This window comes from Ranitomeya variabilis, chromosome 4 (genome assembly GCF_051348905.1).
Source record: "Ranitomeya variabilis isolate aRanVar5 chromosome 4, aRanVar5.hap1, whole genome shotgun sequence".
Taxonomy (NCBI): domain Eukaryota; kingdom Metazoa; phylum Chordata; class Amphibia; order Anura; family Dendrobatidae; genus Ranitomeya; species Ranitomeya variabilis.
This window is the reverse complement of record NC_135235.1, coordinates 689894275-690159140: the sequence shown is the minus strand read 5'-3', so window position 1 is coordinate 690159140 and position 264866 is coordinate 689894275. Positions and strand designations below refer to the sequence as shown.

General features: G+C 44.5%; 3 protein-coding genes and 2 long non-coding RNA genes across 7 annotated transcripts; 3 read left to right on the top strand and 2 right to left on the bottom strand.

The window, feature by feature from the left end:
- Positions 1 to 24556: 24556 nt before the first annotated feature.
- Positions 24557 to 46823, bottom strand: LOC143767708 (uncharacterized). The gene is made up of 6 exons (XM_077256218.1): positions 46689 to 46823; positions 26474 to 26551; positions 26245 to 26328; positions 25965 to 26175; positions 25740 to 25888; positions 24557 to 25613 (listed from the first exon to the last, which is right to left on the bottom strand). The coding sequence occupies exons 4-6, from the start codon at positions 26077 to 26079 to the stop codon at positions 25542 to 25544; spliced, it is 336 nt and encodes a 111-aa protein (XP_077112333.1). The 5' UTR covers positions 26080 to 26175; positions 26245 to 26328; positions 26474 to 26551; positions 46689 to 46823; the 3' UTR covers positions 24557 to 25541.
- A 2984-nt stretch (positions 46824 to 49807) lies between these two features.
- On the top strand, positions 49808 to 88116 carry LOC143767658 (uncharacterized). The gene is made up of 8 exons (XM_077256120.1): positions 49808 to 49885; positions 50013 to 50064; positions 56203 to 56350; positions 56480 to 56659; positions 56742 to 56865; positions 56949 to 57043; positions 57246 to 57336; positions 74618 to 88116. Exons 3-8 carry the CDS (start codon positions 56273 to 56275, stop codon positions 76225 to 76227), a joined length of 2178 nt encoding a protein of 725 aa, XP_077112235.1. The 5' UTR covers positions 49808 to 49885; positions 50013 to 50064; positions 56203 to 56272; the 3' UTR covers positions 76228 to 88116.
- A 424-nt stretch (positions 88117 to 88540) lies between these two features.
- Positions 88541 to 93714, top strand: LOC143767728 (uncharacterized). Its single transcript, XR_013213763.1, has 2 exons — positions 88541 to 92980; positions 93025 to 93714. It is a non-coding gene; the product is annotated as an uncharacterized LOC143767728 (long non-coding RNA).
- A 22691-nt stretch (positions 93715 to 116405) lies between these two features.
- On the top strand, positions 116406 to 129482 carry LOC143767726 (uncharacterized). The gene is made up of 3 exons (XR_013213761.1): positions 116406 to 116463; positions 125319 to 125450; positions 128499 to 129482. It is a non-coding gene; the product is annotated as an uncharacterized LOC143767726 (long non-coding RNA).
- Positions 129483 to 131453: 1971 nt separating this feature from the next.
- On the bottom strand, positions 131454 to 245247 carry LOC143767663 (uncharacterized). 3 transcript variants are annotated; one of them, XM_077256129.1, is made up of 7 exons: positions 245220 to 245247; positions 223481 to 223630; positions 217973 to 218152; positions 217766 to 217889; positions 169897 to 169994; positions 169627 to 169717; positions 131454 to 133285 (listed from the first exon to the last, which is right to left on the bottom strand). In XM_077256129.1, the coding sequence occupies exons 1-7, from the start codon at positions 245244 to 245246 to the stop codon at positions 131865 to 131867; spliced, it is 2091 nt and encodes a 696-aa protein (XP_077112244.1). In that variant the 5' UTR covers position 245247; the 3' UTR covers positions 131454 to 131864. The 3 variants fall into 3 exon arrangements, with proteins under 3 accessions (XP_077112244.1, XP_077112245.1, XP_077112246.1); XM_077256130.1 differs by lacking the exons at positions 217766 to 217889; positions 217973 to 218152; positions 223481 to 223630; positions 245220 to 245247 and adding exons at positions 170078 to 170201; positions 170285 to 170464; positions 170594 to 170743; positions 171862 to 172234 and having other exon boundaries at positions 131454 to 133288; XM_077256131.1 differs by lacking the exons at positions 131454 to 133285; positions 169627 to 169717; positions 169897 to 169994 and adding exons at positions 196487 to 199363; positions 215437 to 215527; positions 217585 to 217682.
- Between the last annotated feature and the right edge of the window lie 19619 nt (positions 245248 to 264866).

The following is a 264866-nucleotide window of genomic DNA, read 5'->3' as shown; positions in this document are numbered from 1 at the left end:
CCAACAGCCAACCTGTGCATCATTGGCAGTAATGCAGCATTCCTGAAGTGACACAGCTTCCCTCCATGGTGGGCACTCAGCATTACCTGCTTCCCCTGTTTTTCTAGCGGGTGTGGAGCCAGCACAGGTAAGTGCACTGTGGAATGTTGTGTTGATGGCCTAAGCCTCTGGGCTAATGCTGGTCTCATGCCTTTGTGCCAAAGCTGGGCCTAGAGCCTCATGTGCTGAGGTTTGATTTCACATATATGCAGCTAAGCCTTGGACCTCTAGGCTATCATAAGACCATATGTCCGGGCTACATCTCATGATTTGATTTGAGTTAGTTGCATGTCATATCTGCACAGGGCCTTATGATCGGGCTTTAGATTGACTTTTGTGAAGCAGGTTTCCTATTTTTGGCTTAATAAACAAGTGCTTCACTGTTCTTTGAAACATAACTACTCCAGCCATAGCAGAACACATGGTGTTAATGCAGCACATTGTCTCCATGAAGACTGCCCTCCAGCTGCAGCTCATTATTGGAGGATTAGCCTGAATTCTGATAGATTGCTCTCTAGAATGTAACTGTGGGCCTGGTCTCTTGTTTGGTACCTTCAAGAATGGCCAAAGTCTGTCTGTTCCTCATAGTGCCTCTGTGCATCATATTGTATCATAGTTACATATAGTTATTAAGGTTGAAGGAAGACTTTAAGTCCATCTAGTTCAATCCATAGCCTAACCTCACATGCCCTAACATGGTGATCCAGAGGAAGGCAAAAAAAAAACATGTGGCAAAGAGTAAGCTCCACATTGGGGAAAAAAATTCCTTCCCGACTCCACATATGGCAATCAGGGCGTTGATCCAGGGAACTAGTCTATCTAGGAATCTAGTGTATATACCCTGTAACATTACACTTTTCCAGAAAGGTATCCAGTCCCCTCTTAAATTTAAGTAATGAATCACTCATTACAACATCAAACGGCAGAGAGTTCCATAGTCACGCTGCTTTTACAGTAAAGAATCCGCGTCTATTATTATGCTTAAACCTTCTTTCCTCCAGACGTAGAGGATGCCCCCTTGTCCCTGTCTCAGGTCTAGGAGTAAAAAGATCATCAGAAAGGTCTTTGCACTGTCCCCTCATATATTTATACATTTAAAATAAGATCACCCCTTAGTCTTCGTTTTTCCAAACTAAATAGCCCCAAGTGTAAATAGCCCCAAGTGTAATAACCTATCCTGGTATTGCAGACCCCCCAATACTGACCCCTACGGTACCCCACTGCTAACCGCGACCCAGTCCGAGTGTGCTCCATTAATAACCACCTTTTGTTTTCTATCCCTGAGCCATCCCTGAGATATAGTAAATATTAGCAAGTAACTCCACTGAGAAACAAATCAATCTGGACACAATTCCAAACGGTAATGTCCACAAGAAGGCGGTTATTACATCACGTAGTCATATAACATAGTCAGCATATACAGCCCAAACAATACATTAATAACCTATAAAAAGGTAATCCTAATCGGCACAATGGCCTCTATTTACATAGGCAAAAAATGCTGATGAAGGTATGCGACCCGAAACAACCCCCTAGAGTGGACCAGTGTGGAAGTCAAATATCATACAATGCAGTGAAGGGGTATGTTACCCTGTACTTATGGTGTCACCCCGACGCGCGTTTTGCCTCCTGCTTATTTCTGCTTTACACCTGTAAAAACAGATGTATCTTGAGAAAGGCAGATATGTGCCAAAATGTTGATGATTTAAATACATCTGTATTCATATGGGTCTATTATCTGAAATTGTGGATTATCTTGTTTCAGCACAACAAAACGTTAGATAAATTTCTACAATTTTGATCTATTGACTTTTTACTCCAGAGACCCCATTCAACAGTGAGCACCCCGTTTCTTGACTGTAAATGCCAAAGACCTTGATTCTAAATGTGGTTTGAGCACACTGTAAGACTCAGAAGCGAGAGGGAAATTTGACTTTGGGAGAGTGTATTTTGCTTGATTGGTTTATGGAAGCCATGTTGCTTTTCAAGAGCCTTTGAGCCACTAACAATGTAGAAACCTCTGTTTTTCCTTTGACAGATGATGGACCGGAGTGGGGACTTGTTTTTGTAAGATGAGTAGAACTTTTTATTGGTAGTATTTTTTTTTTTTCTGCAAACGTTGCTTGGTGGCTTTTTATTCCATATTTGGGAGGCAGAATGAACAAACAGTTGAACACCACGCTCTACTGGTTCATCCTACGATGTTTTTTGTTAGACTGAGAACTGTCATTTTCTTGGTGAATAATTCAAATTTCTCTTTCCCCCATGACGGCACCATGGAGAGAGAGGGATCCACCCTCAGGGACAGGAAACCTACAGGTGGAAAAGGCAGTACCTCTCTCCCACATCAGTTCAGCTTCCTGTCCCTGATGGAGAACCTACAGCATACCTGATTGACCAGTCGTCGTTGGATGCCGGGGGGTCCATCTGACTGATCTAGGCAGCGGGGAGCCCTGCCTCGGGCATAATGGTCTTCTCTCCCCGAAACACCACGGTTCCAGGATTGTGCGAGGGGGAGAGGCAGTGAAGCAGGATCCTGTCTGCCTCTCCCTGTGGATTCCTACAGCCGGTAGTAGGTGGCGACGGTCACCTGGTGTTACATCGCCGGTCGACCTGTGGCCCAGGAGAGGATGGTGGCGGCGGCTGCCTGCAGGGAAGCGCCGCTACTAGTTGGGGCATTGGCGGCTTATTCCGAAACTCCCTCCTGGAGGCCGCACGCTACAGAAGTGAGGCACGCGCGCCAGCCGCAGGGCATCTCTGGGAAATCCAGAGTGTGCATCCGGTGCTCGGTTTCACTATGAGTGACCAGGAACAACCAGTAGAGCAAATCCTGCAGTCCCCTCCAAATAAGCACCGGCAGCAACAGCATCACCACCCACAGCAGTGACAGCAACAAGGAGATGTCTCTTCTCAGCGTTGCAGTTCGGGATCCGAGCGCAGCAGAGGCCCCGGTGGATCCGAAAGGCAATCAGCGGTTCAAGTCGTGGCAACAACTCCTACGCCAGAACCGATACCCTCCTGCTGAAAGGGGGGTATTGGTTCTGGCGTAGGAGTTGTGTCGTCACCTTCGTGAAAGTTCATCTTCTAAATGGGGTTTGTTGTGTCTTCTTAGGGAAAGAAATGCGCAGCAAAATCCGGGCACAGAGTATGCACAATCTGCTCTATAGAGCTGCCCACTATGTGGGTCAAAATGCTCTGTACTACATGTGTAGAACATACCATATGTGAAAAGTCCCCGAGATTCGCATCTGACTTAAAAGAACTGATCAAAAACCAGGTGGAAGATGCGATTAAAGGTATTAAAAGTTCAAAAAGCGCAAATCCAGACATAGATCCCCAGAATCGAGTACCAGTGAGGAAGATAGCGACCTTTCCAGTTCCAGTAGCTCACTCTCTTCACCCTCATCTTCGTCCTCTGAGGGGGGTTGCAATTGCTTCCCTATTGAAGAATCTGGATTCTTCAAACCTCCCTTAGTTTTGTCCCTTTGAAGTGACGGCAGTTTTATCCTTGCATTTCACTTGCACCATATCAGTTCTTTGAGCAATGACTGCACCTTTTGGAATACGGGAGGAGGGATCCAACATAGGGAATTGTGAAGAAAATACAACAATTGTGGCATCAAAATTACTTTAATGAGATTCCCCTGACCTATTATTGACATAGGAAATTTGCACCACACATTTATTTTAGATCTAAATCTCTCTAGTAAAGGGTTAATGTTTAACACTAAATAGTCTTTAATATTAGACCTGACCACCACATTGATATATTTTTAATCTGTTCCACCACTTGTGCCCGAGCTATTGCAATGGTTTCCATATGTGGGAGAGGGTCAGTGGTAATATAGATGACTTATCCCAATTGATGTTTAGTCCTGATCTGGGACCAAACTCCTTTCTTTTATATCTGTCATTATTGGCCCAGAGATGACTCTATATCGCCCACATACAGTAGCGTCATCGGCACAGACTCACCTTCTCTATGTTGTTATTACACGTAAAACCAATGAAGTCCTTGGAATCTCTCATTTCACATGCCTGCGGCTTGTTGCTAATGCAAATACGAGAGGTGAGAGCGGGCGCCCCTGTTGTTCATCTCTTGCTTCCCAACCTCTTTACACCCACTGAGGAATAATGAGGACAGAGCAATCTCTAATAGATCAATCTGTCCCCATACAGTATCATGTTATCAGTAGCACATCTGCAGCTTACACCGGGCGATGTGCTGCTGAGAACAAGGATTTCTGTTCCAGCATAAACAGTCTAATCACTCAATGAATAGGCAGTATTTTGCTTGTTTAGAATAATACATAACATAGTCCTCCACATAGTGTAATGCACCCCGTAGTTCTTGATATAGTACAATGCATCCCCCATAGGAGTATAATGCAGCCCCCCAGAGGAATATGATGCATCCCCCCATAGGAGTAGTGGAAGAGTACTCCATGGGAGTATAATGCATCCCCCCATGGGAGTATAATGCAACCCCTCTATTCCTCCAGTATTATGGCCACCACGTACTCACTGATTTGAAAAATAAATAACTGCAATTCTCTCCTCATTCCCCGCAGCAGTGTGGCACCTCACCTTAGTAGCTCCATGGCACCCGCTGCATCAGATGCAGAGAGGAGATGATGGGAGAGGGAGTGTCATGTGACGCTCTCTACTTCATTATTGCCTTCAACTGTATTGGCATCGTAGATCCGTCCTCTGTGTAAACCCTGCAGTACGATGCATTCAGCCTGAGGATCTAGTGAGCTTCACAGTTCAGTAATGCCGGTCTGCGATCTCCCCTTCTGGATGAACAATTTACCCTTTCAATGCCACAAAACTGAAAGTCCTTTAAGTCACCATTGTGTTCTCTTAGGAAATGTTTAGACACATTGGAGGGGTTAATGGCCTCAGGATTAGTGGGGTCTCCTATGTGCTCATTAATTCTCTGCTGTAATTTACTGGTGGTGCAGCCAACAGATCTGACATTATCTCTGTGTAGTAAGTTATTTTTAAATGGTTTTAACACTCCAATTAATTAATAGTAGCTACTGATATATTGATATGGTTTCGATCAGTTATAATATATGTATATTATACTTTCAGGGAGGTTAGCAAAAGGTTATTGAAGGTTAAATGTTCAACCAGATGGTCAACTGAACAAGGAATGCAAATAACCGGTCATTTAGTTATTAGTAACTAATTATATCTATTGTATCATTTAATTTTTGATTTACATTGGATTAATACTTTTACTTATGGTATGGATTGCCTTGAGTTCATTCTGCCTTGTTTAAATTCCCTTTTTGTATAACTATGATGATTTCTATGTTTTAATTTATTATGAATAAAATATTTTACATTTAATTTCTTGGGTTTGCACTTCCCTTCTTTTTTGGTTTATGTAATTTTGGAAGTACACCATATATATTTTCTGGTCTATAGTCTTTGGATAATTGTTTCACACAACAGCAAACAAAACAATAAAACAAAGCATAGCAGATGAGCATTTTAGCTACACACAGCAGGCTGAAGTCTTGCTATGTGTAGCAGAGGCAATTGGATGATCGCAGCTTCTAGTGCCCTACGCAGACTATTGAAGCCAGTAAAATAAGTGAAAAAAAATGCTTATAAAAATATACCCATTATGGGAGAGAGAGGACTCGATCATCTCCAATTTGCCTGCATTCTTGGAAGCTTTTCGCAAAGTATTTGATGAACCAGGGTGAACAACCTCTTCAGCTTCCGCTCTTCTCCATTTACGTCAGTCCAATTCATCTGTGGGACAATATGTGGTATACTTCCGCAAACTGGCATCCGAGCTCAAATGGAATAACGAAGCTTTAGTGGCGACATTCTGGGAGGGGCTTTCTGGAGACATTAAGGATGACCTAGCCGGTCAAGACCTACCAACTACCTTCGACGACCTGATCTCCCTCGCCATCCATATAAACCTTTGTTTCCGAGAGCGTGCCTGTGATGTGGCACGTGAAAAAAGACCGCGGTGCCTGGCTCCATCTTTTCAAAGGCTGCTTGTTCCTTTGCCGTCTCCTGTCGAGGTCTCACCTGAACCCATGCAGGTCGAACACCTTTGCCCATGCCAGTCAGCGACAGGGATCGTCGCACTAAAGGCCAGTGCCTGTATTGTGGGGACATGGGTCACTACATTCGAACCTGTCCAGTGAAGCCTGAGAAACTTCAGCATCTAGGACCAGTAGGAGAGGCCTCCCTAGATGGAAAAGACATCTCTCTACCCCTGACCCTTACTGTGGCCATGACAACTGGTGAATCCCATTTTATTGAGTCAGCATATTTGGATTCCGGGGCAGCAAGAAATTTTATCTTCCAGGCTGTCGTGGATCGGTTCCAAATGCCAGTTCGTTCACTCCAAAACCCTCTGGCAATAACATCTGTCGAGAGAACTCTTCGGGAGATCGTTCGTCTGGCTATTGAGCTGCTTGAGGTCCATATTGGGATGCTTCATACTGAAAGGATAGTCTTCTGTGTTCTTTCCCAGATGTCTCATGCCTTTCTCTTAAGCCTACCATGGCTACGACAGCATGACCCTGTGCTGGACTGCAGAACTGAGAGATGTTCCAATGGGGATATTCCTGTCATGAGAAGTGTCTGGCTCCAGTACGTCCAGCTAAGGCCCCGTCTTCTCCAGCATCGTTGCCTAGTTTGCCATCTGCCTACTGGGCCTTTGGCGATGTATTTGACAAAAAGAAAGCAGAGACTTTGCTGCCCCACAGGCCGCATGACTGCCCTATCAACTTGATTCTCCACATCTCGGTACCAAGCCTTTCTGGCTGATGTTTTGGTCACTTTTGAATGTTGGTTGTGCTTTCACACTCGTGGTAGAATGAGACGGACTCTACAACCCGCACAAGTGGCTCAGGTAGTGCAGCTCATCCAGCATGGCACATCAATGCGAGCTATGGCAAGGTTTGCTGTGTCTGTCAGCGTAGTGTCTAGAGGCTGGAGGCACTACCAGGAGACAGGCCAGTACACCGGAGGTGTGGAGGGGGCCGTAGGATGGCAACAACTCAGCAGCAGGACCGCTACCTCAGCCTTTGTGTAAGGAGGAACAGGAGGAGCACTGCCAGAGCCCTGCAAAATGACCTCCAGCAGGCCACAAATGTGCATCTGTCTGCACAAATGGTTAGGCTAGGTTCAGATTGCGTTAGTGCAATCCGTTTAGCGCGAGCGCTAGCGGATTGCGCTAACGCAATGTCTTTTTCAGGGCCGCGTTCAGGGGTCGCGTTAACGTCCCCGCTCTCGCAGATCCCCGATCTGCAAGAGCGGGGAACGGACCTCTGGCGCGCCGCGGACGCTGCAAGCAGCGTCCGAGGCGCGCTACAAAAGACCGGCACATTGCTAGCGCGTGCCGAAAATGACACGCGCTAGCAATGCGCTCTAACATTGCCGGCAATGGGAGCGCTAACGGACGCGGTGCACGGCGTTAATTTCGCCGTGCAACGCTGTCCGTTAGCGCTATCCCATTAACGCAATGGGAACCTAGCCTTAGAAACTGACTCCATGAGGATGGTCTGAGTGCCCGACATCCACAAATGGGGGTTGTGCACACCGCCCAACACCGTGCAGGACGCTTGGCATTTGCCACATAAAACCAGGATTGGCAAAATTGCAACTGGCGCCCTGTGCTCTTCACAGATGAAAGCCGGTTCACACTGAGCACATGTGAAAGAGTCTAGAGATGCATGCTGCCTAGAATATCCTTCAGCATGTCAGCTTTGGCAGTGGTTCAGTAATGGTGTAGGGTGGCATTTCTTTGGAGGGCCGCACAGCCCTCCATGTGCTCCCCAGAGGTAGCCTGACTACCATTAGGTACCAAGATGAGATCCTTAGAACCCTTGTGAGAACATATGCTGGTGCGGTTGGCCCTTGGTTCCTCCTAATGCAGGACAATGCCAGACCCCCATGTGGCTGTAGTGTGTCAGCAGTTCATGCAAGATGAAGGCATTGAAGGTATGGACTGTGTGTTGTATGTTATATATTTATAATGATTTCAATACTCCAATTAATTAATAAAAGTGATAGAGATATTGATTGGCTTTATTATAAAATATGCATAGTATAGCCTTAAGGTACCGTCACACTCAGCGACGCTGCGGCGATATAGACAACGAGCCGACCTAAACTAGATCGCTGGAGCGTCGCTGTTTAGGTCACTGTAGAGACGTCAAACACAGCAACTCCAGAACAATGCAGGAGCGATCCAGTGACGTAACGGCGACTCACTTCTCGTTCTCGCTGGCTGTTAGCTCCATTACATCCATTGTTATCGTCGTTGCTTTTGATGTCAAACATGACAATACACGCCGACCTGGCGACGAAATAAAGTTCTGGACTTCTAGCTCCGACCAGCGATGGCACAGCGGGATCCAGATCGCTGCTGCGTGTCAAACACAACAAGATCGCTATCCAGGATGCTGCAACGTCACGGATTGTTGTCGTTCTCGTTGCAAAGTTGCTGAGTGTGACGGTACCTTTACTGTATGGAGTCCACAGAAGGTTACATAGTTAGTAAGGCCGAAAAAAGACATTTGTCCATCCAGTTCAGCCTATATTCCATCATAATAAATCCCCAGATCTACATCCTTCTACAGAACCTAATAATTGTATGATACAATATTGTTCTGCTCCAGGAAGACATCCAGGCCTCTCTTGAACCCCTCGACTGAGTTCGCCATCATCACCTCCTCAGGCAAGCAATTCCAGATTCTCACTGCCCTAACAGTAAAGAATCCTCTTCTATGTTGGTGGAAAAACCTTCTCTCCTCCAGACGCAAAGAATGCCCCCTTGTGCCCGTCACCTTCCTTGGTATAAACAGATCCTCAGCGAGATATTTGTATTGTCCCCTTATATACTTATACATGGTTATTAGATCGCCCCTCAGTAGTCTTTTTTCTAGACTAAATTGTCCTAATTTCGCTAATCTATCTGGGTATTGTAGTTCTCCCATCCCCTTTATTAAATTTGTTGCCCTCCTTTGTACTCTCTCTAGTTCCATTATATCCCTCCTGAGCACCGGTGCCCAAAACTGGACACAGTACTTCATGTGTGGTCTAACTAGGGATTTGTACAGAGGCAGTATAATGCTCTCATCATGTGTATCCAGACCTCTTTTAATGCACCCCATGATCCTGTTTGCCTTGGCAGCTGCCTGGCACTGGCTGCTCCAGGTAAGTTTATCATTAACTAGGATCCCCAAGTCCTTCTCCCTGTCAGATTTACCCAGTGGTTTCCCGTTCAGTGTGTAATGGTGATATTGATTCCTTCTTCCCATGTGTATAACCTTACATTTATCATTGTTAAACCTCATCTGCCACCTTTCAGCCCAAGTTTCCAACTTATCCAGATCCATCTGTAGCAGAATACTATCTTCTCTTGTATTAACTGCTTTAGGCTACGTTCACATTTGCGGCCAGCGCCGCAGCGTCGGGCGCCGCAGCGGCGCCGCATGCGTCATGCGCCCCTATATTTAACATGGGGGCGCATGGACATGCGGCGCACTTGCGTTTTGCGCCGCATGCGTCGCTGCGGCGCCCGCGTCGGGGCGCAGAGGACGCAGCAAGTTGCATTTTTGCTGCGTCCAAATTCAATGAAAAAAACGACGCATGCGGCGCAAAACGCAGCGTTGTGCATGCGTTTTGCTGCGTTTTTGTTTGCGTTGTGCGCTGCGGCGCCGACGCTGCGGCGCACAACGCAAATGTGAACGTAGCCTTACATAGTTTTGTATCATCTGCAAATATCAATATTTTACTGTGTAAACCTTCTACCAGATCATTAATGAATATGTTGAAGAGAACAGGTCCCAATACCGACCCCTGCGGTACCCCACTGGTCACAGCGACCCAGTTAGAGACTATACCATTTATAACCACCCTCTGCTTTCTATCACTAAAGGTACGTTCACAATAAGCGACGCTGCAGCGATACAGACAACGATGTCGATCGCTGCAGCGTCGCTGTTTGGTCGCTGGAGAGCTGTCACACAGACCGCTCTCCAGCGACCAACGATGCCGAGGTCCCCGGGTAACGAGGGTAAACATCGGGTTGCTAAGCGCAGGGCCGCGCTTAGTAACCCGATGTTTACCCTGGTTACCAGTGTAAAATGTAAAAAAAACCAAACAGTACATACTCACCTTCGCGTCCCCCGGCGTCCGCTTCCCTGCACTGACTGAGTGCCGGCCCTAACAGCAGAGCGGTGACGTCACCGCTATGCTGTGCTTTCACTTTACGGCCGGCGCTCAGTCAGTGCAGGAAGCGGATGGCGGGGGACGCGAAGGTGAGTATGTACTGTTTGTTTTTTTACATTTTACACTGGTAACCAGGCTAAACATCGGGTTACTAAGCATGGCCCTGCGCTTAGTAACCCAATATTTACCCTGGTTACCAGTGTAAAATGTCGCTGGTATCGTTGCTTTTGCTGTCAAACACAACAATACACGGCGATCTGACGACCAAATAAAGTTCTGAACTTTAACCAACGACCAGCGATATCACAGCAGGATCCTGATCGCTGCTGCCTGTCACACTCAACGATATCGCTAGCCAGGACGCTGCAACGTCACAGATCGCTAGCGATATCGTTTAGTGTGAAGGTACCTTAAGCCAGTTACTAACCAATTTACACACATTTTCCCCCAGACCAAGCATTCTCATTTTGTGTACCAACCTCTTGTGCGGCACGGTATCAAACGCTTTGGAAAAATCGAGATACATGTTACAAGATATCTCGATACATGTTACGAGATACAAGGTTACATGTCAATTGTCCAGAATGTAAGGGTACCGTCACACATTGAAATTTTCATCGCTGCGACGGCACGATCCGTGACGTCGCAGCGATCGTATGAATATCGCTCCAGCGTCGTAGACTGCGGTCACACGTTGCAATCACGGCGCTGGAGCGATGCCGAAGTCCCCGGGTAAACAGGGTAAACATCGGGTAACTAAGCGCAGGGCCGCGCTTAGTAACCCGATGTTTACCCTGGTTACCAGCGTAAACGTAAAAAAACAAACAGTACATACTCACCCGTCGGTGTCCTTCAGGTCCCTTGCCGTCTGCTTCCTGCTCTGAGTGCAGCCGTACAGTGAGAGCAGATCGCAGCACCGCTGTGATCTGCTCTCACTTTCCGGCCGGCACTCAGAGCAGGAAGCAGACGGCAAGGGACCTGAAGGACACCGACGGGTGAGCATGTACGGTTTGTTTTTTTACGTTTACGCTTGTAACCAGGGTAAACATCGGGTTACTAAGCGCGGCCCTGCGCTTAGTTACCCGATGTTTACCCTGGTTACAAGCGAAGACATCGCTGGATCGGTGTCACACACAACGATCCAGCGATGTCAGCGGGTGATCAAGCGACGAAAGAAAGTTCCATACGATCTGCTACGACGTACGATTCTCAGCAGGATCCCTGATCGCTGCTGCGTGTCAGACACTGCGATATCGTAACGATATCGCTAGAACGTCACGAATCGTAACGTCGTAGCGATGGAAATTTCAATGTGTGACGGTACCCTAAGTGACCGAGTACACTTTACATTTATCTTCAAAGATGTACCACTTGTTCCCATGAGATGGTATCATGTAAATGTTAATTAGACAGATACTTGTTAAGCCCCCAGGGATGCTAGGTGGTGTTGTTATCTATTTGGCCTGAAGGCTTCAGTACACATACCAAACAAAGCCTCAGATAACAGGGTATAGATCAAAAAGGCTTTAACATATACAGTGCCTACAAGTAGTATTCAACCCCCTGCAGATTTAGCAGGTTTAGTAAGATGCAAATAAGTTAGAGCCTTCAAACTTCAAACAAGAGCAGGATTTATTAACAGGTGCATAAATCTTACAAACCAAAAAGTTTTGTTGCTCAGTTAAATTTTTATAAATTTTAAACATAAAAGTGTGGGTCAATTATTATTCAACCCCTAGGTTTAATATTTTGTGGAATAACCTTTGTTTGCAATTACAGCTAATAATCGTCTTTTATAAGACCTGATCAGGCCGGCACAGGTCTCTGGAGTTATCTTGGCCCACTCCTCCATGCAGATCTTCTCCAAAAAATCTAGGTTCTTTGGGTGTCTCATGTGGACTTTAATCTTGAGCTCCTTCCACAAGTTTTCAATTGGGTTAAGGTCAGGAGACTGACTAGGCCACTGCAACACCTTGATTTTTTGCCTCTTGAACCAGGCCTTGGTTTTCTTGGCTGTGTGCTTTGGGTCGTTGTCTTGTTGGAAGATGAAATGACGACCCATCTTAAGATCCTTGATGGAGGAGCGGAGGTTCTTGGCCAAAATCTCCAGGTAGGCCGTGCTATCCATCTTCCCATGGATGCGGACCAGATGGCCAGGCCCCTTGGCTGAGAAACAGCCCCACAGCATGATGCTGCCACCACCATGCTTGACTGTAGGGATGGTATTCTTGGGGTTGTATGCAGTGCCATCCAGTCTCCAAACGTCACGTGTGTGGTTGGCACCAAAGATCTCGATCTTGGTCTCATCAGACCAGAGAACCTTGAACCAGTCAGTCTCAGAGTCCTCCAAGTGATCATGAGCAAACTGTAGACGAGCCTTGACATGACGCTTTGAAAGTAAAGGTACCTTACGGGCTCGTCTGGAACGGAGACCATTGCGGTGGAGTACGTTACTTATGGTATTGACTGAAACCAATGTCCCCACTGCCATGAGATCTTCCCGGAGCTCCTTCCTTGTTGTCCTTGGGTTAGCCTTGACTCTTCGGACAAGCCTGGCCTCAGCACAGGAGGAAACTTTCAAAGGCTGTCCAGGCCATGGCAGGCTAACAGTAGTTCCATAAGCCTTCCACTTCCGGATGATGCTCCCAACAGTGGAGACAGGTAGGCCCAACTCCTTGGAAAGGGTTTTGTACCCCTTGCCAGCCTTGTGACCCTCCACGATCTTGTCTCTGATGGCCTTGGAATGCTCCTTTGTCTTTCCCATGTTGGCCATGTTTGAGTGCTGTTCACAAGTTTGGGGAGGGTCTTAAATAGTCAGAAAAGGCTGGAAAAAGAGATAATTAATCCAAACAGGTGAAGCTCATTGTTCTTTGTGCCTGAACTACTTCTTAATACTTTAGGGGAACCAAACAGAATTCTGGTGGGTTGAGGGGTTGAATAATAAATGACCCTCTGATAAAACTTTTCACAATTTAAAAAAAAAATAAACAAAGAAATAACATTCTTTTTTGCTGCAGTGCATTTCACACTTCCAGGCTGATCTACAGTCCAAATGTCACAATGCCAAGTTAATTCCAAATGTGTAAACCTGCTAAATCTGCAGGGGGTTGAATACTACTTGTAGGCACTGTAAATGAAGTATTGCCTGGGACACACAAGGGGGAGACACAAGGACAGGAGAGACAGACAGATTTGGATGAGCAAAGACACACAGAGAGCAGGCTGAATTGACTCCTGCCATTTCCAATGTAATGTATGACTTATGAAGATTATTGATTATATGGTATTTTGAGTGATTGATTATATTTATTATCTTTTATTCATTTTTGTCTTATTCAATTTTTGTGTGAGCATTTATTTATTCATCACAATTCTTTGAACCGTAAACAAAACAAGTGGTGTCAGAAGTGGGATTTGTGTCTTGAATAAAAATGTTTGCAAAATTGAATAAGTTTGTTAAGAATAGGAAAGCAATTGAGAGTGTCAGAGCCTTGCCAGAATGGGTGTTGTCAGGACCATGGACCCCAATGGCACAGGAATGTAACAAGTATATGGAGGGACAGCGTTTAGCAAATCCCCTAGATGTGGCTGAGAAATTTGATCTTTCAAGGTATGATGCAAAAGAGCAAAAAACAGCAGCGGCCGTTGGATGGGTCTGTGTCCAGGCACTGCAGAGTTTGCAGGAGGAGATTGATAATTTGCATTTAGAGCTGCATACAGCTATAGAGCAAAGGATCAGCTTGCAATCAGCTTTGAGGCCATGTGCACACGTTCAGGATTTTTCGCGTTTTTTTCGCGTTTTTTCGCTATATAAACGTGATAAAAACGCGAAAAAAAGGCTTACATATGCCTCCTATTATTTACAGGGTATTCTGCATTTTTTGTACAAATGTTGCATTTTTTTCCGTGAAAAAATCGCATCGCGGAAAAAAAAGCAACATGTTCATTAAAAATGCGGAATTGCGGGGATTCCGCACACCTAGGACTGCATTGATCTGCTTACTTCCCGCACGGGGCTGTGCACACCATGCGGGAAGTAAGCAGATTATGTGCGGTTGGTACCCAGGGTGGAGGAGAGGAGACTCTCCTCCACGGACTGGGCACCATATAATTGGTAAAAAAAAAAAGAATTAAAAATAGTGATATACTCACCCTCTGATGGCCCCCGAAGTGTTCCCGCCTCTCCGGTGCATGCTCTCTCTTCCGTTCCTATAGATGGTGTGGTTCAGGACCTGTGATGACGTCGCTGTCTTGTGATTGGTCGCGTGACCGCTCATGTGACTCACGCGACCAATCACAAGCCGCAACGTCATCGAAGGTCCTGAACCACACCGGCATCTATAGGAACGGACGCCGCTGAGGACATCGGCTGTCTGCAGAGGGTGAGTATATCCATTTTTTTATTTTTATTATTATTTTTAAACATTCTATCTTTTACTATAGATGCTGCATAAGCAGCATCTATAGTAAAAAGTTGGTCACACTTGTCAAACAGTATGTTTGACAAGTGTGACCAACTTGTCAGTCAATTTTCCAAGCGATGCTACAGATCGCTTGGAAAACGTTAGCATTCTGCAAGCTAATTACGCTTGCAGAATGCTAAAAAAATGCGAAAAAAACGGAAAAAAAACAAAAAAAATGCGGATTTCGGCCGGCCGGCGCTAACACAGTGCAGGGAAGCAGACGCCGGGGGATGCGACAGACATCGGAATGTGAGTATGTAGTGTTTGTTTTTTTTTTACATTTACACTGGTAACCAGGGTAAATATTGGGCTACTAAGCGTGGCCCTGCGCTTAGTAACCCGATGTTTACCCTGGTTACCAGTGAAGACATTGCTGAATCTGCATCACACACGCCGACTCAGTGATGTCTGCGGGAGATCCAGCAACGAAATAAGGTGCTGGCCTTCTAGCTCCGACCAACGATGGCACAGCAGGATCCTGATCGCTGCTGCGTGTCAAACACAACAATATCGCTATCCAGGACGCTGCAATGTCACAGATCGCTATCATTGTTAAGTTGTTCAGTGTGAAGGTACCTTAAGCGCAGGAGGAGACAGCAGCCAGTGTCAGATAATCATACTGCACATGTTAGAACCATGATTGCACATGAGAAATGGTCAGATTTGTTAGAATGTGATGACTTAGAAAATGAGGTAGAACTGCATGCCAGACCTATTGTAGTAACAAAGACCAGGAGAGAAGTTACTCAGCGTAGAGGAGATAGGATGGATGCAGGAGATGCAGCTGTTGGCGCAGAATCTGCCATGATAGAAGAAACTAGAAATTATACGGCAGGAGAACTCACAGAATGAATCTCCAAATACCGACAAAAAGTAGGAGAGAATGTATTAACATGGATTCTCAGGTTATGGGATTTTAGAGCAGATACGATAATCTTGAACCGTCTTGAGGGCATAGGAATTGGTAGCATTTGTATTGATACCTTGGTGCGTTTAAAAATGAGACGTGCATGGGACACTGCAGAGAATTTTTCCCTATTGCATTTGGTGAGGGGTTCTGTGGCACAAGTATATGATTCTCCTATTGAATTAATACCACAAACACGATGGGAGTCTCTTGCAGATGGAGTGCAGAGACTGAGAGAAATTGTGTGTATAGGTGGTATAACTCGAAATCCTTTGTCAGATATGAATGCTCATTTTGCTGTTGTCAAGGATTGGAAGGGGCCAGATGCTGCACTGATAATGATGAGAAATAAGTTCATAGAAGGTGCCCCAGCTGCTTACAAATCCCCATTATTCATTATGTTCAGTGCCCTCATGGGAAATTCCACTAATGTATATACAGCATGCAGTTTGATCTCTCAGTTATCTGCTCTAGAGAAAGCAAAAGTGTCAAGAAATTACACAGAAGAGAGAGTAGATCAAGAGAGAAGGAAAGGCGATAATTCCCAAGTTAGAAAAAGCAGAAAGGAGCTGTTGTGTGACCTGATAGCTAGTGGAGTTCCATTCTAGGACAGAGATGGAATTTCTACATGTGACTTGTTCAGAAGATGGCAAGATTTGAGCAGAAATGGTAGATTGAAAATCGCCAGGCCCAGGAGGGTGGCGACAAATGAAAGGAGGTTGGAAGGATAGAAGTGGGACACCTGATAACAAAGTCCCTACTGCACCCACCCCTTTGACTCCTCCAATGCCATGCCTGTATTCCCTCATGAATGCTTAGATAAAAGTTGTGGAACATTCCATGAGCATTGTGATTGAACAGTTTTGCCATTTGTTGATGACTAAGATGACTAATGGTGTTTGTTGTTTTAATAGTTTGTACCAAGAGAAATATCCTGTGAGCATATTATGACATATGCGCTGGCTGAAATGATGAATTGAGTTTGGTCTTGGTGATACATAAATATGCGTTTCTCATTTGAGGGTTTGACAGTCCGCTGTCACTTGGTGCTAGACCTTGGTGTTTTTAAATGGCAAAAGACCACAACAGATGCAAGTTGACTGTATGTGGAAGCCATTGTGAAAAAAGACACACAAGGAAAAGAGGGTGTTAAAATTACAGACAATGATTAGTTAGATGACAAATAAATATTATGGGGGTTGACTAAAGTAATAGATGACTTGACTTATTTGTTACATGTTTGTCACTGTATGTTGTTTGTGAAAACCCCTGTATATGTCATGGATATCCTTTGTTTAAAATTTGTTCATAGCCAAAGTGAAAAATCAACGTGGTATTTTTGTTGGTAATTTTGTATTTTTTATTGAGCTCATTCTTTCAATTTTATTTTGCAGGGATTTTTTTTTTTTTTTTTAAAGGAACAATTTTCTCCTTTCAGCCCACCAAATGTTGGATTGGGGGGTGGGGGTGTGTTAATTAATCTTTATTGTTTGTTTGCAGGAATTGAAAGAAGAGACTTTGGCCATTCAATTACCATGTGTGCACTGTAAATAGTTTTTTTTGTTTTTTTTTCAGTATTGAAACAGGAGTCCACCTATTATAATTTAGAAGTGATTTATTTTATGTTTTGAGTGTTTTCAGGGTTTTATATTTTGGGAATTCTGTGTATATTGTGTTTTTAAAAAAGGTATACGTTAAAAAGATATGATTTAAGTGAATGTTTGTTAAAATGTTTTTTTTTTTACTTGCATCTACACTTCACTACGGAATTAGCATGTAATGCAAAGGTGTGGTTCACCTAAAGAGCAATTTTCTTTGTTTCATATGTAAATGAAACCTTACTGGGTAATGAATGAATGCATTGTTGAAAATCAGGGACAGTGAGTGGATGTAATGTGCTCCTATTGAAGTAAATAATTAATTTGTTCAAATTCAGCTAAAAACATTGGTTTGGGTTGTTTTTCTTGAAAAAAAATGTGGAAACATTTGAATTACTGATTTTACTTTTGAGTATCAACCTCATTTTGAAATTATTATTGATATTATTATGCTAGAAGTGATGATTATTATGCAAATTAGTTTGATGTGAATTTTATGCATTTGATAATTGGTGTTTGATTTTGGAGTTATGATTTTAGTATTAGAAATATGTTTGCTACCGTCGAAAATTTCAAAGGTCGGTTTTGGGCATATATAATTGGACCAAGTAATTTTTGTTTTATTCATTTGATGAAGGCCATTTGATAAGCCACCAGGACCAGAACGTTTGGACTGAGTTATCATGGACCAAGTTAATAGATCTTGGATTGTTGCTTTGGACTGAACTTTTTCAAGTGTGACTTTGAATTTCTTTCCAACAGTGCAGGCTGTATCTGTGACAATGTCCAATTGAGTGCAGAGACCGATTCAAGATGTTGCTAAGCCGTGGCCAGGGTGAACCTCAAAACCGCGAGCTGATGACAAGCAAGGAGAGAACTAACCCTAGTAAGCTTGTGCCTGAATGTAAATGGTGTAATAAATTGAGGCCCTGGCGAGCTGCAGCAATAGAAGATGAAGGGACTCAGCCATGGACACCTGCACCCCCTTACCCGTTGCTTTGAAGAAATGAGGGGTTAATGTCATAAGGGCGGGGACAGATTATGTTTGAGTCTGTCCTTTGGCCAACCAGGGGAAGCAGTGAAGTCATCTTGGCCTTTAGACAAGACAATGAGGGCACAATAATCCCCGTGTTTTCCCTGCAACGTAGACTAATCTAGATTTGTGGTCTAAAGGTACCTTCACACTGAACAACTTAACAACGATATCGCTAGCGATCCGTGACGTTGCAGCATCCTGGATAGCGATATCGTTGTGTTTGACACGCAGCAGCGATCAGGATCCTGCTGTGATATCGCTGGTCGGAGCTAGAAGGCCAGCACCTTATTTCGTCACTGGATCTCCCGCTATCATCGCTGGATCGGTGTGTGTGACGCCGATTCAGCGATGTCTTCACAGGTAACCAGGGTAAACATCGGGTTACTAAGCGCAGGGCCGCTCTTAGTAACCCGATATTTATCCTGGTTACCAGTGTAAATGTAAAAAAACCCAAAACACTACATACTTACATTCTGATGTCTGTCACGTCCCCCGGCGTTCTGCTTCCCTGCACTGTGTCAGCGCCGGCCGGCTGTAAAGCAGGGCACAGCGGTAACGTCACCACTCTGCTTTACGGCCAGCCGGCGCTTACAGTGCAGGGAAGCAGAATGTCGGGGGACGCGACAGACATCGGAATGTAAGTATGTAGTGTTTTTTTTTTTTACATTTACACTGGTAACCAGGGTAAACATCGGGTTACTAAGCGCGGCCCTGCCCTTAGTAACCCGATGTTTACCCTGGTTACCCGGGGACTTCGGCATCGTTGGTCGCTGGAGAGCTGTCTGTGTGACAGCTCTCCAGCGACGCTGCAGCGATCGGCATCGTTGTCTAGATCGCTGCAGCGTTGCTAAATGTGACGGTACCATAAAGAATGAATGCAGACATTTCATTTTCCCGTACCTTTGGTCCATTGTTTTGTTTCTGATTTATATGTCAATTGTTTTTTTTAACCAACGTGGTTTTCTATTGGTAGCAAACAAATAAATATATAGGGAGCAATAATGTATAATGGTTTATGAAGAATTTAAATAGTTTAGTGGTAGGATAATTAAAGTGATTGAAATCAGGGGTGGAATGTGTTGTATGTTATATATTTATAATGATTTCAATACTCCAATTAATTAATACAAATGATAGAGATATTGATTGGCTTTATTATAAAATATGCATAGTATAGCCTTAAGGTACCGTCTCACTCAGCGATGCTGCGGCGATATAGACAATGAGCCGACATAAACTAGATCGCTGGAGCGTCGCTGTTTAGGTCGCTGTAGAGACGTCAAACACAGCAACTCCAGAACGATGCAGGAGTGATCCAGTGACGTAACGGCGACTCACTTCTCGTTCTCGCTGGTTGTTAGCTCCATGTCAAACAGCCGGAGTGTACCGACTGGAGACGCTGCGACGCCCCCTATGCTCGTTGCTGGCGTCATTGCTTTTGATGTCAAACATGACGATACACGCCGACCTGGCGACGAAATAAAGTTCTGGACTTCTAGCTCCGACCAGCGCTGGCACAGCGGGATCCAGATCGCTGCTGCGTGTCAAACACAACGAGATCGCTATCCAGGACGCTGCAACGTCATGGATTGTTGTCGTTCTCTTTGCAAAGTTGCTGTGTGACAGTACCTTAACTGTATGGAGTCCACAGAAGGTTACATGTCAATTTTCCAGAATGTAAATGACCAAGTACACTTTACATTTATCTTCAAAGATGAACCACTTGTTCCCATGAGATGGTATCATGTAAATGTTAATTAGACAGATACTTGTTAAGCCCCCAGGGATGCTAGGTGTTGTTGTTATCTATTTGGCCTGAAGGCTTCAGTACACATACCATGACAAAGCCTCAGATAACAGGGTATAGATCAAAAAGGCTTTAACATATAAATGAAGTATTGCCTGGGACACACAAGGGGGAGACACAAGGACAGGAGAGACAGATTTGGATGAGCAAAGACACAGAGAGCAGGCTGAATTGACTCCTACCATTTCCAATGTAATGTATGACTTATGATTATTGATTGTGTTATTTTGAGTGATTGATTATATTTATTATCTTTTATTACGTAAATTCATTTTTGTCTTATTCAATTTTTGTGTGAGCAGTTATTTATTCATCACAATTCTTTGAACCATAAACAAAACAGACTGGCCCACCCGTTCCCCAGACCTGAATCCGATTGAACACATCTGGGACATCATGTCTCGCTCCATCCACCAACGTCACATTGCACCACAGACTGTCCAGGAGTTGGAGGATGCTTTAGTCCAGGTCTGGGAGATCCCTCAGGAGACTATCTGCCGACTCATCAGAAGCATGCCCAGACGTTGAAGGGAGGTCATACAGGCACGCGGAGGCCGCACACACTACTGAGCATCATTTCCTTGTCTTGAGGCATTTCACTGAAGTTGGATCAGCCTGCAATTTGATTTTCCACTTTGATTTTGAGCATCATTCCACCTCCAGACCTCCATGGGATATTAGTTGTGATTTACATTGATCATTTTTAGGTTTTACTGTTCTCAATGCATTCCACTATATTATGAATAAAGATTTACAACTGGAATATTTCATTCAGTGATATCCAGGATGTGGGATTTTAGTGTTCCCTTTATTTTTTGAGCATATATATACTCGAGTATAGGCTGACCCGAGTATAAACCGAGGCACCTAATTTTGCCACAGAAATCTGGGAAGCTTATTGACTCCAGTATTAGCAGGGTATGCATTGTACCCTCATCTCTGTCCTGCTATGCGTGGCTCTCCGTCCCTGTCCTGCTATGCGTGGCTCCCCCGTCGCTGTCCTGGTATGCGTGGCTTCCTCCATCCTGTCCTGGTATGCATGGCTTCCCCCATCCCGTTGTATGCATGCATGGCTTACCCCCTGCCATCCTTGTATGCATGCTTCCTATTACAAAAACAAAACATCCTACTCACCCTCCTCCAGCGTGCCCTTGCAGCATCTCCGTTGGTGCCGGCTTCCTGCATCTCTTCCTGTGCTGAGCGATCACGTTGCACCGCTCATTAAGGTAATGAATATTTCCTCCACGCCTATGGGAGTGGAGATGCGTGCATATTCATTACCTCAATGAGCAGTCCAACGTGATCACTCAGCTGCATCAGGACCAACGGAGATGCAGCAACGGCGTGGAGGAGGGTGAGTATGATGTCTTCTGGAAGCCAGCGGCTGCAGCTGTCACTGCTATAAGAGAAATTAATATTAATTTCTCTTTAGCAGTGGCACAGTTACAACCGCAGCCGGCTCCTGCCGCTGATCCGCCGCTCCCCCTCCCCCCGGCTTTCTAGAAAATGACTCGTGTGTAAGCCGATGGCATTTTCAGCACAAAAAAGTGCTGAAAAACTGGGCTTATACAAAAAACATATACCCCACATCTCAGTATATAGGGTGAGGTAATGTATACACACTTACTCTCCAAGCCTCTAATTTCTACGGGTTTCATCGTCCTTACCAAAGACGACTCATCAACAGATTATTTAATATTGACCTACTGTATTTTTTCGGACTGTAAAGTGCACTTTTTTAACAAAAAGGTTTAGGGGAAAATGGGGTTGCGTCTCAGTCAGAATATACTTACAAATACTGTGGCGGCAGCAGGAGTCGGGCGATGATCACACTCCCTTCCCAGGCTGGTGCGGCAGGTTTGGAGGTGGAGCTCTGTGGTCTCATTGCCGAGATCTTAATCTGAGCATGCGCTGCCCCCGGCGGCCATTTTTCCAGAGGCCACCGCATTGCATCAATGGATGTGCGGGTGCCTCCAGGCTTTCACAGAATGCCAGCGGAGCCCCCCCGCACCACAGAGCACCACCACCAAACCTGCTGTAGCAGCCTGGGATGGGATTACCCAGAGGTCTCTGCACCTACCGCACCAGACTCGGATGGGAGTCATATTGCTGGACCACCGAACACCCCCTATGACCCCACTCCAACAGTGCTGCTACTCCCCCGGTAAGCTGAATTCGAAATGTAAGACGGACCCCCTTTTGACAAACTAATTTTTTCTCTCTATTTTCCTTCTGAAAATTTGTGGCGCGTCTTATGATCTGATGCGTCTTAAAGTCTGAAGAATATGGTATATTCAAGCAAGACTAGACAAAGAAAACCCTAAAGTCATGTATCATGTTATCCAAAACATTCAGAAAACTGGCCACATATTGGGAGACCTCAGACTTAAAACTATAATCTTCGTAAGTTTATCAGCCACTCCAGTGTCAGGAATAGATAGTATGTGAAAATACAGTATATACCACTCAGAGAACACTTAACTTCTCCAGATATCATTTCCGTATTCATACTAAATAATAGCACAGATCTCCCAGACATTATGATTGCACACATCCCTAGTCTTTATAATGATATTGCACTCATTCCCTGACAGACCGCAGCATGACCATTAGTTAGAAGCTGCTAATGATCTTTGGAGCAGGTAAGTTTTCTCTGAGTGGTATAAATTGCGCCATCTGAAAACTGAGTCTAGTCTAGGACAATTGGTCTGCACTACTAATAGACAGCTGTTACAATGCCAAACTAGGGCAGTCCCTATAGGAGAAAAAACACAATAATTATACTGTACTTTTACATACTTTCTATTCCTGAGTAACCACCACTCAAGTGGCTTATAAACTTACGAAGTATGTAGTCTGAAGTGTGGGATCTGCCTATGTGTGGCTAGTTTTCTGATTGTTTCAAATAACATGATTTTGTTAGGTTTTTTGTTTAGTCTCGCTTGAATATAGGTCAATATTAAATAAAGTCTCCTAATGAGTCGCCTTTGGTGAGGAAGATGAAACCAGTAGAAATGAGGCTTGGAGAGAGTGTGAATACGTCACCTCACCCTATATACTCAGATGTGGGGTATATGGTTTTTTTTTGGCTGTCTGAAACCTCTGGGCCACCAATGCCATTTGTTTGTGTTGGGGATGAAGCCTTCCAACTCTCAGAACCCCTGCTGAAACTATACTCCAGTAGTGGATTGACACCTACTAAAAGAATTTTAAATTACCGCCTCACACGAGCACGGAGAATGGTGGAGTGCGCTTTTGGGATTCTGACAGCCAAATGGCGAGTTATATTGACCGCTATCAACCTGAAGACTGAGACTGTTGATGAGATAGTGAAAGCTTGTGTGGTCCTGCACAATTTTGTGTTATGCAAGGAACATATTTCCAAGTCCTGTGTCAGTTTCCAGATTGAGGGACATATTTGCTGAATACTTTATTCCACCTCAAGGAAGAGTAGACTGGCAGGATTTCTCTTAGACCTTGTAACCAAAAGTCATTGACCTTCTTTATCCAAAGTTGTGTACCTGTTTGGGTTTTCCCCAAAGTATTTTACCTTCTTTTACCCAAAGTTGTGTACCTGTTTGGATTTTCCCCAAAGTATTTTACCTTCTTTTACCCAAATTTGTGTACTTGTTTGGGTTTTACTCAAAGTATTTTACCTTCTTTAGCCAAAGTCGTGTACCTGTTTGGTTTTACCCAAAGTTGTGTACCTGTTTGGGTTTTACCCAAATTATTTTACCTTCTTTACCCAAGTTATGGTTGTGTATTACCCAAAGTATTTAATTTCTTTACCCACAGTATTTTACCTTGTTTTAACCAACGTATTTAACCTAATGAATAAATGAAAGACAACATTTTTAACCAATAAACTGTTTTTTATTAACAAATTATTAAAACAAAAAAAAAGTTATAAATTATAATAGTGTGGGGTGGAGATAGTGCTGGAGGGGCTGTCAGATTGGGACACTTCGACATTGGGAGTGTGGAGAGAGGAATCTGGTGGTGGTGAAGGATCAGTAGGTAAAACAGGTGAAGGGGTGGAGAAAGAAAGAACAGGTGGACATGAAACCGGGAGTAGTATTGGGAATTTGGAAGGTTTGAGGGGTGGAGTGGATGGATTGGGAGGCAGAAGAGGTGGTGGGTGGAGAAGAGGGTTGTGTTTGGGGCATGATGGGTGTTGAAGGAGACAGGTGGTAGTGGGCAGGGAGTGGAGGCGTGAATGATGTGGTTGGGAACTGGTACGGGGCGGGATGTTGGCACGGGGCATGATGCTGGTACGGGGCAGGCAGCTGGCATGAGGCAGTATGTTGGTATTGTATAGGAGGGGGAGGAGGGACAGTGCTGGAAGGGGGGCAGGTGCGGGAGGAAGTACTGGGGTCGGTGGAGGGGTTTGCGAGCTAACATGCGCTAGAGCAGACTGGCACATTTGCATTACATGCATCTGCTGGTCAGGAGATAGCTTATCCATGCGCTCAAGTACTGACTGGAAAAATGTGTGGTTTGGAGATTTAATTGCATCTGAATGCATCCTATTATTATTATACATTTTTATAGCGCCATTTATTCCATGGCGCTTTACATGTGAATACGGGGCAAATATAGACAAAAATTAAACATGAGCAAAAAACAAGGCACACGGGTACATAAGGAGGGAGGACCCTGCCCGCGAGGGCTCACAGTCTGCAGGGGATGGGTGATGAAACATTAGGAGAGGGTAGGGCAGGTTGTGCGGCAGTTCAGTAAGTTCAGGATCACTGCAGGCTGTAGGCTTGTCGAAAAGGTGAGTCTTCAGGTTCTTTTTGAAGGTTTCTATGGTAGGCGAGAGTCTGATGTGTTGGGGTAGAGAGTTCCAGAGTATGGGGGAAGCACGGGAGAAGTCTTGGATGCCGTTGTGGGAAGAAGAGATGAGAGGGGAGTAGAGAAGGAGATCTTGAGAGGATCGGAGATGGCGTGTAGGTAGGTATCGGGAGACAATGTCACAGATGTATGGAGGAGACAGGTTGTGGATGGCTTTGTATGTCATTGTGAGGGTTTTTGATCTGGAGTCTCTGGGCGATAGGAAGCCAGTGAAGGGCTTGATATAGAGGAGAAGCTGGGGAATAGCAGGGAGACAGGTAGATTAGTCGGGCAGCAGAGTGTCCAGGCGTGTGTGCAACTCAAGAATACTGTTGCTGAGCAAATGAAATCCTGTGGTCATTTGCTCAGGCAACAGTTTCAGAAAGTTCTGGAAGGCTGCACTCAGATGCAAGAACTCAGGCACATAACTCTTTTCCTGACCCCTCTGGCGCTGCCGCCCAGAAGCCACAGGTGTACTAGAGGTGGCAGCATCAGAGGGGTGGGGTAAAGGAAAGGCTATATCCTCACCAGCAGATTCATGCAACGTAGTCGTCCAGGATGCTCCAGCGCTGGTGGGACCGAGGGATCAGATGTGAGGGAAGGCTGGGAAGGTGCAGAGGGTTTGGGTCTGTCGAAGTGTCCCTCAGTGGCAGTCTCCTGAGGGATCGCTCCAGAAGGGTTCAAGTCTGCAGGCTCCCAAGTGCTGCCGACGGTGCTGTGGAATAAAGACAAAAAAGATATATAATTAATATATTGATATTGCATGGCCCTGGCCTGGCAGAAACACAAAAAGTGTTAGACGAGTAAATATTTTTTATTAAATGGGGTGGGGAATATTTACCTTCTGCTCACCATTGTTGACCGGAGGAACGACAGGGCGTTTGCACTTGCTTCTGTGTCCTCCAAATTCACTCGGGGCCCACATCTCTTTGTTGAACTCCTTCTTGAAGCGATCCCTGATTGACCGCCACCGCTTGACAATTCTCTCACCTGAAAAGTGAAAGCACAAATTGGTTAGTATACAACACTTTACATCCAGCTACATAACTGAACTGTGTATACTTACGTGCTTGATTCTGGGCCCGAATATCGAGGTCCTCCCAGTTCTCTACAAGCTGTTGGCACACTTGCTCCCAGAGCCGACGGGTAATAATGATATAGGCATGGTGGCGGTCTCCCATGTTCCACAGCGGCTCCTGCTCCGGGATCAGATCGATGAGGAGGTTGATATCTAGCCCGGACTCCTCATCGTCTGAGTCAGGAGCATGCTGTGAAGCCTGTTAGAAAAAAAAAAAACCATTAGACTCAAAACAACAACATAAAATGAAAAGAAAAAAAATTCTTACCCGATGGCGACCGCCCTGCAGCTCACACCGACGACCCTAGGAGGTGCTTTGAGGACCTCTGGATTGAGCACCAGAATCAGAAGACTATAAGAAATAATTTTTAATTATTTTTTATGTGCTTGGATGTAGGCTTATGTGTTGTGTGCAGTGTTAGGTCTGTAATGATCTGTTTTTTATGTGTTGTGTGTAGTGTGAGGACATGGTTCTGCGATGCATGCAAGAAACGTACCAACTGCGGGCCCGCTCCAGGTCTCTCTCCACCCCTTTGGTCTTCTTCTGGAAGCACCTCTTCCGCTGCTGCAGCTTCCTGTTATACAAAAATGATAGATTAAGATATATTTATAAAAAAATATTATATATATACACACATATATATATACACATTATATATATATATATATATATATATATATATATATATATATATATATATATATATATATATATATACATATACATATACATATACATATATATATATACATACATACATACACATACAGTGGGGCAAAAAAGTATTTAGTCAGTCAGCAATAGTGCAAGTTCCACCACTTAAAAAGATGAGAGGCGTCTGTAATTTACATCATAGGTAGACCTCAACTATGGGAGACAAACTGTGAAAAAAAATTCCAGAAAATCACATTGTCTGTTTTTTTATCATTTTATTTGCATATTATGGTGGAAAATAAGTATTTGGTCAGAACCAAAATTTCATCTCAATACTTTGTAATATATCCTTTGTTGGCAATGACAGAGGTCAAACGTTTTCTGTAAGTCTTCACAAGGTTGCCACACACTGTTGTTGGTATGTTGGCCCATTCCTCCATGCAGATCTCCTCTAGAGCAGTGATGTTTTTGGCTTTTCGCTTGGCAACACGGACTTTCAACTCCCTCCAAAGGTTTTCTATAGGGTTGAGATCTGGAGACTGGCTAGGCCACTCCAGGACCTTGAAATGCTTCTTACGAAGCCACTCCTTCGTTGTCCTGGCGGTGTGCTTTGCATCATTGTCATGTTGAAAGACCCAGCCACGTTTCATCTTCAATGCCCTTGCTGATGGAAGGAGGTTTGCACTCAAAATCTCACGATACATGGCCCCATTCATTCTTTCATGTACCCGGATCAGTCGTCCTGGCCCCTTTGCAGAGAAACAGCCCCAAAGCATGATGTTTCCACCACCATGCTTTACAGTAGGTATGGTGTTTGGAGGAAAAAGAATACTGAGTTGCATCCATCAAACACGACAAGTTGTGTTTCTACCAAACAGTTCCAGTTTGGTTTCATCAGACCATAGGACATTCTCCCAAAACTCCTCTGGATCATCCAAATGCTCTCTAGCAAACTTCAGACGGGCCCGGACATGTACTGGCTTAAGCAGTGGGACACGTCTGGCACTGCAGGATCTGAGTCCATGGTGACATAGTGTGTTACTTATGGTAGGCCTTGTTACATTGGTCCCAGCTCTCTGCAGTTCATTCACTAGGTCCCCCCGCGTGGTTCTGGGATTTTTGCTCACCGTTCTTGTGATCATTCTGACCCCACGGGGTGGGATTTTGCGTGGAGCCCCAGATCGAGGGAGATTATCAGTGGTCTTGAATGTCTTCCATTTTCTAATTATTGCTCCCACTGTTGATTTCTTCACTCCAAGCTGGTTGGCTATTGCAGATTCAGTCTTCCCAGCCTGGTTCAGGGCTACAATTTTGTTTCTGGTGTCCTTTGACAGCTCTTTGGTCTTCACCATAGTGGAGTTTGGAGTCAGACTGTTTGAGGGTGTGCACAGATGTCTTTTTATACTGATAAGTTTAAACAGGTGCCATTACTACAGGTAATGAGTGGAGGAAAGTGGAGACTCTTAACCCCTTCCTGACATCTGACGTACTATCCCGTCGAGGTGGGGTGGGCCCGTATGACCACCGACGGGATAGTACGTCATCACCGATCAGCGGCGCTCACGGGGGGAGCGCGGCCGGGTGTCAGCTGCATATCGCAGCTGACATCCGGCACTATGTGCCAGGAGCGGTCACGGACCGCCCCCGGCACATTAACCCCCGGCACACCGCGATCAAACATGATCGCAGTGTACCGGCGGTATAGGGAAGCATCGCGCAGGGAGGGGGCTCCCTGCGGGCTTCCCTGAGACCCCCGGAGCAACGCGATGTGATCGCGTTGCTGCGAGGGTCTCCTACCTAACTCCTTCCTGGCTGCAGGTCCCGGATCCAAGATGGCCGCGGCATCCGGGTCCTGCAGGGAAGGAGGTGGCTTACCGAGCGCCTGCTCAGAGCAGACACTGGTAAGCCTGCACCGATGTAAGTGAGATCGGTGATCTGATAGAGTGCTGTGCACACTATCAGATCATCGATCTGTGATGTCCCCCCCTGGGACAAAGTAAAAAAGTTAAAAAAAAAAAATTTCCACATGTGTAAAAAAAATACAAAAAAATTCCTAAATAAATAATAAAAAAAATATATATATTATTCCCATAAATACATTTCTTTATCTAAATAAAAAAAACAAAACAATAAAAGTACACATATTTAGTATCGCCGCGTCCGTAACGACCCAACCTATAAAACTGTCCCACTAGTTAACCCCTTCAGTAAACACCGTAAGAAAAAAAAAAAAAAAACGAGGCAAAAAACAACGCTTTATTACCATACCGCCGAACAAAAAGTGGAATAACACGCGATCAAAAAGACTGATATAAATATCCATGGTACCGCTGAAAACGTCATCTTGTTCCGCAAAAAACGAGCCGCCATACAGCATCATCAGCAAAAAAATAAAAAAGTTATAGTCCTGAGAATAAAGCGATACCAAAATAATTATTTTTTCTATAAAATAGTTTTTATCGTATAAAAGCGCCAAAACATAAAAAAATTATATAAATGAGATATCGCTGTAATCGTACTGACCCGAAGAATAAAACTGCTTTATCAATTTTACCAAACGCGGAACGGAATAAACGCCTCTCCCAAAAGAAATTCATGAATAGCAGGTTTTTGGTCATTCTGCCTCACAAAAATCGGAATAAAAAGTGATCAAAAACGGTCACGTGTCCGAAAATGTTACCAATAAAAACGTCAACTCGTCCCGCAAAAAACAAGACCTCACATGACTCTGTAGACCAAAATGTGGAAAAATTCTAGGTCTCAAAATGTGGAGACGCAAAAACTTTTTTGCTATAAAAAGCGTCGCTGGTTTCACACTTGCGTTTTTGTCTGCAGCGTTTTTTGCACAAAAAAACGCATGCGTTTTTTCCCTATATTTAACATTGAAAACGCATGCGTTTTTTTGTACGGGTTTGGTCGCGTTTTCAAACGCATGCGTTTTTTTTCTGCATGCGTTCATTTTCAGAAATACAACCTGCAGTATTTTCTTGCGTTTTTAAGCACATGCGTTTGCGTTAAAAACGCATGCGTTTTTATCGGAAAAAAACAGAAAACACACTGAAAAGCCACCCACCACCATCAAGGTGATAAAGAGATCCAAACCCTAACCCTAACTCTACCCCTAACCTCACCCCTAACCGTTTAATGAACATTTTCTGACAGTCATAGTGCCACGTATTTCAGTGCCACGTATTTCAGTGCCACGTATTTCAGTGCCACGTATTTCAGTGCCACGTATTTCAGTGCCACGTATCACGTATTTCAGTGCCACGTGTTTCAGTGCCACGTATTTAAGTGCCACGTATCACGTATTTCAGTGCCACATATTTTAGTGCCACGTATTTAAGTACCACGTATTTCAGTTGCACGTATTTCAGTTGCACGTATTTCAGTTGCACATATTTCAGTGCCACGTATTTCAGTGCCACGTATTTCAGTGCCACGTATTTCAGTGCCACGTATTTCAGTGCCACGTATTTCAGTGCCACGTATTTCAGTGCCACGTATTTCAGTGCCACGTATTTCAGTGCCACGTATCACGTATTTCAGTGCCACGTATTTAAGTGCCACGTATTACGTATTTCAGTGCCACGTGTTTCAGTGCCACTTATTTAAGTGCCACGTATCACGTATTTCAGTGCCACGTATCACGTATTTCAGTGCCACATATTTAAGTGCCACGTATTTAAGTGCCACGTATTTAAGTGCCACGTATTTCAGTTGCACGTATTTCAGTTGCACGTATTTCAGTTGCACGTATTTCAGTTGCACGTATTTCAGTGCCACGTATCACGTATTTCAGTGCCATGTGTTTCAGTGCCACGTATTTAAGTGCCACGTATGACGTAGTTCAGTGCCACGTATTTCAGTGCCACGTATTTCAGTGCCACGTATCACGTATTACAGTGCCACGTATTTCAGTGCCACGTATTTCAGTCACGTTTAGAGTTAGGGGTAGGGTTAGGGTTAGAGCTAGGGTTGGAGGTAAAGTTAGGGTTAGGGTTGGGGCTAAAGTTATGGTTGGGGCTAAAGTTAGGGTTTGGATTACATTTACGGTTTGGATTAGGGTTGGGATTAGAATTCTGGGTGTGTCAGGGCTAGGGGTGTGGTTAGGGTTACCGTTGGGATTAGGGTTAGGGGTGTGTTTGGGTTAGGGTTTCAGGTAGAATTGGGGAGTTTCCACTGTCCAGGCACATCAGGGGCTCTCCAAGCGCGACATGGCGTCCAATCTCAATTCCAGCCAATTCTGCGTTGAAAAAGTAAAACAGTGCTCCTTCCCTTCCGAGCTCTCCCGTGCGCCCAAAAAGGGGTTTACCCCAACATATGTGTTATCAGCGTACTCGGGACAAATTGAACAACAACTTCTGGGGTCCAAGTTCTCTTGTTATCCTTAGGAAAATAAAAATTTGGGGGGCTAAAAATCATTTTTGTGGGAAAAAAAAGATGTTTTATTTTCACGGCTCTGCGTTATAAACTGTAGTGAAACACTTGGGGGTTCAAAGTTCTCACAACACATCTAGATAAGTACCTTGGGAGGTCTAGTTTCCAATATGGGGTCACTTGTGGGGGGTTTGTACTGTTTGGGTACATCAGGGGCTCTGCAAATGCAATGTGACGCCTGCAGACCAATCCATTTAAGGCTGCATTCCAAATGGCGCTCCTTCCCTTCCGAGCTCTGTCATGCACCCAAACAGTGGTTCCCCCCCACATATGGGGTATCAGCGTACTCAGGACAAATTGCACAACATTTTTTGGGGTCCAATTTCTTCTCTTACCCTTGGGAAAATAAAAAATTGGGGGTGAAAAGATCATTTTTGTGAAAAAATATGATTTTTTATTTTTACGGCTCTGCATTATAAACTTCTGTGAAGCACTTGGTGGGTCAAAGTGCTCACCACACATCTAGATAAGTTCCTTAGGGGGTCTACTTTCCAAAATGGTGTCACTTGTAGGGAGTTTCAATGTTTAGGCATATCAGGGGCTCTCCAAACGCAACATGGCGTCCCATCTCAATTCCAGTCAATTTTGCATTGAAAAGTCAAATGGCGCTCCTTTCCTTCCGAGCTCTGCCATGCGCCCAAACAGTGGTTTACCCCCACATATGGGGTATCAGCGTACTCAGGACAAATTGTACAACAACTTTGGGGGTCCATTTTCTCCTGTTACCCTTGGTAAAATAAAACAAATTGGAGCTGAAATAAATTTTGTGTGAAAAAAAGTTAAATGTTCATTTTTATTTAAACATTACAAAAATTCCTGTGAAACACCTGAAGGGTTAATAAACTTCTTGAATGTGGTTTTGTGCACCTTGAGGGGTGCAGTTTTTAGAATGGTGTCACACTTGGGTATTTTCTATCATATAGACCCCTCAAAATGACTTCAAATGAGATGTGGTCCCTAAAAAAAAATGGTGTTGTAAAAATGAGAAATTGCTGGTCAAATTTTAACCCTTATAACTCCGTCACAAAAAAAAATTTTGGTTCCAAAATTGTACTGATGTAAAGTAGACATGTGGGAAATGTTACTTATTAAGTATTTTGCGTGACATATGTCTGTGATTTAAGGGCATAAAAATTCAAAGTTGGAAAATTGCGAAATTTTCAAAATTTTCGCCAAATTTCCATTTTTTTCACAAATAAACGCAAGTTATATCGAATAAATTTTACCACTAACATGAAGTACAATATGTCACGAGAAAACAATGTCAGAATCGCCAAGATCCGTCAAAGCGTTCCAGAGTTATAGCCTCATAAAGGGACAGTGGTCAGAATTGTAAAAATTGGCCCGGTCATTAACGTGCAAACCACCCTTGGGGGTGAAGGGGTTAAAGAAGAAGTTACAGGTCTGTGAGAGCCAGAAATCTTGATTGTTTGCTTCTGACCAAATACTTATTTTCCACCATAATATGCAAATAAAATGATAAAAAAACAGACAATGTGATTTTCTGGATTTTTTTGTCTCAGTTTGTCTCCCATAGTTGAGGTCTACCTATGATGTAAATTACAGACGCCTCTCATCTTTTTAAGTGGTGGAACTTGCACTATTGCTGACTGACTAAATACTTTTTTGCCCCACTGTGTGTGTGTATATATATATATATATATATATATATATATATATATATATATATATATATATATATATATATATATATATATATATATATATATATATATATATATAGCCCAGGGAGGAAAGACTGTGCCAACACTGCGATCAGGAGGCCATGGAGGACGAAACCCACTTCCTGCTACACTGCTCCAAATACTCAGCAATGAGGGACACTCACTTCAGGAGACTCTCACATCTCTTCCCGGACTTCATCACCATGAAGGAGGAAGAGAAGACATATCCTGCTGGGAGAAGAGAGAGCAGTGGAGATAGCAGCACGGTATGTGAGCGAATGTCATAGACTGCGAGAAAGAGAACTATGATGCCATGGACTATAGCCCCCACAATGGATCTGCCTCCATCCACCTCCCCTATGCCATGGACTATAGCCCCCACCCTGGATCTGCCCCCATCCTCCTCCCCTATGCCATGGACTATAGCCCCCACAATGGATCTGCCCCCATCCACCTCCCCTACAGCTCCTACCCAACATCCCCACAGTCCCTATCCCTATTGCCTCTATACACTTGCTTTGGCAAAACTGATGTGCATTTGGTCCTGCCAATAAAGCTTCTTTGAATTGAGTGTGTGTGTGTGTGTGTGTGTGTGTGTGTGTGTGTGTGTGTGTGTGTGTGTGTGTGTGTGTGTGTGTGTGTATATATATAATATCATGGCAAAAAATAAAAAAAGGGAGCACCATCATTTAAAACAAAAAGATGTATTTACCTCACAGCGCAGACGACGCGGGGGAGAACTCCCAGAAGAAGGCATGGATACAACTGGCTGCTGTCAAGGTGTGGCTGGCTGGCTGCTGGCATACTCTGGCTGGCACAATCTGGCTGGTGGCAAGTTCAGCTCTTGTGGCAGGTCTTTTGTGTGTGTACAGTGAGTGTGTGTGTGTGTGTATATACAGTGTGTGTGTGCAGTGTGTATATACAGTGTGAGTGTGTATACAGTGTGTGCAGTGTCTATATAGTGTGTGTGTATACAGTGTGTGCAGTGTGTATATACAGTGTGTGCAGTGTGTGAGTGTATATACAGTGTGTGTGCAGTGTGTATATACAGTGTGAGTGTGTATACAGTGTGTGCAGTGTGTATACAGTGTGTGCAGTGTGTATAGTGTGTGAGTGTGTATACAGTGTGTATATACAGTGTGAGTGTGTATAGTGTGTGTGCAGTGTGTATATAGTGTGTGTGTATACAGTGTGTGAGTGTGTATACAGTGTGTGTATACAGTGTGTGTGTATACAGTGTGTGTTAACACAGTGCTTGCAACATGCCTTTATTTTTATGAATTACACAGGTCTGCAAAAAAAATTCTCAAGAGCTGTTTTGGTTATTCCACGTAATCTTTATGTTTTTAAGTGCGCTGAATTCGAAAATGACCTCCGTTTTGTCATAGGACATCACGTTTTCTGACAATTTAAGTAACTATGCTAAATAAGACAATACCTCAAAATAAATGAAAATAGACTCATAAAATTAACTTATTACAAATGTTTTATGAAAATAATTTTTTTTTAACTGCAATGAGCTCCCTAACAAACACTAAAATCGATTCTTCTTCCCTGTGAGACTTCTCTTGGTACATTTACGCTTGTGAGTAGCATCTGGAATGTCTCTCTGGAGCATCCAACAGTAGTCTGCCATCATTGTAATGCTCCATCTTCCCTGGTGTTCTTCTTTCCATCTCTTTAACCCCTTCACCCCCAAGGGTGGTTTGCACGTTATGGACCGGGCCAATTTTTACAATTCTGACCACTGTCCCTTTATGAGGTTATAACTCTGGTACGCTTCAACGGATCCCAGTGATTCTGACACTGTTTTCTCGTGACATATTGTACTTCATGATAGTGGTAAAATTTATTTTATATTACCTGCGTTTATTTGTGAAAAAAACGGAAATTTGGCGAAAAATTAGAAAATTTTGCAATATTCCAACTTTGAATTTTTATGCAATTAAATCACAGAGATACGTCACACAAAATACTTAATAAGTAACATTTCCCACATGTCTACTTTACATCAGCAAAATTTTGGAACCAAAATTTTTTTTTGTTAGGGAGTTATAAGGGTTAAAATTTGACCAGCAATTTCTCATTTTCACAACACCATTTTTTTTTTTAGGGACCACATCTCATTTGAAGTCATTTTGAGGGGTCTATGATAGAAAATACCCAAGTGTGACACCATTCTAAAAACTGCACCCCTCAAGGTGCTCAAAACCACATTCAAGAAGTTTATTAACCCTTAAGGTGTTTCACAGGAATTTTTGGAATGTTTAAATAAAAATGAACATTTAACTTTTTTTTCACACAAAATTTACTTCAGCTCCAATTTGTTTTATTTTACCAAGGGTAACAGGAGAAAATGGACCGCAAAAGATGTTGTCCAATTTGTCCTGAGTACGCTGATACCCCATATGTGGGGGGAACCACTGTTTGGGCGCATGGGAGGGCTCGGAAGGGATGGAGCGCCATTTTGAATGCAGACTTAGATGGAATGGTCTGCAGGCGTAACATTGCGTTTGCAGAGCCCTAATGTACCTAAACAGTAAAAAAAAAACCACGAGTGACACCATTTTGGAAAGTAGACCCCCTAAGCAACTCATCTAGATGTGTTGTGAGAGCTTTGAACCCTCAAGTGTTTCACTACAGTTTATAACGCATAGCCATGAAAATAAAAATAAAAAATTTTCCCCCCAAAATTATTTTTTAGCCCCCAGTTTTGTATTTTCCCAAGGGTAAAAGGAGAAATTGGACCCCAAAAGTTGTTCTCCAATGTGTTCCGAGTACGCTGATACCCCATATGTTGGGGTAAACCCCTGTTTGGGCGCACGGGAGAGCTTGGAAGGGAAGGAGCACTGTTTTACTTTTTCAACGCAGAATTGGCTGAAATTGAGATCGGACGCCATGTCGCGTTTGGAGAGCCCCTGATGTGCCTAAACAGTGGATACCCCCCAATTATAACTGAAACCCTAATCCAAACACACCCCTAACCCTAATCCCAACGGTAACCCTAACCTCACCTCTAACCCAGACACACCCCTAACCCTAATCCCAACCCTATTCCCAACCGTAGATGTAATCCAAACCCTAACCCTAACTTTAGCCCCAACCCTAACTGTAGCCTTAACCCTAGCCCTAACCCTAGCCCCAACCCTAACCCTAGCCCCAACCCTAACCCTAGCCCCAACCCTAACCCTAGCCCCAACCCTAGCGGTAAAATGGAAATAAATACATTTTTTTAATTTTTTTATTTTTCCCTAACTAAGGGGGTGATGAAGGGGGGTTTGATTTACTTTTATAGCGGGTTTTTTAGCGGATTTTTATGATTGGCAGCTGTCACACTGAAAGAAGCTTTTTATTGCAAAAAATATTTTTTGCGTTACCACATTTTGAGAGCTATAATTTTTCCATATTTGAGACCACAGAGTCATGTGAGGTCTTGTTTTTTGCGGAACGAGTTGACGTTTTTATTGGTGACATGCTCGGGCACGGGAGATTTTTTGATCGCTTTTTATTCCGATTTTTGTGAGGCAGAATGACCAAAAACCAGCTATTCATTAATTTCTTTCGGGGGAGGCATTTATACCGTTCCGCGTTTGGTAAAATTGATAAAGCAGTTTTATTCTTCAGGTCAGTACGATTACAGCGATACCTCATGTCTATCATTTTTTTATGTTTTGGCGCTTTTATACGATAAAAACTATTTTATAGAAAAAATAATTATTTTGGCATCGCTTTATTCTGAGGACTGTAACTTTTTTATTTTTTTGCTGATGATGCTATATGGCGGCTCGTTTTTTGCGGGACAAGATGACGTTTGCAGCGGTACCATGGTTATTTATATCTGTCTTTTTGATCGCGTGTTATTCTACTTTTTGTTTGGCGGTATGAGAATAAAGCGTTGTTTTTTGCCTCTTTTTTTTACGGTGTTCACTGAAGGGGTTAACTAGTGATATAGTTTTATAGGTGGTGTCGTTACGGACGCGGCGATACTAAATATGTGTACTTTTATTGTTTGATTTTTTTTTATTTAGATAAAGGAATGTAATTATGGGAATAATATATATATATATATTTTTTTCTTTATTTAGGATTTTTTTTTTCTTTTTTCTTTTACACGTGGGAATTATTTTTTTTTTTACTTTTTTACTTTGTCCCAGGGGGGGGGGGGGGGGGGGGACATTACAGATCGGTGATCTGACTGTGTGCACAGCACTCTGTCAGATTACCGATCTCACTTACAGCCGTGCAGGCTTACAAGCACCTGCACAGCACCCGGAAGTAATCCCTGCAGGACCCGGATGCAGCCCCGCGGCCATTTTGGATCCGGGGCCTGCAGGGATAGGAGACCCTCGCAGCAACGCGATCACATCGCGTTGCTCCGGGGGTCTCAGGGAAGCCCACAGGGAGCCCCCTCCCTGCGCGATGCTTCCCTGTACCGCCGGCACACCGCGATCATGTTTGATCGCAGTGTGCCGGGGGTTAATGTGCCGGGGGCGGTCCGTGACCGCTCCTGGCACATAGTGCCGGATGTCAGCTGCGATAGGCAGCCGACACCCGGCCGCGCTCCCCCCGTGAGCGCGGCCGATCCTGCTGGAGTACTATTCCGTCCTTGGGAATTAGGGCCCACCCCACATGGACGGAATAGTACGTCCAATGGCAGAAAGGGGTTAATGTCCTGGTGGAATCGTTCACCTTGCTCTTCACTCACAGCTACCAAATTTTCAGGAAAGTTGTCAAGGTGGGAATAGAGAAAATGCACTTTCAAACTCATCAGGCAACCTAAAGCTTGAAATGCTTTCAGCATTCATCCGATGATTTTTTTGTAGTCAGGGTCTTTGCCATTGCCCAAAAATGTCTCTACGACCTCTTTAAATGCAAACCACTCTTCTTTTTGAGGATGCGTCATGGTATTGATAAAATCTTGATCAGCTATAAGCCTTCTAATGTCTGGTCCGACGAACACACCTTCCTTCAATTTTGCCTCCGAGAGGCCTGGAAACTTGTTGACCAAGTATTTGAAGCATTCTCCATCTTTTGGAAGTAATTTTACGAATTGCTTCATCAATTCCAATTTTATGTGGAGAGGTGGTAGAACTTTATTGGGAGGAACCAAAGTTTCTTGGGGGACATTTTTTTCACCAACTGTGAGCACCCTCGGCTGCCAATTCTTCTTGGTCCAGTGATTTATTCGGTCTCGACTGTCCCATAGACACAGAAAACAAGGGTATTGGTATACCAAATTTTAAGAGAATTTTGCATTTTGTGGCAAATCCTGAAGTCCAGGATTTTTTTCAAGATTTTTTTCGTTTTCAGCACACCAAAATACATGGAAATTAGATGAAAATAATCAAACACCTTTTTAGTCGCAGACCTGTTATCTTAGGCTACTTTCACATTAGCGTTTCCCTGATCTGCGGCAGGCTGCGGACTTCCTCCGTGAAGCCCCGCCCTCACCTCCGCCGATAGCTCTGCCTATTTCTGCATGCGGCCCGCATGCTACCTCCGTACCTATCTTTAACATTAGGTACGCAGGTCGTGCGGCAGTATGCAGATGCTGCCGCATGCGTCGTTTTGACGATGTGGCGACCAGCGTAGGACGCAGCCTGTAGCATTTTTTTTTTTCCCCGCATCGTCAAAACGACGCATGCGGCAGCATCTGCATACAGCCACACGACCTGCGTACCTAATGTTAAAGATAGGTACGGAGGTTGCATGTGGGCCGCATGCAGAAGTAGGCGGAGCTATCGGCGGAGGTGCGGCCGAGGGCGGGGCTTCACGGAGGAAGTCCGCAGCCTGCCGCAGATCAGGGAAACGCTAATGTGAAAGTAGCCTTATACAGCCCCAACACATATCACAGCACTAATTGAGAAAGGACATGTACAAAAAACACCACATATTAGAAAGTAATACAGGTTAAGACTACAACCGAGTAGCAGAGGGGCCCTGTTCACAGGAGCTAACAATGAGGAAACAGCAATGCTTAAAAAAAAAAAAAAAAAGTCTTCTTTACTGCTTCATTAGATACTTATACAGGTGTATAATGAGGCTCTCACTGTACAGGCAAAGACCTCAAACGATGACTGTGGAGAACGTATTTCTATTTAAAAATGTAAAAAGAAAGAGACTATCTGCGCTGGATTAGAATGTCCCCTTCAATATAAAAAGATCCTAAGGACTGATACTGAAAAAATGTAAAACCACCTAATAAGAAATACGAAGAACTGCATGCATATTAAAACCAATCAATCATATAAAATATAAAAAAATATATTAGTATAAAAAAATGTGTCTATATCTACCTGCTGGGATTTCTTATGAGGATAAAGTGCTCCGTGGTTAAATAGAAAGCCAATGGAATCACAGCTGCATGTAATCTTTCTGTGTTCACAAATCAGTTGCCGCTAGTAATACAGACTCCTGTTGGGAGCCAGGCACTTACTTCTCCCGCGGGCAAAGAACTCCAAAGAGTGCCGTGTTTTGTCTCCGAAGTAGCGTGTTGCAGGAACTGCCCCGGCCGGTGGCAGAGAAAAATCCTGTGCTCGTACTTCCTTAGAGACCGGTCAGTGTTGCTCCGGCTCAGCCGCCCGGTACTCTGCCGCAGCAGGACCTAGTGTGACGTCACAGTCACGTGAAATCTCACGTGACGGGCTACAGAAAAAGAATAGGACCAAATCCTATGCGTTTCGGAGCAAAAAACGAGCTCCTTCATCAGGATTATTTTAAGCAACGGATGGGTGTGACCGTGACACTATTTGCTGCAGGTGTATGAAGGTACAAGCGCTACTGGCTTTTATATAGATATCTATTTAAAAATGGTTGAGCCTAGACTGTATGGGCTCCTTCCTGGTTTCCTGACTGCAGATCATACAGTGTAGCCGGCTCAGTACTGAAGATGCTAGAGTGTATGGGCTTCTTCTAGGTATATATTCTTGAAGATAGCAGACTTTATGGGCTGCTGCCTGGCCCTGACTGCAGCCCATACATGACACTAGAATGTATGTGCTCCTTCAAGGTATGAATTATTAAAGCCAGTGGAATATATGGGCTCCTGCAAGGTCCTGACTGCAGCCCATACACTCTAGCCAGCTCACTGGTGAAGACACTAGACTGTATGAGCTCCTTCCAGGTATATATAATTGTAGATACAGACTGTACAGACTCCTGTCAGGTATATATTATTGTAGATATAGACTGTACAGGCTCCTGTCAGGTATATATTATTGTAGATACAGACTGTACGGACTCCTGTCAGGTATATATTATTGTAGATACAGACTGTACGGACTCCTGTCAGGTATATATTACTGTAGATATAGACTGTATGAGCTCCTTCCAGGTATATATAATTGTAGATACAGACTGTACAGACTCCTGTCAGGTATATATTATTGTAGATATAGACTGTACAGGCTCCTGTCAGGTATATATTATTGTAGATACAGACTGTACGGGCTCCTGTCAGGTATATATTATTGTAGATACAGACTGTACGGGCTCCTGTCAGGTATATATTATTGTAGATACAGACTGTACAGGCTCCTGTCAGGTATATATTATTGTAGATATAGACTGTATGGGCTCCTGTCAGGTATATATTATTGTAGATATAGACTGTACAGGCTCCTGTCAGGTATATATTATTGTAGATATAGACTGTATGGGCTCCTGTCAGGTATATATTATTGTAGATATAGACTGTACAGGCTCCTGTCAGGTATATATTATTGTAGATATAGACTGTATGGGCTCCTGTCAGGTATATATTATTGTAGATACAGACTGTACGGGCTCCTGTCAGGTATATATTATTGTAGATACAGACTGTACGGGCTCCTGTCAGGTATATATTATTGTAGATACAGACTGTACGGGCTCCTGTCAGGTATATATTATTGTAGATACAGACTGTACGGGCTCCTGTCAGGTATATATTATTGTAGATACAGACTGTACAGGCTCCTGTCAGGTATATATTATTGTAGATATAGACTGTACGGGCTCCTGTCAGGTATATATTATTGTAGATATAGACTGTACAGGCTCCTGTCAGGTATATATTATTGTAGATATAGACTGTATGGGCTCCTGTCAGGTATATATTATTGTAGATACAGACTGTACGGGCTCCTGTCAGGTATATATTATTGTAGATACAGACTGTACGGGCTCCTGTCAGGTATATATTATTGTAGATACAGACTGTACAGGCTCCTGTCAGGTATATATTATTGTAGATACAGACTGTACAGGCTCCTGTCAGGTATATATTATTGTAGATACAGACTGTACGGGCTCCTGTCAGGTATATATTATTGTAGATACAGACTGTACGGGCTCCTGTCAGGTATATATTATTGTAGATATAAACTGTACAGGCTCCTTCCATGTATATATAATTGTAGATACAGACTGTATGGGCTCCTGTCAGGCATATATTATTGTAGAAAAACCCTTGACCCTTGTTCTCTATTTTAATTGAATCGATTACATTATTGTGTGAACTATGTACCTGTGTATCCTCCTGGCCCTCTATCCGAGTGGGTCCCCTGGTGGGATTGTTGTCCATTTTTATTGTGTTTTATTTATTATTCTCTTTCTTTTTAGTTCGTATAATATGCATTTGATGTCCCCTGACCCCTTTTGGACTCCTCATTGGACCACCTTCTGCTGCACCTCTGAACTTCGTCTTTTGGCTATTTTTCGCCGAATATTATACATACAATGTATTTTTACTTATGGCAATTATGTGCCTAATTTGTATACTCTTTGGATAGAGAATTTTATTCATCTGGCATACATGTGTGTATATATATCCATTGTATGTTTCTTTTGTTTATTGGCTTTCAGACATATGTGACACAGCGCAGCTTTCCCTGTACCTTTCTTGTTGTTGTTATCATCAAGCCGCCTCTAACACTGTATTATCTTGCTTATGCTAATCACCTGGTTGTATCTGGGGTATTCATGTCTACGGGCATATATTTACATATATGTACATCTGTCAGGGTTCTTCTCTGATATGTTAAATGCATTTGGCGGCTTACAACCTGATATTTATCTTAGATTCACGCCTGGTACATTGGCCCGGGTGCGCATGCGCGGCCTTCGGTTGTCTTGGTTCCCGGTCCGTGCGGCGTCTATTTGCCTCGCGCAGGCGCGGTGGGACTTTTTCCCACCGCGTCTGCGCGATGCTTGAGGCCGTTCCGGACCTGGGGCTGAGGGCCACGACCGCGCATGCGCCGCAACTACGGCCATGACTGGCGGAATCCTTACACGTGATTAATCACGTGGTACAGACCCGGAACTATTTGAGGGGTCCTGCAAGGGTCTGGGATATTCCCCTTGAAAAAGCTGAAGCACCCGCGCTAGCGAAACGCGCGTCGGGGGTCCTGTTGGACTGAATCCCACCCGGTACACGCCACCTCCGCATCTTGTCGGTAAGCACCTGTTTGGTTGCCAATATTTTTGGTGTGGGGGATGAATTTATGTCCCCCAGGGCTAACCTTATGTATATGGGCGGCTGCCTTCCTATTACTGGTAAATAAATTATATTTCCTAGGTGGTGGACTATACTGGTGGGGACTCACTCTATTCTTACTATCCGTTTTATATTGCTATTATACTTGTATGTATTAACTTTTGTATGATTAAATAAAATTATTTGTAGTATTTGCTTTCTCCGTTTTACTCCTTTTTTCTATCATTCTTATGGAGTTTCTTTGTCCTTGGGACTTTGGGTTTTTCTGGCACGATTCAGTGTTTTAGATTTCCCAGATAAATATGTTGCCTAGTTTTGTTCTAATATATTATTGTAGATATAGACTGTACGGGCTCCTGTCAGGTATATATTATTGTAGATATAGACTGTATGGGCTCCTGTCAGGCATATATTATTGTAGATATAGACTGTATGGGCTCCTGTCAGGTATATATTATTGTAGATATAGACTGTACAGGCTCCTGTCAGGTATATATTATTGTAGATACAGACTGTACGGGCTCCTGTCAGGTATATATTATTGTAGATACAGACTGTACAGGCTCCTGTCAGGTATATATTATTGTAGATACAGACTGTACGGACTCCTGTCAGGTATATATTATTGTAGATACAGACTGTACGGACTCCTGTCAGGTATATATTATTGTAGATACAGACTGTACAGGCTCCTGTCAGGTATATATTATTGTAGATACAGAATGTATGGGCTCCTGTCAGGTATATATTATTGTAGATATAGACTGTACGGGCTCCTGTCAGGTATATATTATTGTAGATATAGACTGTACGGGCTCCTGTCAGGTATATATTATTGTAGATATAGACTGTACGGGCTCCTGTCAGGTATATATTATTGTAGATACAGACTGTACGGGCTCCTGTCAGGTATATATTATTGTAGATATAGACTGTACGGGCTCCTGTCAGGTATATATTATTGTAGATACAGACTGTACGGGCTCCTGTCAGGTATATATTATTGTAGATACAGACTGTACGGACTCCTGTCAGGTATATAGTATTGTAGATACAGACTGTATGGGCTCCTGTCAGGTATATATTATTGTAGATACAGACTGTATGGGCTCCTGTCAGGTATATATTATTGTAGATACAGGCTCCTGTCAGGTATATATTATTGTAGATACAGACTGTACAGGCTCCTGTCAGGTATATATTATTGTAGATACAGACTGTACGGACTCCTGTCAGGTATATATTATTGTAGATATAGACTGTACGGGCTCCTGTCAGGTATATATTATTGTAGATACAGACTGTACGGGCTCCTGTCAGATATATATTATTGTAGATATAGACTGTATGGGCTCCTGTCAGGCATATATTATTGTAGATATAGACTGTACGGGCTCCTGTCAGGTATATATTATTGTAGATACAGACTGTACGGGCTCCTGTCAGGTATATATTATTGTAGATACATACTGTACAGGCTCCTGTCAGGTATATATTATTGTAGATATAGACTGTACGGGCTCCTGTCAGGTATATATTATTGTAGATATAGACTGTACAGGCTCCTGTCAGGTATATATTATTGTAGATATAGACTGTACGGGCTCCTGTCAGGTATATATTATTGTAGATATAGACTGTACGGGCTCCTGTCAGGTATATATTATTGTAGATATAGACTGTACAGGCTCCTGTCAGGTATATATTATTGTAGATATAGACTGTACAGGCTCCTGTCAGGTATATATTATTGTAGATATAGACTGTACGGGCTCCTGTCAGGTATATATTATTGTAGATATAGACTGTACGGGCTCCTGTCAGGTATATATTATTGTAGATATAGACTGTACAGGCTCCTGTCAGGTATATATTACTGTAGATATAGACTGTACGGGCTCCTGTCAGGTATATATTATTGTAGATATAGACTGTACAGGCTCCTGTCAGGTATATATTACTGATGATATCAGAATGTATGGGTCCCTGTCAGGTATATATGCTGCGATTGTTCTCGTATGCTGATTCGGCATGAAAAAACAATCACAGATGTGATCTGCCCCATAGATTAAGGGTATGTGTCCACGTTCAGGAAACGCTGCGTTTTTGACGCAGCGCTGAGCCGCAGCGTCAAAAACGCAGCGTCCAGATGTTACAGCATAGTGGAGGGGATTTAATGAAATCCCATCTCCACTGTGCATTAAAAAACGCATGCGTTTTTCCTGCAAAAACGCACATGCGTTGCGTTTTTTCAGAACGCAGCATGTTGCTACAATGAGCAAAAAAAGCAGGCACACCGCAGGTGACCTGCCAGTGACCTCAGGTGCATTTTTGGTCAGGATTTTACCTGCATAACATCCTGACCAAAGCCTGAAGCAAACCTGACCGTGGACACATACCCTAACACTGGTCCGAGTGCCATGCGATGTTTTCTCACATAGCGCTCGTCTGTATTCTACGCTAGTGTGACCCCAGCCTTAAACTTATGAAGCGACACAGACCACCTGCAGTTCAGCCATCATCAATATTTAAATCACAAGTTTTTCACCATCCAAAAAAATCCTAATTTTAACCTAGTTCCAAAGGTTTCTTAAAGGTAACCGGTCACCAGGTTTTCCCCATATATAGTACCACCAGCACCTATATGCCCTTATACACACCCTTCTAGAGTGCGGTACCGTATATACTCGAGTATAAGCCGAAATTTTCAGCCCACTTTTTTGGGCTGAAAGTGACCCTCTCGGTTTATACTCGAGTCATTGTCGGCGGGGGAGCAGCGGCTGTCACATACTCACCTGCTCCTGGCGCGGTCCCTGCATGTCCGATGGTCTCCGGGCAGCTCTTCCTGTGTTCAGCGGTCATGTGGTACCGCTCATTAAAGTAATGAATATAGACGCATATTCATTACTTTAATGAGCGTTATGTGACCGCTGAACATAGGAAGATGCTGCCGGCTCCCAGAGACCATCTGAAAGTGAGAAGCTTCTAGGGACCGCGCCGGGAGCAGGTAAGTATGATGGGGGAGGTGACCATTGCACGATATTCACCTCTCCCCGTTCCACCACTGCGGGCCGCTCTGTCCTCTGGCTGTGACTGTTCAGGTCAGAGGGCGCAATGACGTAGTTTGTGTGCGCGCCACCCTCTGCCTGAACAGTCAGTGCAGAGGATGGAAGAGCAGCGAGCAGCGGTGGAATGTGGAAGGTGACTATCGCAAGTGCCGGGGGCTTGAGCAGAGAGAGGTGAGTATGTGATTATTTTTATTTTAATCGCAGCAACAGCATATGGGGCATAATCTGTGGAGCCTCTCATGGGGCATAATCTGTGGAGCCTCTCATGGGGCCATCAACCATTATGCAGCACTATATGGGGCAAAAGTTTCTATGGAGCATCTCATGGGGCCATTAACATTTGTGCAGCATTATATGGGGCACATTTTAATATGGAGCATCTTATGGGGCGTATTTTGTATGGAGCATCTTACGCAGGTCGCCTCCCCACATCCCACGACAAGCAGGTCGCCTCCCCACATCCCACGACAAGCAGGTCGCCTCCCCACATCCCACGACAAGCAGGTCGCCTCCCCACATCCCACGACAAGCAGGTCGCCTCCCCACATCCCACGACAAGCAGGTCGCCTCCCCACATCCCACGACAAGCAGGTCGCCCTCAAATCTCACCACAGGGGACCCCCCCCCAATAGCCTGCAGCAGGTCACCCCCCACATGCAGGTCACCTCCCCACATCCCACCACAAGCAGGTCACCCCACATCCCACCACAGGGGTCCCCCAATAGCCTGCAGCAGGTCCCCCCCCCCCACAAGCTGGTTGCCCCCCACTAAAATGGGTCACCCCCAATAGCCTGCAGCAGGTTGCCCTCCCACAAGCAGGTCAGGGGTCCCTGAATAGCCTGCAGCAGGTCACCCCCCACACACAAGCAGGTCGCCTACCACAGGGGTCCACCACAACACCCAGCAGCAGTCCCCCCCCCCCCCAACATCCCACAATAGCCAGCAGCAGCAGGTCCCCCCAAAATCCCACAACAGGGGTCCCCCCAATAGCCAGCATCAGGTGCCCCCAAAATCCCACCATAGCGATCCCCCACAATAGCCAGCATCAGGTACCCCCCCAAATCCCACCACAGCGGTCCCCCACAATAGCCAGCATCAGGTACCCCCCCAAATCCCACCACAGCGGTCCCCCACAATAGCCAGCATCAGGTGCCCCTCCCCCCAAAAAATCCCACAATAGCCAGCATCAGGTGCCCCCCCCCAAAAAAAAAAAAATCCCACCACAGGTGCCGCCCCCAAAATCCCAAAGGGGGCCCCTACAACAGCCCCCCACCAAAACACACCACAGGGGTCAAAAAGAATAGCCAGCAGCAGCTCCCCCAAATCCCACCACAGGGCCTCCCCCCAATAGCGTTGGAAGTAGCATTTTTTCACCCTGAAACCACTAACCTCCATGTGCCATGGCGTCCACAACTGCCCATCACTACCACATCCAGTCATCCACAAGCTCATGCTACTTTAATTTGCCGCCTTGGTAAATAGAGAATACGCCCATGATGTGAACTCAGAACACGCCCCCTCCCGATAGGACACGCCCCCGGAAATGACGTCACACCTGGAAGGAGCCCATATAGTCTAGCATTAACCCTACCATATATGTGTTGGCGGCTCTGCGGGTGGAGGTCGGTGCTGGAGGCTCCATTAGTCTCTATGTGGAGTGCGGCTCTAAGGGTGGAGGTCGGTGCTGGAGGCTCCATTATTCTCTATGTGGAGGGCGGCTCTAAGGGTGGAGGTCGGTGCTGGAGGCTCCATTATTCTCTATGTGGAGTGCGGCTCTGCGGGTGGAGGTCGGTGCTGGAGGCTCCATTATTCTCTATGTGGAGTGCGGCTCTGCGGGTGGAGGTCGCTGCTGGAGGCCCCATTATTCTCTATGTGGAGTGCGGCTCTGCGGGTGGAGGTCGGTGCTGGAGGCTCCATTATTCTCTATGTGGAGTGCGGCTCTGCGGGTGGAGGTCGGTGCTGGAGGCTCCATTATTCTCTATGTGGAGTGCGGCTCTGCGGGGGGAGGTCGGTGCTGGAGGCTCCATTATTCTCTATGTGGAGGGCGGCTCTGTGGGTGGAGGTCGGTGCTGGAGGCCCCATTATTCTCTATGTGGAGTGCGGCTCTGCGGGTGGAGGTCGGTGCTGGAGGCTCCATTAGTCTCTATGTGGAGTGCGGCTCTAAGGGTGGAGGTCGGTGCTGGAGGCTCCATTATTCTCTATGTGGAGGGCGGCTCTAAGGGTGGAGGTCGGTGCTGGAGGCCCCATTATTCTCTATGTGGAGTGCGGCTCTGCGGGTGGAGGTCGGTGCTGGAGGCTCCATTATTCTCTATGTGGAGTGCGGCTCTGCGGGTGGAGGTCGCTGCTGGAGGCCCCATTATTCTCTATGTGGAGTGCGGCTCTGCGGGTGGAGGTCGGTGCTGGAGGCTCCATTATTCTCTATGTGGAGTGCGGCTCTGCGGGTGAAGGTCGGTGCTGGAGGCCCCATTATTCTCTATGTGGAGTGCGGCTCTGCGGGTGGAGGTCGGTGCTGGAGGCTCCATTATTCTCTATGTGGAGTGCGGCTCTGCGGGGGGAGGTCGGTGCTGGAGGCTCCATTATTCTCTATGTGGAGGGCGGCTCTGTGGGTGGAGGTCGGTGCTGGAGGCCCCATTATTCTCTATGTGGAGTGCGGCTCTGCGGGTGGAGGTCGGTGCTGGAGGCTCCATTAGTCTCTATGTGGAGTGCGGCTCTAAGGGTGGAGGTCGGTGCTGGAGGCTCCATTATTCTCTATGTGGAGGGCGGCTCTAAGGGTGGAGGTCGGTGCTGGAGGCCCCATTATTCTCTATGTGGAGTGCGGCTCTGCGGGTGGAGGTCGGTGCTGGAGGCTCCATTATTCTCTATGTGGAGTGCGGCTCTGCGGGTGGAGGTCGCTGCTGGAGGCCCCATTATTCTCTATGTGGAGTGCGGCTCTGCGGGTGGAGGTCGGTGCTGGAGGCTCCATTATTCTCTATGTGGAGTGCGGCTCTGCGGGTGAAGGTCGGTGCTGGAGGCCCCATTATTCTCTATGTGGAGTGCGGCTCTGCGGGTGGAGGTCGGTGCTGGAGGCTCCATTATTCTCTATGTGGAGTGCGGCTCTGCGGGGGGAGGTCGGTGCTGGAGGCTCCATTATTCTCTATGTGGAGGGCGGCTCTAAGGGTGGAGGTCGGTGCTGGAGGCCCCATTATTCTCTATGTGGAGTGCGGCTCTGCGGGTGGAGGTCGGTGCTGGAGGCCCCATTATTCTCTATGTGGAGTGCGGCTCTGCGGGTGGAGGTCGCTGCTGGAGGCTCCATTATTCTCTATGTGGAGGTCGGTGCTGGAGGCTCCATTATTCTCTATGTGGAGGTCGGTGCTGGAGGCTCCATTCTCTATGTGGAGTGCGGCTCTGCGGGTGGAGGTCTGTGCTGGAGGCTCCATTATTCTCTATGTGGAGTGCGGGTGGAGGTCGGTGCTGGAGGCTCCATTATTCTCTATGTGGAGGTCGGTGCTGGAGGCTCCATTATTCTCTATGTGGAGTGTGGCTCTGCGGGTGGAGGTCGGTGCTGGAGGCCCCATTATTCTCTATGTGGAGTGCGTCTCTGCGGGTGGAGGTCGGTGCTGGAGGCCCCATTATTCTCTATGTGGAGGTCGGTGCTGGAGGCTCCATTATTCTCTATGTGGAGGTCGGTGCTGGAGGCTCCATTATTCTCTATGTGGAGGTCGGTGCTGGAGGCTCCATTATTCTCTATGTGGAGGTCGGTGCTGGAGGCTCCATTATTCTCTATGTGGAGGTCGGTGCTGGAGGCTCCATTATTCTCTATGTGGAGGTCGGTGCTGGAGGCTCCATTCTCTATGTGGAGTGCGGCTCTGCGGGTGGAGGTCGGTGCTGGAGGCTCCATTCTCTATGTGGAGTGCGGCTCTGCTGGTGGAGGTCGGTGCTGGAGGCTCCATTATTCTCTATGTGGAGGTCGGTGCTGGAGGCTCCATTATTCTCTATGTGGAGTGAGGCTCTGCGGGTGGAGGTCGGTGCTGGAGGCTCCATTATTCTCTATGTGGAGTGCGGCTCTGAGGGTGGAGGTCGCTGCTGGAAGCTCCATTATTCTCTATGTGGAGGTCGGTGCTGGAGGTTCCATTATTCTCTATGTGGAGTGCGGCTCTGAGGGTGGAGGTCGGTGCTGGAGGCCCCATTATTCTCTATGTGGAGTGCGGCTCTGCGGGTGGAGGACGGTGCTGGAGGCTCCATTATTCTCTATGTGGAGTGCGGCTCTGTGGGTGGAGGTCGGTGCTGGAGGCCCCATTATTCTCTATGTGGAGTGCGGCTCTGAGGGTGGAGGTCGGTGCTGGAGGCTCCATTATTCTCTATGTGGAGTGCGGCTCTGAGGGTGGAGGTCGGTGCTGGAGGCTCCATTATTCTCTATGTGGAGTGCGGCTCTGTGGGTGGAGGTCGGTGCTGGAGGCTCCATTAGTCTCTATGTGGAGTGCGGCTCTAAGGGTGGAGGTCGGTGCTGGAGGCCCCATTATTCTCTATGTGGAGTGCGGCTCTGCGGGTGGAGGTCGGTGCTGGAGGCTCCATTATTCTCTATGTGGAGTGCGGCTCTGCGGGTGGAGGTCGGTGCTGGAGGCCCCATTATTCTCTATGTGGAGTGCGGCTCTGCGGGTGGAGGTCGCTGCTGGAGGCTCCATTATTCTCTATGTGGAGGTCGGTGCTGGAGGCTCCATTATTCTCTATGTGGAGGTCGGTGCTGGAGGCTCCATTCTCTATGTGGAGTGCGGCTCTGCGGGTGGAGGTCTGTGCTGGAGGCTCCATTATTCTCTATGTGGAGTGCGGGTGGAGGTCGGTGCTGGAGGCTCCATTATTCTCTATGTGGAGGTCGGTGCTGGAGGCTCCATTATTCTCTATGTGGAGTGCGGCTCTGCGGGTGGAGGTCGGTGCTGGAGGCCCCATTATTCTCTATGTGGAGTGCGTCTCTGCGGGTGGAGGTCGGTGCTGGAGGCTCCATTATTCTCTATGTGGAGGTCGGTGCTGGAGGCTCCATTCTCTATGTGGAGTGCGGCTCTGCGGGTGGAGGTCGGTGCTGGAGGCTCCATTATTCTCTATGTGGAGTGCGGCTCTGCTGGTGGAGGTCGGTGCTGGAGGCTCCATTATTCTCTATGTGGAGTGAGGCTCTGCGGGTGGAGGTCGGTGCTGGAGGCTCCATTATTCTCTATGTGGAGTGCGGCTCTGAGGGTGGAGGTCGCTGCTGGAAGCTCCATTATTCTCTATGTGGAGGTCGGTGCTGGAGGTTCCATTATTCTCTATGTGGAGTGCGGGTGGAGGTCGGTGCTGGAGGCTCCATTATTCTCTATGTGGAGTGCGGCTCTGCGGGTGGAGGTCGGTGCTGGAGGCTCCATTATTCTCTATGTGGAGTGCGGCTCTGAGGGTGGAGGTCGGTGCTGGAGGCTCCATTATTCTCTATGTGGAGTGCGGCTCTGCGGGTGGAGGTCGGTGCTGGAGGCCCCATTATTCTCTATGTGGAGTGCGGCTCTGTGGGTGGAGGTCGGTGCTGGAGGCCCCATTATTCTCTATGTGGAGTGCGGCTCTGTGGTTGGAGGTCGGTGCTGGAGGCTCCATTATTCTCTATGTGGAGTGCGGCTCTGTGGGTGGAGGTCGGTGCTGGAGGCCCCATTATTCTCTATGTGGAGTGCGGCTCTGTAGGTGGAGGTTGGTGCTGGAGGCTCCATTATTCTCTATGTGGAGTGCGGCTCTGCAGGTGGAGGTCTGTGCTGGAGTCCCCATTATTCTCTACTAGATGGTGGCCCGATTCTAACTCATCGGGTATTCTAGAATAGGTATGCGTAGTACATTGCGCAGCCCGCGTTGTACATTGCGCAGCCCACGTAGTATATTGCGCAGACCACGCAGTCTATAGCAATGTGGGCACCATATCCCTGTTAAAAAAAGAAAAAAGAATTAAAATAAAAAATGGTTATATACTCACCCTCCGTTGGCCCCCCGGATCGAAGCAGTTACCGACACTCCTCTTGCGCTCCGGTCTGAAGAGTGCATTGCGGTCCCGCGGGATGATGACGTATCCGTTTCGCGAGACCGTACGTCATGATCTCGCAAGACCGCAATGCATGGAGCGGTCACTGGGGCGTCGCGAGGAGCGTCGGTTACCTCTTCGATCCGGGGGGCCACCGGAGGGTGAGTATATAACTTTTTTATTTTTTTTTAATTATTTTTAACATTAGACCTTTTTACTATTCATGCTGCATAGGCAGCATGAATAGTAAAAAGTTGGTCACACAGGGTTAATAGCAGCTTTAACCGAATGCGTTAAACCTCGGTCAACGCTGCCATTAACCCTGTGTGAGCACTGACTGGAGGGGAGTATGCAGGCTCCGGGCACTGACTTCGGGGAGGAAGGAGAGGCCACTTTCTTCCGGACTGTGGCCGTCGCTGATTGGTCGCGGCAAAACAGCCACGACCAATCAGCGACTTGAATTTCCATGACAGACAGAGGCCGCGACCAATGAATATCTGTGACAGACAGAAAGACAGACAGATGGAAGTGACCCTTAGACAGTTACGGTATATAGTAGATGTGGAGGTCGGTGCTGGAGGCTCCATTATTCTCTATGTGGAGTGCGGCCCTGCGGGTGGAGGTCGGTGCTGGAGGCTCCATTATTCTCTATGTGGAGTGCGGCTCTGCGGGTGGAGGTAAGTGCTGGAGGCTCCATTCTCTATGTGGAGTGCGGCTCTGTGGGTGGAGGTCGGTGCTGAAGGCCCCATTATTCTCTATGTGGAGTGCGGCTCTGCGGGTGGAGGTCGGTGTTGGAGGCTCCATTATTCTCTATGTGGAGTGCGGCTCTGCGGGTGGAGGTCGGTGCTGGAGGCTCCATTATTCTCTATGTGGAGTGCAGCTCTGTGGGTGGAGGTCGGTGCTGGAGGCTCCATTATTCTCTATGTGGAGTGCAGCAGGTAAAGACCCCAATATCCACAGGTGTCCCTTCTAATTGGGGGAAACTATCACCTCTAATAATCCTCGGACAGTTCTGACAAACACCGAAAAGTGCCCCTTTATGGAGGTGACAGAAAGTCTGTTTAGTCACTTTAGCTTCATAGTATCAGCTCTAATCCAATGGTGAGAGAGCGATTTACCCTGAAGAGTCACAGATTGTGGGGCTGTTATAAAATGTTATATTTAGGGGGGTTTGTGTTGTCTCCTTATAAGAATCACAATGGTTTTGCTCCTTTTCCGCTGATAGATACAAACGATCCAACTATGCAAAGACTGTAACCAAGGAAACATGTATTACTCTTATAGTACGGGGCCCCTTTATTGGCCTCCACACAGTATAATGTTCCCACAGTATCCTCCACACAATATGATAGTACAAGAAGCCCCACACAATCTGCTACCACCCAAACCACTAGGTAATAAATCCTCCATTATCCCTATTCTTGATGCCTTAGGCTAGGTTCACATTGCGTTAATGGGTGATCGCTAACGGACAGCGTTGCACGGCGAAAATGTCGCAATTAACGCCGTGCAACGGGTCCGTTAGCGCACCCATTGACAGCAATGTTAATTTCGCCAGCAGCGCATCACTAGCGCGTGCCTTTTTCGGCTCGCGCTAGTGATGTGCCGTTCTTCTGTGACGCGCCTCGGACGCTACTTGCAGCGTCCGCGGCGCGCCCGAGGTCCGTTCCCCGCTCTCGCAGATCGGGGATCTGCGAGAGCGGGGACGTTAACGCGACCCCCAAACGCGATCCATAAAAATACATTGCGTTAGCGCAATCCGCTAGCGCTAAACGGATTGCCCTAACGCAATGTGAACCTAGCCTTACAGTGCCACCTTCTTGGTTTCCCCAGTACATCCATCCTCAATTTTATTTTATCTCTTGTTTCTTTCATGCAATACCTTATGTACTCGTGTATAAGCTGAGTTTTTCAGCACATATTTTTTTTTGTGCTGAACACGCCCCCCTCAGCTTATACACGAATCGTGGTCCCAGAAAGCCGGAGGGGGAGTGGAGGTCATCGGGTCACAGAGGCAGGAGCCAATGGCTGTGGCTAAAGCCTGTGCCGCTGCTGTAGTAGCTCACAGTGCCAGCCGCAGCTGCCGGCTTCCAGCCATACATCGTACTCGCCTACCGGCGTGCCCTTGGTGCTGGCATTGCATCGCGTTCCGGCTGCCTACACCTGGAGCTCTTCCTGCCGAGTGATCACGTGGGACCGCTCATTAAGGTAATGAATATGCATGACTTTCCACTCCCATAGGTGTAGGCGCATATTCATTACCTAATGAGCAGGGCCACGTGATCACTCAGTACTGGAAGAACTCCAGGCTCCGGTAGCCGGAATGATGCAGGACGCTTAGGTAGGTGAGAGGGATGTGTTTAAAAAAAAAAGAAGATCAATTAAAAAGGCATGCATAGGGATAAGGAGCCATGCATTCCAGGATCGGGATGTGGGGACAATGTATACCTGGCTTATACTCGAGTCAATAAGCTTACCCAGTTTTTCGTGTCGAAAGTAGGTGCCTCAGCTTATACTCAAGTATATATGTTATATGGAATCCAAAGCAAAAATGCTAAAAATAACCTATCCAGAAGAAAACACTGTACATGGAGACATTAGCATTAGATAACTCCTGTCTTGTTCTTACAAACTATATATATATATATATATATATATATATATATATATATATATATATATATATATATATATATATATATATATATATATAATATACTTCCGTCTGTCTGCCTCTAACGGAAATCCCGCGTCGCTGATTGGTCGCGGCCGAGAATTAGTCCCTCCCTACTTCTGTCCAGTCTGTGCCCGGCGCCCGCTCCATACTCCCCTCCATTCAGCACTCACACAGGGTTAATGGCAGCGTTAACGGACCGCGTTATGCAGCGGGTAACGCACTCCGTTAACGCTGCTATTAACCCTGTGTGACCAACTTTTTACTATTGATGCTGCCTATGCAGCATCAATAATAAAAAGATCTAATGTTAAAAATAAAAAAAAAATAAAACCTGCTATTCTCACCTTCCGTCATCCGCCAATGCGCATGCGGCTGCCGCCAGCTTCCATTCCCAGAGATGCATTGCAGTTTCGCAATGCATCTCTGGGAACGGAAGCTGGAGGCAGCAGCGCACGCATTGGGACAGCTTCGCTGGACGCCGGAGGGTGAGTATATAACTATTTTAATAATTTTTTTTAACATGGATATGGTGCCCACACTGCTATATACTGCGTGGGCTGTGTTGTATACTGCGTGGCCACTGTTGTATATTGCGTGGGCTGTGTTATAAAAAGATAAGACTAATGATGGTATGCACACCCGAAAATTGTAACAAATCAGAAAACTTTTATTATAGCACCTCAAAAAAGACAGACACAGATAAAACCATTTAAAAGGGCCTAAGATATGGGACCGATAAGTGACACCCCTATATATCGCAAATATAGTGTAGTACAACCAAAGAAACGTTATAATTATAAGCAAATATGCATAATATAATAGGCTGTACAAATATAAATAACAAAATGTCTCTTGCTCATAGGTTAAATAAGTCAAGTCTCCTAGTATTGAACCAAAACAAAAAGAATGTCATGACACACAATGTGCTGCAAACATATACACACACAATTGAAGCCCTATGAAATAGGCATGACTATAATAAGTAACAGTGTTATCTAAGCATGCTCAATGCCTGGAAAGCCCAAATACCAATATTCATATCACAATGTTAGGCTTGAAAGTAGGCACAGACCCCACAATGATATATACGGCTATACATTAAATAACAGTATTGTCTGAGCATGCTCGGTACCTGGAAAGCCTAAGTCCCAATGTGCACATAACAATATTAGGCTGACACATAAGCATAGACCCCACAGAGATGTATGTCCAAATACCTATGTGGACCTGGTCCAACAAAAATAGGCAGCAACTGATAACAAATAACATGCAATTGCGCCTGGAGAAAGCAAGGTGGGGAAAAATAAGACCACTCCAGGTAAAAAAAATACCACTCGAGCTGCGGGGGAGTGCAGCAGATTGAGGCGCCCAGGAGAGACGAGAGACAAGAATAAGGGGTGAGGCAAGAGCCCACGCGTATCGCTGCAACAGCAGCTTCGTCAGGGGAGGTGAGGTCATCAGTATTTTCTGAGGTAAATATAGAGGTATCACTGATTAGATAAATACGAACCGGTGTGTGGCAGAGACCGCAGACGCCCATCCCAGCCGCCCTGGAAGGTGCAACAATGTGGGGTGCACCCCTTTTACATATATTTACAGGCTGTGTTATATACTGCGTGGGCTGTGTTATATACTGCGTGGGCTGTGTTATATACTGCGTGGCTGCTATACATACATACGTATTCTAGAATACCCGATGCGTTAGAATCGGGCCACCATCTAGTCTTTTATAAAAGCCTCAAACTTCTGTGTGAATATGACCTGAGATCTAACGTGATAGAAGATTACAGTGCGGGGAAGACGGGAAACCTTCATATAGACGGCCGGTGGGGATGGAGTCAGTGGTGGACTCTGGACAAATATGTTTCTAGAGCCGTAGTAGAAGATGGAGATGTCGTCCTCATCATGAAGTAGTTATTTCTCCTGTCACGTGTAATGAATATCTCCTGCAGTATTGCTAATGCCGATTCCAGTGTCGGTAAATGAGACGAGAATTAGTGTTATGGAAGATGAGTCTGAGGAATGTATTCAGCTGCCGACTCCGAGGAAGAAGCTGCATGTTGTCTGTGGCCTAAATATATAGGTTTTATTAGTAGATGTAAAGAAGGAAACTAAATACTGTAAAATAATAAATTTCTTCATATGTTTCCCTTATTATCTCCAGTAATTGTATTATTACACAGGATTTTTATGATGTTACATCGGCTCATCTTCTTCTCATTCAGGTCTCTACAATATCGGATCCTCTGTGATGATCTTGTATATAAGATAATTTTTCTGAATTACCCATCAAAGATGAATATGGACAGAGACAAGATGGCGGAGAGGATATTACACCTCACCCTAGAGATCCTCTTCCGGCTTACTGGAGAGGTGAGAGATTCTGATGACGTCACATTACATCTTTCTTATTTATGGGAATAACAGATGGACAGAACTGGAGAGGTGAGGACTCTGGAAATGTCTGTACTGAGATTTATTACTGTGTCTCTCCATAACCAGGATTACACAGTAGTGAAGAAGACCTCTAGTGAGCGCTGTCAGGACCCTGTATCTGAGGAATGGGTAAGAACCCTGAGCCCAATCACAGGGACTCCATCTCACCCCCTGATACATGAGGACATCGATGACCAGAAGATCCTAGAACTCACCTACAAGATGATTGAGCTGCTGACTGGAGAGGTGACACTGCTGGGAATGCTGGGACATTATACAGTAACAATATGAAGGGTTCGGGGCATGACTGTATCATTGTATGTGTCAGGTTCCTATAAGGTGTCAGGATGTCGCCATCTATTTCTCCATGGAGGAGTGGGAGTATTTAGAAGGACACAAAGATCTGTACAAGGACGTCATGATGGAGGTTCCCCAACCCCTCACATCACCAGGTAATAGACAGGACTAAATACACGCGGCCTATAATTATCTGTATGTAAAGAATGAATTCAGTCCCTGTATGTGTTTCCTCCAGATCTATCCAGTAAGAGGACAACACCAGATAGATGTCCCCGTCGTCTTCCACAGGACTGCAAACAAGAAGATCCCAATGTTGCTCAGGATCATCAGGTAGATGGAGAGAAGGTGTCATGAGTGACATCTCCCCTATGATGTGTACACAGCTGTGAAGGTCTTGTGCTCAGTCTTGTTTTATCCACCAGTATTATATGTTTTATATTTGTGTAATGAGAACGGTGGAGATGGTAGGATTAGAGCTGATCATAGATGTGACTTCTCCATCTGTCTGTGACTTTTACTGTATTTGTTTCAGGGTGAAGATCTGACCCATATTAATACTACAGAGACATATGTGAGGGGTGATGAGCTGTGTAAGGAGGAGATTCCTACATATGACTACCCAGGTGAGTAGTAACCACTAAATGCAGAGAAGTTACGATTCTTCTCAGTCACTGGCTGTGGCTGCTTTATCGGTGGTGTAGTCTGGCTATATCACAACCATGTGATCACCATTTATTCAGTCGCCATGACAGCACCACGAGAGAGATGCGATCAACGTTCAGGGGCAGGCAACCTACAGACATAAAAGGGCGGCACCTCTCTCCCGCATCAGTTGGTTTCCTGCCCCTGACAGGGGAACCTCTTTCGACAGGCCTTATGAAGAAGGTTGACGAAACGAAGATAACCCAGTCCTGGCAGGCCGATTCAGGTAGCGGGGGTCCCCTACCTCGGTCTGTCCAGGACACCGGAAGCACCACACGGCAGGGGAACTGCTAGTGTCGGTATCAGCAGAGAGGGGCAGCTTTTATCTAAATGCTTGCCTCTTAAGTGATCCGTCGCCGTCAGGTACCAGGTGAGTATATGGGGTCTTCTGCCGTGGCCGCACCCGGGGGTCCTCCCGGGGTCTGTCCGCGGCCTGGTGGTGATGTGCGAGTCGACCGGGTGGCGCTGGCTTCCTCGGCACGCTCACCGCTGTCGTGACCGGAAAGGGTGTGTCCGGATGACGCAGCGGGGCATGCGCAGTGGGACCGCGCCGGCTGATGACGTCGCTATCGCATCCTCGCCGGATCCTGGTACCCGGCGATTATGCGGTGGGGGGGTAGGTTTGCAGATGGGCCTTCGGGGGGGGGGGGGGCGGAGGTCTGTTTACGGTCGGTCCAGGGCGCGGCCCTGGGGGAGGCACTCCAACATTTATTCATGGTACCGGGCAGATCACCTGGAGCCTGCTGACCCCCATCCGGGGGCCGTACCTTGGGGGTATTTAATGAGGAGTCTGACGACTGCTGAGTGCTTCTGACTCATTGCAATGATGGAGTCGCTGGAGCAGGGAGCACCACTACCTGACAAGCAGCAGCAGCAGATTCAGCCCAGTGAGGAGCCTCTAATTATATCCCAGCGGCGATCTAGTAGCAGTAGTCGCTTTGGTGGAGGCAAGGATACCCAAAAATCGAGGCAGAGCAAGTCCTCAAGCCGTAAAACATCGCCGGCTAGGAAGGACCCCCCACTGATTATGGTACCAATCACTGCACGTTTGTGTAAGTGATCTACGTGAAAGTTCCTTAGTGATTTCCTGTTACTCCTTTATAGTCCCTCTCTCCTTGTTAGGGGAGAAAATGTTCCGCCAAAGCCAAACATAGGGAGTGCGCCGAACGTGGGGAACCACTCACAGATGGCCATGACAGAAAGCTATATAAACCCTGCATACAACGCTTAATTGAGGAAGAAGCCCCTGACCTTACTTCCACTCTAAGGGATATGGTTAGACAGGAAGTTAAAGGTTCTATTAAATCCATGTCCAAGAAAACGGATGTCAGGAGAAGCAAACATATTAGGTCCCCAATTTCGGATTTGGAGTCGGACTCGGGTGAACTGAGCTCTGATTCCTTTCCGTCATCCTCTTCATCTATAGAGACCGAGTCCGGTCACTCCTGCTTGCCGCTATACAGAGTAAACCATCTTGTTAAAGCAGTAAACAACACAATGGGGATTGAGGAGACCCAGACAGAATGCTCCATGCAGAACCTTATGTTTAAAGGCCTAGATCGAAAATCCCGAAGGTCTTTTCCGGTGGTGGATAAGATAAATACATTGATTACAAAGGAGTGGAAAAAGCTGAGAGGAAAGGTTCACTTCCACCGGCATTTAAGAGGAGATATCCATTCAAGGAAGAAGCTTCATCCTCATGGGACAAGGCTCCGAAACTAGACGCAGCAGTGGCCAAGGCGTGTAAAAGGACCTCTCTTCCGTTTGAAGATCTAGGAAATCTAAAAGATCCACTAGATAAAAAAGCTGACGTTTTCCTGAAAGGGGCTTGGGAAACATCAGCAGGATCCCTAAGACCAGCGATTGCAGCCACTTGCAAGGCACGGTCATTGATGGTGTGGCTTGACCGCTTAGAGGATCAACTCAAGAATAAGGCTCCCAGGAATGAGATCCTATCCTCCCTACCTATAATTCAGGAGGCAGCAGCTTTTCTGTCAGACGCGTCAACAGATTCTGTTAAATTAGCCGCCAGATCTTCAGCCCTTTAATAACGCAGCCCGTAGAGCTCTATGGATTAAATGTTGGCATGGAGATTTGCAAGCCAGATCAGAACTGTGTAGCATTCCATGTGAAGGGGCACATTTATTTGGACCAGTTCTTGATGAACTATTAGAAAAGGCGGGCGATAATAAGAAACAATTCCCTTACCTAGGAAGACCCTCTTATAGATGGGATTACAATAAAGGATGGTTTAGCCGCAGAAGGTCGAATAGAGAGAGACCCAGATATGATGATAATAGAAGGAAAGGTAGAGGATATATGTTTAATACCTCTCGGGACTATAAAAAACCTCAATGACTGCCGGACCAGGTAGGGGGTAGGCTTTCAGCCTTCTATCCTGCCTGGTTACAAATTTCCAACAGTCCATGGATTCTCAGCGTTATTGAAACTGGCCTAAAGTTTGAGTTCCAAAGGATTCCTTATGATAAATTTACTTTAACACCCATCTGTTCTTCTTCTCAGAACAAATGGCACTAGAGTCGGCAGTTCAGGAACTTCAGAAAAAAGGGGTTCTGATCAAAGTGCCCGCGGTACAAAGAGGTAAAGGGTTCTACTCCCCTCTCTTTCTTGTTAAAAAACCTGACGGATCTTTTCGTACCATCGTTAATTTGAAAGGCCTGAATAAATTTTTGCTGGTCCCGTCTTTTAAAATGGAATCTGTAAAGATGGCAATAAAACTTCTCTTTAACAATTGCTTTATGGTTGTCCTAGATCTGAAAGACGCCTATTATCACGTCCTGATACACGTACATCACCAACAGTTCCTTAGGGTGGCGGTTTCAGTAAACTGCTCAGGACAGCACTTACAATATTGTGCACTACCCTTCGGAGTTGCGGTTGCACCCCGGGTTTTTACTAAAGTCATGGTAGAAGTTATGGCACACCTTCAGGAACAGGACATATTAATAGTTCCCTACCTAGATGACTTATTGATTGTGGGAAATTCAGAGTCACATTGCAAAAACCAATTGGAGAAGGTGACATCCGTGTTACACAAATTGGGATGGATTATTAATTTCAAAAAATCTCGTCTACAACCTTTTTAAAAGTTCAGGAGTTTCTGGGTCTTACCATAGACTCCAGTCGGCAGGAGTGTCGTCTGCCGGATTCAAAAGTGGATGGTATCCAGCGACTAGCGACCAGAATGATTAATAATCCATCAGTCTCTGTAAGAGGGGCGATGTCACTATTGGGTTCACTCACATCGTGTATTCCGGCAGTTCTCTGGGCTCAATATCATACCAGAACACTACAGTGGGACCTTTTACAAAATTCCCGTCGCCTGAAAGCTCATGTTGATAGTAAATTTTCATTGTCCGTTGAATCTATTCAATCACTACATTGGTGGACACACGTACCAAATTTATGTTGGTGGCTTCCCTGGACAAATCGTATAACTCTGATAATAACTACAGATGCTAGCCCCAGGGGATGGGGGGCACACTTGGAAAAGTTGGGTCCAGGGGCTGTGGTCTCAGTCCGAACAGAGTTTGTCATCCAATCTAAAGGAGTTATTAGCGGTAGAACGCGTTTTAAGTAGTTTTCTTATACCCCTACAGGGTCGGCACATCAGACTTTTTTCCGACAACCAGGTAACCGTAGCCTACATTAACCATCAAGGAGGTACTCGGTCCGGTTCATTAATGGAGGTCGCAATTCGTATTTTTCAGATGGCCGAAAATCATCTACCATCACTCAAGGCTCTTCACATAAAAGGGAAGTACAATATCATGGCTGACTATCTAAGCCGCAACCAACTCAGACAGGGAGATTGTACACTAAACTCATCCATCTTCAATCAGATCATACAATTGTGGGGTTGTCCAGACATAGATCTCTTTGCCAACCGAGGAAACAGAAAGCTACATCGATTCTGCTCCTTAAACCCCAGAGACAATCAGTATGCAGTAGATGCTCTTCTAATCCCATGGCACTTCAATCTCGCTTATGCGTTTCCCCCTCTGAACTTAATCCCAATAGTTCTGAGGAAAATACGGGAAGACGGAGCCCGAATAATCCTGATGGTCCCGTTCTGGCCCAGGAGGTCCATTTCTCAGCCATGGATTCTTCCAGAAATATCAAACCTCTTCTCCCAGGGCCCAATCCTCCATCCACGAGTGGCCAATTTACATCTAGTGGCGTGGAATTTGAAAGGTCGTTACTAAGGGGGAGGGGTTTTTCGCGGGACCTGGTAAATTACTCAAAAGTAGGAAAATCTCTACAACAAACATTTACGTTAGGATTTGGAGAAAATTCTTATCAGTTTCAGAAACACAGATTGATCAGGAACCCTGTATTAACCAAATTTTAGAATTCCTGCATAAAGGGTTGGATATGGGCCTAGCCACAAGTACGCTTAGGGTTCAAGTATCGGCTCTAGGTGCACCATACAATAGAAATTTGGCCAGCAATCATTGGATAGTCAGATTCTTCAAGGCAGTTACGAGATCTAGACCAATCATTAAACAAAAAGTAGTTCCATGGGACCTAAATCTTGTTCTCTCAGCTTTAACGCAAGCTCCATTTGAGCCTATTGATGATGCCCGGATTAAAATTCTATCCCTGAAAACAGCTCTTAGTTGCGCTTACCTCCGCGAGAAGGATTAGTGATATACAAGCTTTGTCCAGACAGGCTCCGTACATGCAGTTTAGGGAAGATGGTTATTATGAGACCTGATTCTCTTTATCTTCCAAAGGTAGCCTCAAAATTTCATAGGTTACAAGAGGTTGTCTTTCCCTCATTTTGTACCTACCAACTAATCCCACATATATGAGAGAAGAAGAGATCCCAAATCATTATTAAAACCAATGTTTATTAATAAATATTAAAAAAAACCTGATAAAAAAGCAAACAATACCGTAGGGGACACCACCATACACAGATATCTATACCTATACACACAATGTGATATATAGTAAATATTAGCAAGTAACTCCACTGAGAAACAAATCAATCTAGACACAATTCCAAATGGTAAAGTCCACAAGAAGGCGGTTATTACATCACGTAGTCATATAATAGTCAATACATAAAAAAAAAAACAACGGAAGCTTTTTACCAATAAAAACAATTATTTTTTATTAATCACAAAAAAAATATAAAATCTTTAACAAGTCCAGTAGCAATCAGTGGAGATACATATGACAGAATATACTGTCTACATAAGGGAAATGCACCAAAAAGACCTATAGTGATCAAACTCCAAAAAATGCCTAAACAAGCTCAGCAATATATATGTAAATCACTTACATGATGTTAATTAACATACCGTACAAAGCCCAACCTCTATCAGTTAGAAAAAACGGCTAATAAACTGAGGCACATAGCTAGTGTGTATATATACATCAAATTATACTGTCATATAGTATGTCACAGTGGACAAATAGAAGAGTATATATTATATAAAAAGCGCCATAGTGTCTAAAGCATGAGGGCCATAGATTATTGTGCCTAGAGCATGTTATAAGCAACAGTATATATGAGCTGTAGCCCAAAAGGGAAAATGAAAAAATGAAAAGGGTCCATACAATGATAAAGTGTATGGCAAAAAAATGCCTAAGGTGCTTAGCAGGACCCTTTTAATCCTAAATGAACCAGTTAGCACAAATGTACAACAGCTAGAAAAGTGCATATAGTGCAAAGCCTAAAGGAGAGGCATGGGTGTATTTACCTAAGAATGCAGGTCAGTAGAAGGACCCCGACGCGCGTTTCGCGTGATGCTTCCTTCAGGGGGATAGTCACAACAAACTGACCACAAGAGAGTTTATATAGTGGATGTATACAGTGGTGGCAGCGGTTTGTAAAGGCGCTCGCTTCAACACGCCGGCTCAGACGTCACTGCCGGTCAGCGTCACATGCAGCCTGTCCACTCCCCCACCCGACGCGTCAGCCACAGTGAAGACGCGTCTCTACAGCAACCCGATACCGGAAGTATCTGCGAGCGCTCACTGCAGAAGAAGGATACAGCTAGGACCTAAGGGAATATGCACCGCCTGCATGGGGAATCTCAGGAACAGCGTAAAGAACAGTGCATAAAGGATGTTAACATAGAGATTACATACAGATGTATACACATACACATGTAGGGAGTCACATGAACACCCTGAAGTGAACAGTTCATTAAATAAAGTGCTTATAGTATAAATACATGGGGATACAAATAAAGATAAGGCAATACATATATATATGCATTGTAGTGTAATATAATATTTTCTACATGTGACAAACAAAATACATTAATAAAAAGAAAGTGCTTTCATTGTTAACATACAAGACAATACTAATAAAGTGCCAATGAAATCAATAAACATAAATAATATGTGTATATATGTGAACAAGAGAAAACAATGTAATAATTGAAGGTGCTTATGTGCTAATATTGCACACTGATGTTCACTAAACAATACCTGCATATATATTAATCATGAAGACATTTTTACACGTGAAATATACAAAAAATAATTAAGCAATACTAATAATTTATATATGTGTGTATCATAATTGCAGGTAATAATTATAGATACATAAGGAGCACACCTGTGCCACATATTCAAGACAGATATGTGTAAAGACATACAAAAGATACATAAACAAAACTAATTTTGATAGAAGCACGTCCCAGAGCAGAAGTATGGAGTATCCATGAATATCAAGGCCAAACACTGAATGATCATATCACATATGTGGAGATTTATCAGGAGCTAAAAACTAAAAAAGACTGAAGTTAAAAACATGAAAATACAATAAAAACACCACTAAAATAAAATTTACACTAAAGAAAGGGGGCGAAACTAAGCACCTCATTCAGACCAAATGGTTGGACCGAATTAACTTTAGAGATCCAGCGAGCTTCCATTTGTGCCAAAGTCTTTTTCCAGTTTCCTCCTCTTTGGTCCACAAACACTTTGTCAATCCCAATCACCTTGAGAAGCTTTGCATTACAATTGTGATGAGATTTGAAATGTCTCGGTAATGGTTTTAACAGGGACCATTCTTCAACTTCCTCTGCATTGATAATGTCCCTATAATGTTCTTTCACTCTGGTTTTCAATGCTCTAGATGTTAGTCCCACTTAAATCTTAGGACATGGACACTGTGCGTAATATACCACACCAGTTGTATTGCAGGTAATGTGTTGAGTTATAGTGAAGATTTTCTTACTATCGCTAGAAGTAAATGTTGAAGCCTGGAAAATATTAGGGCAAGCAATGCAATTATTGGAAGGGAAGCAACCCCATTTCTGTCCTCTGGATCCAAATGCCTTTTGTATATTAGGACCTGCATAATAACTGTGTACCAGTTGATCTTTTAAATTACTGGATCTTCGATATGTAATTGATGGATAGACAGGTAGGTATTTCATCAGATCCTTATCTGTTTGTAGCAGAGGCCAATACTTTCTCAACGCATCCCTCATCTGGTTCCACTGTTCAGTATAGATAGATATAAATCTCACCTTTTGTTCTGCCATGGGTTTAGTTTTAGTTTTCATTAAAGTAGAGCGAGTCAATCTAGCCGCTTTATGGAGCCCTCTCTTTATTCTTCGTCTTGAGTAGCCTCTGTCTTCAAACCTTGATGAGGTTCTCCGCCTGTTCAGAAAAGAATTGGTCATTAGAACAAATTCATTGAATCCTGATAAATTGCCCAGTCGGTATACCTTTGATTAATGATTTAGGGTGAGATGAAGAGGCGTGCAGCAAAGAATTTACTGCCGTATCCTTCCTGAATACATTTGTTTCCAGAAGGCCATTAGATCCCTTGGTGATCTGTATATCTAAAAAGTCCAGAGAAACTTGACTGTACTTACACGTCAGCTTGATATTCATAGTATTATCATTTAGGATATCACGAATGGCGAGAAGGTCCTGTAATGAGCCCTGCCAAATCATAAGGATGTCATCAATAAAACGAACCCAGAACAGGACCTTCTCAATGTAGGCAATGGGGTTGACAAAGAATATCTGTCTCTCCCAACTGCCCATAAATAAGTTTGCATATGAGGGGGCAAAAGCCGCCCCCATAGCAGTACCCCTTTGCTGTACATATATTGTTTCCTTAAAGATAAAATAGTTGTGTTCCAGGACAAATTTAAGCAGATCAAGGAGGAAACAAATCAAGTCCCTATCCATATCGGTGGTTAGCAGAAAAGATTCCACTGCCATAATACCATGATGATGCTGTATGGCAGTATATAAAGATTCAACGTCAAATGACACTAACCACATATCATCCTCCATTGGAATGCCATCAATTTTACTAAGAACTTCTCCCGTATCTTTAATATAAGAGGGTAGATTGCATACCAAGGGCTTTAAATAGAAATCAAGGTATTTGCCAATTACCTCACAAAGACTCCCATTCCCTGATACGATCGGGCGTCCAGGGGGTGCAGACATATTTTTGTGAATTTTCGGGGTGAAATAAATGCACACCAATTTCGAATACATCGGTATTAAGTTAGTTCTGAGTTCCTTAGTTATCACTCCCTCCTGAAATGCTTTCTCCAGTATATCATGTAGTTCACCCTGGAAAGTAAGAGTCGGATTATACGTGAGTCTTCGATAACAGCTAGTATCTCTCAGCTGTCTAAACACCTCTTTTTCCAGGACGTCCCTACTGACAGCACATTGGAGGACGTCCTCCTCCTCCTTCCAGGGACAGGAAACACACGAGAGTTTAAATATCCGGCTCCACCCTCTAATCCCCAGTGTTTTTCCTGTCCCTGCATGGAGGGACACACGTAGAGAAGCAGCAGCTTACCGAGCTCAGGGGGATCGAGCGGTCCTCCAATCCTTCCCCCTGTCAAGCGGCTCAGGGTCGAAACTCCCCGGAGGGGAGTCCCTCTACCCCAGAGGCCCGGAGCGGGACGATGCTCCGGGAGTGAACCGCTCCCCCCGTTGGGGGGCTCTCGGTTCAGGACGCGGCGGCGATCCAGGCAGCATCCATCCGGCAGAACGCGCGGTCAGGAGACGCTACAGCCAGTCGGCACTTCCGGGTTCTGGGGAGCCGCGTCACTTCCGGTCTCAGGAGCCGGTGAAACGTCACTTCCGGTGGCGTTCTATGAACGGGGAACAGACGCTCCAGACTGGAGAACGCTGTCAGAGCGGTCGCTTCTGCGTTCGCGTCCAGCACCTGCATCAGGAGTGGTACCGTCTGCATCTGGAACCGGCTATGGAGGACAGAAACGACGAGGAAGGGGTAAGCCTGCCCTGGGCAGTATACCCTTTGTACTATCTAAGCTCCTCGCTCCCTCTAGCCTATTACTCCCTATCTTATACCGTTTAGGATAAGGGAAACCCCGCTGCTCCCCCTGCCACGACTAAAAAATCTGGGAAGGCCACAATGAAGAGCATCAGATGTCCTGTATGCCATATTAAACTCCCAGACTCCCATGGCAAGACGCTCTGTACCACCTGTACGTCTAAAGTTATGAACGACGAGCAGTCATCAATGTTCTCCGAGATGAGATCCCTTATATGGGAAGAGGTGCAGGCTTCTATATCTAGCCTTTCGCATTCTCGGCCTACCAGTCACATAACCGGTCGCAAGCGCGCCAGGAAGGAGGAAGTCCAGGGGGAGCCAGAATATTCTTCTGATGAAGGTTCCGAACTTAGGGATTCACTATCAGAAGAGGAAGGTGAAATTCCCGTAGAAAACCAGGACAGAGCCAGGAAGTATCTCTTCCAGTCTGAGGAGACAGACGAACTTGTCCAGGCTGTTAGGAATACGATGCAGATCGAGGATACTGCTAAACCACAGTCCAGGCAGGACTTGATGTTCGGGGGACTCGTGGCACGAAACCTGACTGTGTTTCCCATTAGTGATCATATCAAGGCTATGGTCATAGAAGAATGGAAGGAGGCCGATCGCCGATTAGTGCTTTCTCGTGACTTCAAAAGCCGCCTGCCGTTCGATCCGGAGGAAGTCAAGCTATGGGAAGAGATCCCAAAAATTGACGTTCCCGTAGCAAAGGTCACTAAAAAGACTGCGATACCCTTCGAAGACTCCTCCAGTCTTCGTGACCCTATGGATAGGAAGGCCGACATCCTCCTTAAAAGGGCCTAGGAATCTTCTGCAGCTTTGATTAGAACGAACATAGCAGCCACTTCGGTGGCCAGGTCTATGTACTTATGGATGGGGAAGTTAGAAGAGCAGTTATCCAATAAGACACCCAGAGCTGATATTCTGCACTCCTTTCCTATAATGAAGTCCGCAATGGCCTTCTTATCTGATATGACGGCTGAATCTGTCAGATTTTCAGCCCGTAATAGCTCACTGTCTAATGCAGCTAGGAGGGCGGTCTGGCTTAGGTCATGGTCTGGTGACAATGCTTCCAAATCCAAACTCTGCTCTATTCCATTTTCAGGACAGAGGGTGTTTGGACCAGCTTTGGACTCTATCCTCGAGTCAGCGTCCGATAAAAAGAAAGGTTTTCCGGAGGACAAACCTAAGCGTCCACAGCCCTTTCGGAGAGGTTTCTTCTCCAGAAAGCAGTTCGATCCTAAAAATCAGGGTCGGTCCAGCAGGGGATCCTACAGAGGCTCCCGTGGACATAATAATAGGAACAGAGCTTCTTTCTTTAGCCCATCCTATAAAAATAAATCTATGACGCCACTCACATTGGGGGGAGGCTCCGTATGTTCGCAGGAAATTGGGCCCAGATTACTCAGAATCAGTGGATTCTCAGTACTGTTTCCGAAGGTTACAGCATAGAACTTTACTCACCTCCCCCAGAAAGATACATTACACCTACGGCAGTCAAACCAGATTCGGCTATACTAAAGGACTTACAGGACATGCTCAGGACAGAAGTAATAATTCCTGTCCCTCAGTCAGAGTTGGGGAAAGGCCACTACTCTTCCCTGTTCACGGTCACGCGGCCATCAGGCGACACCCGCACAATAATAAATCTAAAGCCTTTGAATGCATGGGTGAGATACAGAAGGTTCTGCATGGAATCCATTCGGTCAGCAATTCCGCTTATAAACCAAAATGCGGTCATGTGCACTATCGACCTAAAAAGGGCCTATTACCAGGTCCCAGTACATCCCTCATCTCAGAAACTGCTGAGATTTGCCGTAGCTCTGCCCACCCGGACCTGCCACTATCAGTTTCAGGGCCTTCCCTTCGGTCTGGCTTCCGCTCCTCGCGTTTTTACCAAACTTGTATCAGAGATGGTGGCCTTCCTAAGGAAACAAGGCATCATAATAATCCCGTACTTGGACGATTTCCTGCTTGTGGCAGATTCAGTAAAGCTCCTGGAAGATCACCGAGAGCGGACTATCGCACTGATGGAGCATCTCGGCTGGGTACTGAACCGGCAGAAATCCGATCTACTACCAGAGCGGAAGAAAACCTTCCTGGGTGTGGAACTAGATTCCAGACGCAGAATATCGTTACTACCCGGTGCCAAGAGGAAGATAATTCAGACTCAGGTCCGGTATCTATTGGAACATCGAGTTACCATAAGAATGGCTATGAAGGTTTTAGGTCTTATGACGGCCTGCATACCATCCGTCAGGTGGGCACAGTCTCACACAAGACACCTACAGAAACAGATCTTATCAGCTTGGGATCGCCGCCAGTCTTCCCTAGAAGCTCCTCTGAGATTGAACAATCTAACGAGAAGATCTCTCGTCTGGTGGACACGTTCGGAGAACTTAGAGGTGGGAGTCCTATGGGTCACCCATCCTTACGTAGTTATCACTACGGACGCCAGCGCCTGGGGCTGGGGAGCTCATCTGCAGGGCCGAATCTTGCAAGGCAAGTGGCCAGAAAACATAAGAAGCAGATCATCCAACTTCAGAGAGCTCTACGCTGTATGGCAAGCACTAAAGCACAATCAGTCCATACTCTCGGACCAGCACGTAAGAATATTCTCCGACAATGTAACAACAGTTTCATTCCTGAACCATCAGGGAGGTACCAATTATCAACCACTGCAGGATCTAGCAGAGATGATCTTCAGGTGGGCAGAGGACAACGTGCTATCCATTACAGCTATCCATCTGGAAGGATCCCAAAATGTGATAGCAGATTACCTAAGCAGACGAAATCTGTGCCCAACAGAGTGGGAACTGGAACAAAGCATCTTCCAAGAATTATGTCGCAGATGGGGAACCCCCAACATCGACCTATTCGCGAACAGGAGGAACGCGAAGACCCCAAGGTTCTTCTCCCTGAACCCCTCGGACCTTCCAGAAGGGGTAGATGCCCTGAGTCAGCAGTGGAACCAACCGCTGTCATATGCATTCCCACCCCTGGCACTAATTCCAGCCGTACTTCGGAAGATCAAGGAAGATCGGGCTTTGGTCATCTTAATCGTCCCGTTTTGGCCGAGACGAAGCTGGTTTCCGGTGTTGGGGTCGTTAGCAGCCGACAACCCAGTCGAATTACCCATCAAGGGGAGAGTCATCCATCAAGGTCCAGTGTATCACCCAGACCCAAGCAGACTCCGTCTTTCAGCCTGGATCCTGAAAGGGACATCCTGAGGTCCAGAGGATTGTCTGACCAAGTCATCTCTACCATCCAGGGTAGTAGAAAACCCGTTACCTCAGCCATTTACCAGAAGATCTGGAAGCGTTTTTGTTTAGAAGGTGGCAGGTCCAATACGGTATCAGGTTCCCTGGACATCCCTGGTATCTTGGACTTCTTACAAAAAGGGTTTAACCTGGGCCTCCGACCCAGCACACTGAAAGTCCAGGTGTCTGCGCTAAGCTCATTTCTGGACTACCCTTTGGCATCTCACCCATGGATAATAAGGTTTATTCGGGCCACTCAGAGAATGCGTCCCACTATTCGACAGCTTTCACCATCCTGGGACCTTAACTTGGTTCTTAGGGCACTATGTAAAGGTGTTTATTCTTCCGGGGATAGTATGCCTATTTCTACTCTCACTCGTAAAACCGCGTTTTTAGTGGCGATAACTACAGCCAAGAGGGTGGGAGAGATTCAGGCTCTATGTATCAGATATCCTTATCTGCAGATCAGGGATGTCAGTCTAATTCTCAGATTAGATCCAGCCTTTATCCCAAAAGTAGCCTCTATTAAAAATAGGAATCAGGAAGTAATTCTCCCTTCATTTTGTAATAACCCTGCTAACGAGAAAGAGAGGGCCCTCCACTCATTAGACGTTAGGCAAGGGGTTCTAGATTACCTAAGTGCTACAGATTCTTGGCGTACTGATCCAAACCTTTTTGTTCTGTTTGGGGGAAAGAATAAGGGGAAAAAGGCTTCTAAGGCCTCAATTTCTCATTGGATCACCGAAGTGATCACAGACGCCTATCGGTCAGAAGGTATGCCCCCTCCTATAGGCTTAAAAGCCCACTCTACCCGTGGGGTGTCCGCCTCCTGGGCGGAGCGTGCAGGAGCTTCTGTAGAACAGATCTGTAATGCCGCAACATGGTCCAGGGCTGACACTTTTTGTAGACACTATAAACTTGACGTTACATCCGGTCAGCACACGGCTTTTGGGAGGAAAGTCCTCCAAGCAGTAATCCCACCCTGAGGAGGTCCTTTGGTACTCTCCAATGTGCTGTCAGTAGGGACGTCCTGGAAAATCGGTATTAGTCTTACCGGTAATTATGTTTCCAGGAGTCCATACTGACAGCACCGGTAGTTCCCCCCCGTTCATGTAATATTCTCAAGTATATTCGGATTTTGCCTATATACTATTTGTATTATAATTCTGTCATTAAAGATATTTTATTTGCATGATTCCATGATTGGTTCTTGCTACAACACTGAGGATTAGAGGGTGGAGCCGGATATTTAAACTCTCGTGTGTTTCCTGTCCCTGGAAGGAGGAGGAGGACGTCCTCCAATGTGCTGTCAGTATGGACTCCTGGAAACATAATTACCGGTAAGACTAATACCGATTTTCATGAATGATAATATTCCCCCCTTTATCTGCCAGCTTGATTACTATATCCCTCATGCTTTTCAATTCTTTTAACGCCTTTCTTTGATCCACAGATAAATTATCTTTCACTATCTTATTGGGAATTTCTCCAAATTCCTTAGTCACAAGCTTCACAAATAGGTCTATATCAGGATACAGATTCAAAGGGGGGAATTTTTTAGGCTTCGGTGGTATAAACTTGTCTATATTTGTCGTCTCTTCTCGTTCTCCACTTAATTCCTCCAATGTCGAGATGGCCTCTAATTCCTGTTCAGTCTATTCCATATCAACTCCTGATTTACCATGCAACTTCTTTAAAACCAATTTACTTGCAAATAAGTTGAGGTCTTTTACCGCTGAGAAAGAATCAAAAGAGGAGGTTGGTGAGAAAGTAAGGCCTAGACTTAAAACTTTTAGTTGTGGTTGTGTCAACTCCTTTTCAGATAGATTGATTACTTGAAGCCTTGCTTTACCAGGGTTATCAGCCCATTTTTCTCGTCTTTTGTAATTTTCATTTCTTCTCTTGTTAATATTGTTCCTCAAGTTATAGATACGGTTTGTTGGCATACTGTCATTCTCCCTAGATGACATAGATGAAACAAAAGATGCTCTGGAAATACTATCTTCTCTGTCCGTTCGATTGCTCTGCCATCTATATACCGTACCATTCTTGAAATCTTGAAGATCTCGCTGAAATTTTTTTGTTTTTTTATCTTTTACTTCTTTTTCCCATGATGGGAATTGAGCTTCAATATCCTTATTCAATGTCTCCATCTCTGTTGCTGTCAAATTTTCAGACAATTTCTTGCGAATGTCTTCAATATCCTTGTCCAACTTATCCAATCATTTCTTATTATTTCCAATCAACAGCTCCATCAGAGACTTAGAACAAAGATTCCAAGCTTCTTCCCACCTTACTCGAAAATTCTCTTCATCTATAGGAAAAGACGGCATGATCCTCCCCCTCAATCCTCTAGGTATCAGACCCTTAGCCAAATATTTCTCTAAAGATGCCTTGTTCCACCAGGTGCGTGTTCTCAGTTATTATGCAGGTCCTAATATACAAAAGGCATTTGGATCCAGAGGACAGAAATGGGGTTGCTTCCCTTGCAATAATTGCATTGCTTGCCCTAATATTTTCCAGGCTTCAACATTTACTTCTAGCGATAGTAAGAAAATCTTCACTATAACTCAACACATTACCTGCAATACAACTGGTGTGGTATATTACGCAGTGTCCATGTCCTAAGATTTACGTGGGACTAACATCTAGAGCATTGAAAACCAGAGTGAGAGAACATTATAGGGACATTATCAATGCAGAGGAAGTTGAAGAATTGTCCCTGTTAAAACCATTACCGAGACATTTCAAATCCCATCATAATTGTAATGCAAAGCTTCTCAAGGTGATTGGGATTGACAAAGTGTTTGTGGACCAAAGAGAAGGAAGCTGGAAAAAGACTTTGGCACAAATGGAAGCTCGCTGGATCTCTAAAGTTAATTCGGTCCAACCATTTGGTCTGAATGAGGTGCTTAGTTTTGCCCCCTTTCTTTAATGTAAATTTTATTTTAGTGGTGTTTTTATTGTATTTTCATGTTTTTAACTTCAGTCTTTTTTAGTTTTTAGCTCCTGATAAATCTCCACATATGTGATATGATCATTCACAGTGTTTGGCCTTGATATTCATGGATACTCCATACTTCTGCTCTGGGACGTGCTTCTATCAAAATTAGTTTAGTTTATGTATCTTTTGTATGTGTTTACACATATCTGTCTTGAATATGTGGCACAGGTGTGCTCCTTATGTATCTATAATTATTACCTGCAATTATGATACACACATATATAAATTATTAGTATTGCTTAATTCTTTTTTGTATATTTCACATATATGTAAAAATGTCTTCATGATTAATATATATGCAGGTATTGTTTAGTGAACATCAGTGTGCAATATTAGCACATAAGCACCTTCAATTATTACATTGTTTTCTCTTGTTCACATATATACACATTATTTATGTTTATTGATTTAATTGGCACTTTATTAGTATTGTCTTGTATGTTAACAATGAAAGCACTTTCTTTTCATTTTTATTATTGTATTTTGTTTGTCACATGTAGAAAATATTATATTACACTACAATGCATATATATATATATGTATTGCCTTATCTTTATTTGTATCCCCATGTGTTTATACTATAAGCACTTTATTTAATGCACTGTTCACTTCAGGGTGTTCATGTGACTCCCTACATGTGTATGTGTATACATCTGTATGTAATCTCTATGTTAACATCCTTTATGCACTGTTCTTTACGCTGTTCCTGAGATTCCCCATGCAGGCGGTGCATATTCCCTTAGTTCCCATCTGTATCTTTTATGAACTGTTCTTTACTATGTTCCTGAGATTCCCCATGCAGGCGGTGCATATTCCGTTAGATCCTAGCTGTATCCTTCTTCTGCGGTGAGCGCTCGCAGATACTTCCGGTATCGGGTTGCTGTAGAGACGCGTCTTCACTGTGGCTGACTCCGCCCCCTATCCTGACACGTCGGGTGGGGGAGTGGACTCATGGGCAGAGAGAGCCGGAGCCTCAATTGAGCAGATATGTAGAGCAGCTACTTGGTCTTCTCCCTCTACTTTCTTTAATCATTACCGACTAGATCTGACCTCTTTTTCAGACCTCACCTTTTGCCGAAGGGTTCTGGAGGCAGTGGTCCCCCCCCCCCCCCCCCTAATGTACATTCTATGAAATTCTCTCCGTTGAACCGTCATTTGGGGAAACAGAAAATCATAGTTACTTACTGATAACGGTATTTCTCTGATCCCGTGATGGCACCCGTACATTCCCTCCCTTCACATGTGGGTGTGCACACTAGGATTACTTATTAATGTTTAGTCTCTATCGGTGCCTCCAATAAGTCTGAATTACAATATTTAATAATTTGTTTGGTTTAACCATTTAACTTCAGCTGAAGTTCTGTTTAATGCTCTGTAAACCAACTGATGTGGGAGAAAGGTACCGCCTTTTTTACCTGTAGGCTTCCTGTCACTGAGGGTGGATCCCTCTCTCTCCGTGGTGCCGTCATGGGATCAGAGAAATACAGTTATCGGTAAGTAACTACGATTGTTTTTACATAACTTGCCATTTTTATTGACAGTTTAAATAGAAATGTTCAAAAATATTAAGTTTGAGGATATTTTAATTGAAAAATAATTGGTTTTATTTTTGGCAGATGACTGTACCAGGAGATCAGAGGGACAGCTGACATCTTCAATTTTTAAATCAGATAATCTTGAGATCCCACACGATGCAATTGAAGTGAATGCAATTACTCCAGATATACCATCATCCCTTCACAGCATCTGTCTGTCATCTGATCCTTTGAAACAGGTCCTGTCTTCTGATTCATTACCGACTACTAAGGAAAATCAAATTAGTAAAATAAGCATTAAAAAACGAACTGCTCCTAAATCAAAGAAGCCATTTTCACCTTCAGAATATGGAAATAGCTTTCCTCTTGAAAAGACTTTTCTTAAACATCAAACAATTCACACAGCTGAAAACAGATTTTCTTGTTCCAAGTGTGGGAAATGTTTTAGCCGGAAATCGGATTTTGTTATACACCACAGAACTCACACAGGGGAGAAGCCTTTTTCCTGTATCGAATGTGGGAAGTGTTTTAATCAGAAATCAGATTTGCGTAAGCACCAGAGAATTCACACAGGGGAGAAGCCTTTTTCCTGTTCCGAATGTGGGAAATGTTTTTACCAGAAATCAGATTTGCGTAAGCACCAGAGAATTCACACAGGGGAGATGCCTTTTTCCTGTTCCGAATGTGGGAAATGTTTTAACCAGAAATCAGATTTTGTTATACACCACAGAACTCACACAGGGGAGAAGCCTTTTTCCTGTTCAGAATGTGGGAAATGTTTTAACCGTAAAACGCATCTGGCTAGCCACCAGAGAACTCACACAGGGCAGAAGCCTTTTTCCTGTTCAGAATGTGGGAAATGTTTTAACCAGAAAGCTTATCTTGATTACCACCAGAGAACCCACACAGGGCAGAAGCCTTTTTCCTGTTCAGAATGTGGGAAATGTTTTAACCAGAAAGCTCATCTTGATTACCACCAGAGAACCCACACAGGGCAGAAGCCTTTTTCCTGTTCAGAATGTGGGAAATGTTTTAACCATAAAGCTCATTTTGATTACCACCAGAGAACCCACACAGGGGAGAAGCCTTTTTCCTGTTCAGAATGTGGGAAATGTTTTATCCAGAAATCAGGTTTGCGTAAGCACCAGAGAATTCACACAGGGCAGAAGCCTTTTTCCTGTTCCGAATGTGGGAAATGTTTTAACCAGAAATCAGATTTGCGTAAGCACCAGAGAATTCACACAGGGGAGATGCCTTTTTCCTGTTCCGAATGTGGGAAATGTTTTAACCAGAAATCAGATTTTGTTATACACCACAGAACTCACACAGGGGAGAAGCCTTTTTCCTGTTCAGAATGTGGGAAATGTTTTAACCGTAAAACGCATCTGGCTAGCCACCAGAGAACTCACACAGGGCAGAAGCCTTTTTCCTGTTCAGAATGTGGGAAATGTTTTAACCAGAAATCAGATTTTGTTATACACCACAGAACTCACACAGGGGAGAAGCCTTTTTCCTGTTCAGAATGTGGGAAATGTTTTAACCGTAAAACGCATCTGGCTAGCCACCAGAGAACTCACACAGGGCAGAAGCCTTTTTCTTGTTCAGAATGTGGGAAATGTTTTAACCAGAAATCAGATTTGCTTAAATGCCAGAGAATTCACTCTGGGGAGAAGCATTTTTCATGTTCTTAATGTGGGAAATCTTTGAAACTGAAAAGGTATTTTCTTAAATGGGTTGTTATGTTTGGCCTTGTTAAAATATAAAAAAAATCATATTCACTCTCCATGTCAGTGCTGTTCCAGCGGTATCAGCAATCATGTTCCTGGGGCTCTATTAGGTTGCTACATAGCACGAGCCCTGTGCCCAATCAGCCCCAGCTTCACTGTCCCTGCCCTGAGACGTATTGAACATCAACTGGAAGCCAGGGCTGCGACTTCTCTTTTGACTTCCTCTTATCGTTCGATTTTTGTCTGAAGGTGAGAACAGTGAAGCCAGCGCTAATTGGACACAGGGCTCGTGTGACATAATAACCTGAGCCCCCAAAACGCAAGTGCTGACACTGCTGGATCCGCGCCAGCATAGGAGGTTTATACAAGTTTTTTTAATTTTAACAGGACCAAACATGAGGAATTAGAAGTCAAAATCACACACAGAGGAGAAAACATAATCATACCTAGAGTGTGAAATATGCATTACTGGAAAAATCGTATTTTGTTGAAAATCAAAAATAACTCTGAGAAACAATATACGTTATTGAAAAATTGTACAAAAACTTAGAACAGCCAGACGTATTATTGATTGAGAAAGGGAAATTACTTTAGAACTTGCCATATTACTTGGACTATAAGACACACTTTTCCATTACGTCCCTCCAGACAGCACCACACACGTAGTCCTTCCTTGACCTGTAGCGGGACAGGATTGCAGAGAGGTTAAAAGGCCCCTCCCTTCTCCACCCGCCAGTGTTTTTTTCCTGTCACTACAGGGGATGGTTTTATGAGAGGTTTCTCCTACAGTGAAGATAGTCCGTACAACGTCCACAGGCTAAAGGGGATCTCGGCCTTCCTTTTCCCTGTCAAGCAGTGGCTGACACCTCTCTGAATATGAGGTCCCTCAGCCATCAGTTGCTGTACCAGTACGGACTTGGGGGGGAGCGTAGGGTCTCGTCCTTCGCTTCCCCCTGTCAAGCGGTCCGTGGCCGACACATTTCTGAGAGAATTCCCTCAGCCAACAGCCAGCCTGTGCATCATTGGCAGTAATGCAGCATTCCTGATGTGACACAGCTTCCCTCCATGGTGGGCTCTCGGCATTACCTGCTTCCCCTGTTTTTCTAGCTGGTGTGGAGCCAGCACAGGTAAGTGCACTGTGGAATGTTGTGTTGACGGCCTAAGCCTCTGGGCTAATGCTGGTGTCATGCCTTTGTGCCAAAGCTGGGCATAGAGCCTCATGTGCTGAGGTTTGATTTCACATATATGCAGCTAAGCCTTGGACCTCTAGGCTATCATAAGACCATATGTCCGGACTACATCTCATGATTTGACTTCAGTTAGTTGCATGTCATATCTGCACAGGGCCTTATGATGGGGCTTTAGAGTGTCTTGTGAAGCATGTTTCCCATTTTTGGCTTAATAAACAAGTGCTTCACTGTTCTTTGAAACATAACTACTCCAGCCATAGCAGAACACATGGTGTTAATGCAGCACATTGTCTCCATGAAGACTGCCCTCCAGCTGCTGCTCATTATTGGAGGATTATCCTGAATTCTGATAGCTTGCTCTCTAGAATGTAACTGTGGGCCTGGTCTCTTGTTTGGTACCTTCAAGAATGGCCATAGTCTTCCTCATAGTGCCTCTGCATCATATTGCATCATAGTGCCTCTGCATCATAGTGCCTCTGTGAATCATATTGTATCATAGTGTCTCTGTGCTTCATAGTGCATCGTGGTGCCTCTGTACTCCATAGTTCCTCTGTGCTTCATAGTACCTCTGGCATTGTGGCTTTTTGCCTCTGGCTTAGACTTTCTGCCTTGTGCCTCGTTACTTCGGCAGCGTGGCCACACCTTGTATCGTCAGCCTACCACTTCACATTTTGTCTCTGGCCTCAACTCTGGTTATAGAGTCCTCATGTTTGTGGACCCAGATCCAGCTTCGGTTGCTTCATGCTTTGCAACTGGGTTTGGACAAGGGAACAGGTATGCTCAGATTGGCCTAGTAATTTAGTATTTCTTCTGTTTGGAACAGAAATCTCAATTGAGCCACTGCCCTTGAGTGCTAAGGGCAAGTCTCTCATAGTTAGGTTTGAAGGGAGAAATGTCTTTTGGGTTCATCCTATAAAAGGACATACTACTGTTCTGGGAGCAGGAAATCCCACAAGGTAGAAAGAAAGAATCCTTCCCGACTCCACATACGGCAATCTGACTAGTTTCCTTGAGCAACATCCGGTTGACAGATTCTTGTCCCATAAGTCTGTTGTATTATGTTGACCAGGGACGGCATCATGGCCTTATTTTGTACCTTGTCGCGATTCAGCAGCACTGCGTCATGTGGCAGAGGATCCCATACTCGCTGCTCTTAACAGCAGTCAGGGCTCCTAAGATAAAGAATCTGTATCCAGGACTCTTTACAGTTGAGAACCCATAGTCCCACTGCCTCACAGTAGATAATCACCCTCTGTGATAGGAAGAAACTTACTTTTTTCTAGCTATAGAGTAGGGTTCCTGGCTCCATGGCAGGCTGGGCGTATAAATATCACAGAGAAGATAGCCTTTTAGGCCTTTATTTTTTACCCCGGCTGAGCCCAGATTGGATAGTCTGTCCTGGCTGTGGTAAAAAAAAAAGCAAACAAACAAAAAAAATTTGACACGTATATAAACATATATAATGTCTGGACTAATGACTCGTATAGAGGCTCTCTTGTGTCTAACATCAGTAAAACAGGAATGATTATCCACATTTCCAATTTAGCGATTCTAATGAGAAACCTGACGCTGGTAATGGCAGGGGATGTTACCTGCCAGACTGCGTATTTCCTTAGTTTCCACAATATCCAGCCCTTACTTGAGGCCTAGACATCTAAGGATTTGGAATAGACGTGATCTCCTGGATGAGTAATGTACATGCATCCCAATGCTCTGCCTGTTATCCATGTACTAACTGTTATTGGTTTGATCTTCCAGCAGTCCAGGGTCTCTGTCCTGCAGGTTTCCTTTGTAATATGGTAAGCTGGTCTGTAACCAAGGTTTAATCTGAGCCCAGGAGGACTGATGAAGGAACAGTCCTGTGTTATTAAGCACATGCAGCCGATAATTGGTCTGTACAGTCCTCATTGTGTTGTGGCGGTGGCTATCACCATACGTTTGCTGGGCAATAAGGTTTTTTTAGGCCTATTCTGTTGCTGCAGTGTTTATAAGTACCGTATTTTGCCTCTTATAGTCCGAATGCAGGCTTACTGGGGGGTTGCGGCAGTGGTGTAGCAGCGTCCCTTCCTCAGGGAACCGGCAGGGGCAGAAGTGTGGCGATGCTGAACCTCGGTGTCAGTGGTGAGCAGTGCGTAGTGCATCATTGGTCTCCCTGGGGCCATCTTCCTGAAGTCGTGTGCCACCGGAGGTGGCTCGTGCGTGGATTGAGATCTTGGCTGACCTCTCGTGCTCCATTTTCCTGAAGCTATGGGCTTCAGGAAAATGTCCCTCGGAGGCCGCACATGTGCATATTGAGATCTCGACGGCCCTTGGCTTCAGGAAAATGGCTGCCGGAGGCCGCACAAGCGCAGATTGAGATTTCGGCGGCCGTTTTCCTGATCCCGAGGTCCGCCGAGACCTCAATATGAATACGTGCGGCCTCAGAAAAATGGCAGCCGAGAAACCACTGATGCACTCGGCTCAGCTCACCATAGACACCGGGCTGCAGCATCGCCACATTTCTGCCTCCAGCATCTTGTGGATGGGACCCTGCTCCATAATGCAATGCACTCTGCTCTGCCACTCCGCCGACACCGGACACACAGCATCGCACCGCTGGGATACCCCGAGACTGCAGCATTGCCCCAGTTCTTCCGCCGCCAACTTCATGAGGAAGGTACCATGCCTCCTGTGACCCCGCTCTACCACCACCAGCCCTAAGGTAAGATACCTTATATTCAGACAATAAGATGGACCCCCATCTTATAAAAATCTTTTTTTTTTGTGCCATTTTCCACCCCAAAGAGGTGCGTCTTATAGTCGAAAAAATACGGTATCTACCACAATAACAGCAATAAGTCACTGCGGTTCATTATTGATGTTGGGGTACAATGGGTGTGTTACTCTCTCCATTCCGCTGCATAACTTGTTTACCACATTCACACTGAATTTTGCCATTATAGACATACAGCTCTGGCAAAAATTAAGAGACAACTGCAAAATTTTCAGTTTCTCTGATTTTTCTCTTTATAGGTATATTTTACTCTTTACCACGACAGCACCCACATGAGAGGAATCCGCCCATAGGAACAAGAAACCTACAGAAATAAAAGTTGGTTTTCTGTTCCTATGGGAACCGAAGGACCTGCGGAAAGAAGAATACCTGGGCCAATGCATGCCACCTGTGCAGTGCCAATTGAGAACGGCAGGGGCTGCGGTTCCAGAAGCAGCATCAGGGGAGCCCTGTCCATCATTCTCCCCCCTCATTTTGCTCATATCCGGGAGGACCAGCTGCCATGTTCCATGGGTGGCAGAAGCACAGTTGCGGATAGTGCAAGGCCAGGGTCCGGGTGAGGCCTCCCTAGCTCGTGCGGGAGCGAAGGGTCGGGCACCGGCCGCCCAACTCTGCGGTAACGCCATTAATGCACTGCGGTGCCAGGGAAGAGAAAAGCTGGGCCACGCATGCTCAGTGCCCCAGAAGTAACTTGGATGGCTTCTGGGGGCCGGTGGAGGCAGTACTGTCAGTGCAAGGCGGGGAGTTAACCACACATGTGCAAAAAAAAAAAAGACCTGGGTAACTATAAATAGCGGTAATTATAGATCTGCCGGTGTGCTAAACGTCATCCCTAGGTGAACATGAGGCGCACCCACCTGCGGACCTGCAGGCGCATAGAGTGGGCAAAGACAATGGATGCTCCAGAGAAGGAGGCTCCACAGACAGGAGTCGGAGAGGTGGAACATTGAACCCACCCAGGACTCGGACTGTATTTCGACCTCCAGAACTGGTACCGTATAAGCTTCACTAGGGAAGTGTGCTGGGCTCTACCTATTACGCTAACTTCCCTTTCTGTATACCTCCCACTTTCAGAAAAAGAAAACAAAATCCAAACAGAGTGTGCACTATGCATACAGCCCCTTCCTGACTCCTACCCCAAGAGACTGTCAGGGTTGTATAAGACTAGGTTCAGATTGCGTTGGAGCAATCCGTTTAGCGCTAGCGGATTGCGCTAACGCAATGTCTTTTAAGGGGTCGCGTTAAACGTCCCCGCTAGCGCAGATCACCGATCTGCGAGAGCGGGGAACGGACCTCGGGCGCGCCGCGGACGCTTCAAGCAGCGTCCGAGGCGCGCTACAAAAGACCGGCACATCGCTAGCAATGCGCTTTAACATTGCGGGCAATGGGAGCGCTAACGGACGCGGTGCATGGCGTTAATTTGGCCGTGCAACGCTGTCCATTAGCGCTCACCCATTAACGCAATGGGAACCTAGCCTTAGTGAAATGCTACAGGGGGAGGCGGCGGTAACATCATCGGACATTCGTATGATAAGAGAGGAGCTTCAGGCTTTAGTCCAGACCAAAATAACTAAGAGCCATACGAGTTAAAGAAAAAAGGTGTTCCCCATCTCCAGTTCAGACTCTGATACTGACCAAGGAAAGGCTTCCGACTCCTCACAGATATCTTCACCATCGCTCTCATCTGAAGTATAGCGGCTTTAGTGCTTTCCTATAGATGGTATCGACAATTTAGTCAAGTCAGTCAGGAACACTATGGGGTGCACGGATGCATAAGCCTTAACAACACAGGACATAATGTTTGCAGGGCTTGCTCAGAGGAAGAGAAGAGCCTTCCCTGTTATTCCGGCAGTAAAGGACCTAGTAAAGAGGGAATGGGACAAACAAAACCAGCGGGGCTTCCTTCCCTCGGCCTCTAAGAGGAAATATCCATTCAGTGATGAGGAATTGTTAACCTGGACCAAAATCCCTAAAGTAGATGCGACAGTAGCCTCCACATCTAAACAATCGACTCTACCTGTAGAGGATGCGGGGTTATCTGACCCGCTTGATCGCAGAGCAGTACCCTCACTTAAGGGGGCGTGGGATGCCTCTTCAGGGACCTTTTAAGCCAGCCATATCCAGCACGTGCACGGCAAGATCAATACTGGTATGGATAGACCAGCTAGAGCAACAGATCGAGCAGAAAGTGCCCACAGACAAATTATCTGCCATTCCATTAATCAGGGGAGCGGCGGCGTTCCTGGCGGATGCATCGGCAGATTTGTTAAGATTAGCAGCTGGTCTAGTTAATACTGCTCCACGCGCTCTGTGGCTTAAGAGTTGGAAGAGAGATGCGCAGTCAAAAACAAAACTCTGCACCATCCCGTTCCAGGGTGAGTTTTTCTTCGGAAGTCTACTGGATGAGATACCAAAGCGGGAGACAGGAAAAAGGGTTTCCCTAATCAAGCTCTATCATTATATAGCAGAGCATTTAAAAGGTGTCCATTCAACAAAAGGAAGATGTCGGAAGGCCGAAACCATTGGGCTACGAAGGAGGTCAAACAAAGGGGCTCCTTCTTCCCAGAAAGGTAGTAGGTTCCAATAGCCCAGATCCTCCAGTAGGAGGCAGACTAAAATTTTTCCACCAAAGATGTAAGGAGATAGCAGCAAGTACCTGGGTCCTGAACCTAGTGAAGTTCAGATTGGAATTGGAATTCTGTCGAATTCCCCATGATTCATTTATTTTGACATCACTTAAGTCACCAGGACCACAAATAGCTCTTGAATCAGAAATTCAGAATTTAGTGTCAAAAAATGTCCTAGTAGAAGTTCCGGTGGGTCAGGAAGGAAGGGGATTTTATTCCCTTTTGTTCCTGGTCTCTAAACCGGATGGGTCATTTAGGACCATTATAAATATAAAGAAGTTAAATACCTTTCTTTACCATCTTAAATTCAAGATGGGGTCAATTAGATCCACTATCAAACTTTTATTTCCTAGATGTATGATGGCCGGATTGGATCTAAAAGATGCATATTATCATCTTCCTATACATGTCAAATACCAGCGGTATCTCGGAGTGGCAGTGATCTTGGCAGGGAGAGTCTGCCATTTCCAGTTCGCAGCGATGCCCTTCAATCTCTCTATGGCACCTTGAGTATTCACGAAACTAATGTTGGAGGTGATGTCCTTTTTACGCCAGCAAAATATGTTGATCATACCCTATTTAGATGATTTTCTGGTAGTAGGAAACTCGACCTCTCAATGTAGTAACCGCCTTGCTGACACAATTTTGTCTCTACAGGCGTTGGGATGGATTATTAATTTGGAGAAGCACAGGCTGGCGCCACAGACCCTTCAGACTTTCCTGGGTCTTCATCTGGATTCCACAAGTCAAAAATATAATCTGCTTCCAGAGGTAAAGAAGTCAGTCATAAAGGCGACAGGACAGCAATGGACAAACCTCAGATGTTCTTAAGAGAGGCTATGTCCCTTCTAGGATCCCTTACCTCCTGCATTCCGGCAGTCCTCCACAAGGAAGAAAGTTTGCGGGGTCATCTGGGGGGAGCAATAACCTTGTCTACAGAAGTGTTAACCTCCGTGGCCTGGTGGTTGGATGATACCCATCTTTATAGAGATGTCCCATGGGTAATAAAACCATCCAGTATAATCACCACTGATGCTAGTCCTGAAGGATGGGGTGCCCATACAGGGGACAGCCTAGCTTAGGGACAGTGGAACATAGAGGAGATGCAGGACTCATCAAACTTAAAAGCTGAACGCGATCAGTCATGTATTGCATCATTTTCTTCCACAGCTACGAGGTTCGCATGTAAGAGGCCTGTCAGACAACACGGCCGTTGCATATGTGAACCGACAAGGCAGAACACGATCAAAGAAGCTTATGTCTTCCGCTGTAAAAATTTTCAGTTTAGCCAAGACCCATCTACTTTCTCAGCTGTCCATATCAAGGGGAGGGACAACTCAAAAGCAGACTTCCTGAGCTGTCATGTGCTACGTCAAGGAGAATGGTGTCTCAACCGCCACATATTCAGAAAGATCATAGAATTATGAGGTATTCCTCAAATAGACCTTTTTGCCACTGAGGAGAACAAGCAGGTGCGGAGATTCACCTCCCTGAATACAGCAGATCATCCGGAGATAATGGATGCCCTTCAAGCTCCTTGGCAGTTCAGTAGCATATGCCTTTCCGCCAATAATGCTGCTACCTCTGGTCATCAGAAAGATCAGGGAAGAGAAAGCAAGGATAATCCTCATCGCACCGTTTTGGCCCAAGAGTCCTTGATTCTCCTAGCTGCGGGCCATGTCCATGACCGACCCATGGGTCCTCCCATCAATCCCGGATCCACTCTCTCAGGGTTCATGCCTTCATCCTCAAGTGGAGGGCCTCCACCTGATGGCATGGAACATGAGGCAGTTATTAAAATTAAGGGGATTTTTGGAGGGCTTAATTAACACACTCCTGCAGAGTAGGAAATAATCTACAACAACAATTTATAGTAAAGTATGGAGGAAATTCCTAGAATTCCATACAGGTACAGTACCCTCTCTAGGGAGGTTCCGGTCACATCTATTTTAGAATTCCTGCAGAGAGGTAGAGAACTGGGTCTGTCCGTTAGTACTCTAAAGGTATCTGCCTTAGGAGCCCTTTACGGTTATAATGTGGCAGGAGATAGGTGGGTCTCTCGATTCATCGCAGCTTGTGAACAAAGTGACCCGGTTCACATTTCTAGAGTTCCTCCCTGGAATCTAAATTTAGTTCTGGAGGCCCTGACAGGTTCCCCGTTTGTGTCATTAGAGTCCATTCCCCTGAAATACATATCATTAAAAAAAGCCCTTTTGGTAGCATTGACTTCAGGCAGAAGTGTTAGCGATACACAGGCTCTTTCCATAGATCCTCCCTTCCTGTTAATATCCCAAGACCAAGATTATACCGAAACCAGATCTATTATACCTAACTAAGGTGGTCGCAGTTTCACAGGACATCATTCTTCCCTCCTTCTTTAGTAATCCTTCCACTCCAGAGGCAGAGAAGTTTCACACCCTAGATGTGAGGAGGGCTGTCCTGAAATATATAGATAGATCTAGGGCCTGGAGAGAGTATGGCTCTGTATCCTTCCAGGGCCACAGAAAGGGGTACGGGGTCACGAAGGGCACCTTATCTCGTTGGATCAGGGATGCAATCTACCCGACAAACTCCGAAAGGGGAAAATTCTTCGGAGAGTATAAAGGCGGCATCAGCATGAGTGGTGGCATACTCTTGGGCTGAGAGGGCGACCATTGCAATTGAGCTTATATGTAAGGCCGCAACGTGGTCATCTCAATCTACCTTTTTATAGCCACTACAGACTGGATCTTTCATCTTCAGAGCTAGCCTTTGGGAGAGCTGTCCTCAGCATGGTGGTCCCTCCCAGATGATGGTTCTCTGAAAATCTCTCATGTGGGTGCTGTTGTGGCGAAGAGTAAAAAGTTGGATTACTTACCGGTAATGCTCTTTTATTGATTCCATGACAGCACCCACTCACTACCCTCCCTAAGTTAGATATAAGTAGAGCACTTAATGGTGGTTGTATATAGGTATTTATAGTAGGTTATTAAAAAAAAAACAACTTGTATTTTGTCCTAATACTTGGGCGGTTGGTCTGGTACTCTGAAATCCAACTGAGGAGAGGAAGACCGCCCCCTTTTATTTCTGTAAGTTTCCTGTTCCTATGGGTGGATCCCTCTCATGTGGTGCTGTCGTGGACTTAATAAAAGGGCATTACCGGTAAGTAATCTGCTTTTTTTTTATATAGTAAAATGTATATTATTGTTTAATTCTATAAACTACTGACATGTTTCTGAACTTTAAAGCTAAAAATATTGTATTTGCAGCAAATGAGAAATCGACAAAATAATAAAGAAACCTTGCTTTCAGACCTCAAATATTGCAAAGAAAACAACAAGTTCTTATTCATGTAGAAACAATACTAATGTTTTAACTCGGGAAGAGTTCAGAAATCAATATTTGGTGGAATAGCCATGATTTTTAATCACAGCTTTCATGCGTCTTGGCATGCTTTCCACCATTCTTTCACACTGCTTTTGGGTGACCTTATGCCACTCCTGGTGCAAAAATGTAAGCAGTTTTTCTTTGTTTGATAGCTTGTGACTATCCATCTTCCTCTTGATTAAATTCCAGAGGTTTTCAGCGGGGTTCAGGTTTGGAGATTGGGCTGGCCATGACAGGGTCTTGATGTGGTGCTCCTTCATCCACACATTGACCTAGCTGTGTGGCATGGTGCATTATCCTGCTGGAAAAAAAACAGTCCTCAGAGTTGGGGAACATTGCCTGAGCAGAAGGAAGCAAGTGTTTTTCAACAATAACCTTGTATGCGGCTTGATTCATACGTCCTTCGCAATGATTAGCCTGCCCAATTCCAACCTTGCTGAAGCATCCCCAGAACATCACCGATCCACCACCAAATTTCACAGTGGGTGCAAGACACTGTGGCTTGTACCCCTCTCCAGGTCTCCGTCTAACCACTTGATGACTAGGTGTTGGGCAAAGCTGAAAATTAGACTCATCAGAGAAGATTACTTTACTCCAGTCCTCTATGGTCCAATCCTTATGGTCTTTCGCAATCTTCAGCCTGGCTCTCCTTTTGCTTCTCATTGATAGGCTATTTTTCTAGATGTACATGACTTAAGGCCTGCCTCTAGGAGCCTGTTAGGAACTGTTCTTGCCGTGCACTTCACCCCAGCTGCCATTTGCTATTCCTTTTGTAGGTCACTTGATGTCCTCCTGTGGTTGCTGAGTGACCTTCAAATAAGATAAGTCAGCCCAGTCATTGGAGAGTCGCTTTCGCCCTCTGCCGGTCTGTAGCTTTGTTGTCCCCAATGTCTGCTGCTTGACCTTATTGTAATGGACTGCCGTTTTAGAAATTTTAAGGAAGGAGGCAACATGACGCTCACAGTATCCCTCTGCTAGTAAAGCCAGAATTGAGCCCTTCTTTTCCTCACTCAAGGCTTTTCTTTTCAACTCCTTTGAAATGGTTAAAAGTTATTTTTCATTCAAATAATTTTGAGCTATTCCTAGCACTTTTTTGGCCATCCAGCTTGTTCTATTGCAAGAGGATTGTGAAGACCACAGCAGTGTTTTTTATACTTTCCTTCATTAAATAATATTTGGTTCAGGTGAACACCTAATCAGAATCACATTAAGTTGAATGAGGTGTACTCTGGTTGGAATTCAACTGACACTGGAAATGGAATGGCTGTCAGACATGTAGAGATGGTGATTTTTAGAAAACTGTTCAGTGATCTCTTAATTTTTGCCAGAGTTGTATATGACACTCACTACGATGATTTATCTTTTTGAATTTCTTTAGATACCTGTATTTCTTTTGATCTTTCAGATCATTTCTATATCTAGCCTGGTTCTTGCCTTGGACTTTGGTCCTTTGGCTTCTGTACCCACCCAGGGAACTTTTCTTTGGTATTCTCCATGGTGCTGTTAGGAGGGACGTAATGGAAAAAGGGAATTAGACCTACCTGTCTCAGGACAGCACCATTATTTCCCTCCTTTATGTTTGTCTTTAGACTTAAACAAGATCAATCTTCTGGCAGATTGTTCATCCATCAAGTCACCTTGTCTCAAGATTGAGATGGAGCCGTTAAAGGGTTTCTTAAGGCTGAGTCACACATAAAGATATCGTTAACGATATCGTTGCAACGTCACGCTTTTGGTGACGTAGCAACGATCCCGCTAACGATCTCGTTATGTGTGACAGCGACCAACGATCAGGCCCCTGCTGGGAGATCATTGGTCCATGGGAATGATCAGGACCTTTTTTTTGGTCGCTGATCACCCGCTGTCATCTCTGGATCAGCGTGTGTGACGCCGATCCAGCGATGTGTTCACTTGTAACCAGGGTAAATATCGGGTTACTAAGCGCAGGGCCCCGCTTAGTAACCCGATATTTACCCTGGTTATCATTGTAAAAGTTAAAAAAAAAACAGTACATACTCACATTCTGATGTCTGTCACGTCCCCTGGCGTCCACAGGGTTAAAATTGCTTTCGGCAGGAGCGCTGCTAATATGCACGCGCTGCTGCCGAGAGCTTACCTGCCTGAATGTGTCAGCGCTGGCCGTAAAGCAGAGCACAGCGGTGACGTCACCGCTGTTACTGCCGGCGCTGAGACATTCAGTGCAGGGAAGCTCTCTGCAGCACCGCGTGCATTAACAGCGCTCCTGCCGAAAGCAGTTTTAACCCTGTGGATGCCGGCGGGGGACGTGACAGACATCAGAATGTGAGTATGTAGTGTTTTGTGTTTTTTTTTTACTTTTACAATGGTAACCAGGGTAAATATCGGGTTACTAAGCGCGGCCCTGCACTTAGTAACCCGATGTTTACCCTGGTTACCCAGGTGCTGCAAGGGGACTTCGGCATCGTTGAAGACAGTTTCAACGATGCCGAAGTTGTTCCCCTGATCGTTGGTCGCTGGAGAGAGCTGTCTGTGTGACAGCTCCCCAGCGACCACACAACGACTTACCAACGATCACGGCCAGGTCGTATCGCTGGTCGTGATCGTTGGTAAGTCGTTTAGTGTAACGGTACCTTTACATATGCGTTTGTAAGGGCATATTATTTATTTATATAGCACCATTCCATGGTGCATGAGAAGGGGTTACGTATAAAGTTATAGATATCGTTTACAGTAAACAAATTTACGATGACAGACTGGTACAGAGGGGAGAGGACCCTGTCCTTGTGGACTTACATTCTACGTTTAGACTATTTCCATCCATCCTTCTATGCTACTTTGAAAATACACTGGAGGGTGGAGAAGGGAGGGTCCTTTCAACCTCTCTGTGATCCTGCTATAGGTCAAGGAAGGACTGCCTCCATGGTGCTGTCCTGAGGGACTTCTGGAAACCGAATTACCAGTAGGTCGAATTCCTTTTTTTTTTTTTTTAATTAGATAATTTTTATTAAAATTGCACAAAGTTTTTACAAAGAGACATCAGTAGAACAAAGATATTTTCAATGTTACATGGTATCATTATTGTATTTTATGTATAACAATAATGTATAAAGTTGTCATCTTCTTCCAAGGATTCGATTTTTTTCATTCAAACTAATATAACCCCCTTCCCTGATAACACTCCAAAGAAATCTGTATTCATATTATTATTTTTTATGATGTGTATACTTTACAATATCTGCCGTTCAGTTAGAATAATTATTTTACATGTGTACTGGCCCTGCTTATATAATTTAACCTGAATTGATCATACCATAAGTGTTCCTGAAGCCAGAAATTGCATTATGTTATTTCTCAGGAGTACTCCAGATGGTAGGCCAGGAACATTCAACCAGGATCCCCTGATGTTGTCAAATTTCCAACCAAATAATAATATTGTTTAGCTTATTTATTAACTCATTATCTGTTGGTGGTTGAGCATCTAGCCAATCTTGTGCAATAAGTTTGCAAGCTTGATACAATGTTCGTGAAAGAGATCTAGCCATCGGGGATTCAAAGCTTCCATAATAAGCCTCACATCTGCTTCCTATTTTAATATAGCTGTCAGGGGATGGTCTCCCATGCGAGACTATGAGAGTTAAACCAGTCGTGTATTTTGCTGCCATAACTGAGTCTAGTAAATATTTTTTTGATGTAAATCCGGGCCGCAGCGCTAAGTTGAGTCAGATATACATGCCTAAGTTGTAGCTATCGAAAGAAGAGGCCGGGAGGCAATCCAAACTCTTGTTACAGTTTGGTAAAGCTTTTAAATTTTCTGTTTTCTGTTAACTCATCTAAAGTCTGAATTCTCCTTTATTCCCAATTTCTGAAACCAGTAAATTTATCAAAGTCCACCAGTTGCTGATTTTGCTATAATGGGGTAACATTAGAGTATTCCCTAATCTCGAACAGTCTCTTTCCCTGTCCCACACCTTGTACATCATTGCTAAGGTCGGTCTCTCCATCTGTACTTAGTGCCCACCTCCAGCAAGTATATCGGTGACACACACATTTTTTGTCTTGAAGGACATGACAGCCATTCTTGCGTAGACTCTTTCCCACCCATGAAAATGTATCTGCAAAGCCATGAAATAGATCCATGGATCTGGATTCTTCAAACCTCCCTCAGTTTTGTCCCTTTGAAGTGACGCCAGTTTTATCCTTGCATTTCGCTTGCACCATATCAGTTCATTGAGCTATGACTGCACCTTTTGGAATACGAGAGGAGGGATCCAACATAGGGAATTGTGAAGAAAATTCAACAATTGTGGCGCCAAAATCACTTTAATGAGATTCCCCGACCTATTACAGACGGGAAATTTGCACCACACATTTATTTTAGATCCAAATCTCTCCAGTAAGAGGTTAATGTTTAACACTAGACTTTAATATTAGACCTGACCACCACACCGAGATACTTAATCTGTTCCACCACTTGTGTCCGAGCTGGTGCAATTGTTTCCATATGTGGGAGAGGGTCAGTGGTAATATAGATGACTTATCCTAATTGATGTTTAGTCCTGATCTCAGACCAAACTCCTTTTATATGTGTCATTATTGGCCCAAAGATGACTATATCGCCCACATACAGTAGCGTCATCGGCACACAGACTCACTTCTATGATGTTATTACACGTAAAACCAATGAAGTCCTTGGAATCTCTCATTTTACATGCCAGCGGCTTGTTGCTAATGCAAATAGGAGAGGTGAGAGCGGGCGCCCCTGTTGTTCATCTCTTGCTTCCCAACCTCTTTACACCCACTGAGGAATAATGATGAGGACAGAACATTCACTAATAGATCAGTCTGTCTCCATACAGTATCATGTTATCAGTAGCACATCTTTAGCTTACACCGGGCGATGTGCCGCTGAGAACAAGGATTTCTGTTCCTGCATAAACAATCTAATCACTCAATGAATAGGCAGTATTTTGCTTGTTTAGTATAATACACAACATAGTCCTCCACATAGTGTAATGCACCCTGTAGTTCTTGATATAGTACAATGCATCCCCCATAGGAGTGTAATGCAGCCCCCCCCAGAGGAATATTATGCATCCCCCCATAGGAGTAATGGAAGAGTACTCCATGGGAGTATAATGCATCCCCCCATGGGAGTATAATGCAGCCCCTATAGTCCTCCAGTATTATGGCCACCACGTACTCACTGATTTGAAAAATAAATAACTTCAATTCTCTCCTCATTCCCCGCTGCAGTGTGGCTCCTCACCTTAGCAGCTCCATGGCACCCGCTGCATCAGATGCAGAGAGGAGATGATGGGAGGGAATGTTATGTGAGGCTCTCTACTTCATTATTGCCTTCAACTGTATTGGCATCGTAGATCCGTCCTCTGTGTAAACCCTGCAGTACGATGCATTCAGCCTGAGGATCCAGTGAGCTTCAGGCCATGTGCACACGTTCAGTATTTTTCGCGTTTTTTCGCTATAAAAACGTGATAAAAATGCGAAAAAAACGCTAACATATGCCTCCCATTATTTTCAGGGTATTCCGCATTTTTTGTGCAAATGTTGCATTTTTTTTCGCGAAAAAATCGCATTACGGAAAAAAAAGCAACATGTTCATTAAATTTGTGGAATTGCGGGGTTCCGCACACCTAGGAATGCATTGATCTGCTTACTTCCCGCACAGGGCTGTGCACACCATGCGGGAAGTAAGCAGATTATGTGCGGTTGGTACCCAGGGTGGAGGAGAGGAGACTCTCCTCCACGGACTGGGCACCATATAATTGGTCAAAAAAAATAGAATTAAAAAAAAAAATAGTGATATACTCACCTTCGATGGCCCCGGAGTCTTCCCGCCTCTCCTGCATGCTGCCACTTCGGTTCCTATAGCTGGTGTGCAGTGAAGGACCTGCGATGACGTCGCGGTCTTGTGATTGGTCGCGAGACCGGTCATGTGACCGCGACGTCATGGAAGGTCCTGCACACACACACCATCTATAGGAACGGACGCCGCTGAGGAGATCGGCTGTCTGCAGGTGAGTATAAGCATTTTTTTTATTTTTTTTAAACATTTTATCTTTTACTATTGATGCTGCATAGGCAGCATCTATAGTAAAAAGTTGGTCACACTTGTCAAACTATGTTTGACAAGTGTGACCAACCTGTCAGTCAGTTTTCCAAGCGATGCTACAGATCGCTTGGAAAACTTTAGCATTCTGCAAGCTAATTTCGCTTGCAAAATGCTAAGAAAAAAAACGGGAAAAAAACGCAAAAAAAAAATGCGGATTTCTTGCAGAAAATTTCTGGTTTTCTTCAGGAAATTTCTGCAAAAAATCCTGACGTGTGCACATACCCTCACAGTTCAGTAATGCCGGTCTGCGATCTCCCCTTCTGAATGAACAATTTACCCTTTCAATGCCACAAAACTGAAAGTCCTTTAAGTCACCATTGTGTTCTCTTAGGAAATGTTTAGACACATTGGAGGGGTTAATGGCCTCAGGATTATTGGGGTCTCCTATGTGCTCATTAATTCTCTGCTGTAATTTACTGGTGGTGCAGCCAACAGATCTGACATTATCTCTGTGTAGTAACTTATTTTTAAATGGTTTCAACACTCCAATTAATTAATACTAGCTACTGATTTCAATCAGTTATAATATATATTATACTTTCAGGGAGGTTAGCAAAAGGTCATTGAAGGTTAAATGTTCAACCAGATGGTCAACTGAACAAGGAATGCAAATGGCCGGTCATTTAGTTATTAGTAAATATATTTGTTGTCCGTACTGACCAGTTAGTTATTATTAGTAAATGTATTTGTTGTCAGTAACTGACCAGTTAGTTATTATTAGTAAATATATTTGTTGTCAGTAACTGACCGGTATTTGTTCTTTAGGGTATGTGCACACGTTGCGGATTTGGCTGCGGATCCGCAGTGGATTTGGCCCTGCGGATCCGTAGCAGTTTTCCATGCAGTGTATAGTACCATGTAAACCTATAGAAAACAAACCACTGTGCACATGCTGCGGAAAATTCCGTGCAGAAACGCAGCGGTTTATTTTTCACAGCATATCAATTCTTTGAGTGGAAAAGCAGCGTTTCTGAACCCATTGACTATACAATGAGTAAGGCATATCCGCACATCAAAAAATGCAAGACAATCCGCAACAAATCCGCATTAAATCCGCAACCATTTTGGCCTGCGTTTTCTGCAAAGAGATGCGGATTCTGTGTGGAAAAATCCACAGCCAAATCTGCAACATGTGTACATACCCTTAAGGAGGTTTCTCCCTGACACTCCAATGAAGATCAAACCTTTTAACTGAAATACATTGGAAGCATTAGGATATAAAAGAGAACTGAACTTTTTAGAGGGGACACACAGATACAGAGGAGAGATGTGACAGCTAGAGACAGAGAGCCTGATGACTTCTACCATAATAATGTAATGTATGAATAATGTACTTTATTGTTTAATCCTATTATTTATTAAGTAAATTAAATTTTGATTGCTCAATTCTCGTGTGAACATTTATTTATTCATCACAATCTGTGAATCCATTACAAAACAATCTCCCACACACTGAATACAATATACTACAAATTTACTACAGCTGATAAATTGTGTAATGAAATGTTTTTATTAATGTGATTAAATATTTTTTTGTTTCTCATATTTCCAAGGTGAACATTTTATCACTGCCGCATTTGTGAGAACCCATAGGGGTGAGCTGGGTTCTCTTATGTGTTTCTCTTACTAGTAAACTAGGAGATATAAAACCTACAAGAAACAAAATGAGCAAAAACCCTGTTGTAATTAAATAAGTAAAAAGCAAAAGTGCATTTAAATAAGAGTTCCTATTAATACTGTTTTTGATCAAAAATAGCATAAAAGCCATCCCAACGTCAACAAGGTGACCCTGATCGGGACAGTCCTACGCTGTCTGATATTAAAAATACCATGTGTCAGAGTTGACCTCAGTGTGTGTATAAGGTCAGACAAAAGGACTGGGTCTCGACCTTTGGACATCAGTCTGGGGAAGTCTTTATATGTAATTTTCAGCTAAGGAGAGGGAAGTCACACCCCGGCTTGCACAGAATGCAAAAAAATACAAAGAAAAAATACAAAAATTGAACTTGGTATGCATGCAGCACATAAACGCATGTTCACATTGGCCATAAAGCATACAAAAACTAAACTAGGAGACAGGAGTTGGTGAAAGGTTGGGGGTTTGTGGCTGAAAACAAACAACTATCTCGTAATATCTGATGTTGTCGGCTATCACTGTACCACACGGGAAGGGATTTGTTAATAATTTCTAATTTGTTAATAATTTAGTTTAGTTATTGCAATCAATTTCTGGTAACTTATCATAAGATCTGATTCTTATCACCCCAGGCACAATAAATTGGGGATTCCTGTGGGTGAAATGATCCATGCACAAAGAAATTGCTCAGAACAAGAGCAATGTAGTAAGGAAAGAGACACCAGTTATAATAGACTCCAAAAAATGTGATTATAATAGACTAACTAGGCTAAAAATGAACCAGTGTATACTATTATTCTATAGATGGGTCAGACTTGGATACTAATAATAAGTGGTGTACAGGGTGGGCCATTTATATGGATACACCTAAATAAAATGGGAATGGTTGGTGATATCAACTTCCTGTTTGTGGCACATTAGTATATGGGAGGGGGGAAACTTTTCAAGATGGGTGGTGGCCATTTGAAGTCTGTCATTTTGGATCCAAGTTAATTTTTTTCAATGGGAATAGGGTCATGTGACACATCAAAATTATTGAGAATTTCACAAAAAAACAATGGTGTGCTTGGTTTTAAGGTACCTTTATTCTTTCATGAGTTATTTACAAGTTTATGACCGCTTATAAAATGTGTTCAAAGTTCTACCCATTGTGTTGGATTGTCAATGCAACCCTCTTCTCCCACTCTTGACACTCTGATAGCAACACCACAGAAGAAATGCTAGCACAGGCTTCTAGTATCCATTGTTTCAGATACTGCACATCTCCTATCTTCACAGCATAGACAATTGCCTTCAGATGACCCCAAAGATAAGTCTAATGTGGTCAGATTGGGAGACCTTGGTGGCCATTCAACTGTCCCACGACAACCAATCTAGTTTCCAAGAAACTGTTCATGTAAGAATACTCGGACCTTTTATCTTTAGGGTCATCTGAAAGCAATTGTCTATGCTGTGAAGATACGAGATGTGCAGTATCTGAAACAATGGATACTGGAAGCCTGTGCTAGCATTTCTTCTGCAGTGTTGCTATCACTGTGTCAAGAGTGGGAGAAGAGGGTTAAGGCTGGTTTCACATTTGCGTTTCCCTGATCTGCGGACGGCTGCGGACTTCCTCTGTGAAGCCCCGCCCTCGGCCGCACCTCTGCCGCTAGCTCCGCCTACTTCTGCATGCGGCCTGCGTACCTATCTTTAACATTAGGTACGCAGGTCGTGCGGCTGTATGCGGAGGCTGCCGCATGTGTCGTTTTGACGATGCGGAAAAAAAATGCTACAGGCTGCATCCTACGCTGGTCGCCGCATCGTCAAAACGACGCATGCGGCAGCCTCCGCATACAGCCGCACGACCTGCTTACCTAATGTTAAAGATAGATAGAAAGAAAAGGAACAGCACAGTTTCTACTTATCTTTGGGTGCAAGGCCCCCAGGATAACAGTCCATATATCCAGGCTGGTCAATATTTAGAAAAAAGGAGGCAGCACTCCTTCATTGCAATGTTTAGATGTGCAGGATTTTAATCAACCCACTTGTCTGGGCGACGTTTCGGCTCAGAATGAGCCTTTCTCAAGCAGTGGGTGTTACAATATGGTGCCAATTTATAGTAACCCCAACAATAATTACAGCCATAGAGGATATACATATCATACAGTGCTTTTTTACATGTTATATTCATAGTCCAAAATCAATAACATAAGGTGCATCAGTGTAAAGTGCTCCGTGCTCTTATAACGTTTTTTATAAAATTATCCCTATGTTCAGATCACTTATTAAGTATTCCAATACATCACTCATCATAATATTTCACTTACATATACTTTAACCGTGGAGAACTCATGTACCGCATGACGGACGCCATTCACTTTACTCAGCGTCTAATAGTAGTTACATGCGCAGTAGTTCTTATAACTGTTGGACACAGTAATGTTTCTGCCTTGAAATTAGGTTTATTGTACTAACAAAAAATGTGCAATCTGCATTCAAACAAAATTTGACAGGTGCATAAGTATGGGCACCCTTATCATTTTCTTGTTTTAAATACTCCTACCTACTTTTTACTGACTTAGTAAAGCACTTTTTTGGGTTTTGTAACCTCATTGAGCCTTGAAATTCATAGCCAGGTGTATGCAATCATGAGAAAAGCTACTTAAAGTGGCCTCTTGCAAGTTGTTCTCCTGTTTGAATCTCCTTTGAAGAGTGGCATCATGGGCTCCTCAAAACAACTGCCAAATGATCTGAAAAAAAAGATTATTCAACATAGTTGTTCAGGGGAAGGATACAAAAAGCTGTCTCAGAGATGTAACCTGTCTATTTCCACTGTGAGGATCATAGTAAGGAAATGGAAGAACACAGGTACAGTTCTTGTTAAGGCCAGAAGTGGCAGGCCAAGAAAAACATCAGAAAGGCAGAGAAGAAGAATGGTGAGATCAGTCAACGACAATCCTCAGACCACCTCGAGAGCTGCAGCATCAACTTGCTGCAGATGGTGTCACTGTGCATCGGTCAACTATACAGCGCACTTTGCACAAGGAGAAGCTGTATGGGAGAGTGATGCGAAAGAAGCCGCTTCTGCAAGCACGCCACAAACAGAGTCGGCTGAGGTATGCAAAAGCACATTTGGAGAAGCCAATTTCTTTTTGGAAGAAGGTCCTGTGGACTGATGAAACCAAAATTGAGTTGTTTGGTCATGCAAAAAGGCGTTATGCATGGCGGCAAAAAAACAGCATTCCAAGAAAAACACTTGCTACCCACAGTAAAATTTGGAGGTTCCATCATGCTTTGGGGCTGTGTGGCCAATGCCAGCATCGGGAATCTTGTTAAAGTTGAGGGACGCATGGATTCCTCTCAGTATCCGCAGATTCTTGACAATTATCTTCATGAATCAGTGACAAAGTTGAAGTTACGCAGGGGATGGTGTTATGGACCTGGTGGTTAGGTGCACCAGGAATGACCTGATAGTTAAACACGGAATCAGGATGAGCTCTGGGGAAATGGGAACTCTGCTGACCGCAAACCCTACTCCTATCAACACAACTAGAAACAGCCGTGGAGCGTGCCTGACTCTGCCTAGATGCCTCTTCACAGCCTAAGAGCTAACTACCCCTAAAGAAAGGAAACAAAGCCTTACTTGCCTCAGAGAAATTTCCCCAAAGGTAAAAGCAGCCCCCCCCACAAGTATTGACTGTGAGATAAGCGGAAATCACAAACACAGGATGAATTAGGTTTTAGTAAAGAGAGGCCAGTCTAACTAAACAGATTGAGGATAGAAAAGGGATCTTTGCGGTCAACACAAAAAGCTACAAAATCCACGCAGAGTGTGCAAAAAATACCCCCGCACCGACTCACGATGCGGTGGTGCCACTCTGCACCCCCAGAGCTTCCAGCTAGCCAGGTAGTTTCATGATAGCAAGCTGGACTAGAACTTAGCAAGAAAAACCATATGTAACAAATGAACAAGCAGGAACTTAGCTTGTGCTGGAGTAGACAGGTCCTCAGAAAGATCCAGGAGAGATCTGAACCAGTACTAGAACATTGACAGCTGGCATGGAGTAACGATCTGAGTGGAGTTAAATAGAGAATCAGCCTAGCCCCAAACGAGGGCAGCTGGAGAAGGAATCTCAGAACCAGCAGCTCCACTCACAGCCACCAGAGGGAGTCCACGGACAGAACTCACCGAAGTACCATTCATGACCACAGGAGGGAGTTCGAGAACGGAATTCACAACAGTACCCCCCCTTGAGGAGGGGTCACCGAACCCTCACCAGAGCCCCCAGGCCGATCAGGACGAGCCAAATGAAAGGCACAAACTAAATCGGCAGCATGGACATCAGAGGCAACAACCCAGGAATTATCCTCCTGACCATAGCCCTTCCATTTGACCAAGTACTGAAGTTTTCGTCTCGAAATACGAGAATCCAAAATCTTCTCCACCACATACTCCAACTCCCCCTCGACCAACACCGGAGCAGGAGGATCAACGGAGGGAACCATAGGCGCCACATATCTCTGCAGCAACGACCTATGGAACACATTATGGATGGCAAAAGAAGCAGGAAGGGCCAAACGAAATGATACAGGATTAAGAATTTTAGAAATCTTATAAGGACCAATGAAACGAGGCTTAAACTTAGGAGAAGAAACCTTCATAGGAACATAACGAGATGATAACCAAACCAAATCCCCAACACGAAGTCGGGGACCAACACGGCGACGGCAGTTAGCGAAACGTTGAGCCTTCTCTTGGGACAAGGTCAAATTGTCCACCACATGAGTCCAAATTTGTTGCAACCTGTCCACCACAGAATCCACACCAGGACAGTCCGAAGGCTCAACCTGCCCTGAAGAAAAACGAGGATGAAAACCAAAATTACAAAAAAAAGGCGAAACCAAAGTAGCCGAACTGGCCCGATTATTAAGGGCGAACTCAGCTAATGGCAAGAAGGTCACCCAATCGTCCTGATCCGCAGAAACAAAGCATCTCAGATAAGTTTCCAAAGTCTGATTGGTTCGTTCGGTTTGGCCATTTGTCTGAGGATGGAAAGCTGAAGAAAAAGACAAATCAATGCCCATCTTAGCACAAAAGGACCGCCAAAACCTTGAAACAAACTGGGAACCTCTGTCAGACACGATGTTCTCCGGAATGCCATGCAAACGAACCACATGTTGGAAAAATAATGGAACCAAATCAGAGGAAGAAGGCAATTTAGGCAAGGGTACCAAATGGACCATTTTAGAGAAGCGATCGCAAACCACCCAGATGACCGACATCCTTTGAGAAACAGGAAGATCTGAAATAAAATCCATGGAAACATGCGTCCAAGGCCTTTTCGGGACCGGCAAGGGCAAAAGTAACCCACTGGCACGAGAACAGCAGGGCTTAGCCCGAGCACAAGTCCCACAAGACTGCACAAAAGAACGCACATCCCGCGACAAGGAAGGCCACCAAAAGGACCTAGCCACCAAATCTCTGGTACCAAAAATCCCAGGATGACCAGCCAACACCGAACAATGAACCTCAGAGATAACTCTATTAGTCCATCTATCAGGGACAAACAGTTTCCCCGCTGGACAACGGTCAGGTCTATCAGCCTGGAACTCCTGCAGCACCCGCCGCAAATCAGGGGAGATGGCAGACAGAACTACCCCCTCTCTGAGAATACCAGCCGGCTCAGGAACCCCAGGAGAATCAGGCACAAAACTCCTTGAAAGGGCATCAGCCTTCACATTCTTAGAACCCGGAAGGTACGAAACCACAAAATTGAAACGGGAGAAAAACAGCGACCAACGAGCCTGTCTAGGATTCAACCGCTTGGCAGACTCGAGATAAGTCAGATTCTTGTGATCTGTCAAGACCACCACGCGATGCCCTGCTCCTTCAAGCCAATGTCGCCACTCCTCGAATGCCCACTTCATAGCCAACAACTCCCAATTGCCAACATCATAATTACGCTCAGCAGGCGAAAACTTTCTCGAAAAGAAAGCGCATGGCTTCATTACAGAGCAATCAGAACTTCTCTGAGACAAAACAGCCCCTGCTCCAATTTCAGAAGCATCAACCTCGACCTGAAAAGGGAGCGAAACATCTGGCTGACACAACACAGGAGCCGAAGAGAAACGGCGTTTCAACTCCTGAAAAGCCTCAACGGCCGCAGAGGACCAATTCACCACATCAGCATCCTTCTTGGTCAAATCAGTCAATGGTTTAACAACACTAGAAAAATTAGCGATGAAGCGACGGTAAAAATTGGCAAAGCCCAGAAATTTCTGAAGGCTCTTCACAGATGTAGGCCGAGTCCAATCATAAATAGCTTGGACTTTAACAGGATCCATCTCGATAGTAGAAGGGGAAAAAATGAAGCCCAAAAAAGGAAACCTTCTGAACTCCAAAGAGACACTTAGATCCCTTTACAAACAAGGAATTAGCACGAAGGACCTGGAACACCATTCTGACCTGCTTCACATGGGACTCCCAATCGTCCGAAAAGACCAAAATATCATCCAAATATACGATCATGAATCTATCCAGATACTTTCGGAAGATGTCATGCATAAAGGACTGAAACACAGAGGGAGCATTAGAAAGGCCGAATGGCATCACCAGGTACTCAAAATGGCCCTCGGGCGTATTAAATGCTGTTTTCCATTCATCGCCCTGTTTAATACGCACAAGATTATACGCCCCTCGAAGGTCTATCTTGGTGAACCAACTAGCCCCCTTAATCCGAGCAAATAAATCAGGCAGTAGAGGCAAAGGGTACTGATATTTGACCGTGATTTTATTAAGAAGGCGGTAATCTATACAAGGTCTCAGAGAACCATCCTTCTTGGCCACAAAAAAGAACCCTGCTCCCAATGGTGATGACGACGGGCGAATATGCCCTTTCTCCAAGGACTCCTTTATATAACTCCGCATAGCGGCGTGTTCTGGCACAGACAAATTGAAAAGTCGTCCCTTAGGGAACTTGCTACCAGGAATCAAATTAATAGCACAATCACAATCCCTATGAGGAGGTAGGGTACTAGACTTGGGCTCATCAAATACATCCCGGTAATCCGACAAAAACTCAGGGACTTCAGAAGGAATGGAGGAAGAAATTGACAATAATGAAACATCCCCATGTACCCCTTGACACCCCCAACTGGACACCGACATTGATTTCCAATCCAATACTGGATTATGGACCTGCAGCCATGGCAAACCCAACACGACCACATCATGCAGATTATGCAACACCAAAAAGCGAATATCCTCCTGATGCACAGGAGCCATGCACATAGTCAACTGGGTCCAGTACCGAGGCTTATTCTTGGCCAAAGGCGTAGCATCAATTCCCCTCAAAGGAATGGGATGCTGCAAGGGCTCCAAGAAAAAACCACAGCGCCTGGCAAACTCCAAGTCCATCAAATTCAGGGCAGCGCCTGAATCCACAAATGCCATAACAGAATAGGATGACAAAGAGCAAATCAGAGTAACGGACAGAAGAAATTTACACTGTACAGTACCAATGGTGACGGACCTAGCGAACCGCTTAGTGCGCTTAGGACAATCAGAGATAGCATGAGTGGAGTCACCACAGTAAAAACACAGCCCCTTCTGACGTCTATGTTCTTGCCGTTCAGCTCTGGTCAAAGTCCTATCACATGGCATAGGCTCAGGCCTCTGCTCAGAGGATACCGCCAAATGGTGCACAGTTTTGCGCTCACGTAAGCGCCGATCGATCTGTATGGCCAAGGACATTGATTCATTCAGACCAGCAGGCGTGGGGAACCCCACCATAACATCCTTAAGGGCTTCAGAAAGACCCTTTCTGAAAATTGCTGCCAGGGCACACTCATTCCACTGAGTAAGCACAGACCACTTTCTGAACTTCTGGCAATATACCTCCGCTTCATCCTGACCCTGACACAAAGCCAGCAAAATTTTCTCTGCCTGATCCACAGAATTCGGTTCATCATAAAGCAAACCCAGCGCCAGAAAAAACGCATCTACATTACGCAATGCAGGATCTCCTGGCGCCAGGGCGAATGCCCAGTCTTGAGGGTCGCCACGCAACAAAGAAATAATGATTCTTACTTGCTGAATAGGGTCACCAAAAGAGCGGGGTTTCAGAGCAAGAAACAGTTTACAATTGTTTTTGAAATTCTGAAATTTAGATCTATCCCCAGAAAACAAATCAGGAATTGGAATTCTAGGCTCCAACATAGGATTCTGAACTACATAATCTTGAATGTTTTGTACCCTTGCAGCGAGTTGATCTACACTAGAGGACAAACCTTGAATGTCCATATCCACACCTAAGTTCTGAACCACCCAGAGTTTAAGGGGAAAAGAAAGGCAAAACACACTGCAGAGAAAAAAAAAATGGTCTCAGAACTTCTCTTTTCCCTCTATTGAGATGCATTAACACTTTGTGGGCCAGCTGTACTGTTATGGACCTGGTGGTTAGGTGCACCAGGAATGACCTGATAGTTAAACACGGAATCAGGACGACCTCTGGGGAAATGGGAACTCTGCTGACCGCAAACCCTACTCCTATCAACACAACTAGAAACAGCCGTGGAGCGTGCCTGACTCTGCCTAAACGCCTCTTCACAGCCTAAGAGCTAACTACCCCTAAAGAAAGGAAACAAAGCCTTACTTGCCTCAGAGAAATTTCCCCAAAGGTAAAAGCAGCCCCTTCACAAGTATTGACTGTGAGATAAGAGGAAATCACAAACACAGGATGAAATAGGTTTTAGCAAAGAGAGGCCAGTCTAACTAAACAGATTGAGGATAGAAAAGGGATCTTTGCGGTCAACACAAAAAGCTCTGCACCCCCAGAGCTTCCAGCTAGCCAGGTAGTTTCATGATAGCAAGCTGGACTAGAACTTAGCAAGAAAAACCATATGTAACAAATGAACAAGCAGGAACTTAGCTTGTGCTGGAGTAGACAGGTCCTCAGAAAGATCCAGGAGAGATCTGAACCAGTACTAGAACATTGACAGCTGGCATGGAGTAACAATCTGAGTGGAGTTAAATAGAGAATCAGCCTAGCCCCAAACGAGGGCAGCTGGAGAAGGAATCTCAGAACCAGCAGCTCCACTCACAGCCACCAGAGGGAGTCCACGGACAGAACTCACCGAAGTACCATTCATGACCACAGGAGGGAGTTCGAGAACGGAATTCACAATAAGATGGATCTTTCAGCAAGACAATGATCCAAAACACCGCTCCAAATCTACTCAGGCATTCATGCAGAGGAACAATTACACTGTTCTGGAATGGCCATCCCAGTCCCCAGACCTGAATATCATTGAACATCTGTGGGATCATTTGAAGAGGGCTGTCCATGCTCGGCGACCATCAAACTTAACTGAACTGGAATTGTTTTGTAAAGAGGAATGGTCAAAAATACCTTCATCCACGATCCAGGAACTCATTAAAAGCTACAGGAAGCGACTAGAGGCTGTTATTTTTGCAAAAGGAGGATCTACTAAATATTAATGTCACTTTTCTGGTGAGGTGCCCATACTTATGCACCTGTCAAATTTTGTTTGAGGTCCATATTGCGATGCTTCATACTGAGAGGATAGTCTTCTATGTTCTTTCCCACATGTCTCACGCCTTTCTCTTAGGCCTACCATGGCTACGACAGCATGACCCTGTGCTGGACTGCAGAACTGAGAGGTGTTCCAATGGGGATATTCCTGTCATGAAAAGTGTCTGGCTCCAGTATGTCCGGCTAAGGCCCCGTCTTCTCTAGCATCATTGCCCGGTTTGCCGTCTGCCTACTGGGCCTTTGGCGATATATTTGACAAAAAGGAAGCAGAGACTTTGCTGCCCCACAGACCGCATGACTGCCCTATCGACTTGATTCTCGGATCTACACCCCCTAGATGCCGAATTTACCCTCTGTCCCCAGCTGAGACCTAAGCTATGTCGGACTACATTCAGGAGAATTTGAATAATGAATGAATATAAATATCCAATATAAATGTTTGGATGTGACTGTCAGTTTTTTTTAATATTTATGTTCATTAGCCTTCTGACTGAGCACTCCGCCCCTGAGCCTCAGGCGTTTTTAATTACAGCATGATCTTACTCTTACCCCTCCACAGAGATATAGATTTCAGTCTGAGAGAGGATACACAAGTTCCAATAAAATATAGGCTTCAGTCTCAGAGAGGGTTGGCATTGGGTTAGGTCCTTTCAATGAGAATCGCCTTATTGTGTCTACCAGGTACACATGAATTGGCCAATTTATGCGCTAAGCATTCTCAATTTTTCATATTTCTAGTGCAGTAATGCAATTCAACTTTCATGTTTCACATTTGCAGGCTATAGTGCTACAAAGTGCTGCTTTATTTGTTTGATTATATATGAGTTGGTGACTCTAGGTAAGTACCTGCTCAGATCTAATTTATGTTTGGATGTGACCTTCGGTCTCCATAATGCATCGGCAGTTTTTCAACAGTTCGTCAATGATATCTTCCGGGACTTGCTTTATTCCTGTGTTGCCGTGTGTCTGGATGATATTTTGATATTTTCCCTGGATCTGGCCTCCCACAAACAAGCAGTTTGGCAAGTTCTTTGGCATCTTAAGGAGAATCAACTCTACACCAAGTATGAGAAATGCGTTTTTGAACTGTCCTCCCTTCCCTTCTTGTGTTACATTATCTCAGATACTGGACTTAGGATGGATCCTGAGAAAGTCTCTTCCATCCATAAATGGCTGCTGCCCGAGTCAAAGCAATATAGAGATTCCATGGCTTTGCTAATTATTATCGACAACTCATTCCTCACTTCTCCACTTACCGCTCCCATTTCTGCTCTGACCCAAAAAGGAGCCGATGCAAAAAACTGGTCCTCTGAGGCTGAGGAGGCCTTCCGTTCTCTTAAATGGTCCTTCTCCAACGCTCCCATTCTGCATCGTCCAGATTTGAACAAACCGTTCTTCCTAGAGGTGCATGCATCCTTGTTAGGGGCTGGAGCTGTACTCACTCAGAAACCTTCATCGGATCACTGCTTATCCTGCGGTTTCTTCTCTAAGGCCTTCTCCGCTCCAAAGTGTAACTACTCGATTGGTGGCTGGGAGTTACTAGCCATTAAGATGGCTTTGGAGGAGTGGCAATACCTGCTGGAGGATGCAGTCTATCCAGTGGTCATCTACATGGACCATAAGAACCTGGCGTACCTCCAGTCCAGCCAGAGACTTATTCCACACCAAGCCAGGCGGTCTTTGTTTTTTGCCTGCTTTAACTATTTATTGCATTTCAGGTCCGGTGACAAGAATGTCAGAGCTGATGCCTTCTCTTGCTCATTTCTGTCCGGGGATCAAGAGGATTCTGATTGTTAGCGAATCCCCACATGTGTTCAGGCTGTCTAGCAGCTTCAAATAATGCAGCCACGGGGACTCAGACATAATTTAAGAGCACACCCAAGATACACGGAGAACACCTGAGCATGCTCGGAAAACTCGAATAACGAGCACATTCGCTCATCACTAATCGCTACCACATACCATGCAGCATTGTTCATCTTGGTCTTACCAACAGGTTTTCATCCTGAACCTCCTGCTGCACTGGGGATGCTGAATGCTCGCTTGGTGTGGGCCCGCCCGGTCTCCATGGCGATGCGCTCATCCACGTCGCTCCTGTCACACCCCCTCGGCGACACCGTCCAATCAGAGGTGCCGGGAGTCAGAGTTACACGGGATGGCATGTGACAGTGTTTTCGGGATCCCACCTATGACACACCAGGTATTGGTGGGGGTATTGCAGATGCATTTACCTACGTGGGGTATACTCGCTTCCTGTGAGCTCTTGCATTTGCCCCAGGTCACTCGGCTTAGACCAATAAGCCATCAAGTGTATGTCCCAACCACTATTATGTGTCACAACAATAACAATCCTGATTTAGGACAGTACCTTCTCAACGGGGAGCCACTGGACCCCCAGGCTTCCCAGGATACCTGGCATGAAACGACCGGACCAAACGATCAGCATGGACAGAATGAGTCGGGACCCACGAGCTATCCACAGGACCATACCCCTTCCAATGTACCAAATACTGCAAGGTATGGCAAACCCAACAGGAATCAACAATGCGCCCCACCTCGTATTCCATGTGACCATCCACCAAGACTGCCTCAGGAGAAGTCGAAGGCTCTTCCTCCATTGCCCCGAATGGTTTCAGAAGAGCCTTATGAAAAATATTGGTGATCTTGAAGGAAGGGGGAAGCCGCAACCTAAAAGCCACAAGATTAATGACCTTAGTGATTTCATATGGCTCAATATATTTAGGCCCCAATTTAGCAGACGGCTCCTTAAGTTTAATGTTCCGAGTAGACAACCACACCTCCCCAACCTGGAACATTGGTCCCAAAACCTGTCTCTTATCTGCAAAGAACTTATACTTCCTCTGGGCTTTCTCGATATTCCTTTCTTTCAAATGCCGTACGCCCCATCAACCACAGGACACCCAGAGTCCAAACATGAGAACTCCCCAAAATTTGGACTTAAAACCATAGTTTGTCAGGAAGGGGGACATACCAATGGACTGACTCACACGGTTGTTAATGCAAACTCAGCCAACGGCAATGCATCACACCAATCATCCTGATTAGATGTGGACAAACAATGCAGAATTTGCTCCAAGGATTGATTGGTACGCTCTGTCTGACCATTGGTCTCCGGATGTATGTGAAAGAGAAGGATAAGGTAATACCCAACCTTTTACAGAACGCCCTGCAGATTTTGGAAACAAACTGCACACCACGGACAGACACCACACTCAACGGCATTCCATGTAAATGGACCACATGCTGCACAAACAACCTGGACAAAGTTTCCGTAGAGGGCAAGGCAGACAAAGGTACAAAATGAGCTTGCCTAAAAATACTGTCCACCACCACCCACACCACAGTATTGCCCCTGGATGGAGGGAGATTGGTGATAAAATCCATGGACAAGTGGGTCCATGGTCTATCAGGAATTGGCAAAGGCACCAATTCTCCGGCCTGCCGGTTATGAGAGTTCTTAGCAGGTGCACAAACCCCACAAGCAGACACAAATTTTCCAATATCAGTAGCAAGCGACGGCCACCAAAGAACCCTCACAGTGGCCCCCCGGGTAGCCGAGATCCCAGAGTGTCCACTCAAAGCTGACTCATGGATCTCATGGAGAAGCCTGAGATGCAATTGCACCAGAGCAAACAATTTACTATCAGGCTTTGAGCTGGGTGCTTGAGACTGAGCCTCTAGAATCTCCCATTCCAACTCAGGCGAATTGTCAGCCATCACCACCCCTGGTTGAAGAGTGGAGGATGGAGGCTCAGGAGGAGACACCGGATCCAGACTCCAAGACAGAGCATCAGCCTCAATATTCTTGAACCCCAGACGAAATATAATCAAAAACGAACCGAGGAAAAAAGGGACCACCTGACCTGCCTAGGAGTCAACCTTTTGGCCAATTCAATATAAGCCAGGTTCTTATCGTCGGTCAGTAATGAAACTTTATTCTTTTTTATTCTATGCTGTGAAGATACGAGATGTGCAGCATGTGAAACAATGGATACTGGAAGCCTGTGCTAGCATTTCTTCTGCGGTGTTGCTATCAGTGTGTTAAGAGTGGGAAAAGAGAGTTGCATTGACAATCCAACACAATGGGCAGAACTTTGAGCACATTTTATAAGTGGTCATAAACTCGTAAATAACTAATGAAAGAATAAAGTTACGATAAAACCAAGCACACCAATGTTTTTCTTGTGAAATTCTCAATAAGTTTGATGTGTCACATGACCCTCTTCCCTTTGAAAAAAATAAAGTTGGATCCAAAATAGCCGACTTCAAAATGGCCACCATGGTCACCACCCATCTTGAAAAGTTTTCCCCCTCCCATATACTCATGTGCCACAAACAGCAAGTTGATATCACCAACCATTCTCAATTTATTTAGGTGTATCCATATTAATGGCCCACCCTGTATATGTATATATATATATATGTACAGCTCTAGCAAAAATTAAGAGATGACAACATCAAAACCCTGTCATTGCCAGCCCATTCTCCAGACCTGAACCCCAATGAAAACCTCTGGAATATAATCAAGAGGATGAGGGATAGTCACAAGCCATCAAACAAAGGAGAACTGACCTATTAACCGCTAAGAGCAAGTGACACTACTCTGTCCTCCTCCTCCTGGACTTGTCCTCTGCCTTTGACACAGTGGACCATTCCCTATTACTACAGACCCTCTCATCCCTTGGCATCACAGACTTGGCCCTATCCTGGATCTCGCCATACCTAACAGACCGGACATTCAGCGTCTCCCACTCACACACCACCTCCTCACCTCGGCCCTATCTGTTGGAGTCCCGCAAGGTTCAGTTCTAGGGCGCCTGCTCTTCTCTATTTACACCTTTAGCCTGGGACAGCTCATAGAATCTCATGGTTTTCAGTATCATCTCTATGCTGACGACACGCAGATCTACATCTCTGGACCAGATATCACCACCCTACTAACCAGAATCCCTCAATGTCTGTCCGCTATTTCATCCTCCGCTAGATTTGTAAAACTTAACATGGACAAAGCAGAATTCATTGTATTTCCCCCATCTCACGTGACCCCCCCAACAAACCTATCCATTACAGTAAACGGCTGCCCACTCTCCCTAGTCCCACAAGCTCGCTGCCTCGGGGTAATCCTTGACACTGATCTCTCCTTCAAACCGCATATCCAAGCCCTTTCCACTTCCTGCCGCCTTCAACGCAAAAATATTTCAAGGATCCGTACATTCCTAAACCAAGAATCTGAAAAAACTTTAGTCCATGCCCTCATCATCTACTTCTTGACTACTGTAACCTCCTGCTCTGTGGCCTCCCCTCTAACACTCTTGCACCCCTCCAATCTATTCTAAACTTTGCTGCCCGACTAATCCACCTGTCCCCCCACTATTCCCTGGCCTCTCCCCTCTGTCAATCCCTTCACTGGCTCCCCATTACCCAGAGACTCCATTGCAAAACCCTAGCCATGACATACAAAGCCATCCACAACCTGTCTCCTCCATACATCTGTTTACCTCGTCTCCTGGTACTTTCCTGCACGCAACCTCTGATCCTCACAAGATCTCCTTCTCTACTCCCCTTACCTCCTCTTCCCACAATCGCATACAATATTTCTCTCGCGCATCACCCCTACTCTGGAACTCTACCATAACATATCAGACTCTCGCCTACCATCGAAACCTTCAAAAAGATCCTGAAGACCCACCTCTTCCGACAAGCCTACAACCTGCAGTAACCACCGATCGACCAAACCGCTGAACGACCAGCTCTACCCTCACCTACTGTATCCTCACCCATCCCTTGTAGATAGTGAGCCCTCGCGGGCAGGGTCCTCTCTCCTCCTGTACCAGTTGTGACCTGTATTGTTTAGATTATTGTACTTGTTTTTATTATGTATACCCCTCCTTACATGTAAAGCGCCATGGAATAAATGGCGCTATAACAATAAATAATAATAATGAGGTGGTGGATGACATAGTAACTGACCCATCCTGGCAGGAGGACATGCAGAGCGAGGACAGCAGCACACGGGGAGTGAGGCATAGCACCCTTTCAGGCAGGAAGAAACAGTGTGGTGGCTGCAGACAGAAGGTGGACAACCATTCCCTGTAACACCAACTTGACGGAAGTTGCCAGTCCAACTGTTAGGTCTTCCCGAGTCTGGTTATTTTTTAAAGACTCTGGAGGTAACCCCAAACAGGCCATTTGCAACACCTGTTATGCCAGCATCAGCAGGGGTAGCAAAACTACCAGCCTTACCACCATCAGCATGATCAGGCACATGGCAGCAAAGCACCCGACTTTGTGGGTCCAACCCCAGACTCCAGGAACAGTGTCTGCGGGTGACACCACTGCTTCTTCCAGTGTTGTGCGTGCAAGCTAATCCCTTGTCCACAGTGCATGCGAAGATACCTCCTGCCCTGCACCTGCCATTGCCAACACTCAAACAGCACCATCATCAAGCATGTCCACATCCTTACCCTAGCACAGCTTTCAGTTGTCCATACCCCAGTCATTGGAATGCAAGCGGAAATATGCAGCCAATGCACCACAGGCCACAGTACTACATTCACACATTTCTCGTCTGTGCTGGAAATGTTGCCTTTTAGACTCGTAGAGACAGAATCTTTCCCCAACCTGATGGTGGTGGCCGTCCCAAGGTACTCAGTCCCCAACTGCCACTATTTCTCCAGCTGTGCCGTCCTGGTATTGCACAAGCACGTGTCCCACAACATTACCCGTGCCCTCAACAATGCATTTACTGGGAAGGTACACCTAACCACAGACACGTGGACAAGTGCTTGTGGCCAGGGATGGTACATCTCACTGATGCCACACTGGGTTAACATAGTGGAAGCTGGGACCCAGTGAGACTTTGGGATGGAACACGTCTTCCTGATGCCAAGGATTGCGGGCCCTACATCAATCAGGGTTGCCCCCACAGTCTACAGCTCCTGCACCTCCTCCTCCTCTTCAGCCTCCATCTCTGAAATGAGCACATCAGACCCAAGTTGGAAGCACTGCAGCACTACCAAATCCAAGCGGCAACAGGCTGTGATTAAGCTAATATGCTTAGGTGACAAACCGCACAATGCTGAAGAGGTGTGGACTGCTCTGAAAGAGCAGACAGATCTGTGGCTGACACCGCTGAACCTCCAGTCAGGCATGGTTCTGTGTCACAATGGCAGGAACCTGGTGGTGGCTCTGAGGCGAGGCGAACTGACACGTACCATGCCTGGCCCATGTGCTTAACTTTATTGTTCATCAGTTTCTAAAAAGCTACCCAGAGATGCCAGATCTGCTTGTGAAAGTACGTCGCTTGTGTGCCCATTTTAGAAAGTCAGTTACAGCCGCCCTTGCTGTGCTTCAGCAGCGATTGCAGTTTCCAGCTCATCGACTGGTGTGTGATGTCCCCACGCATTGGAACTCTACACTGCAGATGTTGGAAAGGATTTGTGAGCAGAAGAGGGCAGTTGTTGAATACCAACATTAACAAGGCCGTCATTATTCAGGTCAGACTCCACACATAAGACCTCAAGAGTGGACATGGATGTCAGACATATGTAACATCCTCCAAAACTTTAAGGAATCCACCAAGATGGTGAGAGGCGATGACGCCATAATTAGCATCACTATGCCGCTTCTCTGCATTCTGAAAAGCTCTCTGCTCACAATGAAAGAGGATGCATTGCAGGCGGAGCAGGAGAACATGGAGTAAGGAACCATACAGGGTGATTACACACAGCCCAGCCTCATGTCATCCCAACGTGGATTGTTTGACAATGAAGAAGAGGAGGAGGAGGAAGAACAGGAGCTACTTTCATGCACTGTAGATGGTACTGAAAGCGCAAGTGTCATACCGTGTGTTCAGGGTGGATACCCTGAGGACAGGGAGGAGGAGAAGGAGGAAGACACTTTGGTCAGTCGTCCTGTTGGTGAGGACCCGGAAGGCTTGCCTGTTACCAGTCATGGATGACTTTATGCTGTGCTGCCTTTCCCGTGACCCTTGTATTGTAAAAATTTTGGGTCATTACTGGGTAGTGACACTTTTAGACCCACACTACAAGGAGAATTTTCAATCTCTTCTTCCAGAGGCAGACAGGTGTACTAAAACGGTGCATTACCAGAGGGCCATTGTTGCAGAATTAGTAAAAAAATTCCCATCTCAAAATGCTGGCAACAGACATAACAGTTCGTTGGACAACCAAGGAGTACAGGTGAGAGAGTCACAACTCCAGTCCAGCAGAGGCAGGGGAACACTGGCAAAGTTCTGAGACAGTTTTCTCAGACCCTCCCTGGACCTGAGGCATGGGATAATGTGACAAGGAATGGAATGTTTTCTAAGATGCTGAGGGAGTACCTTGCTGACCTCACCAATGTCCTCCGTGATTCCTCTGTGCCTTTTAAATATTAGGTATCCAAGCTGGGTATGTGGCATGAACTGTGTCTCTATGCCATGGAGGTCCTGGCCTGCCCTGCCACTAGCGTTTTGTCAGAGCGAGCTTTTAGTGCCGCTGGTGGAATTATCACAGATAAGTGCATTCGCCTGTCAATGGAAAATGCAGACAGGCTGACTCTCATAAAAATGAACAAGGGCTGGATTGGGCCAGACTTCTCTACACCACCAAATAACAGCAAATCATAACCTCCAATACAGTGTCTTTTTGGGAGGTGTATTCCCATGCATCTCTTCGCACCCACACATGGGTATACGCTTTCTGATTTTGGCTATTTGGTGTACTCCTTCTCCTTGTCCTCATCCTCATCATCCACCCCCACTAGAACAACAGGACAACAGGGTGAATGTGTTCTATGCTGCTACAGCCAGTCAATTTTTTGGCAAGGGTGTCTATGATCCCCATGTAATTTTTTTTTTTTTTTAAATGTACCCTCCATGGGGAAATGTTTGCCAGCCCACGCACTTAGTGTATGGGCATTACAAGTCTAGGAGACCCGCTCCTTTAAATTGGGCCTGTTTTTTAATAAGGCCTTCCTCCACGTCTCATCATCCACCGCCACTAGATCACCAGGGTTAACGTGTTCCGTTCTGCTACAGTCACTCTAGTTTTTTGCAAGGGTGTTTATGGGCATTACGGGTCTAGGAGACCAGCTCCTTTGTAATGGGAGAGTTTTTTTATGAGGCCCTCCTCCATGTTTTTTCCAAGGGGGGATTGGGGTGACTGCAAATTTGGGTCAAGGCAGTCTTTGCATTTAATGCATAAGGAAACAGTATGGCAGGACCAATTGAGTAATGTGAAGTGGATTTTCCTGTGTCCATCCAGTACCTGGGTTCAACGGCTTATTGGGTGCATATGACTTGGTAGCAGGGCAGGCCTTGCAGTCAATGCATAACAAAACAGTATGGGAGTACAAAATGAATAATGTGAAGTGTATTTTCCTGTGGCCATCCAGTACAGGCTGCTTCAAAGGCTTATTGGAGTGCATATGACTTGGTAGCAGGGCAGGCCTTGCAGTCAATACATAAGAAAACAGTATGGGAGTACAAAATGAATAACACTGGTCTACAAAAAAAAAAAAAATCTGGCATGGACTTTAAGAACAGTTTTAGACTAATTTGAGGGTGCTGAATTCAAATCTGATCTTATAAATTTTCTACCACATCACGTTTTTGCGCTACAGGTATATATATTTTCAAGAATTCCATGATAAATATAAGTAGTGTATGAAAAGTGCCAGTTTATACGGTTCACTAAGGTAAATTTAGTTTTCATTTAGTCTCCCAATAAATGTGAGAATATCTTTGTTTTCTTTGAACATGCATAATTCCCATTTGTTATGCTAACACCCTTGTTTTCTGTGCTACTGGGACAGTAGAGATACAGCAGAGCATTGGGTGAAAACTGAATGGCCTCAGCGACAGAGTTTGTCATCTGGCGATAAGAATGTCATCCATGATCCTCTAGTGAATAGGAAGAACATTGTCTTTCCTCCCTTACACATAAAACTTGGATTGATGAAGCAGTTCGTCAAAGCTCTCAATCACAGTGGAGAATGCTTTAACTATATATGTTCAACTTTTCCTGGTCTTAGTGAAGAGAAGAAAAAGGCTGGAATATTTGATGGACCTCAAATAAGAACACTTATGAGAGACCCAAATTTTATCACATCAATGAATGAGACAGAAGAAAGAGCTTGGAATGCATTTTGTAATGTGGTGCAGAATTTTCTAGGGAATAAGAAAGCAGACAACTATGAAGAGATTGTGGAAGAGCTACTAATGAGTCTGCGAAATCCTGGATATAGAATGAGTATCAAGATTCACTATTTACACAGCCATTTGGACTTTTTTGCAGAGAACCTTGGGGATGTGAGCGAGGAACAAGGGGAGCGTTTTCATCAGGGCATTAAAACAATGGAAGAATGGTATCAAGGCCGGTGGGACTCACATATGATGGCTGACTATTGCTGGAGCTTGATGAGAGACAACCCAGAAGCTGTACATCACAGATCAGCCAAGAGAAGAAGGTTCAAATAACTGCCATTTGTCATTCATCTGTGTGCCATATATATGTGTTTTTATATTTTGTAGTTTAATTCTGTAAGTATATTTGATTTGCTGTTCATAGACTTTGTAATCTTTGTTATTCCTTGATTAAAATATACAATGTAGTATCGAAAATCATGTGTTTTTATCATAAAACATTAGATAGGAGTAATTTTCATCAAAAATTGAAAATATCTCGAAATCCTGATGTGATAGCCAAAAACTGAGTTCATATTCGTAATCAGCAGCCAAAATTGACTTAAAATGTTTTAAAACCTTTTGCCAGAAAAATTGCGTTGACCAGTGTAATATGAAGTGAATTTTCCTGTGGCCATCCAGTATGTGGTTTCAAAGGCTTAAAGGGGTGCATATGACTTGGTAGCAGGGCAGGCCTTGCATTCGATGCAACATTTTTTCAGGAAGCCCCCCTGTACCTCTCGTGAAAGGGGTATTGGGGTGCGTCGCAATTTTTGGCAGCCCAGTCACTCACTGCATAGGCAATAACAGCATAGGAAACTGACTGTTTAATAATGGCCCTTTAAGAATATTAATGCTGCCTGATGCCCCTCTAAAAATAGGCTTTGTGATGTTAAGAGTCCCTTCTTCATAAATGAAACAAGATGGGTCTGCTTATGTGTCACAGACCACATGGCCAGCTAGGGTTGTTACATGTTACAATGACATTTCCCAGTGAATGCTTTTGTATTGGTTGAAAGCAATGTTAAAGTTAAAAAACACATAAAAAACGCTGTCATTACCCTGGAAAGGATGTACCTTAACATATTTCCCAGCAAAATCCATTTTGGCTTTGTTTTTTGTATGTTTTTTGGTGCACCTGTAAAAATGGCGTGAAACTCTGACAACATTGTTTACAGCTGTGACCTAGGAGTCAGAAATGCTTCCAGGGGCGATCCCCATGATGTTCACGTGTCATTTGAGGAGTGTTTCCATCATTTTCAGACCTTAAAAGGACCCCTGGGGGGATCGTGGTAAAAATGCTTGTGCCTCCCATATGTCATGATCCGTTCCAGGGTTTATTAGTGTCTGCCCTTTTTTTGGACGGATCATGTCAAGGGTTAACTTTGCTCTGCCTCATTTTGGATTCAGGTTTGCTATTTAGCTCCCATGAATCTTGCTGGCAGTGTCAGCTCATACCAACACTGGGACCAGAAGCTGCCGCGTGCACCGCACACAGGCGACAGGACTTCAAGGGGCCTTCGGAAGGTGAGTATATGTTTATTTTTTATTTTAAGTCTTTTTTAACCACGCATATAGTGCCCACATTGCTATATCCTACTTGGGCTATGCTACATACTGCGTGCGCTCTGTTATATACTACATCTCTGTGCTATACACTATGTAGCTGGGCAATATACTAAATCGCTGTGCATTATAATACATAACCTGTGTTATATACTCCATGCGCAGTGTTATATACTACATCTCTGTGTTATATACTACATGGCTGTGCAATATACTACGTGACTGTGCAATATACAACATGACTGCAATATACTACTTGGCTGTGCAATATACTACGTGCTCTGTGCAATATACTACGTGGCTGTGCAATATACTATGTGGCTGTGCAATATACTATGTGGCTGTGCAATATACTATGTGGCTGTGCAATATACTACGTGCTCTGTGTTATATACTACGTGATTGTGCAATATACTACGTGCTCCATGTTATATACTACGTGGCTGTGCAATATACTATGTGCTCTGTGTTATATACTACATAGCTGTGCAATATACTACGTAGCTGTGCAATATACTACGTGGCTGTGCAATATACTACGTGACTGTGCAATATACGTGACTGCACTATACTACGTGGCTGTGCAATATACTATGTGGCTGTGCAATACACTACGTGGCTTTGTTAAATATTACGTGGCTGTGTTATATACTACGTGGCTATGCTATATACTACGTGCGCTGTTATTTACTACATGGCTCTGTTATATACTACATAGCTATGTTATATACTACGTCGGTTGTGTTATATACTACATGACTGTGCAATGTAGTAGATGGCCTGTGCTATATACTACCTACATATTCTAGAATCCCCGATACGTTAGAATCGGGCCACCATCTAGTAATGTATAATTACATATAAAATGATCCCTTGATTAGAAGATTCACTGACAAAAGGATAAAACTAAACTTTATTAATTCAAAATGTCAAACTATACCCACAATGAAGGGCTCTTCAATCATTTATTGGATGCCTTCTGACTGGTGCGTCTCGTTCACAAGGGGTTAAAGTTTTGTGTCCCAATTTTATTCGCATCCCCTCCCTTCCTGTTGGTCATTAGGGACAACTTCCCCTGTATTCTCCTCCCTTTATGCCCTCTTTATAAATGTTGTCTCATCCTCTTCCTGTCTGTCTCCTCACAACTGTGGAACCTGGAGGCTGCGTTGTCCTGCGTGCTGTGCTGCCTGCTGGTGAGAGATGGCTGATGATGATTTGATGTCAGCAGTGAGAGACAGAATCAGGAGGGAAGATGCGTCCTGCCTCACCAGCATCTTGGTGGAGAAGGAAGCACCCCCTCCTGTAGCTTAGACTTCTTTCACACTTCCGTCTTCCAAATCTGCACAGGATCCGTCAAGACGTTGAAATGAAGGATCCTGTGTAGATTGTGGAAAACATGTGCACTGGGCCGGTCTTTCTGACAGACCCATCGAGGCTATGTGCAACTGTTGTGTATGCGGAAAACCGCTGTGAAAACGCATACACAACACAAACAGGTTAAAAAAAATAAAAAATCGCAGTATTCTCACCTACTAGCGTTCCCGCGAAGCGATGCTCCTGGCAGCTAGCGTTCGTAGTAATACATTGTGAAATCTCGCGAGAAGTCATGGTCTCGCGAGACCGCGACTTCTTGCGAGATTTCGCAATGTGTTGCTAAGAAATAACGCTAGCTGCCGGGAGCATCGTTGACGCTGCGCGGGAACGCCGGTAGGTGAGAATATTGTGATTTTTTTATTTTTTTAAATTATTTTTAACCCCTTTCTGTCATTGGATGTACTATTCCGTCCATGTGGGGTGGGCCCTACTTCCCAAGGACGGAATAGTACGTCCAGCGCGATCGGCCGCGCTCACGGGGGGAGCACGGCCGATCGCGGCCGGGTGTCAGCTGCCTATCGCAGCTGACATCCGACGCTATGTGCCAGGAGCCGTCACGGACCGCCCCCGGCACATTAACCCCCGGCACACCGCGATCAAACATGATCGCGGTGTGCCGGCGGTATAGGGAAGCATCGCGCAGGGAGGGGGCTCCCTGCGGGCTTCCCTGAGACCCCCGCAGCAACGCGATGTGATCACGTTGCTCCGAGGGTCTCCTACCTCCTTCCTCGCTGCAAGTCCCGGATCCAAGATGGCCACGGCATACGGGTCCTGCAGGGAGGGAGGTGGCTTACCGAGTGCCTGCTCAGAGCAAGCGCTGGTAAGCCTGCAGTGCTCTAAGTCAGATCGGTGATCTGACAGAGTGCTGTGCAAACTGTCAGATCACCGATCTGTGATGTCCCCCCCTGGGACAAAGTAAAAAAGTTTTAAAAAAAATTTCCACCTGTGTAAAAAAAAAAAAAAAAAAAAAAAAAAAAATTCCTAAATAAAGAAAAAAATATATATTATTCCCATAAATACATTTCTTTATCTAAATAAAAAAAAAAAACAATAAAAGTACACATATTTAGTATCGCCGCGTCCGTAACGACCCAACCTATAAAACTGTCCCACTAGTTAACCCCTTCAGTGAACACCGTAAGAAAAAAAAAAAAACGAGGCAAAAAACGCTTTATTATCATACCGCCGAATAAAAAGTGGAATAAAACGCGATCAAAAAGACAAATATAAATAACCATGGTACCGATGAAAGCTTCATTTTGTCCCGCAAAAAACGAGCCGCCATACAGCATCATCAGCAAAAAATTAAAAGTTATAGTCCTCAGAATAAAGCGATGCCAAAATAATTATTTTTTCTATAAAATAGTTTTTATTGTATAAAAGCGCCAAAACATAAAAAAATGATATAAATGAGATATCGCTGTAATCGTACTGACCCGAAGAATAAAACTGCTTTATCCATTTTACCAAACGGGGAATGGTATAAACGCCTCCCCCAAAAGAAATTCATGAATAGCTGGTTTTTGGTCATTCTGCCTCACAAAAATCGGAATAAAAAGCGATCAAAAAATGTCACGTGCCCGAAAATGTTACCAATAAAAACGTCAACTCGTCCCACAAAAAACAAGACCTCACATGACTCTGTGGTCTCAAATATGGAAAAATTATAGCTCTCAAAATGTGGTAACGCAAAAAATATTTTTTGCAATAAAAAGCGTCTTTCAGTGTGTGACGGCTGCCAATCATAAAAATCCACTAAAAAACCCGCTATAAAAGTAAATCAAACCCCCCTTCATCACCCCCTTACTTAGGGAAAAATTAAAAAATTAAAAAAACGTATTTATTTCCATTTTCCCGTTAGGGTTAGGGTTAGGGTTAGGGCTACGGTTAGGGTTAGGGCTAGGGTTAGGGTTAGGGCTAGGGTTAGGGCTAGGGTTAGGGTTGGGGCTAGGTTTAAGGCTACAGTTAGGGTTGGGGCTAAAGTTAGGGTTGGGGCTAAAGTTAGGGTTAGGGTTTGGATTACATTTATGGAATAGGGTTGGGATTAGGGTTAGGGGTGTGTCTGGGTTAGAGGTGTGGTTAGGGTTACCCTTGGGATTAGGGTTAGGGGTGTGTTTGCATTAGGGTTTTAGTTATAATTGGGGGGTTTCCACTGTTTAGGCAAATCAGGGGCTCTCCAAACGCGACATGGCGTCCGATCTCAATTCCAGCCAATTCTGCATTGAAAAAGTAAAACAGTGCTCCTTCTCTTCCGAGCTCTCCCGTGTGCCCAAACAGGGGTTTACCCCAACATATGGGGTATCAGCGTACTCAGGACAAATTGGACAACAACATTTGGGGTCCAAGTTCTCTTGTTACCCTTGGGAAAATACAAAACTGGGGGCTAAAAAATAATTTTTGTGTGAAAAAAAAGGATTTTTTATTTTCACGGCTCTGCGTTATAAACTGTAGTGAAACACTTGGGGGCTCAAAGTTCTCACAACACATCTAGATAAGTTCCTTGGGGGGTCTAGTTTCCAATATGGGGTCACTTGTGGGGGTTTCTACTGTTTAGGTAATTAGGGGCTCTGCAAACGCAATGTGACGCCTGCAGACCAATCCATCTAAGTCTGCATTCCAAATGATGCTCCTTCCCTTCCGAGCTCTGCCATGCACTCAAACGGTGGTTCCCCCCTACACATCAGGTATCAGTGTACTCAGGACAAATTGGACAACAATATTTATGGTCCAATTTCCCCTGTTACCCTTGGAAAAATACAAAACTGGGGGCTAAAAAATCATTTTTGTGGAATTTTTTTTTTTTTATTTGCACGGCTCTGCGTTATAAACTGTAGTGAAACACTTGGGGGTTCAAAGCTCTCACAACACATCTAGATGAGTTCCTTAGGGGGTCTACTTTCCAAAATGGTGTCACTTGTGGGGGTTTCTACTGTTTAGGTACATTAGGGGCTCTGCAAACGCAATGTGACGCCTGCAGACCATTCCATCTAAGTCTGCATTCCAAATGGCGCTCCTTCCCTTCCGAGCCCTCCCATGCGCCCAAACGGTGGTTCCCCCCCACATATGGGGTATCAGGGCACTCAGGACAAATTGGACAACTACTTTGGGGGTCCAATTTCTCCTGTTACCCTCGGAAAAATACAAAACTGGGGGCTAAAAAATAATTTTTGTGGGAAAAAATTTTTGTTTTATTTTTACGGCTCTGCATTATAAACTTCTGTGAAGCCCTTGGTGGGTCAAAGTGCTCACCACACATCTAGATAAGTTCCTTAGGGGGTCTACTTTCCAAAATGGTGTCACTTGTGGGGGGTTTCAATGTTTAGGCACATCAGTGGCTCTCCAAACGCAACATGGCGTCCCATGTCAATTCCTGTCAATTTTGCATTGAAAAGTCAAACGGCGCTCCTTCCCTTCCGAGCTCTCCCATGCGCCCAAACAGTGGTTTACCCCCACATTTGGGGTATCAGCGTACTCAGGACAAATTGTAGAACAAATTTTGGGGTCCAATTTCTTCTCTTACCCTTGAGAAAATAAAAAATTGGGGGCAAAAAATAATTTTTGTGAAAAAAAATGATTTTTTATTTTTACGGTTCTGCATTATAAACTTCTGTGAAGCACTTGGTGGGTCAAAGTGCTCACCACACCTCTAGATAAGTTCCTTAGGGGGTCTACTTTCCAAAATGGTGTCACTTGTGGGGGGTTTCAATGTTTAGGCACATCAGTGGCTCTCCAAACGCAACATGGCGTCCCATCTCAATTCCTGTCAATTTTGCATTGAAAAGTCAAACAGCGCTCCTTCCCTTCCGAGCTCTGCCATGCGCCCAAACAGTGGTTTACCCCAACATATGGGGTATCGGCATACTCAGGACAAATTGTACAACAACTTTTGGGGTCCATTTTCTCCTGTTACCCTTGGTAAAATAAAACAAATTGGAGCTGAAATAATTTTTTTGTGAAAAAAAGTTAAATGTTTATTTTTATTTAAACATTCCAAAAATTCCTGTGAAACACCTGAAGGGTTAATAAACTTCATGAATGTGGTTTTGAGCACCTTGAGGGGTGCAGTTTTTAGAATGGTGTCATACTTGGGTATTTTCTATCATATAGACCCCTCAAAATGACTTCAAATGAGATGTGATCTCTAAAAAAAAATGGTGTTGTAAAAATGAGAAATTGCTGGTCAACTTTTAACCCTTATAACTCCCTAACAAAAAAAAATTTTGGTTCCAAAATTGTGCTGATGTAAAGTAGACATGTGGGAAATGTTAATATTTAGATACTAGTGGCGCTTGCTATACTTGTTTCCTGCAGCAGATACTGACACGTGCCACTTCTCCGTGTTAGATATAGAAGATTATGTAAATAGTAATATATCCGCGCTAGGAATAAACCCCTTTCTGTTTATATGTCTCAGTGATCCAAAAAATATTATTCTGAACCAATCTTATTTGTTATGTGAAATCTAGGGAAAAGTAAGGGTCCTTTGCCTTTTAATTATTTTAATTGTTTTTTACCAGCCCACACTAGACTCTTTTCAGAGTGACTTACATAAATAATACTACGAAAATAAACATATAAAGTGATACCAGGAGGAGCAGGCGTTCTTCACGTCACTCAAGATAGTCTAGGTGAAAGGTAAGGAAAGGTCTTTAAAGAGGTTGTGGAATAAGAACTGTTCATGACACCACCTGTGGTATTCGGCCTGGGATGACCGACGCTGCTTAAAGGGGTCCACTGGGGTGATGTTATGGCAGCTGGGATGGTATGGCTTCCCACAGGTGAAGCTAGGTCCCCAGGGCTCCTGGTGTAGTAGGGACAGATCGTAGATGGTGTAGAAAGATACAGAGGACACAAGTTGCAGTCTCTTTACTGTGGAATTCAGGCAGTCACAGTCCATGGTATCGGATCACAGGTGCTGGACTGGTCCGGCGGGGTTGGAAGCCTTCCACTAGGTGCTGTGTTGTAGTCCCTTGCTGCCTTAGGCCTCACACAAGGTCCTCAAGTTCTCTCTGTCCCCCAGGTGGGTAAGACGCTACCCGCATTACAAGTAACTCGAGCCTTTTTACAAGGTCTCTCAGATGACTCCGGGCTCTGTCTGCTACTGTGTCCTCGGGTGTTAATGGTGGACAGGTGACTTGAAATCTAGCTGTCCGCCGGTTTCTGTCGTGTGGCATGAAGTTATCCCCACAACCTTGGTCTTCCGGCTACCGGTATTGCGCTTCAGCGTGGAGGAAGCTCAGCCGCAGCTTCTCTCTCCAGCTCTTCACTCTCCTTCGCGTCTCTCTCCTTTCAGTCTCTTTACAGACTGCTTTGCTTTCCTCTTTCCTTCCCTGGAGCTGCAGCACCTCACGTGGCTGCACAGCCCCAGCTTTCCTTCCTCACTCCTCGCTCTCCTCAGACTTTCTGAACTAACTTCCTCATCCAGTCAGAATATATCTAGGGAAGCCACCCACAAACTGGATCAGAGCTCCCCCTTATAGCCTAGATTCAGAAGTGTTGTATGTGCTGAGTCCCTGATAAAGGGATCCTTTCTCGCTTCCAAGCATGATATCACTCTCCCCGTAAGGAAAGTAATGCCACTGTAACATCCGGTTATCTGGGGTGTTACAAGTACATAAAGGTGCATTTTTCTGCGGTATACCTCCCCTTGGGTCTCACTTAGACGATGAGACTGTTAACAAAATTTGGGCTAGTGATTATGTTGATATTTGGGCCCCTGATCAACACACAATCGATAAAGAATGGAGCCCTGTGGATAGACCATTTGACCGTAAACTAAAACCATAGGTAATTCATACAAGGCTCATGGGGGTAGCGCTTGGTGGCGCAATGATGAGGAATTCAGGAGGCACTTAGCTCTTCAACCCCATTTGGGTTGGGGAGTTAAAGCCACGGATACATGGATTCATCTTATGCTGTCTCAAAAAGATTCACCCCCCCATTTCACATAGCGGCTGCTGCCCATACATCCGGAGCGGGGTCAGTGGCCGTACACAGACCTGGCTCCTGCTGGTTGTTTAATGAAGGACACTGCTGTTTTACGTGTTATGCAAATATAAACACAAGTGTCCAGCTTGTTGAGGTTCCCATGCCGCAATCAAATGCTCTCACCCCCCCCAAATTGCCTTCAAAACCCAACAGCCACCCAGAACCAAGGGACCTCAGTGAGCATAACCGCAATGGGGCCGTGGCTTGACCTCTATCCCAATAAGAAGCAGGAGCTCAGTTGCGTTTCGGTTTCAGTTAGGTTTTTTCATCTCTGTTTCTTTCACTAGACAGCCGTCTTTTTCTCACAACTTGAAATCGGCACTGGAATTTTCATTAATTCTAACAGATAAGGTCCAGAAAGAGGTCTCTTTAGGCAGGATAAAAGGTCCATTTTCGACCCCACCTTTTTACAATTTGCACATTTCTCCGTTAGGAATTGTTCCCAAAAAAGAGCTGGCAAGTCTTGGCTTATTCAACATCTCTCTCACCCCAAAGGATCGTCGGTAAATGACGTCGGTTTCATACGTTTCTTTTGATCGGGCCATTATGTTGATCCGGCATGCTGGCCCGGGGGCTTTAATGGTGAAATCAGACATTGAGTCTGCTTTCCGTCTTTTTCCAGTTCTTCCGCATTGTCATCATCTTTTGGTTTGTGGACGGTTTTTATTATTATGACACGTTTGCCTATGGGTTGCTCTATTTCTTGCTATTATTTTGAGTTATTCGGCACGTTCCTTGAGTGGGTAGTCATGTATGCCACCAGTTCCCAGGCAGTTACCCATTACCTTGATGATTTTTTGTTCATGGGTCCAAAGGACTCCGAGTCTTGCCAGTTTTTTGTTGGATACTTTCCGTTTTTTCATGTCGGTATTCCTGTATCTGAATACAAAACTTTTGATCCTTCCACCATCCTATCCTTTTTAGGGATAGAAATTGATTCCACGGCAATGGTTTTAATTCCCTCTGAAAAAAATTAAAAACTTCTGTCGTTGATTGAGGGTTTTTGCTCAGTTCACAAAGTTACTCTTTGGCAGATGCAGTCATTGTTGGGACTTCTCACGTTCGCAGTGTCAGGTAATGCCAATGGGAAGAATTTTTTCTAGATGGTTGTCTCTGTCAGCCAGAGGTATTAAGCCCTTGCATCACAAAATTCATATAAAACCACCTTTGCAAGCTGATTTGCTGGTCTGGAAAGAATTTCTCTTGTCCTACAATGGTCTCATGTGTTTTCGGTCCCCAGAGGTGACTAATGAGGATCTTTCCCTTTGTTCCGATGCTGCCAGGTCTTTGGGTTTTGGCTTTATTTTCGGTGACCAATGGTGTGCGGAGCATTGGCTTGATTCCTGGATCTCCTCATGCTGGTTAAAAAACCTCACTCTGTTAGAGCTATTCCCCATTGTTACAGCTATCTGGGTTCCCTCCATTGGGACAGGAGGGTTTTTTTTTGGACTGATAACTAGTGTTGAGTGATACCTTCCGATATCCAGACGTATCGGTATTGGATCGGCCGATATTCAAAAAAATATCGGATATTCCCGATACCGATACCCGATACCAATGCAAGTCAATGGGACAAAAATATCGGAATTAAAATAAACCCTGTCTTTCCTTGTATGTTAATTCTACATGAAGGAAAACAACTAAGAATAATGTATTGGGGGAGGTGGAGGAGACATTAAAGGCATAGAGGTTTAGGCCAATCAAATGGAATAGCAGGAATTATTCTTTTTTTTAAGACGTTCGGAGTTACAAAGATATTAACTGTTAAGATTTTTTATATTTTGTCAGATATTTATGTTTCACTACTTCCATGCTCTTCACCTTCTTTTTAACTTCTCCCACACTTTCTTCTTCATCATGCTCAGCAGCAAAAAAGCTCCTCTATGTATTCCTATATAGTGTTTTTCCACAATCTAGCAGGATACGGATGGAAAGCCACTAATAGGATGAATTTGAAAAAATGTGCAGCAGGCTGCACTAATTGAAAAAAGGACAATGGAACGGTATGAGGCAGTGACGCACCCTGAGCTGACTACAACCAGCGGTGGCTGCAGTCCAGACTACAGAGTGAGCTGCACTCACACAGAGACCTTGCAGACAGCCGTGAACAGCGCTGCAAGGCAAAAACAAGGTTCTCACACAGCGGTTGCTAAATTAGCCTGGGTAAAGCACAATGAAGCAAATCGCGATCTCAACACTGGCCCTCAGTCAGAACACAGAGTCCTGTCCCTAACTGAATTCACAGCAGAGTGAACCCAAAATGGCGGCGACTTTTATAGTGCATCATGACATCATTTCAGCAGCCAATCACAGCCATGCCAGTAGGTACATGTCTAACATGTAGAACAGGATGTGCCCACACTTCTAATAATTCCTCATTGGCTGAATTAAATGAAACTGGCTCTTTGCATTATGAGAACTTCCGATTCCGGTATCCGATATACTGAAAGTATCGGAACTCGGTATCGGAATTCCGATACTTGCAGTATCGGAATGATCAACACTACTGATAACATGAGTGTTGTACACTGCATAAATTATCTGTCATCCTCTTTCTCCCCCGTTTATCAAGGTGCTCAGGTTTTTGGTTTTGCAATGTTTGAATTTTAATATTTGGTTTAGAGCTCGACACATTTCAGGTGTGAACAATGTAATCGCTGACTCTCTTTCTCATTTTGATTGGCAGAAATTTCGGAACTGTCTACCCGTGGCCAATCAGGAGGGTCACCCATGCCCCTCACTTATGTGGTGAGTGGTGGAGGACGTTTAATGGAACTGGTGAGATCTTTGGTTGCCCCATCAACATGACGTTCTTACGGTAAGGCGTGGAGGGAGTGGTGTAGTTTAGTGGGCGACAGACCTATTTGTTCCTCCCAGGACATTTATTTGGAAGTAACCATTGATTACTTCATCGGCGATCTTTGGGAGTATCGGGGGCTGTTGCTCAGTACTGTATAGCTGTGTCAGGATCTGAGGGTGTGTGGTTGCCCCCAGTTGTCAGGGATTTATTATATCCCACTTTCCAGCTCCAGTAAGGAACTTACAGCTCTTTGGTGCCCCCATTAACCTCAGGTCAGTCAGGGAACTACACCTAGGATAAGAAGTCGCCAGAAAGGTTGCCTTGACGTGTACTGGCTATTGGGCACTCTGCAGTGAGAGTTGTTTGTATATCCCCCGTCTCAGGCAGGAAATACACACATAAACCTCTGTCCTGTCACTGCCAGGGTCTCCCAAATACCCAAGAAAAATATTTAGAATTGAGAGTTATCAGTGGTTGATACCTTTTACTGAGGACTCTCAATTCTAAATATTTTTCTATCCACTGGCTAACACGGTACCAAGATATATATCTTTCCTGTACCAAATACCCCAGAACACTTTGCTGCCACCAGCTCCTTGTTCTATATTAAAGCCAATATTGGGTTAGGAGCCCAGCCAAAAGGTAACCTAATTAGCTCGGAGGTCAAGGCGGTGCGTTTATAGAGCAAGGAAAAACGAAACTAGTAAATTTATAGATTTACTCCAGAAAATATAGGCAGTGTTTACAAAAATATAAAAGATGTTACAAAAGAAAGATACAGTATATAGATAGTTACAAAATAAAAGGGTTAAAATATGAAGCTTACACATTTCAGTCACTGGCATGCCATGTGGAGGAAAGGGGAGGGGTACCAGGCAAAAGCCCCCCCTTTGTCTGGGCCTGAGTTTTATACCTTTGCCCAAAACCAAGGGATCCCCCTTGATGACCTCACAGGGTGCGCGGAGCTAGGGAATGTACTCCCCTTTTGAAAGTTACAAATAAACTTCTATTTGTCATAACTCTGGGTGTAAACCTGGGAAAGAGATGACAGAGGTATAATTTTTCTTATTACGACATTACCTTTCTTTTGATACCACATTGTACACTCACTGGCCACTTTATTAGGTACACCTGTCCAACTTCTTGTTAACACTTAATTTCTAATCAGCCAATCACATGGCGGCAACTCAGTGCATTTAGGCATATAGACATGGTCAAGACAATCTCCTGCAGTTCAAACCGAGCATCAGTATGGGGAAGAAAGGTGATTTGAGTGCCTTTGAACGTGGCATGGTTGTTGGTGCCAGAAGGGCTGGTCTGAGTATTTCAGAAACTGCTGATCTACTGGGATTTTCACGCACAACCATCTCTAGGGTTTACAGAGAATGGTCCGAAAAAGAAAAAAAATCCAGTGAGCGGCAGTTCTGTGGGCGGAAATGCCTTGTTGATGCCAGAGGTCAGAGGAGAATGGGCAGACTGGTTCGAGCTGATAGAAAGGCAACAGTGACTCAAATCGCCACCCGTTACAACCAAGGTAGGCCTAAGAGCATCTCTGAACGCACAGTGCGTCGAACTTTGAGGCAGATGGGCTACAGCAGCAGAAGACCACACCGGGTACCACTCCTTTCAGCTAAGAACAGGAAACTGAGGCTACAATTTGTACAAGCTCATCGAAATTGGACAGTAGAAGATTGGAAAAACGTTGCTTGGTCTGATGAGTCTCGATTTCTGCTGCGACATTCGGATGGTAGGGTCAGAATTTGGCGTAAACAACATGAAAGCATGGATCCATCCTGCCTTGTATGGAGCATCTTTGGGATGTGCAGCCGACAAATCTGCGGCAACTGTGTGATGCCATCATGTCAATATGGACCAAAATCTCTGAGGAATGCTTCCAGCACCTTGTTGAATCTATGCCACGAAGAATTGAGGCAGTTCTGAAGGCAAAAGGGGGTCCAACCCGTTACTAGCATGGTGTACCTAATAAAGTGGCCGGTGAGTGTATATTTATGTGTTACTGGGAAGCATATACACTTTACTTGATTTCTAGTGGGTGCAGAAGCCCAAAAACACCACTGTGAATCGCTTTAATCATGCAGATTCCAAAAATATGTTTCCTGCCTCTTTGATTATCCTGTATTAATATATTTGAGTTTGAATGAATAAAGGAGAGTTTAAATCCATGTGCTAGAAGAACTGCTTTTAACCAGTCAGGGTCTTAAAAGGATCCTGTGTTGCCGGGCATACCATGGTCTCACATTACTCCAGCTTGTATAGCTGGAGGGAGGGGCAGCGTGTCATTCAAAAACCAAGGAACTACAGCCAATAGCTCTGTACGTTTAATCGAAACCATGGAAAATGATTCATATTTTCCTGAAAATCTGGTTTGGCCTTTTATTTCCAGCTATATGGTCGGGCGGATGCTACAAAGTTTTTTATTATTTGTCAAGCCATCAAGGGTTGGAAAAGGGGGCACATTCATCAGAACAGATGGCCTATTTCTTTTAATTGGCTTACGCTTTCGGTTAACGCCACCTCTATCATTCGTTCTTTCGAATCTGCCCTTTTGGCATTGTCTTTTTTGGTGCTTTCAGAAACAGCGAATTAGTCCCTGTGTCAACACATACTTTAGGTGGCCTTCGGCATGATGACGTCTTCTTTTGCAATGGGGGTCTTCAGATTCATATTCGTAAATCTAAGTTTGACCCGTCAGGTTTGGGTTTCTGGGTGTTCCTCTCTTCTTTTCCCGGTCTTATGTGTTTTTTAGGTTTAGTTCACAATTATTTGTTCCTTCTCCGTTCTGGGGATGCTTTTTTCTCTCATGCGGATGGTTCCCCACTGGCGGTATTCCAGTTTCAATCTCTTTTTCGTAACTCTTACTTCACTTGGGTCTCCCCCTAGTAAGTTTGGCACCCATTCTTTCAGGATTGGAGTGGCCACAGAGGCTGCCCTATCCAGTTTGTCTAATCCTGATATTCAGCGCATTGGTAGATGGCGTTCCTGTTGTTTTGCTCAGTATATTAGACCGGAATTATTACTCCATTAACTTTGGTTTTGTTTTTTCAGGAAGTGTGAAACCTGTCGTGTGGATTTTCAGGCATTCCCAAATTTCCTGGGCACCAGAAAGGGCGGAGCGCCGGCCTGGTGGAAGAGGCCTTGGTTTCCACAGCATTGATGTTTTCTGGAGAGGAATCAGGGGTTTGAACAGGGCTCAGGTTCTCTCTGAAGCTGTATGAATTGATCAGGCCGCTTCCTCCCCTGTGATTTTGGTTGTCTTGTTTTGGAAAAATGATCTTTGCTCTTTCTATCTAGCCGAACTACTCACCATGATGCATTTGGACATTGATAAATTTCAAGGCTTCTTCCCGGAGATAACCTTGGTCTGGTCAGAGGTAATTTCCCGCGTTGCATGGCAAGGTGCGAGGGATTGCGGTGGCTGTGGAGCGTTCCAGGCGCACGCTAAACGCTTTACAGCCAGAGTGGTTATCAGGCATCATCAGTTGGAAGGAGACAATTCCAGTTTGATGTTGCCTGATGGTGTTCATCTCATGAAAATTGGTTTGGACATTTTTCTCTTTGGCCTTCAGGACGGTATAGATCAGGCCCTGTACCAAACGGGTGGAGGTTGGAGCGCAGTATAAATTACTTTGCTCCTCCTTGGCGGTCAAGTTGTTATTTTATAAGAGTTTTGATGTGTAAGAAGTCAATTCGTACCAGTTCTTATGGCCAATGGTGCTTTATTGGTGATCTTTGATATTCACGTGCTGTAAACGCCCCTATCGCTGTGACTGACCTTCACCCATTAAAAATAAATTTTTGGTTTAAATATGTGTATTGTTGTTTTTCATGGGACACCACAGGAAGAAGCATGGCTCAGTGGGTCTCGCCAGTCTGAAGGGCACGTGAATCATTTATTGGATGCCCTCTGACTGGTGTGCCCAGTTCAAAAGGGGTTAAAGTTTGGTGTCCCAATATTCTTTCATTATTCTTATCCCCTCCCTTCCTGTTGCTCATTAGAGACAACTTCGTCTTTCTCCTCGCAACTGTGGGAACTGGAGGCAGCGTTGTCCCACCTTCCCTCCTAAGAGTTTTTATGTGTACAAAGTCGGACTTGAGCCGGGAGTCCTACTGGCATATCGATTCGTACCAGTTCTTATGGCCTATGGTGCCTTATCTGTGATCTTTGATATTCACTTGCTGTGCACGCCCCTATCGCTGTGACCGAATTTCACTCACTAAAAGTAAATTGTTGGTTTAAATATGTGTATTATTGTTTTCATGGGACACCACAGGAAGAAGCATGGTTGGGTGGGTCTCACCAGTCTTCTCCACCTGAAGGTTAGTCAGAAGGTGACTAATAGTAAAAATATATACCCCACATCTCAGTATACAGGGTGAGGTGACGTATAATCTCAGTATATAGGGTGAGGTGACGTATACACACTCACTCTCAAAGCCTCTCATTTCTACGAGTTTCATCGTCCTCACTAAGGGTACTGTCACACAGTGGCACTTTGATCGCTACGACGGTACGATCCGTGACGTTCCAGCGATATCCATACGATATCGCAGTGTCTGACACGCTACTGCGAGCATGGACCCCGCTGAGAATCGTACGTCGTAGCAGATCGTTTGAAACTTTATTTAGTCGCTGGATCTCCCGCTGTCATCGCTGGATCGTTGTGTGTGACAGCGATCCAGCGATGCGTTCGCTTGTAACCAGGGTAAACATCGGGTTACTAAGCGCAGGGCCGCGCTTAGTAACCCGATGTTTACCGTGGTTACCAGCGTAAAAGTAAAAAAAAAAAAAACGTACATACTCACATTCCGGTGTCCTTCAGGTCCCTTGCTGTCTGCTTCCCGCACTGACTGACTGCCGGCCGGAAAGTAAGAGCAGATCACAGCGGTGACGTCACCGCTGTGATCTGCTTTCACTTTACAGCGGCACTCAGTCAGAGCGGGAAGCAGACGGCTAGGGATCTGACGGACACCGGAATGTGAGTATGTACTGTTTGTTTTTTTTTACTTTTACGCTGGTAACAAGGGTAAACATCGGGTTACTAAGCGCGGCCCTGCGCTTAGTAACCCGATGTTTACCCTGGTTACCAGGGACCTCGGCATCGTTGGTCGCTGGAGAGCGGTCTGTGTGACAGCTCTCCAGCGACCACACAACGACTTTCCAACGATCACGGCCAGGTCGTATCGCTGGTCGTGATCGTTGGAAAGTTGCAGAGTGTGACAGTACCCTAAAGGCGACTCATCAAGAGACTATTTAATATTGACCTATATTCAAGTGAGACTAGATGAAGAAAACCCTAGAATCATGTATCATGTTATCTGAAACAGTCAGAAAACTAGTGATATATAGGCAGATCCCAGACTTCAAATATAATTCGTAAGTTTATAAGCCACTCCAGTGTCAGGAATAGATAGTATGTGAAAATAGAGTATACACCACTCAGGGAACACGTAACTTCCAGAGATCATTTCCATATTCATACTAAATAATGGCATAGATCTCCCAGACATTATGGTTGCACATATCCCTAGTCTTTAAAATGATTTTGTACTCATTCCCTGACTGACTGTAGCATGGCCATTAGTTAGAAGCTGCAAGTGATCTTTGGAGCAGGTAAGTTTTCCCTGAGTGGTACATATTGTTCGTCTGAAAACTGAGTTTAGTCTAGGACAATTTGTCTGCACTAGTAATTGTCAACTGTTACAATACCAAACTGGGACAGTCCCTATAGGAGGAAAAACACAATAATTATAGTGTATTTTCACATACTTTCTATTCCTGACTGATCGCCACTGGAGTGGCTTATAAACTTACGAAGTATATTTGAACTCTGGGGTCTGCCTATATATGGCTAGTTTTCTGATTGTTTCGGACATGATACATGATTTTAGTTTTTTTTTTCATCTAGTCTGGCTTGAATATAGGTCAGTATTAAATAAAGTCTCCTGATGACTCGACTTTGGTGAGGACTACAAAACTCGCAAAAATGAGAGGCTTGGAGAGTGAGTGTGTATACGAGTACATCACCTCACACTATATACTGAAATGTGGGGTATATGTTTTTTCTAATCGTCATCTTCTGACTAATCTTCAGGGGGTGAATTATGGGTATAGTTTTACATTTGGAATTAGTAACGTTTAGTTTTATCCTTCTATCAGCAAACATGAGGAATGACAAGAGACAACCCTTTTAAGAAGATACAATTTTGGTTAAAATATTCCAACATTCTGAACATAAAAAAAGGCTTCTCCCCTGTTTGAGCTCTGATGTTTATTAACAGCTGATTTCCAAGTAAAATATTTACCACATTAAGAAAATGAAAAAGGCTTCTCCTCTGTGTGACTGCTCTGATGTCTAACAAGATGCACTTTCCAGTTAAAATATTTCCCACATTCTGAACAAAAAAAGGCTTCTACCCTGTGTGGGTTCTTTCATGCCTATCAAGATTTTTTTTCCATTTAAAACATTTCCCACATTCTGAACATGAAAAAGGCCTCTCCCCTTTGTGGGTTCTCTGGTGGCTATCAAGAACCGATTTCCGGTTAAAACATTTCCCACATTCTGTACAGGAAAAAGGTTTCTCCCCAGTATGGGTTTTTTGGTGTCTATCACGAACCGATTTCCGGTTAAAACATTTCCCACATTCTGAACAGGAAAAAGGCTTTTCCCTTGTGTGAACTCTCTGGTGGTTAACAAAATGTGATTTATGTGCAAAACATTTCCGACATTCTGAACATGAAAAAGATTTCTCCCCTGTGTGAGTTCTCTGGTGGCTATCAAGAACCGATTTCCAGTTAAAACATTTCCCACATTCTGAGCAGGAAAAAGGCTTCTCCTCTGTGTGAGTTCTCTGGTGCCTAACAAGAAACGATTTACAGTTAAAATATTTCCCACATTCTGAACAGGAAAAAGGCTTATCCACTGTGTGAGTTCTCTGGTGCTTAACAAGAATCGATTTCCGGCTAAAACATTTCCCACATTCTGAACAGAAAAAAGGCTTCTCCCCTGTGTGAGTTCTCTGGTGAGTAACAAAATTTGATTTCTGTGCAAAACATTTCTCACATTCTGAACATGAAAAAGGTTTCGCTCCTGTGTGAATTCTCTGGTGAATAACAAGCTCTGATTTCGATTTAAAACATTTCCCACATTTTAAACATGAAAAAGGCTTCTCCCCTGTGTGAGTTCTTTGGTGTATAAGAAGATTACCTTTCTGAATAAAACATTTCCCACATTCTGAACAGGAAAAAGGCTTCTCCCCTGTGTGAACTCTCTGGTGGTTAACAAAACGTGCTTTATGTGCAAAAGATTTCTGACATTCTGAACATGAAAAAGATTTTTCCCCTGTGTGAGTTCTCTGGTGGCTATCAAGAAGTGATTTCCGGTTAAAATATTTCCCACATTCTGAACAGGAAAAAGGCTTCTCCCCTGTGTGAGTTCTCTGGTGCCTAACAAGAAACGATTTCCAGTTAAAACATTTCCCACATTCTGAACAGGAAAAAGGCTTCTCCCCTGTGTGAGTTCTCTGGTGCTTAACAAAATGTGATTTCAGTGTAAAATATTTCCCACATTCCGAACATGAAAATGACTTCTTTGCTTTAGGCGAAGTTTGTTTTTTAATGCCTCTTTTGTGACTTTTATTTTCCTTAGTAGTCGGTAATGAATCAGAAGGTGGGACCTGTTTCATAGGACCAGATGACAGATCTTTGCCATGAATAGATGATGGTATATCTGGAGTCATAGCAATCACTTCAGTTGTATATTGTAGGATCTCAGGATTCTCCGATTTAAAATTTGAAGATGTCAGCTGTCCATCTGATCTCCTGGTACAGTCATCTGCTAAGATAAAAAACTATTATTTTTAATAAAATATCCTTGAGTTTTATACTTTTGAACATTTCTACTTAACCCCCAAGTGTGGTTTGCACGTTAATGACAGGGCCAATTTTTACAATTCTGACCACTGTCCCTTTATGAGGTTATAACTCTGGAATGCTTCAACGGATCCTGATGATTCTGACATTGTTTTCTCGTGACATACTGTACTTCAATATAGTGGTAAAATTTATTTCATATTACCTGCGTTTATTTGTCAAAAAAACACAAAACGGAAATTTGGTGAAAATTTTGCAATTTTCCAACTTTGAATTTTTATGCCCTTAAATCACAGAAATCCAGTACAGACCAAAAGTTTGGACACACCTTCTCATTTAAAGATTTTTCTTTCATGACTATGAAAATTGTACATTCACACTGAAGGCATCAAAACTATGAATTAACACATGTGGAATTATATACTTAACAAAAAAGTGTGAAACAACTGAAAATATGTCTTATATTCTAGGTTCTTCAAAGTAGCCACCTTTTGCTTTGATGACTGCTTTGCACACTCTTGGCATTCTCTTGATGAGCTTCAAGAGGTAGTCACCGAAAATGGTTTTCACTTCACAGTTGTGCCCTGTCAGGTTTAATAAGTAGGATTTTTTGCCTTATAAATGGGGTTGGGACCATCAGTTGAGTTGTGCAGAAGTCTGGTGGATACACAGCTGATAGTCCTACTGAATAGACTGTTAAAATTTGTATTATGGCAAGAAAACAGCAGCCAAGTAAAGAAAAACGAGTAGCCATCATTACTTTAAGAAATGAAGGTCAGTCAGTCCGAAAAATTGGGAAAACTTTGAAAGTGTCCCCAAGTGCAGTGGCAAAAACAACCAAGCGCTACAACTGGTCCACATGAGGACCGCCCCAGGAAAGGAAGACCAAGAGTCACCTCTGCTTCTGAGGATAAGTTTATCCGAGTCACCAGCCTCAGAAATCGCAGGTTAACAGCAGCTCAGATTAGAGACCAGGTCAATGCCACACAGAGTTCTAGCAGCAGACACATCTCTACAACAACTGTTAAGGCTACGTTCACATTTGCATTGTGCGGCGCGGCAACGCAACGCATGCAAAACGCATGCACAACGCAGCGTTTTGTGACGCATGCGTTCATTTTTTGCATGATTTTTGGCGCAGAAAAAACTGCATCATGCAGCGCCCTCTGCGCCCTGACAGTTGCGCCAAAATGACACATGCGTCACAAAACGCAAGACAACGCATGTCCATGCGCCCCCCATGTTAAATATAGGGGCGCATGACGCATGCGTCGCCGCGGCTGCGCCTGACGCTGCGCCGCACAACGCTAATGTGAACGTAGCCTAAGAGGAGACTTTGTGTAGCAAGCCTTCATGGTAAAATAGCTGCTAGGAAACTGTTATGATCCCAATGGCAAGGATCTCAGAGATTACAGCAAAAGTCTGCAAACATAAATACCAGCTCATAGGGATGTGGTAACTAGGCTGACCATATACCTGATCCTAGCACAAACACTAACAGTAGCCGGGGAACGTGCCTACGTTGATCCTAGACGTCTCGCGCCAGCCGGAGAACTAACTAACCCTATCAGGGAAAATAAGACCTCTCTTGCCTCCAGAGAAAAGACCCCAAAGTAATACAAGCCCCCAACAAATAATAACGGTGAGGTAAGAAGAAAAGACAAACGTAAGAATGAACTAGATTTTAGCAAAGAGAGGCCCACTGACTAATAGCAGAAAATAGTAAGATGACTTATATGGTCAGCAAAAAACCCTGCAAAATATCCATGCTGAATATCCAAGAACCCCCAAACCGACTAACGGTGAGGGGGGAGAATATCAGCCCCCTAGAGCTTCCAGCAATATCAGGAATCACATATTGTACAAGCTGGACAAAAATATGAACAAAGCAAAATAACAAAAAATAAGAAAGCAGGACTTAGCTTATCTTGCAAAGAACCAGGACCTGAAGACAGGAGCAAACAGAAATGAACTGATTACAACGATGCCAGGCACTGGACTGAGAATCCAGGAAGTTTAAATAGCAACACCCCAGGCCTAACGAAGCAGGTGAGTACCAACCTGGTAAAAGACAATCCAAGTGCCAAATCACTAGTGACCACAAGAGGGAGCCAAGAAGTATAGTTCACAACAGGAAACCACTGCTAAGAACAGGCAACAAGCAGAAGAGACTTGTTTTGGCTAAAGAACACAAGGAATGGACATTAGACCAGTGGAAATCTGTGCTTTGGTCTGATGATTTCAAATTTGAGATCTTTGGTTCCAACCACTGTGTCTTTATGCGTCGCATAAAAGGTGAACGGATGGCCTCTACATGCCTGGTTCCCACCGTGAAGCATGGAGGAGGAGGTGTGATGGTGCTTTGCGAATGACACTGTTGGGGATTTATTCAAAATTGAAGGCATACTGAAACAGCATGAGTACAACAGCATCTTGCAGCGGAATGCTATTCCATCCAGTTTGCGTTTAGTTGGACCATCATTTATTTTTCAACAGGACAATGACCTCAATCACACCTCCAGGCTGTGTAAGGGCTATTTGTCCAAGGAGGAGATGGGGTGCTATGCCAGATGATCTGGCCTCCACAGTCACCAGACCTGAACCCAATCGAGATGCTTTAGGGTGATCTGGACTGCAGAGTGAAGGCAAAAGGGCCAACAAGTGCTAAGCATCTCTGGGAACTCCTTCAAGATTGTTGGAAAACCATTCCCGGTGACTACCTCTTGAAGCTCATCAAGAGAATGCCAAGAGTGTGCAAAGCAGTCATCAAATCAAAAGGTGGCTACTTTGAAGAACCTAGAATATAAGACATAACAAAAAAGTGTGAAACAACTGAAATTAAGTATATAATTCCACATGTGTTAATTCATAGTTTTGATGACTTCAGTGTGAATGTACAATTTTCATAGTCATGAAAATACAGAAAAATCTTTAAATGAGAAGGTGTGTCCAAACTTTTGGTCTGTACTGAATGTCACACAAAATAACATTTCCCACATGTCTACTTTACATCAGCACAAATTTGGAACCAATTTCTTTTTGTTAGGGAGTTATAAGGGTTAAAAGATGACCAGCAATTTCTCATTTTTACAAAATCATTTGTTTTTAGGGACCACATCACATTTGAAGTCACTTTGAGGGGTCTATATGATAGAAAATACCAAAGTGTGACACCATTCTAAAAACTGCACCTCTCAAGGTGCTCAAAACAACATTTTAGAAGTTTATTAACCCTTCAGGTGTGTCACAGGAATTTTTGGAATGTTTAAAAAAAAATAAAAAAATTAACATTTACCGTAACTTTTTTTTGCAAAATAGTAAATTCAGCTCCAATTTGTTTTATTTTACCCAGGGTAACAGGAGAAAATGGACCCCAAAAGTTGTTGTCAAATTTGTTCTGAGTACGCTGATATCCTATATATTGGGGTAAACCCCTGTTTGGGGGCGCACAGGAGAGCTCGGAATGGAAGGTGCACTGTTTTACTTTTTCAATGCAGTTGGCTGGAATAGAGATCGGTCACACCCCTAACCCTAATCCCAATCCTAATCACACCCCTAACCCGATCATGCCCCTAACCCTAATCCCAACCACACCCCTAACCCCAACACACCCCTAACCCCAATCACACCCCTAACCCTAATCCCAACCCTAATCTGAACCGTAAATGTAATCCAAACCCTAACTTTAGCCCCAATCCTAGCCCTAACTTTAGCCCCAACCCTAACTGTAGCCCTAACTCTAACTTTAGCCCCAACCCTAACCATAATGGGAAAATTGAAATAAATACATTTTTTTATTTTATTATTTTTCCCTAACTAAGGGGGTGAGGAAGGGGGGTTGGATTTACTTTTATAGCGGGTTTTTTAGCGGATTTTTATGATTGACCCATCACACACTAAAAGACGCTTTTTATTGCAAAAAATAGTTTTTGCGTCTCCACATTTTGAGAGCGATAATTTTTTCATATTTTGGTCCACAGAGTCAGGTGAGGTCTTGTTTTTGGCGGGACAAGTTGACGTTTTTATTGGTACCATTTTCGGGCATGTGACATTTTTTGATCGCTTTTTATTCTGATTTTTGTGAGGCAGAATGACAAAAAACAGCTATACATTAATTTCTTTTGGGGGTGGCGTTTATACCGTTCCACGTTTGGTAAAATTGATAAAGCAGTTTTATTCTTCGGGTCAGTACGATTACAGCGATACCTCATTTATATAATTTGTTTATGTTTTGGTGCTTTTACACGATAAAAACTTTTATAAAAAATTATTTTTGCATTGCTTTATTCTGAAGACTATAGCTTTTTTATTTTTTCGCTGATGATGCTGTATGGTGGCTCATTTTTTGCTGGACAAGATGACGTTTTCAGCGGTACCATAGTTATTTATATCCGTCTTTTTGATCGCGTGTTATTCCACTTTTTGTTCGGCGGTATGATAATAAAGCATTGTGTTTTGCCTCTTTTTTTTACGGTGTTCACTGAAGAGGTTAACTAGTGGTACAGTTTTATAGGTCGAGTCGATACGGACGCGGCGATACTAAATTTGTGTACTTTTATTGTTTTTTTATTTAGATAAAGAAATGTATTTATTGGAATAATTTTTTTTTTTCCTTTAACCCCTTCACCCCCAAGGGTGGTTTGCACGGTAATGACCGGGCCAATTTTTTTGCAATTCTGACCACTGTCCCTTTATGAGGTTATAACTCTGGAACGCTTCAACGGATCTTGGCGATTCTGACACTGTTTTCTCGTGACATATTGTACTTCATGATAGTGGTAAAATTTCTTCGATATAACTTGCGTTTATTTGTGAAAAAAATGGAAATTTGGCAAAAATTTAGAAAATTTTGCAATTTTCCAACTTTGAATTTTTATGCCCTTAAATCACAGAGATATGTCACACAAAATACTTAATAGGTAACATTTCCCACATCTCTACTTTACATCAGCACAATTTAGGAACCAAATTTTTTTTTGTTAGGGAGTTATAAGGGTTAAAAGTTGACCAGCAATTTCTCATTTTTACAACACCATTTTTTTTTAGGGACCACATCTCATTTGAAGTCATTTTGAGGGGTCTATATGACAGAAAATACCCAAGTGTGACACCATTCTAAAAACTGCACCCCTCAAGGTGCTCAAAACCACATTCAAGAAATTTATTAACCCTTCAGGTGTTTCACAGGAATTTTTGGAATGTTTAAATAAAAATGAACATTTAAATTTGTTTTACACAAAATGTATTTCAGCTCCAATTTGTTTTATTTTACCAATGGTAACAGGAGAAAATGGACCCCAAAAGTTGTTGTACAATTTGTGCTGAGTACGCTGATACCCCATATGTGGGGGTAAACCACTGTTTGGGCGCACCGCAGAGCTCGGAAGGGAAGGAGCGCCATTTGACTCTTCAATGCAAAATTGACTGGAATGGAGATGGAACGCCATGTTGCGTTTGGAGAGCCCCTGATGTGCCTAAACATTGAAACCCCCCACAAGTGACACCATTTTGGAAAGTAGACCCCCTATGGAACTCATCTAGATGTGTGGTGAGCACTTTGACCCACCAAGTGCTTCACAGAAGTTTATAATGCAGAGCCGTAAAAATAAAAAATCATATTTTTTCACAAAAATTATCTTTTTGCCCCTATTTTTTTATTTTCCCAAGGGTAAGAGAAGAAATTGGACCCCAAAAGTTGTTGTGCAATTTGTCCTGAGTACAACGATACCCCATATGTGGGGGTAAACCACTGTTTGGGCGCATAGCAGAGCTCGGAAGGGAAGGAGCGCCATTTGACTTTTCAATGCAAAATTGACTGGAATTAAGATGGGACGCCATGTTGCGTTTGGAGAGCCCCTGATGTGCCTAAACATTGAAACCCCCCACAAGTGACACCATTTTGGAAAGTAGACCCCCTAAGGAACTTATCTAGATGTGTTTTGAGAGCTTTGATCCCCCAAGTGTTTCACTACAGTTTATAACGCAGAGCCGTGAAAATAAAAATTCTTTTTTTTTTTTGCAAAAATGATTTTTTAGCCCCCAGTTTTGTATTTTCACAAGGGTAACAGGATAAATTGGACCCCAAAAGTTGTCCAATTTGTCCTGAGTAGGCTGATACCCCATATGTGGGGGGAACCACTGTTTGGGCGCATGGCAGAGCTCGGGAGGGAAGGAGCGCCATTTGGAATGCAGACTTAGATGGATTGGTTTGCAGGCGTCACATTGCATTTGCAGAGCCCCTGATGTACCCAAACAGTAGAAACCCCCCACAAGTGACCCCATATTGGAAACTAGACCTCCCAAGGAGCTTATCTAGATGTGTTGTGAGAACTTTGAACCCCCAAAAGTGTTTCACTACAGTTTATAACGCAGAGTCGTGAAAATAAAAAATATTTTTTTCCACAAAAATGATTTTTTTAGCCCCAAGTTTTGTATTTTCCCAAGGGTAACAGGAGAAATTGGACCCCAAAAGTTGTTGTCCATTTTGTCCTGAGTATGCTGATACCCCATATGTGGGAGGGAACCACTGTTTGGGCACATGGCAGAGCTCGGAAGGGAAGAAGCGCTATTTGGAATGCAGACTTAGATGGATTGGTCTGCAGGCGTCACGTTGCATTTGCAGAGCCCCTGATGTACCCAAACAGTAGAAACCCCCAAAAGTGACCCCATATTGGAAACTAGACCTCCCAAGGAACTTATCTAGATGTGTTGTGAGAACTTTGAACCCCCAAGTGTTTCACTACAGTTTACAACGCAGAGCCGTAAAAGTAAAAAATCTTATTTTTTCCCACAAAAATGATTTTTAGCCCCCCCCCAATTTATATTTTCCCAAGGGTAACAAGAGAACTTGGACCCCAAAAGTTGTTGTCCAATTTGTCCCGAGTACGCTGATGCCCCATATGTTGGGGTAAAACCCTGTTTGGGCGCACGGGAAAGCTCGGAAGGGAAGGAGCACTGTTTTACTTTTTCAATGCAGAATTGGCTGGAATTGAGATCGGACGCCATGTCGAGTTTGGAGAGCCCTGATGTGCCTGAACAGTGGAAACTCCCCAATTCTACCTGAAACCCTAATCCAAACACACCCCTAACCCTAATCCCAACGGTAACCCTAACCACACGATAAACGATAAAAACTATTTTATAGAATAAATAATTATTTTGGCATCGCTTTATTCTGAGGACTATAACTTTTTTATTTTTTCTTTGATGACGCTGTATGGCGGGTCGTTTTTTGCGGGACAAGATGACGTTTTCAGCGGTACCATGGTTATTTATATCCGTCTTTTTGATCGCGTGTTATTCCACTTTTTGTTCGGCGGTATGATAATAAAGCGTCGTTTTTTGCCTTGTTTTTTTTTTTCCCTACGGTGTTCACTGAAGGGGTTAACTAGTGATATAGTTTTATAGGTTGGGTCGTTACGGACGCGGCGATACTAAATATGTGTACTTTTATTGTTTTTTTTATTATTATTATTTAGATAAAGAAATGTATTTATGGGAATAATTTTTTTTTTTTTTCTTTATTTAGGATTTTTATTTTTATTTTTTTTTTTACACATGTGGACATTTTTTTCTTACTTTTTTACTTTGTCCCGGGGGGGACATCACAGATTGGTGATCTGACAGTTTGCACAGCACTCTGTCAGATCACCGATCTGACTTGGAGCACTGCAGGCTTACCAAGCGCCTGCTCTGAGCAGGCACTCGGTAAGCCACCTCCCTCCCTGCAGGACCCGGAAGCCGCGGCCATCTTGGATCCGGGACCTGCAGCGAGGAAGGAGGTAGGAGACCCTCGGAGCAACGCGATCACATCGCGTTGCTCCGGGGGTCTCAGGGAAGCCCGCAGGGAGCCCCCTCCCTGCGCGATGCTTCCCTGTACCGCCGGCACACCGCGATCATGTTTGATCGCGGTGTGCCGGGGGTTAATGTGCCGGGGGCGGTCCGTGACCGCTCCTGGCACATAGTGCCAGATGTCAGCTGCAATAGTCAGCTGACACCCAGCCGCGATCGGCGGCGCTCCCCCCGTGAGCGGCGCCGATCGTGCTGGACGTACTATCCCATCGGTGGTCATACGGGCCCACCCCACCTCGACGTGATAGTACGTCCAATGTCAGAAAGGGGTTAATTAGGATCTGAGCAGGCGCTTGTAAGCCAGCTCCCTGCAGGACCCGGAAGGAGCCCCGTGGCCATTTTGGATCCGGGGCCTGCAAAGAGGAGGAGGTAGTAGACCCTCTGAACAACGCAATCACATCTCGTTGTTCCGGGGGTCTCAAGGAAGCACGCAGGTAGCCCCCTCCCTGCGCGATGCTTCCCTATGCCGCCGGAACGCTGCGGGGGTTAATGTGCCAGGAGCGGTCCGTGACATTGTGCCGGATGTCAGCTGTAATAATCAGCTAACACCCGGCGGCGATCGGCCACGCTCCCCCCTGTGAGCGCAGCTGATCGCCTATTACGTACTATTCCGTCCCTGGGAATTAAGTCCCAGGTCACATCGATGGGATAGTACGTCATATGGCAGAAAGGGGTTAAACTGTCCATAAAAATGGCAAGCTATGTAAAAAACTTTAATTATTTACCAAGACAATGACAGTTCACAGTCTAAGGGCTCATACTCACTTGCGAGAAATACGGACAAGTGCAATCCGATTAAAAAAAAATAAAAAATCGGATTGCACTCAGACCAATGTTATTCAATAGGTGACATTTCATTTGCCAGTTTTTTCTCAGTTGAAATCAGACTGATAAAAACAAAAAATCGGACATCGAGTGCTGTCCAATTTTTACTCACCAGTGTCCTTTGAAAAGGAAATGTAATCCAAACCCTAACCCTAACTTTAGCCCCAACGCTAACCCTAACTTTAGCTCCAATATATATCTACACACACACAATATATATATATATACACACACACACATAAGTATATGTATATATATATATATATATATATATATATATATATATACACACACTGTGACAAAACACTCCGGGATCGCCTTTGCTGGGGTCAAAGGTCACGTGGTTTGTGCATTGAACTCTGAGGCGACAGCAGGTTTCCAAGTTGACTGACCTCAGGTCAGGTTTATTAAAGTGAAAGCAAATACAGAAAACAAAACATAAAAATAAATCCTAGCCTGTCCGACGCTAACTAAACAAATACGTTGCTATCTAACAACTGGGGGGGCTTCTCTCTCCCAGCTAACATTACATAGATCATGAGCACAGCTCTCACTCACGTTTGTCTCACACAGACAGGCATTCTGTGTGCCCCAGGCTGACACCTGAAACCTCCAGCTGGTCAGCCTTTATTCCTGCACTTATTAACCCCTCGGTATCCTGAAGATACTGAGCGGCCTAATTCACATAGGACAAATACCTGGGCGAGATATACCTGCCCCCGACTACCAGACCGACATGACTCTTACATATCCTCCCCCCCTGCTCAGACCACTCAGGTCGAGCAAGAATACTCTCGAAACAGTGTACTCGGGACAGGGCATCAGCGTTCCCCATCTGCACCCCGGGGCGGTGCTCCACCGTGAAAGAGTAAGCTTGCAGGGCAAGGAACCACCGGGTTACCCGACTATTACGGTCCTTGTGGAGATGCATCCACTTGAGAGGGGCATGGTCCGTGACCAGCCTAAACTTCCTACCTGCCAGGTAATATTTGAGGGAGTCGAGAGCCCATTTGATGGCTAGGCACTCTTTTTCAATCACGGCATACCTCTGCTCATGTACATTCAGTTTCCGACTGAGGTAGAGGACCGGGTGTTCGACTCCGTCCCTTACCTGGGAAAGTACAGCTCCGACACCAGTATCAGAAGCATCAGTTTGCACCACAAACTCGCTGCTGAAATCAGGAGTCACTAGTACGGGCTGAGAGCACAAAGCCCGTTTCAGACTGTGGAAGGCCTCTTCAGCCGCTGAGGTCCATTTTACCATGACGGAATCCCTCCCTTTGGTAAGATCCGTCAAGGGGGTAGCCATGGCCGCAAAGTTGGGTATGAACCGGCGATAATAGCCGGCAATGACCAGGAAAGCTTTTTTAACTTGTTTCTTGTTCACTGGTTGCGGCCAGCCCTGAATTGCCTGTATTTTGTCGATCTGGGGTTTAACCACTCCTCTGCCAATCACGTAGCCCAAGTATCGGGCTTCTTCAAGGCCGATGTGACATTTCTTGGGATTCGCCGTTAAGCCTGCGTCTCTCAGGTCATCAATCACCGCCTGTACCTTCCGGAGGTGAGCTTCCCAGTCCACGCTGTAAATTATGATGTCGTCTAGGTAGGCAGAAGCGTACTGCCTGTGGGGCCTCAAGACTCGATCCATCAATCTCTGGAACATTGCTGGGGCTCCGTGAAGTCCAAACGGCATGTAGATATACTGGAACAGCCCTTCCGTTGTAGCAAATGCCGTCTTCTCTCTGGCCGCCTCGGCCAGAGGGATCTGCCAGTACCCCTTTGTTAGATTCAGGGTCGTAATGTATCGGGCTTTACCCAGCCAATCGATCAACTCATCAACCCGGGGCATAGGGTAGGCATCAAATTTAGAAACCGCATTCAGTTTCCTAAAGTCATTGCAAAACCGTATAGAGCCATCCGGTTTAGGTATCAACACGATTGGACTGGACCAGGCGCTGTGCGACTCTTCAATGACTCCTAAGTCCAACATTGCCTTCACCTCCCGGGAGACGGCTTCATGGCGTGCTTCCGGAATCCGGTATGGCTTCACATGAACTGTAACAATCTCATGTTTCACTAGCCTAGTCTGGCCAGGTTTTTCCGAGAAAAACTGTTGGTTCTGTAACAAAAACTGCTTAACCTCAGATTTTTGTCGTTCAGAGAGAGTCTCGGCAATCTGCACCTCCGGTACGGTAGGTGAGCAAACCGGACGGGGCAGATCCGCTGTTAGGGCAGCGCGGTCTTTCCAGGGTTTTATCAGATTCACATGATAAATCTGTTCTGGTTTTCTCTTACCAGGCTGGTGCACTTTATAGTTCACTTCTCCAACTCGTTCCATGACCTCAAAGGGGCCCTGCCATTTCGCCAGAAATTTACTATCCACCGTAGGGATTAGGATCAACACCCTATCCCCGGGTGCAAACGTACGGACCTTGGCGCCTCTATCATAACTTAGCCTCTGGGCTCCCTGGGCCTGTAACATATGTTCCCTAACAATGGGCATGACAGCAGCAATACGGTCCTGCATTTGCGTTACATGGTCTATCACCGTTTTAAAGGGAGTGACTTGACCTTCCCAGGTTTCTTTTGCGACGTCCAACAGTCCACGGGGACGACGGGCGTATAATAGCTCGAAAGGCGAGAACCCTGTGGAAGACTGGGGAACTTCCCTAATGGCAAACAGCAAATAGGGTAACAAGTAATCCCAGTTCTTCCCATCTTTGTCTATCGCCTTCCGGAGCATCTGTTTTAAGGTTTTATTGAACCGCTCAACCAACCCATCTGTTTGAGGGTGATAGACAGATGTACGCAACGGATCTATTTGTAAGAGTCTGCTGAGCTCCTTCATTACCCTCGACATAAAGGGAGTTCCCTGGTCGGTGAGTATCTGTTTTGGAATTCCTACCCGACTAAACACTTGCACCAATTCTTTGGCGATCGTTTTGGTAGCAGTGTTACGCAAAGGGATGGCTTCCGGGTAGCGAGTGGCATAGTCCATGATGACGAGGATATGTTGGTGCCCACGTGCGGACTGGGGAAGGGGCCCAAACAAATCCATCCCAATTCTCTCAAAAGGGACCCCAATGATAGGGAGGGGTACCAAAGGGCTACAGTACCGAGGTTTAGGTGCCGAGATTTGGCACTCTGGAAAGGACTCACAATAGTTACGCACATCATTGTGTATTCCAGGCCACACAAAACAATGCAATATTCTTTCTGTGGTTTTTTGTACCCCCAGATGTCCCCCCATTATATGTCCGTGGGCCAGGTCCAGTACCTTCCGCCGATAAGGTTTGGGTACCACTAACTGCTGCACAGTGTCTTCCCCTTTTTTTTTCTACCTGGTAGAGTAAATCATTCTCAAGAACCATGTACGGGTACGCTAGCCTAGTGTCAGGTTCTACGGGTACGCTATCTATCATTTTTACATTTTTCCTAGCCTGAGTCAGGATAGGATCTTTCATTTGTTCGCTGTGGAAGTCATCCAACTGGACTCCCAAATCTGGTAGGCAGGGTGCGGGATGGCTGTCTGCCTCCGCCTCTCGCTGAGTTTCCTCAGTTTCTTCAGTTTCCCCCGCCAGAACTGAGAAGGGGTACTGAAGGTTAGACTCAATAACCTCCCCAGCAACGTCTTCCTGTGGGACCTCCTCTAAGAGTTCGGGACCTCCAGATGGCATGGGAAAAGATTCACAGCTACCGTGAAGGAGCAACTGATTCTCCCACAACTGCCAGAAATGGGGAAAATCCCTGCCCAGGATTACATCCTGTAACAATGCGGGGACGAGTCCCACTTTGTGTTTCACAGACCCATAGGAAGTGGAAATCGATATGACCGCTGTTAGGTACGAGCAGGTGTCACCATGCACACATGTTACAGAAAATTTGTCAGACGAACCAGACGGAAGTGCCACCAGACTAGCTTTCACCAGAGTCACCACGCTTCCAGAGTCTAGTAACGCCACAACACTTTTCCCATCAACAGATAATTCACACAGGTGTTTTGCTATATCACTTTGACCCGCATTCACATTCACCAGCCGTGTAACCAAAGACAGGCGTTTCTTAGAGTCTATAACATCGCACTGCATGGGTTCAGTGGTAACAGGACAGTTCGCAGAAACATGGCCCTTCTCACGGCAGCGGAAACACCTAACAGGCCCCCTACTGAGACCACCGTCCCATACTCTCGGTCTCGGAGTGCGAGCAGTCCCGGGTTCCTCCCCCACAGTTTTTGGCGATTTTCCTTCACCTGTAGTCGCTGGAACAGTCTTACCGGTTCCACGAGGAGAAGGCACAGACCGGGTGCTAGCGGTTTCGTCGGGAAGTCCTTCTGCCACGGAATAACGCTCGACCAACTCCACAAGTTGATCCGCTGTCGTGGGATTTCCTTGGCTTACCCACCTTTTCAGCGCTGGAGGTAGCACTCTCAGATACTTATCCAGGACAACCCGCTGGATTATCTCCGGGGTTGTCAGTACCTCGGGTTGCAGCCATTTCTTTGTCAAGTAGATCAGGTCGAACATCTGAGACCGCGGCGGTTTATCTGGCTGGTATGTCCACTGATGTACCCTCTGTGCACGGACAGCCTGTCATGAATCCCAAATGGCTAGGGATAGCACAGGATAAGCAAAGTAATAATAAATATCGGACGAGCTCTAGGGTGATGGAACCTGGGCTGACCGCTGCCCTACGCCTGACAAACGCAACTAGAGATAGCCAGGGAGCGTGCCTACGTTGGTTCTAGACGCCACGCACCAGCCTAAGAGCTAACTAGTACTGCAGAGAAAACAAAGACCTCACTTGCCTCCAGAGGAATTAACCCCAAAGGTATAGTTGCCCCCCACATGTATTGACGGTGAAATGAGAGGAAGGCACACACATAGAGATGATGTATATAGCTTTAGCAAATAGAGGCCCGCTGAAAACTAGAAAGCAGAATGACACAAAAGGGGACTGAGCGGTCAGCAAAAAACCCTAATCAAAAAAACCATCCTGAGATTACAAGAACCCATGTGCCAACTCATGGCACATGGGGAGAACCTCAGTCCACTAGAGCAACCAGCTAACAAAGAGACATTCTAAGCAAGCTGGACAAAAAACCAAACAACTGAAAATCAGCACTTAGCTTATCCTGAAAGATCTGGGAGCAGGTAGGCAGGAACCAAACAGAGCACATCTGAACACATTGTTAGCCGGCAAGGGAAATGACAGAAAGGCCAGGTAAAATAGGAAACACCCAGCCTCTGATGGACAGATGGAACCAAAGGCCGCAACCCACCAAAGTCACCCAGTACCAGCAGTAACCACCAGAGGGAGCCCGCAAACAGAATCCACAACAACAGCCGTCATCACACCTAGCCGGGCCAGGATCTCAACTTTCAGCTTCTCAAAGTCCTGTGCGACTTCCGGGTCTAAGTCATGGTAAGCTTTTTGGGCCTCGCCGGAGAGAAACGGAGCAATCAAATCGGCCCATCGTGCCTTCGGCCACTTCTCCCTCAACGCCGTCCGCTCAAACGTTGTCAGGTACGCCTCGACGTCATCTTCCGCGGTCAACTTTTGCCAGTATCGACTCACATGGATCCTTCTGGACTCTGCTTCCGGGTCCACCTCAGGCATGCTCACCAGGCGCTGCGCCACCTGTTGGAGAAGGTGGCGGTCTGCAGCCGTCATGTCCACTAACTCCTTCAGCTGTGCGGCCATCAAGCGATTAGCTTCATGCTGTGCGGCAGTAGCCTGCTGCTGTACGGCAGTGGACTGTACTAGGGCTTTCACCACGTCTTCCATACTGTCGCCTGTGCCACGCGTTGCCCGCGTTCTCCACCACAATGTGACAAAACACTCCGGGATCGCCTTTGCTGGGGTCAAAGGTCACGTGGTTTGTGCACTGAACTCTGAGGCGACAGCAGGTTTCCAAGTTGACTGACCTCAGGTCAGGTTTACTAAAGTGAAAGCAAATACAGAAAACAAAACATAAATCCTAGCCTGTCCGGCGCTAACTAAACAAATACGTTGCTATCTAACAACTGGGGGGGCTTCTCCCTCCCAGCTAACATTACATAAACGTGAGTGAGAGCTGTGCTCATGATCTGTCTCACACAGAGGCATTCTGTGTGCCCCAGGCTGACACCTGAAACCTCCAGCTGGTCAGCCTTTATTCCTGCACTTATTAACCCCTCGGTATCCTGAAGATACCGAGCGGCCTAATTCACATAGGACAAATACCTGGGCGAGATATACCTGCCCCCGACTACCAGACCGACATGACTCTTACAACACATACACACATATAGTGTGTATATATATATATATATATATATATATATATATATATATATATATATATAATCACTCAGGGAACGCCAACACGTGCGAGTGTTTACAATCAGATGGAAAGTCCAATGGTCAATGCACACGCGCTAATTCAATCATGTGCGATCCAGGAAAAGAGGCGGGAAAGGGATTAGAGGAAGATATTGAGACAGGGAAGGGATAGCAGAGGGATAAGGTAATGAAGGATAATAGAGATCATACCTCTTTGGAACACGGTGCATTTTTTGTTGCTTGGTTCCCTCATCCATATTCCCCATAAAAGGTATGCCAACTTTTGCTCTGCACAGTTTGTGTATGCCATCAAAATGTGCTTACTAGGTGTTGTATGTTTCATTGTTTATTTTTGTATTCATTTCTTTTATTTATTTATTTATTTATTTATAAAAAAAGAAGAAAGAAAAAAGATAGATAAGGAGAGGAAAAGAAGAAGAAGAAAAAAAAGAAATTTTTCTAAAAAAAAAATATGTTTTCTTATTTTGTCATTCATTTTTTCTTGGGGTTGTGACCTTTAAACCCTTTACCCCCAAGGGTGGTTTGCACGTTAATGACCGGGCCAATTTTTACAATTCCGACCACTGTCCCTTTCTGAGGTTATAACACTGGAACACGGATCCTGATGATTCTGACATTGTTTTCTCGTGACATATTGTACTTCATGATAGTGGTAAAATTTCTTTGATATTACCTGCATTTATTTGTGAAAAAAACTCAAATTTGGCGAATATTTAGAAAATTTCGCAATTTTCCAAATTTGAATTTTTATGCCCTTACATCAAAGAGATATGTCACACAAAATACTTAATAGGTAACATTTCCCACATGTCTACTTTACATCAGCACAATTTTGGAACCAAATTTTTTTTTGTTAGGGAGTTATAAGGGTTAAAAATTGACCAGCAATTTCTAATTTTTACAACACCATTTTTTTTTAGGGACCACATCACATTTGAAGTCACTTTGAGGAGTCTATATGATAGAAAATACCCAAGTGTGACACCATTCTGAAAACTGCACCCCTCAAGGTGCTCAAAACCACATTCAAGAAGTTTATTAAACCTTCAGGTGTTTCACAGGAATTTTTGGAATGTTTAAAAAAAAAATGAACATTTAACTTTTTTTCACAAAAAATTTACTTCAGCTCCAATTTGTTTTACTTTACCAAGGGTAACAGGAGAAATGGGAACCCAAAAGTTATTGTAAAATTTGTCCTGAGTATGCTGATACCCCATATGTGGGGGTAAACCACTGTTTGGGCGCATGGCAGAGCTTGGAAGGGAAGGAATGCCATTTGACTTTTCAATGCAAAATTGACTGGAATTGAGATGGGACGCCATGTCGCGTTCGGAGAGCCCCTGATGAGCCTAAACATTGAAACCCCCCACAAGTGACACCATTTTGGAAAGTAGACCCCCTAAGGAAATTATCTAGATGTGTGGTGAATACTTTGAACCTCCAAGTGTTTCACTACAGTTTATAACGCAGAGCAGTGAAAATAAAAATTCTTGCTGTCCCCATCCCCAAGAACCAGATGGGCTATATTACTAATATTACCCTGGATGGAGGAAAGGAAGATTTTCTACAAGACTAATATTTCTAATGATACTCGTGGCCTGCTGGGGTAAGTGACGGAGTTAGTGACTTTGTGCTCCATAACAACCCTTAACAGTATAGGTGTCTTGAGAACACCGATTCTGTTAGCCACGTAGCAGACAAGGCAGCCCATGACCAGACAGGCCCTTCTGGCATTTGCCAGAATTGCCAGTTCGGCCCTGGGTGTATGCCAGGTACGGACTGGGGCTGAAATTCAGTCCTGGCATTTGAAATTACACTGGCCCATGCTGTCCCCGTGCCCCAGATAGGATATATTACTAATATTACCCTGGATGGAGGAAAGGAATATTTACTACAAGACCAATATTTCTAATGACTCCCGTGGCCTTCCGGGGTAAGTGACGGAGTCAGCGACTTAGTACTCCACCACAAATCTTAATAATATGGATGTCTTGAGACCACTGATTCTGTTAACAACGTAGCAGACAAGGCGGCCCAAGGCCAGACAGGCTCTTCTGGCATTTGCCACAATTGCCAGTCCGGCCCTGCTGATACCCCATATGTTGGGGTAAACCCCTGTTTGTGCGCACGGGAGAGCTCGGAAGGGAAGGAGCACTGTTTTACTTTTTCAACACAGAATTGGCTGGAATGGAGATCGGACGCCAGGTCGCGTTTGGAGAGCCCCTGATGTGCCTAAACAGTGGAAACCCCCCAATTCTAACTGAAACCCTAACCCAAACACACCCCTAACCCTAATCCCAAACATAACCCTAACCACACCCTAACCATAATCCCAACCCTAATCCCAACCGTAAATGTAATCTAATCCCTACCTTTAGCCCCAACCCTAACTTTAGCCCCAACCCAAACCCTAACTTTAGCCCCAACTAAGGGGGTGATGAAGGGGGGTTTGATTTACTTTTATAGCATGTTTTTTAGCGGATTTTTGTGATTGTCAGCCGTCACACACAAAAAGATGCTTTTTATTGCAAAAAAATAGTTTTTGCGTCTCCACATTTTGAGAGCTATAATTTTTCCATATTTTGGTCCACAGAGTCATGTGAGGTCTTGTTGTTTGCGGGACAAGTTGACGTTTTTATTGGTAACATTTTTGGGCATGTGACATTTCTTGATCGCTCTTTATTCTGATTTTTGTGAGGTGGAATGAACAAAAACCAGCTATTCATGGATTTCTTTTTTTTTTTTTTGGGGGGGGGGGGCGCTTATACCGTTCCACGTTTGGTAAAATTGATAAAGCAGTTTTATTCTTCGGGTCAGAACGATTACAGCGATACCTCATCTATATAATTTTCTTATGTTTTGGCGCTTTTATACAATAAAACTATTTTATATACAAATAATTGTTTTTCATCGCTTTATTCTGAGGACTATAACTTTTATTTTTTCGTTGATGACTCTGTATGGCGGCTCGTTTTTTGCAGGACAAGATGACGTTTTCAGCGGTACCATGGTTATTTATATCTGTCTTTTTGATCGCGTTATTCTACTTTTTGTTCGGCGGTATGATAATAAAGCGTCGTTCTTTGCCTCTTTTTTTTTTTTACAGTGTTCACTGAAGGGGTTAACTAGTGGGACAGTTTTATAGGTCGGGTCTTTACGGACGCGGCGATACTAAATACGTGTACTTTTATTGTTTTTGTAAAAATTTAGATAAAGAAATGTATTAATTGGAACAATATATACGGTATATATTTTTTCTTTATTTAGGAATTTTTTTTTTTTACACATGTATATATTATTTTTTTACATTGCCCCGGGGGGGACATCACATTATAGTGACAGATCACTGATCTGACACTTTGCAGTGCACTGTGTCAGATAAGCGATCACACAGGCACTGCAGGGAGGCTTCCCGGTGCCTGCTCTGAGCAGGCGCTTGAAATTCACCTCCCTGCAGGACCCGGAAGGCCCCCTGCGGCCATTTTGGATCTGGGCCTGCAGGGAGGAGGTAGGAGACCCTCGGAGCAACGCCATCACAGCATGATGCTTCCCTGTGCCGCCGGAACGCTGCGATCATCTTTGATCGCAGTGTTCCAGGGGTTAATGTGCCAGATGTGAGCTGCGATAGTCAGCTGACACCCGGCCGTGCTCCCTCCGTGAGTGCGGCTGATCGCGTTAGACGTACTATCCCATCGGTGGTCATACGGGCCCATACAACCTCGACGGGTAGTACATCTAGTGTCAGAAAGGGGTTAAATAAATAATACTGTTTTTTCTGATATGTTACCTACTTACTTTACCTGCGCTGGTGCTCTCCAGATTGCACTTTTTGTTCCGGTATTTGGTACGTAAACCATTCTTCTCAGGCACTGCGGAATGTATGGGACCAATTTGCGCATGCGCACTGATGACCGGATGCTTGGCTCCGGCATTTGACACTCAGTAGCCTCTTTTCCTGGATCGCACATGATTGAATTAGCGCGTGCGCATTGGCCACTGGACTTTCTCTCCATCTGATTGTAAATACTCAGTGGAGGCCGCTCACATGTGTTGGCGTTCCCTGAGTGCACTTGCAAGTGCACTTGCTTTCTATAATTCGGGTTCTGACTCACACTATGACAACTTTCCCTGATGAAGCTGCTTTGAGGCAGCGACACGCGTTGGGCAGAGCTAGGGCATGCTGACTTAGTAAGTATGTTTAGATATTTGTGCGGTCTTTGTTGAGAAACTTGGTGACTTCTCTCACCATGGGGGCTTGTTCACACATGTGATCCCTATTTGGCTTATTTCTGCCTTAGCATTTTGTTACAAACACATTCTGAGTGTTTGCATGTGTGCTTGAGCCTCTGATGGACTGTCTCCACTCTGGTGATCTATGACTTCATACATTGATTCATGCATGTTTATATTTTGTATATATGACAATTGTCAGGTGGGTTTTTATATGTGATAAGGGAGATTGATCAGTTGGCTTACTACAGTTTTTTGAACATTTCATTACTATATTACATAGCCTGTTAAACACTATATATTATAACATTTTTATAATTTTTTTTTCAGATTTGAAGATTTTTGTAATTTTGCACATTTCCTATTTACCGTATATACTCGAGTATAAGCCGACCCCCCTAATTTTGCCACAAAAAAACTGGGAAAACTTAATGACTCGAGTATAAGCCTAGGGTGGAAAATGCAGCAGCTACCGGTAAATGTCAAAAATAAAAATAGATACCAATAAAAGGAAAAATTAATTGAGACATCAGTAGGTTAAGTGTTTTTGAATATCCATATTGAATCAGGAGCCCCATAAGATGCTCCATACAAAATACACTCCATATAATGCTACACAAATGATGATTATGGCTCCATAAGATGCTCCATACAGACATTTGCCCCATATAATGCTCCACAAATGCGGATTATGACCCCATAAGATGCTTCACAGTAATGAATATGGACCCAACTCCACTCCCATAGGGGTGGAGCCGCATATTCATTACTGTAATGAGCAGTACCATGTGACTGCTCACTACAGGAAGAAGCTGCCGACACCGGGGAAGCAGGAGCAGGTGAGTATGCTTAGACAGCTGCCACTCCACCTCCCCTACCAACCCCTGGGTATGACTCGAGTATAAGCCGAGAGGGGCAATTTCAGCCTAAAAAAAATGGGCTGAAATTCTCGGCTTATACTCGAGTATATACGGTACTTGCCTTTCATTGTCTTGCATGTCGCTCCATCATGATTTTAACTGCTTTTAATTGTATTTTTTGTCTGTCTTGGGATTGTTGTTGTGATAAAGCCTTTCTTTTTATTATTGCCTTGTGTGCACTATATTTTGTGCTCTTTTTCTTTACTATCTATAACTCTGGTTGCGCATTGCGTAGCACCTGGCTGTATGGTATATTTGTATTTTATTAAGTGGTGCCCACCTTCTTTCCATTTCAAGCCTGGTTCCCAGGGAAGCTGCCTAACTGGGATCACTGTCCTTGTGACCAGGGCACTTCAGATAGACCAGACCCGCAGAAGGATTGGTAGCTTCCCCAACGCAGTGCTGTCACAAACTCTGCACATATGGCCTCTCCATTTGCTATTCAGGAAGGCCAGTCCCAGGAACTTCCAACACAAGGCCTTCAGTGCATTGCCTCACCATGTGCTTCCAGGAATACACTCCACTCCAAGACATTCCGACACACAGGCCATCCAGGACCTCACACTGACCATTCAGGTCCACACACTCTGAAAATGTGACCCAAACCCTGGTCACATTCTGTATCTGTAACCACCTCCATAGGTGGGAGGTGTGTGGTTAGTCAGTCCCACCCAGCTCACTAACAAACCCTCTAAGCCTGCCCTTTAAAGCTACACAAACACAACTCTTATGGAACTACAAGTCACAGAACAACAATAATGGCTTACAGGGCAGACTCCCTCTGTGACACATACCGGCCATTTACAATCATGCCAGACCCTGTTTCACAAACCCCGCTACGCCTCCATGCGTATCCTGAGTAGCCAACACAGTGCCCCCTGGCTGCAGCATTAGTCACTGCACCACTATATATAATACAGATATACACTCACTGGCCACTTTATTAGGTACACCTGTCCAACTTCTTGTTAACACTTAATTTCTAATCAGCCAATCACATGGCGGCAACTCAGTGCATTTAGGCATGTAGACATGGTCAAGACAATCTCCTGCAGTTCAAACCGAGCATCAGTATGGGGAAGAAAGGTGATTTGAGTGCCTTTGAACGTGGCATGGTTGTTGGTGCCAGAAGGGCTGGTCTGAGTATTTCAGAAACTGCTGATCTACTGGGATTTTCACGCACAACCATCTCTAGGGTTTACAGAGAATGGTCCGAAAAAGAAAAAAAATCCAGTGAGCGGCAGTTCTGTGGGCGGAAATGCCTTGTTGATGCCAGAGGTCAGAGGAGAATGGGCAGACTGGTTCGAGCTGATAGAAAGGCAACAGTGACTCAAATCGCCACCCGTTACAACCAAGGTAGGCCTAAGAGCATCTCTGAACGCACAGTGCGTCGAACTTTGAGGCAGATGGGCTACAGCAGCAGAAGACCACACCGGGTACCACTCCTTTCAGCTAAGAACAGGAAACTGAGGCTACAATTTGTACAAGCTCATCGAAATTGGACAGTAGAAGATTGGAAAAACGTTGCTTGGTCTGATGAGTCTCGATTTCTGCTGCGACATTCGGATGGTAGGGTCAGAATTTGGCGTAAACAACATGAAAGCATGGATCCATCCTGCCTTGTATGGAGCATCTTTGGGATGTGCAGCCGACAAATCTGCGGCAACTGTGTGATGCCATCATGTCAATATGGACCAAAATCTCTGAGGAATGCTTCCAGCACCTTGTTGAATCTATGCCACGAAGAATTGAGGCAGTTCTGAAGGCAAAAGGGGTCCAACCCGTTACTAGCATGGTGTACCTAATAAAGTGGCCGGTGAGTGTATATGTGACACACACATATATATCTTTATATTTCATAGAAAGATAGCACAATAGCTGATAGTTCATTTGTCGGCTTCTGCAATATCATTGCAGAAGGCAGCAGGATAGGAGACATGGTTTACATACAGTCATATGAAAAAGTTTGGGCACCCCTATTAATCTTAAGCTAAATGTTTTATAAAAATTGTTTTTTTTGCAACAGCTATTTTAGTTTCATATATCTAATAACTGTTGGACACAGTAATGTTTCTACCTTGAAATGAGGTTTATTGTACTAACAGAAAATGTGCAATCTGCATTCAAACAAAATTTGACAGGTGCATAAGTATGGGCACCCTTATCATTTTCTTGTTTTAAATACTCCTACCTACTTTTTACTGACTTACTAAAGCACTTTTTTTGGTTTTGTAACCTCATTGAGCTTTGAACTTCATAGCTAGGTGTATGCAATCATGAGAAAAGCTACTTAAAGTGGCCACTTGCAAGTTGTTCTCCTGTTTGAATCTCCTCTGAAGAGTGGCATAATGGGCTCCTCAAAACAACTGTCAAATGATCTGAAAACAAAGATTATTCAACATAGTTGTTCAGGGGAAGCATACAAAAAGCTGTCTCAGAGATTTAACCTGTCAATTTCCACTGTGAGGAACATAGTAAGGAAATGGAAGAACACAGGTGCAGTTCTGGTTAAGGCCAGAGGTGGCAGGCCAAGAAAAACATCGAAAGGCAGAGAAGAAGAATGGTGAGATCAGTCAAGGACAATCCTCAGACCACCTCCAGAGAGCTGCAGCATCAACTTGCTGCAGATGGTGTCACTGTGCATCGGTCAACTATACAACGCACTGTGTTTTTTTGCCGCCATGCATAACGCCTTTTTGTATTACCAAACAACTCAATCTTGGTTTCATCAGTCCACAGGACCTTCTTCCAAAAAGAAATTGGCTTCTCCAAATGTGCGTTTGCATACCTCAGCCGACTCTGTTTGTGGCGTGCTTGCAGAAACGGCTTCTTTCCCATCACTCTCCCATACAGCTTCTCCTTGTGCAAAGTGCGTTGTATAGTTGACCGATGCAGTGACACCATCTGCAGCAAGTTGATGCTGCAGCTCTCTGGAGGTGGTCTGAGGATTGTCCTTGACTGATCTAACCATTCTTCTTCTCTGCCTTTCTGATGTTTTTCTTGGCCTGCCACTTCTGGCCTTAACAAGAACTGTACCTGTGTTCTTCCATTTCCTTACTATGTTCCTCACAGTGGAAATTGACAGGTTAAATCTCTGAGACAGCTTTTTGTATCCTTCCCCTGAACAACTATGTTGAATAATCTTTGTTTTCAGATCATTTGACAGTTGTTTTGAGGAGCACATGATGCCACTCTTCAGAGGAGATTCAAACAGGAGAACAACTTGCAAGTGGCCACTTTAAGTAGCTTTTCTCATGATTGCATACACCTAGCTATGAAGTTCAAAGCTCAATGAGGTTACAAAACCAAAAAAAGTGCTTTAGTAAGTCAGTAAAAAGTAGGTAGGAGTATTTAAAACGAGAAAATGATAAGGGTGCCCATACTTATGCACCTGTCAAATTTAGTTTGAATGCAGATTGCACATTTTCTGTTAGTACAATAAACCTCATTTCAAGGCAGAAACATTACTGTGTCCAACAGTTATTAGCTATATGAAACTGAAATAGCTGTTGCAAAAAAAAACAATTTTTATAAAACATTAAGCTTAAGATTAATAGGGGTGCCCAAACTTTTTCATATGACTGTACAGTAAACCATTGCTGAAAAGTTAGATTTATATATGTCAGTGACTAATACTATTAGGATTATGTGTGTGTAAAATTTGGGACCTGTATTTAATAAAAGAGTCTTTTCACAGAAAAAACTGGCATGGGCTCCCGCGCAATTTTCTGTGCCAGAAAGGGAAAGCCAGTGACTGAGGGCAGATATTAATAGCCTATAAAGGGACCATGGTTATTGCCCCCTCCATGACTAAAAACATCTGTCCCAAGCCACCCCAGAAAAGGTGCATCTGTAAGATGCGACAATTCAGGCACTTAGCCTCTCTCTTCCCACTGCCCTGTAGTGGTGGCATATGGGGTAATAAGGAGTTAATGTCACCTTTGTATTGTAAGGTGACATTAAGCTGGCTTAGTCATGGAGAGGTGTCAATAAGACACCTATCCATTTCTAATCCTAAAGTTTGTAAAGGGTTAAATAAACACACACACAGGCAGAATAAAGTCTTTTAATGAAATAAAACACTAAACACTATTTCACCATTTTATTGTTACTATTAATTCATGTGAAGCCCTCAATCTCCTGTAAAAAATGGAAAAATAAGAAACCAACAATATACCCATACCTGTCCAGCATAAAGTCAGTCCCACACCGTAATCCATATCTGGGGTACATACAGTTTACAGCTGGGTGCGGTGCTAATGCGACCTTCCCTGGCTGTAAACTACTGGGGAATGAATGAAATGCTGGGAGCGCAGGTTCAGTGACTAGTGGTGACGTCACCGAAGCTGCGCTCCCTGCCGGCATAAACTCAGATGAACTCTTGAGCGTGGGAAAATGCCAGAAGATTCAGCTTCAGTGACGTCACCGCTAGTCACTGAAGCTCCGCTCCCAGCATTTCTTTCATTCCCCAGTAATTTACAGCAGGGACGGTGGCATTAGCTGCTCAAAAAAATAAAGGGAACACTTAAACAACAGAATATAACTCCAAGTAAATCAAACTTCTGTGAAATCAAACTGTCCACTTAGGAAGCAATACTGTTTGACAATCAATTTCACAGGCAGTTGTGCAAATGGAATAGACAACAGATGGAAATTGGCAATTATCAAGACACACTCAACAATGGAGTGCTTCTGCAGGTGCGGACCACAGACCACAGACCACATCTCAGTACCAATGCTTTCTGGCTAATGTTTTGGTCACTTTTGAATGTTGGTTGTGCTTTCACACTCGTTGTAGCATGAGACGGACTCTACAACCCACACAAGCGGCTCAGGTAGTGCAGCTCATCCAGGATGGCACATCAATGCGAGCTGTGGCAAGAAGGTTTGCCTTGTCTGTCAGCGTAGTGTCCAGAGGCTGGAAGTGCTACCAAGAGACAGACCAGTACACCAGGAAACATGGAGGGGGCCGTACGAGGCCAACAACCCAGCAGCAGGACCACTTCCTTAGCCTTTGTGCAAGGAAGATCAGGAGGAGCACTACCAAAGCCCTGCATAATGACCTCCAGCAGGCCACAAATGTGCATGTGTCTGCACAAGCGGTTAGAAACCAACTCCATGAGGATGGTCTGAGTGCCTGACATTCACATTGGGGGTTGTGCTCACAGCCCAACACCATGCAGAATGCTTGGCATTTGCCACAGAACACCAGGATTGGCAAATTCGCCACTGGCGCCCTGTGCTCTTCACAGATGAAAGATTAGCACTGAGCACATGTGACAGTCTAGAGATACCGTGGAGAGCGATCTGCTGCCTGCAACATCCTTCAGCATGAACGGTTTGGCAGTGGGTCAGTAAATGTGTGGGGTGGCAATTCTTTGGAGGGCCGCACAGCCCTCCATGGGATCGCCAGAGGTAACCTGACTGCCATTAGGTTCCGAGATGAGATCCTCAGACCCCTTGTGAGACCATGTGCGGGTGCGGTTGGCCATGGGTTCCTCCTAATGCAGGACCATGCCAGACCTCATGTGGCTGGAGTGTGTCAGCAGTTCCTGCAAGCTGAAGGCATTGAAGCTATGGACTGGCCCACCCATTCCCCAGACCGAAATCCGACTGAACACATCTGGGATATCATGTCTCGCACCATCCACCAATGGTCACATTTCACCACAGACAGTCCAGATCTGGGAGGAGATCCATCTGCCGCCTCCTCAGGAGCATGCCCAGGAGTTGAAGGGAGGTCATACAGGCACGTGGAGGCCACACACTACTGAGCATCATTTCCTTGTCTTGAGGCATTTCCACTGAAGTTGGATCAGCACGTAACTTCATTTTCCACTTTCCATTTACTTTGATCATTTTTAGGTTTTATTGTTCTCAACACATTCCACTATGTAATGAATGTAATGAATAAAGATTTACAACTGGAATATTTCATTCAGTGACATCTAGGATGTGGGATTTTAGTGCTTTTTTTTTAAGCGATACAATATATATATATATTGTAACAAAACACTCCGGGATCACCTTTGCTGGGGTCAAAGGTCACGTGGTTTGTGCATTGAACTCTGAGGCGACAGCAGGTTTCCAAGTTGACTGACCTCAGGTCAGGTTTATTAGAGTGAAAGCAAATACAGAAAACAAAAACATAAAAATAAATCCTAGCCTGTCCGGCGCTAACTAAACAAATACGTTGCTATCTAACAACTGGGGGGCTTCTCCCTCCCAGCTAACATTACACAGATCATGAGCACAGCTCTCACTCACGTGTGCCCCAGGCTGACGCTGAAAACCCCCAGCTGGTCATCCTTTATTCCTACACTTATTAACCCCTGAGTATCCTGAAAATACTGAGCGGCCCAATTCACATAGGACAAGTACCTGGGCGAGATATACCTTCCCCCGACTACCAGACCGACATGACTCTTACATATCCTCCCCCCCTGCTCAGACCACTCAGGTCGAGCAAGAATACTCTCGAAACAGTGTACTCGGGACAGGGCATCAGCGTTCCCCATCTGCACCCCGGGGTGGTGCTCCACCGTGAAAGAGTAAGCCTGCAGGGCAAGGAGCCACCGGGTTACCCGACTATTACGGTCCTTGTGGAGGTGCATCCACTTGAGAGGGGCATGGTCCGTGACCAGCCTAAACTTCCTACCTGCCAGGTAATATTTGAGGGAGTCGAGAGCCCATTTGATGGCTAGGCACTCTTTTTCAACAACGGCATACCTCTGCTCATGTACATTCAGTTTCCGACTGAGATAGAGGACTGGGTGTTCGACTCCGTCCCTTACCTGGGAAAGTACAGCTCCGACACCAGTATCAGAAGCATCAGTTTGCACCACAAACTCGCTGCTGAAATCAGGAGTCACTAGTACGGGCTAAGAGCACAAAGCCCGTTTCAGACTGTGGAAGGCCTCTTCAGCTGCTGAGGTTCATTTTACCATGACGGAATCCTTCCCTTTGGTAAGATCCGTCAAGGGGGTAGCCATGGCCGCAAAGTTGGGTATGAACTGGCGATAATAGCCGGCAATGCCCAGGAAAGCTTGAACTTGTTTCTTGTTCACTGGTTGCGGCCAGCCCTGAATTGCCTGTATTTTGTCGATCTGGGGTTTAACCACTCCTCTGCCAATCACGTAGCCCAAGTATCGGGCTTCTTCAAGGCCGATGTGACATTTCTTGGGATTCGCCGTTAAGCCTGCGTCTCTCAGGTCATCAATCACCGCCTGTACCTTCCGGAGGTGAGCTTCCCAGTCCATGCTGTAGATTACGATGTCATCCAGGTAGGCCGAAGCGTACTGCCTGTGGGGCCTCAAGACTCGATCCATCAATCTCTGGAACGTTGCTGGGGCTCCGTGAAGTCCAAACGGCATGTAGATATACTGGAACAGCCCTTCCGGTGTAGCAAATGCCGTCTTCTCTCTGGCCGCCTCGGCCAGAGGGATCTGCCAGTACCCCTTTGTTAGATCCAGGGTCGTAATGTATCGGGCTTTACCAAGCCGATCAATCAACTCATCGACCCGGGGCATAGGGTACGCATCAAATTTAGAAACTGCATTCAGTTTCCTAAAGTCATTGCAAAACCGTATAGAGCCATCCGGCTTAGGTATCAACACGATTGGACTGGACCAGGCGCTGTGCGACTCTTCAATGACTCCTAAGTCCAACATTGCCTTCACCTCCCGGGAGACGGCTTCACGGCGTGCTTCCGGAATCCGGTATGGCTTCACATGAACTGTGACACCAGGCTCTGTGACAATCTCATGTTTCACTAGCCTAGTCTGGCCAGGTTTTTCCGAGAAAAACTGTTGGTTCTGTAACAAAAACTGCTTAACCTCAGCTTTTTGACGTTCAGAGAGAGTCTCGGCAATCTGCACCTCCGGTATGGTCGGTGAGCAAACCGGACGGGACAGATCCGCTGTCAGGGCAGCGCGGTCTTTCCAGGGTTTTATCAGATTCACATGATAAATCTGTTCTGGTTTTCTCTTACCAGGCTGGTGCACTTTATAGTTCACTTCACCAACTCGTTCCACGAACTCAAAAGGGCCCTGCCATTTCGCCAGAAATTTACTATCCACCGTAGGAATTAGGATCAACACCCTATCCCCGGGTGCAAACGTACGGACCTTGGCGCCTCTATCATAACTTTGCCTCTGGGCTCCCTGGGCCTGTAACATATGTTCCCTAACAAGGGGCATGACAGCAGCAATACGGTCCTGCATTTGCGTTACATGGTCTGTCACCGTTTTAAAGGGAGTGACTTGACCTTCCCAGGTTTCTTTTGCGACGTCCAACAGTCCACGGGGACGACGGGCGTATAATAGCTCGAAAGGCGAGAATCCTGTGGAAGACTGGGGAACTTCCCTAATGGCAAACAGCAAATAGGGTAACAAGTAATCCCAGTTCTTCCCATCTTTGTCTATCGCCTTCCGGAGCATCTGTTTTAAGGTTTTATTGAACCGCTCAACCAGGCCATCTGTTTGAGGGTGATAGACAGATGTAAGCAACTGGTCTATTTGCAAGAGTCTGCAGAGCTCCTTCATCACCCTTGACATAAAGGGAGTCCCCTGGTCGGTGAGTATCTGTTTTGGAATTCCCACCCGACTAAACACTTGTACCAACTCTTTGGCGATCGTTTTGGTAGCTGTGTTACGCAAAGGGATGGCTTCTGGGTAACGAGTGGCATAGTCCATGATGATGAGGATATGTTGGTGCCCATGTGCGGACCGGGGAAGGGGCCCAACCAGATCCATCCCAATTCTCTCAAAAGGGACTCCAATGATAGGGAGGGGTACCAAAGGGCTACAGAACCGAGGTTTAGGTGCCGAGATTTGGCACTCTGGACAGGACTCACAATAGTTACGCACATCATTGTGTATTCCAGGCCACACAAAACAATGCAATATCCTTTCTATGGTTTTTTGTACCCCCAGATGTCCCCCCATTATATGTCCGTGGGCCAGGTCCAGTACCTTCCGCCGATAAGGTTTGGGTACCACTAACTGTTGCACAGTGTCTTACCCTTTTTTTTCTACCTGGTAGAGTAAATCATTTTCAAGAACCATGTACGGGTACGCTAGCCTAGTGTCAGGTTCCACGGGTACGTTATCTATCACTTTTACATTTTTCCTAGCCTGAGTCAGGGTAGGATCTTTCATTTGTTCGCTGTGGAAGTTATCCAACTGAACTCCCAAATCTGGCAGGCAGGGTGCTGGATGGCCGTCTGCCTCCGCCCCTCGCTGAGTTTCCTCAGTTTCTTCAGTTTCCTCCGTTTCCCCCGCCATAACGGAGAAGGGGTACTGAGGGTTGGGTTCAATAACCTCCCCAGCAACATCTTCCTGTGGGGTCTCGTCTAGGAACTCGGGACCTCCAGATGGCATGGGGGAAGGTTCACAGCTACCGCGAAGGAGCAACTGATTTTCCCATAACTGCCAGAAATTGGGAAAATCCCTACCCAGGATTATATCATGTAACAATGCGGGAACGAGTCCCACTTTGTGTTGCACAGACCCATAGGGAGTGGAAATCGGTATGACCGCTGTTAGGTACGAGCAGGTGTCACCATGCACACACGTTACAGAGAATTTGTCAGACGAACCAGACGGAAGTGCCACCAGACTAGCTTTCACCAGAGTCACCACACTTCCAGAGTCTAGTAATGCCACAACACTTTTCCCATCAACAGATAATTCACACAGGTGTTTTGTTATATCATTTTGATCCGCATTCACATTCACCAGCCGTGTAACCAAAGACATGCGTTTCTTAGAGTCTATAACATCGCACTGCATGGGTTCAGTGGTAACAGGACAGTTCGCAGAAACATGGCCCTTCTCACGGCAACGGTAACACCTAACAGGCCCCCTACTGAGACCACCGTTCCATACTCTCGGTCTCGGAGTGCGAGCAGTCCCGGGTTCCTCCCCCACAGTTTTTGGCAATTTTCCTTCACCCGTAGTCGCTGGAACAGTCTTACCGCTTCCACGAGGAGAAGGCACAGACCGGGTGCTAGCGGTTTCATCGGGAAGTCCTTCTGCCACGGAATAACGCTCGACCAACTCCACAAGTTGATCCGCTGTCGTGGGATTTCCTTGGCTTACCCACCTTTTCAGCGCTGGAGGTAGCACTCTCAGATACTTGTCCAGGACAACCCGCTGAATTATTTCTGGGGTTGTCAGTACCTCGGGTTGCAGCCATTTCTTTGTCAAGTAGATCAGGTCGAATATCTGAGACCGCGGCGGTTTATCTGGCTGGTATGTCCACTGGTGTACCCTCTGCGCACAGACAGCTGTCGTCACACCTAGCCAGGCCAGGATCTCAACTTTCAGCTTCTCAAAGTCCTGAGCAACTTCCGGGTCTAAGTCATGGTAAGCTTTTTGGGCCTCGCCGGAGAGAAACGGAGCAATCAAATCGGCCCATCGTGCCTTCGGCCACTTCTCCCTCAACGCCGTCCGCTCAAATGTTGTCAGGTACGCCTCGACGTCATCTTCTGCGGTCAACTTTTGCCAGTATCGACTCACATGGATCCTTCTGAACTCTGCTTCTGGGTCCACCTCAGGCATGCTCACCAGGCGCTGCGCCACCTGTTGGAGAAGGTGGTGGTCTGCAGCCGTCATGTCCACTAACTCCTTCAGCTGTGCGGCCATCAAGCGATTAGCTTCATGCTGTGCGGCAGTGGCCTGCTGCTGTACGGCAGTGGACTGTACTAGGGCTTTCACCACGTCTTCCATACTGTCGCCTGTGCCACGTGCTGCCCGCGTTCTCCACCACAATGTAACAAAACACTCCGGGATTGCCTTTGCTGGGGTCAAAGGTCACGTGGTTTGTGCATTGAACTCTGAGGCGACAGCAGGTTTCCAAGTTGACTGACCTCAGGTCAGGTTTATTAAAGTGAAAGCAAATACAGAAAACAAAAACATAAAAATAAATCCTAGCCTGTCCGGCGCTAACTAAACAAATACCTTGCTATCTAAAAACTGGGGGGCTTCTCCCTCCCAGCTAACATTACACAGATCATGAGCACAGCTCTCACTCACGTTTGTCTCACACAGACAGGCATTCTGTGTGCCCCAGGCTGACGCTGAAAACCGCCAGCTGGTCATCCTTTATTCCTACACTTATTAACCCCTGAGTATCCTGAAAATACTGAGCGGCCTAATTCACATAGGACAAGTACCTGGGCGAGATATACCTTCCCCCGACTACCAGACCGACATGACTCTTACAATATATATATCTCTTTTTGTTTCTCCAGCGATCAGTCCAATGGTAGAGTAAAATATACATTTTATTTATCCATTAAAAAGTTCCAGATTTCTTCAATAACAGTATTGCATACACTCAATCCCTTATGAACGACATGTTTCGACACACAAACACACCTATGCTATGTGTAAATTTCTGTTCTATCTATTCTAACCTATTCTATATTGTATGCAGCATCTGCCGGCTTTTAAATATATATTTTATATTGTATATATGTTTTGCAGATTATTTGGTTTTAAAACGATGTACACAGTCGTGTTTTACAATGCGAATTTAACATTAGCTTTTACATACAGAGAACTGTTGTATGTAAAACCTCATGTTAAAAATCGCAATGCATACGGATTGCATACGCATGTCATATGGATGTTCCATGGAAAAATTGCATTACACTCACATGACATTCGCATAGCACTCGTCCATTTTTTCAGTCTGTTTTTCTCGCAAATGGGTATGAGCCATAATAGAAAGCGTTATTGGATGAACCAGTAGAGTGTGGTGTTCAACTGCTTGCTCATTCTGCCTCCCAAATATCGAATAAAAAGAAACCAATCAATGTTATGTAGGTGAAAATAATACCAATTGTCATCTCACAAAAAACAAGTCCCCACTCAGGTCCATCATCTGTCAATAGAAAAAGAGAGGTTCCCACACTATTAGCGGCTCAAAAGCTGTTGAAAAGCAATAAACTTTCTCTAAACCAGTCCAGCAAAATCGGAGTCTTGCAGTGTGCTCAAACATGTAGGATCCCTGTATTTAGCAATATTATAGTGAGAAGAGTCCACTTAATTTACAGTGTTTGTCTCCTGGAGCACAATCTGGGCACTATGTGTTGGGTAACAAAATGGCAAATGTGTAATTTTCACTCTCCAACATCCACTGCACGTTCATTTCGGGAAAGTGGCTGTGGAGTCAAAATATTCACTCCTCCTATAGATTAAAAACCTCAGTGAATTAATTTATAAAATGGAATCATTTTATGTGGAGTTCGACTATTCTGGTTTTCTGTCATTTAGTTATATTAGGGCTTTGCACATGGTGTGTCCAATGTCATCTGGGATGTGTTCCTGCTGTCCAGCTGGAGTAATCTGTTCCATACTACAGCCAATTGGAAAATATCACACCCTACTAAAGCTCAAATCACATTGCCAGGATCTGCCAGATAGAGCGTTGTTCTCCTCTCATTCAGTCCTCTGTGCTCATCCGCTGCTTGTGTATTTGTTCCCTGTTGTGACCGTGGCCCGTTTACTGACTACTCTTGTGTCTTCTGATTCTATATTCTGTCCTGATTGTAACCCAGCTACCTGAATACTCTTCTTGCCATCTAACACCACAGAATAGCAGGTATCACCATGGACCAAGCCTAGGAGTCCCAGTGTAAGTCCAGATCCCTGTAAGGGTGTTAAAGGGAGATGAGCAAGGCAATCCTTGGGATATGGAAAACAAAGATAGTGCCAAGCTTGTTCATGGTGGACACCTTTTGAGCTGCCAGGTGACCCAATTTATTGAGTCTGCAAACTATTCCAGCTAGATCTGCATTCAAACACCTAAATGGCTCTCCTTCCCTTCTGAACACTGTCATCTGCCCAGAGAGTAGTATACAATCGTATATAGGGTATTGTGCAAAGCTGGAAAATAGTTTGTAAGATCCATTTGTTTCCGATTATCCTTTGTGAATAATTCCAAAGTTATCACCACATAAAGTGACACACGTCAGATTTGAAAAATGGGGTCTGATAAGGAAAACACAAAACTGGCTGCGTGAGGAGGTTAAATCAGAGTATTTTGGACACTACTGTAATCAAAAACTGTGACTATAGACAATAACATCTGCTGAAATACTCAAACTGAACAGTCTCCATCAGTAATAAATGAGTAGCTAGTGGTGAAACCTCTCTGGGGTAATTAGAGCATGGGGCTCGGTGACTTCACAATCTATACTATCGTAAGCTCCAATATTTTCTGTTAGATGAGTTTCAAGAAGAAATATTACACATTTAAGGAGAACTGTGTATAGTAGTGCAGAGCGGAGATGTCTTAAAGGGAACCTGTCAGCAGGATTGTGCACAGTAACCTACAGACACTGTCAGGTTGGCGCAGTTATACTGATTACAATGATGCCTGGTGATCAAATCCGTCTTCTAGTTGTTGTGTAACCCCTTTCTGCCATTGGACAGAATAGTATGTCTGAGGACAGAATCCCCACTTTGATGTGGGCTCCGGCGGTGATCTCGCATTAAAGCCAGGAAATGTCAGCCGTTTTGAACAGTTGACATGTGCCTGCAATAGGCACGGGTGGAATCACGATCTGCCTGTGCCTATTAACTAGTTAAATACCACTGTCAAACTCTGACAGCGGCATTTAACGCGCGCTTCTGGCCATCGGGCCGGAAATAAGCGCACCGCTGACCCCATCATGTGATTGTGGGTCGTCGGTGCATTGGCATGACAACCAGAGGTCTCCTTGAGACCTCTATGGTTGTTGATGCCAGATAGCTGTGAGCTCCACCCTGTGGTCGGCGCTCATAGCAATGCAGTAATTCTGCTAGAGGTGATCTGAACAATCGCTCCTATGTAGCAGAGCCGATTAGCCTATGACAGCTTCCAGTCTCCCATGGAGGCTATTGAAGCATGGCAAAAGTTAAAAAAAAAAAAAAAATGCTTTAAAAAATATGAAACGGGTATCAGAAAAATGGCACTTTTATTAACAAAGTTTTGAATTTTTTTTCACCACTTAGATAAAAGAGAACCTAGACATGCTTGGTGTCTATGAACTCGTAATGACCTGGAGAATCATAGTGGCAGGTCAGTTTTAGCATTTAGTGAACTTAGCAAAAAAGCCAAACAAAAAACAAGTGTGGGACTGCACTTTTTTTGCAATTTCACAGCACTTGGAATTTTTTTCCCGTTTTCTAGTACACGACATGGTAAAACCAATGGTGTGTTTCAAAAGTACAACTCGTCCTGCAAAAAATAAGCCCTCACATGGCCATATTTACAGAAAAATAAAAAGTTATGGCTCTGGAGAGGAGGGGAGCCAAATATGAAAAAGCAAAACCGAAAAAAGCTCCGTGGGTGAAGGGGTTAAACTGTATTTGTGGTTTTCAGTTAATGAGATTCTCGTGCTCCGGGGCGGGGTTTTATGTTGTACTCTGATTACATATTCATCTGTATTGACTTCTGACCGGTCGCTGATCCCTCACTGACCTGCCCCCCCCCCATTTTTACATAATACATATAATAGTGTTGATATTATTGTTGATAATGCCTATAATATTGTGGCTATTGTGAGTCTTAGAAAATAAATTACATCCAGCAATGTGTCACGGTGGCGACTGTCCAGTATCATCTATCTCTTACTTATAGATGCTACTGCCCAGGCGCCGCCATCGCCGGTGACATTTTGCTGGATGTAATTTATTTTCTAAGCCTCACAATAGCCTCAATATTATAGGCATTATCAACAATAATATCCACTATTATATGCATTATGTAAAATGGGGGGCAGGTCAGTGAGGGATCAGTGACCTGTCATAAGCCAATACAGATGAATATGTAATCAGAGCAGCAATTAAATCCCCGCCCACAGCCCCGAGCACGAGAATCTCATTAACTGAAAACTACAAATAAAGATTAAACAACACTCATAAGTCGGATTTCATCACCAGGTATCAGTGTAATCAGTATAAAGGCGCTGGCCTGACAATGTCTGTAGGTTACTGTGCACAATCCTGCTGACAGGGTCCCTTTAAATTTGGATCTCAGGCATTTGGAAGAGGAGATGGAGAGCTTTTTTTTTTTTTTTTAAGACTATGAGGGAGTTACAGACTCACCTAAGTCAGGCAGATCAATCCCACCACAATCAAACTATCATACAGAATGAGCAGGTAAAAAAAGAATTTTTTTTTATTCTAAGTTACATTCCCAACAACAACGTATGTTCAAGGGGAGAACTCCAACAGTAAACCGGAGTTGCCCTCATTTATGGTGGACCATTGGAGCTACTATGAGTCCTGACCAGAAGATTAAAGAAAGTATTAGCGCCCCCATTTCAGGAGAGATTGTGCAGTAATCTGAATTCCTTATGACAGAAAACATAATGTAATTTATGATGTGGAGTGAATCCATGAAACCAGGACTCGAGCCATGCCAACACATCTCCTGCAGGCGTGAATAAATGTATATTACAGCCATCAGCTACGCACAGCTCAGAGATATATCATGGCACAGGTGTAGTGTGTTATATGTAGTTTATCACAATCCTCCTTGAAATTAGTTTTTAATACAAAATGAAAAGTCAGGATAAAGGGAAACTCTGTTGTTGTTATTGTACAGAAATTCACACGTTTCCCTCACTGCACATTTACTCTTGTCAATCATAAAAGTGAAGCTTGGCCAGAAAGACTGGACCTGGTCTTGTAGGGACCACATGAGCACATTCAGCAGCACAGAAGGGAGAGAAGGGAGATTCATCCAATAAGATATCAGGGTTCTAGGAAGCCAACAGCATCATTACCCTCCGCTTTCTCTTACAGGACCATCATAATACTTTTCCTCAAGTGATTTTCTAACTTGTCAAAACTTTCTACGTACGCAGTTTGGCTTTGTAGTTTACAGATCTGGGCAGATAAGTCAGCGTCTCCTAAACCAAGGGGGTAGGTGGATCCTCCAGGCTATAGGTTCTATAGAAAAGGGCTTTTAATGCCCAAAGTCATTTGTGCAGTTTTGGGTGGAGGAGAATGTTGTGGTCTAGAGGCAAAATGGTGATCGCACGATTGTGATACGGCCGGACTACACCACCGATAAATAAGCCACAGCCGGTGACTGAGAAGAATCTGTGACTTCCCTGCATTTAGTGGTTACTACTCACCTGGGGAGTCATATGTAGGAATCTCCTCTTTACACCGCTCATCACCCCTCACATATGTCTCTGTAGTATTAATATGGGTCAGATCTTCACCCTGAAACAAATATTGTAAAAGTCACATCTATGATCAGCTCTAATCCTGCCATCTCCACCGTTCTCATTACACAAGTATAAAACATATAATACTGAGGGATAAAACACGACTGAGCACAAGACCTTCACAGCCATCTATATATCATAGGGGAGATCTCCTGACACCTCCTCTCCATCTACCTGATGATCCTGAGGAATATTGGGATCTTCCTGTTTACAGTCCTGTGGAAGAAGAGGACGGGGACATCTCTCTGGTGTTGTCCTCTTACTGGATAGATCTGGAGGAAACACATACAGGGACTGAATTCATTCTTTACATACAGATAATTATAGGCCGTGTGTATTTAGTCCTGTCTATTACCTGGTGATGTGAGGGGCTGGGAAACCTCCATCATGACGTTCTTGTACAGATCTTTGTGTCCTTCTAAATACTCCCACTCCTCCATGGAGAAATAGACAGCGACATCCTGACACCTTATAGGAACCTGACACATACAATGATAAAGTCATCCCCCCGATCCCTTCATAGCATTACTGTATAATGTCCCAGCATTCCCAGCAGTGTCACCTCTCCAGTCAGCAGCTCAATCATCTTGTAGATGAGGTCTAGGATCTTCTGGTCATTGATGTCCTCATGTATCAGGGGGTGAGGTGGAGGTCCCGTGATTGGGCTCAGGGGTCTTCCCCATCCCTCAGACACAGGGTCCTGACAGCGCTCACTAGAGGTCTTCTTCACTACTGTGTAATCCTGGTTATGGAGAGACACATTAATAAATCTCACTACAGACATTTCCAGAGTCCTCACCCCTCCAGTTCTGTCCATCTGTTATTCCCATAGATAAGAATGATGTAATGTGACATCATCAGAATCTCTCACCTCTCCAGTAAGCCGGAAGAGGATCTCTAGGGTGAGGTGTAATATCCTCTCCGCCATCTTGTCTCTGTCCATATCAATCCTTGATGGGTAAATCAGGTAAATTCTATTCTGCAGAAGATCTTCACTGAGAGGATCCGATATTGTAGAGACCTGAATGAGAAGAAGATGAGCTGATGTAACATCATAAAAATCCTGTGTAATAATACAATTACTAGAGATAACAAGGGAAACATATGAGATTTATTATTTTACAGTATTTAGTTTTCTTCTTTCCATCTACTAATAAAACCTATATATTTAGGCCACAGACAACAAGCAGTTTCTTCCTCGGAGTCGGCAGCTGAATCCGTTCCTCATAGACTCATCTTCCATAACGCTAATTCTCGTCTCATTTACCGACACTGGAATCGGCATTAGCAATACTGCAGGAGATATTCATTACACGGGACAGGAGAAATAACGACTTCATGATGAGGACGACATCTTCATCTTCTACTACGGCTCTAGAAACATATTTGGCCAGAGTCCGTCACTGACTCCATCACCACCGGCCGTCTATATGAAGGTTTCCAGTCTTCCCCGCATTGTAATCTTCTATCATGTTAGATCTCAGCTCTGATTCACACACAGAAGTTTGAGGCTTTTATAAAAGCTGGTTTGTAAAAACCAAAACAGGAGATATGTTAGGCCAATGTCTCTATGTTAAGTGTTTTTTTGTCTCTGGATATGATTTTTTTTAGCATTTTCTTGTAGTTTTCCATAAAGTACATGAAAAAAATAAACAGCAAAAAAAATTGGGGATGGAGGTACTGTGGAAACATTTACTGTTTGTGGGAACCAAGAAAAATGCACTGTACGGTATCAAGAATGGGGATAAGTGAGAATGTATTATCTAGTGGTGTCGGTGGTAGCAGATTGTGGGGCATCTTGTATTATCATAATGTGTGGAGGATATCGATACTGGGAGAACATTACACTGTGTGGAGGCCAAGAGAGGGGCACTGTACTATTAGACTAAGACACGTTTCCTTCACAAACCCCCTAAATATAACATTTTATAACAACCCCACAATCTGTGACTCTTCAGGGTAAATCGCTCTCTCACCATTGGATTAGAGCTGATACTATGGAGCTAAAGGGACTAAACAGACTTTCTGTCACCTCCATAAAGGGGCACTTTTCGTTGTTTGTCAGAACTGTCCGAGGATTATTAGAGGGGATAGTTTCCCCCAATTAGAAGGGACACCTGTGGATATTGGGGTCTTTACCTGCTACAATTCTGATTTACTCTGTAAATTGCTGGAATCACTTTCTCCCAAAGGGTTAAATGCCGTCTGTAACTTCAGTGTCTCTCTATGAAGTTTCTTCTCTTAACTTTCTTCCTCTGTTTTCTGCCGTATTTCTATTACTCTCCGGAATCAGGAATGTATTAAGTCCTATAGAAACTGCGGAGAAAGAATCATTTCTAATTCTGTGTTTCCAGGATTCTTCTTGTGGGAATTGGCTGCGATTTCCCCTGTGCAATATATTTATAGTATTAATGCGCCAGTAATGGGGAATCTCCACATCCCTCCACCCACAGAGCCGCACTCCACATAGAGAATAATGGAGTCTCAGCACCGACCTCCACATATATGGCTGCTCTGTGCGCACAGGACCTGTGATGAGGTCACAGGAGGGGAGGAGTCAGGGGGTCACATGATCAGAGGCCTCAGTGAATGATATCCAGAGGGAAGATGCTACATGGAAACTTCCCCTAAGGCCGGGGTCACACTAGCTTATGACATCGGATGCGATATGCTAATGACCCTCGGCTGCTTCTGCTCTGCTGTGAGCAGGAGCCAAGTGTTGTGCGTCTGTGCTCCGAGCGTCTTGCAAATAGAGGATCGGAGCACAGCTGTGGAGGAGGCGGAGAAATTAGTTTCTCCATCTCCTCCATTGCCGGGGTCAGCGTATATCACACATCACTTGGATGATATCTGAGTGATGTGCGTTGTCTCACTCGCAGCCATAGACTTATATGGGTGTGAGTGAGCCGAGGCTCGGCCGAGTGTCGGTGACAATCGTAGCATGCTGCGATTTGACTCGCACGTTGAAAACGGACGAGAAATAAAACGGTGATGTGAGCTGCCCCATAGATGAATACTGGTCCGAGTGTAAGGAGGTGAAGCACAAGAAGAGGCCGGGGGCGGTTACCTTCTCAGCTCTGTGCCTGGAACCATTGAGCTGTGCTACAGGTTCCCCAGGGGGCAGACTTAGAGACTGGGACAGGAAGGGAGCCGGGCAGAGAGCGGGAAAGGCGCGCAAGGAACAGAGCAGCATGAGCAGCGGTCAGAGCAGGGCGCAGCTGTGCACCGAGAGAGAGAGAGCTCCCGGTCAGGGGACAAATACAGGGAGATTGCCCAGAAAGACTGCATCTTGTGAGTACATGAAAGCGGACTCTGCTGTGACTGGAGAGGGGAGCTTTGAGACCTTGGCCTGTGCAGAGACTATGACCTCCTGGTACCCACGGTATCAGTGCAGAGACTGTGACCTGACCCCTGGTACCCACAGTATCAGTGCAGAGCCCTTGATTCCTGGTGAGAGACTTAATAATAGACTGACCATCGTTTTCCCGGGATAGGCTGTGCTGTAAAAGCTAAAGACTCAGAGCCTGTGCATATCACATTAACTCCTGAAACCCCAGGCAGCGGGCTCCTAGAGACTACTCAGCCCATGGACAACAGAGGGACGACAAGTGCCACTGTTTCTCGGCGCCTACGTTGGAGAAGAGGACCCTTCAAGCAAGTCCTCATCAGACTGATAAGTGTTCTTTGTCTCAAGAAATCCTGTTTAATTCTGTTACACTGTTTGACTCCCATATTTTTGCACTGTTTTATTGCTAGTTATATTCCACTGCTTCCTCCCTGCGAGGAGAACCTGATTCCTGTTAATAAACCCCTCAACTGTTGGTCTGTCTGTTCCATGGTGACATACTCAGTACCTGCATACTACTACATTAGTGCTATGTGATGTTTTATCGCATAGCACTCAACCGTATTCATCGCTAGTGTGTCCCCGGCCTTAGGTTGGGAAGGTTCTGGGTTATTGGGCCCCTCGCAGCCTATATACCGGCCCGTAGCCCCCAGATGTGGAACATCACATGAGATGCACCAATTATGGTGTTTTGCCTTCGCTCTTCCCGATTGTCCTGGTGCGTTGATAATTGGTGTAAAGGGTCTTGGGGTAGATGTCAGCTGTTATTTTTCAAATACCACAGAAGGCATCAAGCCCTGGTGTTAGGCCGGGTTCACAATAGTATACGGGGGTTTTGCGGAAGGCTGCGTACTTCCCCCATGAAGCTAGTGTGAACGTAGCCTTAGTAATGGAGAGGGGTTTGTCAGACACCCCCATTACTGACACAGTAATCAAAAATAAAAACAAATATACAAAAAAAAACTTTGTTTGAAGAAACACTTTCCGACACTTTTTCTGGCTTGCTAATTTATTAAAAAAAAAAAAACATGCCAGTCTGACATACTCCACAAATGGACACCTGAAAACATAAAAATAAACAAAAACAAATCACAAAAACAAGACACTGTCCCTCATTCTGCAATTTATTAGAAAATAAGGGTCTCCTGCAGATCTGGCGTAGTCCAGCGCTTCCCACAATGTTCTCTGAAATTATCGATGAAAGCCTATGGAGATTCGCTTTGAGTCTCCATAGGTTTTAAGCAGCAGCCAATCCCGCCTCTCCAAGAGCCTGTGAACAGTGGTGATGTCAGTAACTATAATGGTCATCAGAGTCGCCAGGTCTCACAGAGGGTGGCGTGACTTGGCAATTCTGATGAGTGGTACAGTTACTGATGTCACTGCTGTTTAGAGATGCCGTATCTCGCGGAGCACAGCGGGAGTCAGGAGTGGCTGATGGTAAAAGCCAAGAGACTCAGAACGAGTCTTAAAAGGCTTTTATTGCCACATTCAGGGAAGGTTGTGGGAAGCGCTGGACTATATCGGACCTTCGTGTGACCCTGTGTCTTGTTTTTGTTTCTCTCTCTCTTTTTATGTTTTTCAGATATCCATTTGGAGTACGTCAGATTCCCAGGACTATTAGAAGGATACTTGTTATGGTTCTCAATGGCAAGAGAACATAGCCCAGCAAACATAAGTACAGCTCTTGGAAGGATGGAAACTAAACTGACCATGAACTAAACCTGCCGCACAACTAACAGTAGCCGGGTAGCGTTGCCTACGTTTTTTATCCCTAGACGCCCAGCGCCGGCCGGAGGACTAACTAATCCTGGCAGAGGAAAATATAGTCCTGGCTCACCTCTAGAGAAATTTCCCCGATAGGCAGACAGAGGCCCCCACATATATTGGCGGTGATTTTAGATGAAATGACAAACGTAGTATGAAAATAGGTTTAGCAAAATTGAGGTCCGCTTACTAGATAGCAGGAAGACAGAAAGGGCACTTTCATGGTCAGCTGAAAACCCTATCAAAACGCCATCCTGAAATTACTTTAAGACTCTAGTATTAACTCATAACATCAGAGTGGCAATTTCAGATCACAAGAGCTTTCCAGACACAGAAACGAAACTACAGCTGTGAACTGGAACAAAATGCAAAAACAAACGAGGACTAAAGTCCAACTTAGCTGGGAGTTGTCTAGCAGCAGGAACATGCACAGAAAGGCTTCTGATTACAATGTTGACCGGCATGGAAGTGACAGAGGAGCAAGGTTAAATAGCGACTCCCACATCCTGATGGAAACAGGTGAACAGAGGGGATGATGCACACCAGTTCAATTCCACCAGTGGCCACCGGGGGAGCCCAAAATCCAATTTCACAACAGTACCCCCCCCTCAAGGAGGGGGCACCGAACCCTCACCAGAACCACCAGGGCGATCAGGATGAGCCCTATGAAAGGCACGGACCAGATCGGAGGCATGAACATCAGAGGCAGTCACCCAAGAATTATCCTCCTGACCGTATCCCTTCCATTTGACCAGATACTGGAGTTTCCGTCTGGAAACCCGGGAGTCCAAGATTTTTTCCACAACGTACTCCCACTCGCCCTCAACCAACACCAGAGCAGGAGGCTCAACGGAAGGCACAACCGGTACCTCATACCTGCGCAACAATGACCGATGAAAAACATTATGAATAGAAAAAGATGCAGGGAGGTCCAAACGGAAGGACACAGGGTTAAGAATCTCCAATATCTTGTACGGGCCGATGAACCGAGGCTTAAACTTAGGAGAAGAAACCCTCATAGGGACAAAACGAGAAGACAACCACACCAAGTCCCCAACACAAAGCCGAGGACCAACCCGACGCCGGCGGTTGGCAAAAAGCTGAGTCTTCTCCTGGGACAACTTCAAATTGTCCACTACCTGCCCCCAAATCTGATGCAACCTCTCCACCACAGCATCCACTCCAGGACAATCCGAAGATTCCACCTGACCAGAAGAAAATCGAGGATGAAACCCCGAATTACAGAAAAAAGGAGACACCAAGGTGGCAGAGCTGGCCCGATTATTGAGGGCAAACTCCGCTAAAGGCAAAAAAGCAACCCAATCATCCTGATCTGCAGACACAAAACACCTCAAATATGTCTCCAAGGTCTGATTCGTCCGCTCGGTCTGGCCATTAGTCTGAGGATGGAAAGCAGACGAGAAAGACAAATCTATGCCCATCCTAGCACAGAATGCTCGCCAAAATCTAGACACGAATTGGGTTCCTCTGTCAGAAACGATATTCTCCGGAATACCATGCAAACGGACCACATTTTGAAAAAACAGAGGAACCAACTCGGAAGAAGAAGGCAACTTAGGCAGGGGAACCAAATGGACCATCTTAGAGAAACGGTCACACACCACCCAGATGACAGACATCTTCTGAGAAACAGGAAGATCCGAAATAAAATCCATCGAGATGTGCGTCCAGGGCCTCTTCGGGATAGGCAAGGGCAACAACAATCCACTAGCCCGAGAACAACAAGGCTTGGCCCGAGCACAAACGTCACAAGACTGCACAAAGCCTCGCACATCTCGAGACAGGGAAGGCCACCAGAAGGACCTTGCCACCAAATCCCTGGTACCAAAGATTCCAGGATGACCTGTCAACGCAGAAGAATGAACCTCAGAAATGACTTTACTGGTCCAATCATCAGGAACAAACAGTCTACCAGGTGGGCAACGATCAGGTCTATCCGCCTGAAACTCCTGCAAGGCCCGCCGCAGGTCTGGAGAAACGGCAGACAATATCACTCCATCCTTAAGGATACCTGTAGGTTCAGAGTTACCAGGGGAGTCAGGCTCAAAACTCCTAGAAAGGGCATCCGCCTTAACATTCTTAGAACCCGGCAGGTAGGACACCACAAAATTAAACCGAGAGAAAAACAACGACCAGCGCGCCTGTCTAGGATTCAGGCGTCTGGCGGACTCAAGATAAATTAGATTTTTGTGGTCAGTCAATACCACCACCTGATGTCTAGCCCCCTCAAGCCAATGACGCCACTCCTCAAAAGCCCACTTCATGGCCAAAAGCTCCCGATTCCCAACATCATAATTCCGCTCGGCGGGCGAAAATTTACGCGAGAAAAAGGCACAAGGTCTCATCACGGAACAATCGGAACTTCTCTGCGACAAAACCGCCCCAGCTCCGATTTCAGAAGCGTCGACCTCAACCTGAAAAGGAAGAGCAACATCAGGCTGACGCAACACAGGGGCGGAAGAAAAGCGGCGCTTAAGCTCCCGAAAGGCCTCCACAGCAGCAGGGGACCAATCAGCAACATCAGCAACCTTCTTAGTCAAATCAGTCAATGGTTTAACAACATCAGAAAAACCAGCAATAAATCGACGATAAAAGTTAGCAAAGCCCAAAAATTTCTGAAGACTCTTAAGAGAAGAAGGTTGCGTCCAATCACAAATAGCCTGAACCTTGACAGGATCCATCTCGATGGAAGAGGGGGAAAAAATATATCCCAAAAAGGAAATCTTTTGAACCCCAAAAACGCACTTAGAACCCTTCACACACAAGGAATTAGACCGCAAAACCTGAAAAACCCTCCTGACCTGCTGGACATGAGAGTCCCAGTCATCCGAAAAAATCAAAATATCATCCAGATACACAATCATAAATTTATCCAAATAATCACGGAAAATGTCATCCATAAAGGACTGAAAGACTGAAGGGGCATTTGAAAGACCAAAAGGCATCACCAAATACTCAAAGTGGCCCTCGGGCGTATTAAATGCGGTCTTCCACTCATCCCCCTGCTTAATTCGCACCAAATTATACGCCCCACGGAGATCTATCTTAGAGAACCACTTGGCCCCCTTTATGCGAGCAAACAAATCAGTCAGCAGTGGCAACGGATATTGATATTTAACCGTGATTTTATTCAAAAGCCGATAATCAATACACGGCCTCAAAGAGCCATCTTTCTTAGCCACAAAGAAAAAACCGGCTCCTAAGGGAGATGACGAAGGACGAATATGTCCCTTTTCCAAGGACTCCTTTATATATTCTCGCATAGCAGCATGTTCAGGCACAGACAGATTAAATAAACGACCCTTAGGGTATTTACTACCCGGAATCAAATCTATGGCACAATCGCACTCCCGGTGCGGAGGTAATGAACCAAGCTTAGGTTCTTCAAAAACGTCACGATATTCAGTCAAGAATTCAGGAATCTCAGAGGGAATAGATGATGAAATGGAAACCACAGGTACGTCCCCATGCGTCCCCTTACATCCCCAGCTTAACACAGACATAGCTTTCCAGTCAAGGACTGGGTTATGAGATTGCAGCCATGGCAATCCAAGCACCAACACATCATGTAGGTTATACAGCACAAGAAAGCGAATAATCTCCTGATGATCCGGATTAATCCGCATAGTTACTTGTGTCCAGTATTGTGGTTTATTACTAGCCAATGGGGTGGAGTCAATCCCCTTCAGGGGTATAGGAGTTTCAAGAGGCTCCAAATCATACCCACAGCATTTGGCAAAGGACCAATCCATAAGACTCAAAGCGGCGCCAGAGTCGACATAGGCATCCGCGGTAATAGATGATAAAGAACAAATCAGGGTCACAGATAGAATAAACTTAGACTGTAAAGTGCCAATTGAAACAGACTTATCAAGCTTCTTAGTACGCTTAGAGCATGCGGATATAACATGAGTTGAATCACCGCAATAGAAGCACAACCCATTTTTTCGTCTTAAATTCTGCCGTTCACTTCTGGACAGAATTCTATCACATTGCATATTCTCTGGCGTCTTCTCAGTAGACACCGCCAAATGGTGCACAGGTTTGCGCTCCCGCAGACGCCTATCGATCTGGATAGCCATTGTCATGGACTCATTCAGACCCGCAGGCACAGGGAACCCCACCATAACATCCTTAATGGCATCAGAGAGACCCTCTCTGAAATTCACCGCCAGGGCGCACTCATTCAACTGAGTAAGCACAGCCCATTTACGGAATTTCTGGCAGTATATTTCAGCTTCGTCTTGCCCCTGAGATAGGGACATCAAGGCCTTTTCCGCCTGAAGCTCTAACTGAGGTTCCTCATAAAGCAACCCCAAGGCCAGAAAAAACGCATCCACATTGAGCAACGCAGGATCCCCTGGAGCCAATGCAAAAGCCCAATCCTGAGGGTCGCCCCGGAGCAAGGAAATCACAATCCTGACCTGCTGAGCAGGATCTCCAGCAGAGCGAGATTTCAGGGACAAAAACAACTTGCAATTATTTTTGAAATTTTGAAAGCAAGATCTATTCCCCGAGAAAAATTCAGGCAAAGGAATTCTAGGTTCAGATATAGGAACATGAACAACAAAATCTTGTAAATTTTGAACTTTCGTGGTGAGATTATTCAAACCTGCAGCTAAACTCTGAATATCCATTTTAAACAGGTGAACACAGAGCCATTCCAGGATTAGAAGGAGAGAGAGAGAGAGAAAGGCTGCAATATAGGCAGACTTGCAAGAGATTCAATTACAAGCACACTCAGAACTGAAGGGAAGGGAAAAAAAAAAAAAATCTTCAGCAGACTTCTCTTTTCTCTCCTTTCTCTGTCAATTAATTTTAACCCTTTGGGGCCGGTCAAACTGTTATGGTTCTCAATGGCAAGAGAACATAGCCCAGCAAACATAAGTACAGCTCTTGGAAGGATGGAAACTAAACTGACCATGAACTAAACCTGCCGCACAACTAACAGTAGCCGGGTAGCGTTGCCTACGTTTTTTATCCCTAGACGCCCAGCGCCGGCCGGAGGACTAACTAATCCTGGCAGAGGAAAATATAGTCCTGGCTCACCTCTAGAGAAATTTCCCCGATAGGCAGACAGAGGCCCCCACATATATTGGCGGTGATTTTAGATGAAATGACAAACGTAGTATGAAAATAGGTTTAGCAAAATTGAGGTCCGCTTACTAGATAGCAGGAAGACAGAAAGGGCACTTTCATGGTCAGCTGAAAACCCTATCAAAACGCCATCCTGAAATTACTTTAAGACTCTAGTATTAACTCATAACATCAGAGTGGCAATTTCAGATCACAAGAGCTTTCCAGACACAGAAACGAAACTACAGCTGTGAACTGGAACAAAATGCAAAAACAAACGAGGACTAAAGTCCAACTTAGCTGGGAGTTGTCTAGCAGCAGGAACATGCACAGAAAGGCTTCTGATTACAATGTTGACCGGCATGGAAGTGACAGAGGAGCAAGGTTAAATAGCGACTCCCACATCCTGATGGAAACAGGTGAACAGAGGGGATGATGCACACCAGTTCAATTCCACCAGTGGCCACCGGGGGAGCCCAAAATCCAATTTCACAACAGATACTAAGGATTTCTTTCTTTCCCTTTGAGATTGAGTCCGGAGTAATGGATAGTAGGTCTATTTGGGGTGAGGATGTGACTCTGCTGCCAGTGAGACTATTGTACAGTGAGAAAATTAAAATCCATAACCTACAAACCACTTTGCATTCCCACCATAGATGTAACATGGACCCGGCTGCACCACCACACCACCAGCACAAGTCCGACACAGAGGGGAAGATCCTATGTAGCATAGTGGGACAGCGGTACCATCTAGATAGAATCTTATAGTTTTTCTTCTTAGCACGACAAGTAATAGATAATTTATGGAAGAGTATGAATGCTTTTTGCCAATCCTCCTATGACATTTCACAACCCAATTCCTTCTCCCAAGCCCCAGTAGAGGGTAGAGATCATTGCAGGTGTCACTTTGTGCTGCTTTGCATATACAAGATAGAAGTTTAGGACAAGGACCTACTTGGGTGATTAAGGTTTGTAACAGAGTGAGTTCATCATTTATACTAGTCAGAGATATGTGAGAATTTATAAATGACCTGAGCTGGAAATAAAGCAGTCAGGATAGACACCTACCTTGTCAAGAGTCACCAAGGTCTGTAAAGGAAGGAAAAGAGCCTGATCCATGAGAACGTGTCTCAGTCTAACCCCAGAAGATCTGTCCCAGATGAGAAATGAATCTGCACCTGAAGCAGGGGGGAAATCTGGGCTGCCAAACAAGGGCATTAATGAACCCAGAAACACCATAAGAGGAAAAAACTTCCACTAACTCTATACAAAAAAACACCAGTACACAGGCAAAGGTGCTTACCTGTCACAGCCTCTAAACAAGGTGCAGCGGACCCAAGTTAAGATGGCAACTACACAGGTGCAGTAATACCGATGAGGCAACCAGCCTACAATCAGGAATTGGCCGTTTGGAACACAAGTGCAAACAAATAATCTGTATGTGGCGATGTTCACACAGAAAATGCAGAGCATACGGCTCAAAGCCTATTAACCCTCCGTCAGGGGCAACTGATCTGACAGGCGCAGCTCACTTAGTTTCATTTCTCTATTTTCAGTGGTTTGTCTGGGAAACACCATCCTCCCAGTACCTTCCTAACTTTAAAGGCTGTGTGAAACCTGAGAAGCCTCTTGTGCTGCAGAGCTGCAGGAGATCAGATATCAGTGTTTTGGATTAGAATTTGCTGTTTTTATTCATCCCAATTGTTTTTTTAGCTTGTTTTATGAATAGCTAGTGCTAAATTTGTGGATTTGTCATAAAAGGTTTTGTTAGAAATAAGATTGTGCTTCTCAGGCACATTGCGCCCCAACACATATTCTCTCTCTTGCTTCAGCTTTTCTTCTGAAATGGCGAGGAGAATATTTGACTTGTCCAATGCCCTTCATGTTGAGCAAGTGCAAAATATACTGCTTGCTGATGAGACAGACCCTGTACAGCTAGAAGATTTAGGGGAAGAAAGTGACATTGCTTCAGAAGATGATGTGGAAGAATGTCCAGATGTGTCTGATACAGATCAAGATGGAGAGAGTGAGGAGGATGCTCAAGACATAGAAACATATTACTTTTCTGGTTATTAAACATTTTTTTTTACACCTGATTATATGTATTCTCATATATTACATTCCTATTAAGGTAACTGATCACTTTTAGAGCATTGAAATTTTTAAAAAAGGAAAATATAGCCAATTTTCTAGCCTGTGCCGGACAGGTGCAATGCCCCTAAACTCGTTATGAAACATATTGCCCCTGACGGAGGGTTAATGACACCATATGGCAGGCTAACCAATGCTGACTAATGCATTCTGTGTGAACAGAGGCAACAGTTTACAGAGCCATCTAGGGCCCAACTGCAACTCAAAAAATATAAAGTGCACAAAAACAAAACAATGTATGCATGGTATTGGTTGATATTATGGCTGCAATACTTAAGCTGGCAACCCACATCAAGGGTCCTTACATTTTGCCAGTCCTTTTCTAACATTAATGGACCCAACCTATGAGATATAGATGATGACATTAAGGCTTGTTCCCATGTTTCCAAAAATTGTTGAGTGAATATTGGTAATTGTTTAGTTTGTACATGTATTTTGTGAAACAAGGCAGAGATGTGAGTATCCAGAGAGGGAGGTCTCCTTCCAGTGTCAACCAGGCTACAGAGTTCATATCCAGTCAGGCGGGGAGGCTGCACAGGCAGCTTTTCATTCATTCCTCTGTGGTTTACAGCCTGGCCGGTAGCATTATCACCGCTCCGGGTTGTAAATTTTATTAACCCCTTGAGATGGATTTACAGCGTAGGACTTGACTGTATGGCAGACAGGTATGGGATATTGTTGCTTTTTTATTTTGGAATTTTTTACAGGAGAACGAGGGCTTTGCTTGGATTGAGCCTGCAATAAAGATGTTAAACCTGTGTGTTTCATTATTTTATTAAAAGACTTTATTCATAATATGTGTGTGTGTATTTTTATCCCTTTCATACTATTGGATTAAGAATGGATAGGTGTCTTACTGACACCTCTCCATTATTAGCAAGGCTTAATGTCACCTTACAATAGCAAGGTGACATTAACCCCTTATTACCCCATATGCCAATGCCACAGGGCAGTGGGAAGAGAGAGGCTAAGTGCCGGAATTGTCGCATCTTACAGATGTGCCTTTTTTTGGGGTGGCTGGGGGCAGATGTTTTTAGTCAGGGGGGCCAATAACCATGGTCCCTCTCTAGGTTATTAATATCTGCCCTCAGTCACTTGCTTTCCCTCTCTGGCGGAGGAAATTGAGCTGGAGCCCACGCCAGGTTTTTCCGTGAATTAACCCTTTAAATTACCACCTACAGCTTTATAATTTTACACACACACTACTAACATTATTAGTGAGGGACATATAAAAATCGAACTGCTCTGCAATGGTTTACTGTATGTAAACCATGTCTCATATCCTGTCAGCTTCTGAAATGATGTTACAGCTATTCTGCTAACTCTCTATGAAATATAAATATATATATGTGTGTCAATGACACACACACATATACACTATGTTCCAAATTATTATGCAAATGACATTTTTCTCTGATTTTCCTAAATGGTTGGTGCAAATGACAGTCAGTCTAATAAAAGTAATCACCCGTTAGAGTATACATCGAATTTTATTGAAGAAACCTCCCAATGATAACAGTATAATCTCCAAAATGAATAAAAACTCAAAATGCACTGTTCCAAATTATTAGGCACAGTAGAATTTCTAAACCTTTGATATGTTCTAAAGAACTGAAAATGCTCATTTGTGGAATTTGCAGCATTAGGAGGTCACATTCACTGAGCAAAAAAGCTATTTAACTCCAAAACATCCTAACAGGCCAAGTTACATGTTAACATAGGAACCCGTCTTTGATATCACCTTAACAATTCTTGCATCCATTGAACTTGTGAGTTTTTGGAGAGTTTCTGCTTGTATTTCTTTGCATGAAGTCAGAATAGCCTCCTAGAGCTGCTGTTTTGATGTGAACTGCCTCCCACCCTCATAGATCTTTTGCTTGATGATACTCCAAAGGTTCTCTATAGGGTTGAGGTCAGGGAAAGATGGTGGCCACACCATGAGTTTATCTCCCTTTATGCCCATAGCAGCCAATGACTCAGATGTATTCTTTGCAGCATGAGATGGTGCATTGTCATGCATGAAGATGCTTCTGCTCCTGAAGGCACTTTTCTGCTTTTTATACCATGGAAGAAAGTTGTCAGTCAGAAACTCTATACACTTTGCAGAGGTCATTTTCACACCTTCAGGAACCTTAAAGGGCCCTACCAGCTGTTCTGGACCAAAACATGACTCCTCAACCTCCTTGCTGATGTCGTCGCAGCCTTGTTGGGACATGGTGGCCATCCACCAACCATCCACTACTCCTTCCATCTGGACCATCCAGGGTTGCTCGACACTCATCAGTAAACAAGACTGCTTGAAAAATAGTCTTCATGTATGTCTGGGCCCACTGCAACCATTTCTGCTTGTGATCACTGTTTAGGGGTGGCCGATTAGTTGGTTTATGCACCAAAGCAAGCCTTTGAAGGATCCTACACCTTGAGGTTTGAGGGACTCCAGAGGCACCAGCAACTTCAAATAACTTTTTGCTGCTTTGTAATGGTATTTTGGCAGCTGCTCTCTTAATTCAATGAATTTGTCTGGCAGAAACCTTCCTCAATATGCCTTTATCTGCATGAACTCTGTTTCAGTCATAAATCTCTTCATAGTATGATGATCACTCCTAAGTTTTTGTGAAATATCTAATCTTTTCATACCTTGTCCAAGGCATTGCACTATTTAACACTTTTCAGCAGCAAAGAGATCCTTTTTATTTCCCATATTGCTTGAAACCTGTGGCCTGCTTAATAATGTGGAACATCATTTTTAAGTAGTTTTCCTTTAATTAGAATCACCTGGAAAACTAATTATCACATGTATTTAAGATTGATTTCAGTGATCCATTGAGCCCTGAGACACAATACCATCCATGAGTTTATTTGAAAAACAAAATGATTAAATCTTTATGACACTTAAATCCAATTTGCATAATAATTTGGAACACAGTGTATATATATATATATATATATATATATATATATATATATATATATATATATATATATATATATATATATATACAGTGCCTTGAGAAAGTATTCAGCTCCCTGGAACTTTTCAAACTTTTCCCACATATCATGCTTCAAACGTAAAGATACCAAATGTAAATTTTTGGTGAAGAATCAAAAACAAGTGGAACACAATTGTGAAGTTGAACGAAATTTATTATTATTATTATTATTTGTTATTTTAAATTTTTGTGGAAATTCCAAAACTGAAAAGTGGGGCGTGCAATACTATGTGTAGACATTTATTTTATCTATTCTATTTTTACCTGTCAGTGTGATTTCACTGTACACCGCACTGAATTGCCGGCTTTTCTAAAGGACACCGATGCATATTTCTCGCAAGTCACACTGTTGGTCCGTGTGGTGTGCAAGTTTTTCTGGCACCCATAGACTTGCATTGGCGTATTTCGGGCGTAATACGGTGACAATTGCAGCATGCTGAAATTTTCCTTGCACGTATAATACGGCCGAGAAAACAACGGATGATAGGAGCCGCCCCATAGATTAACATTGGTCCGAGTGCTATGTGATTTTTTTTATCGCATAGCACTCGTCAAAATTACGCTCTAGTTTGACTCCGGCCTTAGCCATTAAAAGGTAGCAACAACTGAGGGACTCTCAAATCTTAACATTTCGATCACATTAATAGGACCAAACCAGGACAAGGGTTTCAAGTTATAATTCATTAGATTTTGATGAGTTTGTTCACGGATAGGGATTTAATTTAAACCCTTTAACCCCCCGAAGCTTTTTTCAGTTTTGCGTTTTCGTTTTTTGCTCCCCTCCTTCCCAGAGCCATAACTTTTTTATTTTTCCATCAATATGGCCATGTGAGGGCTTGTTTTTTGCAGGACGAGTTGTACTTTTGAATGACACCATTGGTGTACTAATTCCAAGTGTGGTGAAATTGCAAAAAAGGTGCAATCCCACACTTGTTTTTTGTTTAACTTTTTTGCTAGGTTCACTAAATACTAAAACTGACCTGCCACTATGATTCTCCAGGTCAGTGGTTCTCAACCTTTCTAATGCCGTGACCCCGCAATACAGTTCCTCATGTTGCGGTGACCCCCAACCCAAAAAATAATTTTGGTGGCTACTTTAAAACTGTAATTTTATTAGTTATGATTCGGAATGTAAATATCTGATATGCATTATGTATTCTCATTGCTACAAATCAAACATAATAAATAATCACAAAAACAATTATATGTTGAGAAATATTTATTACGAATTCCAATAAATAACATTTCACCATGGCATACCATGGGTTTAAATATAACAGTAAACAACAGTGCAATATTTTGCTACAGTATGCTGCCAAATTCAGTGAGATCGTTGTGGTTGCTTCTTGCTTACCAATTCAGAAATTCTTGGGGCAGTCTTTGCAAGGGCACAGCGAAGATCATTTTCCACAACAAGTCTACTTGTTTCGCAAAGATATGTTGTTGGAAAAGGAAGAAGAAGGCGCAGCACAGTCTCAGACAGAATAGGATATAACTGTAAACTCTTAATCCAGAATTTTGTCAGTGGCATTGTAGAGAAATCTGTTCTCGCTGCATCATTGTTAATTAGGTCGATGAACTCTTCTTGCGCTGTCTCCGGAACATCTTCAACTTTCACTGTGAATGGACTTCTGGCAAGTGCAAATTGGGTGTCAGGTAGATTAGGAAAGTATGATGAAATTTCCTCTGAAAACATGTGCAAATGTTCTTTCACAGAAGATATCATCATAATTTTGTTGTCTGGCTCAATGTCATGTTCCTCAAAGAAGGCAGATAATGTAGGAAACATGTAAATTTTTTTTTAATCCAATTTATCTTTCCAAAGCTGAAGTTTCATTTGGAATGATCTCATTTTTTCAGACAAATCGAGGCACGTTGCATTTGGTCCTTGCAGTGATAAATTTAAGTCATTCAAGATGACAAAGATGTCCACCAAGTAAGCTATTTTCTGCAGCTCAGTTTTATCGCTAAACAATGCTTCGAATTGCGGTCTTGCTTTCTGATTAAAAAACGTTTTCAGTTCCTCACGAAGCTCAAAGACACGTTTTAAAACTTTTCCTCTTGACAACCATCTGACTTCAGTGTGAAATAACAGAGCATTGTTTGGCGCATCTAGATCGTTGCACAGTTGGCAAAACAGCCGACTGTTTAAGGCGCTCGACTTAACAAAATTGACACGTTATGACGCTTTTCATTACTTCTTGTAAATCTTGCGGCAGTGTCTTAGTCGCTAATATTTGGCGATGTATCATACAGTGTGTTCCGATTGCTTTTGGCGATTCATTTTGTACCAAACGCTGAAATCCTGAGCGACATCCTAGCATAGCAGGAGCACCATCTGTGCATACACCGCAAACCTTTTCCCAGGAGATGTTATGCGCTTTTAGAAAAGAACCAACTGCATCAAAAATATCATGTGCAGTTGTTGTTGTTTCAAGCGGTTTGCAAAAAAGAAACTCATCTTTAAAGTCGCCATCATTAATATACCTTGCGTAAACCAACAACTGTGCACAGTTTGCCACGTCTGTAGATTCGTCAAGCTGGATACTGAATATTGGTAGTGGTGCAGATTTAATTTCCTGGATCACCTGATCAAGAATATCAGCAGACATGTCCTCTATTCTTCTGCGGACAGTGTCATTAGATAAGGAAATCGCATTCAATTTCTGAACATATTCATTTCCAATTATCACTCGAACTATGTCTTTTGCAGCTGGCAACAGTAAATCCTCACCAATGGTGTGAGGTTTCATAGCTCTGGCAATTCTGAGTGCCACCAAATATGACGCTTCAACAGCTGCTACATTGTGTTTATGGTACTGGCCACCAGTGTCAAATCTAGATTTCTTGAGTCCATCAGCTTTGCTTCTAAAATAGCTGATATCCTTGCTAGCAAAGAGTGGATGCTTGCTATCAAAATGCCGTTTTAGTTTGTTCGGCTTCATAGATTCAGCTGAGAGAACTTCAGTACAAATAACACATTGTGGTTTCTCAATTCCTGCTGAAATTATGGAGGTAAAACCATACTGCAAGAAATCCTCAGTGTATTTTCTTTTCTTAATATTCTTTTCTACACGATTCATTGTCATGAGACGGTTTCCTAAAAAAAAATAAAAGATGGTCGGGTCTAAAGAGCTTGTTAAAGTTTCCTATTATTTACTATTCCCTGTGTTGTTTTCTATTACACACCTGTTACTATGACCAGGGGGCCGTATTCACATGCTTAAAGCGCACCTGTCACCCCCTTTGACCCTATGAAGCTGCTGCCATTACCTTGTGGGTGCAGTGAATAGCATCCTTATACATCTTTTCTTATCTTCTTCATCCTCAGGAATGCTCAGAAATTCATCTTTATAATCTTCTTGGCAGCTCCACAATCCATAACATCGCATTACGTGTGTCCGGCGTCGGACACACGTAATGCGATGTTATGGATTGTGGAGCGTCCCCCCCCCTTAATTAGACATCCTTCCTTATTACAGGGATAATTCTCCATTTGTCACTTCTTTTAGGTTTCCTATAGCTGGGTCAGCAAGCTCCATCCCTCAGCTCCTGGGCACATTTTTCATAGAAAGCCTCCCTCCAGAGTCCAGATTCATCCAGTTCCCCCCTAGCCCACAGTCAGTGCATAAGGGTATGTTCACATGTTCCTGATTTCAATCCTTTTTTTTTCAGGACTAAAAACCGCAGCTCTTGGCAGAAAACGCAGGTGCGTTTTTGGTGCGTTTTTGATGCGTTTTTTGATGCAGTTTTCTCTGCAGATTGTCTGTGTTTGACACAAATAAAGCTTTAACTGCAGTGGGGGGAAAAAAAAAAAGAAATGATGTCATTTCCTTGTCCAACCCTTTTCTTCTTCCATCCTCCATTTTGGGACTAAACACCAAAATGAGTGGACGTGTTTTGAATGACAGCGCTCCGCAGAGTGCTGAGCGTAGGCCAGATCACAGCCCGCGGATCCAGCTCTATCCAGCTATTTAAGTCTACGTTCACATTTGCGGTCTGCGCCGCAGCGTCGGGCGCCGCAGCGTCGCCGCATGCGTCATGCGCCCCTATATTTAACATGGGGGCGCATGGACATGCGTCGCACTTGCGTTTTGTGCCGCATGCGTCACTGCAGCGCACGCATCCGGGCGCAGAGGACGCAGCAAGTTGCATTTTTGCTGCGTCCAAAATCAATCAAAAAAAGGACGCATGCGGCGCAAAACGCAGCGTTGTGCATGCGTTTTGCTGCGTTTTTGTTTGCGTTGTGTGTTGCGGCGCCGACGCTGCGGCGCACAACGCAAATGTGAACATAGCCTAAGTGCCACGTATTTAAGTGCCACGTATCACGTATTTCAGTGCCACATATTTCAGTGCCACGTATTTCAGTGCCACGTATTTAAGTGCCACGTATTTAAGTGCCACGTATTTCAGTGCCACGTATTTCAGTGCCACGTATTTCAGTGCCACGTATTTCAGTGCCACATATTTAAGTGCCACGTATCACGTATTTCAGTGCCACGTATTTAAGTGCCACGTATTTAAGTGCCACGTATCACATATTTAAGTGACACGTATCACGTATTTAAGTGCCACGTATTTAAGTGCCACGTATTTCAGTGCCACGTATTTCAGTGCCACGTATCACGTATTTCAGTGCCACGTATTTAAGTGCCACGTATTTAAGTGCCACGTATTTAAGTGCCACGTATCACGTATTTCAGTGCCACGTATTTAAGTGCCACATATTTAAGTGCCACGTATTTCAGTGCCACGTATCACGTATGTCAGTGCCACGTATTTCAGTGCCACGTATTTTAGTGCCACGTATCACGTATTTCAGTGCCACGTATTTAAGTGCCATGTATTTAAGTGCCACGTATCACGTATTTAAGTGCCACGTATTTCAGTGCCACGTATTTAAGTGCCACGTATTTCAGTGCCACGTATTTCAGTGCCACATATTTCAGTGCCACGTATCACGTATTTCAGTGCCACGTATTTCAGTGCCACGTATTTCAGTGCCACATATTTAAGTGCCACATATTTAAGTGCTACGTATCACGTATTTCAGTGCCACGTATTTAAGTGCCACGTATTTAAGTGCCACGTATCACGTATTTCAGTGCCACGTATTTCAGTGCCACGTATTTCAGTGCCACATATTTAAGTGCCACATATTTAAGTGCCACGTATCACGTATTTAAGTGCCACGTATTTAAGTGCCATGTATTTCAGTGCCACGTATTTCAGTGCCACGTATCACGTATTTCAGTGCCACGTATTTCAGTGCCACGTATTTCAGTGCCACGTATCACATATTTAAGTGACACGCATCACGTATTTAAGTGACACGTATCACGTATTTAATTGCCACGTATTTAAGTGCCACGTATCACGTATCCCACGAAGATCTTCCATGGAGAACAGACACATCCAGAGATATGTCTGCTCTCCACGGCTGCAGCAACACACTGACAGGAGCCATAGTTCCTGTCGGTGTGTCACTGCGCATGCGTGAGCGAGTTTACCGGCGGTCATTAACCCCGGCACTCTCGCTTAATGGCAGTACTGCGTGGGAAAGTTCAACGCAGCTGTACTGCCTTTAACTGAGACGCCGGAGCCATTGAACTCCGGAACAGTACGCGATACACTGCTAGGAGCTTCGCTCCTGGCAGTGTATCGCCGGAGAGCAGCCGATCGGCGTGGGACACTCGTTTTATGGATTCTGCGGACAGGGAGTATGAATTAGATTTTTTATTTTGGGATTTTTTCCTGGAGGATCGAGGGCTTCGCCTACAAGTGTGCTGTTGGTGAGTATATACTCTGTTTTATATGTTGTATGTACTGTACTGTGTGTCATGTATGTGTATTGTGTGTGTTTTGTGTAACTTTACAACTGTGCTAAGTCGCCGGACACAGGGACAACTCTCCCATCCTAATACCGGATGGGAGTAGTAGTCCCATACGGCGACTTAGCACAATGGTGGCACTAGCGTCGCATGGGGACACGCACACACACACACACACACACACACACAGACACACACACATACATACACACACACACATACCAAATCAATCAAACGGCCGACACGATCCCCATGCGACGGTATGCCTCCATGTCTCTCCGCCCAAGCACTTCCGCCCACGCACTTCCGGCCGCTTCCCCGCACTTCCTGCTGCAGCGGTTCTGCACCACAAACCGCAATAAAACCCGCAGATATATTTTTGATCTGCGGGTTTTACTGCGGGTTTGACCTCACAATGGAGGTCTATGGGTGCAGAACCGCTGCTGTTTCGGGCAAAGAAGTGACATGCTCCTTCTTTTTTCCCGCAGCTATTCAGCGCGGCTTTTTTTTTGAAATTCAGGATCATGTGCACAGTGGTTCCTGTTTTCCATAGAGTACATTGTACTGTACCCTGCATGGAAAAAAGCTGCGGAACCGCAGCGGCAAAACCGCTGCGGTTCCGCGGTAAAAAACGCACTGTGTAAACATGGCCTAAAAGTATAAAATAGGACATTCTGCTTTAAATGACCAGTTATTGAGCCACAAAAATAACTGGTAGGTTCCCAATGTCTGGGAGTCTTACTTGTTACTCCGGAGGGGATGGGGGAGGTGTCTGTCCGGGGGCACACTGTAACACAGTGATGGCGGCGGATCACTGCTGGGTACCGAACGGCTCCTTTATGGCGTGCTCTTCCGCAGCCCTTCAAGCCGATTACCGATGCCGGCAGCCGCGTTCTTCCTGCATCCCTGGATTCCGTTGCCAGATACGTGCCACAGATTCCGGATCTGTCCTGGCTGCACCAAACAAGAAGGGGGGACGTCGGAAGTTGGTATCTCCCTAGATCCGATGCGCGATCGATTCATTTTCCTGCGGGGATCCCAAAGCTATGCCGGGAGTAAAGCTAGCAGTCCAGGCATACGGGGGAAGGTGGATGGGGAGGTGAGAGAGGTGGCGACCCCTGTGTTTTGGTCGTTCGACCCCCCTCGGGGTCGCGACCCCCAGGTTGAGAACCGCTGAATTAAGCCAACCTGATGATTGCTAACAATTGAGGGAAGGTAGTGGGAGAGCCGGGTTGTAATCATTTTAGAGAATATTTTGATGTCTACATTAATTAGTGTTATTGGATGAAAATTAGAGCAGTTATTTGGTTCTTCTCCAGGCTTTCAAAAAAAATGTTATGTCAGCCTCAAGTAATTAAGGGGCAAAGAGGGAGTCTTCTAAGATATTATTGAATACTTTTCCTAAAAATGTTAATAACTGGGGTACAAACATCTTATAAACTCTATTATTGAATCCATCTGGCCCAGCGCTCTAACCGATAGGAGAGGTCATTAAATCATTCCCTATCTCTTGTTCAGTGACAGCTTTGTCTAGTACCTACTGCTCAGGGGTCTGTAAGGAAGAAAAGGCAGCGTCCATATCATATTTGTCAGTTTTTGTTTCAAGAATATGTGGTATTGTCCATGAATATTATACAGTGAGCTATAACAGCAATAAAATGCCTCAGCGATGTCAGTGGGATAATGAATTTCTGTCCCGGGGGCCCCTTTCATTTTGGATACGTATGTCCTTTGCATGCATGGATATAACCTCCTTATCAATGAGCGAGCACATTTATCTGTGAATTCGCATGAGTACCTTCTCATGCGATCTTGGTATTTTCTATATGTTTGATCTACTAAAGACCTTAGATCCTTTCTTTTTTCAATCAAATCATTTTTATTGATCAAAACAAAGAATTACCAACTTTTTTTTTATTTTTTATACAAATATTGTAAGAAAAACAACAATAAGAAAGAAAAGCCAGTAAACAATACAACAACCGGCTACAAGGATATAAATCCCTACTGTATAGTACAAGGCTTTGGAATAGTAATTTTACATTTGTACAGACATAAATATCTGAATACTTCCTGACTGATTAGTTTTCCCTATTGGGACATCAAAAGAAAAAGAATAGAGCTAAGAAGGGACAATTTTGTGGTCTGAGACAATTATTATTTGCGAATACCTTGGGTATAAGGATATAAATTCCAGGTTTCCTGTAAGGAAGTGGAGAAACGATCCAGTATAGTATTTTTGAGGTTTTCTGAAGCAATACCTGGGGTAATTAACCATTGTTCCATATGTGGATGGATTTCTTGAGAGCGTTCCTTTAATATTAGCTTCCCCTTTCCAAGCATAGAGTGATATTTATCCTGGATTTTAGTTCTATTTTTCAGGGGAGAATTGTCTATACAATGTAGAGCCAACAACTTTCTGGCTAGAATATTCTTCAGCTGTTGCCATATGGGAGTCTGGGTCTACGCCCTCTCCCAGGAGTCCTCCACTCACTAACATGTTTTAGTAAGTGTAGCTCTGGTAAGTTATAGTTGGGCCATAAAGGAGTATAGTTTGTGTATTTTCCAATCCCGGAATATTTTTACCCCTATCCCACACCTTATATATTAACCTCAGTGTAGGACATTTTAGGTAATTTTCTCGAGGAGGCCCCATATCTAGTACCGAGAAGCTTCCACTTTGTTCCTTCCATAACTAGGTGCCCTGAAATTTTACAATATTTGCATGTACTTCATCCATAAAATGACCTTAGCTTCTTTCTAACATTAAGCAGGTATGTGTATACCTGGAGGGAAGCAGATCGTTTATGTTGTTTGTCAAGGAGATCAATCCACTCAAGCAAATGTGAGACTTTAGCTGTTCTCTTTTTTTCAGCCTGGATCCCTGTTTTATTAGTATTCCTCTGAGGATGCATTTGAGGGCTTCCATTGAAGGGTTAAGGCAGTGTCATCATGCTCATATATCTGAAGGAGTCTATAGTCTTACGAAGGTCTGAGACACAGAGCTAGTCTTTCAGCAGTTTATCATTTATGTTCTGACATCTGAAGCCTTGGTGGAGTCCAGTACAATTAAATTACAGTATACAGGAACATGAACAGAGCATACAGCAATTCCTATCTGAGATGTAGGTAGCCATGTAAACAAGTGATGGCTAATTAAGAAAAAGGCTATACGGCTATGTGTACTGTGTATAGGAGTATTGACGGCATGTCTTAATTTGGTCACAATTAGGAAGATACAGTTAGGTCCATATATATTTGGACAGAGACAACATTTTTCTAATTTTGGTTATAGACATTACCACAATGAATTTTAAACAAAACATATCAGATGCAGTTGAAGTTCAGACTTTCAGCTTTCATTTGAGGGTATCCACATTAAAATTGGATGAAGGGTTTTGGAGTTTCAGCTCCTTAACATGTGCCACCCTGTTTTTAAAGGGACCAAAAGTAATTGGACAGATTCAATAATTTTAAATAAAATGTTCATTTTTAGTACTTGGTTGAAAACCCTTTGTTGGCAATGACTGCCTGAAGTTTTGAATTCATGGACTTCACCAGACGCTGTGTTTCCTCCTTTTTGATGCTCTGCCAGGCCTTCACTGCGGTGGTTTTCAGTTGCTGTTTGTTTGTGGGCCTTTCTGTCTGACGTTTAGTCTGTAACAAGTGAAATGCATGCTCAATTGGGTTGAGATCAGGTGACTGACTTGGCCATTCAAGAATATTCCACTTCTTTGCTTTAATAAACTCCTGGGTTGCTTTGGCTTTATGTTTTGGGTCATTGTCCATCTGTAGTATTGAACGGCGACCAATCAGTTTTGCTGTATTTGGCTGGATCTGAGCACACAGTATGACTCTGAACACCTCAGAATTAATTCGGCTGCTTCTGTCCTGTGTCACATCATCAATAAACACTAGTGACCCAGTGCCACTGGCAGCCATGCATGCCCAAGCCATCACACTGCCTCCGCCGTGTTTTACAGATGATGTGGTATGCTTTGGATCATGAGCTGTACCACACCTTCACCATACTTTTCTCTTTCCATCATTCCGGTAGAGGTTGATCTTGGTTTCATCTGTCCAAAGAATGTTCTTCCAGAACTGTACTGGCTTTTTTAGATGGTTTTTAGCAAAGTCCAGTCTAGTCTTTTTGTTCTTGATGCTTATGAGTGGCTTGCACCGTGCAGTGAACCCTCTGTATTTACTTTCATGCAGTCTTCTCTTTATGGTAGATTTGGATATTGATACGCCGACCTCCTGGAGAGTGTTGTTCACTTGGTTGGCTGTTGTGAAGGGGTTTCTCTTCACCATGGAGATTATTCTGCGATCATCCACCACTGTTGTCTTCTGTGGGCGCCCAGGTATTTTTGCATTGATGGGTTCACCAGTGCTTTCTTTCTTTCTCGGGATGTACCAAACTGTAGATTTTGCCACTCCTAACATTGTAGCAATTTGTCGGATGGGTTTTTTCTGTTTTCGCAGCTTAAGGATGGCTTGTTTCACCTGCATGGAGAGCTCCTTTGACCGCATGTTTACGTCACAGCAAAACCTTCCAAATGCAAGCACCACACCTCAAATCAACTCCAGGCCTTTTATCTGCTTAATTGAGAATGACAAAACGAAGGGATTGCCCACACCTCTCCATGAAATAGCCTTGGAGTCAATTGTCCAATTACTTTTGGTCCCTTTAAAAACAGGGTGGCACATGTTAAGGAGCTGAAACTCCTAAACCCTTCATCCAATTTTAATGTGGATACACTCAAATGAAAGCTGAAAGTCTGAACTTCAGCTGCATCTGAATTGTTTTGCTTAAAATTCACTGTGGTAATGTCTATAACCAAAATTAGAAAAATGTTGTCTCTGTCCAAACATATATGGACCTAACTGTAGATGTTTGCCACAGTAAAAATTTTGGAGTAGATGGAGATCTTATCAAACACACCTCCCCTCCTTGTCAGACAGTGTTTCTAAAATAGTATGTGGCAGTTATTAGTGTCAGCCTATACTCAGCACTTTAGACTTTGAAACAGCATTTGTACTGTGTCACCAAGGTGAATAATATTTGTTAGTAACTGAGGTATATAATCTCCCCTAAAGTGGGTTTCCTGAAGAGAGAGAAGATGTACGTGTTGCTTATGCATCTGATAAAACACTTCAGCTCTTTTCTCTGGAACATTAAGTCCTCTGACATTCAATGAGCAAGTTTTCAGTGGTGCCATATTATATGGAAAAAACGGGAGGGGGAAAAGGAAAAAAAAGGATAGCAAGATTAAGAGCAAGGAAGAAGTATAGATGTTAGATAGTAATTAGTGATGAGCGAGAGTACTCGTTGCTCGGGTTTTCCCGAGCACGCTCGGGTGATCTCTGAGTATTTGTTAGTGTTCGGAGATTAAGTTTTCATCGCCGCAGCTGAATAATTTACAGCTACTAGACAGCTTGATTACATGTGAAGATTCCCTAGCAACCAGGCAGCCCCCATATGTACTCAGGCTGGGTAGTAGCTGTAAATTATTCAGCTGAGGCGATGAAAATGTAATCTCCGAACACTATCAAATACTCAGAGATCACCTCAGCATGCTCGGGAAAACCTGAGCAACGAGTATACTCGCTCATCACTAATAGTAATGTCTACCCCTCAGCAACTAAGAGGTATAGATTATGAATAAATTGAACAAAAGGAAACCGTGAAAATAGCATATCTCAATGTAAGTGCCTAACTGGTGGTTGTTGTTACAGGCAAAAGTGAAAGTCAAACTTTCAGTCCTACGGATACTATTATGGGGAACCATGTAATGTATAGCGAGTAAAGTAAAACAACCGGGGATTACAGTAATATAATGTGAACTCAACTTAATGTCGTTCTAAGATCTTATATGAACTGAGACATTCTACATAGTGGGAGAGTGGCACCTAAAACTATTTAGCTATATCTTATTATATACGTAAAGAAATAAGTAATCATCTGCAAACTGTCTCTCTCATCAGGGAAGACCAGATTCATTTCAGAGCGTATATGGTTGGCAGGTTCCTTTCCCATCTGGGTGCATCGTCATCAAGTTCCCGTTCCATTCAATGACTTCTGTGACGTGCTGGAACTCTCTGTGGCAATGGTGGAAGCAGGTGGCCAATCAGATATATGGATCCTGGGAATGTCCAGAGCACCATAGAATGGTCTCATGTAATTTGGATCTTTCAAAGTAAATGTCCCAGGAGTACATCAGGCCATTTGCCTGGAGGGAATCAAGAAGTGGTTTCTATACCCTTCTTTTAGCAACTGTCATTGAGGATAGATTTGTGAGCAATGGTATGTGTTTTCCATTGAAATCAACATGGGTCATAATTGCCTAGTGTACAGTGCGCTCTGTCGATCTCTAGCTCCTTATCAATAAGACCAATGATATTATTGAATAATCCCCAGTTTTGGTATAATCGCTTGGGTGTTAATGCATTCAAGTATACCCCTTATCTGATATTATTGTGATTTTCATGGTCATCAATCATATTAAACGGACTGTTTGCTGGCTGTGAAGATCCAGTGTTTGTTCATGAGCATTTTGACAGCCCTCAACTTGTATGACATCTTCTAATCTCTGTACCTTGTCAGTAAGCTGTGACAGGCTAGAAGTGAGGAAATGTATTTCAGTTTTGTATGTGGTCTCCAGCCTATGTAAATATTCCTTGATGCCTTGTTTAGTAGGGACAGACGCAATATGTTGCAAATCAATTAAGGCATTCACCATATCAGAATCCCCTGCTCCGTATGTAAGCTTCAGTGAGAAAACAGGAAGATTTGTGGAATTGTTTTTGTGTGAGGCCGACATTACAAGAGGAAAAGTTGGTGCAGGAATGTCAGACTTGAATTTGCTGGAATGAAGATGGTTAAAACTGCTTCTTTTTCCAAGCTAAGATAAGGCAGTGATGGCACCACAGTGGGAAGAGGAGCCCTTCTGTAAGAAACGCTGCATACCAGACAACTTGACAGGGGTGGAGGACCTCAGAGTAACCTCTGAAATCTTGTCTTTCTTTCCCATGTTGCACAGCATGTTGGAGGCTATAAGTTGCTTAAACTTCCCACAGGAACACGAACTGAAGAGAGAGTTCTAAGTGCATACATCTTCTCAGTGCCATCTCCAGGCCGCACCACTCCTGCTGATGTTCAATATGTCCGAAGGGGGAACAATGAAGCTGACGATGATTGAGCGCAGGGTGTGAGTTCCTACACCTCTGGAATAGCACCTGCATGGAAGGTGATTATGAATGTTTTTATTTTAACGAAGCCAAACATGAAGAATGACAAGCGATTACCTAGTAGTTGACAACTCCTTTAAGAAGATACATTATTCAGTTAAAACATTGACGTTCTGAACATTTAAAAGGCTTCTACCCTATGTGACTGCTCAGGTGACTAAGAAAAGATGACTTCTTCACAAAACATTTCTGACATTCTGAACATGAAAAAGGCTTCTCCCCTGTGTGAGTTCTCTGGTGTCTAGTAAGATGTACTTTCCGATTAAAACATTTCTCACATTCTGAACATGAAAATGGCTTCTCCCCTGTGTGAGTCCTCTGATGATTATTAAGAGTTGATTTCTGAACAAAACATTTCTCACATTTTGTACATGAAAAAGGCTTTTCCCCAGTGTGAGTTCTCCGGTGGTCATCAAGGTGCGTTTTCCGGTTAAAACCTTTCCCACATTCTGAACATGAAAAAAACTTCTCCCCTGTGTGGGTTTTCTGATGCTCATTAAGATTTGATTTCTGAAGAAAACATTTCCCACATTCAGAACAGGAAAAAGGTTTCTCCCCTGTGTGGGTTCTCCAGTGGCTATCAAGAATTGCTTTTCTGTTAAAACATTTCCCACATTCAGAACAGGAAAAAGGCTTCTCCCCTGTGTGAATTCTCCAGTGGCTGTCAAGATTCGCTTTCCTTTTAAAACATTTTCCACATTCTGAACAGAAAAAAGATTTCTCCTCTGTGTGGGTTATCTGGTGGCTATCAAGAATTGATTTCCGGTCAAAACGTTTCACACATTCTGAATATGAAAATGGCTTCTCTCCTGTGTTAATTCTCTGGTGCCTAACAAGATCTGATTTCTCATTAAAACATTTCCCACACTTGGAACAAGAACATCTATTCTCAGCTGTGTGAATTTTTTGTTTAAGAAAAGACTTTTTGAGAGGAAAACTATTTCCATATTCTGAACGTGAAAATGGCTTCTTTGCTTTAGGAGCAGTTCGTTTTTTAATGCTTATTTTGTGAATTTGATTTTCCCTCGTAGTAGGTAATGAATCAGAAGACAGGACCTGTCTCAAAGGATCAGATGATAGATCTTTTCTGTGAAGGGATGATGGCATTTCTGGAGTAATGGAATTCACTTCAATTCTATCCTGTGGGATCTCAAGATCATCAGATATAAAAACTGAAGGTGTCAGTTGTCCCTCTGATCTCTTGGTACAGTCATCTGCCAAAAAAAAGCCAATTATCATTTTTTAATAAAATACCCTTGAACTTTTTATTATGTAAAAAAAAATAATTATTCCCCAAGACACTGACAGTTTACAGTCTAATGGAAAACCTCATAGGATGAACCAGTGGAGAGTGGTGTTCAACTGTTTCAGCTCATTCTGCCTCAAACATTAGAATAAAAAGCCACCAAACAATATTATGTGGGCAAAAATAATACCAATAAATACTTCTACTCATCTCACAAAAAAACTCACTCAGGTGCATTTTAATCTATCAGTATAAAAACAAAGTATTACACATTGTTACTGGCTAAAAAGCACTTGAGAATCAAAATGGCTTCCATAAACGCTCTCTCCCAAAGTCAAATCTCCCCCTCGCTTCTAAGCCTTGCAGTGTGAGCCACCCCCCGATGTAATCTGAAAGATAAAGAGAAACAAGTTAGGGTACCGTCTCACATAACGATTTACCAACGATCACGACCAGCGATACGACCTGGCCGTGATCGTTGGTAAGTCGTTGTGTGGTCGCTGGGGAGCTGTCACACAGACCGCTCTCCAGCGACCAACGATGCCGAGGTTCGCTGGTAACCAGGGTAAACATCGGGTTACTAAGCGCAGGGCCGCGCTTAGTAACCCGATGTTTACCGTGGTTACCAGCGTAAAAGTAAAAAAAAAAAAAACCGTACATACTCACCATCTGATGTCCTTCAGGTCCCTTGCCGTCTGCTTTCCGCTCTGACTGTCTGCCGGCCGGAAAGTGAGAGCAGATCACAGCGGTGACGTCGCCGCTGTGATCTGCTTTCACTTTACGGCGGCACTCAGTCAGAGCGGGAAGCAGACGGCAAGGGACCTGAAGGACATCAGATGGTGAGTATGTACGTTTTTTTTTTTTTTTTACTTTTACGCTGGTAACCACGGTAAACATCGGGTTACTAAGCGCGGCCCTGCGCTTAGTAACCCGATGTTTACCCTGGTTACCAGCGAACGCATCGCTGGATCGCTGTCACACACAACGATCCAGCTATGACAGCGGGAGATCCAGCGACGAAAGAAAGTTTCAAACGATGTGCTACGACGTACGATTCTCAGCTGGGTGCCTGATCGCAGTAGCGTGTCAGACACTGCGAGATCGTAACGATATCGCTAGAACGTCACGAATCGTGCCGTCGTAGCGATAAAAATGCCACTGTGTGACGGTACCCTTAGATTATACTTATCCGGGCCTCTCTGACCTTTCCCGCTGCCTGAACGCTGCAGTACTTTGCTCTGCCCTCAACAGGGCAGAGAATTACGCCTGAGCAGGAGCCGCGACAGAAACAAGGAAGAGGACGTCTGTTGTGAATTAGACTTTTTTGGCTCCCTCTAGTGGTTACTAGTGATATGACTCTGGGATTTCCTTCCCTCTGTTTGCACCCAGCTGGGTCGTTACTTCAGGGGTGTTGCTATATAAACCTCCTGGAACCTTAGTCCAGTGCCTGGCATCGGTGTTATCAGACACATTCTGTTTGCTCCTGTTTGCTGGTCCTGGTTCGTGCTAAATTAAGCTAAGTCTTGCTTCTTTGTTTTTTGGATTATTTGTTTGCTATCATTTTTGTCCAGCTTGTACTAAATGTGATTCCTGACCTTGCTGGAAGCTCTAGGGGGCTGGTGTTCTCCCCCCGGGCCGTTAGACGGTTCGGGGGTTCTTGAATTTCCAGTGTGGATATTTTTGATAGGATTTTTTGCTGACCATATAAGTTATCTTTCTATATTCTGCTATTAGCTAGTGGGCCTCTCTTTGCTAAATACCTAGCTCATTCTTATGTTTGTCTTTTCCTCTTACCTCACCGTTATTATTTGTGGGGGGCTTCTATCCAACTTTTTGGGGTATTTGCTCTGGAGGCAAGAAAGGTCTTTCTTTTCCCTTCTAGGGGTAGTTAGCTCTCCGGCTGGCGCGAGACGTCTAGGATCAACGTAGGAACGTTCCCCGGCTGCTGGTATTTGTGGTGCTAGGATTAGTTATATGGTCAGCCCAGTTACCACTGCCCTATGAGCTGGTTTTCTGTATTTACAGACTTAGCATTATTCCTGAGACCCTCTGCCATTGGGGTCATAACAGTATGCCAGGCCAACATTGAATGTTTAAAGCATTGCAGAAGTGGGATAATAAGAAAGGAAATTCTGAGGTTTTTTTTTTTTTTTTTTTCTTTTTTAATTCTCTTCTTGAAATCCACAAGGAAAAATTTCACGTTCCACCATCTCACTGGGCGTCAGTCACCTGTTAGGAGATTTTTCTAATTTTCTTCTTGAAATCCACAAGACAAATTTCACGTTCCACCATCTCACTGGGCGTCAGTCACCTGTAAATAGTCAAAGGTGTGTGTTTTTACTGTGGTGATTCTACACATGTTATATCAGCATGCTCTAAACGCCTAACAAGGGTTGTTAGTTCTGTCACCATTGGTAATTTGCAACCTAAATTTATTTTGTCTGTGACTTTAATTTGCTCTTTGTCTTCTTACCCTGTTATGGCGTTTGTGGATTCAGGTGCCGCCCTGAGTCTTATGGATCTGTCATTTGCCAAGCGCTGTGGTTTTGTTCTTGAACCGTTAGTAAATCCTATTCCTCTTAGAGGTATTGATGCTACGCCATTGGCGGAAAATAAACCGCAGTTTTGGACGCAGGTGACCATGTGCATGACTCCTGAACATCGGGAGGTGATTCGTTTTCTTGTTCTGCATAAAATGCATGATTTGGTCGTTTTGGGTCTGCCATGGTTACAGACCCACAATCCAGTCCTGGATTGGAAGGCAATGTCTGTGTCAAGTTGGGGCTGTCAGGGAATTCATACTGATTCCCCGCCGGTGTCTATTGCTTCCTCTACTCCTTCGGAAGTTCCTGAGTATTTGTCTGATTATCAGGATGTATTCAGCGAGTCCAGATCCAGTGCTCTGCCTCCTCATAGGGACTGTGACTGCGCCATAGATTTGATTCCAGGTAGTAAATTTCCTAAGGGAAGATTATTTAATCTGTCAGTACCTGAGCATGCCGCAATGCGTTCATATATCAAAGGAGTCTCTGGAGAAGGGGCATATCCGTCCATCCTCTTCCCCTCTTGGTGCGGGATTCTTTTTTGTGGCCAAGAAGGACGGATCTTTGAGACCTTGTATTGACTATCGGCTACTGAATAAAATCACTGTAAAATTTCAGTATCCTTTGCCTCTCTTGTCGGACTTGTTTGCCCGGATTAAGGGTGCCAAGTGGTTCACCAAGATAGATCTTCGTGGTGCGTACAACCTTGTGCGCATTAAGCAAGGTGATGAATGGAAGACTGCATTTAATACGCCCGAAGGTCATTTTGAGTACTTGGTGATGCCTTTTGGGCTTTCTAATGCTCCCTCAGTATTTCAGTCCTTTATGCATGATATTTTCCGGAAGTATCTGGATAAATTTATGATTGTTTATCTGGACGATATTCTGGTTTTCTCTGAAGATTGGGACTCACATGTGGAGCAGGTCAGGATGGTGTTTCAGGTTTTGCGTGAGAATGCCTTGTTTGTTAAAGGCTCAAAGTGTCTCTTTGGAGTACAGAAAGTTCCCTTTTTGGGGTATATTTTTTCCCCTTCTGCTGTGGAGATGGACCCAGTCAAGGTCCGAGCTATTCATGAGTGGACTCAACCCACGTCAGTTAAGAGTCTTCAGAAGTTCTTGAGTTTTGCTAACTTCTACCGTCGTTTTATCGCTAATTTTTCTAGCGTTGTTAAACCTTTGACGGATATGACCAAGAAAGGTTCTGATGTTGCTAACTGGGCTCCTGCAGCCGTGGAGGCGTTCCAGGAGTTGAAGCGCCGGTTTACTTCGGCGCCTGTTTTGTGCCAGCCTGATGTCTCACTTCCCTTTCAGGTTGAGGTGGATGCTTCTGAGATTGGGGCAGGGGCCGTTTTGTCACAGAGAGGCCCTGGTTGCTCGGTAATGAGACCATGTGCTTTCTTCTCTAGGAAGTTTTCGCCTGCTGAGCGGAATTATGATGTTGGCAATCGGGAATTACTGGCCATGAAGTGGGCATTTGAGGAGTGGCATCATTGGCTCGAGGGTGCTAAGCATCGTGTGGTGGTCTTGACTGATCACAAAAATTTGATGTATCTCGAGTCTGCTAAACGCTTGAATCCTAGACAGGCCCGCTGGTCATTGTTTTTCTCCCGTTTTGACTTTGTGGTCTCGTATTTACCAGGTTCAAAGAATGTGAAAGCTGATGCTCTTTCAAGGAGCTTTGTGCCTGACTCTCCTGGAGTCACAGAACCTGTTGGTATTCTTAAAGAAGGAGTTATTTTGTCAGCCATTTCTCCTGATTTGCGACGTGTGTTGCAGAGATTTCAAGCTGGTAGACCTGACTCTTGTCCACCTGACAGACTGTTTGTTCCTGATAAGTGGACCAGCAGAGTCATTTCCGAGGTTCATTCCTCGGTGTTGGCAGGTCATCCGGGAATTTTTGGCACCAGAGATCTGGTGGCTAGGTCATTTTGGTGGCCTTCCTTGTCACGGGTTGTACGGTCATTTGTGCAGTCCTGTGGGACTTGTGCTCGAGCTAAGCCTTGCTGTTCCCGTGCCAGCGGGTTGCTCTTGCCCTTGCCTGTCCCGAAGAGGCCTTGGACACATATTTCCATGGATTTCATTTCTGATCTCCCGGTGTCTCGGGGTATGTCTGTCATCTGGGTGGTATGTGATCGCTTTTCAAAAATGGTCCATTTGGTGCCTTTGCCTAAGCTGCCTTCCTCTTCCGATCTGGTTCCTGTGTTCCTTCAGAATGTGGTTCGTTTACACAGCATTCCTGAGAATATTGTGTCTGACAGAGGATCCCAGTTTGTTTCCAGGTTCTGGCGATCCTTTTGTGCTAGGATGGGCATTGATTTATCGTTCTCGTCTGCCTTTCATCCTCAGACTAATGGACAAACTGAGCGAACTAATCAGACTCTGGAAGCTTACTTGAGGTGTTTTGTTTCGGCAGATCAGGATGATTGGGTGACCTTCTTGCCGTTGGCTGAGTTTGCCCTAAATAATCGGGCTAGTTCCGCTACTTTGGTTTCGCCATTTTTCTGCAACTCTGGTTTCCATCCTCGTTTTTCCTCGGGACATGTGGAGCCTTCTGACTGTCCTGGAGTAGATTCTGTGATGGATAGGTTGCAGCAGATCTGGAATCATGTGGTGGACAACTTAAAATTGTCACAGGAGAAGGCTCAGCGTTTTGCTAACCGCCGCCGCGGTGTGGGTACCCGACTTCGTGTTGGGGATTTGGTGTGGCTGTCTTCTCGTTTTGTTCCTATGAAGGTCTCCTCTCCTAAATTTAAGCCTCGCTTCATCGGTCCTTACAAGATATTGGAAATCCTTAATCCAGTGTCCTTTCGCTTGGATCTTCCGGTTTCGTTTGCCATTCACAACGTGTTCCATAGGTCTTTGTTGCGACGCTACGTTGTGCCTGTGGTTCCTTCTGCTGAGCCTCCTGCTCCGGTGTTGGTTGAGGGCGAGTTGGAGTACGTGGTGGAGAAGATCTTGGATTCTCGTCTCTCCAGGCGGAGGCTTCAGTATTTGGTCAAGTGGAAGGGTTATGGTCAGGAGGATAATTCCTGGGTGGTTGCCTCTGATGTGCATGCGGCCGATTTAGTTTGTGCCTTTCACGCTGCTCATCCTGATCGCCCTGGTGGTCTTGGTGAGGGTTCGGTGACCCCTCCTTAAGGGGGGGGTACTGTTGTGAATTAGACTTTTTTGGCTCCCTCTAGTGGTTACTAGTGATATGACTCTGGGATTTCCTTCCCTCTGTTTGCACCCAGCTGGGTCGTTACTTCAGGGGTGTTGCTATATAAACCTCCTGGAACCTTAGTCCAGTGCCTGGCATCGGTGTTATCAGACACATTCTGTTTGCTCCTGTTTGCTGGTCCTGGTTCGTGCTAAATTAAGCTAAGTCTTGCTTCTTTGTTTTTTGGATTATTTGTTTGCTATCATTTTTGTCCAGCTTGTACTAAATGTGATTCCTGACCTTGCTGGAAGCTCTAGGGGGCTGGTGTTCTCCCCCCGGGCCGTTAGACGGTTCGGGGGTTCTTGAATTTCCAGTGTGGATATTTTTGATAGGATTTTTTGCTGACCATATAAGTTATCTTTCTATATTCTGCTATTAGCTAGTGGGCCTCTCTTTGCTAAATACCTAGCTCATTCTTATGTTTGTCTTTTCCTCTTACCTCACCGTTATTATTTGTGGGGGGCTTCTATCCAACTTTTTGGGGTATTTCCTCTGGAGGCAAGAAAGGTCTTTCTTTTCCCTTCTAGGGGTAGTTAGCTCTCCGGCTGGCGCGAGACGTCTAGGATCAACGTAGGAACGTTCCCCGGCTGCTGGTATTTGTGGTGCTAGGATTAGTTATATGGTCAGCCCAGTTACCACTGCCCTATGAGCTGGTTTTCTGTATTTACAGACTTAGCATTATTCCTCAGACCCTCTGCCATTGGGGTCATAACAGACGTCATCGCATGAAGATGGGAGGCGCCGGATCTGGACTTGCGACGCCCATCGGACACGGACCGCACCGGACCACCCCTGGGTGAGTATAATCTAACTTGTTTTTCTTATCTTTCAGGTTACATCGGGGGCTTATCTACAGCATTACAGAATACTATAGATAAGCCCGTAATGGTGGTGGCTGCAGTTTATAGCGGCAAAATGAGGTGACAGATTCTCTTTAATTTATGGTGTGTGTCTCCTGGAGCACAGCCTGGGCACTGTTTTGGACAATAAAATTTGTAATTTTCACTCTCCAACATCCACTTTGTGCTATTTTCCGTAAAGTGGCTGGAAGTCAAAATAGTCACTACTCATAGGATTAATTTGCTAAGGGTTATAATTTCCAAAATGGAGTCACTTATGGGAATTTCTACTGCTCTTGTTTTCTGACATTTTGTCATATTAGGGCTTTTGCAAATGGTGTGTCACCTCTTCTCTGGAATCAGCTCCTGCGACGTCTTCTTCTGTCACCAGGAACCACCTTATTTTTGGTTTTCTGACATTTTGTTATATTAGGGCATATAAGGGCTCCTGCCAATGCTGCGTCCTATCACCTCTGGGATCTGCTCTTGTTTCTGTCACCAGGTGCCGCCTTAATCATTCTGCAGGCGTGCTGGTGATGGTGGAGATTTCAGAACCAGAAGCTCTGGGTGGCGCAGGCTCTTTCCAGCAATTAAGATTAGGGTTCCTGGGACCATTCGTACTGTCCAGTCTGGCAATATGGGTGTGTGTGTGCTGTCCAGCTAAAGTAATCTGTGTCCTGCTTCAGTCAATTGGAGAGCACTAAACCATACTAAAGCTTGAAGCATATTGCTTGAATCTGCCACATACAGCCTTGTTCTCCTCTCGTTCACTCCTCTGTGCTCAGCTCCCGGCTTGTGTATTTGTTTCCTGTTGTGACCCCGCTCCATTTACTGACTACTTTTGTGTCTTCTGATTTTGTATTTTCTCTGTCCTTCTGGTCCCGACCCGTCTACTCTACCTGACTATTCTTCTTGCCACTTCAGTCAACAGGACAGCAGATAACACTGTGACCCAAGTCTAGGGACCTCTGTGTAAATCCAGGTTCATGTAGAGGGGTTAAAAGATGATGAGCAAGGCAATATCTAGGATCTGGAAAGAGGAGTAGATAGTGCCAAGCCTGTTCATGGTAGCCATCTTTTGAGTTGCCAGGTGACCACAAACAGTGCCCCCAATATATTGTGCCAGCTTAAGAAGAGAGCCTGGATCGGAGGTTCCATTTTCACGCCGGGATCGGAACGGTCGGGACGGTCACCTTTGTTGTCTGGGGGAAAGCTTAGAGATCCGGACCGACCTTTGCACTTGACAGCAGGGGGCGGAGTGAGGATAAAAAGGGCTGAGAGCGTGAAACGGCAGGCAGACTTGGCAGGAAGACACAGATCTGCATTTAAATAGCAAAATGGCGGATCTTCCTTTCTTACCCTGGTAAGTGTCAACACAGTAGTGTACAATGGTACAGTGGAGAAAAAAGTATTTAGTCAGCCACCAATTGTGTAAGTACTCCCACTTAAAAAGATGAGAAAGGCCTGTAATTGACATCATAGGTAGACCACAACTATGAGAGTCAAAATTGAGAAAACAAATCCAGAAAATCACCTTGTCTGAACTGGCAAGATTTTTTTTGCAAATTATGGTGGAATATAAGTATTTTGTCATTAACAAAAGTTCAACTCAATATTTTCTTATTGTTATTTTGTCCTTTGTTGGCAATGACAGAGGTAAACATTTTCTGTAAGTCTTCACAAAGTTGGTACGCACTGTTGGTGGTATGTTGGCCCATTCATCCATGAAGATCTCCTCTAGAGCAGTGATGTTTTGGGCCTGTCGCTGGCAACACAGACTTTCAACTCCCTCCAAACGTTTTCTTTGGGGTTGAGATCTGGAGACTGGCTAAGCCACTCCAGGATCTTCATATGCTTCTTACTATGCCATGCCTTTATTGCCCTGGCAGTGTGCTTGGGATCATTATCATGCTGAAAGATGATCCACGTTTCATCTTCAATGCCCTTGCTGATGGAGAGAGGTTTGCACTCAAAATCTCACGATACATGGCCCCATTCATTCTTTCATGTACACGGATCAGTCGTACTGGTGCCTTAGCAGAGAAACAGCCCCAAAGCATGATGTTGCCACTCCCATGCTTCACAGTAGGTATGGTGTTCTTTGAATGAAACTCAGCATTCTGTCTCCTCCAAACACGACGAGTTTGGTTTCTACCAAACAGTTCTACTTTGGTTTCATCAGACCATATGACATTCTCCCAACACTTTTGGATAATCCAAATGCTCTCTAGCAAACTTCAAACAGGCCCGGACATGTACTGGCTTAAGCAGGAGAACACATCTGGCACTGCAGGATCTGAGTCCCTGGTGGGGTAGAGTGTTACTGATGGTAGCCTTTGTTACGGTGGACCCAGCTCTATGCAGGACATTCATTAGGTCCCCCCCGTGTGGTTCTGGGATTTTTCTCTGGTGGTCATTTTGACCCCATGGGGTGAGATCTTGCGTGGAGCCCCAGATCAAGATTATCAGTGGTCTTGTATGTCTTCCATGGGTGGATAGGCTATCGCTCTCTGTGCGTTTTGTGTGTTTAGCACCGTATCAGCTACCAGTGGGACGTCAGTGATCTTGTCAGCATGTGTTCAGGGCTGTCCTCGTGCCATTAGAATTCTGGCACCTCCAGAGAGAAGATTGGCTGTGTGAGTTCAGGGCTGGCATCAAGCCATTACAATTCCAGCTCATCCTGAGAGATTTGCTGCGTGTTCTTGCTGACTGAGTTTTTGCTATCTGCTTCTGTCCCGTATTTAAGCTATACTTCCCTTTGGGGTTAACAGGGTATTGCACCACAGAGCAAATTTTGCCCATGTGTTCTTTAGCAGTGGTTCTAACAGGGTATTGCACACTTACTATTGTCAATCTATCCCTCGGTGGTTAGTTGAGCTGGTACTTACTTTCCTTGTACCCCTCGGTGGTTAGCTGAACTGGTACTTACTGTCCCTGTACCTCTCAGTGGCTAGCTGAGTAGGTACTCCTCTCCCTGTGCACCTCTGAGTTGCATTAGGGTTTGGTTTTCTGCATTCCATTCACACTGTGTGGAGTTAACTCAGTTTAAGGAGGAACGTTTGCTAGTTTTATACATTATTATTCACACTAGCAGCAGTTATTCATCTCTGAACGGTGGACCCCGGGTTGTGATTGCACTTTATAGTTTAATTTAATGCTATCTGCCACCCTTAACAGTGGCTGACTAAATACTTTTTTTCCCCACTGTATATGAGGTATTGTCCGAAGTTGAAAAATAATTTGTAAGGTCCATTTGTTTCCTATTATCCTTTGTGAAGAATTCCAAAATTATCACTATATAAAGTGACACACGTCAGATTTGAAAATGGAGCCTGGTTAGGAGCACAAAAGTGGCTGCGGGAAGTGGTTAAATCAGAGCATTTTGGGCACTAACTACTATAGTCAAACTGTGAGTATAGACAAAAATACATCTACTGAAATGATTAAACTCAACAGTCTTCATCAGTAAAAAAATAAATAACTAGTGGTGAAAGTTCTCTGGGGTAATAACAGTATGGGGCTAGGTAGCTCTTACAATCTAAACTATTGTAAGGGACAATATTTTCAGTCAGATGAGTTACAAGAAGAAATATTGGACATTCAAAGAGAACTTTTTATAATAGTGCAGAGCTGACGTGTCTTAAATTTAGATCTCGGACATTTGGAAGAGGCAATGGAGAACCCTTTTTTTTAAAGACTACCAGGGAGTTCCAGATGTACACAAGTGAGACATATTGTACTTCATGATAGTCATAGAATTTCTTCGATATGGCTCTGGTGAAAACTTAGGAAATTTTGCAATTTTTGAACTTTGAATTTTCATGCCCTTAAAATCACAGAGATATGTCACACAAAATAGTTAATAAGTAACATTTCCCACGTCTACACAATTTTGGAACCAACATTATTTTTGTTAGGAAGTTATAAGGGTTAACCAGCAATTTTTCATTTTTCCAACAAAATTTACAAAACCATTTTTTAGGGACCACATCACATTGGAAGTCACTTTGAGGGGTCTATATGACAGACAATACACGAAAGTAACACCATTCTAAAAACTGCATCCCTCAAGGTGCTCCAAACCACATTCAAGAAGTTTATTAACCCTTCAGGTGCGTCGCAGGAATTTTTGGAATGTGGAAAAAAAATGAACATTAACTTTTGTTTCACAAAAAAATTACTTCACATCCACATTTTTTTATTTTGACAAGGGTAACAGGAAAAAATGGACCTCAAATTTTGTTGTGTAATTTTCCATGAGCATGCTGTTACATGGCAGAGCTCGAAAAGGAAGGAGTGCCATTTGACTTTTTGAGTGCAAAATTTACTGGAACATTTGGGGAATGCAATGTCGAGTTTGGAGAGCCTCTGATGTGCCTAAACAGTGAAAATCCCTCACAAGTGACACCATTTTAATAACTGGACCCCTCATGGAATTGTTCTAGATGTGTGGTGAGCACATTGAACCCTCAGATGCGTCATAGAGGTTTATAACGTTGAACCGTAAAAATAAAAAATCTAATTTTCCCCACAAATGTTTTTAGCCCAAAATTTTGCATTTTCATAAGTGTAACAGGAAAAATTGCACCATACAATTTCTTGTGCAATTTCTCCTGAGTACACCAATAAGCCATATGTGGGGGAATACTACTGTTTTGCACATGACAGGGCTCGGAAGGGAAGGAGCGTCATTTGACTTTTTTAATGTAAAATTTCCTGGAATCATTAGGGGACATCATGTCCCAATTGGAGAGCCCCTGCTTTGCCTAAACAGTAGAAACCCCCCATAAGTAACCCTATTTTGTAAACTAGACTCCTCAGGGAATGTATTTAGATGTGTGGTGAGCACGTTGAACCACCAGGTGCTTCACAAAAGTTTAGAACATTGAGCCGAGGAAAAAAAAAATAATAAAAAAAAGAAAACAATCACATTTTCCCCACAAAAATGTTATTTTGGCCCCAAATATTGCATTTTCATAAGGGCAACAGGAGAAATTGCATCATACAATTTGTTGTACAATTTCTCCCGAGTACGCAGATACCCCACATGTGGGGGAATGCTATTGCACAGTGCAAAGCACAGAATGGAAGAGGTGCTACAGTGGGGCAAAAAAGTATTTAGTCAGTCAGCAATAGTGCAAGTTCCATCACTTAAAAAGATGAGAGGCGTCTGTAATTTACATCATAGGTAGACCTCAACTATGGGAGACAAACTGAGACAAAAAAATCCAGAAAATCACATTGTCTGTTTTTTTATCATTTTATTTGCATATTATGGTGGAAAGTAAGTATTTGGTCAGAAACAAACAATCAAGATTTCTGGCTCTCACAGACCTGTAACTTCTTCTTTAAGAGTCTCCTCTTTCCTCCACTCATTACCTGTAGTAATGGCACCTGTTTAAACTTGTTATCAGTATAAAAAGACACCTGTGCACACCCTCAAACAGTCTGACTCCAAACTCCACTATGGGGAAGACCAAAGAGCTGTCAAAGGACACCAGAAACAAAATTGTAGCCCTGCACCAGGCTGGGAAGACTGAATCTGCAATAGCCAACCAGCTTGGAGTGAAGAAATCAACAGTGGGAGCAATAATTAGAAAATGGAAGACATTCAAGACCACTGATAATCTCCCTCGATCTGGGGCTCTGTTATGATCCTTAGTGGTTGAGGATCACAAATACTCCAGCTAAGCAACAAACATAGGACAAGCTCTAGGGAGGTGGTAAACTGGACTGACCGCAAAACTGAACCTATCCAAACACACTAGAGGTAGCTGGTGAACGTGCCTAAAAATCCTAGACGTCTCGAGCCAGCCTGAGGAACTAACTACCCCTAGAGAGAAAGAAAGACCTCTCTTGCCTCCAGAGAAATAATCCCCAAAGATATAGAAGCCCCCAACATGTAATAACGGTGAGGTAAGAGGAAGGCACATACACAGGGGTGAAAACAGATTCAGCAAATGAGGCCCACTAATACTAGATAGCATAAAATAGAAAAGGGGTCTGTGCGGTCAGTAAAAAACCCTTACAAAATATCCACACTGAGATTTCAAGAACCCCCGCACCAACTAACAGTGTGGGGGGAGAAACTCAGTCCCCTAGAGCAACCAGCAAGCGAGAAGATCACATTTTAGCAAGCTGGACAAGAAACATGATGAATGCTGATAATCAAAAAATGAACAAACAAAAACTTAGCTTGTCTTGGAGAGACTGGGAGCAAGGAAGTCACAAGGAATCTGAAGAGCACTGAATACATTGATAGCAGGCAAGGAACTGAGTATCCAGGTGAGCTAAATAGGAAACCAACCAAGGATAACGAACCAGCTGATGCAGCCAACCTGCAGAAAGACAACACTACACAGTACCGCTTGTGACCACTAGAGGGAGCCCAAAAACAGAGTTCACAACAGGGCTCCACGCAAAATCCCACCCCGTGGGTCAGAATGATCACAAGAACGGTGAGCAAAAATCCCAGAACCACGCGGGGGGACCTAGTGAATGAACTGCAGAGAGCTGAGACCAATGTAACAAGGCCTACCATAAGTAACACACTACGCCACCATGGACTCAGATCCTGCAGTGCCAGACATGTCCCACTGCTTAAGCCAGTACATGTCCGGGCCCGTCTGAAGTTTGCTAGAGAGCATTTGGATGATCCAGAGGAGTTTTGGGAGAATGTCCTATGGTCTGATGAAACCAAACTGGAACTGTTTGGTAGAAACACAACTTGTCGTGTTTGGAGGAAAAAGAATACTGAGTTGCATCCATCAAACACCATACCTACTGTAAAGCATGGTGGTGGAAACATCATGCTTTGGGGCTGTTTCTCTGCAAAGGGGCCAGGATGACTGATCCGGGTACATGAAAGAATTAATGGGGCCATGTATCGTGAGATTTTGAGTGCAAACCTCCTTCCATCAGCAAGGGCATTGAAGATGAAACGTGGCTGGGTCTTTCAACATGACAATGATCCAAAGCACACCACCAGGGCAACGAAGGAGTGGCTTTGTAAGAAGCATTTCAAGGTCCTGGAGTGGCCTAGCCAGTCTCCAGATCTCAACCCTATAGAAAACCTTTGGAGGGAGTTGAAAGTCCGTGTTGCCAAGCGAAAAGCCAAAAACATCACTGCTCTAGAGGAGATCTGCATGGAGGAATGGGCCAACATACCAACAACAGTGTGTGGCAACCTTGTGAAGACTTAGGCTACGTTCACATTTGCGTTGTGCGCCGCAGCGTCGGCACCGCAACGCACAACGCAAACAAAAACGCAGCAAAACGCATGCACAACGCTGCGTTTTGCGCCGCATGCGTCCTTTTTTTGATTGATTTTGGACGCAGCAAAAATGCAACTTGCTGCTTCCTCTGCGCCCGGACGCGGGCGCCGCAGGGACGCATGCGGCGCAAAACGCAAGTGCGACGCATGTCCATGCGCCCCCATGTTAAATATAGGGGCGCATGACGCATGCGGCGACGCTGTGGCGCCCGACGCTGCGGCGCAGACCGCAAATGTGAACGTAGCCTTACAGAAAACGTTTGACCTCTGTCATTGCCAACAAAGGATATATTACAAAGTATTGAGATGAAATGTTGTTTCTGACCAAATACTTATTTTCCACCATAATATGCAAATAAAATGATAAAAAAAACAGACAATGTGATTTTCTGGATTTTTTTGTCTCAGTCTGTCTCCCATAGTTGAGGTCTACCTATGATGTAAATTACAGACGCCTCTCATCTTTTCAAGTGGTGGAACTTGCACTATTGCTGACTGACTAAATACTTTTTTGCCCCACTGTATATTGGAATTCAGATTTTGCTGGAATGGTTTGAGGGTCCCATGTCACAACAGAAACCCCCTATATGTGAAGTCATTTTACAAACTACACTCCCTAATGAATTCATCGAGGTGTTCAGTGATCATATTGACACCACATGTTCCTCCCAAAATAAATTACATTTTTACAAAATGTTGTTTTAGCCCCAAGTTTTTAATTTTTCTAAGGGCTAATAGCAATTTCTTTTTAACAACAAACTGAGGTCCATTTTTTCCTGAGTGCGCCAATATATGTAATCGTGAAATATTTTTCAGGCACAGTGCAAAGCTCAAAAGGTAGGAGCGCCTTATTTTACTGTTATGGTTTGCAGGTACCATGACCCACTGGGTGAGCCCATGAGCTGCCAGAACAGCAGAATCCCTCATAAGTGACCCCATTTTACAAACTACACCTCTCATTGATTTCATCTTGGGGTGCAGTGATCATATGGATGTGTCACAGAATTGTATACCATTGGGCGGTGAAGAAAAAATAACTACATTTTTACCCAAAAAATTTTGTTTTAGCCCCAGATTTTACATTTTCACTTTAAAAATGGCACCAAAATGTGTCCCACAATTTCTACTGAACGTGGCAACAACCCATATTTGGCTGTACAGTACTGCTTAGCCATACGGAGAGTCTCGGGAGGATAGGAGCGCTATTTGCCTCTAGGAGCACAGATGTTCCTAAAACAGTTTGTAGACTCCATATACAGAGCCCCTAGGTGCTAGAAGAGCAGAATCCTCCCTCAAGTAAAACCATTTTGGAAACTATACCCCTTTGGGACTTTATCTATAAGTGTAGTGATGATTTTGACTCCACGAGTGTTTTCCAGAAACAAGCAGCAATGAATGTTGCCGAGTGAAAATTGCACAATGCCGTTGCAGTCATCAATGTGTTATGCCCAGGCCGTTCTTCTGAAGACATGCACACGTAAATTAGGTGGGCTGTCATCGCTTCAAAAATGCCAAGCGTGGACGCTATATGTAGATTAGGCACACTGTGGGGTTCAGAAGGGAGGGGGGCATTTGGATTTGGGAGTGAAGAATTTGCTGAATTTCTTTTGGCGGGTGAGGAGCCATTTCGCTTTACCAGAGACTTTGTACTACAAGTAACGTGGAAGCCCCTATTTTTCTAACAGATGACAGACCTGAGTGGGGATTTGCTTTTTTGTGGATTGACTTGAAGCTTTTATTGGGAACATTTTACATAACGTTCAGGATCACATTTATCCGTGCTTATTATTACTCTGTGTGAGTTTTGGCATGCAGACAAGCAGGGGATACCGCGTCTGTCCACGATGTCTTCATCCTACTAATAAGCACGGATCTTCCTGTATCCGATCCTATGGCTATCTAATTTTTAACATTCAGATGACGCTATAACGGACCTACCACAATCTACCACCTATTGCACTCTCTTACGCTAGTACGTAACTGATGAAGTCTTCATGACCGAAACAATTGTTGGTACTACAAATAAATCTGAGTTCATCACAAACTTAAGTTGAGTCCCGGGTTCTCTGTATCTGTATATGTATGGTGTGGGAACTAACCCGTGTACTATTTTCAGTAGTGATCACGTTTTGTCTCTTTACCTGAGAAGAATCTGTGACTTCTCTGCATTTAGTGGTCACTACTCACCTGGGTAGTCATCTGTAGGAATCTCCTCTTTATACCATTCATCACCCCTCACATATGTCTCTGTAGTATTAATATGGGTCAGATCTCCACCCTGAAACAAATATGGTAAAATTCACAGACAGATGGAGAAGTCACATCTATAATCATCTCTAATCCTACCATCACCACCATTCTCATTACACAAGTTCTGGGATGTATTACGAAATTAAGTCTAGATCACGTGAAGTTATTATACCCCTCTACTCCTCCTTGGTCAGATCTCCTCTGGAATACTGTGTCCAGTTCTGGGCACCACATTTAAAAAAAAAAAAAAAAAGACATTGAAAAACTGGAGCAGGTTCAGAGAAGAGCTACCAGGATCGTGAGCGGACTGCAAACTATTTCATATGAGGAACAGTGGAAGAGTTAAAGTAACTGGGAATGTTTAGCTTGCAAAAAAGAAGACTAAGTGGAGACTTAATAGCTGTCTACAAATATCTGAAGGTCTGTCACATTGTACTGTAGACGGATCATCCTTATTCTCAGATATTAGAAAAAACTTTTTGACAGTGAGGGTGATCAATGAGAGAAACAGGCTGCCACGAGAGGTGGTGAGTTCTCCTTCAATAGGGGTGTCAGGAACATGAGGTATTTGATTGTCTATGATCACGCACACTGAGCTCTGCTACGTCCCTTAAAGTTGAGCACAGACATGCTGTGGGCTCTTCCGACCCCCCATTCTTTTCTCTGCCTGCAGCATGGTGGGATTCAAGCCACTCGTTTCCCCCTCCCCCACGAATGCCTTTGTCTGCCTCTGTGAAGCTAAACGTAAGAGTACAGATAGCCTGAGATTCTTTGTTCTATTAAAGTGACATATATGGGCACCGATCTGGGTTAGAGATATAAGAATTATATATTCCGGATGAAACTCGATAAATCGATAACTCACTGAAACCACTAGCAGCTAACAACGAGTTCAAAGTGTGGGTTTCTTCATAAGCGGGTCCTGTAATTACTCCGTGTTTACACTTAAAAGAATCCCCATTATGTGGGGCACATCTTGATCATTGTGGCTTCCTTATGCGAGGTTCATACAGAGAGATATTTGTAAAAACGGCATTTCATACCTCCAAGTAAAGGGGAGGTTTCTGCCCCCAAGTGAGGTCACCCCAGGGGGATGGCTTTGGCTTTAAGCTAGGAAATAAGTAGTGAAGCAATCAGTCTTCACACGTCTTTTGTCCAGGGTCTAGCTGCTGTACAGATGTGTGATATGCATCTAGGTGTAGCCCCTCCTCTTCAGCACACGGCTAGCCATGATGATGCAATGACATAAAGAAATATAAGTGTTCTCTTCAATTTTCATCCCATTTTATTTGTAATTGTATTGTACATATGATTTGTCTCTTTCACAATAACTTTTTATACCTCTGTAAACACTGCCTACCTTTTTTGGAGTAAAATATAAAAGTACTAGCTTATCGCTCCTTGTTCTATAACGAACTGTCGCGTCCTCTGGAGTGAATTAGGCTACCAATTTTTGATTGGCTTCAGACCCGTTAATAATTATGAAATCGGAGCTGGTGCCAGTGGAATTGTCCTGTGCAATTGGAAGGCTTTGTAGCAACGGCGGCGTTGATAATTATTGTTCCCACCTGAGTGGGAGTAGTTATATCACCCTCGCTACAGCGTACCCAATAGCCAGTACATAGCAGGCAGCCTTTCTGGCGACCAATTACCCTAGGTGCAGTACACTGACTGACCTGAGGGTAAAGGGGGCACCAGAGAACTGCAAGTACCAAACCGGAACTGGGAAGTGGGATATAGATAAATCCCCTTCAGAAAGAACAAGGGCAACCAAACAACTCCGGTTCACGACAAATTGGTGTGAGTGGTGGGGATGATAAAGGTATCCTCCCCGTGAACCGTGGCATATTGGTGGGATCCCTGACATATCCAGTGGGATTCGTGACAGGGGGCTGGAAAGACATTTGTCTGAGATAATTTAGTGTATCCTGCATTGAATAGGAGGTTGGGCATAATGCTCTAACATTCTATGATTCTACAATATAATACTGTATACTGTAATAAGCATAACACATAATATTGGTGGATAAAATAATACTGAACACAAGACCTGAGGAGATCTCATGACACTTTCATTCCATCTACCTGATGATCCTGAGGAACATTGGGATTTTCTGGTTTACAGTCCTGTGGAAGAAGAAGACGGGGACATCTCTTCGGTGTTGTCCTCTTGCTGGACAGATCTGGAGGAAACACATACAGGGACAGAATTCATTATTGACATACAGATAATTATAGGCTGTGTGTATTTAGTCCTATCTATTACCTGGAGATGTGAGGGGCTGGGGAACCTCCATTATGACGTCCTTGTACAGATCTTTGTGTCCTTCTAAATACTCCCACTCCTCCATGGAGAAATAAGCGGCGAAATCCTGACACCTTATGGGAACCTGACACATACAATGATACTGTCATCCCCTCGATTCCTTCATAGCGTTACTGTATAATGTCCCAGCATTCCCAGCAGTGTCACCTCTCCAGTAAGCAGCTCAATCATCTTGTAGGCAAGTTCTAGGATCTTCTGGTAGTCGATATCCTCACGGATGAAGGGGTGAGGTGGAGACCCCTTGATTGGGTTTAGTAGTCTTCCCCATTTCTCAGACACAGGGTCCGGACAGCGCTCACTAGAGGTCTTCTTCACTACTGTGTAATCCTGGTTATGGAGAGACACATTAATAAATCTCACTACAGAGATTTCTAGATTCCTCTCCTGTTCTGTCCATTTGTTATTCCCATAGATAAGGCTGGTTTCACAATTGCGGTTGTGTCGGCATTTTTCCGCATGAGTCATGTATTCCTATCTTTAACATTAGGGACGCAGATGCCTGTGATTGGATGCGTTTTGCAGCATTTGACAATGCATGCGTCGTTTTGCTGTCTGCAGCTTGGCGTGGTAAACGCTACATATCGTAATTTCAGAGGCGTGAATTTGCCACCTAGAAACGTATGTGGTTGCTAGCGGAAGGAATGCGGCAAAAAAACGCATTTCAGTCTATGAAAACGCATGCGTTCGCAAGCACATGCGTTTGTGAACGCATGCATTTTTCCACAGGAAAGCCTGTCTAGACACTGATTAGCCACCCCCCACATACAAACTGATAAAAGGAGGGAGTGGGCATTTGCAGGTCACTACTCAGCAGACTGGGAACAAGAGAACAAGCTCTGAAGCTGTGAGGAATCTACACTTTGAACAATGTGGAGTATCACAGCCAATGTCTGTATTTTCTTTTTTCTCTCTCTATATGTCCTAATAATTTCTGTCTCTTTTTTCTTGCTGCATGCATCAGAATGTCATCGTCTTCTTCTGAGGAGCGTCTTGGGCCTGAACAAGGTGGAAATGAAAACGAAGTGAGTACTCACCTCTTCTGACTCATTCTCTGTCAGATCTACACATGTGACAATTTTTTTTTTTTTTTCAGAACAGTTCTTCAACTGCGGCAGAGGCCGAGCGGGAGCAGCGTGGACACGTTCGTGTGGCAAGGCGGCGTGTAAGTATACCTGACTGATTGTGCTCTGTTTATTGTATCCTAACTGTACTATTCTTGACTGTTCATTTCTTTACTTTGCTCTTTTACCTTTTTCTTCTTGACTCATTTTTTTTCTTTTTTACTTTGAATATTCTTGCCTGTTCTCTGTCTCTGTTGTTTTCTTTATTTTCCTTATGTTAATGTCTCCAACATTAATGTATTTATTTATTTTCTAGGTTCCAGAACGGGATGAGGACCTCATTGACAATGACATCCTGATCCATGAGCGAGTCCCGTTGTGGGACACCCGGGTTGCACAGCACTCGGACAACGTGACGATCCGGCGACTATGTAATGAGGTGGCCCAAGCAATGTGGGATGGCTGGGACAACACCCCGGCTCGGATTCTGCAAGGCATTTTGTAAGTATTGCAATGCGGTGTGATGCAGCAGTGATCTTGGCCAGGATCATACAACTGTGTGTGATGAGAGAAACTCCTGAGAGTTTCTCTCATCAGACACAGTTGTGTGATCACGGCCAAAAGTGCATTGGCTAGCCATTTGTTGTTTTTTTTTAAACAGTGCTCAAAGTCAGAACACGTTGGCGTTCGATGAAGGATCACTTCAACAAGGACCTTCATCAAGTGAGCCGGGTTCCCAGTGGTTCTGGAGCAAGTATCAGAAAATATCAGCATCACCGCATGCTGGCATTTTTGAGACCGGTCCTTGCCCAGAGAACGTAAGTATTTTTGTGGTGCATTGGATTGTGTTGTATTGCCTAATCTGTATTTTTCAATTCCACAGGAGTTGGCGCTTTTACTATTATAAATGTTTTGTTCTAATGTTTTTTTGTTTCTTTTTGTTCACAGAACCTGGAGCAGCACTCTTGACCCTGGTTCTGGAGCGGTCCTTCATCAAACAGCCATGGACCTATCCCAGCCATCCAGCAGCACTGCAGCAAGTGGGCCTGCAACACAGAAACACAGAGTGGAGACCAGGAAGCTGGTCCATCAGGTGTTCCCCTGTCCCAGTCCTCTGCCTCTTTTTTTTTGGGCTCTTCATGGCAGCAGCAGAGGGCCTCGGACAGGTCACTCATGCCCGAGTTTTTGCACTTGAGCTCGATCTTTCATGATGGACTCAAGGCGATGGGAGACAGACTGGATAGTGGCTTCAACCTTATGAATACACTTATCCAGGATGTCACCAGTAGCCTTGACCAAGTGAAAGCTGACCTCCAGAGGCCAGCACATCATTTTTATAATCAAATAGAAAAGAGCATGTCGGAACACCTTTCTCCTGATCTCCAGCTCAGTGCCATGCAGGCCTGCAATGCTACCTACATGCAGGCTATGCAGCAGACTCGGTATTTTCAGCAGCCAGTGGTGGCATTTCCACCTGTGCCAACACTGTCATGCTTGACCTCAATGCCGAGCTCAGCTGCATACCACTGCACGGCCACCACCATTCCAAGCACTGCCGGACACCACTACAGCGCCATCACCATTCCGAGTGCTGTTGGACAGCCCACCACCACCACCATGCCAACTGCTGCTCCTGCTTGGACATCCTCCACTGCCACCAGCATGCAGCAGCACCAGGCCCAGGACAGGTCGGCCACCACCACCAGGTCCCAGTTGCAACAGCAGCAGCACCCGGACCCTGGCATGGCTTTCACCACCACCAGGATGCAGCAGCAGCACCCGGACCCTGGCATGGCCTTCACCACCACCACCACCATGCAGCAGCCGGACCCTGGCATGGCCTTCACCACCACCATGCAGAAGCAGCACACGGACCCTGACAGGTTGGCCACCATGACCGGGCCGCAAGAAATGAGCCCACCGAGGCTCCCCAGACTGCAGCACCGATCCCAAAAAGGGAAAAAGAAAAAACAGTGGACTATCGCTATCCCTCCCCCCCCTCACCTCCCAATGTGTCTGTGATGTCAGGTTTGTCTCGCCCTTCCAGTGTGTCTCTGCCTTCCCATGCCTCTAGTACCATCCCTGAACTCCCTGACCCCACTAGTCTAATTGCCCCTTCTTCTGCAACCCCTGCGTCATCTTCAGCCAGCCAGGCCTCACAGCTACACACACCCAGTTCCATCTCTCTACCCCAAGCAGGAGCAGTTAATTTTTTTTTTTTTTTTTAAATAAATGTCAATGTTTTTTGCCCCAATACTGATTGGTTATTTGTGTAACACACACCATCCGCCGAATAAACACACTTGGCCATACACTTTGTGTTTTTGCCACCTCATAGCTCCAGGAGTTATTAATTAGAACACTGCAGCTTTGTGTGTTTGGTATGGAGCTATGAGTTGTCAAAAACTAATGTTACTTGTATTTTCTCCATAATCTCTTCAGTCTGCTTAATCTATGTGACGCAGACTGAAGAGACAATGGCGGTAATACTGTATAAAGCAGATCTATACTCAACAGGTCATGTGTCATAAATAGTGAGTTCATGATGCACAAAACTCTGCGTCTTGAAATCATTATTTATGACACCTGACCTGGTGAGTAGAGAACTGCCTTGTATAACCTCCATTTTCTCTTCAGTCTACGTAATCTATTTCACACAAACTGAAGAGACAATGGAGGTCATACAAGGCATATCTATGCTCACCTGGACAGGTGTCAGAAATAGTGAATTCATGAGGCTGGGTTTTGTGCATCATGAAGTCACTATTTCTCACACATGAACTGGTGAGTATAGATCTGCTTTGCATTATACCTCCATCGTTTCTTCAGTTTGCGCTTTAATAGATACTGCAGAAGAGATTCATGATGTAATGACATCAACTACCTAACCACTAACAACATAAGTGGTTTTTAGAGGAAAGACAAAACACATTGTTTATTAACAAAAAATATTAGTAACATTTAAAACATAACTGGTACAGACCCAAACCCAACAGCACATTTTACACAATATTATCTTGCCATGCCACACGTCCGATGTCAGAAACAAAATAGGCAGCAGATTGGTCCCACATGTGGGCGACTTCAATGGTTAACCGCAGAGGGTGATGCTGGTAATCTGGCAATGGCTTTGCAACTGGTTCATCCAGTTCAATGTTAGGTCACTCCTTAGCCATTATGTAATTGTGGCTTTGACAACCTCATCGACTGTCTCCACTTTTAGATTAATGGCTGTCCCAAGAATGCGCCATTTTGAGACAAGAATCCCAAAGGTACACTCAACTGTTCTTTGGGCCCTGGTCAGTCTGTAGTTATAAATCCTTTTAGTGTGGTTCAAGTTCTGACTGGAATATGGCTTCAGTAGGTTTTCACACATCTGAAAGGCCTCGTCCCCAACCATAACAAATGGCATCGGTGGGCCTTGAGTGTTGGGGAGAGGTCGTGACAGGGGAAAATTAAAATTTTTGCCATACACACGTAGGCCCATATCCAAGTTCTTGAAAGGCTCCAATGTCCATGGCGATAAAGCGACAGTCCGCATCTGCTATTGCCATGAGCACTACAGAAAAATATTTCTTGTAGTTAAAGTACTCCGATCCAGATCTGGCGGGTTTGATAATCTGTATGTGCTTTCCATCCACCGCTCCCAAGCAGTTGGGCAAATTACACACTCTCCAGAATTTGTCGGCAATTTCCACCCACATGTCCGCGGTGGGTAGGAGGATAAATTCATCCCGGAGAACGTTCCACAAAGCCCGGCAGGTGTCCGCAACTATTCCAGACAAGGTGGAAATTCCAAGCCGGTACTGAAAGTGGAGCGATGATAAGATCTCTCTGGTAGCCAGGAATCTGAAAGAAAAAAAAAAGAAAAAATTTGTTTAGAATTATTACGTACCTTAGTGTGACCAGGAGCCGTTCCTCTGCAGGAATCGCTCTACGGAGCTGTGTGCCCTGTCTCCGGATGGCTCCTTGGACACGACCAAGTAAATCCTGAAAAGTCTCTTGAGACATCCTGGTATATTCTGTGAATTTGTCCGGGTTGGCAATAAGCTCACCATATAGCGTGTGGTTGACTCCACGGCTCTCCCGGAGTTCAATAATGGGGTGTCTCCAAAAACGCCGACGCAGTGTCCTTCTGTCTTTCTCGATTTCTTTGTTGCTCCCAAGCAAACGCATAGGAAAGAAACAGCTTGATACTCAAATCCAGGTTGAAATAAAAGCTCTCCATGCGAAGATCCATCATGACACAGGATACAGTAGCAAAATCTGAAGATTTCAGCTGTCCAAGAGTCTATATAAAGATATCCAATATTACACGCCCACTGTTGTCCCATTGGCGATGTCTGTTTATTGAGATTTTTCTCCTGTTAAATTTTCCACCATGCACACAGAAAACACAAACGCATGCAAAACGCATGAAAAAGCATGTAAACGTTGCGTTTTACAGCATGCGATACTATATGAGTCTAAAAAATGCTGAGTTTGCACGTGGCTTATCGTGCATTTCAGGTTGCGGCATAAATGCTGCGGATTCTACCGCAAATGTGAAACTAGCCTTAGAATGATGTAATGTGACGTCACCAGAATCGCTCACCTCTCCAGTAAGCTGAAAGAGGATTTCTAGGGTGAGGTGTAACATCCTCTCCACCATTTTGTCTCTGTCCATATTCATCTTTGATGGGTAAATCAGGAAAATTCTCATATATAGAAGATCTTCACGGAGAGGATCCGATATTGTAGAGACCTGAATGAGAAGAACACGAGCTGATGAAACGTCATAAAAATCCTGGGTAATAATACAATTACTAGAGATAATAAGGGAAACATATGAGATTTATTATTTTACAGTATTTAGTTTTATTCTTTACATCTACTAATAAAACCTATATATTTTAGGCCATAGACAACAAGCAGTTTCTTCCTCGGAGTCGGCAGCTGAATATGTTTCTCATAGACTCATCTTCCATAACGCTAATTCTTGTATCATTTACCGTCACTGGAATCGGCATTAGCAATGCAGGAGATATTCATTACACGTGACAGGAGAAATAACTACTTCATGATGAGGAAAACATCTTCATCTTCTACTACGGCTCTAGAAACATATTTCGCCAGAGTCCGGCACTGACTCCATCACCACCAGCCGTCTATATGAAGGTTTCCCGTCTTCCCCACATTGTAATTTGCTTTCACGTGTAGGCTCAGGAAGCTATTTCATTGACCCCTTTACCCCCAAGGGTGGTTTGCATGTTAATGACCGGGCCAATTTTTACAATTCTGACCACTGTCCCTTTATGAGGTAATAACTCTAAAATGCTTCAACGGATCCCGATGATTCTCACATTGTTTTCTTGTGACATATTGTACTTCACGATAGTGGAAAAATTTATTTGATATGACTTGCGTTTAATTGTGAAAAAAAAAAACTGAAATTTGACGAAAATTTTGAACATTTCGCAAATTTCCAACTTTTAATTTTCATGCCCTTAAATCACACAGATATGTCACAAAAAATACTTAATAAGTAACATTTCCCACATGTCTACATGTCTTTTTTTTGTTAGGCAGTTATAAGGGTTAAAAGTTGACCAGTGCTTTCTCATTTTTACATCATTTTTTTAGGGACCATATCACATTTGAAGTCACTTTGAGGGGTCTATATGATAGAAAATAGCCAAAAGTGATACCATTCTAAAAACTGCATCTCTAAATGTGCTCAAAACCACAATCAAGATGTTTATTAATTCTTCAGGTGCTGAAGGTGCTTGGAATAGATATATATATTTTTTTAAATGAACATTTAACTTTTTTTCACCAAAAATTTACTTCAGATCCTATTTGTTTTATTTTACCAAGGGTAACAGGAGAAATTGGACCGCAAAGTTTGTTGTGCAATTTGTCCTGAGTACTCGGATACCCCATATGTGAGGGTAAACCACTGTTTCTGTGCACGGCAGAGCTCGGAAGAGAAGGAGCACCATTTGACTTTTTCAACGCAGGATTGGCTGGAATTGAGATCGGACGCAATGCCACAATTGGAGAGCCCCTGATGTGCCTAAACAATGGAAACCCCCATTCTAACTCCAACCCTAGCCCTGACACACCCCTAACCCTAATCCCAACCGTAAAAGTAATCCCAACCCTAATCCAAATCCTAACTTTACACCCAACCCTAACCCTAACTTTAGCGCCAACCCTAACTTTAGCCCTAACCCTAATGGGAAATAAATACATTTTTTCTACTTTATTATTTTTCCCTAACTAAGTGGGTGATAAAGGGGTGGTTGATTTTCTATTTATAGTGGGTTTTTATAGCGGGTTTTTATGCTTGACAGCTGTCACACACTAAAAGATGCTTTTCATTGCAAAAAATATTTTTTGCGTTACCACATTTTGAGAGCTATAATTTTTCCATATTTTGGACAAGAGTCATGTGAGGTCTTGTTTTTTGCAGGACAAGTTGACGTTTTATTGGTACCATTTTTGGGCACATGACATTTTTTGATCGTTTTTTATTACAATTTTTGGGAGTCAGAATGAACAAAAACCAGCAATTCATGAATTTCTTTTGGGTGGGGATTTACACCGCTCTCTGTGTGGTAAAATTGATAAAGCAGTTTTATTCTTCGGGTCAGTGCGATTACAGCGATACCTCTTTTATATTTTTTTAGGTTTCGAAGCTTTTATACAATAAAAACTATTTTATGTAAAAAAAATAATTATTTTGCATCGCTTTATTCTGAGAGCTATAACTTTTTTTTTTGTTGATAATGCTGTGTGGCAGCTCGTTTTTTGCGGGACAAGACGTTTTTCAGCTGTACCATGTACCATTTATATACGTCTTTTTAATCGTGTGTTATTCCACTTTTTGTTCGGCGGTATGATAAAGCATTGTTTTTTGCCTCGTTTTTCATTTAGTTTTTATGGTGTTCACTGAGGGGTTTAAAGGGAATCTGTCACCCTCAAAATCGCGGGTGAGGTAAGCCCACCGGCATCAGGGGCTTATCTACAGTATTCTGGAATGCTGTAGATAAGCCCCCGATGTATCCTAAAAGATGATACATCCCTGTTGAGGGCAGAGCAAAATACTGCAGTGCACAGGCGCCGGGAAAGGTCAGAGAGGCCCAGCACCTGCGCACTGCAGTACTTTGCTCTGCCCTCAACAGGGCAGACAAAGTAGGCCTGCGCAGGAGCCGCAGCGTGAAGACCAGAAGAGGACGTCATCTGATGAAGATGGGAAGCGCCGGACCTGGACCAGCAGCGGGAACGCACCTGGGTGAGTATAATCTAAGGTCTTTTTCTCATCTTTTAGGATACATCGGGGGCTTATCTACAGCATTCCAGAATGCTGTCGATAAGCCCCTGATGCCGGTGGGCTTACCTCACCCGTGATTTTGGGGGTGACAGATTCCCTTTAACTAGTGGGACAGTTTTATAGGTTGTGTCGTTACGGATGAGGTGATACTAAATATGTGTACTTTTATTGTATTTTTTTTACATAAAGAAATTTATTTATTGGAACAATATTTTTTTTTCTTTATTTAGGAATGTAAAAAAATATTTTTACACAGTATAATATTTTTTTTAACTTTTTTACATTATACAGTGATATCTCACACTGGGACAAAGTCAGATCACTGATTTGACACTTTGCACAGCACTGTGTCAGATCAGCGATATCACAGGCAGTGAAGGATGCTTCTCAGGTCCTGCTCTCAGAAAGGCACTGAGAAGCCACCTCCCTGCAGGACCCAGAAGGACTCTGCTGCCATCTTGGATCCGGGGGTCTGCAGGCAGGGAGAACCTCAGAACAACACGATCACATCGCATTGTTCTGAGGGAAGCACGCAGAAAGCCCTCTCCCTGTGCAATGCTTCTCTATGCCACCAGAATGCTGCGATCTTGTTTGATTGCAGTGTTCCAGGGGTTAAATTGACGGGAGCAATCCGTGACCGCTCCTGGCACTTAGTGCCAGGTGTCAGCTGTGAGAATCAGCTGACACCCGGCCCCGATCGGCCACACACCACCCCTGTGCGCGGCCAATCGGCTTCGACGTACTATCCCGTCCAAGGTCATACGGGCCCAGCCCACATGGATGGGATAGTACGCCGGATATCAGAAAGGGGTTAAAAGGGAGTGAAAAACAAAAAGTAAATAGTTCATATAATATTGTGGGTTGTCTCCACCATTTGTGCTGGGGAGGAAGATTCAGGTTGCAATGATTTTTGGACGGGGAGTACGAGGTCGAATATTTGGGACCAGGGAGTTTTATCACTGCAATAGACCCAGTGATGCACTCTTTATTCCCTGACAGTCAGAAACACTCCTAAACATGCCAAGAACTCCATCTTCAACTTAGCATACTCTTTTGCATCCTGCAAGACCGGGTCTTAATAGGCCTTCTGCAGTTCTCCTGTTAGCTATGGCACCAGAACCTTCGCCCACTCCTCCAGAGGCAATTTCTCCAGTTCCGCCACCCTTTTGAAAACAGTCAGGAACGCCTCAACATCATCATCTGTGGTCATCTTTTGCAAGTCTCTCCTTACCATCTTCCTCATGTGTGATTCATCACTCGGACTTGGGGTTGGAGCGGTTGCCCTGCCACAATGGATCGCCTCAGCTAGCAGTTCCTTCTGCTGCCTATGCTGCTGTTGCCACTACTACTGTTGCTGCTGGAGATTATCCTGCACCAATTGCTTTATCATTGCCTCCATGTTGTTGACTTTCCCTCCTGCAGTCATCCAGGATATATGATATCTCTGCATCAGTCACACTGCCCCTTGGGATTTCTGCCCCCATTCTCCACCAATTGTAGGGGTTTCAAACACTCAGCTACACTTGAGGTAGGCACAGGAAGCGGGTTCATTAAAATGTCCAGACGGGTTTATTAGAACTTCATATCCTGCTCAGCATTAGCAAACAATAAAACAGCCTTTTCCGGCAGAGTGAAAAACAGAAAGTAAATAGTCCATAAAATATGGGACAGATGGGGGGCGTGGCTATGCAACACTAGAGAGAGGACGCACCTCGTGGAGCTCCGGCCATCCTGATCCTCATCCTGCCATAAAGAACCCCTGATTCACTGACCGTACTGGCTGGAACGGTACTCTCGGGACCTCAGGAGCACGGTGGCTTCTTTGACCGGCGGTTTTGGAGCCCTGGGACGTCGGACGCGGAGGTGGCCTGGAAGGGCGGCAGAATCCCTGGGCTGCAGCGGCCATCTTTGAACGCGCGCTCTGGCGGGCAGGACACAGCGCCAGTCGGGTGCTTCTCCCCTGAGACACAGCAGATACCTGCGCTGCAGCGAGGGAGCGCTGAGGAATGCCAGATTGCAGGTGCAGGGGTCTGGAGTGGTCGGCGGTGCCCGGGGAGGCAGCGGATATTACTGCAGCGCGCACTCCAGCAGCAAGGAGAGCGGCGCTTTATAATACACTTGCGGTGCAGCTCAGGAGGTGAGCTGGTGACCGGAAATAGTAGGGGGCGGTGCAGTGTGTGCCCTGGAAGATTGGGCCCTGTACCCCTCTAATCAGATAAACTCCTGCTGGCGCCATAACTCTGGAGGGATTAACCCCCTCCCTGCTGCTCTACCTGTGAGGGCTGTGGGGCTGCTTCGGGGCGCAGTGCCTGGGCGGATCCTCAGTTGCTACTTCAAAACCCCTGATAACCTTTCTGCCTGGCCAGTAACCTTTTGGGATCTGCTTCGGTATTTAACTCTGCCGGGACTGTTGCTGTGGAACAGACTAGCCATAACTACAAGGGTGATCCTTTTGTGGGGTCCTTCTGTTGATCACCATGCATCATTCCAAAGGTGCTGGGGCTGCTGACAAATTAAGGAAATATGCCAGAGAGGATGCCTCTGATAATGTACGCACTCTCAGAAATAATCCTACGCAGAACCAATGGAAAAATCGTCTCTCTGACAGTAATGAGGGAGAACAAGACGAACTGACTCTTAAACAAGCGTCTGAGCAATTAATGCAGGCCATGGCCCTCACTAGATCCTCTCTTACTGAAAAGATAGAGGACGTACATACTGAAGTGGGTCGTCTGCGCCATGATATGCAAGCTATGAGAGGGCGTATCTCTGAGGTTGAAACGAGAGTGTCTCATATAGAGGACACCATTACCCCTATGGAAGCTAAGTTGTCAAAGGCTGCCGGCTCTGTGAATGCCTGGAAACAAAAAGCAGATGACCTTGAAAACAGATTGCGCCGCAATAACATTCGAATCATCGGCCTGCCGAAGCGATCAGAGGGTCAGCAACCTGAGCAATTTCTGGAGGACTGGCTTAAAACCTCCCTGGGAGATGGATTCTCCTCAACATTTTCTGTGGAGCGGACCCATAGGGTCCCAAGGAGGCCTCTTCCCCCCCGGAACTCCGCCCCGGCCTTTTTTGGCGCGTCTCCTCAATTGCATAGACAGGGATGCGATTCTTCGCTTGGCGCGGCAGAAGGGCCCTATTAAGTTCAATAACGCTACAATTTCAATTTTCCCTGACTTCTCCATGGAGCTCCAAAAACAGCGGGTTCGGTTTGTGGAGGTTAAGAAGCAGCTCAGGGATAAAAATATCATCTATTCCATGCTTTATCCTGCTCGGCTCCGCATTGTCCATGAAGGCTCTTCCTTGTTCTTTACAGATCCGGCGGAGGCAGCCGAATGGTTGCGGTCATACAAGGTGTCTAATATACCGGACTCTTGAGTTGTTCTACTTGTCTAATGGCAACACAAATTGGAGCTCTCCGTATTGGTGCTGAGCTTATCAACAATACCGGACGCTGGTTCCAGTGAGGGTATCCCCTTTTCTATCTGACTATAGGTAGTATAGGGTTCTACTCCTCCACTGTTCAAGTTTTGTTTTGTATAGGTTTTTACATCAGTTTTGATTATTTGATATGTTTGCTAGTCGCCATTGGTAATTTTGTGCTCTGCGAGATGTCCCTGATTCCTGTTCAGGTTATGGTGTATATTATTCCTTTTTCTAAGTGTGGATATAGGGTCTGAGATTATATGCATGACGTGGAACATACGGGGTATTAAGACTCCCCGAAAGAAAATCAAAGTATTTTCGCAGATTAAATGTTATCATCCCCATGTGGTAGCTCTTGTAGAGACACACCTGACCAGAGACACAGTTAAATGTACACAAAAGCCCTGGGTGCAGTGGTCCCTTCACGCATTCCATACCAGCTATTCAAGAGGGGTCTCTCTGCTGATACATAGGAATGTTAGATGGGAAGCTAGGGAGGCACGACGAGATCCCGAGGGTCGCTTTGTTTTTGTGCACGTCTTTATTAACACACGGGAATATGTGATATTATGTGCCTATAACCCCCCCCCCCCCCCCTAATATATCGGTTCTTCACATGGCAATGGGTTTCTCCCTAAATTATCCTGATGCTAGCGTTATTTGTATGGGGGATTTTAATTTAGTCATGGATAATTCCATGGATAGATTGAGACGACGTGATATCTGGGGGGCCTTCTCCCCGGTCCCCCTCACAACTGGCACTGTTTATGGACGGTAGTGGATGGTTGGACTTGTGGAGAACATGTCACCCTGAGATAAAGGAATACACTTGCCATTCATCAACTAGGAGGTCTCTATCTCGTATAGACTACATATTTGGATCTACGGGTCTGGCATTGTGGGTGGATAGTGTTGAACATGGCAATAGGGGGATATCGGATCATAGTCCAGCTATTCTTAAACTTAAATACGGTCAATCAAATAATAATATACCCTGGAAATTGAATCCCTTCTGGTTGAAATAGACTCTAGTGATAGAACGGTTGATCAGCTGAACTGCTTTATCTCTACCCATCCAGACCCTCCAAATCTTGGTTTGTTTTGGGATACTCTAAAAGCATACCTAAGGGGATGTCTGTCCTCCATGATTTCTTATATCAAAAGGACAACGGCGGGGGAGGATGAAGAGATGGAGCGACGGCTGAGAGACTCGGAGGCCGCATATGTGACTAGTCAAACCAGTGGTAACAGGGCCGAATGGCTTACTTCCCAGAGGTTATATACTCAATATATAGACACTAAATCAAAACGCAAATTATTCTTTACCCGTCAATCCTACTTCGAATTGGGAAATCAGGCCAATACACTTCTAGCCTTTTTAGTACGCCAACATAACACCTCTAATACAATACTACAAATCCGGGCACTTGATGGTGCATTGATATCTTCTACTGAGGGAATTCTACGGTGTTTTCATGATTACTATAAATCATTATACAAGTCTAGTAGTGGTCTTGGTGTCCCTGAATGTTTAGACTATTTATCGGACATAACGTTCCCCTCGCTGAGTCCAGCCCAACAAGCCTTTATGGAGGCCGAGTTTACTTTGGAGGAAGTGGAGCGTGCTATCACAGATATGGCCACTGGGAAGGCCCCTGGACCTGATGGATTTCCCGTTGAGTTATATAAGAAATATCGAGGTCACCTGGCACCACTTTTACTGAAGGTACTCCGGAGTATATGGGAGGGTGACTCCATGCCTGAAACATTTTATGATGCAAATATTATTGTACTTAAGAAGGAGGGGAATGACCCTCTGGAGTGTGGATCGTATCGCCCCATATCACTGGTGAATGTAGATTATAAAATCTTTACCAAAATTCTAGCTACTAGGCTGAATACGATCATACTAGACCTTATACACCCAGATCAAACCAGCTTTATGCCTGGGAAAAGCACTTCCATCAATATCAGGCGGGTCCAATCAGTGATTCAATATAGTTTTCTAGAGCCAGATAATAATTGGGCACTAGCATCGCTAGACACGGCCAAGGCATTTGACTCTCTCGAGTGGCCTTTCCTTTCTGCATGTCTACGAAAATACAGTTTTGGGGATAAATTTATTAGAGGGATAGACACACTATATAAGAATCCCAGGGCGCGTATAATTGTGAATAACTCCATTTCCGATTCTTTTGCCCTGCATAGAGGAACCCGCCAAGGATGTCCTCTGTCCCCGGCCCTCTTTGCCCTTGTGATACAGGCTTTGGCAATACGCATAAGATCCTCTATGGATCTTAAGGGAATAAATATTGCGGACCGTGTGGATAACATAGGACTCTATGCCGATGATATGATAATATTTATAGATAAAATAGAAGAAACATTACCACAACTAATAACGACCATAGATAAATTTAGTAAATTTTCCGGTCTTTATATAAATTGGGATAAATCTGCTCTGATGCCTCTATCTCATGCTCCAATGCCCTATCTCGAAACTCTCTCGTCTCTAATTTCAAATATCTAGGTATCCATATGTCTCAATGTAGTCGGTTGGACCTACAACTTAACATTTATCCACTACTGGATTTGGTCAAATCTAAATTTATAACTTGGAGCAAAATCCCTCTCTCTGTTGCAGGCCGCATTAATTTAATTAAAATGATATTGCTTCCCAAACTTAATTACTGTTTTCAACATAGTGCTGTATCAATACCCAAGTCTTTCTTTGCAAATTTAAACTCCTTAATCACATCCTTTATATGGGGAAAAACTAGGCCCAAACTTAAGTTATCTTCTCTGCAGAGCCCGAAGAAGGGGGGTGGAGCGGCCCTGCTAAATTTTTATTTGTACTATCTTGCCGGACAAGCGAAGGCGATAAACAAATGGATGCCCAATAACTCTCTACCTAATTCTGAGAGTCATTTACTTCATTCTGCCCGGATTGATTGTCCACTGGGGTTCTTGGAGATGGAGAAAGTCAGTACTCCTCGTTTGCTACCTTTACTCTGACTGGCGAGATTAATATGGAGACAAATTAAAAGAGTTATTAAATTTGTAGATATAGTAGCCGAAATGCCACTGTGGAACAATAGTTGTTTCCTAGAGCTACTGAATCACCCATCTACTGATTTTTGGATTTCGTGTGGTGTTCTCTCGGTAGGTGACGTACATGCCCAGGGGGTTTTTGTATCCTTTGAACAACTACAAAATACTTATAACATCCCAAGATCTCAATTCTTCCGGTATTTACAGCTAAGGTCAGCTTTCCAATCGCACATACGAAGAGTGGGTACAGGTCGGGCGATTTCATCTTTACCTTTGATAGGTATCCTCAAATCACAGGGCCCTCAAGGACTTATTTCTTCTTTATATACATATTTATTATCTGTGGGAGTTGGTTCCACCGTCAATTCTATCAAAGGGAAGTGGGAGGGACTTCTTCCCGATATACTGGGAGAGGAATGGGAAGAGATTCTGGAGTCTCCAACTAAAGTTTCTCCATCAGTAAATAATAGGATGACCCAGTTATATATTATATATCAGACTTATCTGACCCCGACACGACTCTTCAAAATGGGTCGCCTCCACTCGTTAGATTGCTTACGGTGTCATACACATGATGCAGATTTTATCCACATGATTTGGAAGTGCCCGGTGGTTCTACATTACTGGAAAGAGGTGACGACACTACTAACATCTTTGTTGTCGATTCCTGTCCCGCCTGAGCCATTGACCTGCTTATTCGGGGTGTGGGATACGGAGACTTGGGATCATTATACTAGGATCTTTCTTCGAGAAACCCTCTTCATGGCACGGAAGGTGCTGGCGTTAAGGTGGATGGGTGGTTCCCCCCCCCCCCCTTCGACTCTCAGGGCTTGGATAGATTTGGTAAATTCGATTATCCCGTATGAAAAAACACTGTACCAAAATAGAGGATGTCCAGGTAAATTTGAAAAGATCTGGGGTAGATGGAATTCCTCTTATCATGCTCTATAGTCTACACTGACTAGATACTTACACAAGGAGGTGGACGTGTGGTTTTGGGGGCATCGCTTGTAGAGCAGGATTCACGTATGATTTCCTTTCGACTTACTATAGATGGTTAAAGTAGTTAAAGTTGTAAAATAGGTATTTTATAAGGTACTAGTGATTTACATGCACAGTTTATTGCCCTGTAAACTTTGGATAAGATGAAACTCTGCAATTATATGTATCCTATGGTATAATTGACAATGACAAATGCAAATATGTGTAATGTTGTTTTATTCTGAAATTAATAAACTAATTTAAAAAAAAAATATATGGGATAGATAAGGCTACAGTTAGATTGAGTATGATCACTAAGCCAGTTATGAATCAAAGAGTGATAATAAATGGTTGCACATCGAATTAAAATAGTGTTTCAAGTGGGGTACCAAAAGGCTCTGTCCTGGCCCAGGGAAGAAATGGAAAATTCTACATGTGGACAAGAAAAACAAAAAATACATCTATAGAATTCGGAGGAATAGAACTAAGTAACAGCACTATTCAAATTACATAGAAAATAGACAAACAGTAAAAACAGCAATTAATTTAAAGACAATGTTGAGAAGTGACAATCACAGGTGTATCACACTTGGTCCACCTTATATGTACTCACCAACTTTTGCTTGCCTGAGTGCTTTTGATTATCACTATTTTCTTCTGGCACCAGTCATATTGATGAGTGGGCGATATACGTAAGCTACTTACCGGTAGCGGTGTTTTTCAGGAGCCCATGACAGCACCACGAGAGAGGGGATCCGCCCTTCAGGGACAGGAAACCTACAGACATAAAAGGGAGGCACCTCTCTCCCTCGTCAGTTGGTTTAGAGCATGAGAGGACCTCCTAGGTTAGTAGCATATAAACAATTTTAAAACATGGTTCAATTCACCCAGTGAATAAACTTAGGACTTAATGGAAAGAAGGTGTTGACCCACACAAGAAGAGAGGGTAGGGAATATAAGGGTGCTGTCATGGGCTCCTGAAAAACACAGCTACCGGTAAGTAGCTTACGTATTTATTCAGTCGCCATGACAGCACCACGAGAGACTTTCAGAGAAGTAAAAGAGACTAAGGAGGGACAACTGCTTCAAGCACCCTTCTCCCAAACGTGAGATCGGAGGAGCTACCCAAATCTAGTCTATAATGCTTAAGAAAAGTAGATAGAGAAGACCATGTGGCCGCCTTACAAATGTCTTCAATCGACACCTCTGATCTTTCTGCCCCGGAAGTAGCCATGGCTCGAGTTGAGTGAGCTTTTATACCTTCCGGGATCTGCACACCACCTGCTGAATAAGCCAAAGAAATTGCATCCCTGATCCATCTAGCTAATGTGTTTTTGGACACTCTAAGTCCCTTTCTAACTCCCTGGAAGGATACAAATAGGGAATTAGCTTTCTTCCAAGTGTTAGTAACCGAAATATACTTAAGAAGACATCTTCTTACATCTAGCGAATGGAATTTTCGCTCTTTATCATTAGTGGGGTTAGAACAGAACAAAGGTAAAACCACCTCCTGTAATCTGTGAAATTTTGAAGCTACTTTTGGAAGGTAAAGAGGATCAGGTTTCAAGATAACTCTATGTTCTCTAAACTGCATGTATGGAGGCTGTCTAGATAGGGATTGTAGATCGCTAACCCTTCTCGCGGATGTGAGCGCGACTAAAAGGGCCGTTTTAAAAGATAGGATCTTAATCGGGACAGTGTCAATAGGTTTAAATGGCGCTTCCATTAGAGCTGCCAGTACAAAATGTAGGTCCCATGCAACCAATTTCTGCTTAATAACTGGCCTGGACCTAGTTGCAGCCTTGAAGAACCTAGATATCCAGTGATTGCTGGCTAACTTACTATTGTACAGCGCCCCCAGAACCGACACTTGAACTCTGAGAGTGCTTGTGGCTAAACCCATCTCTAAACCCCTCTGTAAAAATTCCAAAATTTTATTAATACAGAATTTTTGGCCAATATGTACCCCTGAGACCTCTAAAAATTTCTTCCAAATTCTGACATATATGTTTGTCGTAGACATCTTTCTACTCTTTAATAAAGTATTTACTAGCTCTCGAGAAAAACCCTTTGCTCTTAGTAATGACCTAGATGCCGTGCCATGCCGCTAGATGTAAATTGTCGACTCGTGGATGGAGAATTGGGCCCTGGGAGAGGAGATCTGGTATCTCTGGAAGAATCCAAGGCTGGGAAATGGACATCTTCCTCAGCCATGGAAACCATGACCTTCTGGGCCAGAATGGGGCTATCATGATTACCCGAGCCCTGTCCTCCCGTATCTTCCTCAGAACTATCGGGATTAAGTTTAGAGGGCGAAAGGCATAAGCGAGATTGAAGTGCCATGAAATTAAGAGAGCGTCCACTGCATATGGGTTTTCCCTGGGGTTTAAGGAGCAGAATCGATGCAGCTTTCTGTTTTCATTGCTTGCGAAAAGGTCTATATCTGGGCACCCTCATAATTGCACAATCTGATTGAAGATAGTCTAATTCAATGTCCAATCTCCCTGTCCGAGTTTGTTGCGGCTTAGATAGTCGGCCGTGACATTGAGCTTTCCTTTTATATGAAGAGCCGTAAGAGATAGTAGATGTTTTTCGGCCATCTGAAAAATACGATCCGCAACATCCATTAACGAACCTGACCGAGTACCTCCTTGATGGTTAATGTAGGCTACGGTCACCTGGTTGTCTGAAAAAAATCTGACATGTCTACCCTGTAGGGGTGTAAGAAAATGTTTTAAAGCGCATTCTACCGCTAATAATTCTTTTAAGTTGGACGATGAATTTTGCTCAGATTGAGACCATAGTCCCTGGACCCAACTATCCTATCCTATATTTGGTATGTGTGTCCACCAATGCAAAGATTGTATACAATCAGTGGATAGTGAAAAAATACCGTCAAGGTGACCCGACAAGTGACGGGTGTTACGTAAAACATCCCACTGTAGTGTTCTGGCATGATATTGCGCCCAGAGGACCGCCAGAATACACGATGTGAGCGATCCTAACAGTGACATTGCCTTTCTCATAGAGACAGATGGTTTTTTTAATTAGTTTAGTTACTAGTTGTTGGATCCTATCCACTTTTGCATCTGGAAGGCGGCCTACCAGAATCTATGAGAAGACCCAAGAATTCCTGTACTTTAGAGGGTTGTAAATGGGATTTTTTTAAATGAATGATCCAACCCAATTCCTGCAACATTGAAGTCACCTTCCCTAACTGGTCAGGGCAGTGTGATTCCGAATGTCCCACGATTAATAAGTCATCTAAATAGGGAACTATTAAGATGTCCTGTTCGTGAAGGTGCGCCATGACTTCTACCATTATTTTAGTGAATACACGGGGTGCAATCGCAACACCAAAGGGAAGTGCTCGGCATTGGAAGTGCTCTATTGTGCCATTAATTGAAACTGTCACTCTAAGGAATTGTTGGTGGTCTGCGTGTATCGGGACATGATAATAGGCGTCTTTCAAATCTAAGACAACCATGAAGCAATTGTTAAACATAAGCTTTATTGCAGTCTTTACAGACTCCATCTTGAAGGAACCAGGAGAAATTTATTTAGGCCTTTTAAATTAATGATGGTATGGAAGGACCCATCAGATTTTTTAATCAGGAAGAGAGGGGAATAAAACCCCTTACCTCTCTGTATTGTCAGTACATTAACCAGCACTCCTTTATGCTGAAGTTCCTGGACTTCCGATTCCAGTGCTAATTGTTCTGCAGAGGAAGAACGGACAGGTGTTAGACACAATTTATCTTGAGGAAACCTTTGGAACTTGAACCTTAGACCAGTTGCAATAATACTGAAGACCCATGGGCTATTAGAAATCTTCAACCAGGCCGTGTAGAAGGCTGAAAGTCTTCCCCCCCACCTGGTCCAGCAGTCATTGAGGCTTTTTATAGTCCCGAGAGGTGTTAAACATATATCCTCTACCTCTTTTCCTGTTACTGTCATATCTGGATCTTTCTCTGCTTGATCTTTTGCGGTTGAACCATCTTTTATTGTATTCCCGTCTGTATGAGGGTCTTCCTAGAAAGGGAAATCGTTTTTTATTATCGCCTGCTTTTTCTAACAGCTCATCCAGTACTGGTCCAAACAAGTGCACCCCCTCACAGGGAATGCCACACAATTTTGATCTGGCCTGCAAATCTCCTGGCCAACACTTTATCCATAGAGCCCTGCGGGCCGCATTGGACAGGGCTGAAGATCTGGCTGCCAATTTTACTGAATCTGCCGAAGCGTGTGAAAGAAAAGCTGCTGCTTCTTGAATTAAAGGAAGGGAGGCTAAGATCTCATTTCTAGGAACTTTTTTTTTAAGTTGATCTTCCAGGCTGTCAAGCCACACCATTAGCGACCGTGCTGTACAAGTAGCTGCAATTGCTGGTCTCAGAGATCCCGCCGCCGTTTCCCAAGAACCCTTAAGAAAAACGTCCGCCTTTCTAACGGGTCTTTTAAATTGCCTAGATCCTCAAACGGTAGGTAGCGAGGTCTTTTTACACGCTTCGGCTACTGCCGCGTCTAGCTTCGGGGCTTTATCCCATGAGGATGAAGCTTCTTCCTCGAATGGATACCTCCTCTTAACCCCTCTGAGACCTTAGATGTACTATCCCGTCGAGGTGACCTGGGCCTATCTGACCCTCGACGGGATAGTACGTCATAGCCGATCGGCCGCGCTCACGGGGAGAGCGCGGCCGATCGCGGCCGGGTGTCAGCTGACTATCGCAGCTGACATCCGGCACTATGTGCCAGGAGTGGTCATGGACCGCCCCAGCACATTAACCCCTGGCACACCGCGATCAAACATGATCGCGGTGTGCCGGCGGTACAGGGAAGCATCGCGCAGGGAGGGGGCTCACTGCGGGCTTCCCTGAGACCCCCGGAGCAACGCGATGTGATCGCGTTGCTGCGAGGGTCTCTTACCTCGTATCCCTGCAGACCCCGGATCCAAAATGGCCGCGGAGCTGCATCCGGGTCCTGCAGGGATTACTTCCGGGTGCAGAGCAGGCTGCAGATGAAAGCTGCAGCCTGCACTGCTGGAAGTAAGATCGCCGATTTGAGAGAGTGCTGTGCAAGCTGTCAAATCGGCGATCTGTGATGTCCCCCCCGGGACAAAGTAAAAAAAAAAAAAAAAAAAATTTCCATGTCTAAAAAAAAATTAAAAAAAAAATCCTAAATAAAGAAAAAAAAATAATATTATTCCCATAAATACATTTCTTTATCTAAATAAAAAAAAAATCAAACAATAAAAGTACACATATTTAGTATCGCCGCGTCCGTAACGACCCCACCTATAAAACTATACCACTAGTTAACCCCTTCAGTGAACACCGTAAAAAAAAAAAAAAAAAATCGAGGCAAAAAACAACGCTTTATTCTCATACCGCCAAACAAAAAGTGGAATAACACGCGATCAAAAAGACGGATATAAATATCCATGGAACCACTGAAAACGTCATCTTGTCCCGCAAAAAATGAGCCACCATACAGCATAATCAGCGAAAAAATAAAAAAGTTATAGTCCTCAGAATAAAGCGATGCCAAAATAATTATTTTTTCTATAAAATAGTTTATATCGTATAAAAGCGCCAAAACATAAAAAAAATGATATAAATGAGGTATCGCTGTAATCGTACTGACCCGAAGAATAAAATTGCTTTATCAATTTTACCAAACGCGGAACGGTATAAACGCCTCCCCCAAAAGAAATTCATGAATAGCTGGTTTTTGGTCATTCTGCCTCACAAAAATCGGAATAAAAAGCGATCAAAAAAATCTCCCGTGCCCGAACATGTCACCAATAAAAACGTCAACTTGTCCCGCAAAAAACAAGACCTCACATGACTCTGTGGACTCAAATATAGAAAAATTATAGCTCTCAAAATGTGGTAACGCAAAAAATACTTTTAGCAATAAAAAGCGTCTTTCAGTGTGTGACGGCTGCCAATCATAAAAATCCGCTAAAAAACCCACTATAAAAGTAAATCATACCCCCCTTCATCACCCCCTTAGTTAGCGAAAAATAAAAATTTTTAAAAAATGTATTTATTTCCATTTTCCCATTAGGGTTAGGGTTAGGGCTAGGGTTAGAGCTAGGGTTAGGGCTAGGGTTAGGGTTAGGGTTGGGGCTAGGGTTAAGGCTACAGTTAGGGTTGGGGCTAAAGTTAGGGTTAGGGTTGAGGCTAAAGTTAGGGTTTGGATTACATTTACGGTTGGGAATAGGGTTGGGATTAGGGTTAGGGGTGTTTCTGGGTTAGAGGTGTGGTTAGGGTTACCGTTGGGATTAGGGTTAGGGGTGTGTTTGGATTAGGGTTTCAGTTATAATTGGGGGGTTTCCACTGTTTAGGCACATCAGGGGCTCTCCAAACGCGACATGGCTTCCGATCTCAATTCCAGCCAATACTGAGTTGAAAAAGTAAAACAGTGCTCCTTCCCTTCCGAGCTCTCCCGTGCGCCCAAACAGGGGTTTACCCCAACATTTGGGGTATCAGCGTACTCGGAACACATTGGAGAACAACTTTTGGGGTCCAATTTCTCCTGTTACCCTTGGGAAAATACAAAACTGGGGGCTAAAAAATAATTTTTGTGGAAAAAATAATAATTTTTATTTGCATGGCTCTGCGTTATAAACTGTAGTGAAACACTTGGGGGTTCAAAGCTCTCACAACACATCTAGATGAGTTTCTTAGGGGGTCTACTTTCCAAAATGGTGTCACTTGTGGTTTTTTTTTACTGTTTAGGTACATTAGGGGCTCTGCAAACGCAATGTGACGCCTGCAGACCATTCCATCTAAGTCTGCATTCCAAATGGCGCTCCTTCCCTTCCGAGCCCTCCCATGCGCCCAAACGGTGGTTCCCCCCCACATATGGGGTATCAGCGTACTCAGGACAAATTGGACAACAACTTTTGGGGTCCAATTTCTCCTGTTACCCTCGGGAAAATACAAAACTGGGGGCTAAAAAATAATTTTTGTGGGAAAAAAGTTTTGTTTTATTTTTACGGCTCTGCATTATAAACTTCTGTGAAGCACTTGGTGGGTCAAAGTGCTCACCACACCTCTAGATAAGTTCCTTAGTGGGTCTACTTTCCAAAATGGTGTCACTTGTGGGGGGGTTTCAATGTTTAGGCACATCAGTGGCTCTCCAAACGCAACATGGCGTCCCATCTCAATTCCTGTCAATTTTGCATTGAAAAGTCAAACGGCACTCCTTCCCTTCCGAGCTCTCCCATGCGCCCAAACAGTGGTTTACCCCCACATATGGGGTATCAGCGTACTCAGAACAAATTGTACAACAACTTTTCGGGTCCAATTTCTTCTTTTACCCTTGGGAAAATAAAAAATTGGGGGCAAAAAGATAATTTTTGTGAAAAAATATGATTTTTTATTTTTACGGTTCTGCATTATAAACTTCTGTGAAGCACTTGGTGGGTCAAAGTGCTCACCACACCTCTAGATAAGTTCCTTAGGGGGTCTACTTTCCAAAATGGTGTCACTTGTGGGGGGTTTCAATGTTTAGGCACATCAGGGGCTCTACAAACGCAACATGGCGTCTCATCTCAATTCCAGTCAATTTTGCATTGAAAAGTCAAATGGCGCTCCTTCGCTTCCGAGCTCTGTCATGCGCCCAAACAGTGGTTTACCCCCACATATGGGGTATCTGCGCACTCAGCACAAATTGTACAACATCGTTTGGGGTCCATTTTCTCCCGTTACCCTTGGTAAAATAAAACAAATTGGAGCTGAAGTAAATTTTGTGTGAAAAAAAGTTAAATGTTCATTTTTATTTAAACATTCCAAAAATTCCTGTGAAACACCTGAAGGGTTAATAAACTTCTTGAATGTGGTTTTGAGTACGTTGAGGGGTGCAGTTTTTAGAATGGTGTCGCACTTGGGTATTTTCTATCATATAGACCCCTCAAAATGACTTCAAATGAGATGTGGTCCCTAATAAAAAAAATGGTGTTGTAAAAATGAGAAATTGCTGGTCAACTTTTAACCTTTATAACTCCCTACCAAAAAAAAATTTGGGTTCCAAAATTATGCTGATGTAAAGTAGACATGTGGGAAATGTTACTTATTAAGTATTTTGTGTGACATATCACTGTGATTTAATTGCATAAAAATTCAAAGTTGGAAAATTGTGAAATTTTCAAAATTTTCGCCACATTTCCGTTTTTTTCACAAATAAGCGCAGGTAATATCAAAGAAATTTTACCACTATCATGAAGTACAATATGTCACGAGAAAACAGTGTCAGAATTACCAGGATCCGTTGAAGCGTTCCAGAGTTATAACCTCATAAAGGGACAGTGGTCAGAATTGTAAAAATTGGCCTGGTCATTAACGTGCAAACCACCCTTGGGGGTAAAGGGGTTAAATACCGGTGGAAGTGATCCTTTCTTTTCCGGTTTCTTCCACTCCCTTGTAATTAAAGCTTTTATTTTATCAATCACCGGAAAAGATCTACGGGATTTTTTATCTAACCCCTTAAACATTATGTCCTGCATGGAGCACTCCGACTGGGGCTCTTCAATCCCCATTGTATTATTCACTGCTTTAACCAGCCGATTAATTCTATATAGTGGAAAGCAGGAGTGTCCCGACTCAGCGTAAATGGATGAAGAGGAAGATTGAGAGGAATCTGAGCTTAGCTCATCCGAATTTGAACTAAAGTCCGATATTGGGGATCTAATTGTTTTCCCCTTTTTTGAATTTGACTTTTGGGATTTAATAGAACTTCTGATTTCCCATCTAACCATATCTCTTAAGGTAGACGTAAGGTCAGGGGCCTCTTCCTCTATTAAACGTTGTATGCAAGTTTTGCACAACCTTTTCTCATAATTATCCGGGAGTGATTCCCCACATTCGCCACACTCCCTGTGTTTGGCCATGGTGGAACATTTTCTCCCCTAGTAAGGAGAGGGGGAACATAAAGAGGGGCAGAGGATCATTAAGTGAACTTTCACGTAGATCACTTACCCAGATGCGTGGTTCATGGTACCGTAGTTAGTGGGGGGGTCCCTCCTGGCCAGTGATGTTTTACGGCCTGAGGACTTCTGAACACTTTTGGCTCCACCAGCGCGACTACTGCCACTAGATTGCCGCTGGGATAGCATGGGTCTCTTCAATGGCCTGAGGCTGCTGCCGCTTCTCAAGCTGCGGTGCTTCTTGCTCCGGCACCTCCATTTGAATAAATGGGTCTGAGACACTGAGCAGCTTCCATATGCTTCCTTAAATATGCCCCCAATGGTACCTCCTGTTGATCCCGGGGGTCAGCAGGATCTCCATATGACCTGCCCGACACCAATGTGAGGACTGGCTCCCCCCCCCCCCCCCGAGGCCGTGCCCCCGTCTGACGAAAGGGACCCCCCCAGGCCGTGCCGCACCCGCTTCCGCCCTCCATCCAGAGGAATACTCCACGATCCGGCGGGGCTCCACCGCGCATGCTCGGCCACGTCATCAGGATGCGCCGCCGGCCTCGCCGGGGAACGCCCCTTCCGGTCACGACTGCGGCGCCTCCTCAGACACCCGGCCACCGTCTGGACCGCAGCGCTCACCTCCGCAGTCGTCCATAACAACTCTATTATACCCTATTATCCTATACACAGTGGTGTAGATAGAAATTACAGGTCCCACAGCAATATCTGAAATTGGGCCCCCAATTTCACAGGGAAGCAAACATATATATATATTTGGTGGAGTCACATCTCCCGACTCTGCAGATTGCATGCTGCCTTTCTCAATTCAAGTCTGCAACAAGATAAAGCAAAAGTTTATATTTCTCACTTACTAATCTCTGATACATCACCAGGAATTTTTCTCCTGGTGACCCAGGTAGCTCAGTATGAGGTCTCCCACACAGTATGATGGCTCCACAGACCCCACACAATATGATAGTACAGCAACTCACACAGTATTATGGCAACCACAGCCTGCTACTCAAAGTAAGGACCCCCACTCAGTATGGAGGGGACTGCGTTTCTGTTGGAACATTATATTGTGTATGGGGGGATGATGGTACTTTGGTAACATTAAATTGTGTATAGAGGGATAGCGGTATTATGGGAACCGTATACTATGTGTGGGGGGATGGTGGAACTGTCGGAGCATTATACTGTGAGGAAGGAATGACAATACTGTGAGAAATTTACTGTAGACTGTGTTAAGGGGAATGGTGTTGCCATGGGAATATTATACTGTGTGTGGTGGGATGGTGGTACTAAGGTAACATTATACTGTGTGTGGGGGATGGCGGTACCATGGAAATATCTTTTGTGTGAGACGTCAGCACTGTTTGAACATTATACTGTGCGAGGGGCATCATACATACTGCATAAGGTGTTTTATAAAGGTGTGAGAGCGAGAATTCTCAACACTGTGCGGCATTTATACAAGAAGACTGTCATTCTGGAGGGACACTGAGGAATCAATGGGAAGAGGAAGCGTTTCAGGAAGAAAGAGTCTAGATGGTACACCAGGTCAAATGACCTTGATGATGCAGTATCTTGATATAAAAGGCCAGTACCCCAAAACAGAAACAAATTTGTCATCAAGCAAAGGAACGGGCAAGACGTGTGCTGAGGAAAAAAGTGAGGCCAAGGTACCAGGCCATGGTAAAGTGCCTGAGGCAGGGGGTTGTGGCATACCGGGAAGCAGAACCCAGGTGGCACCAGATGAGTCCCAGAGTCCAAGTTATGCCAGCAAAGGCATAAGAACCAGACCTGCGCCAGTCAAGACCCAGAGTCTAGACTACACAAGGCAAGTCCTAGCCCTCACTACTTCAGGTACCAGACACGTCCACCGTTGGTCAAGCACCAAAGATCTGACAGGAGATTCTGCCCTGGAGTATATGCCCCAGTGAAGAGCGCGAGGTGCGAGTGATCTGGACCGCTGCTTCCAGCACTGATGTACGGTACAGGGGTTGGTCTGGAATAGTCCAACGGTCAAGACAGGTGCCGGATGACATGAAGGCAGGTCAACAAGCCTTGATAGACTGTCAGGGGGACATGTGGCCTAGCGGGAAAAACCAGAGACCTCCACTATGGCCGGTGTTCGCAGAAGAAGTAGTGTTGGTTCCTATATGTGTCAGGACCATCACTGTTGTCAGTAGCTAATGTAACACACGGTTAGAGGCTGCTATTACAGTGAGAGTGAGCCGGAGAATTCATTGTGTATCTGATATTGTATATTTCACCGCGTAATCACCATGTTTTGCATTATTCACTGTTGCCATAGTGATCACAATTCCTATTATCAGGGAAATACATAATGATATTGGTTACTTTTACCTTGTGTTTGTGTGATGTATCTGGTCACTTATTATAGGAACATAATGGGAACATTACACTGTGTGGGGGGGGATGATGGTACTTTGGGAACAATCCGTTCCCTCACTTCCTATCTTCCATAGTAGGGTCGTATGTATCTATTATAAGAAACAGAACAAAAACATAATGATTCCTATAAAGTGGCAACAATAACCCCAAAAGAGTCTCAGTGCAGAAGGGGTTAATGTCCCCCGCGCTCAGTAATGGGGAATCTCCACCACCTACCTCCACCTGCAGGACCGCACTCCACATATATGGCTGCTCTGTGCGCACAGGACCTGTGATGAGGTCACAGGAGGGGAGGAGTCAGGGGTCACATGATCAGGGGCCTCATTGTATGCAGGACTCTGCTGCTGTGCTGGTTGTCATGGTGCTGGATGAGGGGAAGATTATGTACAGAGCAGACCTGCGTGTGTACGAGGTGTTCGGAGTAGAGCTGTGTGTGCGAGGTGTACGGAGCGGAGCCTGTCAGGACTCTGAACATTTTTTATTACCTTTTGTGCATTACTGCCCTTTTCCAAGATGACATCTTTGGTCTCATGTGCACTGTGTCTTCCTGCTATAAAACTCCACCCCAGCCTTCAATCTGTGCTAGAGTATTCTGCCTTGCATCCAGCTCCTGACCTCTGATTACTCCCTGGCTATATACCTGCTCCTGTGAACCTGTGGGGTTATCCTGCTACTCTGCTCTGAGTTCCTGCTGCCTACACCAGTTTCCAGTAATCCTCCTTCATCTGCTGCTCGTGTTTACTTCCATCTGCATTTGCTGGACATGTAAGCTGTTGCTGCTCTGCAAGAACCTGAGACTATTACCCAGGCCTCCCTGGTTGTGCTAAGATATTATTTGAACTGCCTTGCAAGCATATCTATCTGTGTTTTGGACTAAGCAAGGACTTATTCGTGTCAAGTATCCTCAAGAATAATTGTGCTTCATAGACTTTCTGCGTGATTGCATTTTCCTCTGAAGTTTCCTATAGACTGCTGCTCACCTGTTTGAATCACCGTGTGATAATATAGACTTTACCACTTATAAAACTGTGTCCTGTAGTTGTCTTGTTTCACGCAAAGAGTCTCCTGAGTTAACCCCTATAATTATTACAGAGCCATGTGTATACGAGGTGTATGGAGTGGAGCTGTGTGTGTATAGAGTGGAGCCACGTGTGTACGAGGTGTATGGAGCAGAGACTCGTGTGTACGAGGTGTACGGAGTGGAGCTGAGCCGTGTGTGTACGAGGTGTACGGAGCGGAGCCATGTCTGTACGAGGTGTAGGGAGCGGAGCCGTGCGTGTACGAAGTGGAACTGTGCGTGTATGAGGTGTACGGAGCGGAGCTGTGTGTGTACGAGGTGTACGGAGCGGAGCTGTGTGTGTACGAGGTGTATGGAGCGGAGCCATGTCTCTACGAGGTGTATGGAGCGGAGCTGCATGTGTACGAGGTGTATGGAGCGGAGTCGCATGTGTACGAGGTGTATGGAGCGGAGCCACGTGTGTACGAGGTGTACGGAGTGGAGCCACGTGTGTACGAGTTGTATGTTTAATGAACATTTTCTGTCAGTCATTGTGCCACGTATTCAGTGCCACGTATTCAGTGCCACGTATTTCAGTCATTAATGTTTAATGAACATTTTCTGTCAGTCATAGTGCCACGTAGTTTAGTCACATTTAATGAACATTTTCTGTCAGTCATAGTGCTACGTATTCAGTGCCACGTATTTCAGTCATGTTTAATGAACATTTTCTGTCAGTCATGTTTTATGAACATTTTCTGTCAGTCATAGTGCCACGTATAGTGCCACGTATTCAGTGCCACGTATTTCAGTCATGTTTAATGAACATTTTCTGTCAGTCATAGTGCCACGTATTCAGTGCCACATATTCAGTGCCACGTATTTCAGTCATGTTTAATGAACATTTTCTGTCAGTCATGTTTTATGAACATTTTCTGTCAGTCATGTTTTATGAACATTTTCTGTCAGTCATAGTGCCACGTATAGTGCCACGTATTCAGTGCCACGTATTTCAGTCATGTTTAATGAACATTTTCTGTCATAGTGCCACGTATTCAGTGCCACATATTCAGTGCCACGTAGTTCAGTCACATTTAATGAACATTTTCTGTGAGTCATGGTGCCACGTATTTCAGTGCCACGTATTCAGTGCCACGTATTTCAGTGCCACGTATTTCAGTCATTAATGTTTAATGAACATTTTCTGTCAATCATAGTGCCACGTAGTTCAGTCACATTTAATGAACATTTTCTGTCAGTCATGGTGCCACGTATTTCAGTCATGTTTAATGAACATTTTCTGTCAGTCACGTTTAATGAACACTTTCTGTCAGTCATAGTGCCACGTAGTTCAGTCACGTTTAATGAACATTTTCTGTCAGTCATGGTGCCACGTAATCAGTGTCACGTATTCAGTGCCACGTATTTCAGTCATGTTTAAAGAACATTTTCTGTCTGTCATGTTTAATTTTCTGTCAGTCATAGTGCCACGTATGAACATTTTCATTAAACATGACAGACAGAAAATGTTCATTAAACATGACTGAAATACGTGGCACTGAATATGTGGCACTGAAATATGTGGCATCATGACTGACAGAAAATGTTCATTAAATGTGAATGTACTACGTGGCACTATGATTGACAGAAAATGTTCATTAAACATTAATGACTGAATACGTGGCACTATACGTGGCACTATGACTGACAGAAAATGTTCATACGTGGCACTATGACTGACAGAAAATTAAACATGACAAAATGTTCATTAAACATGACTGAAATATGTGGCACTGAATACGTGGCACTGAAATATGTGGCACCATGACTGACAGAAAATGTTCATTAAACATTAATGAATGATCATACGTGGCACTATACGTCGCACTGTGACTGACAGAAAATTAAACATGACAGACAGAAAATGTTCATTAAACATGACTGAAATACGTGGCACTGAATACGTGGCACTATGACTGACAGAAAATGTTCATACGTGGCACTATACGTGGCACTATGACTGACAGAAAATGTTCATACGTGGCACTATACGTGGCACTATGACTGACAAAAAAAGTTCATACGTGGCACTATGACAGAAAATGTTCATACGTGGCACTATACGTGGCACTATGACTGACAAAAAAAAATCATACGTGGCACTATACGTGGCACTATGCCTGACAAAAAATGTTCATACGTGGCACTATACGTGGCACCATACGTGGCACTATACGTGGCACTATGACTGACAGAAAATGTTCATACGTGGCACTATAAGTGGCACTATGACAAAAAATGTTCATACGTAGCACTATACGTGGCACCATATGTGGCACTATGACTGACAGAAAATGTTCATACATGGCACTATACGTGGCACTATGACTGACAAAAAATGTTCATACGTGGCACTATACGTGGCACCATACGTGGCACTATGACTGACAGAAAATGTTCATACGTGGCACTATACGTGGCACCATATGTGGCACTATGACTGACAGAAAATTAAACATGACAGACAAAATGTTCATTAAACATGACTGAAATACGTGGCACTGAATACGTGGCACTATACATGGCACTATGACTGACAAAAAATGTTCATATGTGGCACTATACGTGGCACTATATGTGGCACCATACGTGGCACTATGACTGACAGAAAATGTTCATACGTGGCACTATACGTGGCACTATACGTGGCACATACGTGAAAATTAAACATGACAGAGAAAATGTTCATTAAACATGACTGAAATACATGGCACTGAATACGTGGCACTATACGTGGCACTATGACTGACAGAAAATGTTCATACGTGGCACCATACGTGGCACTATACGTGGCACTATGACTGACAAAAAATGTTCATACTTGGCACTATACGTGGCACTATGACTGACAAAAATGTTCATACGTGGCACTATATGTGGCACCATACGTGGCACTATACGTGGCATTATGACTGACAGAAAATGTTAATACGTGGCACTATACGTGGCACTATGACTGACAAAAAATGTTCATACGTGGCACTATACGTGGCACCATACGTGGCACTATACGTGGCACTATGACTGACAAAAAATGTTCATACTTGGCACTATACGTGGCACTATGACTGACAAAAATGTTCATACGTGGCACTATATGTGGCACCATACGTGGCACTATACGTGGCATTATGACTGACAGAAAATGTTAATACGTGGCACTATACGTGGCACTATGACTGACAAAAAATGTTCATACGTGGCACTATACGTGGCACCATACGTGGCACTATGACTGACAGAAAATGTTCATTAAACATTAATGACTGAATACGTGGCACTGAATACGTGGCACCATACGTGGCACTATGACTGACAGAAAATGTTAATACGTGGCACTATACGTGGCACTATGACTGACAAAAAATGTTCATACATGGCACTATACGTGGCACTATGACTGACAAAAATGTTCATACGTGGCACTATACGTGGCACCATACGTGGCACTATACGTGGCACTATGACTGACAGAAAATGTTCATATGTGGCACTATACCTGGCACTATGACTGACAAAAAATTTCATACGTGGCACTATACGTGGCACCATACGTGGCACTAAGACTGACAAAAATGTTCATACGTGGCACTATACGTGGCACTATGACTGACAAAAAATGTTCATACGTGGCACTATGACAGAAAATGTTCATACGTGGCACTATACCTGGCACTATGACAAAAAAAATCATACGTGGCACTGAATACGTGGCACTATGACTGACAGAAAATGTTCATACGTGGCACTATACGTGGCACCATACGTGGCACTATGACTGACAGAAAATGTTCATTAAACATTAATGACTGAATATGTGGCACTGAATACGTGGCACCATACGTGGCACTATGACTGACAAAAATGTTCATACGTGGCACTATACGTGGCACTATGACTGACAAAAAATGTTCATACGTGGCACTATGACAGAAAATGTTCATACGTGGCACTATACCTGGCACTATGACAAAAAAAATCATACGTGGCACTGAATAGGTGGCACTATACGTGGCACTATGACTGACAGAAAATGTTCATACGTGGCACTATACGTGGCACCATACGTGGCACTATGACTGACAGAAAATGTTCATTAAACATTAATGACTGAATACATGGCACTGAATACGTGGCACTATACTTGGCACTAGGGTTGAGCGAAACGGGTCGATCATTTTCAAAAGTCGCCGACTTTTGGCTAAGTCGGCGTCTCATGAAACCCGATCCGACCCCTGTGCTTGTCGGCCATGCGGTACGCGACTTTCGCGCCAAAGTCGCGTTTCAATGACGCGAAAAGCGCCATTTCTCAGCCAATGAAGGTGAACGCAGAGTGTGGGCAGCGTGATGACATAGATCCTGGTCCCCACCATCTTAGAGAAGGGCATTGCAGTGATTGGCTTGCTGTCTGCGGCGTCACAGGGGCTATAAAGGGGCGTTCCCGCCGACCGCCATCTTACTGCTGCTGATCTGAGCTTAGGGACAGGTTGCTGCCGCTTCGTCAGAAGCAGGGAGAGCGTTAGGCAGGGTCCACTAACCACCAAACCGCTTGTGCTGCAGCGATTTGCACTGTCCAACACCACCTTCGGTGTGCAGGGACTGTGGAAGCTATTTTTTTTTTTTTTTCCCCTCAGCGCTGTAGCTCATTGGGCTGCCCTAGAAGGCTCCGTGATAGCTGTATTGCTGTGTGTACGCCACTGTGCAAACCAACTGCTTTTTTCAAAGCACATATCCTCTTGTTCCTTCCTTTCTGCACAGCTATCTTTTTTGTTTGTCCACACTTTTTATTTAATTTGTGCATCAGTCCACTCCTATTGCTGCCTGCCATACCTGGCTTAGATTACTGCAGGGAGATAGTAATTGTAGGACAGTCCCTGTTTTTTTTTTGTTTTTTTTGTGGGAGATTAAGATTGGCATTTCTGCTACAGTGCCATCCCTGTGTGTGCCATCTCTCACTGAGTGGGCCATAGAAAGCCTATTTATTTTTTCCGTGATTTGTGTTCTAAATTCTACCTCAACACAAAAACACTACATCAATCAGTGGGAGAAAAATATTGGCCTCAGTCAGGGCTTGTGTGTCACTGCTGTGTGTGCTATCTCTCATTCAGTGGGCTATAGCAAGCCTATTTATTTATTTTATTTTTTTAATATTATTTGGTTTCTAAAGTCTCCCTTAAAAAACAAAAAATACATAAAAAAACAGTGGGAGAGTAATATTGCCCTTTCAGCTTGTGTGCCAGTCTTGACTCCTGGGTGTGCCACCTCTCTCCCTCTCATTCAGTGGGCCATAGAAAGCCTATTTATTTTTTTTAAAAAATATTATTGGGTTTCTAAAGTCTCCCTTAAAAAACAAAAAATACATAAAAAAACAGTGGGAGAGTAATATTGCCCTTTCAGCTTGTGTGCCAGTCTTGACTCCTGGGTGTGCCACCTCTCTCCCTCTCATTCAGTGGGCCATAGAAAGCCTATTTATTTATTTTTTTAAATATTATTGGGTTTCTAAAGTCTCCCTTAAAAAACAAAAAATACATAAAAAAACAGTGGGAGAGTAATATTGCCCTTTCAGCTTGTGTGCCAGTCTTGACTCCTGGGTGTGCCACCTCTCTCCCTCTCATTCAGTGGGCCATAGAAAGCCTATTTATTTATTTTTTTAAATATTATTGGGTTTCTAAAGTCTCCCTTAAAAAACAAAAAATACATAAAAAAACAGTGGGAGAGTAATATTGCCCTTTCAGCTTGTGTGCCAGTCTTGACTCCTGGGTGTGCCACCTCTCTCTCATTCAGTGGGCCATAGAAAGCATTTTTTTTTTTTTTCCTTGATTTGTGTTCTAAAATCTACCTCAACACAAAAACACTACATCAATCAGTGGGAGAAAAATATTGGCCTCAGTCAGGGCTTGTGTGCCACTGCTGTGTGTGCTATCTCTCATTCAGTGGGCTATAGAAAGCCTATTTATTTATTTATTTTTTTTCTTATTATTTGGTTTCTAAAGTCTCCCTGAAAAAAAAAAAAATAAATAAAAAAACAGTGGGAGAGTAATATTGCCCTTTCAGCTTGTGTGCCAGTCTTGACTCCTGGGTGTGCCACCTCTCTCCCTCTCATTCAGTGGGCCATAGAAAGCCTATTTATTTTTTTTTTTAAATATTATTGGGTTTCTAAAGTCTCCCTTAAAAAACAAAAAATACATAAAAAAACAGTGGGAGAGTAATATTGCCCTTTCAGCTTGTGTGCCAGTCTTGACTCCTGGGTGTGCCACCTCTCTCCCTCTCATTCAGTGGGCCATAGAAAGCCTATTTATTTTTTTTTTTAAATATTATTGGGTTTCTAAAGTCTCCCTTAAAAAACAAAAAATACATAAAAAAACAGTGGGAGAGTAATATTGCCCTTTCAGCTTGTGTGCCAGTCTTGACTCCTGGGTGTGCCACCTCTCTCCCTCTCATTCAGTGGGCCATAGAAAGCCTATTTATTTATTTTTTTAAATATTATTGGGTTTCTAAAGTCTCCCTTAAAAAACAAAAAATACATAAAAAAACAGTGGGAGAGTAATATTGCCCTTTCAGCTTGTGTGCCAGTCTTGACTCCTGGGTGTGCCACCTCTCTCCCTCTCATTCAGTGGGCCATAGAAAGCCTATTTATTTTTTTAAAAAAATATTATTGGGTTTCTAAAGTCTCCCTTAAAAAACAAAAAATACATAAAAAAACAGTGGGAGAGTAATATTGCCCTTTCAGCTTGTGTGCCAGTCTTGACTCCTGGGTGTGCCACCTCTCTCCCTCTCATTCAGTGGGCCATAGAAAGCCTATTTATTTTTTTTTTTAAATATTATTGGGTTTCTAAAGTCTCCCTTAAAAAACAAAAAATACATAAAAAAACAGTGGGAGAGTAATATTGCCCTTTCAGCTTGTGTGCCAGTCTTGACTCCTGGGTGTGCCACCTCTCTCCCTCTCATTCAGTGGGCCATAGAAAGCCTATTTATTTATTTTTTTAAATATTATTGGGTTTCTAAAGTCTCCCTTAAAAAACAAAAAATACATAAAAAAACAGTGGGAGAGTAATATTGCCCTTTCAGCTTGTGTGCCAGTCTTGACTCCTGGGTGTGCCACCTCTCTCCCTCTCATTCAGTGGGCCATAGAAAGCCTATTTATTTTTTTAAAAAAATATTATTGGGTTTCTAAAGTCTCCCTTAAAAAACAAAAAATACATAAAAAAACAGTGGGAGAGTAATATTGCCCTTTCAGCTTGTGTGCCAGTCTTGACTCCTGGGTGTGCCACCTCTCTCCCTCTCATTCAGTGGGCCATAGAAAGCCTATTTATTTATTTTTTTAAATATTATTGGGTTTCTAAAGTCTCCCTTAAAAAACAAAAAATACATAAAAAAACAGTGGGAGAGTAATATTGCCCTTTCAGCTTGTGTGCCAGTCTTGACTCCTGGGTGTGCCACCTCTCTCTCTCATTCAGTGGGCCATAGAAAGGCTATTTTTTTTTTGGTTTTTTTAATATTATTTGGTTTCTAAAGTCTCCCTGAAAAAAAAAAAAAAACATAAAAAAACAGTGGGAGAGTAATATTGCCCTTTCAGCTTGTGTGCCAGTCTTGACTCCTGGGTGTGCCACCTCTCTCTCTCATTCAGTGGGCCATAGAAAGGCTATTTTTTTTTTTGTTTTTTTTAATATTATTTGGTTTCTAAAGTCTCCCTGAAAAAAAAAAAAAAAACATAAAAAAACAGTGGGAGAGTAATATTGCCCTTTCAGCTTGTGCGCCAGTCTTGACTCCTGGGTGTGCCACCCCTCTCTCTCTAATTGTGGGCCATAGAAAGCCTTTTTTTTTTTTTTTTTTTTAATATTATTTGGTTTCTAAAGTCTCCCTGAGAAAAAAAAAAAAATAAATTAGGTGGGAGATTAATATTGACATTAGTGCTTGAGTGACAGTCCTGCGTGTGTGTCATCTCTGTGATTTTGTGCCACAGAAAACAGAGTGTGTAACATTGTGCCTGATTTTCCTTGTGGTCTCACCAACCTGTTAAGGGATATTGAAATCATACTGAAGTTATAGCTCACCGTGTAAGTTGTTTGACAGCAACAAATAAAGTTACTTTGGTTAAGATTTTAAAACAATGAGGAAGTCTGGTGCAAGAGGTCGTCGTGGGCGTTCATTGTCAGCTGGTAATGATGGTAGTGGTAGTGGAGCATCAGGTGGTCGTGGGGATAAAAATATTCCACCTAAGTCTGGAGCTGTGGAGCCAGTTTCGTCGTCAGGCTACACAAGGCCTCGAACGCTCTCTTTTCTGGGAGTAGGAAAACCGCTTTTAAAGGCGGAGCAGCAACAGCAAGTTTTGGCTTACATTGCAGACTCAGCCTCTAGCTCTTTTGCCTCCTCTTCCGAAACTGGTAAATGTAAAAGCAGCGCGTCGCTTGTGGATGTTCACGGTCAGGGACAAGTCGCTTCCTTGTCCTCCTCAGCAAAAACTACAACAAGAGAGAAGGATGCAGCAGGCGACACAACGGGTCACTCCATGGAGCTCTTTACACATACCGTCCCTGGCTTAGAAAGTGAAACATTTAACAGGCCATGCCCATTACAAGTATATTCTGACATGGAGTGCACTGATGCACAGCCACAGCCAGAGTACTATGCTGCTCCTTTGACTCAGACCACCACATTGCCCTCTCAGGGTACAGATCCACAATCAGACCCTGATGAGACTATGTTGCCCCGCCACGAACGCTATACCACCGACCGACACAGTGACACAGACGAAGTTGCACACGAGCTCGAAGAGGAGGTAATAGATGACCCAGTTATTGACCCCGATTGGCAGCCATTGGGGGAACAGGGTGCAGGCGGCAGTAGTTCAGAAGCGGAGGTGGAGGAGGGGCCGCAGCAGGCATCAACATCGCAACAGGTTCCATCTGCCGGGCCCGTATCTGGCCCAAAACGCGTGTCAAAGCCAAAACCTGTTGGAGCACAGCGTTGCCATCCGGTTAAAGCTCAGTCTGCAATCCCTGAAAAGGGATCCGAGTCTAGGAAGAGTGCAGTCTGGCATTTTTTTAAACAACATCCAACTGATCAGCGCAAAGTCATCTGTCAAAAATGTTCAACTAGCTTAAGCAGAGGTCAGAATCTGAAAAGTCTAAATACTAGTTGCATGCATAGACACTTAACCACCATGCATTTTCAAGCCTGGACTAACTACCAAACGTCCCTCAAGGTTGTAGCACCCTCGGCCAATGAAGCTAGTCAGCAACGCAACATCCCTTCCGTCACTGTAAGGCCACCATTTTCTGCACCACCGGCAGTATCTGTGCAGGTTTCTTTGCCAGCCAAAAGCAGTCAGGGTCAGGGAACCACCAGTTTTGTAGGAGGAAATATTGCATCTAGGGCACCGGCGGAAACAATACCGTCTCCAACCGTCTCTCAGTCTGCCATGTACACCGGCACACCCGAAAGTTCCACGATCTCCAGCTCTCCAGTCCAGCTCACCCTACATGAGACTCTGGTTAGAAAAAGGAAGTACTTATCCTCGCATCCGCGTACACAGGGTTTTAACGCCCACATAGCTAGACTAATCTCGTTAGAGATGATGCCCTACCGGTTAGTTGAAAGCGAAGCTTTCAAAGCCCTGATGGAGTACGCTGAACCACGATACGAGCTACCCAGTCGACACTTTTTTTCCAGAAAAGCCATCCCAGCCCTGCACCAGCATGTTAAACAGCGCATCGTCCATGCACTCAGGCAATCTGTGAGTACAAAGGTGCACCTGACTACAGATGCATGGACCAGTAGGCATGGCCAGGGACGTTATGTGTCCATCACGGCACACTGGGTGAATGTGGTGGATGCAGGGTCCACAGGCGACATCAATTTAGGGACAGTTGTGCCTAGCCCACGGTCTAGGAAACAGTTGGCTGTAGGCGTTCGCACCCCCTCCTCCTCCTCGTCCTCCTGCAGAAGCTACAGCTCTTCCACAGAACGCAGTCTGCCAACCACTCCATCGGCAGATGACACTGTTGCACACCAGTTGTCCCATTATGGGCCAGCTACTGCCAAGCGTCAGCAGGCTGTATTGGCTATGAAGTGCTTGGGCGACAACAGACACACCGCGGAAGTTCTGTCCGAGTTCTTGCAACAAGAAACGCAGTCGTGGCTGGGCACAGTAGATCTTGAGGCAGGCAAGGTAGTGAGTGATAACGGAAGGAATTTCATGGCTGCCATCTCCCTTTCCCAACTGAAACACATTCCTTGCCTGGCTCACACCTTAAACCTGGTGGTGCAGTGCTTATTGAAAACTTATCCTGGGTTCTCCGACCTGCTCCTCAAAGTGCGTGCACTTTGCTCACATATCCGACGTTCGCCTGTACACGCCAGCCGTATGCAGACCTATCAGCGGTCTTTGAACCTTCCCCAGCATCGCCTAATCATAGACGTTGCAACAAGGTGGAACTCAACACTGCACATGCTTCAGAGACTGTGCGAACAGAGGCGTGCTGTTATTTATTTGTGGGAGGATACACGGGCAGGCAGTAGGATGGCAGACATGGAGTTGTCAGGTGTGCAGTGGTCTAAGATACAAGACATGTGTCAAGTCCTTCAGTGTTTTGAGGAATGCACACGGCTGGTTAGTGCAGACAACGCCGTAATAAGCATGAGCATCCCCCTAATGCGTCTGCTGATGCAAAGTTTGACGCACATAAAGGAGCAGGCGTCTGCACCAGAGGAAGAGGAAAGCCTTGATGACAGTCAGCCATTGTCTGGTCAGGGCAGTGTACAGGACGAGGTAGCGGGCGAAGAGGAGGTGGAGGACGAGGATGATGGGGATGAGTATATTTTTAATGCCGAACCTTTCCCGGGGGCACAGGAAATTGGTTGCGTGTCACGGCCGGGTTCTGGTTTTTTGAGGGACACAAGTGACGTAGATTTGCCTGCAACTGCCCCTCAACCAATCACAACCGGAGATTTGACAACTGGAACTTTGGCCCACATGGCGGATTATGCCTTACGTATCCTAAAAAGGGACACACGCATTACGAAAATGATGAACGATGACGATTACTGGTTGGCCTGCCTCCTTGATCCACGCTATAAAGGCAAATTGCAAAATATTATGCCACATGAGAACTTGGAACTAATATTAGCAACCAAACAATCAACTCTTGTTGACCGTTTGCTTCAGGCATTCCCAGCACACAGCGCACGTGATCGTTCTCACACGAGCTCCAGGGGGCAGCAGACTAGGAGTGTTAGGGGTGCACACATCAGAAGTGGCGTTGGACAGAGGGGTTTTCTGACCAGGTTGTGGAGTGATTTTGCTATGACCGCAGACAGGACAGGTACTGCTGCATCAATTGAAAGTGACAGGGGACAACATTTGTCCAGTATGGTTACTAACTATTTTTCATCCCTTATCGATGTTCTCCCTCAACCGTCATTCCCATTTGATTACTGGGCCTCCAAATTAGACACCTGGCCAGAATTGGCAGAATATGCATTGCAGGAGCTTGCTTGCCCGGCAGCAAGTGTCCTATCAGAAAGAGTATTCAGTGCTGCAGGTTCAATATTAACCGAAAAAAGGACTCGTCTGGCTACCCAAAATGTTGACGATCTAACATTCATTAAAATGAACCACAACTGGATTTCGAAATCTTTTGCCCCACCTTGCCCGGCCGACACCTAGCTTTCCTATGAAAGGCTCTTGCCTGTGAATTACTTTTCTAATGTCTAATTTGCTGCAGCTGATTGTACAGCATACGACATGTTTACACCTCCCTAAATGGCCAAACTCCCCACACGGGGCCGTGGTATCGCGACTTGGCGCAAGCACCCGTGAGACTGCTGTTTGTCTGAAGAGGTGGGTGTGCTCGCTTTTGGTTGACGGCATTGCTACTGGGTCCCTCATAGTACAATGTAGTGTCTCTGGCGGTGGTGGTGCGCACCCAACGTCAGACACACCGTTGTAACATGAGGGGCCCTGGGGCGGTCCCGCCGGCCTCTAGAGAGTTCCCCCCTACCCCAGCTCAAAATGTGCTCTACCACATGCAAAATTATGTCGCACAGCTCCACCAATCTTTAGTCTATTCGCTGACATCATTCAATGTCTGGCACTGACAATACAAATTTGTAGACATCTATGATGCAACTTAAAGTAGTCTGTGTCTGTGTCCTATATTGGCACCATTAAATAGTTACTGCCAAATTACTATGTCAGAAACTCAGCAGATGAGCCCACCCCTGTACCTAAGTATGCCACCTTTTTTTTTGTTTTGGTTGCTTTGCGAGACATTAACATCTATTTATATTTTGGGAGTACTGGGACAGACACTCCTTGCACTACTCCTCCACTCACCACCAAGCTGCCCGTGTATCCATGTAACCGCTGTAAAACTGCCATGAGCCTATTGTTTGTTATTTTAGGCCTTTGAAGCCTGTCTGCGGTCCCTCCTTCCACTAGTCCTCCACTGACCAGACCACTGCTGCCCGTGTACCCCTGGAACCAATTATAAAGTGCCTACAGCCAGCCCATTTTTTTATGTTAGGCCTTTGAAGCCTGTCTGCGGTCCCTCCTTCCACTAGTCCTCCACTGACCAGACCACTGCTGCCCGTGTACCCCTGGAACCAATTATAAAGTGCCTACAGCCAGCCCATTTTTTTATGTTAGGCCTTTGAAGCCTGTCTGCGGTCCCTCCTTCCACTAGTCCTCCACTGGCCAGACCACTGCTGCCCGTGTACCCCTGGAACCAATTATAAAGTGCCTACAGCCAGCCCATTTTTTTATGTTAGGCCTTTGAAGCCTGTCTGCGGTCCCTCCTTCCACTAGTCCTCCACTGACCAGACCACTGCTGCCCGTGTACCCCTGGAACCAATTATAAAGTGCCTACAGCCAGCCCATTTTTTTATGTTAGGCCTTTGAAGCCTGTCTGTGGTCCCTCCTTCCACTAGTCCTCCACTGACCAGACCACTGCTGCCCGTGTACCCCTGGAACCAATTATAAAGTGCCTACAGCCAGCCCATTTTTTTATGTTAGGCCTTTGAAGCCTGTCTGCGGTCCCTCCTTCCACTAGTCCTCCACTGACCAGACCACTGCTGCCCGTGTACCCCTGGAACCAATTATAAAGTGCCTACAGCCAGCCCATTTTTTTATGTTAGGCCTTTGAAGCCTGTCTGCGGTCCCTCCTTCCACTAGTCCTCCACTGGCCAGACCACTGCTGCCCGTGTACCCCTGGAACCAATTATAAAGTGCCTACAGCCAGCCCATTTTTTTATGTTAGGCCTTTGAAGCCTGTCTGCGGTCCCTCCTTCCACTAGTCCTCCACTGGCCAGACCACTGCTGCCCGTGTACCCCTGGAACCAATTATAAAGTGCCTACAGCCAGCCCATTTTTTTATGTTAGGCCTTTGAAGCCTGTCTGCGGTCCCTCCTTCCACTAGTCCTCCACTGACCAGACCACTGCTGCCCGTGTACCCCTGGAACCAATTATAAAGTGCCTACAGCCAGCCCATTTTCTTATGTTAGGCCTTTGAAGCCTGTCTGCGGTCCCTACTTTAAATACTCCTCCACTCACCACCAAGCTGCCTGCCCGTGTATCCATGTAACCGCTGTAAAACTGCCATGAGCCTATTGTTTGTTATGTTAGGCCTTTGATAGCCTGTCTGCGGTCCCTACTTTAAATACTCCTCCACTCACCACCAAGCTGCCTGCCCGTCTATCCATGTAACCGCTGTAAAACTGCCATGAGCCTATTGTTTGTTATGTTAGGCCTTTGATAGCCTGTCTGCGGTCCTTACTTTAAATACTCCTCCACTCACCACCTAGCTGCCTGTGTATCCATGTAACCGCTGTAAAACTGCAATGAGCCTATTGTTTGTTATTTTAGGCCTTTGATAGCCTGTCTGCGGCCCCTACTTGCAATACTCCTCCACTGACCACAATGCTGCCTGGAGTGCCTGCCTGTGTATCCATGTAACCGATGTAAAACTGCCATGACTGCCTACTGTTTGTTATTTTAGGCCTTTGATAGCCTGTCTGCGGCCCCTACTTGCAATACTCCTCCACTGACCACAATGCTGCCTGGAGTGCCTGCCTGTGTATCCATGTAACCGATGTAAAACTGCCATGACTGCCTACTGTTTGTTATTTTAGGCCTTTGATAGCCTGTCTGCGGCCCCTACTTGCAATACTCCTCCACTGACCACAATGCTGCCTGGAGTGCCTGCCTGTGTATCCATGTAACCGATGTAAAACTGCCATGACTGCCTACTGTTTGTTATTTTAGGCCTTTGATAGCCTGTCTGCGGCCCCTACTTGCAATACTCCTCCACTGACCACAATGCTGCCTGGAGTGCCTGCCTGTGTATCCATGTAACCGATGTAAAACTGCCATGAGTGCCTACTGTTTGGTATTTTAGGCCTTTGATAGCCTGTCTGCAGCCCCTACTTGCAATACTCCTCCACTGACCACACCAATGCTGCCCGTGTACCCCTGGAACCTATTTAAAAGTTCATAGAGCCTAGTTATATATTTTATTTACTATTAATAAGGCCATGATGGACTACGCTGTACCACGCTACAAGCTAACCAGTCGACACTTCTTTTGCGAGAAAAGCCATCCCAACCCTCCACCAGCATGTAGAAGACCGCATTGTCCATGCACTCTGGCAATCTGTGAGTACAAAGGTGCACCTGACAACAGACGCATGGACCTGTAGGCATGGCCACGGAAGATTACGTGTCCATTACGGCGCAATGGGTTAATGTGTTGGATGCATGGTCCACAGGGGACAGCCTACTAAGTCTGTCTGCAGTCCCTAATTCAAATTGTCCTCCACTGTCTAAATCGGAGCTTCCACCTTCTGGCTTTCGGCCTATAGTATCAGAAATTAAACTGCATTTGGCCTTCAACTTTGGTTAGGGCCTACTAACGGCTTCTGCCCCTCCCTGGTGTTGCCCTCAACTAAATAAAGCTGAGCTTCAACCTTCTGCTCCAAATTACCATTTTAAAAAATGCAATAGGCTTTTCCGGCCTACTAAAGGTGTCTGTCTGTGTGCCCCTGCCTGGTGTTGTCCTCAACTGAATAAAGCTGAGCTTCAACCTTCTGCTCCAAATTACCATTTTAAAAAATGCAATAGGCTTTTCCGGCCTACTAAAGGTGTCTGTCTGTGTGCCCCTGCCTGGTGTTGTCCTCAACTGAATAAAGCTGAGCTTCAACCTTCTGCTCCAAATTACCATTTTAAAAAATGCAATAGGCTTTTCCGGCCTACTAAAGGTGTCTGTCTGTGTGCCCCTGCCTGGTGTTGTCCTCAACTAAATAAAGCTGAGCTTCAACCTTCTGCTCCAAATTACCATTTTAAAAAATGCAATAGGCTTTTCCGGCCTACTAAAGGTGTCTGTCTGTGTGCCCCTGCCTGGTGTTGTCCTCAACTGAATAAAGCTGAGCTTCAACCTTCTGCTCCAAATTACCATTTTAAAAAATGCAATAGGCTTTTCCGGCCTACTAAAGATGTCTGTCTGTGTGCCCCTGCCTGGTGTTGCCCTCAACTAAATAAAGCTGAGCTTCAACCTTCTGCTCCAAATTACCATTTTAAAAAATGCAATAGGCTTTTCCGGCCTACTAAAGGTGTCTGTCTGTGTGCCCCTGCCTGGTGTTGTCCTCAACTAAATAAAGCTGAGCTTCAACCTTCTGCTCCAAATTACCATTTTAAAAAATGCAATAGGCTTTTCCGGCCTACTAAAGGTGTCTGTCTGTGTGCCCCTGCCTGGTGTTGTCCTCAACTGAATAAAGCTGAGCTTCAACCTACCGGCTCTCATTAAGTGGTTTTTTAAAAACAAAATGGTGGTTAGGGCCTACTAACGGCTTCTGCCCCTCCCTGGTGTTGCCCTCAACTAAATAAAGCTGAGCTTCAACCTTCTGCTCCAAATTACCATTTTAAAAAATGCAATAGGCTTTTCCGGCCTACTAAAGGTGTCTGTCTGTGTGCCCCTGCCTGGTGTTGTCCTCAACTGAATAAAGCTGAGCTTCAACCTTCTGCTCCAAATTACCATTTTAAAAAATGCAATAGGCTTTTCCGGCCTACTAAAGGTGTCTGTCTGTGTGCCCCTGCCTGGTGTTGCCCTCAACTAAATAAAGCTGAGCTTCAACCTTCTGCTCCAAATTACCATTTTAAAAAATGCAATAGGCTTTTCCGGCCTACTAAAGGTGTCTGTCTGTGTGCCCCTGCCTGGTGTTGTCCTCAACTGAATAAAGCTGAGCTTCAACCTTCTGCTCCAAATTACCATTTTAAAAAATGCAATAGGCTTTTCCGGCCTACTAAAGGTGTCTGTCTGTGTGCCCCTGCCTGGTGTTGTCCTCAACTGAATAAAGCTGAGCTTCAACCTTCCGGCTCTCATTAAGTGGTTTTTAAAAAACAAAATGGTGGTTAGGGCCTACTAACGGCTTCTGCCCCTCCCTGGTGTTGCCCTCAACTAAATAAAGCTGAGCTTCAACCTTCTGCTCCAAATTACCATTTTAAAAAATGCAATAGGCTTTTCCGGCCTACTAAAGGTGTCTGTCTGTGTGCCCCTGCCTGGTGTTGTCCTCAACTGAATAAAGCTGAGCTTCAACCTTCTGCTCCAAATTACCATTTTAAAAAATGCAATAGGCTTTTCCGGCATACTAAAGGTGTCTGTCTGTGTGCCCCTGCCTGGTGTTGTCCTCAACTAAATAAAGCTGAGCTTCAACCTTCTGCTCCAAATTACCATTTTAAAAAATGCAATAGGCTTTTCCGGCCTACTAAAGGTGTCTGTCTGTGTGCCCCTGCCTGGTGTTGTCCTCAACTAAATAAAGCTGAGCTTCAACCTTCTGCTCCAAATTACCATTTTAAAAAATGCAATAGGCTTTTCCGGCCTACTAAAGGTGTCTGTCTGTGTGCCCCTGCCTGGTGTTGTCCTCAACTGAATAAAGCTGAGCTTCAACCTTCTGCTCCAAATTACCATTTTAAAAAATGCAATAGGCTTTTCCGGCCTACTAAAGGTGTCTGTCTGTGTGCCCCTGCCTGGTGTTGTCCTCAACTGAATAAAGCTGAGCTTCAACCTTCCGGCTCTCATTAAGTGGTTTTTAAAAAACAAAATGGTGGTTAGGGCCTACTAACGGCTTCTGCCCCTCCCTGGTGTTGCCCTCAACTAAATAAAGCTGAGCTTCAACCTTCTGCTCCAAATTACCATTTTAAAAAATGCAATAGGCTTTTCCGGCCTACTAAAGGTGTCTGTCTGTGTGCCCCTGCCTGGTGTTGTCCTCAACTGAATAAAGCTGAGCTTCAACCTTCTGCTCCAAATTACCATTTTAAAAAATGCAATAGGCTTTTCCGGCCTACTAAAGGTGTCTGTCTGTGTGCCCCTGCCTGGTGTTGCCCTCAACTAAATAAAGCTGAGCTTCAACCTTCTGCTCCAAATTACCATTTTAAAAAATGCAATAGGCTTTTCCGGCCTACTAAAGGTGTCTGTCTGTGTGCCCCTGCCTGGTGTTGTCCTCAACTAAATAAAGCTGAGCTTCAACCTTCTGCTCCAAATTACCATTTTAAAAAATGCAATAGGCTTTTCCGGCCTACTAAAGGTGTCTGTCTGTGTGCCCCTGCCTGGTGTTGTCCTCAACTAAATAAAGCTGAGCTTCAACCTTCTGCTCCAAATTACCATTTTAAAAAATGCAATAGGCTTTTCCGGCCTACTAAAGGTGTCTGTCTGTGTGCCCCTGCCTGGTGTTGTCCTCAACTGAATAAAGCTGAGCTTCAACCTTCTGCTCCAAATTACCATTTTAAAAAATGCAATAGGCTTTTCCGGCCTACTAAAGATGTCTGTCTGTGTGCCCCTGCCTGGTGTTGTCCTCAACTAAATAAAGCTGAGCTTCAACCTTCTGCTCCAAATTACCATTTTAAAAAATGCAATAGGCTTTTCCGGCCTACTAAAGGTGTCTGTCTGTGTGCCCCTGCCTGGTGTTGTCCTCAACTGAATAAAGCTGAGCTTCAACCTACCGGCTCTCATTAAGTGGTTTTTTAAAAACAAAATGGTGGTTAGGGCCTACTAACGGCTTCTGCCCCTCCCTGGTGTTGCCCTCAACTAAATAAAGCTGAGCTTCAACCTTCTGCTCCAAATTACCATTTTAAAAAATGCAATAGGCTTTTCCGGCCTACTAAAGGTGTCTGTTTGTGTGCCCCTGCCTGGTGTTGTCCTCAACTGAATAAAGCTGAGCTTCAACCTTCCGGCTCTCATTAAGTGGTTTTTAAAAAACAAAATGGTGGTTAGGGCCTACTAACGGCTTCTGCCCCTCCCTGGTGTTGCCCTCAACTAAATAAAGCTGAGCTGCAACCTTCTGCTCCAAATTACCATTTTAAAAAATGCAATAGGCTTTTCCGGCCTACTAAAGGTGTCTGCCCCTCCCTGGTGTTGTCCTCAACTGAACAAAGCTGAGCTTCCACATTCTGGCTTTCGCCCTATACTATCAGATATTAAACTGCATTTGGCCTACTAGTGTGGTTAGGCCCTTGAAACAGTGTCTGCTGCTCTTGGGTTTGCTACTCCACTGAACAAAGCAATGCCGCCTGTTTAGTCCTGTTACCAATTTTGAACTGCATTTAGCCTACTTTATTCTTTGGCCCTATATCTGTTTCCTCCTCATCCTGCCCATTGCCCAGCCACTGCTAAATGAGTCTGCTGGTACATTGACCTAGACCACTACATTCCCCTTGTACTCTACACAGCCAGAATCTGACCCTGCTGAAAGTAAGGTTCCCCTTCCCGCATGTTATACCACCTTACACAGGGACAAAGAGGAAGGTGCAGATGAAA

What these genes read in the sequence shown, in the direction of transcription:
- LOC143767663 (XM_077256129.1), bottom strand. Translation starts at nt 245,246, where the DNA reads ATGTGGAGTGCGGTCCTGCAGGTGGAG. An exon ending in GTGCGGTCCTGCAGGTGGAG is followed by an intron (nt 223,631 to 245,219) that starts GTAGGTGGTGGA and finishes CTTCTCATTCAG; the next exon opens with GTCTCTACAATATCGGATCC. An exon ending in TCTTTCAGCTTACTGGAGAG is followed by an intron (nt 218,153 to 223,480) that starts GTGAGCGATTCT and finishes CTCCATAACCAG; the next exon opens with GATTACACAGTAGTGAAGAA.
- LOC143767658 (XM_077256120.1), top strand. Translation starts at nt 56,273, where the DNA reads ATGAATATGGACAGAGACAAGATGGCGGAGAGGATATTACACCTCACC. An exon ending in TTGAGCTGCTGACTGGAGAG is followed by an intron (nt 56,660 to 56,741) that starts GTGACACTGCTG and finishes TGTATGTGTCAG; the next exon opens with GTTCCTATAAGGTGTCAGGA. An exon ending in CCAACCCCTCACATCACCAG is followed by an intron (nt 56,866 to 56,948) that starts GTAATAGACAGG and finishes TGTTTCCTCCAG; the next exon opens with ATCTATCCAGTAAGAGGACA.
- LOC143767708 (XM_077256218.1), bottom strand. Translation starts at nt 26,079, where the DNA reads ATGGGAGACCGCCACCATGCCTATATCATTATTACCCGTCGGCTCTGG. An exon ending in TCGGGCCCAGAATCAAGCAC is followed by an intron (nt 25,889 to 25,964) that starts GTAAGTATACAC and finishes TTCACTTTTCAG; the next exon opens with GTGAGAGAATTGTCAAGCGG. An exon ending in TCAACAATGGTGAGCAGAAG is followed by an intron (nt 25,614 to 25,739) that starts GTAAATATTCCC and finishes TTTATTCCACAG; the next exon opens with CACCGTCGGCAGCACTTGGG.